The sequence below is a fragment of the Scyliorhinus torazame genome, chromosome 11 (assembly GCF_047496885.1).
Source record: "Scyliorhinus torazame isolate Kashiwa2021f chromosome 11, sScyTor2.1, whole genome shotgun sequence".
NCBI lineage: Eukaryota > Metazoa > Chordata > Chondrichthyes > Carcharhiniformes > Scyliorhinidae > Scyliorhinus > Scyliorhinus torazame.
Genome location: NC_092717.1, coordinates 73,123,077 through 73,411,434, shown reverse-complemented (window position 1 = coordinate 73,411,434; position 288,358 = coordinate 73,123,077). Strand labels below are relative to the sequence as shown.

General features: G+C 47.1%; 1 protein-coding gene across 4 annotated transcripts; it reads right to left on the bottom strand.

The window, feature by feature from the left end:
• Positions 1 to 48,707: 48,707 nt before the first annotated feature.
• samd12 (sterile alpha motif domain containing 12) lies at positions 48,708 to 283,461 on the bottom strand. 4 transcript variants are annotated; one of them, XM_072467408.1, is made up of 5 exons: positions 245,088 to 245,199; positions 244,830 to 244,999; positions 209,951 to 210,086; positions 158,758 to 158,898; positions 48,708 to 54,050 (listed from the first exon to the last, which is right to left on the bottom strand). In XM_072467408.1, the coding sequence occupies exons 1-5, from the start codon at positions 245,101 to 245,103 to the stop codon at positions 54,028 to 54,030; spliced, it is 486 nt and encodes a 161-aa protein (XP_072323509.1). In that variant the 5' UTR covers positions 245,104 to 245,199; the 3' UTR covers positions 48,708 to 54,027. The 4 variants fall into 4 exon arrangements, with proteins under 4 accessions (XP_072323509.1, XP_072323508.1, XP_072323506.1 ...); XM_072467407.1 differs by lacking the exon at positions 48,708 to 54,050 and adding an exon at positions 141,689 to 142,858 and having other exon boundaries at positions 245,088 to 245,207; XM_072467405.1 differs by lacking the exon at positions 48,708 to 54,050 and adding an exon at positions 154,917 to 155,247 and having other exon boundaries at positions 245,088 to 245,210.
• Positions 283,462 to 288,358: the final 4,897 nt, after the last annotated feature.

Sequence of the window (288,358 nt, the reverse complement as noted above, 5' to 3'; positions counted from 1 at the left end):
ATTTATCAACTTCTGTCTTAAAGACACTCAACGTCCCGGCCTCCACCGCCCTCTGTGGCAATGAATTCCACAGACCCACCACTCTGGCTGAAGAAATTTCTCCTCATCTCTGTTCTAAAGTGACTCCCTTTTATTCTAAGGCTGTGCCGCGGGTCCTAGTCTCCCCTGCTAATGGAAACAACTTCCCTACGTCCACCCTATCTAAGCCATTCATTATCTTGTAAGTTTCTATTAGATCTCCCCTTAACCTCCTAAACTCCAATGAATATAATCCCAGGATCCTCAGACGTTCATCGTATGTTAGGCCTACCATTCCTTGGATCATCCGTGTGAATCTCCGCTGGACCCGCTCCAGTGCCAGTATGTCCTTCCTGAGGTGTGGGGCCCAAAATTGCTCACAGTATTCTAAATGGGGCCTAATTAATGCTTTATAAAGCTTCAGAAGTACATCCCTGCTTTTATATTTCAAGCCTCTTGAGATAAATGACAAGATTGCATTTGCTTTCCTAATTACGGACTCAACCTGCAAGTTTACCTTTAGAGAATCCTGGACTAGGACTCCCAAGTCCCTTTGCACTTCAGCATTATGAATTTTGTCACCGTTTAGAAAATAGTCCATGCCTCTATTCTTTTTTCCAAAGTGCAAGACCTCGCACTTGCCCACGTTGAATTTCATCAGCCATTTCTTGGACCACTCTCCTAAACTGTCTAAATCTTTCTGCAGCCTCCCCACCTCCTCCATACTACCTGCCCCTCCACCTATCTTTGTATCATCGGCAAACTTAGCCAGGATGCCCACAGTCCCGTCATCTAGATCGTTAATATATAAAGAGAACAGCTGTGGCCCCAACACTGAACCCTGCGTGACACCACTCATCACCGGTTGCAATGCCGAAAAAGAACCTTTTATCCCAACTCTCTGCCTTCTGCCTGACAGCCAATCATCAATCCACGTTAGTACCTTGCCTCAAATACCATGGGCCCTTATTTTACTCATTATTTTCCGGTCCTAGATCTGGAGCGATCCAGTGCTGGGTCCAACACCGTGTTGAAATCCCCACCCATTATCAAGCTTCCTACCTGCAGGTCCGGAATACGCCCCAACATACGCTTCATGAATCCAGGATCGTCCCAGTTCGGGGCGTATACATTTACCAATACCACCCACGTCCCCTACAACCTACCGCTCACTATCACGTATTGACCTCCATTGTCCGCTACTATGTTCTTGGCCTCAAACAACACCCGCTTCCCCACCAGTATTGCCACCCCTCTATTCTTCGCATCCAGCCCCGAATGGAATACCTGTCTTACCCATCCCTTTCTTAACCTGACCTGATCTGCCACCTTAAGATGTGTCTCCTGAAGCATGACCACGTCTGCCTTCAGTCCCTTTAAGTGCGCAAACACTTGGGCCCTCTTAACCGGCCCATTCCACGTGATCAGCCGGATTGGGGGGCTCCCCACCCACCCCCCCTGCCGACTAGCCATCTTCTATTTTAGGCCAGTCTCGTGCCCGCGCCTCCCGCACCCTCCAGTCCCCCAGACGGGGACCCCCCGCCCCGACCACCTCTTCTATTTTCAGTTCCCCCTCGGCCAATGCAGCAGCAACCCTATTCCCCCATCCCCGGGTCTCACCTCCCTCCAGCACCGGTGCCCACATTCCTCACAGTCTCCCCATCAGAACTCTTCCCCCATCCCCATCCATCGTCCCACCCGTAAAACATTCTTTACCCATATTTACAACCCTGAATACAGTCAACATCTCCCCGACAACCACAGACGAGTCCGAGTCCAATTTTTCCGTTTGGATAAAGGTCCAAGCCTCTTCTGCCGTTTCAAAATAGTGGCGTCGATCCTGATACGTGACCCACAGTCGCACTGGCTGCAGCATTCCGAATCTCACCCTCTTTTTATGCAGCACCGCCTTGGCCCGGTTGAAGCCAGCTCTCCTCTTTGCCACCTCCGCGCTACAGTCCTGGTAGACTCGGATCACCGCATTCTCCCATCTACTGCTCCGCTCTTTCTTGGCCCATCTCAGGACACTCACTCTGTCCACGAAATGATGGAACCTCGCCACTATCGCCCTTGGCGGCTCGCCGGCCTTGGGTCTTCTCGCCAGGACCCGGTGAGCCCCTTCTAGCTCCAGGGGGCTCGGAGAGGCCTCCGCATCCATCAGCAAATGGAGCATCGTGCTCACATACGCCCCGGCATCGGCCCCCTCCACCCCTTCAGGGAGACCCAGAATCCGGAGATTCTTCCTCCTCGACCTGTTCTCCAGGACCTCGAATCTCTCGGCCCACCGCTTGTGCAGCACCTCGCGCGCCTCCATCTTCACTGCCAGGCCCAAGATCTCGTCCTCATTCTCGTTGGTTTTGTCCCTCACCTCTCGGAGCTCTACCTCCTGGGCCTTCTGGGTCTCCTTCAGCCCCTTGATCGCCATCAGCATTGGTGCCAGCACCTCCTTTTTAAGCTCCTCCACCCAGTGCCTGAGAAACTCCTGCTGGTCCGGCCCCCATGCTGCTCGATCTCTGCCCTCCGCCATCTTGTTTTCTCCCCTTCATTTCTGCCGCTGCTCCAAAGCCTCTTTTTCCGCCGCTCCACTTCTGGTCCCCTCCATACACGACGGAAGGGGGACCTTGCTCTCACCTTCCCACACGGGAATCGGTCAAAAAATTTCCGTTGGGGTTCCTCCGGAGAGCCCAAAAGTCCGTTCTAGCGGGAGCTGCCGAAATGTGCGGCTTAGTTCCGCATCACCGCAACCCCACCTGGGGGTCTTCAATGGCAAATATGCTCGTTTAAATATTCAGATCTGGTTCATACCCTGCGAGGGTGAGATCCAGATCTCGCCTGAGGGAGCCTGTTGAGTGACTCGTGCGAGGTTTCACGCCTGGTGCAGAGTCCAGTTTGGGGCCCGCGTGCGATTTAACCGATGCGCCTAGATCCGTGCTGGGCGCAAAACGCTTGCTGAATCGCGCCCTATGTCTACCTCAAGAGGATTCACAAAAGATATTTGGAATTCAATGGGTCCTCAAACAGATTGTGGTTATGATAAGCCCCAGGCCTGGGCTGATTTTCCTTATAGGGAATATTGACCCAGCATGACAGCAGCCATTTTTGCTTCATGTTTTTTTTTGAAAAAGCAGAGCAAGCTGCCAAGAGCCAGGCCCATCTTGAAGAACCTTCAACCTATAGGGAGAGACAGAGAGGGCATTTTTAAATATTCATTTACTAGGCCAGCATTTATTGTCCATCCTTAATTGCCCTGGAGAAAGTTGTGGTGAGCTGCCTTCTTGAACTGTTGTAGTCCATGTGGTGTCGGTTCACCCACAATGCTACTAGGGAGGGAGTTCCAAGATTTTAATCCAGCGAAAGTGAAGGAATGACAATATATTTCCAAGTCAGGATGGTGAGTGACTTGGAGGGGATCTTTTAGGTGGTTGTGTTCCCATGTTACACGAGGCAGATATTAGGAACTTGGGTCCAGAAATGAGATTGAAGATGTAGCAGGCAATTTAGAGGTGAAACTAACTGGAAAAATTGCTGGCACAGAATTGGGGGGATACATCCATACCTGGCTGAGTTATACTGTCCCAGTCAGACTTAAACACATGAGTGGAAATGCACAGGATGTCCCAAATCTATTGTCTTTCGGGACACTCCGTCTAACCAGTTATTAGCCCATTGAAGTCTGATGGCCTCTTTCTCTGTCAATGGGAGGTTAGTTGCATACCAATAACATGGCTTTGTTCTTCTGTACAAACTGGAGTCGGCACTCAACCAGCAAAGATAACGATGATGGGTTCAAGTCTGGACACTCCAGCAGAAAACCTTTGGTTGAGGGGCTGGGGCTTAGAGGGAGAAAGGATCCTGTTTTGAACAGGTACAGGGAAAAGGCTTTGGAAATTGACTGAGAGAGGTCATAAAAGTTGCCACCGAGGAAGACTTTGAAAAGGGTTCTGAAAGAATTTCCGTAACAGAAGAAAAATTGCTTTGTTAAATGCAAGTATTGCCTTGTCTGTGTGAGTGGAAAGAAAGCTGCATGTTCATTTAAAATACTGTTTAATGGGAACTAGTGTGTTCAGGTTAAGAAACAGCATGTGATCTGTTATTGTTAGGGGTGAAGTTTAAAAGTTTAAATATTGTTTTAGAACATAGAACATAGAACGATACAGCGCAGTACAGGCCCTTCGGCCCACAAAGTTCACTACTCTTTGCGTAAAGAACCTAACTCTGACCTCTGTCCTATATCTATTACCCCTCAGTTTAAAGCTATGTCCCCTCGTGCCAGCCATTTCCATCCGCGGGAGAAGGCTCTCATTGTCCACCCTATCTAACCCCCTGATCATTTTGTATGCCTCTATTAAGTCTCCTCTTAACCTTCTTCTCTCCAACGAAAACAACCTCAAGTCCATCAGCCTTTCCTCATAAGATTTTCCCTCCATACCAGGCAACATCCTGGTAAATCTCCTCTGCACCCGCTCCAAAGCCTCCACGTCCTTCCTATAATGCGGTGACCAGAACTGTACGCAATACTTTAATAAAGTTTGTTTATAAAATAACCAAGTCCTATTTCTTATATTATCACTCCTGGAACGAATTGATATTTCCTCACTGTCTTAAAACGTAAAAAGGTTAAGGCTCTGGTTCAGGCTCTTAGGGACTGTTGAGAGCTGACCAGGCATCCGTAACACCCATGTATCTGCTACCCTTGCCTTTCGCGAGGTAGTGGCCATGGTTTTGCAAAGTACTGCCTATGGAGGTTTGGTGAATTCCTGCAGTTCATCTCATGGATGGTACACACTGCTGACACTGTACACCGCTGGTGGGGGGAGTGAATGTTTGTGGCTGGGGTGCCAATCAAGTGGGCTGCTTTTTCCTTTTAAAAAAAATATTTTTATTTGACAAATGTTCACTATTTTCACCACACAAAAGATAAAAAGAACAACCTCAACAATACAAAAACAATCCCACCCAAACACAGGATAAGGGGCACCATCTACCCACTGCAAATAGGCATGAGGGTGTAAGTGTGAGGGTGCACAGGGATGTCACACAGGAGCTTGGGTTGTAGGACTCAGAATCAGATGGGACATGCACATTGAATGTGTGCCAGACATTTCATGCTGTCAGTGTTTATCAGTTGAAGGACAAGCACTTGTCAATCACATTGGGGAGGGCTCAGGAGCTGCCGTAAGCATGCATTCCCCATTGTGGGCCTTCCCCTTTTATCGCTGATACCAGGAATGAAGAAAAGGAGGATGTAGTGAATGCCTAAGCAGGTTCCTTAATTACCAAAGTGTTACTTTGTGGGCGTATCTGACAACTATAGACTGGAGGCATTCTCAGTGGCTTCCTGGGGGAGTCCTATCTCAACTTCAGCACATGCGTGGTCTTGCTCCTCCCCGGCTAGCTGAGTGACATCCTCCTCAAAAGGGAGGACTCGAATGTCCGGAATGCCGCCTTTGATCTTGGCTCACTCCCTCTTAACATGAGCATTTTTGAGCTTATGCCCGGTACTACCCCCATGTCCACCCCAACTCTGGCCTCTTCCATTATCCGAGCCACATATTTTTTCTGTTTCCATGACCATCTTCCCATGAAACCTTCAGCTACCCCAGCATCACCCTCAACATGGCATCTTACAACATCCTACTTCCCACCCCTCTTGGCTGTTTCCTCCACTGCCCACTACCCTCAGTTGAAGCTCCAGGACCCCACCGGAGAAAGCCCCAAGTCCGCTATCTAGGACCATCATTCTACCACCATCCCTGCCTGGAATCCCCCTCCTCCACCCAACCAAAGGACCAACCAGATCTAATATACAAGGCCTACCTCCTTGCACCTTTGCATTCCCTCACCGTCTCCTGCTTTAATTTTTCAGCCAATGGGTCTTTATCTGTGATGAGGTGAGACTTACGTCCGTCTCCAGGAGGAAGGCCTGCCTCAAAGAGCTACTCGCCAATTAGAGGCTGGAAAATCTGCAGTACTGACAATGCCATTGGGAATGGTGGCCACTGCTGGTATTACAGAAAAGTGCCTGCTGGGTTGTACGTTGGGTGGTTAAATCTGAGCGGAAGTGAGATTAGGTCCATAAGTGGGTATGAATTGGACATTTACGGACCTCAATTGGGCCACGGGCGCATGCCACTCATGCCTGTTTATCTTCTCTCAGGTGACCTGTAAAACCTAGCCCATGATTTTTTGGGGGTAGTATATTGGAGCAGTTTGTGAAGGCCAAACCAACCCTCATTTTCATAGTATGTTTTGCAGCTACATTACATTTCTGATACAGTGAATAATGACCACAGCAAAAGTAGCTTAGTGCCCATTATATGACTTGTACAGGCAAATGTTTCATTATGACATGGTCAAATGAGTTGCCCTGAGGGAATTGCTGTATAGTCAGCATGATTCCTGCAACCAGTGGAAAAAAAAAGGTTTTCCACTTACAATCCAAAGATTGTAGTTTAGTACACAGTAACAGCAAAAGTTAACGCAAGGAATTTTTGAATCATTTTCCTCAGTAGTTTTATGCGCATGCTTTTTCAAACAGATCAGATTTACGAAAGCCACCAAAAAGCCATGAATAACTGCTGCTCAAACACTTTCCTTCCTCAATTGTGCAATTTTATGGATTGGTGATTCACATCAAATAATGCTTGTGTTGCAGCTGCTATGACTCAATTTAATTTGTGGTAAGAATGAGTCAAGGCGACTACAGTAAGTGGGCTGTTCCACGTAAACCATTCAGTTCCAAAATACAGTAGCTAAAGATTTCTACTGATATGAATCAGTGCACAGCTTTTCCCAGAAATCCAGTCCTTTTTTTCCTTTGCCATTTCCTTCTTTTTATATATATTTTTATTGGAGCTTTTTCATTTATACAGATAACCCAACAAATTTTCAAAACACAACTGGTACAGTACAGAACAAGTATTTCTGCAAATATAATTACAGAGAAAGACTGGATAAATTGAGAACAGCAGTCCTTAAGACCGGATCATTCAGAAAATGGGGAGGGAAGAGGATAAGGCCATGATAGGATAACATATCAAAATGCACACCTTTACGTATGGCGAGATTGTGACTTGCAATATGACTCAAGAGAAACTTTGCAGGGGCAGGTCAGACAAAGTGGAGCTTCGAAATTTGAGATAGGGCTCCCACACTCTACGGAATGTATCCGACTGAGAACGGAGCACAGAAGTCAGGAATTCCATAGAAATAAATTCCATGACTAATTCATTCCAATTTTGAATTGAAGGATACTTGTCACTTATCCAGGAGCAGAAGATATCTTTCCGAGCAGCAAAGTTAGGATGTTGTACAGTCTTTTTTCATGAATGTTAATAATTCCCCTATCTGAAAGACCCAGAATTCGGACCAAAGGATCAAATTCTAAGGCCCGGCCAAATATCCACACAAGCTCCTTAACCACACCAGTCCAATAGGATAAAATCTTGATACAGGTCCATGTGAAAATGGAATGAAATGAAAATCGCTTATTGTCACAAGTAGGCTTCAAATGAAGTTACTGTGAAAAGCCCCTAGTCGCCACATTCCGGCACCTGTTCGGGGAGGCTGGTACGGGAATATAAACATCCTCGACCACCAGGCACTTTGGGCATATCGAGGGTATAGCAAGATCAAACTTGTCTCACAGCGTGATATGCAAGTGGCGCAGTATCTTGAACTGAGCTCCTTCATTCTATTGTGTACTGAAATTTTATTGGCATTAACCAATATACTACCCTATGTCTCCTCATTAATATTATTTGCCAAGTCTCTTTACAAAGACTGCAAAATACTAACACAGAATCTAGAATACAAGGTATCATAAAATTTGCTAATTAACAGTTTAGGCGCCGCAGAAATCAGAATTTTTTTCCACCGGGAAATGGAAAAGCCAAGAAGAAAAGTTGCCTTGTTCAGGGTAAAGTCTCTAAGTTGCAGGTCCTAAAAAAGGAGTGTCTTGGAATGCCAAATTTTTGGCATAGCTGCTCAAAGGATGACAAGAAGACACCACTGAACATATATTCCAGCCTTCAAATGCCTCAATCTCCAAATATCAAATCCATGGCCTGACCACCTGACAGGAAGTCTGGGCTGTCCTGGATGAGAGAGAGTGGAAGTCTTTAGATCTCCCTTTAATTGACTGATTATCCTTCACGCCGTAAAAGTATTAATAATTATAGGGTTTTCGCACCGAGCAGAACCCGACCTAAAGACCCTGTAAAATAACAAGACCTGTAAATGATATACCAACTGGTCTGCTTTCAATATTGAGCCAAATGGAGATCCTTTCTAACCCAGTCCCTTATAAACCTAAGATGAGAGGCTAATTGGTGTAGCTTAATATTCGGGACCCCCAAACACCCTTACAAGATGGGAGCTGCAGCTTGCTGAACTTCAAACAAGACTTCTTTTTATTCCATATTATCAAACTGATCATTCCAATAATCTCCTTGAAGACTCTAGCAGACAGTAAGATTGGCAATATCTGCAAGGGATACAATAATCTAGGAAAAACATTTATTTTAATGCAAACCTACCCAACCATGACACTGGCTGGGAAAATCAACATGTAGGTCCCACCTAATAGACAAAATCAACTGAAGAAAATTCGCCCCATATAATTATTTGAAAAACGGGGTAATTACAACTCTCAGATATGTAAACCACAACGGGGACCACCTAAAAGGAAAATTAGAAAGGGGAAGTGGTCCATCTCTCAATCCTCCCACAGGCACAGATAATCTTATAACTGGAGATGGTACTAAATCTATCTATCATGTCAATAATCTAGGAACTGAGATGTCGGTACAAACAGCAACACGTCATCAGATCATAATCTTATGCTGCTTCCCCCCACAGCACAGCCCAGATATCAAAGGATCATATTCCTCACCCAGCCCAAATCTCAGCCACGTATAAATCAAGCCATTCCATTCCACTCTATCAAATGCTTTCTCTGCATTTAAGGAAATCACTAACCCACCCAACGCCCGCTTTTGGAAAACTTAGATAACATTCAATAACCTTCTGACATTATTGCTAAAATATCAACTCCTAATGAAGCTAGTCTAGTTCCCCTGAATGATCAATGGGAGAATTCCCTCTAAATGCCACGGCAATACTTTAGGCAACAATTTCCAATCAATATCGAAAAGCGAATTGGTCCATTGGAAGCACACCCCTCCGAGGTCTTGCCTGCCTTCAGAATTCTGGAAATATTCGCTTCCTGGAGCGTTGGTGGTAACAGACCTGCCGCAAATGAATGCCAGCACATACCAATCAACGGATCTAAGAACAAGTCCTTAAAGTCCCTGCAAAACTCACACCCTAAACCATCCAGCCCAGGGGCCTTGCTCGGTTGTAATTCACCAATGGCCATTGCCACCTGTCATTTAGAGATAGGAGAATCAAGGGCTAATCGTTGATCATCCAAAGCCATAGGAAGCTCGAGGGAAGAGAAGAAACACTCCACGCATGTCAATACATCTCCAGACTGGCACGATGTTTACAGTTCAGTATAAAAATTCCAAATTTCCTATGAATGTCTTTGGTTTTAATTAGTCTACAACCCCTAGAATTATGTACAGAGAGGATAGCCCTAGAATCAGCTCCCTTAGTCAAAAAAGCCAAGTATCTACTTGGCTTGTTCCCAAACTCATACAATTTTTGCTTTGCAAATATAAGACTCCCCTCGGCCCTCTGCGTCAGCAGGGTATCAAGAGCCATCCTGAACTGTGTTAACCTCCCTCAATAATAGCTGAATACGATTCCTCCTGTATTCTTCCTCCACTTTGGCCAATCTAGCCTCCAGCCAGCACTGAATTTCCAGCATTCTACACCTTTTATTATAACCAACACCCTAGCACAAACCTTACAGATCTCCAACAAAATAGAGGGGGTCACATCACAAAGGGAACTGACTGCGAAGAAGCTCAAACTCATTCTTAAAATGCGTAGTAAAGGGTTTATTCCTGATCAGAGATGTGTCAAAACACCACAGCCTAGATCTGGGGACAAACCCTAGAGTAAAAATTCAAGGAAGACAGCAGCATGGTCAGAGATCACAATGCTACCTATGGAACAGGAGGACACCAAATATAGGATAGCCCTAAGTACAAAGAAAAAGTCAAGTCTAGTATGACATTGGTGAGGAGCTGAGCAAAATGTAAATTCTCTGATCTCTAGATGTAAAGTCCTCCACAGGTCCAGGTATTCCCCCTCCTCCCACACCACCAATGCCCTTGCCTGTAGGGTGGGGGGATTTTTGGTTACTGGAGCTTATCAATGAAGGGACCCAAATGACAATTAAAGTCTCTGCCCACAAAATAATTTGTTAGAGCCAGCTCTGCAAAGTCCATGAAGACTTTAGTATCAAACTCCAGGGAGTGATTAGGATGCCATACACATTCATTTATCGTGATTGATTCTCCAAATAAAGCCCCTTAATAATCACATATCTGCCCGCCTTATCCTTCACACAATTCTCCACCTTGAAGGGAACATATTTGTTGACCAAAATTACTTCTCCTCTGTTGTTGATTGAAAATGAGGAAAGAAGAACTGCCCCAACCATTCCCACTTTATCTTTAAATGGTCCTTGCCATCCAAATGAGTCTCCTGTAACAAGGCTCTGTCCACTTTCTCCTTCTTAAAAAAAGACAGCAGGTGGGATTCTCCGCCGGCTGACGGTGGAATCGGGAAACGCAATTTGGCGGAGAATCGTGGCAGGTGCAGGTTTCACGCCAAATCGCAATTCTTCGGTGCCTCGACAGCGGTGTCAATGCATTCCACATTGAATGTCGCTAGACGGCAGCTGGACCGATTCAGCGACCATTGAGGGGATAGCACCGGTGTGGACACAATCGATTCCAATGAGAAAGGGTGTGGGATTCACTGGATTTCGTGATTGACACTCAGGAGGCTGACAAGCTGCGGCCGCATATAAACACTTCACTCCCCACACACACCCTCCCAGCCAACAAGATGGCAGCAAGGAGAGTGGCCCCGAGATTCATGGACGCTGAGCTTGACACCCTCCTGGATGCTGTGGAGGAGAGGCAGGTGACCCTCTACCCGGGCCCGGGAAGGAGGTTGCCAGCTGCTGCCATTCGCCGTGCCTGGGTGTAGTTGGCAGAGGTAGTAAGCCCCACTAGCAACACTATCCGGACTGGCCATCCGAATTTTGGCAGCCTCCTTAGGGCGGCTAGGGTAAGTAAGCAGCACTGTGCCCCTGATGCCAACCTCCACCCCACACAACCTTACCCCTCCCCCGACCAGGACGGCATCCGCACCATATGCCGGCACCCATACCGGCCGCCATGGCTGGGTGCCCTAGCCACTGAAGCCACCAGCTACCCACCCCCTGGGCTGCATGTTTCCCCACCCTGCACCACATGCCAGCACCCAACCAGCCACCATGGCTGGGCGCACAGACCTCAAAGCCACCAGCTGCCCATCCCCAATGCTGCCCGCATCCGGCTGTCTAACACTATGCGTTTTCCGTTCCCCCCCCCCCCCCCCCCCCCCCCGCCCCCAGCCCACCCCCCCAGGAAAAGGCCGCCCATAATCACTGTGATGCACGATCAATTAAACTTAAAGACGAGGTTTTAATAGACTAGATCTGTTCCCCAGCAGCTTTGGTACAGAATGAGGGCTGCTGGGACGGCACCTGTTCTTATACCCCGCCTGTCAGTGCGGAGCCACATACCAAACAGCCAATGGTAAGCTGCTAGGCTTACCCAATGGTCTACAGCCTCTCGGGTACTGCAATACCTGATACTACCACATTCACCCTCTGTTAAAAAAATAGAGTCCAGCGGGGGTGGTGGCCAGTGGTTACAATTGCATTGAACATGGTATGATCAGATATGGAGGTACCGTGAGTATTTACAAGCGTGGAAGATATATACAGTCAGTGTTCATTTACAGGTACAGTTACAGTGTAGCAATCAGTCGGTCGGGTGGCCTGGTCGGCCTCCTGGATCGTCTGAGCCTCTGTGGTGATTCAGTTGGGGGGTCCCGGCGTCGGCGACTCCGGGAGCGTGGCTTCGTCGTCCATGGCAGCTTCGTCACCCCGAGACGGCGCTGGTGGGGTAAATGGTTGACATGAGAGGGGGGGCGCCTGTAGGGGGCGTCGGTGGGTGGGATGGCCTAGGTAGGAGCGGCGGGATGACCGACCCCCCAGTGAGGTGCTGTGTGAGGGGGGGAGGGGGGGGCAATGGTTCGGATGCGCGTGGGGTTCCGGCGGGCGGCAGGTCCCGGAGGGAGACTGTATCTTGCCGACCGTCAGGGAACGCCACGTAGGCGTACTGGGGGTTAGCGTGCAGCAGGTGGACCCTCTCGACCAACGGGTCCGACTTGTGCGCCCGCACGTGCTTCCGAAACAGGATGGGTCCGGGTGTCGCTAGCCAGGTTGGGAGCGAAGTTCCGGAGGAGGACTTCCTGGGGAAGACCAGGAGACGTTCATGAGGTGTCTGATTGGTGGTTGTACAGAGCAGCGACCGAATGGCGTGGAGGGCCTCCGGGAGGACTTCCTGCCAGCGGGAGACGGGGAGAGTCCTGGACCGCAGGGCCAGTAGGACGGTCTTCCAGACCGTTCCGTTCTCCCTCTCTACCTGCCCGTTTCCCCGGGGGTTGTAACTGGTCGTCCTGCTTGAGGCGATGCCCTTGCTGAGCAGGAATTGACGCAGTTCGTCGCTCATAAAGGAGGACCCCCTATCACTGTGTTTGTACGCGGGGAACCCGAACAGCGCAAAGATACCATGGAGAGCCTTGATGACAGTGGTTGTGGTCATGTCGGGGCAGGAGATGGCGTACGGGAACCGGGAGTACTCATCAATTCAGTTCAGGAAATAAGTGTTGCGGCCGGTGGAGGAGAGGGGGCCTTTGAGGTCCATGCTGAGGCGCTCAAAGGGACGGGAAGCCTTTATCAGGTGCGCCCTCTCTGGCCGGTAGAAGTGCGGTTTGCACTCCGCGCAGATTTGGCAGTCCCTGGTGACTGTCCTGACCTCCTTGATGGAGTAGGGCAGGTTGCGGGCCTTAATGAAGTGGAAAAAGCAAGTGACCCCCGGGTGGCAGAGATTCTTTTGGAGGGCTCGGAGGCGGTCCACTTGTGCGGTGGCACACGTGCCGTGGGACAGGGCATCGGAAGGCTCGTTTAGCTTCCCAGGACGGTACAAGATCTCCTAGTTTAGGTGGAGAGTTCTATCCTCCACCATAAGATCTTGTCGTTCTTTATCTTGCCCCACTGTGCATTATCAAACATGAACGCCACCGACCGTTGGTCCGTGAAGAGAGTGAATCTCCTGCCAGCCAGGTAATGCCTCCAGTGTCGCACAGCTTCTACTATGGCTTGTGCCTCTTTTTCGACCGAGGAATGGCGAATTTCTGAAGCATGGAGAGTGCGGGAGAAGAAAGCCACGGGCCTGCCTGCTTGGTTGAGGGTGGCGGCCAGAGCTACGTCGGACGCATCGCTCTCGACCTGGAAGGGCAGGGACTCGTCGATGGCGCGCTTCGTGGCCTTTGCAATGTCTGCTTTGATGCGGCAGAAGGCCTGGCAGGCCTCCGTCGACAGGGGGAAGGTTGTGGACTGGATTAGGGGTCGGGCTTTGTCTGCGTAGTTGGGGGCCCACTGTGCGTAATAACTGAAAAACCCGAGGCAGCGCTTCAGGGCCTTGGAGCAGTGAGGGAGGGGGAATTCCATAAGGGGGCGCATGCGTTCAGGGTCGGGGTCTATAACTCCATTTCGCACTACGTAGCCGGGAATGGCTAGACGGTAGGTGCTAAAGACACATTTATCCTTATTGTACGTTAAGTTAAGGATTTTCGTGGTCGAGGAATTTTCAGAGGTTGGTGTCGTGGTCTTGCTGGTCATGGCCGCAGATGGTGACGTTATCAAGATATGGGAACGTTGCGCGTACGCCGTACCGGTCAACCATTCGGTCCATCTCGCGTTGGAAGACCGAGACCCCATGAGTGACACCAAAGGGAACCCTTAAAAATTGGTAGAGTCGCCCATCTGCTTCGAAGGCAGTGTACTTGCGGTCACTAGTATGGAGGGGTAGCTGATGGTAGGGGGACTTGAGATCCACCGTGGAGAAGACCTTGTATTGCGCGATCCTGTTCACCAGGTCGGATATGCAGGGGAGAGGGTACGCATCCAGCTGCGTAAACTTGTTGATGGTCTGACTGTAGTCAATGACCATCCTATGCTTCTCCCCGGTCTTTACCACCACTACTTGAGCTCTCCAGGGACTGTTGCTAGCTTCAATGACCCCTTCCCTCAGTAGCCTTTGGACCTCTGACCTGATGAAGGTCCGGTCCTGGGCACTGTACCGTCTGCTCCTGGTGGCGACTGGTTTGCAATCCGGGGTGAGGTTCGCAAACAGGGAAGGCGGGTCGACCTTAAGGGTCGCGAGGCCGCAGACAGTAAGGGGGGGTATACGGCCGCTGAATTTAAAGGTGAGGCTTTGCAAGTTACATTGGAAGTCCAACCCCAGGAGTGTAGCCGTGCAGAGGTGCGGCAGGACATAAAGGCGGAAATTGTTGAATTTCCTGCCTTGGACAATGTGATCTGCTAGGCAGAACCCCTTTATCTCCACTGAGTGTGATCCGGAGGCCAGGGAGATTCTCTGGTTTACAGGGTGGGTAACAAGTGAACAGCGCCTTAACGTGTCGGAGTGTATAAAGCTCTCCGTGCTCCCAGAGCCGATCAGGCAAGACATCTCGTGGCCGTTGATGAAGATCGTCGTCGTAATGCTGTTGCGAGTGTCCGTGGTCGATTTTGGTCCAGCGTCACCGAGGCCAGATGGAGCAGTTGTGGGTTGTGATCGGGCAGCATGTAGTCGGCCGTGCTGGGGGCCTGGGGCCCCATCCAAGATGGCGTCTCCCATGGATCGCACATGGTGGTCGGGAATGGACAAAATGGCGGCGGGGATGAATAAAATGGCGGCGCCCATCCGTCCAGCGTGGCGTCCGGGGGGCAAGATGGCCGCGGCCGTGGGCCGGACGTGGCCCTAGGATAGGGGGGTGGCGGTGAGTGCTGGCTGCCTGGGGCCCGAAGGGAAGGTTGCCGCGGCGGTCCGGAGTCGTTGGAGACTGCAGGCACGGCTCGTGCTTGGCAGACCACCACAAAATGGCCCTTCTTGCCGCACCCTTTGCAGGTGGAGGTGCGGGCTGGGCAGCGCTGGCAGGGGTGCTTCGCCTGCCCACAGAAGAAACAACAGGGCCCAACAGAGTTAGTGGGCCGTCTTACAGCGCAGGCCTGCGGGGACACGGGGAAGGTCAGTGGGGCTGCCGCTGCGGGTTGCCATGCAGCCCAGGGGGCCGCTGCGCGGTCAGGCGCATAGGACTGCGCGTTTCTAGAGGCAACATCCATGTACCCTGCCAGGGCCCGTGCCTCTCTCAGCCCCAGGGTGTCCTTTTCTAAAAGTCTTTGGCAGATCTCTGAAGAGCTCATACCTGCTACAAAGGCATCCCGGATTAGAAATTCCATGTGCTCGCTCACCGAAACTTGCGGGCAGCCACAGTTTCTGCCCAGCACCAGTAGTGCACGGTAGAAGTCCTCCAGCTATTCCTCGGGGCTTTGCCGTCTAGTTGCAAGCAGATGACGTGCGTAGACCTAGTTTACAGGGCGTATATAATGTCCCTTTCACAGTTCGATCGCATCACCATAGTCCTCCACCTCCTCGATGAGGTTGAAGATTCCAGGGTTAATTATCGAGTGCAGGAGATGCAGTTTCTGTTCTCCTGAGAGGGTGCCTCCGGCCGTCTCGAGGTAGCCTTTAAAACACGCCAGCCAGTGCTTAAAAATCGCAGCCGAGTTCTCCGCGTGGGGGCTGAGTTGTAGGCACTCTGGCTTGATTCGGAGATCCATCCTTTCAGCTTAAGAGTAGTCTATTAAATTGATGCACGATCAATTAAACTCAAAGATGAGGTTGTATCATAACTGAAGGCTTTAATAGACTAGATCTGTTCCCCAGCAGCTTCGGTACAGAATGAAGGCTGCTGGGACGGCACCTTTTCTTATACCCCGCCTGTCAGGGCGGAGCCACATACCAAACAGCCAATGGTAAACTGCTGGGCTTACCCAATGGTCTACAGCCTCTCGAACTGCAATACCTGATACTACCACACACTGGGAGCGGGAGAAGACTGGAGGGGGGCCGGCGGACCTGTGGCCCGTCACTGCGGCAGAACAACTGGCTCTGGATGTGATCGGCGGGCCCGAGGAAAGGGCAGTTGCCAGGGTGAGGAAGTGAGATCCCAATGAGTTGCGGTTCCCCGTGACACGTGTGTCACCCCCCAGCACCACCCTCACAACCCCCACACCACCCTCACAGCTCCCACACCACCCTCACAGCCCGCACACCACTCACACACTACCCCACACCACCCTCACACAACCCCCACACTACCCCCACACCACCCTCACATTACCTACACATCACCCCCACACTACAAAGAACAAAGAAAAGTACAGCACAGGAACAGACCATTCGGCCCGCCAAGTCCGTGCCTACCATGCTGCCCGACTAAACTAAAATCTTCTACACTTCCTGGGTCCGTATCCCTTTATTCCCATCCTATTCATGTATTTGTCAAGATGCCTCTTAACTAACCCCGCACCTCCCTCACACTACCCCCTAACCACCCTCACAGTACCCACACACACCACCCTCCACACCACCCTCACACTACCCCCACACCACCCTCACAATCCCACCACCCTCACAACCCGCACACCACCCTCACACTAACCCCACACCTCCCTCACACTACCCCCAAACCACACTCACAACCCGCACACCTCCCTCACACTACCCCCACACCACCCCCTAACCACCCTCACACTACCCCCACACACCCTCACAACCCGTACACCACCCTCACACCACCCCCACACCACCCTCACACTACCCCCTAACCACCCTCACACTACCCCCTAACCACCCTCACACTACCCCCTAACCACCCTCACACTACCCCCTAACCACACTCACAACCCCCACACCACCCTCACAATCCCACCACCCTCACAACCCGCACACCACCCTCACACTAACCCCACACCTCCCTCACACTACCCCCTAACCACACTCACAACCCGCACACCTCCCTCACACTACCCCCACACCACCCTCACACTACCCCCTAACCACCCTCACACTACCCCCACACACCCACACAACCCGCACACCACCCTCACACCACCCCCACACCACCCTCACAACCCCCACACCACCCTCACAACCCGCACACCACCCTCACACTACTCCCTAACCACCCTCACACTACCCCCACACACCCTCACACTACCCCCTAACCACCCTCACAACCCCCACACCACCCACACAACCCGCACACCACCCTCACACTACCCCCTAACCACCCTCACAACCCCCACACCACCCCACACCACCCTCACAACCCCCACACCACCCTCACAACCCCCACACCACCCTCACAACCCCCACACCACCATCACAACCCTCACACCACCCTCACACTACCCCCACAACACCCTCACAACCCCCACACCACCCTCACAACCCCCACACCACCCTCACACTACCCCCACACCACCCTCACAGCCCGCACACCACCCTCACTACCCCCACACCACCCTCACAACCCCCACACCACCCTCACAACCCCCACACTACCCCCACACCATCCTCACACTACCCCCACACCACCCTCACACTACCCCCACACCACCCTCACACTACCCTCACACCACCCTCACACTACCCTCACACCACCCTCACAACCCGCACACCACCCTCACAACCCGCACACCACCCTCACAACCCGCACACCACCCTCACACTAACCCCACACCTCCCTCACACTACCCCCACACCACCCTCACAACCCGCACACCACCCTCACACTAACCCCACACCTCCCTCACGCTACCCCCTAACCACACTCACAACCCGCACACCTCCCTCACACTACCCCCACACCACCCTCACACTACCCCCTAACCACCCTCACACTACCCCCTAACCACCCTCACACTACCCCCACAAACCCTCAAAACCCGCACACCACCCTCACACCACCCCCACACCACCCTCACAACCCCCACACCACCCACACAACCCCCACACCACCCTCACACTACCCCCACACCACCCTCACAACCCCCACACCACCCTCACAACCCACACACCACCCTCACACTACTCCCTAACCACCCTCACACTACCCCCTAACCACCCTCACAACCCCCACACCACCCCCACACCACCCTCACAACCCCCACACCACCCTCACAACCCCCACACCACCCTCACAACCCCCACACCACCATCACAACCCTCACATCACCCTCACAACCCGCACACCACCCTCACAACCCCCACACCACCCTCACACTACCCCCACACCACCCTCACAACCCCCACACCACCCTCACAACCCCCACACCACCCTCACAACCCCCACACCACCCCCACACCACCCTCACAACCCCCACACCACCCTCACAACCCCCACACCACCCTCACAACCCGCACACCACCCTCACAACCCGCACACCACCCTCACAACCCGCACACCACCCTCACACCACCCTCACAACCCGCACACCACCCTCACAACCCGCACACCACCCTCACACTACCCTCACACCACCCTCACAACCCCCACACCACCCTCACAACCCGCACACCACCCTCACAACCCGCACACCACCCTCACAACCCCCACACCACCCTCACACCACCCTCACACTACCCCCACACCACCCTCACACTACCCTCACACCACCCTCACACCACCCTCACACCACCCTCACACCACCCTCACACCACCCTCACAACCTGCACACCACCCTCACACTACCCTCACACCACCCTCACACTACCCCACACCACCCTCACACAACCCCCACACCACCCTCACAACCCCCACACCACCCTCACAACCCGCACACCACCCTCACACCACCCTCACACTACCCCACACCACCCTCACAACCAGCACTCCACCCTCACACAACCCCCACACCACCCTCATACTACCCCGACACCACCCTCACACTACCCCCACACCGCCCTCACAACCCCCACACCACCCTCACAATCCGCACACCACCCTCACACTACCCCCACACCACCCTCACACTACCCCCACACCACCCTGACAACCCGCACACCACCCTCACACAACCCCCACACCACCCCCACAACCCTCAGACCACCCTCACACTACCCCCACACCACCCTCACACTACCCCCACACCACCCTCACACTACCCCGACACCACCCTCACACCACCCCCACACCACCCTCACAACCCCCACACCACCCTCACAACCCCCACACCACCCTCACAACCCCCACACCACCCTCACAACCCTCACACCACCCTCACACTACCCCCACACCACCCTCACACTACCCCCTACCCCCTAAGATCTGTCCCGAGGGAAAGTCGTTGAGGAGTCTTGTAGCTGTGGGGAAGCAGCAGTTCCTATGTCTGAATGTGCGGGTCTTCAGACTTCTGTACCTTCTGCCTGATGGAAGGGTCTGGAAGAAGGTAAAGCCTGGGTGGGAGGGGTCTCTGATAACGCTGTCCGCCTTCCTGAGGCAGCGGGAGGTGTATACAGAATCAATGTGAGGGTAGCAAGCTTGTGTGATGCGTTGGGCTGAGTTCACCACACTCTGCAGTTTCTTGCAATCTTGGACCGAGCAGTTGCCATACCAGGTTGTGATGCAGCTGGATAGGATGCTCTCTATCGCATATCTGTAGAAGTTTGTGAGAGTCGATGCAGACATGCCGAATTTCTTTAGCTTCCGTAGGAAATAGAGACGTTGTTGGACTTGCTTAACTGTTGCATCAACGTGAGTGGACCAGGACAGACTGTTGGTGATGGTGACCCTCAGGAATTTAAAGCTATTGACCATCTCCACTTCGGAGCCATTGATGCAGATGGTGGCGAGAGGGGGGGGGGGGGGGGGGGGCGGGGGAGTGTTGTGCTATGCTTCCTGAAGTCAATGATCTGCAGTTTCTTGGTCTTTCTGACATTAAGGTTGTTTTGGTAGGACTTCCGGTTGCGGCTATGCGGAGCTAAGCCGCACGATTCGGCAGCTCCCGCGATTACGGACTTTCGGGCTCGCTAGAGGAGCCCCAACGGAATTTTTTTTACAGACAACCCATGGGAAAGAGAAGAGAAAGGTCCCCTACCGACTTTTATGGACTGGACCCGAAGTGCAACAGCCAAAAAAGCGGCATTGGAGCAGCGGGAGAAACGACGGAAAAAAAGCAAAATGGCGGCGGCCGGGGACAAAGAGGAGGCGCAGGAATTCATCAAGCGCTGCTTCGAGGAGCTGCGTAAGAAGATGCTGGCGCCTATGCTGGTGGTAATTGAAGGACTAGGGATAACCCAGAAGGCCCACGAGGTGAAGATCCAGGAGGTCCAGAAAAGAGTCAGTGAGAATGAGGACGAGCTCTTGGGCCTGGCGGTGAGAGTGGAGCGGCACGAGGCGCTACACAAGAAGTGGGCGGGAAGACTCGAAGACCTGGAGAACAGGTTGAGGAGAAATAATCTGCGGATCCTGGGTCTCCCAGAAGGAGTGGAGGGGGCCGATGCCGCGGCATACGCGGGCACGATGATCAGGGCGATGACGGGCGCGGAGGCCCCTTCGAGGGCACTGGAGCTGGACGGGGCGCACCGGGTGCTGGCGAGGAAGCCCAAGGCAGCTGAGCCGCCAAGGGCGATGGTGGTGAGATTTCACCGGTTTACGGACAGAGAGAGGGACCTGAAATGGGCCAAGAAGGAGCGGAGCAGCAAGTGGGACAATGCAGAGATCTGAATATACCCGGACTGGAGCACGGAGGTTGCCAAGCGGAGAGCGGGTTTCAACCGGGCCAAAGCGGTGCTGCATCGGAAAGGAGTGAAATTTGGAATGCTGAAGCCAGCGCGACTGGACTGGACATAGAAGGACCAACATTACTACTTCGAAACGCCTGAAGAGGCGCGGACTTTTATACAAGCTGAAAAGTTGGACTCGAACTGAGGGTTTGTGAGGGTGAGGAGTGTTTGAGGGTTGAAGTATGATGGTTGTTGTATATAGCGGGTCAATCACGCGCAGGAAATGTCATATGGGCTGGGGGGGGGGGAAAGACAGGACCTGCGCCAGAGGGGGCGGGGCAGGCTTTGGAAAGCGCGTTTTCTTTTTCCCCGCGCGCGGGAAGAAAGGCGGGAAGGGTAACGAAGGATAGATTGGGAGCCTCCCACACGGGGGGGTCAAAGGGACGGCGGGGGAAGCCGGGGTCAGCAGGTGTCAGCTGACTTAAGGGAGTGACATGGGGGGAGCAAAAAAGCTAGACAGGGGTCTAGCGGGGGGGAGGGGAGGGGGGAAGTGGGGGGGGGGGGGGGGGGAAGGGTTGCTGCTGCACTGGCCGAAAGGGAATGGGACACAGGTGGTCGGGACGGAGGTCCCCCAGCTGGGGGACTGGAGGGTGAGGGAGACGCGGACACGGGACTGGCCCAGAAAAGGACGTGGCTAGTCGGCGGGCGGGGGTGGGTGAGAGCCCCTCCAATCCGGCTGATAACGTGGAATGTGAGGGGCCTGAATGGGCCGGTGAAGAGGTCTTGAGTGTTCGCGCACTTGAAGGGACTGATGGCAGACGTGGCCATGCTCCAAGAGACACACCTGAAGGTGGCGGACCAGGTTAGGTTAAGAAGGGGATGGGTAGGACAGGTATTTCACTCGGGACTAGACGCGAAAAATAGAGGGGTGGCAATTTTGGTGGGAAAGCATGTGTCATTTGAGGCCAAGACTATCGTAGTGGAAAATGGAGGGAGATATGTGATGGTGGTGTTGGTAAATGTATACGCCCCGAACTGGGATGATGCTGGATTCATGAAGCGCATGTTGGGGCGCATTCCGGACCTGGAGGTAGGATGCCTGATAATGGGAGGGGACTTCAATACAGTGCTGGACCCAGCACTGGACCGCTCCAGATCAAGGATGGGAAAGAGGCCGGCGGCGGCCAAGGTGCTCAGGGGGTTTATGGATCAGATGGGGGGAGTGGACCCATGGCGGTTTGCAAGGCCGCACGCCAGGGAATTTTGTTTCTTCTCCCACGTGCACAAAGCCTACTCCCGGATAGATTTCTTTGTTCTGGGCAGGGCGCTCATCCCGAGGGTGGAGGGGACGGAGTATTCGGCCATAGCCGTTTCGGACCACGCCTCGCACTGGATGAAAATGGGGCTGGGAGAGGAGAGGGACCAACGCCCCCAGTGGCGGCTGGACGTGGGATTGCTGGCAGATGAGGTGGTGTGTGGGAAGGTGAGGGGGTGTATCGAAAGGTACTTGGAGGCCAACGACAACGGGGAGGTGCGGGTGGGGGTGGTATGGGAGGTATTGAAGGCGGTGATCAGGGGAGAGCTAATCTCCATCAGGGCTCATAGGGAGAAGACAGAGGACATGGAAAGGGAGAGGTTAGTGGGGGAGATTTTGAGAGTGGACAGGAGATACGCAGAGGTCCCGGAGGAAAGATTACTTGGGGAAAGACGACGGCTCCAGACCTTACAAGACATACAAGGACCAACATTATTACTTCGAAACGCCTGAAGAGGCGCGGACCTTTATACAAGCCGACCTCCAGACGGTTTGACCTGTTGACCACGGGGAAGGCGGAGGCACAGGGGAGGAAGGTGCAGGGGGCGACCTACGTGTACAGGGAAAAGGCTAGTCGGATGCTGGCACGCCAGCTCTGTAAGAGGACGGCAGCGAGGGAAATAGAGGGAATCAAAGATGGAAGGGGAGTCACGGTTCGGAGTGTAACAAAAATAAACAAGGTATTCAAGGCCTTTTATGAAGAGCTGTACAGATCCCAGCCCCAGGGGAGGAAGAGGGGATGAGACGATTCCTACATCAACTGAGGTTCCCGAGGTTGGAGGAGCAAGAGGTGGCTGGTTTGGGGGCACCAATCGGGTTGGAGGAGCTGAGCAAAGGTTTGGGGAGTATGCAGGCGGGGAAGGCCCCGGGGCCGGACGGGTTCCCGGTGGAGTTCTACAGAAAGTACGTAGACCTGTTGGCCCCGCTACTAGTGAGGACCTTTAACGAGGCAAGAGAGGAGGGGACCCTGCCCCCGACAATGTCATAGGCGACAATTTCCTTGATTCTAAAGCGAGACAAGGACCCATTGCAATGTGGATCGTACAGGCCGATCTCGCTCCTCAATGTGGGCGCTAAGTTATTGGCAAAAGTGCTGGCCACGAGGATTGAGGATTGTGTCTCTGGGGTGATTCATGAGGACCAGACAGGATTCGTAAAGGGCAGGCAATTAAACACCAATGTGCGGCATCTCTTAAACGTGATAATGATGCCATCGGAGGAGGGAGAGGCGGAGATAGTGGCAGCTATGGACGCGGAAAAGGCCTTTGACCGAGTAGAGTGGGAGTACCTCTGGGAGGTGTTGTGTAGGTTTGGGTTCGGGGGAGGGTTTAATCAGCTGGGTTAAGCTCCTTTACAGAGCCCCGGTGGCGAGTGTAGTGACGAACCGGCGGAGGTCGGAGTACTTTCGGCTGTACCGAGGAACGAGGCAGGGGTGCCCCCTGTCCCCCCTGTTGTTTGCATTGGCGATCGAACCCGTGGCCATATCACTGAGGGAGTGTAATAAATGGAGGGGGGTGGTCCGAGGGGGAGAAGAGCATCGGGTGTCGCTATACGCGGATGACCTGTTGCTGTATGTGGCGGACCCAATGGAGGGGATGATGGAAGTCATGCAGACTCTTAGGGAGTTTGGGGAGTTCTCGGGCTATAAGCTCAATGTAGGGAAGAGTGAGCTTTTTGTATTACAGGCAGGGGGCCAAGAAAGAGGGATAGGGGACCTACCGCTGAGGAGGGCGGTGGGGAGTTTTCGGTATCTGGGGATCCAGAAAGCCAGGAGTTGGGGGGCCCTACATAAACTGAATCTGACGAGGTTGGTGGACCAAATGGAGAAGGACCTCAAAAGATGGGACATGTTACTGCTCTCGCTGGCGGGTAGAGTGCAGTCGGTCAAAATGGTGGTCCTTCCGAGGTTTTTGTTTGTGTTTCAGTGCCTTCCCATCGTGATCACCAATGGCTTTTTCAAGAGAGTAGGTAGGAGTATCATGGGGTTTGTGTGGGCGAATAAGACCCCGAGGGTAAGGAGAGGGTTCCTGGAACGCAGCAGGGCCCGAGGAGGGTTGGCGCTGCCAAACCTAGGGAGCTACTACTGGGCAGCAAATGTGGCGATGATCCGCAAGTGGGTTATGGAGGGAGAAGGGGCGGCATGGCAGAGGATGGAGATGGCGTCCTGTAAAGGAACGAGCTTGGGGGGCGTTGGTGACGGCACCGCTGCCGTTCTCGCCAGCAAAGTATATCACAAGCCCGGTGGTGGCGGCAACGTTAAGGATCTGGGGCCAGTGGAGACGGCACAGGGGTGCAGTGGGAGCCTCGGTGTGGTCCCCGATCAGGGGTAACCACCGGTTTGTCCCGGGGAAGATGGACGGGGGGTTCCAAGGCTGGCATCAGGTGGGGATTAGAAGAACGGGGGACCTGTCATTGACGGGACATTTGCGAGCCTAGGGGCACTGGAGGAGAAGTTTGAGCTACCCCCGGGAAATGCATTTAGATATATGCAGGTGAGGGCTTTTGTGAGGCGACAGGTCAGGGAATTCCAATTGCTCCCGGCACAAGAAATTCAAGACAGGGTGATCTCGGGTGTATGGGTCGGGGAGGGGAAGGTGTCGGCAATACACCAAGAGATGAAAGAAGAGGGGGAAGCGCTAGCAGAAGAGTTGAAGGGTAAATGGGAGGAGGAGCTGGGGGAGGAGATCGAGGAAGGTTTGTGGGCTGATGCCACATGTAGGGTTAATTCCTCCTCCTCATGTGCCAGGCTCAGCCTGATACAACTTAAGGTGGTTCACAGAGCGCACATGACGGGGGCGAGGTTGAGTAGGTTCGTTGGGGTCGAGGACAGATGTGGAAGGTGCTCAGGGAGCCCGGCGAACCATGTCCATATGTTTTGGTCATGCCCGGCATTGGAGGGGTTCTGGAGAGGAGTGGCGGGAGCAATATCTCAAGTGGTGAAAGTCTGGGTCAAGCCAAGCTGGGGGCTAGCAATATTTGGAGTAGTGGACGAACCGGGAGTGCAGGAGGCAAAAGAGGCCGGCATTCTGGCCTTTGCGTCCCTAGTAGCCCGGCGAAGGATCTTGCTAATGTGGAAGGAGGCGAAGCCCCCCAGCGTGGAGGCCTCGATAAACGACATGGCTGTGTTCATAAAGCTGGAGTGGATTAAGTTTGCCTTGAGAGGGTCTGCGCAGGGGTTCTACAGGCGGTGGCAACCGTTCTTAGACTATCTCGCGGAGCGTTAGAGGAAGGCCAGTCAGCAGCAGCAGCAACCCTGTGGGGGGGGGGATGGATGAGCAAGAGATAACATGAAGGGTGGGGGAAACTGGCACGTGAGGGAGAGAGCCAGTGTATAAAGGTATGTAAATATACCATTTTGCCATGTATGTATCTTGCTCAGTGCGATTTCATGTTATTTTGTTCCGGGGGGTGGGGTTATTGTTTGTAAGGGGAAAAAATTGTGTTGGTAAAAAGTATATATTTTTTAAAAAGGTTGTTTTCAGTACACCGTGCAACCAAGTGATTTATCTCCCTCCTGTAGTCTGACTTTTTCGTTGTTTGAGATATGACCCACCAGTCGTATCATCCGCAAACTTACAGATTGCGTTGGAGTTAAATCTTGCCACACAGTCGTTGTGTTTAGATAATCCTAATTCCAATTTCCAAGTGTATAGGGAGTACAGTAGAGGACTGAGCACACATCCTTGCGGGGCCCCGGTGTTGAGGAATATTATGGAGGAGGTGCTGTTGCCTATCCTGACAGATTGCGGTCTGTTGGTGGAAGTCAAGGATCCAGCTGCGCAGGGAGGGGTCAAGTCCAAGATTGCAGAGTTTGGTTATTAGTCTTGTCGGGATAATGGTGTTGAAGGCAGAGCTGTAGTCGATGAACATCAGTCTTACGTAGGTGCTCTTGTTGTCGAGGTGTTCGAGTGCTGATTGTAGAGCCAGGGAGATAGCACCTGCTGTGGACTGGTTGCGGTGATAGGCAAACTGCAATGGATCGAGACCGTCTGGGAGGCTGACAGCAATCCATCTCATGACTAGCCGCTTGAAGCATTTCATGATAACAGACATCAGGGCCACCAGTCGGTAGTCGTCGAGGCAGGCTACCTTGTTCTTCTTTGGTACTGGTATTATGGTGGTCTTCTTGAAGGAGGTGGGACCTCAGAGTGGAGGAGTGAGATGTTGAAGATGTCTGTGAATACACTCGCCAGCTGGTCTGCGCAGGCTCTGAGTGCTCGCCCAGGGACTCCGTCGGGGCACGTAGCTTTCCGTGGATTCTCTTTCAAGAAGGCAGCACTTATGTCGAGGCTGTAATAGTGGGTATGGGTATACTCAAAGGCAGCAAGAAGGCCAGCGCTCCTTCAAAGTAGGCGCAGTCCCGGGGCCGGGCCTTGCATCTAGATGACCCAAAAGAAGCCGAGAATGAGGTTGATACCTGGCAATCGTCCTGGCTCCCCTTCATTTGCTCATCAAGAAGCACCAGCCATTGTAACGGAGCTAGGCCCAGGATGAGGAGTTTAGGAAGGTGAAATGACAGTTGTCCTCTTCGAGGGTGTTGACCCATTTTGACCCCTCAAAACCATTGTACATCACATGCGATGCTTTGTGGTATGGGATTGGGGCAGTCCTGTCCCATCGGATGAGCGATGGCTGTGAATCGCCTTTGCTTCCCCAACACTGGCTGTGGCTGAGAGAAATTACGCTCAAATATAGAAATAAGGCCTGGCGAACGTGTTTGGGCTTAAACGGTTTCATCACAATGTCTATGGTTGCCATTTCTTTATTGCCACTGATCGCAAGTCATTCCCTAACCTCTTCCGTAAAGACAAGCTGATCCCACCAATTGCATGTGTGAGGATTCAGCGCTAGGCCTTGTAATTGGCTACTTATGAATACTATTTGAAGCACCGCCCAGGGACCCAGACTGACTGCGCCTACACCTGCAGACCGAACCCGCAAACCCCCCTGTGACGTACAAAGTAGGCACGGTCCTGAATTTTATGGACTCCTTGCGAAGGGCCTGGCAATCATAGATCATAGAATTTAGAATGCAGAAGGAGGCTATTCGGCCCATCACATCTGCACCGGCCCTTGGAAAGAGCACCCTATTTAAGCCCGCACCTTCACCCTATCCCCATAGCTCCTCCTAACCTTTTTGGATACTAAGTGCAATTTAGCATGGTCAATCCACCTAACCTGCACATCTTTGGACTGTGGGAGGAAACCGAGAAAACCCACGCAGACACGCGGAGAACATGAAGACTTCGCACAGTGACCCAAACCGGGAATTGAACCTGGAACCCTGGAGCTGTGAAGCAACAGTGCTAACCATTGTGCTACTGTGCCATCCATGTATCTGTTGCCCTTATCCTTCTAGATGCTAGTGATTGTAGGTTTGGAAGGTGCTGCCTAAGGAGCCTTCGTGAGTTTCTGCAGTGCATCTTGTATATGGTGCACACTGCTGCTACTGTGCGACGGTGGTGGAGGGAGTGGTTGTTTGTGGAAGGAGGAGCAATCAAGCAGGCTGCTTTTTCCTGGATGATGTCGAGCTTCTTAAGTGTTGTTGGAGCTGCACTCATCCAGACAAGTGGAGAGTATTCCATTACACTCCTGACTTGTGCCTTGTGGACAGGAATTGGGGAGTCAGAATGTGAGTTACTCTCCTTCTGGCCTTTCCTTTTATTGAACCTCAGGAGTTACACAGGAAGATAGTCTTACTTTACAGCCTTGACACGTCACAGAATCAATAGAAAAAATGGTTTCCTCGACGATGTATTCCAAGAATAAAAGGCCCATTCATTAAGTTTATTACTTTCACTGTCCTGTGTGTACATTTGCAGTGAACTGAGCAAACCTTCAGATAAAGTGAGGTGCAAAAGAACCAATGTGTACATTGCATGATTCCTCCTGATTTGGCTTAAGTTGAACAATTTCTTTGACAGCTTTTTAAAAAATAAACTAGTAAAAATTAATTTAGGATACACTTTAAACAGGTTCAATCTGAAATAATAAAGAAACATGCAGTAGAACATGAAGGTGCTGAAGGATATTATATGAAATTATCATTCGCCTAATTTGAATAAAAATACAACATTGAGGGTTTTCTTTACTGACTGGAACATGGGTATTGCTTACACAAAACTAATGCAAATGACAAAACCACAGAAATTCTGAGTAAATGATTAACTGTAAAAACAACTACTTTCATATTCAGCTTTAATCTTAACTTCCTGAGAGCATGCCCAATATGCTACAAGCTCAAACATGCATCTTGTCTGTTCAAATAAAGAATGTTACTGCTTATAGTTTACATTTCCCAATAAATTAAACTCCCTGGTTTAAATGACGCCGTCTGTTACAGGGACTATGTCATATGTGCTGAAAGATTGCACTGAGAAAGACAAAATTATAGATGAGAATTCCACCATTCCTATTCAATGGGTGGAAAATATAGCAATTTCGACTTTTGGTGGTGGCCATGGTGTGAGCAGTCGCACATTTGGCAGCTCCCGCTTGTGGCGGTTTTTGTGATCCTTTTCCCCAATTAATGGGCGGATGTTTTGATGGAAAAATATGGGTGCATAGAGACAAGGGCGGAGATGGTGAGGTTAGTAGATAAGATCCTGCAGGTGGGTAAGAGGTATTCAGAGGCCCCGGAGGCGGGGTTGTTGAGGGAGCGGCAGAAACTCTAGATGGACTGATACCTACGGGTAAGGCGGTAGGGCAGCTGAGGAGGGCCAGGGGGAGCAGTCTATGAATATGGGAAAAGGCGAGCAGGATGTTGGCACATCAATTGAGGAAGCAGGAGGCGGCGAGGAAGATCGGAAAGGTGAAGGATCGGAGGGGAAACATGGTCTTAGACGCGGTGGGTGTGAATGGGGTGTTTCAACACTTTTATAAGAGGCTATATGATTCAGAACCCCTAGCTGGGGTGGAGGGAATGAGGTATTTCTTAGACGGGTTGGAATTCCCCAAGGTGGAGAAGGGACTGGAGACCCCCATTGGGTTGGAGGAGGTGTTGGAGGGTATGGGGCCATGCAGGCGGGGAAGGTCCCGGGCCCGGATGGGTTCCCGGTGGAATTTTATAAAACGTTTTCGAGGACCTGGGACCCTGCTGGTAAGGGCATTGAATGAGGCAACGGACAGGGAGGAGCTCCCCCCTTCCCATGTTATCACAGGCCTCAATTTCCTTAATTTTAAGGAAGGTTAAGGACCTGGAGCTTCATTGCTAAAGGTATTCACCAAAGAGAAGGACATGCTGAATGATGAGTCTGGGGAAGGGTGTGTAGATCGTCTGTGTCTCATTGAGATCAAAAAGGAGGAGGTCTTGGGCATCTTGAAAAACATTAAGGTAGATAAGTCCCCAGGGTCTGATAGGATCTACCCCAGAATACTGAGGGAGGCTAGGAAGGAAATTGCTGGGCTTTGACAGAAATCTTTGTATCCTCACTGGCTACAGGTGAGGTCCCAGAGGACTGGAATACAGCTAATCTTGTTCATTAGTTTAAGAAGGGTAGCAAGGGTAATCCAGGAAATTACAGGCCAGTGAAACTTAACATCAGTGGTAGGGAAATTATTGGAGAGGATTCTTCGAGTCAGGATTTACTCGCATTTGGAAGCAAATGGATGTATTAACAAGAGGCAGCATGGTTTTGTGAAGGGGAGGTTGTGTCTCACTAACTTGATTGAAGATTTTGAGGAAACGATGAAGATGATTGATGAAAGTAGGACAGTGAATGTTGTCTGCATGGACTTCAGGAAGGCTTTTGACAAGGTCCCTATAGGCAGATTGGTACAGAAGGTGAAGTCACACGGCATCAGAGTTGAGCTGGCAAGATGGATACAAAACTGGCTTGGTCAAGAAGACAGAGGGTAGCAATGGAAGGGTGCTTTTAAGAATGGAGGGCTATGACTAGTGGTGTTCCGCAGGGATCAGTGCTGGGACCTTTGCTCTTTGTAGTGTATATAAATGATTTGGAGGAAAATGTAACTGGTCTGATTAGTAAGTTTGCGGATGACACAAAGGTTGGTGGAATTGAGGATAGTGATGAGGACTGTCAGAGGATGCAGTAGGATATAGATCGGGTGGAGATGTGGGCAGAGAGATGACAGATGGCGTTTAATCCAGACAAATATGAGCTAATGCATTTTGGAAGGTCTAATACAGATGGGAATATGCAGCAAATGGCAGAATCCTCAAGAGTGTTACAGACAGAGGGATCTGGGTGTCCAGGTCCACAGGTCACAAAGTGGCAATGCAGGTGGAGAGCGTAGTCTAGAAGGCATGTGGCATGCTTATACGACATGCTTGCCTTCATTGGCCAGGGCACTGAGTATAAAAATTGGCAAGTCATGTTGCAGCTGTACAGAACCTTAGTTAGGCCACACTTACGTAGATACGTAGAAGATAGGAGCAGGAGGAGGCCTTTTGGCCCTTCGAGCCTGATCCGCCATTCATCACGATCATGGCTCATCATCCAACTCAATAGCCTAATCCTGCTTTCTCCCCATAGCCTTTGATCCCATTCTCCCCAAGTGCTATATCCAGCTGCCTCTTGAATATATTCAAAGTTTTAGCATCAACTACTTCCTGTGGTAATGAATTTCACAGGCTCACCACTCTTTGTGTGAAGAAGTGGCTCCTAATCTCTGTCCGAAATGGTTTATCCTGAATCCTCAGGCTGTGACCCCTGGTTCTGGACACACCTATCATTGGTAACATCTTCCCTGCATCTACCCTGTCTAGTCCTGTTAGAATTTTATAAGTCTCTATGAGGTCCCCACTCATTCTTCTAAACTCTAGCGAGAACAATCCCAACCTAGTCAATCTCTCCTCATATGACAGTCCCGCCAACCCTGGAATCAGTCTGGTAAACCTTCGCTGCGCTCCCTCGAGAGCAAGAACATCCTTCCCTCAGAGAAGGAGACCAAAACTGCACACAAGACTCCAAGTGTGGCCTCACCAAGGCACTGTACAATTGCAGCAACACATCCCTGCTTCTATACTCAAAACCTCTTGCAATGAAGGCCAACATACCATTATCCTTCTTTACCGCCTGCTGCACCTGCATACTTACCTTCAGCGAATGGTGCACAATGACACGCCGGTCCCGCTGCACACTCCCCTCTCCCAATTTACAATCATTCAGGTAGTAATCTGCCTTCCTGTTTTTGCTTCCAACATGAATAACCTCACACTTATCCAAATTATACTTCATCTGCCATTGATTTGCCCACTCGCCCAACCTGTCCAGATCTTGCTGTAGGATCCCCGCATCCTCATCACAATTCACCCTCCCACCTAATTTGGTATCATCTGCAAACTTTGAGATGTTACATTTTGTTTCCTCATCCAAATCATTAATATATATTGTGAAGAGCTGGGGTCCCAGCACCGATCCCTGTGGTACCCCACTGGTTACTGCCTGCCAATTTGAAAAGGACCCATTAATCCCTACTCTTTGTTTCCTCTCTGCCAACCAGTTTTCTATCCACCTCAATACATTTCCCCCAATCCCATGCGCTTTAATTTTTACAATAATCTCTTATGCGGGACTGTGTCCAATGCCTTCTGAAAGTCCAAATATACCACATCAACTGGCTCCCCCTTGTCGACTGTACTGGTTACCTCTTCAAAGAATTCCAACAGATTTGTCAAGCATGATTTTCCCTTCATAAATCCATGCTGACTCTGACTGATCCTGCCACTGCTTTCCAAATGTTCCTCTATAAAGTCCCTGATAATGGATTCAAGCATTTTTCCCACTACGATGTTAGGCTTACTGGTCTATAATTCCCTGCTTTCTCTCTACCTCCCTTTTTGAATATCGGAGTGACGTGAGCCACCCTCCAGCCTGCAGGGTCAGTTCCAGAGTCTATAGAATCCTGGAATATGACCACAATGCATCCACTATTCCAGAGCCACCTCCTTAAGCACTTTGGGATGCAGATTCTCAGGCCCTGGGGATTTATCCGCCTTCAATCCCATCAGTTTTCCCAGCACCATTTCTCTACTAATATTGATCTCCCTCAGTTCTTCCCTCTCACTAAACCTTTCATTCTCCAACATTTCTGGGATCTGACTTGGAATATAGTGTCAGCCTGGCACTGCCAGGGTGCCCAGGTGGCATTGCGAGGCTGGCAGGGGCAGTGCCAGGGCACCAAGCTGGCTTTTTGCCCATGTCGGGATCGGTATTGGGGTTACTCTGTCCGTGTGAGGAGGGTGCAGGGGACCCCAAGGACCCCTTTATAGGGGAGTTGGGGCAGGGTCTGGGGGTTCAGTCAGGGGGTCGAGAGATCGAATGCCATTTAAAAATGGTGTCCCGAACTGTACTTATATTAAGGGCTCCAATCGCCAGTGCGACCTCGGGGGCGGACAGGGGGCATTCCCTTCCCAGGCACTAAAGGAAAACAGAGTGCCGTTAGATTGCGGGGTCATTTCCTGCGCTACAAGCACTGCAAACGACCCCACTAATCCCGCCCAGATCTGACTGCTTTTTTAAAGTTAGATCGTGCTCTATATAACCATTCCTCCCTGTCACTACCAAAATCCTGCAACTCCCTTCCTAACAGCATTTTGGGTGTACTTTCATAAAATGGACTTCAGAGGTTCAAGAAGGTAGTTCACCAGCACCTCCTCAAAGGCATTTGCAACCACTGCTGTCTTTGGCTGAGATGCCCACATCCCTTAACGAACAGAGCTATTCAGTCTCTTAGGTCCATTTGTTTGCCTAAAGAATAATGCACCTTTAACACCTACAAGAAGTGATTAATTTATTACTTAATTTTAAATCTTTGGTTCTCCCACTTCTCATTCTGCATTACTACTTTGAAGTATTCCTTTTTGCCTGATATCTGTTGCTCTTGTTCTCTTTACTGTTGCTGCCAGATTTCTTTCTCTGCTGGATCTCACTGCTTCTCTGGTTTTCTCTCTCTACTTTTCCCCCTCTACTGTCAGAAGTCTGCCTCTGGTCAATCTGCTCCACTAGGTCTCCGGCTAATGACTTGCTGCTGCTGTCTCTCTCACGCTGTTTAAATCTGATGTTCGGATTCTGAGAGGTATTCCTCTATGGTCGCACAGACAAGCTGGATATTCAGAAAGCATTTGGTAACCGATTTAATTTGGTACCAGAGACTCTGGCAAAACCCACTTGTATCCTAAAGAGGCTTAAGTTATTTTCTACAACACTATGACAGAAGGTAGAGCTGCTCTTAGAAATAGCATTGGAATGTAATTGCTTCTGGCTCATTTAGGTTGTAGATTGACTGGCGATAAAAAAATGAAAATGAAAGTAATTAACCATAATGTCAATGGCACAGTGGTTAGCACTCACAGCGCCAGGGACCGGGTTAGAGTCCAGCCTTGGGTGACTGTCTGTGTTGAGTTTGCACTTTCTCCCAGTGTCTGTGTGGATTTCCTCCCACAGTCCAAAGATGTACTGGTTAGGTGGATTGGCCATGGTCAATACGCAGGGTTACGGTGATAGGGCAGAGGAATGGGCCTAGGTAGGGTGCTCTTTCAGAGGGTCTGTACAGACTCGATGGGCCAAATGGCCACTTTTGCACAGTAGGGATTCTATAGATTCTATGAATTACTTTCAAATATCTTGAATTTTATTTGCAAAAGTGTGTGGTTTTAAATAACATGAGACAAACACAGATAAAGAATTCACAAAATATATCTACTTTAGGAGAGCAAGGACCCACCCTCTTTACTCCTTTTCAATTTCATAATCACTTTCCCCTGTCGTTATAAAATGTTCCTCTGGTGCCAGTTGAAATCAACATCTGTTTCCCACATAATAATGGCACGGCACCCACAAAACATTTAAGGAAATGAACTGCAAGTCGTCACTTGTTCCATTTGTCTGCACAAAAAGGAGCATTCAGGCATTTGAGCTTCCCAATGTAAGAAACTGGTCATTACTACTCAATGTCTTTTCTTGTGGCTTTGAGATCATTTTTCCACAGCAAGGATTTTGAAGAGTCACATTTGAAGGTTGGACTTTAAAGCAAAATTTATTCACAAGTTTAATTGGATGTCTGGTTGAATTGTGGTTCAATGTTAATGAGCTATTGCCTCAAAGACCCAAAACAATAGACAATCTGTAATCCCATTTTGCTAATTGATAAACACTTTACCGTGAATCTGCTGGAAAGTCCCTTGCTCCGACTGCTCGGTGAAGATCAATTACAACAAACCCATCCCTTTGTGCATGAACACAGGGAATAAAACAGAGAGAGAGAGAGAGAAGTTCTTTATAGTCAGGGCTTTAAAGCTGTGGGGTATGGCTTTTGCCCAGACACTAAGTTAGGATGCAGTAGGGTAATTACAAATTACTAGTCAAGCACGATGACTCACTGATGTGAAAAGTCCATATTCATGATTTCATTTTACTGCATGAAACCAAATTAAATTGATGAATTAAAAAGTCTGAGCGTAACTGTTATGTTCTCAGAGACTGTGAAATAAAGCAGTTTAATGGCAAAATGAGGGTAGAAATGAGTCATGCATTTCCTTGCTCCACCTTTGAAGAGAATGACGTGCAAGTGGGAACGTGTGTGAAAGGCACAAATATCCAGTTTGACTATCGAGCAGTCCTATTGCTACAGGCTGAATTTCAATATTGCTCAGATATTAAGCAATAAAGGCGCACCCTTGAATACAAATTCAGATTACAAAATTGACCAACACCAATGTACTGGAGAGAATATCCAAGATGAGACCCATAGCTTTTAACATTGACGCCCAAAAATATATTTAATACAAAAGTGCTATTTTTTGCACATTTCAATTAAATCTTTACTTCAGGTTTGCCATTTGCAATATACTAGCACAATAGATTACACAACAGTGCATTACACCACCGGTCTTTTAGGTGAGCTTGGAGTTGGCTAACAAAAAAAGCGATCAATATCTGTCAAGGGTCCAAGTTCTAGTTCTCTACTTCCTTTCCAAAGTACACAAGGCGATCCATGATCAAAACAAAGTACTGCACTGTTATGTTCTTTGTTGTAGCCACAAAGAGAAAGAATCAGAGGAGGCATACGTCAAGTTCATATAACATAGTTCAAGGGGTTTATTACAAGATGCTGCTCAAACAGGATACAATGGTGAACTCCACAAAAGCCCGCAAAACGCTCCGATTAGGTCACTGCATAACACACATTACATCAGCCATAGGTGGTTCTCTGATAGAGAACACTTCACCCCTCCCTCTTTACTCCTCTAGTGTCCCCGGAATTTTGTGTCCCTGGCATTTTTACTTAATCAAAAGATGCAACACATTATGTCATAACTAAGATTGTTATGTTATGGATATATATGTACATTAACAAGACAGTCTCTTGGGTGGATGTCTGTCTTGCTTTGGCAGAACATGACATTCAGGAACTTGGCTCTTCGGGGACTAGGACCGTCTTCCTGTGCACTGGTCTGTGTCACATCTGGCAAAGCCAACTCAGTTAATGTCTCTGGCTGTGTGGATGATTCTGTCCTAACAGATTCAGTAATTTTGGGAGTTGTAGTCCTTAAGTCAGGCATGTTACTATCTGTACTCTCTGTGGTGAAAACATCTGGTACATATTCTGTACTCTTTTACTATGTGCAGACAATAATTGGTCAGTGTACCAACGCCAAATCCGTTCATTGTCAGGGGCGAGATTCTCCGACCCCCCGCCGGGTCGGAGAATCGCCGGGGGCTGGCATGAATCCCGCCCCCGCCGGTTGCCGAAGTCTCCGGCACCGGATATTCGGCGGGGGCGGGAATCGCGCCGCGCTGGTTGGCGGGCCCCTCCCCCCGCGCGATTCTCCGGCCCGTATGGGCCGAAGTCACGTCGCTAAAATGCCTGTCCCGCCGGCGTAGATTAAACCACCTACCTTACCGGTGGGACAAGGCGGTGCGGGCGGGCTCCGGGGTCCTGGGGGGGGCACGGGGCGATCTGGCCCCGGGGGGTGCCCCCACGGTGGCCTGGCCCGCGATCGGGGCCCACCGATCCGCGGGCGGGCCTGTGCCATGGGGGCACTCTTTCCCTTCCGCCCCCGCCACGGTCTCCACCATGGCGGAGGCGGAAGAGACTCCCTCCAATGCGCATGCGCGGGAATGCCGTCAGCGGCCGCTAACGCTCCTGCGCATGCGCCGCCCGGAGATGTCATTTCCGCGCCAGCTGGCGGGGCACCAAAGGCCTTTTCCGCCAGCTGGCGGGGCGGAAATTAGTCCGGCACCGACCTAGCCCCTCAATGTTGGGGCTCGGCCACCAAAGATGCGGAGCATTCCGCACCTTTGGGGCGGCGCGATGCCCGACTGATTTGCGCCGTTTTGGGCGCCAGTCGGCGGACATTGCGCCTTTTCTGGAGAATTTCGCCCCAGGTCTTAGATCCAGTGGGGGTGAATGGTGTGTTCGAAGAATTGTACAGCCGGCTGTATGAGTCGGGGCCCCCTGCTGGGGTGGAGGAGTTGAGGCAATTCCTGGAGGGTTTGGAGTTTCCGAAGGTGGAGGAAGGGTTGGTGGAGGGGCTGGATACCCCAATCGGGATTGTGGAAGTAGTAGAGGGATTGGAGGCCGTGCAGTCCGGCAAGGCCCCAGGACTGGATGGTTATCCAGTGGAATTTTATAAGATGTTTTCTGGGATGCTGGGTCCGCTGCTGGTGAGGGCATTTAATGAGGCTAGGGAGCGGGGTGTTCTTCCCCCAACAATGTCACAGGCTTCGATCTCCCGAATAACGTGGGTCATACAGACCAATCTCCTGACTAAATTTTGACGCCAAATTGCTGGCCAATATTTTGGCCTCGGGAATAGAGGATTGTGTTCTGGGGGTGATAGGGGAGGACCAGATGGGATTTGTCAAAGGGAGGCAGTTAACGGCCAACGTCAGGAGGCTCTTGAATGTCATCATGATGCCCGCTGAGGGGAGGGAGGTGGAGGTAGTGGACGCGATGGACGCGGAGAAGGCCTTCATCCAGGTGGAGTGGGAGTATTTGTGTGATGTCCTGGGGTGTTTGGGCAGGGCTTTGTAGACTGGGTCCGGTGGCTGTACCAGGCGCCGGTGGCAAGTGTGCGGATGAACCGGGTGAGTTCGGACTATTTTAGACTACACAGGGGGACAAGGCAGGGATGTCCACTCTCTCCACTGTTGTTTGCCTTGGCTATAGAACCATTGGCGATAGCGCTGAGAGCGTCAAAGGACTAGAAAGGGCTAGACTGGAGGGAGTGGAGCAGCACAGGGTCTCGTGCGGACGACCTACTCCTGTATATTTCTGACCCGTTAGGGGGATGGGAGAGATTATGCGGACCAGAGGGGAATTTGGCCGCTTCGCGGAGTATAAATTGAATATGGGGAAAAGTGAGGTTTTTGTGATCCAGGCGAGGGAGCAGGAGAGGAGGCTGGGGGAGTTGCTGTTTAAAGTGGTGGGAGGGGGTTTCTCTAAACTCTCGGGAGAACCATTATCTTGAGCCTGACACAGACCTGCCTCTAGCTCCTTACCTAGCTCAACTACCCACTTATGCTTTACCTCCCCTATCTGGGTTCTTGACCACTCCATGAGCTCTTTGTAAATTTCCGCGATCTTCCCTTCCCCCACTTCCGTTATTGAAACTATCTTGTCCTGTGTCCCCTGTGGCGGTAGAAGCGGAAAGGTCGAAATCTGCCTTCGCACAAAGTCCCTCACCTGCAGATAGCAAAACCCATTCCCATCCGGCAATTCAAACTCATCCTCGAAATCCTCATAACAAGGAAAGCTCCCATTACCTTTGTCGTCCTCATCATGTGCCAGGCTCAGCCTGATACAATTCAAGGTGGTTCACTGGGCACACATGACGGTGGCCCGAATGAGCAGGTTTTTTGGGGAGAGGACAGGTATGTGAGGTGTGCAGGAGGGCCCACAAATCATGTCCACGTGTTTTGGACATGTCCGAAGCTCAGGGGATTCTGGTTGGGATTTGTCGATGTCATCCACGGTGCTAAAAACGAGTGTGGTGCCGGGTTCAGGGGTGGCGATCTTTGGAGTGTCGGAAGACCCGGGGGTCCAGGGGGAAAGAGAGGCTGGCGTTTTGTCCTTTGCCTCCTTAGTAGCCCGGAGACGGATCTTATTAGCGTGGAGGGACTCGGAGCCCCCAAAATCGAGGGTATGGGTTAGAGAAATGGCCGAGTTTCTCAGACTTGAGAAAATTAAGGTCGCCCTGAGAGGATGTGTTAGGATTCGTCCAGATGTGGCAGCCCTTTAGAGACTTCTTCGGAGAAAACTAAACTGTTAGCAGGTACAATGGGGGGGGGGGGGGGGGGGGTAGGGAATAAGGGGGGCAGGAGGAGTTAATTTAGTTTAGGTTAGTTCAATTTAGGCGGGATCAGCGAGAGGAGGTGGAGGGACTTGGGAATTGTGTGTATGAGCTATGTTGGTGTGGTATGGGTGTTGGTTGGGGGGTGTTACGTACTGAATTATGTTTACATTTGTATTTGTCTCTTCTGTTGTTATAAAACCATAAATGCCTGAATAAAATGTTTGTTAAAAAAAATGCCAAGGGCTTCTTTCTTAACTTGAGCATAGTTGGACTCAGTGCCCTGGAAGCAAATGCTATTTGTCTCTATTCACCTGAAAGCAGTATGTTTAAGACAACTGCTCAAACACCATCGAGTGATGCACCGTAAGCAAGCTGCAGCTTCAGTTTTGGGTTATAATGGGCTAATAACTCAGATTTTTGTAATTGTTTTTGACGGTTTGCTAAACTTCCTCACAATCTTTCATCAAGAGCCAAGTTTGTTACAAAGCATCGCGTGTAAAGGCTTCAGCCTTGTTGCTAAGTGCGGTACAAACTTACCATTGTAATTTAGTAATCCTAGAAACGACCTTAACCAAATTATGTTCTGCAGCCATGGAGCATCCAGGATTTCCGACATCATCTTAGTTTCTTTGTGCAGACCATCTTGGTCGGTGATGTGTCCAAGATTATGAATAGAAGACTTAAAAAGATGCACACTTCTTTTTCTTGACCCTGAGATTACGTAGATGAAGCCTTGCAAGAGTAGCGTCTAGATTCTTGACACGCTCTACATCGTTCAAACCTGTAATCAAAATGTTGTCCAAGTAGTATTGCATATCCGATTCCCACTCAAGATCTGATCCATAAATCATTGGAAGAGAGCCGATGCTGATGTTAACCTGAACTGAAATAGACTTGTGTGTTGCTGTTGTCAGTACTGGTTGACTCATGGCTATGTTCATTTGCAGATAGGCTTGATACAGATTAATTTTGCTAAATATTTGGCCTCTGGAGAGTACTGCAAAAATATCTTCGATATGTATTAAAGGGTACTTATTGATCAACACACAATACAAGGTTGATAGTCGTTTTGAATTCCCTGAAGATTCGTACTGAGCCATCCTTTTTATGACTGAGATGATTGGGGTTGCCATATTGCTGGTGCGAACAGGCTCAATGACTCCTGTCTTCAGCAACCTTTCGAGTTCTTCTTCCACTTTAGATTGAATGGCATAGGCTACGGTATGTACTTTCAAACACTTAGGTTTGCTGTCTGTCTTTATCTTGAGTTTTTCAGCTCCAGTCATGGATCCAAGTGACACCTTGAAAACCTTTGCATACTTTCTCAGAAGCGGTTGACGATCATTCGTAGAACAAACAAGTTGGTTCACGATGCCCAATTTAGCTTAATATCCCTTAAACAAGATTCCCCAAACAATGTTGGAAAGTTTCCTTAAAGAATGTGAAGAAGCAGCTCCACTTTCTGCTTGTTAACTTCCACAGTCACCTTGATAAAGCCTTGTAGCAGCACAACCTCCTTGGTATATGTCCTGAAGACCACATCAGATGGTTGCAATGGCAGATACTTCAATTTCTGATAGTATATCGATCCAGGTACAAGAAGTGATGCAATGCCTGTATCCACTTCCATCTTAATTGTTCCCATTTAATTTGGATAGACCCCAAATCATTGCTGGTCTTCTTGTACTGCCAGAATGCTGAGCTTAAATTCCTTAAGCCGACTTAATACTCTTGTACTTGGTGAGTCTCCATCTGGATCACTTAACTGGTAAACTTGGCCTGTAGACTTTGCAGTGTTTTTCTTGGTACACTTGTTTTGTGCTGTTTTGTGCTGATGAAGGTTGGCGTGACCAACATGTCTTGGCAATGTGACAAATGTTACCGCAAGTTTTGCATTTGTTCTCCTTGCTCCAACCATATGTTCCACTTGGTTGCAGCGATGACATGGTAGGTTCTTGGTGGACCTGCCTCTCTCAGACTCCATCTTATGAACTTTGCTCAAGCTCCAATCTGTGAAGCAATTCTCGCAGCAAATTCCATAGATGTTGTGATCTCTAGAGCAGATTTTAGGGTTAATGCACCTTCAATCAACAATTTCCTTTGGATGACTTCATTCATGAGACCACAAACTACTCGGAGGATGAGCCCGGCCAGTTGACCAAAGTTTCAGTAGGGGAAAATTTTGGGAATTGTGATCATAATTGTGCAGGTTTTCAAATACTCATGGATAAAGGACAAGCGTGGTCCTCGAGTGAGGGTGCTAAATTGGGAGAAAGCTAAGTACAACAGAATTTGGCAAGAGTGGATTCAACACAATGTGGATTCGGAGTGGCTGTTTGAGGGTAAATCCACTTTTGATATGTGGGAGTCTTTTAAAGACCTGGGGCGTCATTCTCCGACCCCCCGCCGGGTTGGAGAATCGCCGGGGACTGCCGTGATTCCCGCCCCCGTCGGTTGCCAAAGTCTCCGGCACTGGAGATTCGGCGGGGGCGGGAATCGCGCCGGTTGGCGGGCCCCCCCGCTCGATTCTCCGGCCCGGATGGGCCGAAGTCCCGCCGATAAACTGCCTGTCCCGCTGGCGTAAATTAAAGCACCTATTTACCGGCGGGACAAGGCAGTGTGGGCGGGCTCCAGGGTCCTGGGAGAGGGGGGGGGGCGCGGGGCGATCTGACCCCGGGTGGTGCCCCAATGGTGGCCTGGCCCGCGATCGGGGCCCACCGATCCGCGGGCGGGCCTGTGCCGTGGGGGCACTCTTTCCCTGCCGCCTCCGCCACGGTCTCCACCATGGCGGAGGCGGAAGAGACTCCCTCCACTGCGCATGCGCGGGAAACTTTCAGCGGCCGCTGACGCTCCCGCGCATGCGCCGCCCCGCCATGTCATTTCCGTGCCAGCTGGCGGGGCAACAAAGGCCGTTTCCGCCAGCTGGCGGGGCGGAAATTCCTCCGGCGTCGGCCTAGCCCCTCAATGTTGGGGCTTGGCCCCCAAAGATGCGGAGCATTCCGCACCTTTGGGGCGGCGCGATGCCCGTCTGATTGGCGCCGTTTTGGGTGCCAGTCGGCGGACATCGCGCCGATTCGGGAGAATTTCGCCCCAGTTTATTTAGAGTGCAGGAAGTTAACTGTGGACGTTAACTGAAGGACAGAAATGGCAGGATTAGGGAACCATGGATGATAGGGGATATTGTGAGAGTATTCAAAAATAAAAAAGCATACATAAAGTCTAGGCAACTAAATACAGACAAAGCTCTCGAAGAATATAGGAAAAGTAGGAACAAATTCAAATGGGAGTTAGGAGGGCTAAAAGGCCATGAAATATCATTGCCAATCGGGGTCAAGGAAAATCCAAGGCCTTTATACATATATAAGGAGCAAGATGGTAGCTAGGGAAAGAGGAGGCCCACTCAAGGACAAAGGAGGGAAGTTATGCGTGGAGTCAGAGAAAGTGGGTGAGATCCTTAATGAATACTTTGCATCGGTATTCACCAAGAAGAGGGACATGACAGAAGTTGAAGTTCAGGGATGGGTGTGTGAATACTCTATGACATGTCAGCATAATGAAGGAGAAAGTGTTGGATATCTTAAAAAGCATTAAGGTAGACAAGTCCCCAGGGCCCCCTGGTTATTATGGGAAGCAAGAGAGGAAATAGCTGGAGCCTTAACAGATATCTTTACATTATCTTTGACCACATGCTAGGATCCAGAGGACTGGAGAATAGCTAATGTTGTCCGTTTGTTTAAGAAGGGAAGCAGGGGGCGGCATGATGGCGCAATAGTTATCACTGCTGCCTGACGGCACCGATGACCTGGGTTTGATCCCGGCCCCAAGTCCTGTCTGTGTGGAGTATGCATGTTCTCTCTGTGTCTGCATGGGTCTAACCCCCTACAACCCAAAGATGTGCAGTGTAGATGGACTGGCGAAGCTAAATTGCCCCTTAATTGGAAAAAAAGAATTGGGTACTCTAAATTTATTTTTTAAAACGGGAAGCAGTGATAATGCAGGCTGGTGAGCCTGATGCCAGTGGTGGGGAAGCTGTTGGAGAAGATACTGAGGCACAGGATTTATTCACATTTTGAAGCGAATGAACTTGTTAGTGATAAGCATCATGTCTTACCAACTTGATAGAGTTTTTTAAGGAGGCTGCAAAATTGATTGAAGAGGGAAAGGCTGTGGATGTTGTCTACATGGACTTTAGTAAGACGTTTGACAAGGTCGCTCATGGCAGACTGTTACAAAAGGTAAAGTCGCACGGGATTCGGGGTGTGCTCGCTAGATGGATAAAGAAATGGCTTGGAACAGGATACAGAGAGTAACAGTGGAATGGAGTTTTTCAGAATGGAGATCTGTAACTAGTGGTGTTCCACAGGGATCAGTGCTGGGACCACTGTTGTTTGTAATATATATATATATATATAAATGATCTGGAGGAAAATGTAGATGGTCTGATTAGCAGGTTTGCAGATGACACTAAGATAGGTGGAGTTGCAGATAGTGAAGGGGACTGTCAGCGAATGCAGCAGAATATAGACAGATTTGAGAGTTGGGCAGAGAAATGGCAGATGGAGGTCAATCCCGACAAATATGAGGTGATGCACTTTGGAAGATCAAATTCAGGTGTGAATTATACAGTAAATGGCAGAACCCTTAGGAGCATTGACATACAGAGGGATCTGGGCATTCAGGTCCATAGTTCCATGAAAGTGGCAATGCAAATGGATAAGGTGGTCAAGAAGGCATCCGGCATGCTTGCCTTCATCTGCCAGGGCATTGAATACAAGAGTTAGCAGGTCATGTTTTTAAAAAAAATATATTTTTTCGAGGTTTTTGGCCAAACATAACAATACGTGGTGTTTCTTTTACACAACAATAAAGCAATATAAATAGCCGTGGCCAATTTTAAACAAATAAATAAATAATATATATAAACAAAAACAAAAACAAAACTAAATGGCAACTGCCTTGTCCAAAATAAATTCTCTCCAAAATTACAGTCCAACAGTCCAATATACAATTACATATACCAAATACCTATACATGTACAATAACATCCCTGAGAGTCTGTCCGATTCCTCCCCCCCCCCCCCCCCTCTCCCTCCCCCCTGGGTTGCTACTGTTATCTACTTCTTTTCCATTCCCTCTATCTTTCTGTGAGGTAGTCGACGAACGGTTGCCACCGCCTGGTGAACCCCTGAGCCGAACCCCTTAACACAAACTTAATCCGTTCTAACTTTATGAACCCTGCCATATCGTTTATCCAGGTCTCCACCCCCGGGGGCTTAGCTTCCTTCCACATTAACAATATCCTGCGCCGGGCTACAAGGGACGCAAAGGCCAACACGTCAGCCTCTCTCGCCTCCTGCACTCCCGCTCTTCTGCAACCCCAAATATAGCCAACCCCCAGCTTGGTTCGATCCGGACCCCCACCACCTTCGAAAGCACCTTTGCCACCCCCACCCAGAACCCCTGTAGTACCGGGCATGACCAGAACATGTGGGTGTGATTCGCTGGGCCTCTCGAGCATCTCGCACACCTATCCTCTACCCCAGAAAATTTACTGGAGCCGTGCTCCAGTCATATGCGCCCTGTGTAGCACCTTAAATTGTATCAGGCTTAGCCTGGCACACGAGGACGATGAGTTTACCCTACGTAGGGCATCCGTCCACAGCCCCTCCTCAATCTCCTCCCCCAGTTCTTCTTCCCAGTTCCCTTTCAGCTCATCTGCCATGATCTCCCCCTCGTCCCTCATCTCCCTGTATATGTCTGCTACCTTACCGTCCCCCACCCATGTCTCTGAGATCACTCTATCCTGCACTTCCTGCGTCGGGAGCTGCGGGAATTCCCTCACCTGTTGCATCACAAAAGCCCTCAATTGCATATACCGAAATGCATTCCCTTGGGGCAACCCATATTTCTTCGTCAGCGCTCCCAAACTCGCAAACATCCCATCTACAAATAGAACTCTTAATTGTACTACCCCAGCTCTTTGCCATGCTCCAAATCCCCCAGCCATTCTCCCCGGAACGAACCTATGATTGTTTCTTATCGGGGACCGCACCGAAGCTCCTGTCCCTCCCCTATGCCGTCGCCACTGCCCCCAAATTCTCAATGTAGCCACCACCACTGGGCTTGTGGTGTATTTCTTTGGTGAGAACGGCAACGGCGCTGTCACCATTGCTTGCAGGCTAGTCCCCTGCAGGACTCCCTCTCCATTCTCTTCCACGCCGCTCCCTCCCCTTCTCCCATCCACTTACACACCATTGAAACATTGGCGGCCCAGTAGTACTCACTTAGGCTCGGTAGTGCCAGCCCCCCCCTGTCCCTACTACGCTGCAAGAATCCCCGCCTCACTCTCGGGGTCTTCCCAGCCCACACAAAACTCAATGCTCTTCTCAATTCTTTTGAAAAAAGCCTTCGTGATCACCACCGGGAGGCACTGGAACACAAAAAGGAATCTCGGGAGGACCACCATTTTAACCGCCTGCACCCTACCTGCCAATGACAAGGACACCATGTCCCATCTCTTGAAATCCTCCTCCATCTGTTCCACCAACCGTGTTAAATTAAGCCTATGTAATGTACCCCAATTCTTGGCTATCTGGATCCCCAGGTACCGGAAGTCCCTTGTTACCTTCCTCAACGGTAAATCCTCTATCTCTCTGCTCTGTTCCCCCGGATGCACCACAAATAGCTCACTTTTCCCCATGTTCAGTTTATACCCTGAAAAATCCCCAAACTCCCCAAGTATCCGCATTATCTCTGGCATCCCCTCCGCCGGGCCCGCCACATATAGCAACAAATTGTCCGCATATAGAGATACCCGGTGTTCTTCTCCCCCCCTAAGTACTCCCCTCCATTTCCTGGAACCCCTCAGTGCCATGGCCAGGGGTTCAATCGCCAGTGGAAACAATAACGGGGACAGAGGACATCCCTGCCTCATCCCTCTATGGAGCCGAAAATAGTCAGACCCCCGTCCATTCGTGACCACGCTCGCCATCGGGGCCCTATATAGCAACTGTACCCACCTGATATACCCGTCCCCAAAGCCAAATCTCCTCAACACCTCCCACAAATAATCCCACTCCACTCTATCAAATGCTTTCTCGGCATCCATCGCCACCACTATCTCTGCTTCCCCCTCTGGTGGGGGCATCATCATTACCCCTAGCAGCCTCCGTATATTTGTATTTAGCTGTCTCCCCTTCACAAACCCAGTTTGGTCCTCATGGACCACCCCTGGGACACAATCCTCTATCCTCATTGCCATTACCTTGGCCAGGATCTTAGCATCCACATTCAGGAGGGAAATGGGCCTGTATGACCCGCATTGCAGCGGGTCTTTTTCCTTCTTTAGGAGGAGCGATATCGTTGCCTCTGACATAGTCGGGGGCAGCTGCCCCCTTTCCCTAGCCTCATTAAAGGTTCTCATCAGTAACGGGGCCAGCAAGTCCAAATATTTCTTATAGAATTCAACTGGAAATCCGTATGGTCCCGGGGCCTTCCCCGCCTGCATGCTTCCAATCCCTTTCACGACTTCCTCCGTCTCAATCTGTGCTCCCAGCCCCACTCTCTCCTGTTCCTCCACCTTAGGAAATTCCAGCTGATCCAGAAAGCACATCATTCTCTCCTTCCCGTCCGGGGGCTGCGCTTCATATAATCTTTCATAAAATGCCTTGAACACTCCATTCACTCTCTCCGCTCCCCGCTCCATCTCCCCCCTCCTCATCTCTCACCCCCCCCCCATCTCCCTCGCTGCTCCCCTTTTCCTCAGTTGATGGGCCAACAACCTACTCGCCTTCTCCCCATATTCGTACTGTACACCCTGTGCCTTCCTCCATTGTGCCTCTGCCTTACCCGTAGTCAACAAGTCAAACTCTATATGTAGCCTTTGCCTTTCCCTGTATAGTCCCTCCTCCGGTGCCTCCGCGTATTGTCTGTCCACCCTCAGCAGTTCTTTCAACAACCGCTCCCTTTCCCTACCCTCCTGTTTCCTTTATGTGGCCTAATGGATATCAGCTCCCCTCTAACCACTGCCTTCAGTGCCTCCCAGACCACTCCCACCTGTACCTCCCCATTATCATTAATTTCAAAGTACCTTTCAATACACCCCCTCACCCTTAAACACCCCCCCTCATCTGCCAATAATCCCATGTCCATTCTCCAGGGTGGAAGCTGTTGTTTTTCTTCCCCTATCTCCAGGTCCACCCAGTGTGGAGCATGATCCGAGATGGCTATAGCCGTGTACTCCGTCCCCGTCACCTTTGGGATCAGTGCCCTTCCCAAAACAAAAAAATCTATTCGTGAAAATACTTTATGTACATAGGAGAAAAATGAAAACTCCTTACTCCTAGGTCTACTAAATCTCCAGGGATCTACTTCTCCCATCTGCACCATAAAATCCTTAAGCACCCTAGCTGCAGCCGGCCTCCTTCCGGTCCTGGACCTCGATCTGTCCAGCCCTGGGTCCAGCACCGTATTAAAGTCTCCACCCATTACCAACTTTCCCGCCTCTAGGTCCGGGATGCGTCCTAACATACGCCTCATAAAATTGGCATCATCCCAGTTCGGGGCATACACGTTCACCAATACCACCGCCTCCCCTTGCAGTTTGCCACTCACCATCACGTATCTGCCCCCACTATCTGCCACTATAGTCTTTGCCTCAAACATTACCCGCTTCCCCACTAGTATGGCCACCCCCTTGTTTTTTGCATCCAGCCCCGAATGAAACACCTGCCCCACCCATCCTTTGCGAAGTCTAACCTGGTCTGGCAGCTTCAGATGCGTCTCCTGAAGCATAACCACATCTGCCTTAAGTTTCTTTAGGTGTGCGAGTGCCCGTGCCCTCTTAATCGGCCCGTTCAGCCCTCTCACATTCCACGTGATCAACCGGGTTGGGGGGCTCTTTACCCCCCCCCCCCCTTGACGACTAGCCATTTCCTTTTTCAATCCAGCTCCTCACCCGGTTCCCACGCGGCGCCCCCCCCCCGCCCCGCCCCCCCCTCCCATTCCAGCTCCCCCTTCTCCCCAGCAGCAGCTACCCAGTTAACCCCCCCCCCCCCCCCCGCTAGATCCCAAGCTTGTTTTCGTTGGAAAGACGGAGGTTGAGGGGAGATCTGATTGAGGTCTACAAAATTATGAGAGGTATTGGCAGGGTGAATAGTTTTTCACCACGTGGAAGACTTAATTAGAAAGGGGCACACGTTCAAGGTGAGAAGGGGAAAGTTTAAGGGAGATGTGCGAGTAAAGTTTTTCATGCAGAGGATGGTGGGTGTCTAGAACGCATTGCCATTGGAGGTGGTGGTGGCAGGCACGAGAGCAATGTTGAAGATGTATCTTGATAGACACATGAACAGGCGGGGAATGGAGGGATACAGATCGTTTGGGCAATAAGTAGTCAGTCTAAATAAGGAATCTGGATCGATGCAGGCTTGGTGGGTCAAAGGGCCTGTTCCTGTGCTGTAAAGTTCTTTGTTCTTTTGACACCCTGCTACAAACTAAACGGTGTTCAAGTATTTACTTTAGAGTTGTTTATACTTGCCACTATGATGACTTCGCCTTGAATGTCGATAATATTTCTTCCGATCTCATTCCCGATGGTGTTTGGGCCTGGATCTCGTTCGGTGATTTCTTCTTCTGGCTCCCAAAATCATTGTCAAAATATGTTTCCCCTCCTTTTTAAAAAAAAACCCCAGCCCAGATCTCATCGGCAGTTTCTCTTTTGTTATGTTCTTCATGGTAGCCGCAAAGAGAAAGAATCAGCATTGGCACACTCCGCGTTAGTATAACATAGTGCAAGGGATTTATGACAAACAGGGTATAATGGTGAACTTCAAAAGTCTGTGAAACGCTCGGATTACATAATTGTGTAACATGTAACATCACACCAGCCAATGGTGTTCCATTAAATCTGTAAATCTGAAATTAAAAAAGAGAATGTATTGGAAATACCTCAGCAGATCTATCAGTAACTGTGAGGAGAGTTAATGTTTTGAGTTGAATATGACTTCTTTGTAATGTAATTCGGTTTAATATTGTTGGTTTTCCTCCATCATTGATTAAACCAAAACATTTCTAACTCTGATTTTGGGCATGTTTAGCTTGACATTTTTATTGGCCTTGGCGTGGAACGTCCATCGAGGCCGCACATCCGTCATTTCCTGCACTGGGTAGCTCAGCCCACCAGCCCAGGAAAATTACTCGCAGATTGGGGCAGATCTTTCTACCCCGCTCAGCTGAGGTTTTGAGATAAATCCATTTGCAGCTATATTAATAAACTGTACCAGGTTACCACTTTTAAACGCAATGAATTTATTTTAATCCATTGAAATAGATGATTGTTCCATTACACAGACTGATTGGTTCATAAAGGTTTTATGTTTGAGTGCATAAACGGAACTTTACCAGTACAATTTGTATCCAATCTCCCAATTGTGTTTGAAGTAGAAATTCCACATCTTAATTTTTTTTTAAAGCAACGTTTTGTTACATATCCTACAAAAAAAATTGCATCTCCAAGTTTCGCCTGTGGAAAAGGCAACAAAAGCTCACTATATTTAACAGTTTAAAATAATATGAAAGGATGACTGTATATTAGTAGATTTCAAAACAAATGCCAAAAAATATTATATTTAACAAATTTTTTTCTGCAGCATTAAATAAATTCTAGTGACTCAACATGAACACAATACTGATTCTAATAAGAAAATAATACGCCCATTACATCTTTATTGTTTACATCACATTTTATACATGCATAAATACATAGTATATACTTGTATATACCTGTCCATACCAGCTTCCAGATATTATTTTCTTGAAGCTGTACTGTACTACTTCATCATTGCTTAGGTTGCGCACATTTCATACAGTTATAAGCCAATGAATGGAATAATGTCACAGAATTTTTTATCTGTTCATACATAGAAGACATCTCTAGTCAGTGCAATGCAGTTCGGTGTTCCAGTTTAACAGAAAAGTACAAGGTGGCTTGCAACATTTACACCTGGCCCTTACAAAACATTTTAGAATCATCATCCATGACACAACAATGTGCCCTTGTGCTGTGGACATAAATACACATAAAAATCCTGAATAAATGCCTACAGTTGTTTTCTTGGAAATTAAATGCAGATTATCACTTGATAAAATTGCCATGATTATAATCTTGTAATGGTATTGTCAATGTCCATCATGATACACATAATAAAATGGAAAATCCTCAAAACTGCTTCCATCAATTCCATTGCGCACAAAATAATGCAACCGATTTCTAAGCTCATCTCATTTCTCATCTCAGGGTTTGAAGGTTACTATTACCAAGCACTCAAACAAGAGTAGTCATTGAGATTACTGATAATTATTCCTGTTTCTATTCTTCTCTTTTGTAATTATCACTTAGTATTTCATGAAATCGAACAATGAAAACAACTTGCAGAAATCACGTTGGCTCACGAGCTAGAAAATTAATTAATTCCATTATGGCAATTAGTATACTGCAGCTGTCTAAGTAAAACAGTTAGGGGTGATTTTCCTCCTGCGATCGGCAAGTCCCGCTGTGGCCAGAAACTCTCGCAAGTGGGCCATAACGGGGTCACAATGAGATCTTCCCCACCCTCCGCCGATCACCTAACCAGGTTTATTGTCCAGGGTCCCAGGTTCGATTCGGCTTGGGTCACTGTCTGTGCGGAGTCTGCACATCCTCCCCGTGTGTGCGAGGGTTTCCTCCGGGTGCTCCGGTTTCCTCCCACAGTCCAAAGATGTGCAGGTTAGGTGGATTGGCCATGATAAATTACCCTTCGTGTCCAAAATTGCCCTTAGTGTTGGGTGGGGTTATGGGGAGAGGGTGGAGGTGTCGACCTTGGGTAGGGTGCTCTTTCCAAGAGCCGGTGCAGACTCGATGGGCCGAATGGCCTCCTTCTGCACTGTAAATTCTATGAAATGAAATGAAAGGGTTTGAACCCGATTACTATTCATTTCAATACATTTTAATATTCAAAATTGGCTTAATGCTGAATCTTCTGGGAATGTCAGATGTTTCCACCTGATGTAACGTTAGCAAGAATCACTACACTTTCAGGCCAGTTTAGCCCTGGGTGGTCAGGGACATTTCAAGGCAGTGCCCTTACCCTTCCAGGTTGGCATTGCCAGGATGGGGTCTGTAGGTGACCCCATAGCGGGGATTCGCTTTACTGGGGGTGGGGCCAATGACCTGAAGACTTGAACCAGGATTTGAGATTGTGGCTAAAAGGGCACCCCAATCTCTGTGGAGCTGGGCTTGCCGCATCTTTAGCCACTGTCTCTCATGGGGAAAACATGCCCCCTTCTAAAAAGTGTAGGAAGATCCTCGACGGAAAAACTTGCCTGCTTTTCTGGGGAGAAACACGCTGGTTTTCAGTCAGAACTTGACACTTTTGGGAAAATTCCGCCCATTGATTACAATAAACAGGAGCCTCAATTTTTCTAAACCCTTTTTCACCTTAGTGCAAATGCATAATAAAACATTTCAGAGCCTGTAAAATGTTCAATGAAGTGGTCTAATGTCTACACTATAAACACTCATTATCTGCTGCAGTCCCAGATTTGAAAAAGTATTAAAAAAAAGTGAGATCCACCTAAAATGAGATGAATGGGGAGATGACAATGATAGTGATGAATGAAGAGGAAAGGGAGGAGGAGCAGTTGGAAGTTGGCTTTGAATGTAAGCATAAATTCTTCACTTTACATTTTAACCGTTTGAGTAAATTTGGCAGATCTTTTAAATACATTTTCCATAAATATGGTAACACAGACTTTTTATTGGATTTTGGAGCATGCAGTGAAGAACCATATTTAAGTTCTGACACACCTTAAAGGACATTCGGAGCCTTCACAAGTGTTTGCACAATAATCTACACTTTATGGAACTTTCTAATTTATTATAGTTAAATCTAGTTCAAAGTTCTCATTGAAAAGGAGCCACTCCTAAGTGATGACTCATGTCGTTTCACACTTAATTTCATAAGAAATTATTGGATAGTGATTTCGAGAAGCAGCTTTTAAAAAATTTAGTCCCATGGATTTAGGCCAACCACCCCAGTTTAGATTAACTATCTCTGAACAAACCAGATGGTTGAGCCAGGATTTCACAAGCTTATAGCTGACTAACGAATTTACCCATTGAGCTATTTAGAAGCTTTCTAAATTCATTTTCATTTAAAGTTAAGACAAACTTAAGTTTGGATTGGCATTCTAAATTTGCCTTCTTAATTCCTACTTCGTTCAAACAAGCAAGGGATCTTTCCAGAAGGGGGAAAATTCCAACATCGGAATGTTTTTCAGCTGGCCAGCATTTCTGGGCAGGAGACTCGACATCCCCTGCAATTTTACCAGAACAAGACAATCAAGAGCCGGCAGGCATGGGACAGGGGCAATTAAGGAAGACAGATGGGCCTTACACATTGCTGGCTCAAGTAGACCACCAACATCTCTGCAGTGCCACTGAGAGAGGTGGCTACTGCTGAGGCATCAGGGGAAGCACGGAGGTACTTCCATCTTGAGGAGCTCTTGCATAGATGGCAGAGAGTTTTTTTTTTGCTGGAACCAGGAAAGCAGGGCCCGGTAACTACCCAGGAAAGGCTTCCAGCAGCGGTGTCAGGGCCATGAGGGTAGTGCTGGTGGCCTTCTGCCCATTATACCTCCTCCCCACCCTACCCCCACCCCCACCCCAACCCCAACTGCTGGGAAGCCACTAGGAGGCCACAACTATACAGTTGGTGGTTTCATAACACAGAAAAATGCTGATAGCACATTGAAATGGCCCTTAATTTGATCTTTAGTGGGGAACTGTCCCAGTTGGCTCCTCTGCATTTTAACAGCCCACCCACCTCACAACCTATGGCCCTGGGGGAGGTAAAATCCCAGCCAGAGTCTCTTATCCTTCCTTAATAATGCTGAAACATGATACCTGCATAATTTGGTTGGCTGAGAAATTTCAGAAACTGCAGATCCTTTCAGACGCTCTTTAAAACCTATCTCTTTGACCAAGCTTCCTGAATATGTCCTTGTCGGACTTGATGGGTTTTTGTAACACTCCTGCAAAGACCTTTGGGATATTAAACAAAGGGCTGGATTCTCCTGCCCCGCCCACTGCAAGAACGCCACGGGTGAGACGCCGACAATGGTTAAATCCATTGACATCGGGCAGGATTCTCCTGTCGTCGGGCGAACGCGGCCGAGAATCCTGCTCAAAGTTTTCCCAATGAAGGGGCAATTTAGCATGGCCAATTCACTTACCTTGCACATCTTTGGGTTGTGGGGATGAGACCCACGCAGACACGGGGAGAAAATGCAAACTCCACACGGACAGTGACCCGGGGACGGGATCGAACCTGGGTCCTCGGTGCCACGAGGCAGCAGTACTAACCACTGCACCAACGTGCCGCTCTTTAACTAAGTTGAAGGGAGTACAGAACTTGAGTATTGCTGAAGTGCCGGTGCAATGCCAAGTACATAAGACGTAAATCCTAATGATTGGTGGATCCTATCAAACAGTAAATCCCTTTGGCTGTTCACAACAGGCAGAGTACTGACCATACTCAACCAGCCCATCTTGCAAAACTCCGAACATAATGTCTAATGTCAGAAGTAATTTGACAGCACTTGCTGAATAATCCTGACTATGCCAAGAATTACGCTGACATCCAATTTAAGGACATCAATCATGCTTGCAGTGTGGCTCACCTATGCTCTGTTAGAAGATACATATTTTCATATACAGGGCCTGGTCTTCTGCAAGGAGAAAGAATACATCCAGACATTGTGTCTTATCTGAATCAAACAAAAAACATGGTGGACAATAATTCCCTGGTTCATTCTCCATGGTAACGCCTCAACTAGAGTCAGTTTGCCAACCAATCAGCACCTTTTTCTTATGCAGTATAAATGATTGCTCCCTTAGAAATTTTGTATTTTTGTGCTTGTCCTAATGAGGCAAGATAAAAAGCTTTGGCAACGTCTCTTTTTTCAGCAATGTGCTAAAGGTGCTATATAAATGCGAGTGGTTACTGTCTGAAAAAGTGGTGCACTACCAACAGACGTTATAGTGAAAATGCCACATTGTGCTGGACAGTATTTTTCAATGAGTCATTCCAAGTACTTCATTCTGAGGGCAAAGGTGAAAACTTATCTCCTCCATCTGCTAATCCATCCATTGGTTGAATTTTTTCTACATGGCTGTTAAAAATGACAGTATTTCTGTCTCATGGCACCCCCTTTCAGTTATAAAGGAGCATTCGGTTCTTGCATCACAAGCAAGAACTAAAGGCTAAATCCACAAGCTCCTAACTAAAGCTTTACCACAATCAAAGTTTTGTTGACTCAAAATATCAGATTGGTCCACAAAATGTCAGCCAATTCATTCAAATTATTAAGATCCTTGACAGTTGTGGGAAGAGTTCAATAATTTTGCGGACACCAACTCCCAAATTCCATCCATTCTCAAAAGCTTCAGTACAAGTTGTTCAGAGTATTAGTTTCCTAGCACTGGGAGGGCATTTCCTGTTGGGGGCAGAGAGTGGAAAGCCACAGTTTTCCTGTGTGCATGTGTCAAGAATCAGTGCTTCAGAATCACATACTTATGGTGAGCTATCCGATGAGGCTGTGGGAAGAAGAAAAAAACAAAGTCAGCTTCAAGGACATAGTACAGTGTCATGCAATAATCTAAACAGTCTAATTAGAACAGAATGGATTCAGATACAACAACTTTTATTTATACAGAGCTTTTATCATAGGGAAACAAAATCCTAAAAGTATTTCACAGAAGGCATTTAGCAAAAACTGGAGGCCAAGCTAAACAAAGAGATATTGGAGGGGTCCAGGGTGGGAGATGGGTCTGGCGGTGGCGGTGAGGAAAAGCTTGGTCAAAGACCTGGGGGTGAATTCCCTGCCTCACCAGCCGCATATTTCTTGGCAGTCGCTGGCAGTGGGATTCTCCGTTCATGCCGCTGGCCAATGGGATTTCCCATTGTAGGCACATCCAAACCACTGGGAAACCCGTGGGAGGAGATGTGTTGCCGGCAGAATGGAGAATCACACCGGCGGAGAATTCACCCCATGAATTTTAAGGGCATTTTCAGAGGAAGAGGGGGAAATTTAAAAAGTCAGGTACGCAGTAGGGAGTTAAGAGCTCTAACCACTGTGGGGAATTACAAAAGGGCAAGTACAAAAGAGATTTCAACACAAGGATGAGAATTTTAAATTCAGGGCGTCATTGACCCACGAGCCAGTGGAGTTCGGCAATGTTGGGACGATAAACAAAGGGAGTCAAGAGCTTTGAAGGCAAAAGAATATAGGTCAGGTAGGAGAGCACTGAAATAGTCATTTCCTGGGAAATTATGGGTCAGGGACACTGGAATTGAGGAAAAACAGAGGAAAAAAGTTAGACAGCAACATATTCTCAACTTTTTAGATTAAAAAAATACCCCTTACAATAAATTTATCCTAAACATAAGCTTTCAACCGCTATCATTTTAAATTATTCCGGTCATCAAGAGGTACTTTTCTGCACATCCTGATGTACATGTTGAACACCAGTTATCACCAATGGTTATAAGTTCTTTCTTAATATTTCTGACACACAAATAACTGCTTTTTATTTTTGATTGTTCTCAGACTTACAATGGGCAGAATTCTCCCATGGCCTTGCTGGTGGGTACAATGGGAGATTGACTGGTGGATCTTTCTGATTTAGTATCATCGGGGGGAGGGGGGGGGGGGGGTCTATCTTTTCAGTGTTCCTGGAGATCCATCTTCCTTCGGAGGAGGTTCATATTCTTTGTTCAATGGTGGGTCAGTGGTATGTGAACTTTTTTTAACATGGCACCCAGATATAATGGCGGAACACACACCATCATGCCCGCCCCACCACTGAATACGTGGCCAAATTCCTGAATGCATAATGAGGTCAGGGCTGAAGATATGACGTGGTTTCCTACCGACCTCTGCAGCGGGAAACATGCCATATTCTCAACCCGCCGCTGGTCTTTTTACCAGATGGGAGAATTCACCCAATTTATTTCCAAGCATGAAGCCTTATTAAGACAATAAAATGCAGTAATCCAGTACTATCACCACATTTGAGTCTTTTTAGTCACATACAAGAAAATCTTCTGACGTACTCAGCATTACCAATGTCAGTCTTGAGCAAATTTAATTCACTTGTGATATCAAGAAATGCCTGAAGGCACTGGATATTTTAACATTCCAGCAATAGCACTGTAGACTTGTGCTCCAGAACTAGCCACACCCCTAGCAAACTGTTCCAGTAGAGCTACAAGACTAGCATTAAACAGACAATTTGGAAAATTGCCCAGTCATGTCCAATTCACAAAAATTAGGGCAACCTCCCCCCGCCCACCCCCCCGCCCCCCTCCGATCAGTTGATCATCAGCAAAGTGATGGAACTTGTCAGCGACAGTATTATTTCAAGTGGCCCTTAAACAGGAATAACCTGCTCCTTGAGACTCCGTTTGGGCTCTGCCAGGACCACATGGCTCCAGATCTTATTACAGTTCAAACATGAACAAAAGAGCCAAATTCGAGGCGAGGTGAGAGTAACTGCCCTTGACATCAAGGCAGCATTTCGCCAAGTGTGGCATGAAGCAGCCCTAGTAAATTGAAGTCAATGGGAATCAGGCAAAACTTTCCACTGGATGGAATCATACCTAGCACAAGGGAAGATGGTTGCGGTTGTTGGAAGCCAATCACGTCAGCCACAAGACATCACTGCTAGAGCTTCTTCGGGTGATGTTCTTGGTCCAACTATCTTCAGTTTGCTTCCTCAATGATCTTCCTTCCATCATACAGTTAGACTTGGGGATATTCAGCCCCATTCACAAACCCCTCAGATACTGAAGCAGCCTGTATGCGCATGCAGTAAGACTTGGCAACATTCAAGGTTGGACAAATGTAAGTGGCAATTAATGTTCACACCACACAAGTGACCAGCAGTGTCCATCACCAAAGAGGCAGAATCTGGCCATCTCCTCTTGACGTTCAATGGCACTACCATCACTGAATCCTGCACTATTGACATCCTGGGCATTAACATTGACCAGAAACTGAACTGGACCAGCCAGATAAATACTGTGGCTACAAGAGTTGGCTAGAGGCAGGGAATTCCAAAGTGAGTAACTCACCTTGTGACTCCCCAAAGTCTGTCAATCAGCGATAAGGCACAAATCAGGAGTGTAATGAAATACTCTTCACTTGCCTGAATGAGTGCAGCTTCATCAACAATCTAGCTGGACACTATCGAGGGCAAAGCAGCCCACTTGAACAGTGCCCACATCCACTACCTTCAACATTCACTCCTCCATTACCGGCACAGTGGCAGCCAGTGTGTACCATCTACAAGATGCACTGCAGCTATCGCAAAGGTTCCCACAACAACACCTGCCAAACCTGCAACCTCTGCCACCTAGGACAAGATCAGCAGGTGCATGGAAACACCACTGGTTACACGCACCCCTCAAGTCATATCACATCCTGCCTTGGAAATATACCACTTTTCCTTTACTGTCCTGGACTTAAAACGCTTTCACTCACCCTTCATATTTTTGTGTGTTTACGGGTATGGATAAATCACTTTAAAAGTATCTATTAGATATATAAACCATTCCACAAAATTGAAAAAAGTTTCATTTCTGGATGCAAGCTAATAGAATTGTTCACAAATGCAGAGTGAGCCAAGGCAATCTCATCTCAGACACTACAAAAATAATATGGAGAAATGACCTAATATTGGTTAAAGATATTTTTTTGAACAATGTAAGATTTATAGACAATCCAGAAAAATCTACAAGGTTTCAGGTGAGATTTCGAAATGGTCCAAGTTTTTCCCTTATTGTAAAAATAATTAAATCAGTTGGAAGTTCCTGCAACAGCTGTTATAACCACATCCTCAAATTTAGCTTTTAAAAATTGTTAACCCCAAGGGCTTATGATAGAATTCCAAATTTTAAAACAAACATCATAAAAGAGGAATGCTTGAATCCATTTTGAAGTGTAATTTGATTCAGTACTAACAAACACTTATTAAATGGAAGTAACTATTTAATTACTGTGTGAAAATTAATGCCGCATTCAAATTAATCAAATAGCACTCATTGAAGTGTTAACCAGTGAATTTGTTCAACTACAACAGAAAAAAACATGTGGGGTTTCATGGGGCTCCAGGAAGCTTACTGGGAGGTATACATGGGTGGGTGGGGAAGGAATGGGATAGTTGGAGTACCCGGATCATCCTCCTGCTGTCATTGACAAGTGGCCAATTAAGGCTCTTCCCACTGCTGATATTTTTATGCAGTGGCAAATGGGTGCCTTGTTACATTGGGAGACTGCCAGATAAGCACAGATTACTTCCTTGTAGGCCTGGGTGTAGGAAGGAAGCCTATGGATCTGGAACCCTGTGGTTCATGGAGGCCTCCACTCCCCCCCACTCCCCACAATTAGATTAGAGATTAGTTGTAGATGAGTTTAGATTATATGTTTATTATCATCTGTGTATTATATAGGAGTAAGTGTCAAATCCGATTTATAGTGTTAATAAATTTATAGCTTTGTTCAATTTAAAAACAATTTGTGGTCTTTGTGAACACTACACAACCATCCTAGAATTAGCAACACAAAGAACACCACAACACCCTCTTGCTGATGCCTGCTTGATTGGCACTGGTGAACATAACTCAATTCACCAGCACTCTGGGACCTCCTGTTATTCAAGGGCTGGCTGCAGTCCCGACAGTGACCATGACTCCTGGAGGTACAACTGAGGCTGAAGAGCTGCTGACCCCTGTAATTGCTTGGCAACTCTCGAGGGCGGATCATCCCATCTCGTAGAAGCCACAATTGCAGATAATTAAATGACTGGTCAACGTTAAGATTCAATAAAGGCTTCCACGACCAGAGGCATGTTTGCTTCTGACTTTCCGGCTGGCAGATAGGGCCACTGCTACCATGTAAAATCCAGCTCAATATTTTGGAACTCTTTCACATCAGATAACCACTGGAAAATAAAGTGCAAATTTGAGAGCCAAAAAGAACCATGCAGCACCAGTTTAATGGTGTAGGGAAGGGAAACTATACTTAAAAAATAAGGGAAAATGGACTTCCAGTGGTACATGGTGTGAGTGGGAGTACATTTGGCAGCTCCCTCTCAAGGCTGTTCTTTATGGATCTTTACCCCGCTTATAGGGTGGATGTTTTGCAGAAAAGAGGTGTAGGACTGGCTGGAGAAAGGTTTGACTCCACTGGTGGGGCTATTGGATGGATCCAAGGACCTGGGGCGAGATTCTCCGACCCCCCCGCTGGGTTGGAGAATCGGCGGGGGCTGGCGTGAATCCCGCCCCCGCCGGTTGCCGAATTCTCCGGCACCGGATATTCGGCGGGGGCGGGAATCGCGCCTCGCCGGTTGGCGCCCCCCCCCCCCCTGCGATTCTCCGGCCCGGATGGGCCGAAGTCCCACCGCTAAAATGCCTGTCCCGCCGGCGTAGATTAAACCACCCACCTTAAAGGAGGGACAAGGCGGTGCGGGGCGATCTGGCCCCGGGGGGGGTGCCCCCACGGTGGCCTGGCCCGCGATCGGGGCCCACCGATCCGCGGGCGGGCCTGTGCCGTGGGGGCACTCTTTCCCTTCCGCCTTCGCCACAGTCTCCACCATGGCAGAGGCGGAAGAGACTCCCTCCACTGCGCATGCGCAGGAATGCCGTCAGCGGCCGCTAACGCTCCTGCGCATGCGCCGCCCGGAGATGTCATTTCCGCGCCAGCTGGCGGGGCACCAAAGGCCTTTTCCGGCAGCTGGCGGGGCGGAAATCCGTCCGGCGCTGGCCTAGCCCCTTAAGGTTGGGGCTTGGCCCCCAAAGATGCGGAGCATTCTGCACCTTTGGGGCGGCGTGATGCCCGACTGATTTGCACCGTTTTGGGCACCAGTCGGCAGACATCGCGCCGATACCGGAGAATTTTGCCCCAGAAGTGGGTCGAGAAGAAGGGAGCAGATCGAGCAAAGGAATCCTCGTGCGGCCACAGGACAAGATGGCGGAGGGTAAAGACTCTGCCCAGTGATCGATGGAGCAACTTTCTAACTGAAAAATTTAGCCAACAGTGGAAGGAGACCCAGAAGGATCTAGCCAAGGCGGTAGAGCCATTAAAAGTGGGGATTGACCGGGTGGAACAGAGGCTAAGCTCCCAGGGCCAGGCCATTCGGACAGTGGAGGAGGTGGTGGGAAGCACGAGGAGCAGCTTGCCTCATTGGCGGCCGAGATAGGTGTGATGTGGGAGACCCAGCAGAGGTTATGGGAGACCGTTCCTGGAGGCAGAACCTAAGAATCACGGGGTTGCTTTAAGGCATCGAGTGAGCGGATGCTGGCTCGTATGTAGCCACGATGTTGGAGAAGCTGGTGGGAGAGGGGGCCTTTGACTGGACCCTGGAAGTCGACCGAGATCAACCTGATGAGGAAGTTGTAGGCGAATGAGCCACCGAGGGCGATGGTGGTGCGTCTTCACCGGTTCCTGGACAAGGAGAAGGTACAGAGATGGGCGAGGCAGACGATGAGGGGCGCTTGGGAGGGGAGCAAGCCTCAGGTGTACCAGGACCTGGCGAAGAGGAGAGCTGGGTTTAACCAGGTGAAGGCTGCCCTCTTTAAAAAGGGGGTGAAGTTCGGGAGGTTGTTTCGGCCCGCCTCTGGGTGACTTTTAATAGCTGACAGCACTATTTTGGAGCACCAGAGGAGACGATTCAGTTTGTAAGGCACAATGGTTGATCGGCAGAGAAGGTGGGGGGGGGGGGGGGGGGGCGTGGTGCCCTCCGCCCTCCCGACCAGGCTGGTCATATGGAACGCAAGGGGGCTGAATGGGCCAGTTACACAGATGCGTGTTTTCGCGCACCTGAGGATCTTGAAGGAATACATATCTTTTTTTAATAGAAACTCACTTGAAGATTGGAGGTCAGACTAGGCTAAGGAAAGGGTCGGTAGGGCAAGTCTTCCATTCGGGATTAGACATGAAGACAGGGGGGGTGGGGGGTGGCGGTGCTGGTACATAAGTGGGTGGCGTTAGAGGTGGGGAATATAGTAGCTGATTCGGGGGGTGGGGGGGGAGGGGCATGGAGGTTTGTGATGGTGACTGGGAAGCTGGAGGGGATGCCTGTGGGTCTGGTAAATATCTATGCCCCAAACTAGGACGATGTGGAGTTTAAGAGGCGAGTGCTGGGGAAGATTCCAGACCTGGACTTGCACCGACTGATTATGAGGCGGGGGGGTACTTTAACATGGTTATTGATCCAAGGTTGGACCGGTCGAGGCCGGGGAGGATGTTGGCGGTGACGAAGGGGCTGAAGGGATTGATGGAACGTATGGGGTGAGGGGGGGAAGCGGTGTGGACCCGTGGAGGTTTGGGAGGCTGAGGACGAAGGGTTTTCGTACTTCTCCCATATGCCCAGGGTGTACTCTTGGATTCATTTTTTTGTCGTAGGTAAGACGTTATTGGCGGGGAGTGGTGACTCGGGGTACTCAGTGATTGAGGTGTCAGACCATGCCCCGCATTGGGTGGACCTGCAAGTGGACTGAGGCCCGCCATTCGAGGGTATGTGGAACTCAATGACACAGGGGAGGTCTCGGCCGCCACACTGTGAGAGGCACTCAAGCCAGTGATTAGTGGTGAGTTCATATCGATCCGGGCGTATAGGGAGAAGGAGGAGCGAGCAGAGATGGCAAGGCCTTGTCGATAAGAGTTTGTGGGTGGCCAGGAGTTATTTGGTGGCCCCAGAGGCAGGAGTGTTGAAACAGAGGCAGAAGCTCCAGGTGGAGTTCGGGCTGGTGTCCACAGGGAAGGTAGTCGGGCAGTTGCGGAAGGCCAGGGGGGGCAATGTATGAGTACGGGGAGAGGGCTAATAGGATGCTGGCCCACCAACTTACGAAGCAGAGGTGGCAAGGGAGATTGGGTGAAGGATGGCAGGAATGGAGTGGTACTGGACCCGACGAGGGTAAACAATGTATTTGAGGGGTTTATAGGGGGCTTTATAAATCAGGGTCCCCGACCGGGGTTGGGGGAATGGGGGGGGGCGGGGGGGGGGGGGTGCGCCGATTCTTGGATGGATTGGAGTTCCCCAGGTGGAAGAGGGCCTGGTAGAGGAGTTGGGGGCACCCATTGGAGCTTGGGGTATTTTAGGCTGTATCATGGGAGGAGGCAGGGATGCCCACTCTCGCCATTGCTCTTTTCCTTGGCGATTGAGCCACTGGCAATGACGCTGAGAGCGTCAAGGGTTTGGCAGGGGATAGTGTGGGGAGGGGGGGAGGGGGGGGGGGGGTGGAGCACAGAGTCTCGCTATGTGCACCTGACCGGTTGCTCTACATATCGGACCTCTTGGAAAGCATTGGAGGTATCATGGGACATTTTGGTGGAATTCAACCAGTTCCCGGGGTCCAAGTTAAACATGGGAAAGTGTGAAGTCTTCGCGATTAGGCGAGGGGGCAGGAGAGGAGATTGGGCGAGCTGCCATTTAAGGTAGTGGGGGTGAGCTTTAGGTATCTGGGCATCCAGGTGGTGCGGGAATGGGAGCAATCACAGAAACTGAATTTGGCGCGGTTGGTGGTGCAAATGAAGGGGGATTTTAGGAGGTAGGATGTGCTCCTGTTGTCATTGGCGGGGTGGATGCAGTCCGTGAAGATGACGGTACTCCCGAGGTTTTTATTTGTGTTTCAGAACCTTCCGATTTTTATTTCAAAGGCCTTTGTTCGGAAGATCAATTTGTTGATCTTGGGAGTGTGTACGGGTAAGTCCCTCCATTGAAGAAGGTGCTGTTGGAGCAGGAGCGTGGGGGCAGCTTCGCCTTGTGAAGCGTTCCATATTTAGGGGCTGGTTTAGCACAGTGGGCTAAATAGCTGGCTTACAATGCAGAACAACGCCAGCAGCGCGGGTTAAATTGCTGTACCGGCCTCCCTGAACAGGTGCTGGTATGTGGTGACTAGGGGCTTTTCATAGTAACTTAATTGAAGTCTACTTGTGACAAGAAGTGATTATTATTAATTTAATGAACTATTAATTAGGCAGCTAACATAGCCATGGTAAGGAAGTGGGTAGTGGGGAAGCGGACGGAGGCAGCCTCATGTAAGGGTACTAGCCTCTGCCGTTCTCGGTGGCCAGGTACTCCACAAGTCTGGTAGTGATGGCAACCCCGAGGGTGCGGGGAAAGGGTGACAACACCGGAGGTTGAAGGGGGCCACGATTTGGACTCTGATTTGTGGAGCCACAGGTTTGTTCCCGGGGGGGGGCTGTACATGGGGTTTCGGCAGTGGCAGTGGGTGGGGTTTGAATGATTTGGGGACCTGTTGTGGGGAGCAGCTTTTCGAGCTTGGAGGGGTTGGTCGAGGAGTATGAGCTGCCCATCGGGAATGGGTTCCGGTACTTACAGATTCAAAGTGGTGTCGAAAGCAGGGGTTGGTGAGCACAGGGTGTCGGAGATTTATAACGAATTAATGGACTGGGAGGGCACCCTGTTAGGAGAAGTTAAGTGGAAGTGGGAGGAAGAGCTGGGGAGGGTGCTGGAGGCTGGGCTATGGGGGAGGCTCTGAGAAGAGTGAATGCATCCTTTTCGTGCGCTAGGCTTAGCCTCATTCAATTTAAAGTAGTTCACAGGACGCATATGATGGTGGCCAGAATGAGCAGGTTTTTTGAGGGATGGAGGATAGGTGCAAGAGGGGGGCCCGCGATCCATGTCCACATGTTTTGGGCCTGTCTGAAGTTGGAGGGATTCTGGCAGAGGTTCGCTGACGTGATGTCTGAGGTGCTGAGAATGAAGGTGGTCCCGAGTCCAGAAATGGCAATATGTGGAGTGAGGGAAGACACGGGAGTCCAGGGGTTGAGAGAGGCTGACGTTTTGGCCTTTGTCTCTTTGGTAGCCCAGAGGCGGATCTTGTTGGGATGGAGGGACTTGGGGGGTGGGGGGGGGGGGCTGCCGAACCCAGGGGTGTGGGTGAGGGACATCGCAGAGTTCCTCAGGATGGATAAATCAAGTTCGCCTTGAGAGGGTCTGTGGAGAGTGTCATGATATTCAAACACACACATCATGATGGACACACCAACAGGCAAATCAGAGCACACAACACCACAACCAATCACAGACAAGAACACCAACCACATAAAAAGCACGAGCACGACACCTGGCAGTCAGTAGGTCTGGGGATAAAGAAACAGGAAAGAGCTGTTGAAACATCACAAGCAGGGAACCCCCACGTGCAGAGTGCAAAGACAAAACTGTACATAGTAAGTTTAAATAAAATAGCGTTGTACCATATACAACCGTGTTGGCTCATCTGTGTGTCAGAACACCCAACACCACATGGTACAGGAGTGGATCGATACCTGCCTACTAACCTGCCATTCTGGACATGGACCACACCGACAAACCGCAGCCGATGCAAGTCGCGGGGAACCTAGGTACGAATTGGAAGCTCTACAGGCAGCGATTTGACCTGTACATCCGTGCCACCGAAAAACAGAGTGCCTCGGATGACACGAAGATTGCAATGCTCCTCTTCTACGCAGGTCAGCACGCCACCAACGTCTTCAACTCATTGGTGTTCGAAGAAGGCGAAAACCAATCCAAATATGACACGGTCATCCTCAAACTGGACCAGCACTTTCAAGTTGAAGTAAATGAAAGTTTTGAAAGATACCTCTTTCAGCAACGCCTGCAAGGTAAGGAGGAGCTTTTTCAACCCTTCTTGACGCACCTCCGGATTCTAGCGCAGTCCTGCGGTTACGGCACCACCACAGAGTCCATGATCAGGGACCAGATTGTTTTTGGCGTTGCCTCTAGTGGCCTACGCCAGCAGCTTCTTAAAATGAAAAGCCTCACCTTAGCGTCTGCTGTGGAAGCCTGTGTCCTCCACGAAAATGCTACCTGCCGTTTTGCCCGATTTCAGGCGTCCGAGTTGGCACGGAGGGGGTCCCCAGCCGTCGAATCGGCCAGCCAGGCCGCCCACGACGTCGAACGCATCCAGGCCGTCGATTACTTCCCGACCCACGGCCCGGACGACAGCGGCCGCTTCCCGCGGTCTCCCGCGCAGGTGCGCGCCAAAAATAACGGCCACAACGAGGGACGCACTGCGCAGGCGCGCCCACCGCAAGATCGCACTGCGCATGCGCAGTGGCGCAACGAACGCCGTGACGTCATGACGTGCGGCAATTGTGGAGCTCTACATTTAAAAGGGCAATGTCCTGCAAAAAACCGACAGTGCCTCAGATGTGGCAAGATGGGCCACTACGCAGCCCACTGTCGTTCGGCTCAACCCATGGATCCGGCGCATCCTCGACAATCTCGCAGACAAGTCAGGACCGTCCAGCCCACGCATCAAGACTTCCAGTTAAGTGATGCAGATGACCAGGATGCCTTCCGCGTTTCCGTCATTGATGTCAACAAGGTCAATGCCATCAATCCAGCCGATGAGTGGTGTGCCACCCTGACGGTCAACCGATCGCGCGTCGCCTTCCGTCTGGACACCGGCGCATCCGCCAACCTGATTGCATATTCTGCAGTCCAGGCCATGAAGGTCAAACCACCCATCACGCCATCCCGGCTCAAGATGGTTGACTATAACGGGAACGTCATCCCGTCCATAGGATCTTGCCAGCTACAGGTGACTCACAAGATGTACACGGCCACACTCCCCTTCGAAGTTGTCGGCTCATCAAAGGACTCGTTACTGGGCGCACAGGCGTGTAAGGTCCTTCACCTGGTACAGCGCATTATGTCTCTCTCTCCAGATGAGATATCCGACTTCCCGGATGCTGAGTTCCACGCAAATCTCCATTCCCTCCTTGCTCACAACCAGGAGGTTTTTGAAGGCATGGGGACATTGCCATACACGTACAAGATTCGACTCAGACCGGACGCCATCCCTGTCGTTCACGCACCTCGCAGGGTTCCTGCGCCACTCAAAGACCGCCTCAAGGCACAACTGCAGATTCTTCAGGACCAAGGGGTCCTATCCAGGGTCACGGAGCCCACGCCATGGGTCAGCTCCATGGTCTGTGTAAAGAAGCCCTCTGGCGAGCTCCGTATATGTATAGATCCTAAAGATCTGAATAACAACATCATGCGGGAACACTATCCCATCCCGAAACGAGAGGACCTCACCAGCGAGATGGCGCGAGCCAAAATATTCACCAAATTGGATGCGTCCAAAGGATTCTGGCAGATCCAACTGGACCCGGCCAGCCGAAGACTATGCACATTCAACACCCCTTTTGGCAGATTCTGCTACAACCGGATGCCATTCGGCATCATTTCAGCATCTGAAGTTTTCCACCGCATTATGGAGCAGATGATGGAAGGCATCGAAGGGGTACGTGTATATGTGGACGATATCATCATTTGGTCCACCACTCCGCAGGAACACATGCATCGTCTACGACGTGTCTTCACCCGCATACGACAAAATGGCCTGCGTCTCAACCGTGCGAAGTGTGCCTTCGGCCAGACGGAGCTGAAATTCCTCGGGGACCACATCTCAAGGTCAGGGGTCCGTCCCGATGCAGACAAGATTAGCGCCATCACAGCCATGCCACGACCGGCTGACAAGAAGGCTGTCTTGAGATTCCTGGGCATGGTCAACTTCCTTGGGAAGTTCATTCCCAACCTGGCTTCTCATACAACAAACATGCGCCATCTCGTGAAAAAATCGACAGAATTCAACTGGCACCAATCGCATCAGCAGGAATGGGAGGAGCTCAAGCACAAACTGGTCACGGCACCAGTGCTGGCCTTCTTTGACACGACTCGCCCTACAAAGATCTCAACAGACGCCAGCCAATCTGGTATTGGAGCGGTACTCCTGCAAAAAGACAGCACGTCGTCATGGGCCCCGGTTGCATATGCCTCACGAGCCATGACCCCTACCGAACAGCGCTACGCGCAAATCGAAAAAGAATGCCTGGGCTTGTTAACTGGACTGGACAAGTTCCACGACTATGTGTATGGCCTGCCACGATTTACGGTCGAAACTGACCACCGCCCCCTGGTCAACATCATTAACAAAGACCTGAACGACATGACTCCTCGCCTCCAGCGCATCTTACTTAAACTCAGGAGGTACGACTTCGAACTAATCTACACTCCGGGGAAGGAGCTCATCGTGGCGGACACTCTTTCCCGAGCAGTGAGCACACCACCAGATGCGGAGGGGTTCGTGCGTCAAATTGAGGCACACGTAACTCTGACAGCAGCAAATCTGCCAGCTGATGATCCTAGTCTGGCCCACATACGCGCAGAGACGGCGACTGACCCCCTTCTGCAGCGAGTGATGCGCCACATGACGGAAGGGTGGCTCAAAGGGCAGTGCCACCAGTTTTATAATGTGCGAGATGATCTTACCAACATAGACGGGGTCCTTATGAAATCACACAGGATCGTTATTCCGCACAGCGTGCGCCAGATGATTCTTCATCAACTACACGAAGGCCACTTGGGCGTCGAAAAATGCAGACGAAGGGCCCGGGAGGCGGTATATTGGCCGGGTATTAATGAAGACATAGCCAACATGGTGCTCAACTGCACTACCTGTCAGAGGTTTCAGCCGGCGCAACCTCCGGAAACACTTCTACCACACGAGATGCTGACGTCCCCCTGGGTGAAGGTGGGTGTTGACCTATTTCACGCGCTCGGCAGAGATTACATCGTTATTATAGACTACTTCTCAAACTACCCGGAAGTCATGCCTCTCCATGATCTGACGTCGTCCGCAGTCATTGGGGCCTGCAAGGAAACATTTGCTCGCTATGGCATTCCAAGGACTGTCATGTCAGACAATGGACCCTGCTTCGCCAGCCGTGAATGGTCGTCCTTTGCCGAAGCATATGGTTTCACTCATGTGACATCCAGCCCTCTACATCCACAATCGAACGGGAAGGCTGAAAAGGGTGTCCACATCGCCAAGCGGCTCCTGTGCAAGGCGGCTGCTGCCGGATCGGACTTTAACCTTGCTTTGCTGGCCTATCGATCGGCCCCGCTATCCACGGGTCTCTCGCCAGCGCAGCTACTAATGGGTCGCTCCCTCAGGACGACGGTACCTTCCATCCTGGCACCAACAACAGACCATGAGACGGTTCTTCGGAACATGCAAATGCAGCGTGATCGCCAGAAAAGTCGGTACGACACACGAGCGACGGACCTGCCCCCCCTGTCCTCCGGAGACACAGTACGCGTCCATCAACCGTATGGTGGCTGGTCAGCACCGGCCGAAGTCCTCCGACAAGTGGCTCCCCGCTCGTTCCTGGTTCGCATGCCGGATGGTTCAGTGCGTCGCCGCAATCGGCGCGCCCTTCGCCGACTTCCGCGCTCACAGCCACACAGTACGCACACGCCAGATCCTCAACAGGCTTCCGAGGATGACTTTGTGGAGCTGCCGCACATCACGCCCTTTCCATCGCCACCCATGGCCATGCCTGCACAGCAGCCGGTGGTTCTTGATCCACCCTTGAGGCGGTCAACCCGAACTCGTCGCAAGCCTATTAGACTGGACTTATAATACCGTTCATATGTTTAACAAGTTGCACAATTTTACATGATAACCTGTTGTTGTTTATCGTTCCAGATGTCGTCTGACTGGACAACTGTTCAAGTTTTTTTTTCTTCTTCTCTCGTTCGCATTTATGTTATGTTATGGTACAACTTGGTTCATGTGACGCACCCGATATCGCCCCATGTACATAGTTCCGTCATATGCACATGCTGCACACGACACACACACACTCTTAGATGCACTCACGACACGATCATATTTATTACCACGTAGGCACATATCTTTGTAAAAAGGGGGGATGTCATGATATTCAAACACACACATCATGATGGACACACCAACAGGCAAATCAGAGCACACAACACCACAACCAATCACAGACAAGAACACCAACCACATAAAAAGCACGAGCACGACACCTGGCAGTCAGTAGGTCTGGGGATAAAGAAACAGGAAAGAGCTGTTGAAACATCACAAGCAGGGAACCCCCACGTGCAGAGTGCAAAGACAAAACTTTACATAGTAAGTTTAAATAAAATAGCGTTGTACCATATACAACCGTGTTGGCTCATCTGTGTGTCAGAACACCCAACACCACAGAGAGTTTTGACCATAGATGGAAATAGTTTATTGATTTCTTCCAGGACAGTTAAGTCAGCAGGGTGAGTGGGGGGGGGGGGGGGGGGAAGCGGGGGATGGGGGTTTTGGGGTTAAAAAAAGGAGACTGAGTGGGTGGAGGGTAACAGAAGGATGCGTGGGGTACAGGAGTGCCGGTTATTTACTTATAAGATTTGCTGTTGGTTCCCTTTTTGGTTTCGGTTGTGTTTGACGTATATGTATATATAAATGCCTGAATAAAACATTTTTTTAAAAACCAAGGGAAAATGCGGAGAATGTTGGAACATCTAGTGTAGAAACAAATCATCCTCTTTCTTAAATTTTTAAAATATTTATTCAAATTTTTCAACAAATTTTCAACAAAACCCCCCCCCCCAAAAAGAAAGAAGAAACAAAAACACAACAATCAGAAATTATACATTGGATTTCCCCCAGATACAATAACCCCCCATATAACATTTAAAAGCACAAATAAGGAAAAAAAAACAACTTCACCCAAACGCCTCCCCAAAAGAAACCCCCCCTTCCCTCCCCGCCCCTGGGCTGCTGCTGACCTCCTCCTAACGCTCCGCGAGGTAGTCTAGGAACGGTTGCCACCGCCTGAGGAACCCCTGCACAGACCCTTGCAAGGCAAACTTTATCCTCTCCAGCTTGATCAGCTCTGCCATGTCATTGATCCAAGCTTCCACACTCGGGGGCTTCGCATCTTTCCATAGTAGCAAAATCCTCCGCCGAGTTACCAGGGACACAAAGGCCAGAATACCAGCCTCATTCGCCTCCTGCACTCCCAGCTCGTCCGATACCCCAAATAATGCCAGCCCCAGCTCGGCTTGACCCGGGCGTTCACCACCTTGGACATAGTCTTCGCAAAACCCCTCCAAAACCCATTCAGTGCCAAGCACGACCAGGACATATGGACGTGGTTTGCCGGGCTCCCCGAGCACCTCCCACATCTGTCCTCCACCCCAAAGAACCTACTCAACCTCGCCCCTGTCATATGCGCTCTGTGAGTAACTTTGAATTGTATTAGGCTGAGCCTGGCGCAAGACGAGGAAGAATTAACCCTACTCAGGGCATCAGCCGACAGACCCTCATCTATCTCCTCCCCAAGCTGCTCCTCCCACTTGCCCTTTAACTCCTCCACCGAGGCCTCGTCCTCTTCCCTCAGCTCCTGGTAAATCGCCAAAACGTTGCCTTCTCCAACCCATACACTGACTGTCACTGGGGTACAGTTCCACACACACTGACTCTCACTGGGGTACGGGTCCCACACACACTGACTCTCACTGATCGGTCTATACAACCCACATTGCAATAGATCCTTGTCCCGCTTCAAGATCAAAGAAATCAGTGCCCTGGACATTGTCGGGGGCAAGGTCCCCCCCTCCCTCGCCTTATTAAAAGTCCTCACTAGCAACGGGCCCAGCAGGTCCACGTATTTCCTGTAAAATTCAACCGGGAACCCATCCGACCACGGGCCCATCCCCGCCTGCATGCTCCCCAATCCTTTAACCAGCTCCTCCAGCCCAATCGGCGCCCCCAAACCAGCCACCTCCTCCTTGTCCACCCTCGGGAACCTCAGCTGATCCAGGAATCGTTGCACCCCCTCCTCCCCGCTGGGGGCTCAGACCTGTACAGATCCCCATAGAAGTCCCTAAATACCTCGTTTATTCTCACCGCACTCTGCCCCGTATTCCCCCCTCTATCCTTGACTCCACCAATCTCCCTCGCTGCCTCCCTCTTACGAAGCTGATGTGCCAGCATCCGATTCACCTTCTTCCCATACTCATACGCCGCCCTCTGCGCTTTCCTCCACTGTGCCTCTGCTTTCCCCGTGGTCAACAGGTTGAATTCCGTCTGGAGGTTCCGTCGCTCCCTAAGTAGCCCCTCCTTGGGGGCCTCTGCGTATCTCCTGTCCACCCTTAAAATCTCCCCGACCAACCTCTCCCTCCCCTCTCTCTTCTCCCTGTGTGCCCTAATGGAGATTAGCTTTCCCGACCACCGCCTTCAATGCCTCCCAGACTACCCCCACCTGCACCTCCCCGTTGTCATTGGCCTCCAAGTATCTTTCAATATACCCTCGCACCCGCCCGCACACCCCCTCATCCGCCAACAATCCCACATCGAGGCGCCACAGCGGGCGCTGGTCCCTCGCCTCCCCCAACTCCAGCTTCACCCAATGCAGGGCGTGGTCCGAGATGGCTATGGCCGAATATTCCGTTCCCTCCACTTTCGGGATTAGCGCCCTACTCAAAATGAAAAAGTCTATCCGGGAGTAGGCTCTATGGACGTGGGAAAAGGAGGAAAATTCCCTGGCCAGCGGCCTGACAAACCTCCATAGATCCACTCCCCCGATCTGGTCCATAAACCCCCTGAGCATCTTGGCCGCAGCCGGCCTCTTACCCGTCCTGGACCTAGAACGGTCCAGTGCTGTGTCCAGCACCGTGTTGAAGTCCCCCCCCATTATTAAGCTTCCTACCTCCAGATCCGGAATCCGACCCAGCATGCGTTTCATAAATCCGGCATCATCCCAATTCGGGGCATATACGTTCACCAGTACCACCCGCACCCCCTGCAACCTACCACTCACCATCACATATCGACCTCCATTATCCACTACAATATTCAGTGCCTCGAATGACACCCGCTTCCCCGCCAGTATTGCAACCCCTCTGTTCTTCGCATCTAGCCCTGAATGAAAGACCTGCCCTACCCATCCCTTTCTCAGCCTAACCTGATCTGCCACCTTCAGATGTGTCTCCTGGAGCATAACCACGTCTGCCTTCAGTCCCTTTAAGTGTGGGAACACCCGGGCTCTCTTGACCGGCTCGTTCAGGCCCCTCACATTGCAAGTTATCAGCCGGATCGGGGAGCTACTCACCCCCCCCCCCCCCGCCCGCCGACTCGCCATCTCCTTTTCTAGGCCAGCCACGTGCCCGCGCCTCCCGCACCCTCCAGTCCCCCAGGTGGCGGACTCCCGCCCCGACTACCTCTCTTATTTCCAGCTCCCCTTTGGCCAATGCAGCAGCAACCCAATTTCAACCCCCCTTCCCACCCTTCCTCCCCCTCCCCCCCCAGATCCTCATCTAGCCACTTTGCTCCCCCCATGACACTCCCGTAAGTCAGCTGACTCCTGCTGACCCCAGCCTCTCCCGCCATTCCATCGACCCCCCAGTGTGAGAATCCCCCCTTGGCAGTCAGTGTGCGCTCCTCTCCAGCACCGCCCTATGAGAAATGAGCAATTTATGTTGTTTTCACATGTTGTTTTTACATGAATAAACTCTGGTTAACAAAGAAGATGTCAACAAGAGTGCTTGAGGACTTCCGGTTGCGGCTATGCGGAGCTAAGCTGCACGAATCGGCAGCTCCCGCGAAGACGGACTTTCGGGCTCGATAGAAGAGCCCCAACGGGATTTTTTACACAGCCAACCCGTGGGGAAGAGAGGAGAGAGGTCCCCCACTAACCTGTATGGACCGGACCTGCAGCGAAACGGCCAAAAAAAGGGCACTGGAGCAGCGGGAGAAGAAGGGTAAAACAAACAAAATGGCGGCGGCCGGGGACAAAGAAGAGATGCAAGAATTCATTAAGCGCTGCTTCGAGGAGCTGCGCAAGGAGATGGTGGCGCCGATGCTGGCATTAATTGAAGGACTTGGGGCAACCCAGAAAGCCCACGAGGTGAAGAACCAGGAGATCCAGGACAAAGTGAGTGAGAATGAGGACGAGCTCTTGGGCCTGGCGGTGAAAGTGGAGCGGCACGAGGCGCTACACAAGACGTGGGCGGGAAGACTCGAAGACCTGGAGAACAGGTCGAGGAGAAACAATTTGAGGATCCTGGGTCTCCCAGAAGGAGTGGAGGGGGCCGACGCCGCGGCACATGCGGGCACGATGATCGGGGCGCTGATGGGCACGGAGGCCCCCTCGGGGTTGCTGGAGCTGGAAGGGGCACACCGGGTGCTGGCGAGGAATCCCAAAGCAAACGAGCCGCCAAGGGCGATGGTGGTGAGATTTCAACGGTTCACAGATAGAGAGAGGGTCCTGAAATGGGCCAAGAAGGAGCGGAGCAGCAAGTGGGACAATGCAGAGATCCGAATATACCCGGACTGGAGCACGGAGGTCGCTAAGCGGAGAGCGGGTTTCAACCGGGCCAAAGCGGTGCTGCATCGGAAAGGAGTGAAATTTGGAATGTTGCAGCCAGCACGACTGTGTGTCACATATAACGGCCAACACCACTACTTCGAAACGCCCGAAGAGGCGTGGACCTTTATATTAACTGAAAAGTTGGACTCTAATTGAGGGTTTGTGAGGGTTGAAGTATGATGGCGGTTGTATATAGAGGGTTAAGCACGCGCAGGGAATGTTATATGGGCTGGGGACGAGAGACAAGGCCGCAACAGAAGCTGCGTCGGGGGGGCGGGGCAGGCTCTGGAAAGCGCGGGGTATTTCTCCCGCGCGCGGGAAGAAAGGTGGGGGGGGGAACGTAGGAACATCTATTGATGGGGAGATTCCCACATGGGGGGGTCAAAGGGATGGCGGGGAAAGCCGGGGTCAGCAGGCGTCAGCTGACTTACGGGAGTGATATGGGGGCAGCAAAAAAGCTAGACAGGGGTCTAGCGGGGGGGGGGGGGGGGGGGGGGGGGGGGAGGGGAGGGGGGGGGAAAACAGGGTTGCTGCTGCACTGGCCGAAAGGGAATGGGACACAGAAGAGGTGGCCGGGACGGAGGTGAGGGAGACGCGGACACGGGACTGGCCCAGAAAAGGAGATGGCTAGTCGGCAGGGCGGGGTGGGGGGGGGGGGGTGGGGGGGGGGGGGGGGTGGGGGGGTGAGAGCCCCTCCAATCCGGCTGATAACGTGCAACGTGAGGGACTGGTGAAGAGGGCTCGAGTGTTCGCGCACTTGAAGGGACTGAAGGTAGACGTGGCTATGCTCCAAGAGACACACCTGAAGGTGGCGGACCAGGTTAGGTTAAGAAGGGGATGGGTAGGACAGGTATTTCACTCGGGACTGGACGCGAAAAACAGAGGGGTGGCAATTCTGGTGGGAAAACATGTGTCATTTGAGGCCAAGACTATCGTAGCGGACAATGGAGGGAGATGTGATGGTGAGTGGTAGGTTGCAAGGGACGTGGGTGGTGTTGGTAAATGTATACGCCCCGAACTGGGATGATGCTGGATTTATGAAGCGCATGTTGGGGCGCATCCCGGATCTGGAGGTAGGAGGACTGATAATGGGAGGGGACTTCAACACAGTGTTGGACCCAGCACTAGACCGCTCCAGATCAAGGACGGGAAAGAGGCCAGCGGTGGCCAGGGTGCTCAGGGGGTTTATGGACCAGATGAGGGGAGTGGACCCATGGAGGTTCGCATGGCCGCAGGCCAGGGAATTTTCTTTCTTCTCCCACGTGCACAAGGCATACTCCCGGATAGACTTCTTTGTGCTGGGCAGGGCGCTCATCCCGAGGGTGGAGGGGACGGAGTATTCGGCCATAGCCGTTTCGGACCATGCCCCGCAGTGGGTGGAAGTGGGGCTGGGAGAGGAGAGGGACCAACGCCCGCTGTGGCAGTTGGATATGGGACTGTTGGCAGATGAGGTGGTGTGGTAAGGTAAGGGGGTGTATTGAAAGATACTTGGAGGCCAATGACAACGGGGAGGTGCGAGTGGGGGTGGTATGGGAGGCGTTGAAGGCGATGATCAGGGGAGAGCTAATCTCCATCAGGGCTCATAGGGAGAAGACAGAGGGCATGGAAAGGGAGAGGTTAGTGGGGGAGATTTTGCGAGTGGACAGGAGATACGCAGAGGCCCCGGAGGAAAGATTACTTGGGGAAAGGCGACAGCTCCAGACGGAGTTTGACCTGTTGACCACGGGGAAGGCGGAGGCACAGTGGAGGAAGGCGCAGGGGGCGACCTACGAGTACGGGGAAAAGGCCAGTCGGATGCTGGCACACCAGCTCTGTAAGAGGGCGGCAGAGAGGGAAATAGGGGGAGTCAAAGACGGTTGGGGAGCTATGGTCCAGAGTGCAACGGAAATAAATAAGGTATTTAAGGCCTTCTACGAAGAGCTGTACAGATCCCAGCCCCCAGGGGGAGAAGAGGGGATGGGAAGATTCCTGGACCAACTGCGATTCCCGAGGGTGGAGGACCAAGTGGTGGCTGGTTTGGGGGCACCAATCGGGTTGGAGGAGCTGAGTAAGGGTTTGGGGAGCATGCAGGCGGGGAAGGCCCCGGGGCTGGATGGGTTCCCGGTGGAGTTCTATAGAAAGTATGCGGACCTGTTGGCCCCGTTACTAGTGAGGACCTTTAACGAGGCAAGAGAGGAGGGGTCCCTGCCCCCGACAATTTCCCTGATCCTGAAGCGAGATAAGGACCCACTGCAATGTGGATCGTACAGGCCGATTTCGCTCCTAAATGTGGACGCTAAGCTATTGGCAAAAGTGCTGGCCACGAGGATTGAGGACTGTGTCCCGGGGGTGATACATGAGGACCAGACGGGATTTGTAAAGGGCAGGCAATTAAATACGAATGTGTGACGGCTCTTAAACGTAATAATGCCATCGGAGGAAGAGCATCGTATGTCGCTATACGCGGACGACCTGCTGCTGTACGTGGCGGACCCAATGGAGGGGATGGTGGAGGTCATGCAGACTTTGAGGGAGTTTGGGGAGTTCTCGGGCTATAAGCTCAATGTAGGGAAGAGCGAGCTTTTTGTACTACAGGCAGGGGACCAAGAAAGAGGGATAGGGGACCTACCGCTGAGGAGGGCGGTGGGGAGTTTTCGGTATCTGGGGATCCAGATAGCCAGGAGCTGGGGGGCCCTACACAAACTGAATCTGACGAGGTTGGTGGACCAAATGGAGGTGGACTTCAAAAGATGGGACATGTTGCCGCTCTCGTTGGCGGGTAGAGTGCAGTCGGTAAAAATGGTGGTCCTTCCGAGGTTTTTGTTTGTGTTCCAGTGCCTCCCCATTGTGATCACCAAAGGTTTTTTCAAGAGAGTAGGTAGGAGTATTATGGGGTTTGTGTGGGCGAACAAAACCCCGAGGGTAAGGAGAGGGTACTTGGAGCGCAGTAGGGACCGAGGAGGGCTGGCGCTGCCAAACCTAGGGAGCTACTACTGGGCAGCAAACGTGGCGATGATCCATAAGTGGGTTATGGAGGGGGAGGCATGGAAGAGGATGGAGATGGCGTCCTGCAAAGGAACGAGCTTGGGGGCGCTGGTGATGGCGCCGTTGCCGCTCTCGCCATCAAAGTACACCACGAGCCCGGTGGTGGCGGCAACGTTAAGGATCTGGGGCCAGTGGAGACGGCATAGGGGTGCAGTGGGAGCCTCGGTGTGGTCCCCGATCAGGGGTAACCACCGGTTTGTCCCGGGGAAGATGGACTGGCACCGGGCGGGGATTATAAGAATGGGGGACCTGTTCATCGACGGGACATTTGCGAGCCTAGGGGCACTGGAGGAAAAGTTTGAGCTACCCCCAGGAAATGCATTCAGATATATGCAGGTGAGGGCTTTTGCGAGGCGACAGGTCAGGGAATTCCCGCTGCTCCCGACACAGGAAATTCAAGACAGGGTGATCTCAGGTATATGGGTCGGGGAGGGCAAGGTTTCGGCAATACACCAAGAGATGAAAGAAGAGGGGGAAGCGCTAGCAGAAGAGTTGAAGGGTAAATGGGAGGAGGAATTGGGGGAGGAGATTGAGGAAGGTCTGTGGGCTAGGTAGGGTTAATTCCTCTTCCTCGTGTGCCAGGCTCAGCCTGATACAATTTAAGGTGGTCCACAGAGCGCGCTTGACGGGGGCGCGGTTGAGTAGGTTCTTTGGGGTAGAGGACAGATGTGGAAGGTGTTCAGGGAGTCCGGCGAACCATGCCCATATGTTTTGATCATGCCCGGCACTGGAGGGGTTCTGGAGAGGAGTGGCGGGAGCAATATCTCAGGTGGTGAAAGTCCGGGTCAAGCTAAGCTGGGGGCTAGCAATATTCGGAGCAGTGGACAAGCCGGGAGTGCAGGAGGCGAAAGAGGCCGGCATTCTGGCCTTTGCGTCCCTAGTAGCCCGGAGAAGGATCTTGCTAATGTGGAAGGAGGCAAAGCCCCCTAGCGTGGAGGCCTGGACAAACGACATGGCTGGGTTCATAAAGTTTGAAAGGATTACGTTTGCCTTAAGGGGGTCTGCGCAGGGGTTCTACAGGCGGTGGCAACCGTTCCTAGACTACCTCGCGGAGCGTTAGAGGAAGGTCGGTCAGCAGCAGCAGCAACCCTGGGGGGGGTGGGGGGGGGGGGGGGGGGAGAGGGGAGGGGGGAACGAGAGATTGTCTGAGGGGACGGACGAGCGGGGGATAACATGGAGGGTGGGGGAAACTGGCACGAACGGGCGAGATCCAGTGTATAAAGCTCTGTAAATATATCATCGTACCATGTATATATCTTGCTCAGGGCGATTTGGTGTTATTTTGTTACGGGGGGAGGGGGGGTTATTGTTTGTCAGGGGAAAAAATTGTTTTGTTTTGTTAAAAAACTTTAATAAATATATTTTTAAAAACAAACAATAGTGCTTGATGGGAAATAAGATGTCAAGTGGAGTTTTGTGTAAGCTGCAGTGCACAAGTTTTTGTAACTGGGAACGAGACTGACCTTCGGGAATGAACAGGAGTTACAATAACAGGAAGCAGGTGTAGATGGGGGGCCTCATCCTACATCATTTTTAATTGACGGTTCAAGGGTGTACCAGGAGCTAACAGAAACCACTGCTAGTCGAAGCAAGGGGGAAGCCAAAGTGAACAATACAAGTCCAAATAAGGAATCACTGATAAGGAAACTGCCATCGGGGCAGAGGGTGGGGTGTGTTTCTCAGAGATTGTATATAAAAAACCATGCTGTGTTAATTCTGTGTGTCTGCTAATGTTGACGAGCGGCACCCGTTCTTGCAAGATCGATTGAATAAAATACTTCTTCAGAATTTGGCTAAGTGTAAATTATTATCAAGTGAGCGGTGTTTCTCACAGCCCTCCCCCCCCAGCCCCGCCCCCATCCTTCCCTAACGCGGGAAAAAAGCCCGCCCGTTCCTGAGCACCCCCCCCCCCCCCCCGCCCCAGCTCCTTTTTGCGGCCTTACCCCAACTCCCCATCCCCAGGCCTCCACCCCCCCTCTTCCTCGGCGGGGCCCTGTCCCTCCAACACCGACGCCTACACTCTCCCACAGCCCCCACATCAAATCCATTCACCCATCCCCAGCCAGCACCAAAACAAAAACAACATTCCCCAAACGCAGTAAACACAGTAAACATCCCCCCACGACAAACCCTCAGTTTGAATCCAACTTTTCAGTCTGGATAAAGTTCCATGCCTCATCATGCGTTTCAAAATAGTGGTGCTGATCTTGGAAAGTGACCCACAATTGCGCTGGCTGCAGCATCCCGAACATCACCCCCCTTCCAATGGAGCACCGCCTTAGCCCGGTTAAAACCAGCCCTCTTCTTAGCCACCTCCGCACTCCAGTCCTGGTAAATTCGGATCTCCGTGTTCTCACCTGCTGCTCCGCTCTTTTTTGGCCCATCTCAGGGCACACTCTCTGTCCATAAAGCGGTGGAACCTCACCACTGCAGCCCTTGGCGGCTCGTTGGCTTTGGGTCTCCCAAATGAGGACCCGATGAGACCCATCCAGCTCCAGGAGCCTCGGGAAAGCTCTCCCGCGCCCATCAGCGAACCTGAGCATCGTGCTCATGTATGCCCCGGCATCGGGCCCCCTCCACTCCTTCAGGGAGACCCAGAATCCGAAGTTTCTTCCCCCTTGACCTATTCTCCAGGTCCTCAAATTTTTCCCGCCCACCTCTTGTGCAGCGCCTCGTGTGCCTCCACCTTCACCGCCAGGCCCAAGATCTCATCCTCGTTCTCCAAGGCTTTTTGCCGCACCTCCCAGATCGTCGCCCCTCGGGCCTTCTGGGTCTCCACAAGCTTCTCAATCGCCCGCCTTCATTGGTGCCAGCATTTCTGTCCTCAGCTCCTCAAAGCAGCGTTTAAGAAACTCCTGCTGCTCCTGCAACCACTGCGCCCACGCTGCTTGGTCTCCACCCGCCGCCATCTTGCTTTTCCTCCCTTGCACTTTCCGCTGCACCAGGATCACTTTTTTAACCGCTCCACTCCTGGTCCAATCCATATGCTGTCGGGGGGACCTTGCTGTCACCTTCCCACACTGGAAACCATCAAACAATTGCCGTTGGGGCCCCTCTGAAGAGCCCAAAAGCCCATTCCCGGCGGGAACTGCCAAACGTGCGACCTACCTTGGCATAGCCGCAACCGGAAGTCCGAAACAAGTCATCCTCAACCCTGAGGGACTGACTAAGAAGCAGATGATGATTGGACATGCGGCACGGCGGCACAGTGGTTAGCACTGCTGTCTCACAGCACCAGGGACCTGGGTTCTATTATGACCTCGGGTGACTGTCTATGTGGAGTTTGCAATTTCTCTCCATGTATGCGTGGGCTTTTTCCGGGTGCTCCAGTTTCCTCCTACAGTCCAAAGATGTACAGCTTATTTGTATTGGCTGTACTAAATTGGAGTTACAGAGCGAGTGTGGGATTTGGGCCTAAGTAGGTTGCTCCTTCAGAGGGCCAGATGGGCCGAATAGCCTCCTTCTGCACTGTAGCGATTCTATGATTCTATTCTGAAAACAGCGATACAATGCAATAAGAACTGTGAAACTGCCTGTGAAGAGTTTCTACCAGCATGGAGAGGAAAGGAAAGCGATGTGGAGCATTGTCTTGGACGTTGACATTAGTGAACAGTAATTGCTCATCATGACAGTTAATAAGCAACTTGGAAAATGTACTATCAGGCAAATTAAATTAATTGTAGTCCCAAGTGTTGGTAATGAATTATGATTCACTGAGCTTCAAGGCATGGCTCCAATCTGTCATGCTGGAACACGCTGGCTGAAGTAGATTGTCAGGCATCCTCACCCATGATTTGTGTTCAACAGGGAATCATATTTCATTGGTAAAGATTTTCATCCTCTTCTCTCTGATGGAGTGGCGTCATCCTGCGGGAACCTGGAAACCTCATTAGCAAGGTACCCAGGTCATTAGTGAGCACTCACTCCAGATCATTCCCCCTTGGGGAATACGTCGGCAACATTCTCCCCGCCAGCACCACAAGGACCTATTCTTGGCTCCCTTCTATTTTCCATCCCCAAGTTTTCCCTCAATGACATTATCCAAAAAAGTCAGGTTCCAGATGTGCACTGATGACATCTGGTTCTACCTCACTACAATCTCTTGAGCTCTCCTGTGCTTGTGTAGTCAGGCTGCTTGTCCAACATGTGGTACTGGATGACCAAAATTTCCCTCCAATTAAATGTCAGAAAGACCAAAGCCATTGCCTTCAACCCTACCTACAACCTGTTCATTAGCCACCAGTTCCATTCTCCTCACTTATCATCTCTGAATGAGAGTCTTCAGAACTTTGCTGTCCTATTTGACCTTAAGCTGATCTTCTAACCCAATATGCTCTTCTGAACAAAGACTACCTTCTTCCATAATGTTACCCATCTCCACGCTTGTCTCAGCCCATCTTCTGCTGAAAGCTTCATCAATGCTTTTGCTATCTCCAGGCTTGGCTATTCCAATACTTTCCATCTTCCACTGACAAATAACTTGAGCTCATCCAAAACTCGTCTGCCCATACGCTTACTTGCACCAAGTTCTATTTACCCACTGTTCTTGTACTAACAAACCTAGATCGGCTGCTGGACCCTGCCTCCATTTAAAATTCTCATCTTGGTGTTTAAATCCCTCCATGGCCATGCCCTTTCCCTGCATCAGCACTACAAATATTCCGAGAACTGCCTGCTCCCCCAATTCTAGTCTGTTCTGCATTCCCTGTTTCCTTTGTCCCAGCATTGGTGGGCATGCCTTCTGCTTTCACGGTCCTACACTCTGAAACTACCTCCCTGAATCTCTTCACCTCTCTCTCTCCCATTTTTAAGGCACTCCTTAAAACCAACTAAATATGTCCTAATGTCCATGAAGCACTTTGGGATACTTTACGATATTAAAGGCTGTATATAAACGCAAGCTAGTGTGATATAAATGCTATGGTGAAAATCAATACCGGAAAATTAAAATTCCTGTAAGATCGTTGAAGTGATTAAGATGGTGGTTCTCTATTTCAATTGTACCCTGAAGGTAGCCAACAGCGGGCAGAGTCCTACCAAAAATGGCAAAGTATCAGCTCCAGTGAGAAAAAGTGCGAATCCCACCGACGGCATTGGCAGGAAATCTTACGGAATATTGTGCCTCTTAAACAAAAGTCTTTTTCTTCACATGAATTACACTGCGCTCCTGGCAGCCTCCCACTGATTCGCTCACCCCGGGAAAACATAATCACTGCAATACCTGGGGAGCTCCATTTATATGCCTCCCCAGCACTTGTTCCAGATCCAACAGAAGGGATGGCAGCTAGGAAGCATGCTCCATGATTCTCCTGCCCTGATATCCACTTCGGAGATGAGGCCGCCAGGTTCATGTTTACGTAGACCTGTCGAAAATGTCGCCGACGTATTCCCCAAGGGGAATTAGTGGCTCACTAATGACCTGGGGTACTTTGCTAATGTGGTTTCCAGGCTCCCGCAGGATGACGCCACTCCACCGGAGAGAAGGGGATGAAAATCGCAAATCCCAATCACGCCGGAGTGAATCATGTTTTTCGATTCTCTCCAGATTTTGAGCCCACGCCATGTTTCTCACTGATGGTTAGTGCTGGGTCAAAATCCCCCCCATTAAAGTGAGACATGAAATTCAAATTAAAGGCCAGATTGCATTAGCTCTCTCATGGGGAAAATGCTTGAAACCATTGGCAGATTCTATATAACGTTCAAACAGTACAGATGTCTTGACAAATAATCAGCATGGATTTAGAAGTAGGTCACATTGAACAGATCGATTGCAAATTTTTCAGGGGGGACTGAATCGCTCAGATGTTCAGTAGGGATTTGATAAAATCGTGCAAGAGAAACTTCTGAATATGGGCAAGACATGGGGGGTGAGGATTGTTGCAACCAGCTTAATAAAGTTAAGAAATAACAGGATAATGCTATTCTCATCATATGTACAAATAACATTAAAATTCAGATCCTGCTATCGGTTTGAGTGGATACAGAGATCAAAAAAACCAGAATTTATGTGAAATATAGAGGATGGAATCAATGAAAGGGAAGTACCACAACATTTTGGAAGCCTTTAAAATAGTTAGGATGCCTTTTCAGCCCATTTGTGTTTTTTGGTAAGACTCGAGGGTCAAGATTTAAGGATCAAGAGGTTAAGACATCAGAAATTTCTATTCCCTTTTCACTGTTGTAAGACCCTATGAACTAATACACATCTTGAGGTCACAAGATGGGACCAATGGGATTAATAGGAAATTAGCTAACTGGATTGGCAACAGACTTGGTATTAGGTAACAAAAGGGAATAATAAAATAGAACAAGCTGTCTGTGCAGTGACTAAACGAGTTACACTTGCATCTGTTTAAATCCCCTGCTGTTCAGAATATCTAGAATTGATTTGGGAAGCAAGCATTTTCTGAAATCTAGCTGCTAGGCAACCAATTTAAAGGTCAATAAACAGCATCTTTTAAAAATTCAGAACTCGATAATGTAGACAGGCTGAGCAATGGCAGATGAATTGTGATTGCAGATGTAAATGTAACATATTGCATGTCGGAAGTGAATATATACTCTTACTCATCCTTGGGATCTGACCGTTGCTGACAAGACCAACATTTATTGCCGTCCCTAATTGCCCTCGAGAACGTTCTGGTGAGCTGCTGCCTGGAACTGCTGCAGTTCATGTGATGTAGGTGCTCCCACAATGTGCTTAGAGAGGGAGTTCCAGGATTTTGCACCAGTGACAGTAAACAAACCATTAAAAAAAAAAAATGTTTTATTACTTCTCGGCCTTTTGGCTAAGATCAAGCGTAGCGCTTCTCGGCCTTTTGGCTAAGATCAAGCATAGTGCTTCTCGGCCCTTTGGCTAAGATCAAGCGTAGCGTTTCTCGACCTTTTGGCTAAGATCAAGCGTCGTACTTCTCGGTCTTTCGGCTAAGATCAAACGTAGCGCTTCTCGGCCTTTTGGCTAAGATCAAACCTAGCACTTCTCGGTCTTTTGGCTAAGATCAAATGTTAGATTATGACGAGAGGTTGAGTAGACTGGGACTGTACTCATTGGAGTTTAGAAGGATGCGGGGGGATCTTATTGAGACATATAAAATTATGAAGGGAATAGATAGGATAGATGCGGGCAGGTTGTTTCCACTGGTCGGGGAAAGCAGAACTAGGGGGCATAGCCTCAAAATAATGGGAGGTAGATTTAGGACGGAGTGTAGGAGGAACTTCTTCACCCAAAGGGTTGTGAATCTCTGGAATTCCTTGCCCAGTGAAGCAGTTGAAGCTCCTTCTTTAAACGTTTTTAAGAAAAAGATAGATGCCTTTCTAAAGAATAAAGGGATTTGTGGATATGGTGTACAGGCCGGAGAGTGGAGCTGAGTCCATAAGGATCAGCCATGATCTCATTAAATGGCGGAGCAGGCTCAAGGGGCCAGATGGCCTACTCCTGTTCCTAGTTCTTATGTTCTTATGTAGCGCTTTTCGTAGGCCTTTTCGCTAAGGTGAGCGTGAGATCAGGTGTAATGCCTGGATCTGGTATGTCTCTCTTGTGGGGACCATGAATTGGATTCAAGTTGAATTTGAATTGTTTTTTGGAGCAGGCAAGGAGCTGGATTTGGGGTTTGCCCCTGTCCACACTCTGAGCAAGTAATAAAAAATATATATCAATTTTTATTTGATTTGTAACATTTTAAATATACAACACAAAGTAAAATGACAGAACCTCCCCCCCCCCCCCCCCCCAACACCCCCCACCTTCAACACCCCAATAACCCAGAGCAAGCGCCCCCCACCCACCCGCTCCCCAGCTCAACAGTTGACCAACTCTTTAGAATGTAATATAAACAGACTAATTTCTTGTGGAACCTCTCACGCGCCCCCCTAAAATGAACTTAATCTTCTCCAAGTACAGGAACTCCATCAAGTCCCCCAGCCATACAGAAGCACAGGGGTACAGCGTGACCTCCACCCGAACAGGACCCACCTGCGAGCAATCAGCAAGGCGAAGGCTAATATATCTGCCCCGCGCCCGTCTGCAGCTCTGGTACGTCCGATACGCCAAATATGGCACCTAGAGGATTGGGCTCCAAATCCACATGCAGGATCGCCAACATGGTGCTGAAAAACGACCTCCAGAATTTCACCAATTTCGGGCAGGACCAAAATGTCCTCCACCCCCTTAGCCAGCCGGCTCATCCTCGAATTCGTCAGGTGCGCCCTATGTACCACCTTTAGCTGTATCAACCCCAGCCGCGCACACAAGGTTGAGGCATTCACTTTCTGCAGCACCTCCTTCCGCAACCCCTCCTTCAGCGTCATCCCAGCTCCTCTTCCCACTTGGCCTTAACCCCCTCCTGTGCCACCATATCCTCCTCCAAAATCCTTCCATAGATTGGCAAGATGCCACCCCCTCTCTCTAGCCCCATCACCGACAGCACCCCCTCCGACAACGAGAAGGGCGGTGCCACTGCAAACCTTCTTTATCGAAATCCTGCACCTGCATATACCCAAAGGCCTCCCCATCCTTAAATCCCGAACCTCCCCGGCAACTCCTCCAACCCGTGAACCACCCTTCTAGAAGCAAGTCCTTCATTTCCATCCTCCCACCCCTGAAACCTTGCATCCAGCCTCGGATCGGCAGCAGCTTTGACTCTACCCCTAACTTAAAGTGCAGCCTAAATTGCCTCCATATCTTCAATGTGGCCACAACCACCACTGGGCTCCCTGAATATTTCCCCGGGGCAAATGGGAGCGGCGCTGCAACCCTGACCCCTTACAAGATCCTGCCTTCATCGTCCCCCACAAAGCTCCCTACTCCAACCCCGCACCTTCTCAGCATTCATTGCCCATCAATACATCAGGTTTGGAAGGGTCAGGCCAATTAACTGCCGCCCTCTCTGAAGCACCGTCTTCCAAATCCTCATTACCTTACCTGCCCAGACGAACAACAAAATCAACTGTTCCACCCTCATAAAAAACATTTTCGGCAAGAAGGCCAGTAGGCACAAATAAAAATAACCGTGGCAAGATGTTCATCATGATCGCCTGCACCCGGCCTGCCAATGATAGGGTAAAGCTGTCCCACCCCAGCAAACCCTCCTTGACCCTACCCACCAGGCTTGTGAAATTCAATTTATGGAGCCGGGCCCAATCTCGAGCAACCTGCCCTCCCAAATACGTAAAGTGGGTAGTTGCCACGCGAAACGGCAAACCCCTCAAAAACAACTCCCGCCCCCGGGGAAGGCACTAAAAAACATTCACTCTTTTCCAGTTTCAGCTTATAACCTGAAAAAGCCAAGAATCTCCTGAGCAGCTCCATTATATCCCCACTGTGGAAACCAGGTTGGAGATGTACAATAACAAATCATTGGCACACAAAGACACCCTATGCTCCACGTGCCCCCCCCCCCCATTGTCTCTAGGAGCACCCCTTACCCACAGCAACTTCAAACATCTCTATCAACAGTGGCACCATCCTATGCAAAAACATTTTATAAAACTCCACCGGGAACCCATCTGGCCCCAGTGCCTTGCCAGTTTGCATCTTCCCTATCCCCACCCGAACCTCCTCAATCCCCACTTGCTATTCCAGACCTACTCTCACCTACTCTCAGATACTCCAACCCTCCCAAAAAATCCCTCATATACGACTCAACTCCCGGGGCTTCAACCTATTAAACATTATATAAAACTCCTCAAATGCCTTGTTCACCTGCTCCGGGCTACCACCAGCTCCCTTGTCCCTCCCCGGACCTGAACAAACTCTCCAGAGTTGGCCTGCCGGCAAGCGACTGACCTTCCCCCCCATATTCATATACTACCCCCGTCACCCGTCTTAACTGCCGAACTACCTTTCCTGTGGGCAGAAGGTCAAACTGTGCCTGTAATTCCTTCCTCATCACCAGACGTTCCGGACTGGGATCCTCTGCATACTTTCCATCCAATTCCAAGATTTCCTCTACCAGCTGCTGCTGCTCCGCTTTTGCCTCCTTGTCCGCCGGAGCCTTAATCGAGATGATCTTGCTCCTTACCCCCAGTGCCTCCCAGACCACTGGTGGCGAGCCCTTCCCGTTCCTACTGAACCTGACATAGTCATCAATCACCTTTCCCATCTTTACATAAAAATTCGGGACTGCAAACAACCCCACATCCAACCTCTATGCTAGCTGTGCCGGCTCCTTCTCCAGGATCACGTCCACCGAATGTGGAGCATTGTCCGAAATAACAATCACCGAGTATTCTGCTTTCCTCACCCCCGACAACAACTGCCCCATAATAAAGAAGCCGATCCTTCGAATCAGAGAATCCCTACAGTGCAGAAGGGGGCCATTCGGCCCATCAAACCTGCACCGACCTTTTGAATGAGCACCTTATCCATGCCCACTCACCCATTCACCCCGCCCTATCCTCGTACCCCATAACCTAACCTGCACATCACTGGACTGTGGGAGGAAACGGGAGCAACCGGAGGAAACCCACACAGACATGGGGAGAACGTGCAGACTCCGCACAGAGAGTGTCCCAAGGCCGGAATTGAACCCGAGTCCCCGGTGCTGTGAGGCAGCAGTGCTAACCACTGTGCCTCCCCGATGTGCATAATGTGGGTATAGATTAGTGAATATTCCCTACCCCATGGATCAAAAACCAGCATGGATCCATTTCCCCTTCTCCTTCATAAACACAGTCAACCCCCCCACCCCCACTCCTAGGGAGTCAGCGAGTGTGGTTTAGACCTATCCACCTTCGGATTCAGCACTGTATTCAAGTTCCCATTCAGAAATAACTATGCGTATCCAAATTCGGTATGGCAGCCACTATCCTCGTCACAGACTTCATGTTATCTGAATTTGTGGCATACACGCTAACCAACACCGCCAGCCTCCCCTCCAAAGCACCCGTCACTAAAACGTATCTGCCCCCGGTCTGCCACCACCTTTTCCAACTGAAACCTCACTCTCTTACCCACCAGTATCGCTATCCTGTCCCCACCCACCCCTGCTAATAAAGCCCGAGTGGAACACCTGACTTACCCAGCCCTTCCGAAGCCTCACCTGGTCCTTCACCCTCAAGTGGCTCTCCGGCAACAGCACCATGTCGGCTTTCAAGCTCTTCAAATGCGAGAAGACACTCGCTCGCTTCACAGGTTTACCCATCCCCCACACCTTCCACATTATCATTCGGACCGGGGATCCCTCAACTACCCTCCCCATCCTTTCAGACATGATCGCTTCTCCAAGCCACGCCTAGTGAGCGGGACCAACCCTGCACCTAGCTACCATCAGCCAGCTACCCCTCCTCCCCCCCCCCTTCCCAGAAATCCCCAGCCACTTTTGTCTCAAAACTACATCTCTCTGCATACCCCCTATGCCCTCCAAGGCCGATCGAAACCTGTCCACACAGGTTCCGGCGGCCGGAGCCCGTCCCCCACCTCGCTCCCATTCACCAGCTATCTTGCATTTGTTAACAGGGTTTGCTAAGAGAGCCCCCTCCTCCAACATGCCCAATACCAAAAAAACAACATAAAGGCCCTCCCTACACCCAGTCCTTCCAAACATCCCAACATAATAGACCCCCAAACAAAGGGAAACAAATCCCAACATATTATCCCATTGTCCCAATACCATCCCATCCCAACCACAACTTGAAGAAAAACAAAGTCCAAACTGAGTTCACTCCCAATCCTTCAGCCTTCACAAATGCCTCTGCTGTCTCGAAGTAATAGTGCCTGGAGTGGTGTGTAACTCTCAACTTCGCTGGGTAGACCTCCACAAACCGCACGTTGCTCTTGTACAACGCTGCCTTCGCCCTACCAAAGGCTGCCCACTATCTTGCCAGCTCCGCCGTGAGATCTTGATATATATATAAATACCACAGACTTCCCACCTTCCCTCTCGATTCTGCTTCATCCATCTCAAAACTTTCTCCTTCACCTGGTAGCTCTGAAAGCAGACTATCACAGTCCTTGGCGGTTCATTCACCTTTGGCTTGGTCCGGAGCGACTGGTGAGTGCTATCCAGCTCATAGAGGGAAGGGTCCTCCTCCTCTCCCAACTATTTGGCGAACATCCTGAAAAGTACTCCCATCAGCCTCCTTCAGCCCTCCAGCCCCACAGGCAATCCCACAATCTGCAGATTCTGCCGCCGTGACCCGTTCTCCAGGTCCTTCAGTTTGGCTCTCGGCCCTTTATTACTTTTCTGCACCTTCTGCAACTCCTCTCCTATCGAACTGGTCGCTTTCTCGCAACAATGCTTCCTCCACCCCCTTCAACACCTCTCCTTGCTCCTGCACCGCCGTCGATGCCTTTTACAGAGCCTCCTTTATCGGGGCCAGCATTTCATCCCCCAACACCTTGAGCAAGGCCATCATCTCCTTCTGATTCCTATCAAAATGCTTGGTGAACTGTCGCTCAAACTCCATTGCCATCACCTCAGCCAGCATGTCCACTGTAATGGATGCAGCCCTACCTGGAGAGCATATTCCCGCTTTCTTTCCTGACACAAAACCTGAGCTCTCAGACAGACTGCCACGCGCACCTTTTCGACCGATATTCTGGTTTTTCAACATCTTTAGTTTCCTGGAGATCAATCATATAAATCTGGGTGAAAAGGGCCAAAAAATTAAATGTCCAGTAGGAGCCACCCAGCGTGCGACCTCCACCTACATGTCGCCACCGGAGGTCGTGAAGGAACCATGATATAGTTCCATGTAACAATGGTGTCTATGGCTTGGAGATGAACTTAAAAGTGATGTGTCCCCATATGTCTGCTGTTTTTGTCCTTCTAAATGGCAGAGATTGCGGGTCTGGAAGGTGCTGTTGAAGTACGTTTGCTGAGTTTTTACAGTGCTCCTTGTAGACAGCACACACTGCTGTCACAGTGCAATAGTGGATGGGATACCAATCAAGTGGGTTGTCTTGGGTGGTGTTGAGCTCTAGTGTTGTTGGAGCTGTGTTTATCCAGACAATTAGAGAGTATTCCATCATACTCTTGACTTGTGCCTTGTAAATGGTGGTCATGCTTTGTGAAGTCAGGTGATGAGTTACTCCCCGCATAATTCCCAAACTCTGACTGATTCTTGCAGCCCCTATTAATATGGTTGACCCAGTTATGTTTCTGGTCAATGGTAACCCCAGGATGGTGATGGTGGGCGTTTCAGTGATTGAATAGGATATGGTTAGATTTTCTTTAGTTGGAGATGGCTATTGCCTGCTATGTATGTGGCGTGAATCTTACTTGCCAATTACCAGTCCAAACCTGACTATGGTCCACGTCTTTCTGCACATAAGCATGGACTGCTCCAGCATCGGAGCAGTCACAAATGGTACAAAACAAGGTATGCTTGCTAAATTTTCTGATGCAACCACGATAGGAAGGAAAGTTGTAAATAGGGTATCATTCATCCACAAGCTTATGTAGCCTCCTGATCTGGCAAATAGAGTAGAATGTAGGAAAGTATGGAACTGTCTATTTAAGAAGGAAAAATTAAGAAAAGCTTATGATCTAAATTGTAATCACTAAGGAGGCAGTATTGGGCAAGCTAATGGGGCTAAAGGTAGACAAGTCTCCTGGCCCTGATGGGATGCATCCCAGAGTGTTAAAAGAGATGGCTAGGGAAATTGTAAACACACTAGTGATAATTTATCAAAATTCACTAGACTCTGGGGTGGTCCCAGAGGATTGGAAAGTAGCAAACGTGACACCACTGTTTAAAAAAGGAGGTCGGCAGAAAGCGGGTAATTATAGACCGGTAAGCTTAACTTCGGTTGTAGGGAAAATGCTGGAATTTATCATTAAGGAGGAAATAGCGGGGCACCTGGAGGGAAATTGTCCCATTGGGCAGACGCAGCATGGGTTCATAAAGGGTAGGTCGTGTCTGACTAATTTGGTAGAATTTTTTTTGAAGACGTTACCAGTGCAGTAGATAATGGGGAGCCAATGGATGTGGTATATCTGGATTTCCAGAAAGCTTTTGACAAGGTGCCACACAAAAGGTTGCTGCATAAACTAAAGATGCATGGCATTGAGGGTAAAGTGGTAGCATGGGTAGAGGACTGGTTAACTAACAGAAAGCAGAGAGTGGGGATAAATGGGTGTTTCTCTGGTTGGCAACCTGTAACTAGTGGGGTCCCTCAAGGATCAGTGTTGGGCCCGCAGTTGTTCACAATTTACATAGATGATTTGGAGTTGGGGACCAAGTGCAATGTGTCAAAGTTGGCAGACGACACTAAGATGAGTGGTAAAGCAAAAAGTGCAGAGGATACCGGAAGTCTGCAGAAGGATTTGGATAGGTTAGGTAAATGGGCTAGGGTCTGGCAGATGGAATTCAATGTTGCCAAGTGTGAGGCTATCCATTTTGGGAGGAATAACAGCAGAATGGATTATTATTTAAACGGCAAGATGTTAAAACATGCTGCTGTGCAGAGGGACCTGGGTGTGCTGGTGCAAGAGTCGCAAAAAGTTGGTTTGCAGGTGCAACAGGTGATTAAGGAGGCTAATCGAGTTTTGTCTTTCATTGCTAGAGGGATGGAGTTCAAGACTAGGGAGGTTATGCTGCAATTGTGTAAGGTGTTGGTGAGGCCACATCTGCAGTATTGTGTTCAGTTTTGGTCTCCTTACCTGAGAAAGGACATATTGGCACTGGAGGGAGTGCAGAGGAGATTCACTAGGTTGATCCCAGAGTTGAGGGGATTAGATTATGACGAGAGGTTGAGTAGACTGGGACTGTACTCATTGGAGTTTAGAAGGATGCGGGGGGGTCTTATTGAAACATATAAAATTATGAAGGGAATAGATAGGTTAGATGCGGGCAGGTTGTTTCCACTGGTCGAGGAAAGCAGAACTAGGGGGCATAGCCTCAAAATAAGGGGAAGTAGATTTAGGACCGAGTTTAGGAGGAACTTCTTCACCCAAAGGGTTGTGAATCTCTGGAATTCCTTGCCCAGTGAAGCAGTTGAGGCTCCTTCTTTAAACGTTTTTAAGAAAAAGATAGATACCTTGCTAAAGAATAAAGGGATTCGGGGATATGGTGTACGGGCCGGAGAGTGGAGCTGAGTCCACAAAGATCAGCCATGATCTCATTAAATGGCGGAGCAGGCTCGAGGGGCCAGATGGCCTACTCCTGTTCCTAGTTCTTATGTTCTTATGTTAAATGGTGAGAGATTGCATTGCTCCAAGATGTCCTAATGCATGAATCGCAAAAGGTTAGTATGAGTATGCAAGTACAAAGTTAATAGGAAAGCTAATAGAGTTTTAGGGTTTATTGAGAGGATTTTAATTACAAATTAAGGAGGTTATGCTTCATTATACAGGGCATTGGTGAGATCAATCCTGGAGTATTGTACCTGGCGAAGCATGCATGCACTGGAGTTGGGAGAATAAGAGGTGCCTTGATTGAAACATATGGGCCAGAATTTCACGACGGCGTCAATGGGCCTCTTGGCCCAGCGATTCCGTGGCCCACGGGGGCCAGCACGGCGCCGGAGTGCTCCATGCAGCTCCGGCTGCCGATACGTGGCCCTGCATGTGCGCGGCGGCCGGCTGCAGCGCTGCCCCCATGCAACATAGCAGGCCGGCCCCGAAGAAATAGGCCCCCCCCCCAAAACCGTGCGCGCCTGCCGATCAGTGGCCCCCCGATCACGATCCTGGCTGTCCTGGAGACCACCCCTCTCCCCCCGGTGACAGAGCCCCCCCGCCCCCCCCACCAGGGTGGCCACCAAAGCCGCGACTCCGGATGCCCGTTGAGTGGAACCATGTTAGAACCACGCCAGCGGGAACTCGGCCAGTTGCCAGCGCAGAATTGTCACGGGGGCCTCTTTCAACGGTCCCCGACTGGCGCCACGTCGACCGCGCACTCGCGACTGGTGGCTATTCTCCGTCGCCCGAGGTTCACGTCCCAGTGTCAGACCAGCGTCGCGGACCATCTCGGCGTCAACGCCGATTCTCCGAGCTGGCGCGGGCTCGCAGAATCCCGGCTATGATATTCTGAAGGGTTTGACAGGGTGGATGAGGTAAAGATATTTCTTCTTTGATGCTAACCACAATGTTTATACAGTAAGAAGTCTTACAACACCAGGTTAAAGTTCAACAGATTTGATTCAAAACAAACCTGTTGGACTTTAACCTGGTGTTGTAAGGCGTCTTACTGTGCCCACCCCAGTCCAACGCCAGCATCTCCACAACAATGTTTTTAAACACTCACAATGATTGACAGCCCCTCACCACATCAAAGGCAGCGAAGTGCTTTGACTTCCTCTTTTTCATAGCAGTAAGCTGCCTTTGATATGGTGAGGAGCTGCCTTTGATATGGTGAAGAGCTGTTAATCATAGCAAGAATGTTGTTAGCATCAAAGCAGGGTAATGGAGATATGGAGATGCATTCAAGCGTGAAGGGAAAAGTGAACAATCCATAAAGCAGCTGTTTCTGGAGTAATAAAACTATGAATCATGGGCTAATGCAATGTATTGCTGTGTGAAATTGAATGGAAGCTCTACATTTCAAAGTCTGCCAAGGCATTTTAAGTCATTTGAAGTGACTGGACTTTCAAAGAAGCCTCTGACATTTGTAACAGCTGCTGTTTTGAACACCTCTGTCTGAGGCAGATGTTAGGAAAGGGTATGTAAATATGCAATGATTCTCCAACCGTCTGCTTGGACTGCTCTTCAGCTTTCAGGGAGGCATCTGACAGGAGTTGTCCCTGTTTGGGGGGGGGGGGGTAGGGGTGGAGGGCAGTTGTTCATGTTGGGCAGGTGGGTCATCCCTGTTGATGGGGGGTTGGGGAGGTCATGCCTGTTGGCTGTTGGGGGACGGGGGAAAAGAGATCATCCCCATTGGGGTGGGGTGGGTTATCCCTGTTGGGATTCAGATTTTGGGAGGTGGTTCTTTTACTCAGAAAATAGCAGAACTCTGAACTGGCTGCCATCTTGTGCAATAGATGCCAATTTTTTGAATGTCTTCAAGCGAGACTGGACCTGTATCTAAATGGGGCAGACTCCACCTCTTTCTTGCTCAAAGGTATGCAAATCAAAGACTGGAGACAGAATGATGTCCTGCGCTAGATTTGCATGTAGAGATGGGCAGGAGAGGAACATTTCACATTTTATTTCCCCACAAATTGGCTGGGTCTTTATCTCATATTTCACGTCTTAGAATCATAGACAGAATACAGCACAGGAGGAGGCCATTCGGCCCATCTTGTCCTTGCCAGTCCAAGACACCCAGGTTCCCTTTCTAATCCCACCTTCCTGCACCTGGTCCATAGCGCCCTGCCGTTTAGAGCACATAAGGTGTAGATCCAGGCACCTTTTAAAAGAATTTAGTGTCTCTGCCTCCACCACCAACTCGGGCAATGAATTCCAGACTCCCACTACCCTCTGCGTAATAGATTTTTTCCTGCATGTCACCTCTATACCTTCTTCCAGGAAATGCCATGGTTTTGGATGAGGTACATAATGTATATATTATGATACACAAGGTAATGCGATTGTGTGGGATTAATTTGAGTGATCAGAGAGTCTTTACTCAGCTACCATTGTTCATATAAATGAGCAGGGTTGCTGATCTTAACTAGGCGCCACAGTTATTTTAGGATCAAAAAAATTAAACAATTGACTCCTTGGAAATATTGATTATCCAAAATGGGTGAGTGGGAGAATGTCTGTGGAAATTCTTTTCCTATTGCTCCTCCTGGAAGGAGGTGGTGTGGAGCATCGGTCATGCTGTGCACCAGGATCTGCAGATCTTAATCTGTAAAATCTTGGTTTCTGCTTTTGTTGCATTTGCTCCACTTCTCGGAAATTGTGCATGTCAGAGCGCAGTGCCCTCAGTCTATTTATACTGATTGAGCAACCATTCCTCTTGTTGAGCAACATTGGAATCCTTTCCCAATTGGCTCAGTTATGCATTACTTTAACCCACTAATGGATCTAAACTTCCAGAAAGCACTAGAGTAGGGCAAGTTTTTAAACCCCATTAAGTGGATTGTCCCTCAGCAGAAGAATGTGCCCTCCAACAATCTATTTTTTTTGGATGTCCTTTGCAATTACCAAATTGAATTCAACACACTATTAAGGAAATGCACTGACATTTAGCATAACTTGGCACACACCAATATAAAGTGACTGCTCTCAAAGATTGTGACGAAGGTTTCAGGGGTTCTTTCTTGCGAAAGAGAACAAGAAAAGTTGTGTTGGTGGGGGCAGGGAGATTTGAGAGTTCCCAGCTTGGTTGAGATTCTAAGTTCCAAAATCTACTTTCAAAGAGTGAATCTGAGCTTTTAATTGGTATTGACCAAAAAAGCAAATCAATGAATTGATTAGTGTAAGCACTAAGCTGGTGTATGTGTAGTCCAACATGTGTAAAGAATTTACAGTGGTAAACAAATGTAGTGACCTCAGTTTGGAAATTGAATATCTAGGCCTTTATACTCAAGTTCTGATGCATTTAATTTTAATCTACTTTAACAGTGTGTTATTAAATTTTAATCTACTTTAACAGCAACCTTCTTGAATATAATGTTTGATGAGATGTCCACCAATACACAATGAGTAGTTCCACGTTCAAATGCCTAATTAGAGGTGGCTTATAAATCCCGAAAAGTAATTTTGAACAGTAATTGAGGAACATTCTTATTGACCACAATGTACTACACAACTTAAAACTGAAAGGTCATTACACAGATTTACAAGCTTTCTTTGTCTATCAGGTTGTGAAGATATTGCTTCACTTAATGAATTTCAGCAGGCCATTTCCCCTCTCCCTGATGGGAGAGACTAGGGGATACAGTTTAAAGATAAGGGGTCTCCCATTAGAAGGATCTGAAGGTCATGGAATTTTGAACACATTTCCCCAGAACAGTGGAGGCAGGGTCAATGAATATTTTTAAGGCAGAGGTAGATAGATTCCTTTGTTAAGTCAAGATTCTGAAGTTACCGGAGGTAGGCAGAATGTGGAGTTGATGCCGCAATTCAGATCAGCCATGATCTTTTGAATGGCCGAGCAGGCTCAAGGGATCGAATGGGCTACTTCTGCTCGTAATTTATATGTTTGTATTTCACGTTAAAGGCACTTTACTTGATGTGGTCCTGCAATGTGTTGGAAGTGAAGGAATAAAAGAGAAAGGAGAAGGGAATAAGTTATATTTAATAACATTTCAAAAACAGTATTTACTGGTATATGAAAAAGCAGCACTGATGAATTGAATTGATTATTTGGTCTACCTGGAATCAAAATTGGTCCCTTAATTACTTTATGTATGTGGGCATTATGGAGACTGCACCACTAATCCCAAACCGTGCAAAGCAGCCCCTTCCTAAACTTGTCATAATTTGAATGGACTTAAGATAAGAAAGTCCAGAGTAAGAAAAAACTATTCAACCAATAGTTTCCTTCTTCAGGAAACTTTCTTGATGATCTTCTTCCAATTAAAAAAAACTTAAGTGGTGAAAGTCTTACTTCAAATGATCTCATGCTTATTTGCTGAAAAAACCTGCAGGGAGATGAAATTTTTAAAGAGCGTATCAATTAAAACAACTAGGGTCAACATAACCATGAAAAATATCCCACTTTCTTTTGGGACTGAAAATCAAGCCCAGAGACTTTGTAGCTTAAAAATAAATGAATGGAGAATTTGTTTTCGTAGATTAGCGAGGCATTAGATTTATATCATCAGTCTGAAAAGGGTCAGAAATTTAATTTGGAGGTATCTGGGGGTAGGGGTACGGTGGGGCAGACATACAGGTACCAGATAGTTTTCACCATTAATAACCCATTCATGAAATTAAATAATGGCCTCCACTAGCTAATCGCGTTTTTTTGGATGGTTCGTATTGATTGCATTATTCTTGGAACTGGGTTGATTCATTGTGGGAATTCAATTTGGTAAATAAGCTTCTTGGAGAATGCGGCATTAATAACTAACTATATCAATTTATATTGATCACATTCTGGAGGCTCCAGTCCTATGGCTTCTCAGCTTTATATTTCAACCAAAGCTATTTACAATGGAAGTAGAACTACCATTGCTCATAATCAGTCACATGGCAATGAACGTCTGTATAAATGGATATGTTCGGCCAGCAGTGCGGGTTCAATTCCCGTACCGGCCTCCCCGAACAGGCGCCGGAATGTGGCGACTAGGGACTTTTCACAGTAACTTCATTGAGGCCTACGTGTGACAATAAGTGATTATTATTATTATGTTGAACAGCACTAAAATGTTCATAATGGGGGAATCCTTTAGCTGGGAGATAGCCTCAGTTAATTAAATGGATAAATATATACATATATGTAGGGGTTTTAATTACATTGTCAGCCTTATGAATTATTGTGAAATCATGCATGGTTTAGTATGGCATTGTTCCAGAAAAAGGAAGAATTTAAGTTGTGATCGTTCAATAATCCATCCAGGACACCATAGGTGAAATTCTTCACGATCGGCGCAATGGCCCGACGCCGGCGTCAAAAACAGCGCAAACCACTCCATCGTCGGGCCGACCGGAAGTAGTGGAATTCACCGCGCTTCCGGGGGCTAGGCTGGCACCGGAGGGGTTGGCGCCAGGCCAGCCAGCGCCGAAGGGACTGCGCGAGTTAGCGCATGCGCAGAACCGTGGTGTGCGTGCGTGTATATATATATATATATATATATATATATATACACACACACACACACATATGCCTGACTATATACAAAAGGTGTCTAAATGAACGTATATACATAGAAAGGTGTCGATAGTGCAGATACATGGCAAACAAAACAATATTTACAGAGGTTAAATCGATGAAGTCACAAAATGTACAAAATTTCAGTCTACAGATTCAGTCTTTGTGGTAGGCGACGAATTCTTGTCGAACGCCGCAGAGGTGGATCAGGAGCCGCCTGCACGTGGATAGGCGGGATCGCTGCCATCGCAGTGGCCGCATGGGCCGGCAGGATTGCTGGTAGATCGGTGAAAGAATGCTTGGTCAGGGACCTGGGAAAAGCGCGCAAAAGGGCCACTCTCCTCGATGCTCAGGCCCTGCATTTGTGCAATGGCCTGCACCCGTTCCGCCTCGTGGGAGGCCAGCTTTGCAGTTTCAGCCGACCTGATGTGGGAGTAACGATTCTTAGCATGTTCATGGACAACGCACGTCTCGATAGCGACAGAGAGGGTCAACTGTTTGACTTTCAGGAGATGCTGTCGAAGGGAGCCGGAGTGGACCCCGAAAACGATCTGATCTCGGATCATGGAATCAGCCGTCGAGTCATAGTTACATGACTGCGCTAGGATGAGGAGATGGGTCACGGCGGACTGAAAAGGTTCATCCTTACCCTGAAGCCTCTGCTGGAAAATGTACCATTCAAACCTCTCATTCATCTCAATGTCGCAGTGGCTGTCAAACTTCAGCAGGAGTGTTTTGAATTTCTTTTTGTCTTCGCCGTCAGCGAAACGTAAGGGAGTTGTAGATGTGGATGGCGTGGTTCCCTGCGGTGGAGAGAAATAGCACGATCTTCCTGGCATCTGATGCTGCTTCGAGGTCGGAGGCCTCAATGTACAAGAGGAACTTTTGCTTGAAGATTTTCCAATTGGCGCCGAGGTTGCCGGAGATACGGAGCTGCGGAGGAGGCTGGATGTTTTCCATTTCACCAGATGGCTGCTTGCTGGTCAATGCTGATTCACTCGAGGTTGGTCCGTCAAGATCAGTATCACTCTGGTACCATGATGTGTTAGGCAGGTAGGTTCGATGTGGACTGCACTCAATGCAGGGAAGCTAGAAACAGACTTCTAACACTGGAGAAGATCCAACACTGTTTTATTCAACGATAGAACTGATATACATATTCAGCTGTGGGTCGACACTATACTGAACTGACTGGAGACCTTGTAGTAGCCTGACCAGACTTACTAGCTACCGCATAGTGTTTGCACTTGCTAGCTCGTGGACTCTGACTGTCTCAGTAGTTGGGTCCCGAGAGAGCGGGAAACCTAGTGCCCTCTGGCTTTATAGTGATAGTGTCCTGTCTGGTGATTGGCTGCACTGTGTTGTGTGCTTACTGGTCATCGTGTGTGTCAATCACTGCCTGTCTGCATCTCATTATATACATGAGTGGATATTATGACAGAAATCACCTAATTCTTTGCCACTCTGGAGATTATAAGCCCATTCTACTCAAGTCATTCCTCACTCTCATCCCAGGAATCAATTTAGCGAATGTACCGTTGTGGTCTCAACAAAGCCCTACACAATTGTAACAAGACCTCCTTACTCCCTTTTGCAATAAAGGCTAAAATAACATTTGCCTTGTGATTGTTTGCTGGACCTGCATGCTGACCTGTTGTAATGTGCATACAGGGACATACAAAGTCATCTGCATCCCAACATTTACTGCTAATTGTACCAAAAGCTTGCAGCTAGCACCAATTGTTTGCTGCATGCATGCTTGAAGGGCTGGATCTGGTAGCCTCTTAAAGCACTAAAAGCAGCCAGCACCACTTAAAAGTGATGGTGCACTCTGGCTGTGGACACTAGGAGAAAGCTTCTTGACACAGAAATAATACTAGTAGTAATACAAAAAACAATACAGCACACTAACAGGTCCTTCGTCCCTCCAAGCCTATACCGGTTATGATACCAACCTTTGCCAAAACCCTCAGCACTACCTTGTGCCGTATACCTCTATACTCATCCTATTCATGTGTTTGTCAAGATGCCTTTTGAATGCCGTTAATGCATCTGCTTCCACAACCTCCCCAAATGTTTATTAAGTGTCACAAGTAGGCTTACATTAACACTGCAATGAAGTTACTATTGTGGCCACCTAAAATAGCATCCGGCAGAGGATGCTGGGAAAAGTGTCCAAGTTCAGGGACAAATAGGCTGCAGTCCTCAAATAAACAAAAGGCTGCGGCCCAGACTTTGCAAATAGCACAGGAAAAAGGCCATCAAGAGGCCATCCCGGGACAATGGGCTTAAACTGCAAATCAGTAAATTGCAGCAGACCTAGTTTCCTTATTTGGAAAGGCCTACATGCCTCTGACACAATGGACATGGCTGGTAAGGATATGCCCTGCCATCAAGGTAGTGGGTCTTGATTGGACCCAATCGATCAGGGTGATCGAGCCCTGATCGACTGATTGGAAGTTCATCTGGGACTGCCCAGACACAAAACCCCCGCGGATAAAAGGTGCTACGCAACCCCTCACTCGGTCTCTCGACAGCAGCCTCATCAAAAAGTCTCACCAAGAAGGACCTCTCCCATTATCCCTGACAATCCATGCTACTGATTGGAGTCAAGAGTCAATGACAATGACGACCAGCAACAGACTATCAACACTGCCAGACTGCAGACTCCAGATATAAAGGCCATATCTGCCCGGTACTTGCTGTTGTGTTGTGCTTCTTCATGTAGCATAAGCTGCTTCCTTGATATGTGCTCTGACAAAGGAAGGTTCCGACTTGGAGTTAGGTTTAACACAAAAATTGAACAGTTAACAATTCTCCTACATGAGATCGACTCTCCTGCTAATCTTGCTATAGTAACTCAGTCTAACTAACCAGTCTGCTCTAAGCCACGTGGTGGGTGTGATGCTTCTAATCTGCCCCTGTCCTTCTCTCTGAGTGTCGCCTGTGGAAAGAGAAAGAGCATGTATGCCCTGTCCTTTTATATGGGTTGCCCCCTTGTGGTAGTGTCACCTCTGGGTGTCTTGACTGCCCATTGGTCGTGTCCTATTTTATGTGTTCATTAGCTGTATGTGTGCATGTCATGATGTCTCTGGTGCTCCCTCTAGTGTTCACTTAGTCTTAGTGTATTTACATTAACCCCTTGTGTATTTACAGTGATGCATATCACCACATCCCCCTTTTTTCGTGTTACATATTTTCTGTACAGTATTAAAGAAAATTGAACAAAATAGGTAGACATGTACAAATCATGATGACAATGATGATTATACAATACCAAATAATATGTATGAGTCCAAAGTTCATGAATTAATATGGTCGAGTGGCCTTCTTGTTTTGTTATTGAAGTGTTGATGTTGTCATTTCCTTGTGAACGCCATCGGTATCCCTGTGCTTAAGGAACCAAGAAGTCATCAGGAGGTGTTCAAATGGTCAAATCACTTCGGTGTCTGATTTGGACTCTTTTTTTCTATGCTTGTGGTAGCGATGCAGTATGTCATCTGCCTTGAAAGCTGGTTTGCTTGTTCGTAGTGGAGCAAACTCATCTGCCTTGAAAGCTGGTTTGCCTGTTCGTAGTGTACCAAACTTGAATCGGTGAGATTTGCTGTCATGCCATGGTTTGGCTGTACTCTTGCCAGTGTTAGGAGCTGTGCTGTTACATTGTCCTGCATTTGCAGAGTTGTACCATGTTGTACCAGTCGTTGTTCCAGTGTTGTTGTTTTTGTCATGCTTGTTGTTGACGTTGGTGCTTCTTGTTGTCTTTGTTGTTGTTTTCGTAGGTTTTGTTGTTGTGTTCATTGCGCTCAATGACCACACCGAGCGGAGATTTTGAGTCCTTCACAAAGTTACTTGTGTCAGTGTCCTTTGTGGCATCTGCTGTTTCATTGAGCGTGCTGTCTCTGATTCCTCGGCGCTCCCCGTCTGGAGTCCTTTCTGGTTCACCTGAATCAGCTTTGGTTTCTTGACACTCCCCGTCCGGAGTCATTTCAGGTTCACTTGAATCATCGGAGGCATCACTTGAATCATCCGAGGTGTCTTGATGCTCCCCGTCCGGAGTCAAAACGTTCAGGAATGCATTTTCTTGTGGAGAGGCTCGATTGGATGAGGTTTGAATTAGCGTGGTGTCACTGGAGACACTAGTAACCTCACTTTGATCGTCGAGTGCTTCTGTACATACTAGCTGAGGTCTGTCTGACGAATGTGATATAAAATAGTTACTTTAGAGATACTAGTTAATGTAATGTAGAAATAAGCCACTTTGATTCTGGCAGTTAGGGAGAAAGGGATTTGAGACCGCATGGAAAAAGCAGGAAGAGGTGTGTCTATGAGAGTGATGCTGCATTGATAGGGGCCAGAGAAAGGGATTGGAAGTGAGCCAATCAGAATAGATCAAACAGGTCAGGAGGGATATAGGCTGACCTATGGGCGTCGAGTATGTGAAACTTGATACCATTTGAATTGATTTGCAGAGATCCCTTTGTTTCTTTGTTCATTCGCTTTCTGGGATATAGGAAACTGGATGTCTCTTATATTTCTATGAAATGAATCAAGCTTGCAAGCTAAATAAATAATTTATTTTTACGTGCGAATCCATCTCAACTTTTATTGAGGCCAGACTGACAGAGAAAGAAATTTGGGAATCAACATGTCAGTCTCGCTGAGATGTCGTACATCTTGTATGGGAATTTTGAACCCTTTGTCACTTGTCGCACATACAGTGGGTAGACCTTCAGTGTCTTCTTGTCGGTTAGACTGTCAGAGTCTTCTTCTGGTGGCTCAAATAATCTGGGTAGACTGTCATAGTCTTTCTATTGTTCACGTGAGCGTGGTAGACTGTCATAGTCGTCTTGCTGTGCACTTGAGCGTGGCAGACTTGCATCGTCTGCTGCTGGTTGCTCAGATAAGGTTGCTAGACCTTCATGGTCTTGTTCAAGCAAGGATTGCGCTCTGGAGTCTTGCATTGCTTCCATTGTGGAGTCTGTCAACGAGTTCGCTGTGGAGGCTTGTACCACTCTCTCTGTGGAGTCTGGCATCATTCCCTGTGTGGAAACATGCAGAGGTCTCGCCGTGGAGTCGATCTGTGCGCTCTCAACAGAGTCGTGCAATGGTCTCGCTGTGGAGTCTTTCTGTGTTCTCTGTGTGGAGACGTGCAGTGGTCTCGCTGTGGAGTCTGTCATCGCTTTCTGTGCAGAGTCGGGGACTCTTCGTGGTGCGTGGAACACTCTTCGTGGTGCGTGGAGCACTGTTCATGGTGCGTGGACCACTGGTGTGGTATCAGGCCGCTCTCGGTAGGCTTGTACCGCTCTCTGTCTCTTGGCTTCAGGCCGCAGCAGAATCCTGTACTCATGCGTCGGGATGTCTATGCTGGGCTGAGGATCCTCAAATCCGAAGAACTCATCCATGTCTGTGTCGGATTCTTCAATGTACACATCATCTCGTTGCAGTTCGGATTTGGTACTGAGGTCGCCACGTCCAATGATGAAATCATCTTCCGAGTCGTAGTCTTCAAGAACCATATCATCATTTTTTGTGTCGGAGCTGTCATTGTGCTCGCTATGTCCAAGGAAGAAATCAATGTCTGAGTTGTAGTCTTCAAGGACTAATTCATCTCTTAGGGCGGTGCTAACTGCTTGTTGCAGGGTTCTGTGGAGGTTACTTTTAGCTACTGGTCGAAGTTCAGGCATTGTGCTGATATTCTAGGTGAAAGAATTGTGTTTTCCGGCTTTAAATTTTTTCCCCACTATTTTGGGACATTTCCCCTTTTTAAAAAAAATGTTTATTAAGAATTTTTAAACAAAATTTTCAACCATACAAACAAACCCCCCACAAATCCCTAACACAAAAGAAAGAAAGCTCGCATAGCAAGACATGAACATGGCAAGTCGATATGATACAGAACTTTGTACATTGGATTCCTCCCGTACATATCAGTTTTCCAAATCATTCATGTATTTTCTTGCTCAAATGCCCCCCAGAAAAACTCCCCCTCCCCCCCCCCCCAGAAAGATATCCCCCCCCAGAAAGATATCCCCCCTCCCCCCCCTCCCCCCAAGAAAGATATCCCCCCCTCCCCCCATGGGTTGCTGCTGCTGCTGTCCGACCTTCATCTAACGCTCCGCGAGATAGTCTAGGAATGGTTGCCACCGCCTGTAGAACCCCTGCGCAGACCCTCTCAAGGCAAACTTTATCCTTTCCAACTTGATAAACCCTGCCATATCATTTATCCAGGCTTCCACACTGGGGGGCTTCGCCTCCTTCCACATTAACAAGATCCTTCGCCGGGCTACTAGGGACGCAAAGGCCAGAATGCCGGCCTCATAGATAGAATTTACAGTGCAGAAGGAGGCCATTCGGCCCATCGAGTCTGCACCGGCTCTTGGAAAGAGCACCCTACCCAAGGTCCACAGCTCCACCCTATCCCCAAAACCCCACCCAACACTATGGACAATTTAGTATGGCCAATCCACCTAACCCGCACATCTTTGGACTGTGGGAGGAAACCGGAGCACCCGGAGGAAACCCACGCACACACGGGGAGGATGTGCAGACTCCGCACAGGCAGTGACCCAAGCCGGGAATCGAACCTGGGACCCTGGAGCTGTGAAGCAATTGTGCTATCCACAATGCTACCGTGCTGCCCTCTTTCGCCTCCTGCACTCCCGGCTCGTCCGCTACTCCAAATAGTGCTAGCCCCCAGCTTAGCTTGACCCGGACTTTCACCACCTTGGATACTGTTCTCGCAACTCCCCTCCAGAACCCCTCCAGTGCCGGGCATGACCAAAACATATGGACATGGTTCGCCGGGCTTCCTGAGCACCTCCCACATCTGTCTTCCACCCCAAAGAACCTACTCAGCCTCGCCCCCGTCATATGTGCTCTGTGAACTACCTTAAACTGTATCAGGCTGAGCCTGGCACATGAGGAAGAGTAATTAACCCTACTTAGGGCATCAGCCCACAGCCCCTCTTCAATCTGCTCCCCCAGCTCCTCTTCCCATTTACCTTTCAGCTCCTCTACTAAAGCCTCTCCCCCTCTTCTTTCATCTCCTGGTATATCGCCGACACCTTGCCCTCTCCGACCCATACGCCCGAAATCACCCTGTCTTGAATCCCGTGCCGGGAGCAGCGGGAATTCCCTCACCTGCCGCCTCACAAATGCCCTCACTTGCATGTACCTGAAGGCATTTCCTGGGGGTAGTCCGAATTTCTCCTCCAGCGCCCCTAAGCTCGCAAACGTCCCATCGATGAACAGGTCCCCCATTCTTCTAATCCCTGCCCGATGCCAGCTCTGAAACCCCCCGTCCATCCTTCCTGGGACAAACCGATGGTTATCCCTGATCGGGGACCACACCGAGGCTCCCATCGCGCCCCTATGTTGTCTCCACTGCCCCCAGATCTTTAGCGTTGCCGCCACCACCGGGCTCGTGGTGTACCTTGTCGGCGAGAGCGGCAGCGGGGCCGTCACCAGCGCCCCCAGGCTCGTTCCTTTGCAGGACGCCATCTCCAACCTCTTCCACGCCGCCCCCTCTCCCTCCATCACCCACTTACGGATCATCGCCACATTGGCTGCCCAGTAGTAGCCACCCAAATTCGGCAACGCCAACCATCCTCTGTCTCTACTACGCTCCAGGAACCCCCTCCTTGCCCTCGGGGTCTTGCTCGCCCACACAAATCCCATAATGCTCCTGCTTACCCTCTTAAAGAAGGCTTTGGGGTAATCACAATCGGGAGGCATTGGAATACAAAAAGAAACCTCAGGAGGACCACAATTTTAATCGACTGTACTCTGCCCGCCAGCGAGAGTGGCAACATGTCCCACCTTTTAAAGTCCTCCTCCATCTGTTCCACCAGCCGCGTGGTTTGTGCAGTGCCCCCCAGCTCCTAGCTACCTGAATCCCCAAGTATCAAAAGCTCCTTTCCACCCTCAACGGTAGGTTGTGTATCCCTCTTCCCTGATCCCCTGGATGCACCACAAAGAGCTCACTCTTTCCCACATTGAGCTTATAGCCCGAGAAGTCTCCAAACTCCCTTAGGATCTGCATGACCTCAACCATCCCCTCCACTGGATCCGCCACATACAGCAACAGGTCGGCTGCGTACAGCGACACTCGATGTTCCTCTCCCCCTCGGACCACCCCCTTCCATTTCCCCGACTCCCTTAACGCCATGGCCAGGTTCAATTGCTAATGCAAACAACAGAGGGGACAGGGGGCCCCCTGCCTCGTCCCTCGATACAGCCGGAAATACTCCGACCTCCGCCGGTTCGTGACCACACTCGCCACCGGGGCTCTATACAGGAGCTTAACCCAACTAATAAACCCTCCCCCGAATCCAAACCTCCTCAACACTTCCCAGAGATACTCCCACTCTACTCGGTCAAAGGCCTTCTCCGCGTCCATGGCTGCCACTATCTCCGCCTCTCCCTCCACCGATGGCATCATTATCACATTTAGGAGCCTTTGCACATTGGTATTTAGCTGTCTACCCTTTACGAATCCCGTTTGGTCCTCGTGAATCGCCCCCTGGACACAGTCCTCAATCCTCGTAGCCAACATTTTTGCCAGCAACTTAGCATCTACGTTGAGGAGCGAGATCGGTCTATATGATCCACATTGCAGTGGGTCCTTATCCCGCTTCAAGATCAAAGAGATCGTCGCCTCCGACATTGTCGGGGGCAGGGTCCCCCCCCTCCATTGCTTCATTGAAGGTCCTTACCAGCAACGGGGCTAACAGGTCTACATACTTCCTATAAAACTCCACCGGGAACCCATCTGGCTCCGGGGCCTTCCCTGCCTGCATGCTCCTCAGTCCTTTAACCAGCTCCTCCACCCCAATTGGCGCCCCCAAACCAGCCACCTCCTGCTCCTCCACCCTCGGGAACCTCAGTTGGTCCAAGAATCGTCGCATCCCATCTTTTCCCCCTGGGGGCTGGGACCTATACAGCTCCTCGTAAAAGGCCTTGAATGCCTCATTCACTTTCACCGCACTCAGCACCGTAGTTCCCCTGCCATCCTCGACTCCACCTATTTCCCTCGCTGCCATCCTCTTACGGAGCTGGTGTGTCAGCATCCGACTCGCCTTCTCCCCAGGGACATTTCCCCTTTAAGTGGGCGTGGTTCAGGGCCTCTGATGTCATGACGCTAGTGACGTAGAGTGTAGGAATGGATTGCGCACGCGCAGGTCGCTTTTCCTTTACTGTGCGCTATTTGCGCAACTGCGCATGCGCGGCTCATCGCGCATGCGCAAGACACGGTTTTGCCGGTTCGCGTCTTCTGGGCAACTGCGCATGTGCGGCTCCTTTCGCAAGATGGCTGCCAATCAAAACTGCTGTTTGCTTCTGCAGCAAGCCTACCTGTGCCTCGTGGGGAGTATAGGCTCCAGTTTTACCGACGTTTTTTGTGTTCACCTCACAGTAGTTTTCAAACCTGTCCAGGATTGTCTGGAAGTCTCTCTTGTCCTGCCCTTTGGCGTACCCGAAGGAATTGGAGATTTCTGTTGCACTTTCACCCGCAATGGTGAGTAGAAGCTTTATCTTCTCAGCATCTGCCACGCCATCTAGGTCGGATGCTACCATGTAGATCTCAAATCTCTGTTTGATTGCACGCCAGTTGGCACTGAGATTGCCGTGGTACCTTAGCTGCTGAGGAACCGGAATCGTGAACATCTTGCCTGGGTGCTGTTGCTGGTAGTCACGGATCTTGAGTTGAACTATATAGATTCAACAGGGCACTACTGGTACCATGTTATGTTATGCTTCTTCATGTAGCATAAGCTGCTTCCTTGATGTATGCTCTGACAAAGGAAGGTTCCGACTTGGAGATAGGTTTAACACATATATTGAACAGTTAACAATTCTCCTGCTTGAGTTCGACTCTCCTGCTAATCTTGCTATAGTAACTCAGTCTAACTAACCAGTCTGCTCTAAGCCATGCAATGGGTGTGATGCTTCTGATCTGCCCCTGTGCTTCTCTCTACATATCGCCTGTGGAAAAAGAGCATGTGTGCCCTGTCCTTCTTTATGGGTTGCCCCCTTGTGGTAGTGTCACCTCTGGGTGTCTTGACTGCCCACTGGTCGTGTCCTATTCTATGTGTTCATTAGCTGTATGTCATGATGTCTCTGGTGCTCCCTCTAGTGTTCACTTAGCCTTAGTGTATTTACATTAACCCCTTGTGTATTTACAGTGATGCATATCACCACACTTGCTAGTCATTTGAAAGTTAAGTTAAGCTCTTCCATGTAATAGCTTTGTAGTCCAACTTGTGTGTGTGTGTGATTGAAATAACCTTAACATTTGTGTGTAAGTGAATAAATTATATTATTGTGTGAAACAACTTGTGGTCATTTGTCTATCGTACACGGGTTAAAGACACACTGTGTTTTAGGCACAACACTGAAAATAGCTGCAAGAGAGGACACCAAGGTACTGATGTAGTAGTGGGCAAGAGGAGGGAGATTACCTTATTTATTGGGGGCAGGAAACGCCAGTGGGAAGATAATGCTGAAGAACTCACTTGATCACGATTGGAACCCCCACTTCCCCACATATAACACATCAGCTATCCTCCAATCGCCACACCAGACCACCTTCTTACTTGCTGCATTTCCAACATTATAATGACAAGACTTCAAACGTATGTCATTAACTGAGACGCACTTTGGGATGTCTTGAGGTTGCAAAAGGTGCTATTTAAGTGCAAAGTTTTCTACTAGGCCATTCTGCATTGATGCCAGGAAGCTGTAGACGTCAGGATCTTGGGGCAAATGCAAGTCCTGATTCCACACTCTGGGGAATTGTCACTCAGCAGTGATTTTCTCTGCATTGGTCAGACGGTGCTTTGGCCATCAACTAGAGGGTTTGTGATGCTGGAATGCCAATTGATAGCCCTCCAGCTCTGAAACAGCAGCATGCTGGTTTTAAGGTAAGGGAGGGAGAGAGAGGGTGCCTCAAGGTGGAGACAAAACCTTTTACAATTTTAAATTTAAAAAAATAGATTCATCAGCCAGGTTACCATTGTGGGGGGGAAGAGTCCACCCAGATGGCAGCTTGTGGCCAGAGAGGTGGCATGGGTCTCAAAGCTTGCCTGGAGTACTAGCCTTTCAGCCTGCAGCTGGGAGGCAACTTCCAGCTGGTCTCTGACAATAGACCATAATTGGCCTTTGTTTGTCATCAATTGGCTACCTGCCACTCGCAGGCAGGACGACCTACCACCTCCCCATCATGCCTCTGTTATCACATGATTTGAATTAAGTAGCTGAATTGAAAACTAGACTGTACCTGGCAATGATCCTTTAGAAGCATTCATGGCAAGTCACGCGTCAGAGGATGCAGATGTTTTCCTCCTATTCCTGTCCATTGCACAATATACATGAACAGGGGAAAAAATAAACTTAAACAATGACCGAACTGAGGCGTTTAAAGCTATTAAGGATTTGATAGGGTAAATAGAGAAAAAGTATTTCCTCTCCTGCAGGGAGTTTGGAACAAGAGGGCAGGACCTTAAAATTTGAGTCAACAGAATGTGTGCTAGTCATTGCTCAGTTGTTACATTCTCGCCTCTCATAAGGTGGTGGATTCAGGCCTCATTTCAGACAGTACAGTTGCTTCACAGCTCCAGGGTCCCAGGTTCGATTTCCGGCTGGGTCACCGTCTGTGGGGACTCTGCATGTTCTCCCTGTGTCTGCGTGGGTTTCCTCTGGGTGTTCTGGTTTCCTCCCACAAGTCCCGAAAGATGTGCTTTTTAGGTGAATTGGACATTCTGAATTCTCCCTCAGTGTACCTGAACAGGAGCCGGAATGCAGCGACAAGGGGATTTTCACAGTAACTTCATTGCAGTATTAATGTAAGCCTACTTGAGACACTAATAAAGATTAATAATATTTGAGGCAAGAGTTTCAGCCATCAATGGGGGCAAGCATGGAGGTGGCCGATATTGTATTTAAATAGGTCCAGAAAATGCATAATTAGGAACATCGCAACGAAGCCTGAACATGTCTTTGTCCAATGACCACGTACAATTGTGGTTTCCTGATCGCAATTATAATCAGTAGTTCCAACGCCCACGGGTCCACCATGCCACCCCCTGGATCGTCTGTACCCATAACGGGGACAGCCCCAGCGACTGCCTGTCCCACCAACCACCCATAACCCCCACTGAACATGGCGGCCTCCGGGCGCATAGCTGAAGGCTAGTGCGAATAGGGAATTGTCAAATATAGTACTGTGAGCTCTTCACAACCCCCAAGTAGATTCCCGTGGGTAGATGTCCCATGTCGCAGGTGAGTGTTACTGCCTACCATCCCAATCAGACCGTGAGGCTTGGACATCTTGCCGTAACACCATAGCCTCTCTAGAAGCCAACATCCAAACACCCAAGAGATGGGCCTCGTCACTGGGGACATCCCTGCAACCAGAGGGTGTGTGGGGGGCCGGGGAGGGAACAGCGTCCAGGCCACATAATTTTACCAGCAGGCGTCTGGGGTATAGGGTCTGGGGTCCAGTGGCTCCAACTGTAGCCGATGCCTCGGGTGCAGGGCGTGTTGGGTGGCAGGGGATATGGAAGGGGGGGGCCATAGGGGACTAGAGGGTAATGGCCTGGAAGCCATGGGTGATTGACTGTCCCTCACCCTCAACCATACCCTACAGATATTACACAAGATGGATGATATCTTGGCCCCTGCGGAAACCACCCTCGCGGTAACGTTGGCAGGCGAGGATGCCAGACGCTGGAGAAGGCGGTGGCAGCAGTGTTGACAAGCTTGAGGCGACAGCCCATATGCAGGACCCGGCCCCACACCCTGAGAACCTGGCCGCCTATCAGGCCAGGGAGGGACCCAGAGGGGGAGACCGGCGACACTGGTCATTTGAACAGATGATGGAGGCATGTACCACAGGAGGCTCCTCCTCAACAAGGGGCCAGTGCGGCACCAGTACTATGTCCTTGTGGACTTGGCACTACGTGGAGGAGATGGAGACCCGCTCCCAGTGGACATCAAGGTCACCGCAGACCCCAGGGCTCAAGCAGGGATTTGTGCGGCATTTCCCAACCAGCAGCCCACAAGTGCATCCGTAATTCATGGATGCCCCATTTGCCCGGGCAGTTAACTATATAAACTTTGACCTGGACCAAATCCAACAGGATGCCCGGGCAGCAGGATTCTTTGCCACTGCCAGGATGCCACAGGTCCAGGGGGTAATAGATAGCACGCATGTCACCTTGCACGGACTCATGAGGGAGTACCCTTCATCAACAGGAAGGAGCTCCACTTCTTGAACATCCAACTTGTGTGCGACCACCACATGAAGATCAGGCACATGTGTGCACGTTTCCCTGGGAGTGTGCATGACAGTTAGGTCCTGGGGCATTTGTTATGGGCCAGGGTTTAGAGAACCCCAAAGTGTATCATGGAGTTCACCTGACCCACAACTTTTAATAGATTGTGGTATGGGGAGCACTCGGCCCACTCTACAGGTGAGGTACAGCAGAAATGGAAAAGCATTTTCTAAAACAAAACAAGGTTTATTCTATGAACTCAAATTAACCTTTTTAAAACATAGTGAACATCTTAGCAACCATCAATTCAAATACAACCCCCAAAGAATACAACACTAAGTAATCCATAATAACTTCCCAAACAACATCCAGAAGACAAAAGAAACGCCTTTTAACAGAAGCACATTTGGTTTACATTCACTAATGAGAACATGTATAATTCTGAATTCACCAAATGATCAAGAGATAGTCTTTTAATGGCAGAAATCAACAGTACACCTGCTCTGTCTGGCTTCACCTCCAACACTGAAAACGAAACTAAAATACACCCTAAAACTAAAGTAAAAAGCTGACAGACAGCCCAGCTCCACCCACTCTCTAACATCACTGCAGTAGTAAACACCCATTTCTTAAAGGTACTCTCACTGCAGATATTTATATACACACCCATTTATAAACACCCATTTCTTAAAGGTACTCTCACATGACACAGTCAGAGATCCCCAGCATCTTTGATGGATATCTCTGGGTGACTGGTTGGCTCTTAGGGGATAAGGGGTACCCGCTGAGGATCTGGCTAATGACGTCAGTGCGGAGGACAGAGGCTGAGGTGGAGACTTGATATAACGAGTCCCATGTGGCCACTCAGACAAAGCGGTGCATTGGACTGCTTAAAATGCAGGTCTGATACCTCGACTGCTTTGGTGGTACACTGTAGTACCCCCCCTTCGGAAAATCGCCAGCTTTGTGGTGATTTGCTGTGCTCTCCACAACCTGGCACAGCAGTGGGGTGATGTTTTGGAGGAGGAGGAGGATGAACATGCAGTCTCGTCAGAGGAGGAGGACATGGAGGAGCTGGACCTGGAGGAGCCGGACCATGAGGGGCTGGAGGGCGAACCAGGGGAGAACCCACAGGACCAGCCAGGGGATGGAGGACAGGCGGCAGCAGCAAAGCTCCGGCACACCCGGTCAGCCAAGGAGGCCCTCATCTTTGCTCGCTTCACGAAGGACGTGGTTATATCCATCATCTCATCACCCCCTCCCCCCCACTTCCCATCCACCGTCTCACCACAGCTGTGACCCATCCCCACCCAGCCTCACCACCCCCCCAACCCAGAATAAAATAATTGTCTTCTCAGTTTTGGGAACATTTCATACCTTAGGAGCTCCAGAAAACCACCTGGGATTGTTCAGATAAATTTCAGAAGCAGCTACAGGGATGCCATTTGCATTTGATAAGCCAACCTTGGAGACTGTAGGTCTGTTGAGGCGGTGGTTTCCCAAACACCAGGCTCTCACCATGAATGGCATCCCTTTCAACCCATAATGGCCGATCATTATCAGTCCTCAAAACAAAGCCAAATTCTCGATGCTGGATAAATATCCTTTTCTGAAATCACTATGAAGATGGAAAGTTAAATGACCCAAGACTCTGGCCTTTTGAGCCGTTTAATATTACCTTTTTGAGGTGCACAACCAGTCTGCTGTTTAACATTAAACTAGCAGGCCACACAGAAACAAGCTCTGATGAGGTTGGATTATCACTCATCCCACCTGACACCTGAATTGATGCAATCACTGTGTAACTACTTCATCTTGCAGAATCAACTACATGAAAAGAAAAAGAAACATGGCCGCCAACCAGCTGACCATCGAATGCCTATGCGAAAGGTTTCCTCACTGGAGTCTGCCTTTGGGGTTTTGGAAACTCACATGAACAAATATTCATTTTCACTGTGGCCCTGGTGTTCGAAAACTTCCTTTTCTCTTTCCCTCCTTTTCCTGTGTGAATGCAGAGGAGGCATAGCTGAGGCTCCTTTCCACGGGTTTTTAATGTGTACAGTAAATTAATCCTAACCCAAGGTTGCTGATATTAGTAAAATTGGATCATACAAAAATTGAGTTGGGAAACTACGTCACCATGTATTCTGAACAAAACTAATTCAAAAAGCTTGGACAGGTGATAAGAATAAAACTGTATTGCTGGAACTGACCCCCTGTTGCAGTCAGGTCAATTCCATTAGCTGATGCCACTGCTTTCGACTCTGCAATTTAGAAAAGATGCAGCCCATCGGGAAACAATGAACCTGCCTGAAGGCGAGTAATAGTGCTCCTACTTGAAAAATGGCAAGTTAAATTCCTGTAATTCTACAATCTAATGTGCGTGTCAGGTGGCAGGGGAGAAAGAGAAATGTTGGAGGGGCCGTTTGGAGAGGTTAGCAGGAGGATAGAGGTAGGCGGAGGTTAACCACAGATTTTATTGATTTTGTAAGTCAAGTGATTACTGTGTGATTAATTATCCTGAGAATCAGCATTGGGTCTCCAATTTTACCACTGCTGTAGTCACACTGCTTCCTGCAAACAGATGTATTTAAATAAAGAAAAAAAAAACCTACATTTATGCAACACTTTTCATGATGGGCCAAATCACTTTACAGCCAATTAAATACTTTATCTACTTTATGCCGGCAACTAAAACTCAAATGTTATCAAATGGCGAAACAGGCTTGAGGGGCCGAATGGCCTACTCCGACTCATAACACGTTCAAATGCTACTCTGGAATGGGTGAGATGAGCTGGGCTAGATGGCCTTTGTCATCCATAATCTTGTGAATCGAGGGTGCAATCATGGCTGGAGTTCTATTGCTTTTGTTGCTAATAGAAGTCTACTGTAAGCGGGTTTTCTGCCAGGTCAGGAGTGCACAACGGGTTCATAGTAAATCATTAACCTGGTTTACATGGCACATGATTCTCAAGAGTCTTTTCATGGACTTCAATCTTGTCTTCGTGTCTGCTTACCTGTTATCCCACTCTATCGTGGTGCTTTTTAAATGAGTTTTTTGAGGTATTGAAATATTGCGATAAAGTTGTGTTTCACAATAGACATTGAAAATATATTATAGTGGGAAGCAGCAATCAGTAGCCTGCAAATTTGCTGATCATGAGACAGTTACAATTGTGAACCCATCAGTTCTCGTTTCCTGGTCTCTTAAACGTTTGTTGCACAGACACACTGGAGGGCCTAGAAACAGGAGAAACACTGGTGCCCTTGATTTCTCTCCCAGGCCCTGCTCATGACCAGAGATTGTGTATGGAACTTCCATGGTTCAAACAATTGATAGAGAATAATGAGATGTGCACACATTCCCAGTATGTGCTCTTAGCAGGCAACATTCCACATCAAGTGTGTGAAATCAAACTGGCTCTGGTGTCTTTGACTTTATGTGCCATGTAAACCAGGTTAATGATTTACTATGAACCCGTTGTGCACTCTTGACCTGGCAGAAAACCTTGTTAATTTTCTTTAAAAAAAAATTTTTCCAATTAAGGGGCAATTTAGCGTGGCCAATCCACCTACCCTGCACATCTTTTGGGTTGTGGGAGTGAGGCCTATGCAGACACTGGGAGAACGTGCAAACTGGGACAGTAACCCGAGGCCGGGATCAAAGCTGCGTCCTTGATGCCGGGAGGCAGTAGTGCTAACCACTGTACCGCCATGCTCACCCTTACTCATTTTCTAAGGTTTGTTTTATGGGAGGCAGAAAACCTGGCGTATTTTTCTTCACTAACTAAGGATCAATGTTTCCAATATGTCAAAGAATGAAGATTATCATGCAGGTTAGAAAAATCTGCTGAAACTGTGAAGGTATCTGTAGCAGACTCCTGCATGGAGCTTGTGCCAGTTGAAATCAGCAATCAAGGTGTTCAGACTAAGATCCGTTTCAACAAGGAACAACACTTCTTCCTGATCTTTCATATTATGCATTGATGTTGGATAAGTGCAGCTGTTAAATTTACGTGAGATATTCTCCTTTGCATGTACAATTTCTTGTACACAAATAGTACCAGAAGGGTACTTAGGCATATGGACCCATACCCAGAAAAAGCCACCACAAAATTAACACAATTAAGATATTAAAATAATGCTTATTTGAAGCATTTTCACAACAAGTTGTATGTGTATTGTGACAAAGATGTGTTAATACAATTTTAAAAACTACCTTCATGGCTCTAGATCACCAAACCACAGGTGACATGAAGCATCAGTTCCTTTGCTACCCTAAATAGTTGGAAGAATTCAACCATTGCCCCTTGGCATCCAATGGCATTACCATTGCTGAATGTTCCACTTTCAACAACCTAGTGATTACCATTGACCAGAAACTGAACTGGACCAGCCATAAAATACTATGGCAACAACAGCAAAACAGTGGTTGGGAATTTTCCAAGGAATAACTCACTTCCTGATTCCCCAAAGCCTGTCCACCATCTACAAGTCAGGAGTGTTTAAAAAAAAAAAAAAAAAAACTTGTTCATGGACGACTTCTGGTGGCAGCAATGAGTGAGTGATACCCAGTAGAGTTTCACAAGAAGTTCTCGGAGATAGTGGGACCGGTCCTGACAAGGGTTTTTAATGAGGCAAGGGACAGAGAGACCCTGCCACTGACGATGTTGCAAGCCACCATCTCACTGATACTGAAGTGGGACAAGGACCCGGAATACAGGCAGGTCTCCCTGATCAATGTGGATGCCAAGCTCCTGGCCAAGGTCCTGGTGATTAGAATTGAGGAATGCTTCCCGGAGGTGATTGGGGACAATCAGACAGGGTTTGTGAAAGACAGGCAGCTGACAGCTAACTTGAGAAGATTGCTTAATGTGATCATGATGCTCCTGACGGGAAAGGAGGTGGAGGTGGTGGTGGCAATGGACGCTGAGAAGGCCTTCGACCGGGTGGAGTGAGGCTAATTGTGGGAGGTGCTTGGACGGTTTGGGTTCGGGGAGGGACTGGTTAATTGGGTCAGACTATTGTACCAGGCCCCAAAAGCTAGCGTTAGGATGAACAGGATATCAGATTATTTCAGACTACACCGCGGGACCAGGCAGGGGTGCCCACTCTCCCCGTTGCTGTTCGCGCTGGCCATAGAGCCGTTGGCGATGGCATTGAGAGCTGCAAAGGGATGGAAGGGAATGACAAGGGGGGGGGGGGGGGGTGGGTGGAACACAGGGTCTCTCTCTATGCGGACGACCTTCTCCTGTACGTGTCGGACCCACTGGCCAGGATGGAAAATATACGGAAACATTGAGGAAGTTCGGCCGGTTTTCAGGGTACAAATTAAATATGGCCGAGAGTGAGATGTTTGTGGTGCAGGCAAGGGGCCAGGAGAATAGACTGAAGGAGCTGCCATTTAGGCTGGTGGAGGAATGTTCCCGGTACTTGGGGATACAGGTGGCACGAGACTGGGGCAGGTTGCATAAGTTAAATTTGACTAAGGTGGTGGAACAAATGAAGAGGGAGTTTCGGAGATGGGATGCACTCCTGCTGTCACTGGCGGGGAGGGTGCAGACTGTAAAGATGACAATCCTCCCTAGATTTCTGTTCATCTTCCAGTGCCTCCCGATCTTTATCCCACGGTCCTTCTTCAAAAGGACTGGCAAAATCATCATGAGCTTTGTCTGGGTGGGAAAATCCCCGTGGGTGAAGGCGGCGATGCTTGAAAGGAGCCGCAGCGAGGGGGGACTGGCATTGCTGAATCTGATCAACTACTACTGGGCGGCTAACATAGCCATGATAAAGAAGTGGATGGTGGGTACAGGGTCTATCTGGGAGCGAGTGGAGGCGGCTTCGTGCAGGGGCATCAGTTTGGCAGCCCTGGTCATGGCTCCCCTACCGCTGTCGCCGGCCAGGTACTCCACCAGCCCGGTAGTGGGGGCGGCCCTGCGGATATGGGGACAGTGGAGGAGGCATGTGGGGGGGGGGGGGGCGCCTGGTCTGCTCTGGGCTCCAATATGTGATAACCATCGATTTGCCCCCGGGAACATGGATGGAGGGTTTCGAACATGGCGGCGGGCGGGGGTGGGCGATATGTTCCTGGAGGGGAGCTTTGCGAGTTTGAGGGGCTTGGAGGAGAAATTTGGGCTGGTAAGGGGAAATTATTTTTGGTACTTACAGGTGCGGGACTTTGTACGTAGACAGGTCCCATCCTTCCCACGCCTCCCGCCAATCGGGATCCAGGACAGAATAGTCTCTAGAGGAGAAGGAGGAGAGGGTAGAGTCTCGGATATCTACAAGGTGCTCATGAATGGGGAAAGAGTCCCAGATGGAGGAACTGAAACTCAAATGGGATGAGGAGTTTGGCGGGGAGATGGAGGACGGGCTGTGGGTGGAAGCTCTGAGTAGGGTAAACTCAACGCAACATGTGCCAGGCTCGGCCTGATTCAATTTAAGGTTGTTCACCGGGCCCACATGACGGTAGCTCGGATGAGCAAATTCTTTGGGGTAGAGGACAAGTGTGCTAGATGCGCGCGCGGGAGGACCAGCGAACCATGTTCACATGTTTTGGGCATGTCCTAAGCTTAGGGGGTACTGGGAGGGATTTGCGGGGTCATGTCCCGGGTGCTGAAAACAAGGGTGGTGAGGAGTCCAGAGGTGGCAATTTTCAGGGTTTTGGAAGACCCGCGAGTCCAGGCGGAGAAAGAGGCAGTTGTTTTGACCTTTGCTTCCCTAATAGCCCGGCGGCGGAAACGGCTGGCATGGAGGGACTCAAAATCCCCGAAGACCGAACTATGGCTTTCGGACATGTCAAGTTTTCTGGGTATGGAAAAAATTACATTCGCCTTGAGGGGATCTGTACTGGGGTTCGCCCGAAGGTGGCAACCATTCATCGACTTCTTCGCGGGAGAGTGAACGTCAGCAGGAGGGGGGGGGGGGGGGTGGAAAGAGGAAGAGTGGGAGGGAGGGGGGGGATTAGAGTAGAGTAGGAGGGATAGATAGACAGGTAGTGTCTAGGGGAGAGGAGCGGGCATGTGCAGTATGGTTTGATTGAAGTATTGGTTTTATATTGATGTTTGCGCATTTCTGTTATCTGTAACGGTTTACAATGCCAAAAAATACCTCAATAAAATTGTTTGTTTAAAAAAAAAAAAAAACTTGTTCATGGGACATGGACATCGCTGGCTGGACCAGCATTTATTGCCCACCCCTAATTGCCCTGGAGGGGGCAGTTAAGAGTCAACCACATTGCTGTGGGTCTGGAGTCACATGAAGGCCAGAAGATTTCCTTCCCTATTTCCAGTGACAATACCACTATGCCACCATCTCCCCAGATGATGGAATAGGATTCCCTTGCCTGTGTGAGTGCAGCTCCAACAACACAATAATCTTGACACCACTCAGGGAAAAGCAGCCAGCTTGATTGATACCTTACTCACCACCTTAAACATCCATTCACTCCACTGCTGACACAGTAACAATGTGTACCATCTACAAGATGTACTGCAGTAACTCACCAAGGTTACTTCAACAGCACCTTCCAAACCCTTGATCTCTAGCACCTCAAAGGATAAGATTAGCAGGCGCATGGGAACACCACCACCTGGAATTTTCCTCCCAAGTTGTTTCCCATCCTAACTTGGAAAGATATTCCTTCATTGTTGCTGGGTCAAAATCCTGGAATTCCCTTCCTAACAGGACTGTGAGTGTACCGACCACACATGGACTGCAGCAGTTCAAGGTGACAGTTTACCACTACTAACTTCAAGAAAATTCAGGGATGGGCAATAAATATTGACCTAGCCAGCAAGGCCCAAATCCTGTGAAAGAATATAAGAACGTTCAGAATGGTGGCTCTAGACAAGCAAGAGCAGTTACAGATTTTTAAATACATTTTCACAAATTGCAAAAATTATGGTATATGTTTGAGCTTGACTTTGTTTTAAGAGGTGTCAATTGTCATACATGAATACCATCAGTCCTGTAGCAAGAGCATGTAAATTAAACAGCTGTGTTATGTAAATTTATTGTAGGTCATCAGCTTTTCTGATCTAAAGCCTGGGTGTAACAAATGGAGATTATGATATAAAAAAACCAAGAGATACTCCAAAATAGAAAAAGTTTATCCTGCATTTGTTCGTTTCCTTGCATTGACATTTCTATTATCTCAGCAGCTCAGGAACCAATATGTTCCACAGACTGTTGAGTCATCTCTGTTTCTTCCCTCAGAATTGTAAACTGTTCATTAAGCCTTCTTTTCGGATCATGTTGATAATAGATTCTCACAAAAAGCTGTTGATGCTATTTCAGATTTTCCAGAGAAAAGCAAAATGTGCCTTATCTCATATATTGCTTGAGGCCTGTTCATTTTAAACTGACATGTAGTTACAGGGTTAGTATTTTTAAACTTCTTAGGCCATCACAGACAAGGCTGGCATTTATGGTCCTTCCTTAGCTGGTAGGTCTTCTTGAACCATTGTAATCGGGAGAAGCAGCTCCCACAACGTGATTAGTTAGGAGTTGCAGGATTTTGCTCTAGGTTGGTGTGAGATTTAGAGAGGTGGTCTTTCTGAGCATCTGCAGCTCTCACCTTCCTAGGTGGTGGACATCCCAGTCCTGGCTTTGTGAGTTGCTGCCAGAACAGCCTTGGCCACTGGCAGCACTGTATCTTTCAGATAATATTCATCACAGCCACAACATGCCATTTGAAAAGACAGTGGATGTTTAGATTCATGGATTAGGTGCTCAACAAGAGGAATGCTTTGTCCGGACTGGCTTGAGCTTCTTAAATGACCTTGCAGCCATCCCATCCAGCTAGTAAGGACATTCCATCGCTTGCTTGACTTGTGCCTTGTAAGCAGGATAAAGATTTTGCAGCGTCAGGCAGTGAGTCACATATAGAATATCCAGCTTTTGATCTTACTCTCATGGACACTGTGTTTATGTGACTGAATCTGTTGAATTTTAGTCAGATGACCCCCATGGGGGGGATTCAGTTACTGTAATGCCATGGACTATTAAGGGTCAGTTAGCCCTTATTACCACTAGAATATTAGACCATGGTATTCATCACTAACAGGACACTTCCATTGAGCCAAAAAGACATTCTGCATATCGCACAAATGAATAATGTGGTATATGAATTTCAGTGCCAGTGTGATACTATGTGTAATATAATAATCTTTATTGCCACAAGTAGGCTTACATTAACACTGCGATGAAGTTACTGTGAAAAGCCCCTAGTCGGCACATTCCGTCACCTGTTCGGATACTCTGAGGGAGAATTCAGAATGTCCAAATTAGCTAACAGGATGTCTTCAGGACTTGTGGAGGAAACCAGAGCACCCAGAGGAAACCCACACGGACACGGGGAGAAAGTGCAAACTCCGCACAGACAGTGACCCAAGCCGGGAATCGAACCTGGTCCCTGGTGCTATGAAGCGACAGCGCTAACCACTATGTTACCATGCCGCCCGTATGTACTCCATACCTCCCAAAGACTGGCTGATTATATCCAACAGGGGCTGGTTTAGCACATTGGGCTAAATCACTGACTTTTAAAGCAGACCAAGCAGGCCAGCAGCATGGTTCAATGCCCATACCAGCCTCCCTGAGCATGCGCCGGAACGTGGCGACTAGGGGCTTTTCACAGTAACTTCATTGAAGCCTATTTGTGACAATAAGCAATTTTTATTTTTTTTCATTTCAACAGCACGTCCCTTTTGTTTGACAAAATAAATACTTTCGTCCTGAAGGGAATTCTGTTGACCTTGTATATGTAGGTTTTGATGCTGCTCCACAAAGGATCTTGGCCCAGAAGGTCGCGTTGGCAACTGACTCTTCAAAATCTGGAAAGCAAAAAATCGTACCAAACCAGCCAGTGCTTGCAACACTCAAAATAGTGTTCAACATTAGCTGCTCCTCCGAGATTGGAATGAATAATTCTCAAGGGGCTAAACACTACAATGACAACTGATTTAAGATGGTAGGTTGGGCTCGCAGTGTGGTGCATGTACTGGAAGCTACATATATTAATATATAGGGCAGTGTTCTTTACAGACAGAAAAAACATGTACACATATTGTGCCTGTTTCAGCTAAACAAAGTAAGTGATAGTTGGTTCATTCCTCAGGGGAATGCCTTGACCAGAGTCAAACTGACTGGTTTAAATATTCAAACAATGCTTGGTAGTTACTGTCAGTCATCATTGACTGATGCTATCCCCATAGTAATGCCTCTTCCAGAGACCTCCTGGCAACCGACAGTACTCTCTTCTAATGCAGTATAAAGTTGGGTTTCCCTGCCACTGGTATTCTGGTGATTGATGGATGAGTGCTCAATGAAAAGCTCTGACAAAATGTCTTTTTCAGCTATACTCACATTTTAGCTTTCTTCATGGGAATTAGTCTAGATCAGTCATTTTCAAACTCACGATCGCGTTCTGTGGGTGGGTCATGGGCGAGTGTCGAGAGGGTCCGGAAGCGATAGGTCGTGGCATTCCCGATCACGTGAAGAAGCCCCCAAAGGCCGCCATTGGCTTTTAAAAATGCCCTGGTGACTGGCTTTCAAGAATGCCAGCCATCCTACACATCCGTGCCCCCTCAGCCGGATCTAGCAGTGCGCAGGCCTGGAGCCCAGCGGAGCAGGCCGCCTCCTCCTGACATTAGCGTGCTGTCTCAGCACCAGATGTTTAATTGATACAGCTAAAGGTAGTGCACGGAGCACACCTGATGAGGTTAAGGATGAGCCAGTTGTTTGAGGGGGTGGAGGACATTTGTGAGCGGTGTGGGAGGGGCCCAGCCAATCATGTACACATGTTCTGGCCCTGCCCAAAGTTGGAGACTATTGGGGATCATCCTTCAGCACCATGTTGGCAATCTTGCATGTGGACTTGGAGCCTAGTCCCCTGGAGGCCCGATTCAGGGAGTCGGACTTGCCGGAGCTGCAGACAGGTACGGGGGCAGATGTTTCAGCCTTCGCCTCGTTGATCGCTCACAGGCAGATCCTATTGGGGTGGAAGTCAGTTTTTCTACCCAGTGGGGGCGATGATCCGAGCCCCGCGCCGGGCTGGAAAACCAGAGCAACCGCGCCACGATGCTGGTGCGTGATTCTCTGAGATGCGGAGAATCAGCGCCATTTGCGCCAGCGCGTTCAGCGCTGCGCCGGCCGTGGGCCACTGGACTCGTCGGGGCCGCCGATTCTCCGGCCCGGATGGGCCAAGCGGCCGCTCCGACACGACAGAGTCCCGCCGGCGCCGTTCACCCCTGGTCGCTGCCGGCAGGAACTCTGCAGGAACGCTCGAAGGGGCGGCCTTTGGGGGGGGGCTCCCTCATCGGGGGGGCCTCCGATGGTGTCTGGCTCACTATCGGGGCCCACCAATCGGCGGGCCGGCCTCTTCCCCTGGGCCTACTTTCCGGCACGGCCGCACATTTGCCGCCGCATACGGAGGCTGGAGCAGCGCCAAAATAGGTCGTACCCGGGCCCTGTTCACGCCGTCGTGAAACGTGACGGCGTTCACGATGGCGCAAACTCTTGGCCGCCACATCAGAGAATCACCCCCAGTGTCTCAGTGTGGTTGGGGAGATCTAATGGAAATCCTGTATTTGGAGAAGGTGAAACGTGCTCTGTTTAATTGTTAAAATGTTAAAATGTTAATAAAAATATCTTTCTAAAAAAAAAATAATCAAAGGCATCTTTCTGCCAGAAGCGGCAACAGAGAGCAGGTCACACGCCCTGTACACGGATGTCATGTACTCTTGGGCATGAAATCAAGGAGGAGAGATTCCTCCATTTTATAGCTTCCAGCAAGCAAGCAACAGGACTGTGTGAAGAACTGAAGATGGATCATTTTGTAAAAAAGGAAACGAGGGCCAGAGAAACAAACAAGCCAGGATCTCCCAATTGAATCTGCTGGAGAGAGCTTCTCAGGCAGGACAAAGCAGTGTTGGTGTGAGCTGTCTCCAGAGCTCCAGGGCCTCTGGTGTACAAAGAAGAAGAAACTGAAATCGGTCATAAAACAGTATAAAGACGATTACTTGCGGTATTGCATTATTAATTTTGCCATTGCAAATTAGGATGCAAAGCCCAGGTGTGTTATATGTAGATAAGTACTGGCAGATTAAAGTTTAAAACCCTCAAAACATCAAAGGCATTTGAAGACTAAACATGGCGAGTTAGAGGACAAACCCCTTGATTTTCCAAAGGTTGCAGCTAGTACTTAAATCATTTGCTGAAGTCCTTAGCAGAAATGGAACATTGAATGACAAAGCAAGTGAGGTTGTGAAGACCAAGCAGGCTCACCTGTCAAATTAAAGGTAAATGAAAATGGTGGGTCCCGAAGGTCGGCTGGCGTGGGCCACAAGATCAGCTGGTGTGGGTCATGAAGGTCGGCCGGTGTTCCGAAGGTCAGCCGGTTGGTAAATGTGGGTTCCGGGGAAAAAAGTTTGAAAAACACTGGTCTAGATAGACTTGCTGTTTGCAGGACCGACTACATGTCAAAAGTGTTGTGATTTCTGTAAGTGCATGCACACAAGGGGTTAATGGGTAGATAGCAGCACCACATGATCACCAGAGGGCTGGACCAACAGGGGTATAAAGGGCAGCCACACGGGGTCTGTGTCTCTCTCTCGGGTGCGCTGTGAACAGGGAAACATCAGAATCACATAGATAGTTAGTGGAGTTACATTTAGTTACAATTGTTAAATCTTGTTATCCAATTCCTAGTTCCCACGTTAAGGTAAAGAACTCGCGCATTAATAGTTATAGTTACTCAATAAACCTTTGTTGTTACTGGACAAGTTTGAGTCTTCTTCAACAAGATTCAGAGGACCTCACCATCAGCCAAGGATTGAGTAACACGTGTTATCGACCACGCAGGTAACACTACAAAAAGTACGTTATTGCCTGTAAAGAACTGAGGTCGTAAAGGTGCTATATAAATGCAAGTCTTGCTTTTTCTCACTGCACACTATTGAAATGGTTGAATGGAACTCCTCCATCAATACGCACAAAAGTATTTTTGGGTGCGGTTTGCCCCGGTTTCATAACTTTGCATTCATCAACTTCAGTTGCTATTTTGTAGCTTAACGACTAAACTGACCTCAAATCCTCTGCACCTTTTTGGACTGCTTCACTGCTTGCAATCACCCATGCTCCTCACCAGCAACTTAAATTGAGCAGATTTTGCCTGTCTTGCCTCTAATCCCATTTCCAGCATGGATCATTGAGCTCCTCACTTCCTGCCACTGTTGCAGCTTCACAAATGATCATCTTCCTTGTACAATGCAGCCAGCTGTCAATTCATTTCACCTTCTGGACCAAGATCCTTTTTGGAGCACTGTCAAAATCTACATATACAACAGGTCCACAGAATTCCCTTAAATTATTGTAATTCTCAGGATTTCCTGCAAATCCATGTCACTGGTGCAGGCCATCGAATCTAATTAGGTCAGTAGGTTAGGTAATTTCCCTGTTAAGTGATTATGATTTTTCTTAAAATTTGAAGATGGAAGTATTTATTTTGTCAAATATATATATATTGGTGCAACACGCCCCAGAAGCAGCAGGGAAACCAACAGACAGGCACCCTAAACAGGAATAGGGCAAAGCCGATCCATAGCGTTAGCACCCGTTCAGAGAATGCAGACATGGACGGCACCGACTGATGGTGTTCGGGCTCCCCAACTTGGGTCTGCGACACCCTTTGGGACAAGTCCGGTAGACCGGTAGTAGCAGGCAAAGTCCGGGGACAACCCGTAGAATTTCTTTGGGACACAGGAGGGTCCCTTCACCGCACTCAATTCCTCCACGATGTTTCAGCGAGACATGTGGCCCACAACAGACACCATCACACTCGGCGGTTTTACAGGCCATTTACAACAGGGACACATCACAGCCCATGTAGCGATACAAATAGGGAACATCACAACTAAGCACCCCGTAGTTTTGGTTGGTCTGCCCCAGACAGCAGAACATATCCTTGGGATCGATTTCATGAGCTCCCATAACTTTTCTTTCGATCCAATTAACAAGTGTGTTTGGAAAATGGCAAAGGCAGCACGAGCCCCCGCCACGCTTACAGTAGGAGAGTACGTAAACAGGATTAGCTCAGTAGGAGACTTCTGGTTTGACCCTGGAGCTATTAGTGCAGACAAACAGGTTAGGGCAGTCCTGCAGGAACATAAAACAGCATTTGCACAGCACAAGCATGACTGTGGCAATTTGGCTGGCTTTGTGAACATTACAGGTCCCGACTCTAAACCCCAGAAGCAGTACGGATTTTCCCAGGAAGCAGAGGGAGAAATCTCCAAAGTAATAGAGAGTTTGTTGGATCAAGGCGTACTCAGATCAGTAGCCTCCACAAACAACGCACCAATTTGGCCCGTCAGGAAACCGGATGGATCATGGCGACTGACCATTGATTACCAGGAACTGAACAAAGTAACCCTAGCAGCAACACCCACCGTAGCCACGAGTCCAGAGACCATGCTTAAACAGGGACTCCAGTTGAAATGTTTTTCCGTTTTGGACATTAATAATGGCTTTTGGTCCATTCCATTGGCTAAAGCGCGCCAGTACAAATTCGCCTTTACATTCCAAGGGCAACAGTACACATGGATGTGCCTTCCACAAGGCTTCCACAACTCCCCCTCCATTTTCCACCGACAGCTGGCAAATGGTTTAGCAAAATTTTCCCGCCCCGATTGTCTGGTCCAGCATGTAGACGACTTGTTACTACGGACAGACACAAAGGGCGAGCACATTTCGCTTCTCGCCGAACTCCTAGCACTAAAAGAAATTGGTTGTAAAGTCAACCCCAAGAAGGCCCAGATTCTGAAAGAAAAAGTGATTTACTTGGGAACAGTGATCACTCATGGTCAACGCGAGATCGAACAAAAGAGAATTGACTCGATCGTCAAATTGCCCCTTCCCCACAATGTCTCAGCCCTCTGGTCATTTTTAGGACTGGTTGGCTACTGCCGAAACCATATTGACGGTTTCGCCACTAAAGCAGCGCCCCTATCCGACCTTCTCAAGAAGCAGGCACCTTGGGAATGGCTTCCACAGCATACAGATGCCGTGGATGCTTTAAAAAGAGTACTCAGCACAGCCCCCGCACTACAGGTCCGAGATCCAGTTTCCCCATACGCTATCGAAGTAGCAAGCACCAACTGAACCCTTTCGGCCGTGCTCCTCCAGGAACGCCACGCCCCGTAGCATACGCCTCACGCATGTTAAACCCCGTAGAGCAAGGATTTTCTGCCTGTGAAAGGCACCTGCTCGCAGTTTTTTGGGCAGCACAATACTTCGCCTACATTACAGGACTCAACCCCATCACCATCCTCACAGAACACACCCTGACACAACTATTGTTAGACGGCCGACTCAAGGATGTCACAGTCAGCCAAATCCGCGCAGCCCGTTGGACCCTCCTTTTACAGGGACGGGACATCACAGTAAAACGAACCAAAACCCACACCTTCCTTGCCGATAATTTGCAGTATGCAGGCATCCCTCATGAATGTGAGATCATCACCACGAAACAGAATACAGGCCCATTTATTCCCAAAACACCCCCCAGGAAAACAGGTAGTACACCCCAGAGACCCCAGCCCACAGATACGTGTGCACCCCTGAAGATTTATGTGGATGGCTCCTCCACAGTGTTAAATGGAGAGAGAATTACCGGTTGCGGTATATACGTAGAGGACGCGCAGGGACGCGCCCTTGATGGAATTTCAGTAAAGTTGCCAGGACACTTAGACTCGCAGGCAGCAGAGCTGGCAGCGGTTGCATACATTGTAGACCACCCCGACTCGTTCCCGACCCCAGCAGACATCTATTCGGACAGCTTGTATGTATGTAATAGTTTGACAGAATTCCTACCCCTGTGGGAAACAAGAGGATTTGTTTCCGCGGACGGTAAACCCCTACCCTCAGCCCCATTATTCCGCGATATCTTAGAGACAGCGAAGGATAGGAAATACGGAATAATTAAGGTTCGCAGTCATCGCCGTTCTTCCCCCCCTGGTAACGTTAAAGCAGACGCCCTAGCGAAGGCAGGCTCCAGGCATGGTTATTTTTGGAACCCTCCCGAAAGCACCCCAGTACACACAGTTCAGGTCTCACAGACCAACATTCAGGATCTAGCGAAGGCACAGAAAGAGGATGAGAAACTCAGGGAAGTTTTATAGGGAACCTTCCCAGCCCCCGTATGATAAATACAGAAACGCAATCACCACAATGACGGTATGATTTTAAAGGATGGCATTTTTATTGTTCCCAGCCAGGACAGGAACCAGATCATTTGTCAGTTCCATGACAATCATGGACACCAAGGAATTAAACCCACTCTAGCCCACCTCAGACCGGTTTGCTGGTGGCCTGATTTAAAAATCGATGTAATGCACTACATAGAGAATTGCTTAATCTGTGCCCAGAACAATCCGGACAGAAATGCGAAAAAGGCTCAACTTAGTCATACCCGTCCCGTTGATGGACCCTGGACAAATCTCCAGATAGATTATATAGGACCCCTACCCCCGTGCAGAAATGGTTACAAGTATGTGTTGGTGGTCACAGACACAGTCACAAAATGGGTGGAAGCATTTCCATCATGAACTAATACGGCCAAGACAATGGCTAAAATATTAACACACCACATCTTTCCAAGATGGGGCCTTCCACGCAGTATAGAGTCCGATCAAGGCTCCCATTTCACCGGACGTGTAATGAAAAACGTCCTCACGATTTTCGGCATTGGACAAAAGTTCCATATCGCATACCACCCCCAGTCAAGTGGTATTGTAGAACGAATGAATAGGACATTGAAAGCCACCCTCAGGAAAATGGTACAGCAGAATAACAGCACCTGGGGTTCAGTACTCCCATTTGCTTTAATGTTTTTAAGAAACCGCCCCACAGTTACAGCCCTCACACATGAGCATGTGGTTAAACAACTGATACAGAACATAAAGGCAGCCCAACTCGCAGCAGCAGTGAGACTTGGAACCAGGAAGTAACAGAGCAAGGCTTGTTTCGCCACTGAGGTGTACTACCTGTTTTCCTGGGGGGTGTTTTGGGAATAAATGGGCCTGTGTTCGGTTTCGTGGTGATGATCTCACATTCATGAGTACACGCCACTGAGTTTACAGTAGGGCAACAAGTTATGCTTTCCCTTTACATCCCCAGTTCATTCCTTTCCCCAAACTTTACCGGACCGTATACCATTTCGGACAAAGTCAGCCCCTCAGTATACAGAATAACCTATCCCAATGGTAAGTCTGTGTGGTTTCATATAAACCATCTCAAGGCTTACGCTCACAGAACCACACACACCACATCCTGCTCACACCACTGCCCCGCCCACAGATGACGTATTCCTACCGTCCCCCAACCACTCCAGCCCGCCCTCAGACACAACTTTAACTCCTCCCCCAGAGACACGACTCCGCCTCTCCCTTCCCTCAACCAGCAGCGACAGCGACAGTGATAGCGATCAAGATGACGACAGCCACAGCACACCACGTTACGACTATACCCCTGTACCAGGCCCCACTCCCAGCGAATCTGAGCACGATTCTACTGACCCATTTAAGACCACTTATATCAAAGCCACTGACCCAGACCCACCGCCCGACGATTACGGAGTGAAGCACAGTAGCTCCAACCTCGACACACGATTCTGGCACCGAGACAATTCATTCAGGCTCATCCGGAATGGTGAGATGGACCCCGATTCGCCCCAAGCAGCTTTAGCATGGTTACTACAGTCAAGAGTTTGGCAGCCAGGAGAAGATGATGACATAGACTCTGACTCCCACCTTACAAATCCCTTTGCGACCCTGTTCGCTATTGAGCAGTGAGGTGTCCAGATGATGGAGAAAAAAAGGAACCGATGGAGAGATACGGTGTCCTTTCTGATGGAACCTGCACCATTTTCGTTGTATGTTTGTTCGTTAGTGTTATCGTTAAGTGTTGTTCGTAAACTCGAGAGTTTCCACGGCCCCACGTCACCACTCCTTTGACGCCCAACGCCTGTTAGAGGAACAAGTTTGGCCCCAGACAATAGTTCAGAGGAACAAGTTTGTCGCCAGACAACCATTCAGAGGAACTAGTTTGTCGACAGACACGACTCATAGCTACTCTCCTAATTCGAGACGCAGCCCCCACGACGACCACATTCTTACTCGTTCTTGCCGGTTGCTCAGGCAGTGGAGAAACGGCATTGGTCCCCGCCCTGCCTGAGCACCCCCCCCTCTGGTCAACTACACTCGGGTAGAGCACATATGGCATTGATCACCATCCGATCCGGGGATTCCACCCATTTCTTACCTGCTGCGGCCCATACGCACCCCATTTTGGCTTGTTACGTTCAAAATTCTTTTGTTTGGTTTTGGCAACCCTTAGGTCGCTTCCCTATGCTATTTACATCCTCAAACATTGGGATGGTAAATCACACCGGCTGCGAGACGGCTCGCAGTACAGCAGTATTCTTCCTAGATGTCTGGTTGAAATATTCGGTTTAAAAAAAAAAAGAGGGAATCACAGATGGTGACCAATTATAAAGGGAAATTGGCAGTAAAGGACAGACAGACAGACATACGAGATCTTAAGCAAGATAATAACAGAAATTATGCTTGTGTTCACAGAACTCCGGAACCTCAGGAACCCCAGAGGAAGACAAAGAAGTAGACCGACAAAGATGAAGACAGCCTTTGTGTTCACATGGATCTTAGCGGGATTCCTTCAGTTGCGCGCGGACGCCACCCCCTGACCCCTACCACACGAACTGTAATTGATTCTCACCCCTGCAATACACGGAACCCCGAGATAACTAGCCCAGCGACAGCTAGAAATACCCTGACCTGGTGTGATAAGTTTATCACCTGGTACTCACTCTCATATGTAGTCGAAGCACTCTTAGATACTTTGCAATGTCGTGCAAACATTTAGAGTTAGGAAATGGCGAAAGAGAGCATATCGCTCTCGCACCCCGGTATTAGGTCCCCATTTTCGGATTTCACCAGACCCCCGAACCCATTGGGACGGATTAAAGAGCATCCATTTTTCTTTCTGTATTCTGTGGAATAAAGAGATGTAAACCTCGGTGTCTGACTGCCAGGCCAGAGAAATTTGTGTGCTGCTATTTTGTACAGGTTAAGATGTATAGATTATTTTTGGACTGTTTGAATAAGGATAGTTTATTAAGAATAGTTAGAGGGTCCAGTTTTTTTAATTTTTCTGTAATGCATGCATTATGTCATAACACCCCATAGAGTTTTATGATAATGAATGTATTTAAAATGGTTTACGTAAAATTGTGTTGCATAGGATAGGATAGTGTAGAGCCTAAGTATGGGTGCCCCGGTTGGTCAGAGGATGAAGACAACGTAGTATTGTGATCCTTCACGCTTCGCGTTGAGGATCACAAGGAGGGTGTGTAGCCATCTGTGTAGTCCCGGTTACAAAATGAACACTTGCAAAGAATGCAGGGAAAATTGGACAATACTAAGAAACAAGCAGGTGCAAGGTCTGTCAGTTGATTAGAACCTTAAGCTCTCAGACAGGACAGAAACTGCTAAGCAATCTATATACTAATAAGCCATCTCCAGGGACAAAAGGGAAACATTTAGATACACAATGTTAAGGCAGACACCCCGGCGCCAGAAGAGACTCAAACAAAGCAAACCAACGGTCACCTAGGACACGCCCAGCAATCAGGGATGATTGGGAAAGACCCAATTAATTGAGGCGAAGTGCAAGGCCCGCCCAAAAGCGCGCAAAGCCCTTTTTAGTATAAAAGGTATTCCCCAAGGGAGAATCTTCCTCCTTTGGCTTTGGCTCTCAGTGAAGAGAGAGACCAGCCTAGTAGCTACAGCAGACCAAGTAAGTTCCAAGTCAACGCACGCTATGAGAAAGATGCTCCTAGTTGCGACCCTGTAAACCGCTCAACCCAGCAGCTTCAGAACCGAGCAACGGGCATTGCTCCTCTGAGTGGGCACCCGAAGCTAAATATAGGCTTTAGTAATAGTGGTAGTTTAGTTTGTAGAGTTTATGCATGAGTAGATTTGACTGTGTGTAAATAAATGAGCATTGCTTTTGAACTTAATAACTGATGTATCGAGTCATTGATCAGTATTTGGTTCTGAACCTTGTGGCAGTGTCGAAGATACCTGGCGACTCTTGAGCAAACGTAATTAAACAGAGCCAAATTAAAAGACAACAGCCAAAGTTAGCAACAATGCCATTGAAGAAATGCATTTGCAGATTGCTGATGCTTTTGTTGCTGGTATGGTGACTACTGCATGTAACTGGCACGTCACCACGGGTTAAACACATTGGAAGTCAAGGATGTTCAACTGCACCTTGAGTGCTGGTGGAATATCTGGATGCCAAGATTTGGTTACGGTGAGATTGGGCCATGTGGAAGGGCCTGCACAGCTGCAGCTCCTGGACAGGGAATGCACTGATACATGGAACAAGTAACACATCAATGGGCAGATCATTTCTATGACAAAGTTCTGGACATGATAACACATTCTCAGGCTTACTCCCAGTTTCTGTTGCAGAACCTGGGAGGTATTTTTTTTTGTGTGTGTGAAGGAGCTGATGTACATAAGAACATAATAATTAGGAACAGGAGTAGGCCAACTGGCCCCTCGAGCCTGCTCCGCCATTTAATGAGATCATGGCTGATCTTTGTGGACTCAGTTCCACTCTCCGGCCCGAACACCATAACCCTTAATCCCTTTATTCTTTAGAAAGGCATCTATCTTTTTCTTAAAAACGTTTAAAGAAGGAGCCTCAACTGCTTCACTGGGCAAGGAATTCCAGAGATTCACAACCCTTTGGGTGGAGAAGTTCCTCCTACACTCCGTCCTAAATCTACTTCCCCTTATTTTGAGGCTATGCCCCCTAGTTCTGCTTTCCCCGACCAGTGGAAAAAACCTGCCCGCATCTATCCTATCTATTCCCTTCATAATTTTATATGTCTCAATAAGATCCCCCCGCATCCTTCTAAACTCCAATGAGTACAGTCCCAGTCTACTCAACTTCTCGTCATAATCTAAACCCCTCAACTCTGGGATCAACCTAGTGAATCTCCTCTGCACTCCCTCCAGTGCCAATATGTCCTTTCTCAGGTAAGGAGACCAAAACTGAACACAATACTCCAGATGCGGCCTCACCAACAACTTATACAATTGCAGCATAACCTCACTAGTCTTGAACTCCATCCCTCTAGCAATGAAAGGCAAAACTCGATTAGCCTTCTTAATCACCTGTTGCACCTGCACACCAACTTTTTGCGACTCGTGCACCAGCACACCCAGGTCCCTCTGCACAGCAGCATGTTTTAACATCTTACCGTTTAAATAATAATCCATTCTGCTGTTATTCCTCCCAAAATGGATAGCCTCACACTTGGCAACATTGAATTCCATCTGCCAGACCCTAGCCCATTCACCTAACTTATCCAAATCCTTCTGCAGACTTCCGGTATCCTCTGCACTTTTTGCTTTACCGCTCATCTTAGTGTCGTCTGCAAACTTTGACACATTGCACTTGGTCCCCAACTCCAAATAGTCTACGTAAATTGTGAACAACTGCGGGCCCAACACTGATCCTTGAGGGATCCCACTAGTTACAGGTTGCCAACCAGAGAAACACCCATTTATCCCCACTCTCTGCTTTCTGTTAGTTAACCAATCCTCTACCCATGCTACCACTTTACCCTCAATGCCATGCATCTTTAGTTTAAAAACTAAAGATTTTAAACTAACAACCTTTTGTGTGGCACCTTGTCAAAAGCTTTCTGGAAATCCAGATATACCACATCCATTGGCTCCCCGTTATCTACTGCATTGGTAACGGCCTCAAAAAATTCTACCAAATTAGTCAGACACGACCTACCCTTTGTGAACCCATGCTGCGTCTGCCCAATGGGACAATTTCCCTCCAGGTGCCCTGCTATTTCCTCCTTAATGATAGATTCCAGCATTTTCCCTACAACCGAAGTTAAGCCTACCGGCCTATAATTACCCGCTTTCTGCCGACCTCCTTTTTTTAAACAGTGGTGTCACATTTGCTATTTTCCAATCCTCTGGGACCGCCCCAGAGTCTAGTGAATTTTGATAAATTATCACTAGTGCGTTTACAATTTCCCTAGCCATCTCTTTTAACACTCTGGGGCTTGTCTACCTTTAGCCTCATTAGCTTGCCCAATACTGCCTCCTTAGTGATTACAATCATCTCAAGGTCCTCACCTATCATATCCTTATTTCCATCAGTCACTGGCATGTTATTTGTGTCCCCCACTGTGAAGACTGACCCAAAAAACCTGTTCAGCTCCTCAGCCCTTTCCCAGTCTCCTATTATTAAATCTCCCTTCTCATCTTCCAAAGGACCAATATTTACCTTAGCCACTCTTTTTTGTCTTATATATTTGTAGAAGCTTTTACTATCTGCTTTTATGTTCTGAGCCAGTTTACTTTCATAGTCTACCTTTAGCTAGATGTAGCTTTTAAATGATATCAATATGGAATGTGATGTGTCCTTCTTCTTTAATGGTTAGTGTGATATGTGGAATGTTGGATTTTCAAGTCTTTGTTACTGTCGGCTATTTAAATATTCTCAAGTGACTTCTCGTGGGTGTTGTGTTTGGTCTTCTATATCTTGCAAAGGAATTCACCAAGCACCCACAGCTGTTATGTTCACCCCTCAAGAAACCGCTTCATCTTTTGAGTCCCGCTCCGGGGTCTCGGAGGTGTACAGCTCCCGGTAGAAGGTCGCAAAGGCCTAGTTGATCTTGTCTGGCATTGTGACTAGCTTACCATTCCTGTCCTTCACCTGTACTATCTCTCTCGTGGCTGGCTGCTTTCTCAGCTGGTAAGCCAGTAGGCAGCTAGCCTTGTCGCCATGTTCATAGAAGATCCCCAGTGTCTGGTGGAGTTGTTGCACTGCTTTCCCAGTGGAGAGCAGGTCAAATTCCATTTGTAGTTTTTTCCTCTCTGCCAATAGTTCCACAGTCGGGGCTGTGGAGTACAGCTGTTCCACGTCCAATGTGGGGTCAATCAGCTGTTGCCTAGCTGCCCTCTCCTTCCTGTCCCTGTATGCTATTATTTCCACCCTTATCACCGCCTTCAGTTTCTCCAAGAGTATGGAGGGCGAGACATCACTATTTTGGTTGCAGGTTACATACCCGTCGATGGTTTGCGACGTTTTTTCACAGAATGCCTCATCAGCAGGGAGGGCTGTGTCCAGCTTCCATGGGGGGGCGCTGGACCCAGCCAGTCGCCAACCTCACATCCATGTAGTGTGGAGAGTGGTTGGAGATTACTATCATGGAGTATTCCATCCCTACCGCTCCTGGAAGCACCGATTTACCTACCACAAAGAAATCAATACGGGAATATTCTTTGTGAACTTGGAAGGAGATGGTCCACCCTCCCCATCTGCTCCATTAAAGTGTTCAGTTCCTTTGCCATTGAGGATTGTTCCCTGATTCAGGGCTGGGTCAGTCCGTTGCTGAGTCCTGTGCGCAGTTGAAGTCTCCCCCCCATGATGAGTCTAGGTCGGGGATCTCTGCCATGGTTTTTTTTTTTTAAAAGTGAAGTCCGCATTGTCCCAGTTAAGGACGTATATATTTACAAGCATCACCAGTCACCCTCCCAGGATGCCGTTAACCATTGCGTACAGCTTCCCCCCCCCCCCAGGTTTGTCGCTGTGAAAGTCGTTCTTTTGCTAAACAATATGGCTACCTCCCTTGCCCTCATACCGAAACACGCTTGATACCTTTGTTCTGTCCAGCTCTTCCTTACCCTCAGTCAGTCCTTCTCCTTCAGGTGCATCTCTTGAAGGAAGTCTATGTTGGCCCTCAGGCTTTTTAGATGGGCAAGACTCTGGATCTTTTCACCGTGTCGTTCACGTTTCAGGTGATTATTTTGATGGGGGATTTCTGTACCCCACCCTCCTGCAGGGTCAGCGATACTTACCACATGCATGCCGGGATTTGCCTTTGTCTGTGTGACCTTCAAGATGGCCGCCATTGTCGTCTTTGTTCCAGCCATCCCCATGTGCGACCTGCTGTGACCAGCATTCTTCCATCCTTCTCCCCTTCCCTCCCACCTAATCCCCGACCCCATCTGCCCCTGCTGACACTTCTTCCCGTACCCCTATTGCCTCCCACTTCCACCTCACTCACTTTACCCCTCCACCTCCTCCCCGGTTCTTTGTTTCCCCATCCCCCGTTTCTACCAGGCGCTCCCTCCATTGAGGTTCTCCTTTTCAGAGCCCGTGTTTCTGGAGCTCTATTGAAAGAAGCTCCATCAACGGATTGGCCGCTGTTTGCGTTGGCGTCCCTGCTCAGTCTGCCATGCTCCGCTCTGCGGTTGGGGTCTTCCTCTCCTGACTTTTACTTTTTTTTTTGCTCCATGGCTGGCTCAATGGCATTTCTTTGGTTGGCTGTTGTTTGGGGTGAGATTGGCAGAGGATTGGCGGGAGGGGGGAGGGGGGGGGGGGGGGGGGGAATGTTACTTTTTCATCCAATTGATGGATTAAAAAGTTGAAGTTCCCAAGAGAGAGCAGCTTTTCGTGCGACCGCTCAGCTCATGGCCGCCATCGGAAGTCCACCCACAACACAATTGCTAACATTATTAATCCGTAGAAACCTTAAATGTTTTAAATCTATCCATAGAGTAGTTACAAAGCTATTTCAAAGTAACACACCTTTCCATCAAACTTCAAGAAAGCTATTTTGATATAAAAAAGTAGAGTCTTTGTGCTTTGATGACTCAATAAGATCATGGAGCGCGATGAGCCAAATAGACAAGTTCCAGTTCAATCCTGTCTGTGGTGCAATGGGTAAACTACAGCTATGGTAGGGGCAGGAACACAAGAATTAGGAGCATGAGTAGGCTATCTGCCGCGCCCTGCCCCAAGCCTCCTTTACCATTCAATAAGACCATGGCTGATCAGATTGTGGCCTCAACACCACTTTCCTATCTTTCCCTATAACCCTCGACTCTCTTGTCAATGAAAACTCTTAATGACTCAGCCATCATTGCTCTCTGGGGAAGAGAATTCCAAAGACTAACAAACCTCAGATAAAAAAATGTTCATCTCAGTCTTAAATGGGAGATCTTTAAACTGTGCCCCCTGGTTCAAGGCTCATCCTCTCAGCATCCAGCCAATCAAGTCCCCTGTGACATTCCTAATGAATTGACCTCCTCGAGGGGAGTGGTGGGGATACAAAATTGCTCTTGTTTTCACCCTCTTGCCATCCATTTCCACCAAAGGAGAAAAGATTGGGCTTGTCCATGATGTTTGATGTTTTATAGTCTTGAAGAGTCTTTTTGACATTCACACAAGAATCTTGGTCAACTGAACACGGTGTCCACTGCCAGAAGCGCACAAGGTTCAAAGAAGTTTTCAGGATGGGAGAGGAGAAAATCATTTTAAAAAAATGAAATCCCAAGCTGTAAAATGCTCAAATTAGGAACCAATTCAATTGTATCAAGCAATTTAAAATGTGACAATAGCCAAGAACTGCAAAGATGAAACACAAAACTCCTATGGCGATCTGCCAGAATTTCACCAGTTTCCCTTTAATTACTTTTGGCATTTTACATACCACTTTCATTACTGGCACTGCAAAAGAGACTCCTGGGCTTTGAGTAATTAGTGTTGTAAAATATTTACAAAAGGGCAAATGTAGTCTAAACAGAACTACCCACTGGGACTGATTATAACTATTACTAATAACATTTTGTGAGGTTATGCAGTAAGTGTTCAGTACAAAGCATTACAGCCTAAATTCATTAGAAACAGAATACCAATTTTAGCACCAAAGTTGTTAAAGATGTTTGATACACAAAAGTGTATTATTTTCAGTTAAATGCAATGTGATTTTTCCAAAGGGGGAGTGAGTGACAAATTTAAATTACTGATGTTCTAGTAAGGACTACTTCAAATGATCATCACAAAGGAAATTTAAATGACCACGTCTATCCTTGACAGAATAAAAATGTCTGTGCTGTTCTGCTTAAAAATATACATCTTGCACAGATTATAGCAAGCCAAGAATAATCAAAATGTTTACATGATTTAAGTTGGCAATCAAATACACAAAGGAAATGTTCCCAGCCCATTTTGACATGTATAATGTTTACAGATCTTCTCTGAAGGCAAGCTGAACAGAGTTTCTAGTGGGCCCATAACATAGACCTGATGGCAATTCAATCTTCATCGGTCCATAAGAGATGACTGGAGTGTCAATTTGAAAAATGCGTGCTAATAGACAAAGAGATGCTCTTCTGAAGTTTGAGACCTCCTCGCTGAAGACGTATCGCTGGGACAAAATATTGGAAACTTCATTCTACAATTAGCGACATCACACTGAACCCAAAATTCATTCGGATGTGGAAATGTTCCAAATATGTAACAAGGAGGTCATGTTGAACTTGTCTAAGACACTAGTTCAGTATTCTAGTCAATTCTAGGCACTGCGCTTCAGGAAGGTTGTGAAGATTTTGGGAATAGTGCAGAAAAAGATTGATAAAAATGGTTCCAGGGATGAGAGACTTCAGTTCTGACAATAGATTGGAGAGGTTAGTATTGTTTTCCTTCGGGAAAAGTTGGCTGGGAGGAGATTTGAAAGAGGTATTCAAAATCATGAGAGGTTTGGACAGAGTAGATCGGGAGAAACTGTGTCCACTCATGAAAAGGACCAAGAATGAGAGGGCACAGATTTAAAGTGATTGGCAAACGAAGCAAAACCGATGAGAAAAAAATCTTTTTCACACAGTGAGTGCTAAAAGTTTGGAATGTGCTGCCTGAGAGTGTGGTGGAGGCAGGTTCAATCAAAGCATTGATAAGGGAATTAGACTCTTGCGTGTAAAAGAAGAATGTGCAGCGTTCTGGGGATGAGGGGAAAGGTCAGCAATAAGAGAATTACTCCTTCAGAGTGCCAGAGCAGACACAATAGGTTGAATGATCTCCTTCTCTCTACCAATTCTGTGATTCTATGATACGTCAATGATTATCTAAAATTTGAAGACTTTTATATGAATAGCTGTTTGGTTGTACAGAATTTGATTATTGCTTAAAGACGGACATTTTGTCAATGCTTTTTGCCTTGCATCCATCAGGACAATCGCAAGAAACCCAATGACAGGAGAAATAACAACTTTACACTGTCGGAGAAGGGAGTGCTTCTTGGTTTGCAAATAGACTCTTGATTGGTAGTGGCGTTGTCATGGAGAATGTATCAGCTGATGGTGACTAACAGTTACCAGGCAGCTGACTGGCACTGCTGCTGGGTTCAGTCCGCAGGTTTAAATTTCAAACAATACTTGACAGTTAAATGTCAGTCACCATCAACTTGTGCATGCACCATAGCAACACCTCTACCAATCAGAGTCTAGTCAGCCCAGCAGCAACTTCTCATACAGTATATAATTGTTTCCCCTGATATTGACATTCTTGTGATTGCCCTGATGAGTGCAGTTGAAAAGGTTCAATAAAATGTATTTTTTTCAGAAATACTTTTATTATTGCTCCTTGTCAATAATACAATCTCAACATGAACAAAAATAATTTCCTGAAAAAATAGAATTCCGAAGGGATATAATTTTACTTAATGATTTGCCACTTAAAATGTTTATTTGAAGGCGCAAAGTAGTGACAATGTTTGATTTATTGTTGCAAACAATTTTTTGTAATTAAAGTTTTCATTTTTACACTGTGCAAGAAATGGATGAAATGGTTATAATTTACAATTACACAGTGTTCCTTTTCGGCACCCTCCTCTCCACCCCGCTCCCCTTTTCTGCTGACTCCGGGTCCTATCCTAGGCCCTTCACTTCACCATAGATGGTTTGTTTTACTCTTATAGCTTTGGAAGGATCCCTCTGGTCCCCGTGTCGGTCTCTCCCCGGGTGTTCCTCTTTGGCATTTCCTTGGGTCTCTTCCCACTGTTGCCCCCCTTGTTCCTGTCTCCTTTCTGTGGCCCTGGTGGTTCCCATGCGATACCCTGCCCCCCTTCTATCCGTTGTTGACTTCAAACAGGCCTTGGAACAAGCTGATGAATGGCCCCCATTCTTTGTGGAAGCCACCTTCCAACCCTCGGATGGCGTATTTGATCTTCTACAGTACTTTCATTTTGATCAGCTGCACCCCCCCCCCCCCCTCCCCCCCGAGGGAAAGCGAGAGTGCATCCATTCTCTGTAGGAACTTTTTAACTTCCTCCGCCAGACTGGTCAGATTCCACTTGTGGATGTGTGTCCAATCTAGATTCCCAGATAGCGGAATTTGTTTTGAGCCATATTAAATGGGAGACCTTTTCAGCTCTGCCCCTCCCCAACTCGGGTTCACTGGGAAAACCTCACTTTTGCACATGTGAAGGCCCCTAACTCTTCCAGAAGCTTCATGATTTTGTTCATGCCATTTTGAGGGTCCGAGATGGAGAGAAGCAGACCATCCACAAAGAGTGAGACTCTGTGCACTCTGCCTCCTCTTCGGATACCCTTCCAACCTCTCTAATTTCTCAGAGCGATCGGCAGGTGAATGAATGAATATCGCTTATTGTCACAAGTAGGCTTCAAATGAAGTTACTGTGAAAAGCCCCTAGTCGCCACATTCCGGCACCTGTTCGGGGAGGCTGGTACGGGAATTGAACCGTGCTGCTGCTCTGCCTTGGTCTGCTTTCAAAGCCAGCGATTTAGCGCTGTGCTAAACCAGCCCCGTTGTTCAATTTTTAAAAAATTCATTTGCAAGATGTGTTAGGCCAGCATTTATTGACCATCCCTGGTTGCCTTCTTTAACCGCTGCAGTCCTTGGGGTAGGTGTAGCCATTGTGTGTTAGGGAGGGAATTCTAGGATTTGCCCCAGCGACAGTGAAGAAGATTTATTTCCAAGTCACGGTGGTGAGTGACTTGGAGGGGAACCTCCAGTTGGTGGAGATCCCAGGCACCTGCTGGTCTGCTGTTCTTGTCCTTCTAGATGGTAGTGGTCGTGGGTTTGGAAGGTGTTGTCTAAGCAACCTTGGTGAATTACTGCAGTGCATCATACAGTACACATGGCTGCCACTGTTCGTCGGTGGTGGAGGGTTTGAATGTTTGTGGAAGGGGGAGCAATCAAACGGGCTGCTTTGTCCTGGATGGTGTTGAGCTTCTTGTGTTGTTGGAGCTTCACTCATCCAGGCAAGTGGAGAGTGGTCCATTACACTCCTGACTTGTGCCTTGTAGATGGTGGACAGGCTTTGAGGGATCAGGTGATGAGTTACTTGCCGTAGGGTTCCTAGCCTTTGACCTGCCCTGGTAGCCCGTAAGATTCCTAGCCTTTGACCTACCCTGGTAGCCAAAGTATTAATGTTGCTAGTCCAATTCAGTTTCTGATCAATGGTAACCCCTAGGATGTTGATTGTGGGAGATTCAGCAACGGTAATGCCATTGAATGTCAAGGGACTGTGGTTATATCCTCTCTTGTAGGAGATGGTCATTGCCCGACACTTGTGTGCTGCAAATGTAACTTGCCACTTGTCAGCCCAAGCCTGGATATTGTCCACAAGACACGGACTGCTTCATTACCGAGGAGTCATGTATGGTGCTGAACATTGTGCAGTCATCCACAAACATCCCCACTTCTGACCTTATGATGGAAGGGAGGTCATTGATGAAGCAGCTGATTATGGTTGGGCCAAGGACACTACCCTGAGGAACTCCTGCAATGATGTCCTGGAGTCGAGATGATTGACCTCCAACCACCATAACCATCTTCCTTTCTGCCAGGTATGACTCCAACAGCAGAGAGTTTTCCCCTCGACTCCCACTGACTCCAGTTTAGCTCGGGCTCCTTGCTGCCTTGATGTCAAGAGCAATCATTCAAAATCAAATTGCCAGGGGGAACAGGAGCGAGGTCAGCAGGCATCCCTGCCTGGTGCCTTTGTGCAACTGGAAGTATTCAGAGCTTGTGATGTTGGTCCAAATGCTCGCCTTGGGGCATTGTACAGGAGCTTCACCCAAGAGGTAAACCCTATCCCGAGCCCAAACTGCTCCAGTACCTCAAGGATGCTGTGGTCATTAGGTAGACATGGATTTCACAGGGGCAGGAATGGTTGTTAGATGTTTTTTTTTATAAACAGAATTTACAATGCAGAAGGAGACCATTCGGCCCATCAAGTCCGCATCAGCTCTTGGAAAGAGCACCCTACCCAAGCCCACACCTCCACCCTATCCCCATAACCCACCCACCCAACACTAAGGGCAATTCTGGACACCAAGGGTAATTTAGCATGGCCAATCCACCTAACCTGCACATCTTTGCACTGTGGGAGGAAACCGGAGCATCCAAAGGAAACCCACGCACATACGGGGAGAACGTGCAGACTCCGCACAGTGGCCCAAGCCGGGAATCAAACCTGGGACCCTAGAGGTGCGAAGCAATTGTGCTAACCACAATGCTACCGTGCTGCCCATGTTCCAGGGTTTAGATGTTTCAAGAAGAATAGGGAGGGAGGTAAGAGGAGGGGGAGTGGCACTGTTAATTGGAGAGTGCATCACAGCGGCAGAAAAGGAAGTAGTCGAGGAGTGATTGTCTACTGAGTCAGTATGGGTGGAAGTCGAAAACAAGAAAGGTGCACTCACTTTATTGGGAGTTTTCTATAGACTCCCCAATAGTAGCTGAGAGATGGAGGAACAGATTGGGTGGCAGATCTTGGAATGGTGCAGAAGTAACAGAGTTGTTGTCATGGGTGACTTCAACTTCGCTAATATTGACTGGAACCTCCTTAGTGCAAATGGTTTGGATGGAGCAGATGTCAGGTGTGTCCAGGAAGGATTCCTGACTCAATATGCAGATAGGCTGACTAGGGGGAAGGCTATATTGGATTTGGTACTTGACAACGAACCAGGCCAGGGGTCAGATGTCTCGGTGGGAGAGCATTTTGGTGATAGTGACCACAACTCCTTGACCTTTACCATAGTCATGGAGAGGGAAAGGAACACACAGTATGGGAAGGTATTTAATTGGGGGAGGGGAAATTATCTTGCTATTAGACAGGAGCTGAGGAGCATAAATAAATTGGGGACAGTTGTTCTCAGGGAGATGAACAACAGTAATGTGGGGATTGTTTAAGGAGCACTTGCTCCGACTGCTGGATAGTTTTGGCCCACTGAGACAAGGAAGGAATGGTAAAGTGAAGGAGCCTTGGATGACAAGAGAAGTGGAGCTTCTAGTCAAGAGGAAGAAGGAAGCTTATGTAAGCACAGTGGGCTAAACAGCTGGCTTGTAATGGAGAACAAGGCCAGCAGCGCGGGTTCAATTCCCCCACCGGCCTCCCCGAACAGGCACCGGAATGTGGCGACTAGAGGCTTTACACAGTAACTTCATTTAAGCCTGCTTGTGACAATAAGCGATTATTATTATTGTCTGTCCTTCTCCAAGGTGCATTGGCTTTTAAACTTCTCAAATGTGCGAAGATTCTGGATTTTCTCACAGGGCCATTAAGTCCCCTAACTTTACAGGTGATAATTCTGGTTGGGGGTTTCTGTTCCCCCCCCCCTCCCCTTCCCGCAGTATCAACCATGCTTACCTGGTGGATGTGCCACTGCACTCCGGGCTTTGTCTTTGTTATGGGGCCATCCAAAATGGTCGCAGACACTGTTCTCATCATGAGGCTGGGCCTCTGCTCTCTGGGGTTACCCTTTATCCAGGAACCCTCCATAGTGGCTGCTTACGCTGCCATCTTGTTGCATCAACTCAACCTGACCTGTTGAAGCCATTCTAGAGCCTTCCCTTCCTTATCATTATGCTCCTCCCATGGTCCATCTTTCTCCGCTGTCCCTCTTTCTACCTTCCCCAGCCCCATCCCCATATCGCCCCCCCCACCCCACATTTGTCTGCCCCACCCCCCCCACCCCACATTTGTCTGCCCCACCCCACATTTGCCTGTCTGCCCCCCACCCCCCCGACGCACCCTCCCCGCCGGGGGATGCACTGCAGCCCCCCCTCTCTTTCATATCTCTGCCGCTAGCTTTTCCCGTTAGTGTGATGGCCCCCTCCCCCCCCGGGGCTGACCCTTCCCCTTCCTTATGCCCAATCAATTGCCTCGGTCTCCTCTTCACCCTTTCCTGCACTCCGCTGCCTTCACCTCTCCCTTCCTGTGAGCTGGTGCTCCTGCTCAAACCGAGGCAATACCAGCCCATGCAAAAATTGTTCTATGTCCGTAACTTTTCTTTTCTCTCCCTGCGTCTTCACTCATCGCTGCATTGTCTGCCTTTTGTCTGGGCCATTCGCCCGCACAAACTTGCCCACCTCTGCCGGGGTGATGAAATAATGCCCTTTGTTCTGGAATGTCACCCAGAGCCTGACTGGGAATAACACCCAGAATTTTATACCGCTCCTGTTTAGGGCTGATTTTGCTTGGTTAAACTCGGCACTGCGTTTTGCCACGACTGCCCCAATGTCTTGGTACACCTGTAGCCTGTATCCTTCCCAATTGCTCGTTTTGCCCAATGCAGGATTCTCTCCCAATCCTGGTACCTGTGGAACTTGGCAATTATCGCACTTGGCTGCCTCCCGGCCTTAGGCTTCGGTCGGAGTGACCTTTGGGCCTGGTCGATTTCCGGTGGCTTGGGGAAGCTGTCCCATCAGACCAAGGTGCCCAGCATCTGAGCCACATAGTCAGTCAGATCTCTGCCCTCGATCCCCTCTGGCAGGCCCACTATTCGAATGTTCTGCCGTCGAGACCGGTTCTCCTCATCCTCAACTTTCCCCTTCAGGCGCCCTTGGGTCACCACCAACCTGTTTATCTCTGCTTCCAGAGCGACGATCCTGTTGCTTTGGGTGGACAAAGCCTTTTTGAGCTCTTGGATTCTCTTCCCCCGAGCCTCCAGCTTCTTCCCCATTCCTTCGAGGGCCGTCTGCATGGCGACCAGCACATCCGCCACTGCAACCTTGACCGCCACCTGGATCGCCGCTTTGATCACTTCCTCCATCATGGTCAACTCCTTGGTTAGGGATGTCTTCCATCCCCCTCCAGATTGCGGCGGCACCCATTGACCCGTTCATCGGTCTCCCTCTCTCGGGGGCGGGACCCCTCGCCTCTTGGGACCACCGACTACTGTTCCTGCCCTTTGCCACCGCTTCTGGCTTTCCTGCGCTGTCTTGAGCGACTGCATGCTGGCATATTGTTCTTTTCCTCTTCCTTTTCTGTTTAAGAATAGAATAAGTCTGAATTATCGGGCAAAACATGTCTAAAAGTGCCTACTTTACTGTGTTCTGTAGGAGAGTCAGCTGATGTGTGACTGCTCAGCTCATCCCCATCACCGGACGTCATCCTGAAGGCATATAATAAAATGTGATTTTTGGAGGACTTCCGGGTGCGGCGATGACCAGCTGAGTCGCACGTTTCGGCAGCTCCCTGTGAAACGGACTTTTGGGCTCTTGATAGGAGCCCCAACGGCAATTTTAACGGCTGAAAACACCGTGCGGTAAACCAGAAGGGTGTTCCCCCTGGACACGGATGGAAAAAGGAGAGGAAAGTGGCCGGATTGCAGCGGATCCTTTGGAACAACGGCAAGGAAGGCAAGCAAAAACCAAGATGGCGTCGGAAGGTGGCAGTTTCATATGAGGCCCTGAACAACAAGAGTTTTTGAAACGCTGCGTGGAGGAGATAAAAAAGGAAATGAAGAAAGAGTTGTTGGCCCCGATATTACAGGCGATTGAAGGGCTGAAAGAGGAACAAAAGACCCAGGAGCAGGAGCTTCGGGTCGTGAAGGCGAAAGCAGCAGAGAATGAAAACGACATACAGGGCCTGGTGGTGAAGTCGGAGATACAGGAGGCACACCGAAACGATCTGTGGAGAGGTTGGAGGCACTGGAAAATAACGCAAGGAGGAACAACTTGAGGATTCTTGGCCTTCCTGAAGGTGTGGAGGGGGCGGACGTCGGGGCATATGTGAGCACGATGCTGCACTCGTTAATGGGAGTGGAGGCCCCGACGGGTCCGTTGGAGGTGGAGGGAGCATACCGAGTTATGGTGCGAGGACCGAGAGCAGGAGAAGCTCCCAGAGCCATAGTGGTGAGATTTCTCCGTTTTAAGGATAGAGAAATGGTCCTTAGATGGGCGAAGAAAACTCGGTGTAGTAAATGGGAGAACGCGGTGATCCGCGTCTATCAAGATTGGAGTGCGGAGGTGGCGAGAAGGAGGGCGAGCTTTAATCGGGCCAAAGCGGTACTTCACAAAAAAAAGATAAAGTTTGGAATGCTGCAACCGGCAAGACTGTGGGTCACATACCAAGGGAGGCACCACTACTTTGAGACGGCGGATGAAGCGTGGACTTTTATTGTAGAAGAAAAATTGGAATGATTGGACTGCGAAAATGAACGTTTGGACAAAGTGGTGGGACGAGTGGGGGGGTGGGGGTGAAGAGGGATTGTATGATTAATCCTGCGGTATGGTAACTTTTCTTTCTCCCACAGGTGGTGATGGGGGGAGGTGGGGAGGGAGAGGAGATGGGGCGTTGGCCATGGGAGGCGGGGCCGAGGGAGAGGCGCGGGCTTGGTTCCCGCGCTATGATAATTATGGCGGGAATAGAGAAGCAGGAAGGAGGGGGCGCCGCACGGGGCGAGCCGTGATCACGGGGGGAAGCCGAGGTCAGCCAGAGTTTGCTGACTTCTGGGAGCAACATGGGGGGAGTAATTACGCTAGCGGGGGGGGGGGGGGGGGGGGGGGGAGGGGGGGAATTACTGGGTTGCTGCTGCTGGGGAAAGGGGGGAGTGGGTGCGGGAAAGGATGGGCGGGGGGGCACCGTCTGGGAGAAATACAGCCGCGTGGGAACTGGGCGAGAAGCTGGAAAAAGATGATGGCTAACCGGCAAGGGGGGGGGGGTGGGAAGCCCCCCAACTCGGCTGATCACGTGGAACGTGAGGGGGCTTAACGGGCCGATAAAGAGGGCACGAGTACTCGCACACCTTAAGAAACTTAAAGCAGATGTGGTCATGTTACAGGAAACGCACCTGAAACTGATAGATCAGGTTAGGTTGCGCAAAGGATGGGTAGGGCAGGTGTTCCATTCGGGGCTGGATGCGAAAAACAGGGGGGTGGCTATATTAGTGGGGAAGCGGGTAATGTTCGAGGCAAAGACTATAGTGGCGGATAACGGGGGCAGATACGTGATGGTGAGTGGCAAATTACAGGGAGAGATGGTGGTGTTGGTAAACGTGTATGCCCCGAATTGGGACGATGCCAATTTTATGAGGCGAATGCTAGGACGCATCCCAGACCTAGAGACCGGAAAGCTGATAATGGGGGGAGACTTTAACACGGTGTTGGAACCAAGGCTGCAGCCAAGGTGCTTAAGGATTTTATGGAGCAGATGGGAGGGGTGGACCCGTGGAGATTCAGTAGACCTAGGAGTAAGGAGTTCTCGTTTTTCTCCTATGTCCATAAAGTCTATTCACGCATAGACTTTTTTGTGTTGGGTAGGGCATTGATCCCGAGGGTGAGGGGAACGGAATATACGGCTATAGCCATTTCGGATCATGCCCCACACTGGGTAGACTTGGAGATAGGGGAGGAAACAAGAGGGCGTCCACCCTGGAGAATGGATATGGGACTAATGGCGGATGAGGGGGTGTGCTTAAGGGTGAGGGGATGCATTGAAAAGTACTTGGAACTCAATGACAATGGGGAGGTTCAGGTGGGAGTGGTCTGGGAGGCGTTGAAGGCGGTGGTTAGGGGGGAGCTGATATCAATAAGGACACATAAAGGGAAGCAGGAGAGTAAGGAACGGGAGCGGTTGTTGCAAGAACTTTTGAGGGTGGACAGACAGTATGCGGAAGCACCGGAGGAGGGACTGTATAGGGAAAGGCAAAGGCTGCATGTGGAATTTGACTTGCTGACCACAGGCACTGCAGAGGCACAATGGAGGAAGGCGCAGGGTGTACAGTATGAATATGGAGAGAAGGCGAGCAGATTGCTGGCACACCAATTGAGGAAAAGGGGAGCAGCGAGGGAAATAGGGGGGGTGAGAGACGAAGATGGAGAGACGGAGCGGGGAGCGGAGAGAGTGAATGAAGTGTTTAAGACATTTTATAAAAAATTGTATGAAGCTCAACCCCCGGATGGGAGGGAGAGAATGATGGAGTTTTTGGATCGGCTGGAAATTCCCAAGGTGGAAGAGCAGGAAAGGATGGGATTGGGAGCACAGATCACGGTAGAAGAAGTGGTGAAAGGAATTAGGAACATGCAGACGGGAAAGGCCCCGGGACCGGACGGATTCCCAGTTGAATTTTACAGAAAATATTTGGACTTGCTCGCCCCGCTACTGACGAGGACCTTCAACGAGGCAAAGGAAAGGGGACAACTGCCCCCGACTATGTCAGAAGCAACGATATCGCTTCTTTTAAAGAAGGAAAAGGATCCGCTACAATGCGGGTCCTACAGACCAATCTCCCTCCTCAATGTAGATGCCAAGGTCTTGGCCAAGGTAATGGCAATGAGAATAGAGGAATGTGTCCCGGGGGTGGTTCATGAGGACCAAACTGGGTTTGTGAAGGGGAGACAGCTGAACACGAACATACGGAGGTTGTTAGGAGTAATGATGATGGCCCCACCAGAGGGTGAAACGGAGATAGTAGTGGCGATGGATGCCGAGAAAGCATTTGATAGAGTGGAGTGGGATTATCTGGGGGAGGTGTTGAGGAGATTTGGGTTCGGAGAGGGGTATGTTAGATGGGTGCAGCTGTTGTATAGGGCCCCAGTGGCGAGTGTGGTCACGAATGGACGGGGATCGGCATATTTTCGGCTCCATAGAGGGACAAGGCAGGGATGTCCTCTGTCCCCATTACTGTTTGCACTGGCGATTGAGCCCCTGGCGATAGCGCTGAGAGGTTCCAAGGGATGGAGGGGAATACTTAGGGGAGGAGAAGAACACCGGGTATCTTTATATGCGGATGATCTGCTACTATATGTGGCGGATCCAGCGGAGGGGATGCCAGAAATAATGCGGATACTTGGGGAGTTTGGGGATTTTTCAGGGTATAAATTGAACATGGGAAAGAGTGAGCTGTTTGTGGTGCATCCAGGGGAGCAGAGTAGAGAAATAGAAGACCTACCGTTGAGGAAGGTAACAAGAGACTTTCGTTACCTGGGGATCCAGATAGCTAAGAATTGGGGCACATTGCACAGGCTAAATTTGACGCGGTTGGTGGAACAGATGGAGGAAGATTTCAAGAGATGGGACATGGTAGCATTGTCAATGGCAGGGAGGGTGCAGGCAGTTAAGATGGTGGTCCTCCCGAGATTCCTTTTTGTGTTTCAGTGTCTCCCGGTGGTGATCACGAAGGCTTTTTTCAAAAGGATAGAAAAGAGTATTATGGGTTTTGTTTGGGCCGGGAAGACTCCGAGAGTGAGGAAGGGATTCTTACAGCGTAGTAGGGATAGGGGGGGGCTGGCACTACCGAGCCTAAGTGAGTATTATTGGGCCGCTAATATTTCAATGGTGAGTAAGTGGATGGGAGAGGAGGAAGGAGCGGCGTGGAAGAGATTAGAGAGGGCGTCCTGTAGGGGGACCAGCCTGCAGGCTATGGTGACAGCCCCATTGCCATTCTCACCAAGGAACTATACCACGAGTCCGGTGGTGGTAGCTACACTGAAGATTTGGGGACAGTGGAGACGACATAGGGGAAAGACCGGAGCACTGGGGGGGTCCCCGATAAGAAACAACCATAGGTTTGCCCCGGGGGGAATGGATGGGGGATATGGAATGTGGCAAAGAGCAGGTATAACGCAATTGAAAGATCTATTTGTGGATGGGAAGTTTGCGAGTCTGGGAGCGCTGACCGAGAAATATGGGTTGCCCCAAGGGAATGCATTCAGGTACATGCAATTGAGGGCTTTTGCGAGGCAACAGGTGAGGGAATTCCCGCAGCTCCCGACACAAGAGGTGCAGGACAGAGTCATCTCAAAGAAATGGGTGGGGGACAGTAAGGTGTCGGATATATATAGGGAAATGAGAGACGAAGGGGAGACTATGATGGACGAACTAAAAGGGAAATGGGAAGAAGAGCTAGGGGAGGAGATTGAGGAGGGGATGTGGGCAGATGCCCTAAACAGGGTAAACTCGTCGTCCTCGTGCGCCAGGCTAAGCCTGATTCAGTTTAAGGTATTACACAGGGCACATATGACTGGAACACGGCTCAGTAAATTTTTTGGGGTGGAGGATAGGTGTGCGAGGTGCTCGAGAAGCCCAGCGAATCATACCCATATGTTTTGGTCATGCCCGGCACTACAGGGGTTTTGGATGGGGGTGACAAAGGTGCTTTCGAAAGTAGTAGGAGTCCGGGTCGAACCAAGCTGGGGGTTGGCTATATTTGGGGTTGCACAAGAGCCGGGAGTGCAGGAGGCGAAAGAGGCCGATGTTTTGGCCTTTGCATCCCTAGTAGCCCGGCGCAGAATATTGCTAATGTGGAAAGAAGCCAAGCCCCCGGGGGTGGAGACCTGGATAAATGATATGGCGGGGTTCATAAAGTTAGAGCGGATTAAGTTCGTCCTAAGGGGGTCGGCTCAAGGGTTTACTAGGCGGTGGCAACCGTTCGTCGAATATCTTGCGGAAAGATAGATAGGGGAGAACAAAGAAGGCAGCAGCAGCAGCCCAGGACTTGGGGTGTGGGGGGTGGGGGGGGGGGGGTGGCCTGAGACAAGGCAGTTGCCAATTAGGGCTAGTTTTTATTTTTTGTTATTTAATATTTATTTATTTGTTGTTGTTTTCTTTTGTTCTTGTTTAAATAAAAAAGGTCATTATTATCTGTATTGTTATAATGTTGTGTAAAGGATGCACAATGTACTGTGTTGGTTGACCAAAAATTTTCAATAAAATATTATTTAAAAAAAAAAAAATGTGATTTTTGCTTCAATCTTCCTCTCCTTGCTCATGGGGCGGAATTTTCCAGCCTCTCAGCTACGTGTTTCATGGAAGTGGGAGGTGGCACAACGTTCGCTGGTGGCAAGATTCTCTGCTCCCACTGCTGTCAATGGGAATTCCCATTGAACCCACCCCACGCAACTGGGAAACCTGCAGGCGGGGGTGCGCTGCCGGTGGGAGCAGAGAATCCTACCGCCAACAACCGGCCAGAGAATTCCAGCCATGTGTTTGGATTACCACTAGTGCTCAAAAGGGGAAATCCAGGCTAAAATGAAGTTATTCTTGAATACATGATAGGTACAGGTTATAAATGGACACCTAAAATGATCTGCAGGAGATCAGCTCAGTTTTTAAGTTAACTGTGGAGTTTGTAAGGGTCCTTCCAGTTTATTCTCTTATTTCCCCTTTCTTTTATTTTGCCATTATCATTTTTGATCCATGGGTGATTAATGGACAAGTATCTGTAAGTCAAGCAGCAGAGAGAATGAGGTATTCAGAAGTTACAGGAGAGAACACTCTGCTATCTGGCTAAATCACTTGGTTGTATGGTGTACCAAAAACAACATCACTTGAAATCAGTGTTTTCAAATTTTTTTTCTGGGGACTCATTTTTACCAACCAGCCAACCTTCGCGACCCACGCCGGCCGACCTTCGCGACCCACCATTTTCTCTTACCTGGTTTGTTGCTGACAAAAATGGAGGAAATGGTTTTGGGTCCCTTTGGCCCCCCCCCAACTTATAAAAAACAGGCTGCGCCCATATAAAAAAAAATGCAGCCTCACTGCGCATGCGTGCCCGATCATCGGTGCGCATGCGCATAGTCTTGCGCATGCGCACCAATGATCGGGCACGCTTGCGCAGTGCGGCCAAATTTCTTTTATCTGTTCCTGGCCATTGTGAAGGCCGCTCGCAGCCGGCATTATTAAAAGCCAGCTGCTGCGGCTGTTGCACGCGGATTTGCACAATCGGGAGCGCCGCGACAGATGGCTCCGCGACCTTCCCGACACCCACCCGCGGGTCGCGCCCCCGAGTTTGACAATGCCTGCTCTAAATGTTGGAAAGCCCAAGGAACTGATCATCGACTTTAGAATGCGTTGCACGACACACACTCCCGTCTGCATCAATGGCTCCAAAGTGGAGATGGTTGATTGATTTAAGTTCCTGGGGGTCACCGTCACCAACAGTCTGTCCTGGTCCACTCGCGTTGATGCAACAGTCAAGAAAGCCCAACAACGTCTCTACTTCCTACGGAAGTTAAATAAATTTGGCATGTCTGCATCAACTCTCACAAACCTCTACAGATGTGCGATAGAGAGCATCCTATCCAGCTGCATCACAGCCTGGTATGGCAACTGCTCGGTTCAAGATCGCAAGAAACTGTAGAGTGTGGAGAACTCAGCCCAACCCATCACACAAGTTTGCGACCCACACATTGATTCTGTATACACATCACGCTGCCTCAGGAAGGCAGACAGCATTATCAGAGACCCCTCCCACCCAGGCATTGCCTTCTTCCAGACCGTTCCATTAGGCAAAAGGTACAGAAGTCTGAAGACTCGCACATCCAGACTTAGGAACAGCTTCTTCCCCACAGCTCCAAGACTCAACGACTCCCCCTCGGACTGATCTGTTCCCTGTAAGAACACTATTCACGATGCCCTATGCTGCTCTTGCTCATGTATTTGCTTAGTTTGGCCCCTTGTTCCGCACTGTAACCAATCACTGTTTGTCGATGTACCATTTGTCAACGTTCTCTGTTGATTATTCTTTTGTCTACTATGTACTGTGTACGTTCCCTCGGTGAAAATACTTTTCACTGTACTTCGGTACATGTGATAATCAATCAATCAGTCAAGAAAGAGTCTGAGGAGTGGTGGACCACAAGGATCTGTTTTGGGGCCACTGCTGTTTGTCATTTTTATAAATGACCTGGAGGAGGGCGTAGAAGGATGAGTGAGTACATTTGCAAATGACACTAAAGTCGGTGGAGTTGTGGACAGCGCGGAAGGATGTTACAAGTTACAGAGGGACATAGATCAGCTGCAGCGCTGGACTGAGAGGTGGCAAATGGAGTTTAATGCAGAAAAATGTGAGGTGATTCATTTTGGAAGGAATAACAGGAAGACAGAGTACTGGGCTAATGGTAAGATTCTTGGCAGTGTAGATGGGCAGAGAGATCTCGGTGTCCATGTACATAGATCTCTGAAAGTTGCCACCCAGGTGGAGAGGGTTGTTAAGGCGTACGGTGTGTTAGCTTTTATTGGTAGAGGGATTGAGTTTAGGAGCCATGAGGTCATGTTGCAGCTGTACAAAACTCTGGTGCGGCCGCATTTGGAGTATTGCGTGCAATTCTGGTTGCCGCATTATAGGAAGGATGTGGAAGCATTGGCAAGGGTGCAGAGGAGATTTACCAGAATGTTGCCTGGTATGGAGGGAAGATCTTATGAGGAAAGGCTGAGGGACTTGAGGCTGTTTTCATTAGAGAGAAGAAGATTAAGAGGTGACTTAATTGAGGCATACAAGATGATCAGAGGATTGGATAGGGTGGACAGTGAGAGCGTTTTTCCTCGGATGGTGATGTCCAGCACGAGGGAACATAGCTTTAAATTGAGGGGAGATAGATATAGGACAGAGGTAGGTTCTTTACTCAGAGAGTAGTAAGGGCATGGAATGCCCTGCCTGCAACAGTAGTGGACTCGCCAACACTAAGGGCATTCAAATGTTCATTGGGTAGACATATGGACGATAAGGGAATAGTGTAGATGGGCTTTAAGAGTGGTTTCACAGGTCGGCACAACATCGAGGACCGAAGGGCCTGTACTACGCTGTAATGTTCTATGTTCTATGTTCGAACTTCCGTCTTTTGAGCACCAGAGAGAGAGATGGGGTGGGGCTTGGATTGATTGATTGGCTGGTGGCTGTACTCTGCCCGGTAACAAGTGGCGATTGGATCCTATCGCATTGGGGTGGTTCTCAGCGACCTGAGGGAGCAGTTGAGTCCGAGACACGCAAAGGCAAGGACCTGCTTTCTCTCCCTCTCCAGAAAAGCTGTGAGTGCTGTGTTCCTGAAGCTGCAGAGAACCTGCAGAGAACCTGAATGAATGAATCTACAGGGAAACCATTACAGGCTGCAAACAAAGACTAGAACTCTCTCTCACTCTCTCCAAAAAGGCTGTGAATGTTGTATTTCGGAAACTACAGAGACCTGAATGAACCTATAACAAAAGCCTCAAATGGAATGCAAAGTTTAAAGACTAAGGTACTAAAAACCACAAAGACTCTTTTTCCTGTTCCTTTTGATTTTTTTCACCTCATTATTCCCCTCTGTGCACACACACACAGATTGTGGGCCATGTGGGGCTGTAATTGGCCACACATTAGTCCAGGGTATCGTAACAAGTTAGTGTTAGGAGTCCAAGTGTCAATAGAGAGTTTGATGAAATAAAAAACATTTCATCTACACAACATCCATTACATCTTTATGTCAACCCAAAGCATTTCACAGTCAACTAAATATTTCTGTATAAAGGCAACCGGGATGACCAATTTGCACTGGGCAAAGGTCCAAAAACAGCTGTGAGATAAAGACCAGTTAATCTGTTTTGGTGGTGATGGGGACATTTATGAAGGTTTAATCTCAAAAAACACAATTTTCTGGAAAAAAGGGAAGGTTAATTCATTAGGATATGACTGGTTTGTTGCAAGAATTCTTTCTTTGCAGTAAAATTATGGAAGCAGTGAGGATTTGCTGATTCTGTAAAATGCAATTGGGTCCTTATTGCACACTTAATTTCACATCAATTCAGTGGAATAACAGCAAGAAATATTTATTATGTTTGCACTTCTGCAGTGAAAATGAAGCAATGTTCAGTCCTGGTTAAGTCAGCTGTGTAGGCGGTTGACTTTTTTTAAACCTCCTATTAGCATAGGCACACAGGAGCTTTCTTTGTTTTTTCATTTTTTTTCTTTGTTCGTTTTTACAGGATGTGGGCTTCACTGGCAAGGCCAGCATTTGTTGTCCATCCCTAATTGCCCTCGAGAAGGTGGTGGTGAGCTGCCTTCTTTGAGTTTATATATTTTCAAAACAACATTGATTAATTATTTTGCATTTTGTAGCACTAAAACTTCTCGATGACTTGTTCAATTGCATGTCAAAGAATTTGATTCGATTATTGCTTAAAAAGGTATCCACCACAAGAATTCACTTGCCAAAAGAAAGTCACAATATATCAGTTAAAATAATGTCGGTATTAGTATTTAAGGATAAAGGTTCATACACCATGCAAATAAGTACGACACCAAATAATGTCTTATGGTATTTTTGTGTGTAGGAAGGGCAGGGTGAAGAGAAGGGAAATGATGGCATGTCTTAAATCTACAGCTTTAACTTCATCCTGTTTGGAGACATGCGTAAACGTTGACACTTCCTGGAACATTTTTTAAATTTCCAAGACCGTATCTTCCACTTAACAGTATTATTCTTGCAGAAATTGTTGCCATGAATACATAAGCAACTGAATAAGATCAAAAGCAAAATACTGTGGATGCTGTAAATCTGAAACAAAAACAGAAAATGCTGGAAGTATTCAGCAGATCTGGCAGCATCTGTGGGCAGAGAAAAAGAGTTAGCGTTTCAGGTCGATGACCTTTCATCAGAATTAAGGTAAATTAGAGATTACATTACATAGATACTGTCAGATCTGCGAGTATTTCGAGCATTTTGTTTTTATAACTGAAATAAGATGTCAGGAATTAATCATCGCACACTGTTAGAAACACACTGAAAATCCTGACCGTTAATTTAACTGGTTGGAAATCATGCATACAACGTGTGTGGCTCTTTCATGCAGTCCAAGTCCATTAGTATTAATGGATGAAAATCAGCCAATCTGAACATACTGCTAATCTTACTCAATGCTTCTCCATCACTTCAAATTGAGATTAAATATGATAAGTCACAAGTACTAACTAAGATATTGGCCAAGTAGACAAACTTCTGAATTCCTTTTGTTTCATTTATCAAAGCCCATTTTATAAATTACAATTTTCTGAGTTGCACTAAACCTTTTAACCCAAGGACCTGACTCAGAACATACCATGGACTTAGCAAGCCTGACAATAACTTTCTGCTTAACCCATGGTGACTATTTTCTGGACTAAGAAGATAGCCTATAAAGAGGTTTAATGACTTGAAAAGGTACACAAGAATGATAAGAAAATCAGGCTGTCCTAATGTGGATATGAAGTGTCAATTCCTAAGACGTCACAGGTGAATGAGTTTTAAAAAAAGAAAATGCTTATTTTCGCAGAGTCAGCTGTACGGGTCCATTTTTACATGGATATAATTTGCATGTACTGAATATTCATTTCTTTGAAAAGCCAGACCAGTTTTAAATTGAAAGCCCAGAAAAGCCCATAAATTAACCTCAGTTCAGACTTGGAGGAAGATCAAGGAGGAACAATTGGCCAGCTGCCTTTTTTCTTTATTTCTCTCTCTAATTAATAACAGTGTTGTTGGAGTGAATGGAGTCTGATGCTTGGAATAGTTTAATGCTAATGAAAAATTATTTTACTAGACGGTTAGATTCGCTTGGGGCTCTTGTGATGCATGTGACACAAGATATGTGGGCCATCGTATCTATACAGTATACCCAGACAGGTTAAATCTCAGACACACCCTGCCCTCCTCACACACACCATGCCCTCCTCACACACACCTCAAGATATGTGGGCCATCGTATCTATACAGTATACCCAGACGGGGTATTTGCACTAAATGTAGGGAAATCGGGTCACCAGAGTAGAGGACGAGCATGTAAAAAGAGTCATGCTTTACAATAGCCAAGATGTGGGGTTTCTGGATTATATCGTCTTGCATAAGGTGCAAGGTTGTTATGCTGGAGACTTCTTGGATACTCTGGAAAGAGAGATTTGAGTGGCCATCTGCATGGCAGCAAGTTAAGGAGCTTTGCATAAGGTGCAAGGTTGCTCTGCTGGAGACTTCTTGGGTACTTCTTGAATAGTCTGAAAAGAGAGACTTGAGTGGCCATCTGCATAGCAGCAGGTTAAGGAGCTTATTGAAGGAGGAGGAGAAGAAAAAAGGAAATAAAGTACCTATATTGGTGAGATAAAAGAGGTAAGGATATCAATAAATTAAGAACCACGGGGGAAAAAAGTTTAAATATGCAAACAAAAAGAGTCATATGTGAATGCATTAAACATGCAAAACAAATTGGAGTATTACAATTTACAACTCTAGAGGAATAGAATATACTCGCTGTAACATACTCATGGCTTATATTTTTGAGTTTATCGTCCTGTAGTTCAAAGGGTCACCTGGACTCGAAACGTTAGCTCTTTTCTCTCCTTACAGGTGCTGCCAGACCTGCAGAGATTTTCCAACATTTTCTCTTTTGGTTTCAGATTCCTGCATCCTCAGTCATTTGTTTTATCCAGTGTTCCAAAATCTGACTACCTTAACCTTGAATATATTCAATGGCTCAGCCACAGTATCGAAGGTAGAAAATTACAAAGATTCATGATCCTACTGTAGGAAGAAATTCCTCCTCATCTCCACTGTTATATTACTCTTTGGTAATATATCGTTACTCTTTGCCTTGTATTTCCAGAATTGTCTGATGTTATGATTCTCAAGAAACCACCAATCTTCAACTTAAAGCAAAACAGATATAATGAATAACAAATTGATTAATATTGACTTTGCGTACTCTTACAGAACTATAACTAGTGATCAAGTAATTCAGAATAAAGTATTTACTAATTTAAACTAGACGTGCTAACTATGCTGTGATCTATCTCTCCAACACTCTGCTGTCTAGTCACTCCTAGTTTGAAGAGACCCAAGATCCTTTGAGTTCCCCCGCAAGGGGAAACATTCTCTCAGCACCTACCTTGTCAAGCCTCCTCAGGATCTTGTATGTTTCAATAAGATTATCTCTCATTCTTCGAAACTCTAATGAGTATAGGCCCAACCGTTCCTCATTGGATAACCCCCTTCATCCCAGGAATCAATCAATTTAGGGCAGCACAAGTGGATAGCACTGTGGCTTCACAGCGCCAGGGTCCCAGGTTCAATTCCCGCTGGGTCATTGTCTGTGCGGAGTCTGCACGTTCTCCCAGTGTCTGCGTGGGTTTCCTCCGGGTGCTCCGGTTTCCTCCCACAGTCCAAAGACGTGAAGGTTAGTTTGATTGGCCATGATAAATTGCCCTTAAGTGACCAAAAAGGTTAGGAGGGGTTATTGGGTTACGGGGATAGGGTGGAAGTTAGGGCTCAAGTGGGTCGGTGCAGACTCGATGGGCCGAATGGCCTCCTTCTGCACTGTATGTTCTATGTCTATGTCTATGTCTAGAACCTTCACCGAATTGTTTCCACTGCAAGTATATCCCTCCTTAAGTAAGGAGACTAATCTGTATGCAGTACTCTTAGGTGTCATTTCACCAAAGCCCTTCGCAGTTGTAGCAAAAGTTCCCTACTTTCATATTCATCTGCCTTGCAAAGAAGAGCAACATTCTGTTAGCCTTCCTGCACTTGCATGCTCAACTTTTTGTGTTTCACACACAAGCATTTATCCTCTTAAGCAAGAAATATGGGCCGGGATTCTCAGACCCGGTCGGCAGGGGGTGCGAGAATCGCGCCACGCCGATTCTCCAGCGCTGATTCTCGGGCGCCCACGGGATCGCCGCCACGCCGGTCGGGGGCCCTTGAAAGCGCCCATGCCCAGCGATTCTCTGGGCCTCGAAAGGCCGAGTGCCCGCCAAGTTCATCCGAGGCCACTGGCGTGGGTTACATATGGTCCCATCCCGGGGGGGTGCCTCCACGGTGGCCTGGCCCGCTATCGGACCTACCGATCGGCGGGTGGGCTAGTTCCGTGGGGGGCCTATGTTCCTCCGTGCCAGGCCCCTGTAGGGCTCCACCATATTGCCCGGGGGCCGGCACAGAGACGGGAACCCATGCGTATGCGCAGACTCGCGCCGGCCATGGCGCGCATGCGCCGGAGCTGAGTACACCACTCTGCCGCCGGACAAGCCCCCGAGAAAGGAGTGGAGATCTGCCACTTGAGGACCGTTGATGCCAGAGTGGCTCGCGCCGCTTTTCACGCTGGCGTCAGAACTTGGCCACTGGATTGGAGAATCCCAGCCATGGAATTCATCCACATATTGATCTTAGTCTTGACAACTTTAATTGTGATTTATCAGACATTTCTGTCCAGTATGTTTTGTAATTTGGTAATCAGTTGCAAAATCACTAAGAAACAAAACAATTCAACACAGCACCCATTTTCCTATGAGCAAGACCAAGCAAATTAATTCCTAACAACTGGTGCTTACCTTGCATGCACCCATCATCCAATTTCCTTGCTGTTCCCATTTTTAAAATCATCCAATTTTCTTCCATGATTTTTTTCTCATAAATTTCCAATGCATCTTTTTTTGCCCTTGTACTTGATTTTTTTGTTTCGGTGAGCATCTTATTTTCTTCTTAGCAATTTTGTCCAATAAGTCTCAGAATGACCATAATCAGAAAGAACACAGGAACAATTTCCAATGTATCTTAGCACAAGTGCCACACAACTGGCCTCAACACCCATTAGACATGGAGTGAGAAACTAGCCCGTTTGTGTTCCCAATCGCTACCCAGCTGAAAGTGTATATTTTAGGATCTTATAATTTAGTTTTGAAAGTAGCACCTCCAGAATCAAATAGTCAATCAACGATCATTCAGAAGGAACACCAATAAAAATGGCTAGTCAGTCAAGGTACTGGAAGGTACCAGCTGCCTGTAGAAATATCCTGCAGCAAGAAAAAAGGGAGATCAACTAGTAAGAGAAATAAATCTCTTCAGAACTAGTTGTTTTCCCCTCCTTTATGAAGTGCTGACTGCATATGCACACTAAAATCATAGGGCAGGCCAGATTGGTGAAGGCCCAGCAAAATTACAGGCATCGCAGAAAATATCAAAATTAGGATTGAAATTATGGTCCGGTTCCCAATACAGCAAAGAGCGCAGAAGAGCATGCCAAGAGCAGCGCCACACATTCCCAAATATGAAGTGTCAACCTGGTGAATTGGGAAGCCCAGCATATCAGTGCAAAAGATAAGGTTGAAGAACTTGCAACAATCATCAGTCAGAAATGTCAAGTGGATAATGCATCCTGATATCGCCCGAGGTCCTCAGTGTCACAAATGACAATCTTCAGAAAGTTTGATTTACATCACATGTCAATAAATGGATCCTTCAAAGACGATGTACCAAGACAACAATGCTGAAGACTTTGTCAAGTAGTTTCCATTGTCACTCCGGCAAAACTACTGAAGATTTGTGGTCCAGAACTAGCTGCACCCTTAGCTAACCTGTTCCAGTACATCTGCAACACTGGCATCTACATAAAAATGTAGAAAATTGCCCTGGTATATCCCGTCTCCTAAAAGCAGAACAAAACCAACCCAGCCATTTATTGCCCCATCAATCTCCTATCAATCATCAGAAAAGTGATGGTAGTGGTGTCGACAAGGCCATCATGTGGCATTATCACAGAACTAACGGTCTTGGTCCAAATATGGACAAAAGCACTCAAAAGAGCCCGAACAGGTGCCGGAATGTGGCGACTAGGGGCTTTTCATGGTAACGTCATTTGAAGCCTACTTGTGACAATAAGCGATTTCCATTTTCATATTCATTTCATTTCAAGTTGAGGGATGGGGAGAATGACTGTCCTTGACATCAAGCCAGCATTTTTAAAAAAAAGTTTCAGATTACCCAATTTTTTCCAATTAAGGGGTGGCCAATCCACCTACCCTGCACATCTTTGGGTTGTGGGGGCAAAACCCACCCAAGCATGGGGAGAATGTGCAAACTCCACACGGACACTGATCCAGAGCCGGGATCGAAACTGGGACCTCGGCGCCGTGAGGCAGCAGGGCTAACCACTGAAATGAATGAAAATCGCTTACTGTCACAAGTAGACTTTTTCCTTAATCCTGACTTTAGAATAACTATTGTACTGCTTCAAAATTATTTCTAATTTGACTCAAAATATACAACTTATTTTTCAAATGCAGTTACATGATGGTTACTGATACGGAGGATTGGCGACCATTGAATTTTAGAAACGCTCAGCATAAACTTGGCCAAATAGCTTCAGGCAAATCTATAATCTGTACCTTGTGTAAGGAGCTGTAAATTTCGAACTTCTTCTCGGACTCTCAGGTGCAGAACTTGCTGCAGGACATGCTGTCGCTGCGTCTCTTGGACAATACCCATTCTTTCCAGCTTCTTGTCAGTCAATCTCAGAAGTGCTCGACCTGGAACGTATAACATTTATAGCTTCTAATGAAAGGTCATTGCTTTGAAAACTTAACCTAGTTTCTCTCTCCACACGAGCTGCCTGACCTGCTGCGTATTTGCAGCATTTTATTATTTTATTTCAGATTTTCAGAATCTGCAGTGTTTTGCTTCTGTTAATTTTGCTGCTAATCAAACCAGAAGTGGCTAAAAGTAAGACACTCTATTTCAGTTGGGAGGATTAAACTCAGATTCTATAATGATTACATGTTGAAAAATGAAAATCGCTTATTGTCACAAGTAGGCTTCAAATGAAGTTACTGTGAAAAGCCTCTAGTCGCACCATTCCGGTGCCTGTTTGGGGAGGCTGGTATGGGAATTGAACCCGCGCTGCTGGCATTGTTCTGCTTTACATGTCAGCTGTTTAGCCCACTGTGCTAAACCAGCCCCTGATGTTACCCAAGGAGTTGTATTTTGAAGGCCAAATGGTTTTCAACTGAAGTGCATACTGGAGCATTGAAATCTTTTACAGTTACTGATAGCTAGAGATCCACTAGTTACACATTTAAGTTTATTCTGAATACCACCATTAAACCTACCATGAAACAGTGCCCTTCGATAAAATACCTTAATTTTAATAGGTAATTCACTGGAATATAGATATACATGTATGCACAAATACATATTTATAATTTTTATTCTTGGAGCAAAGGCTGGGTGCACGGGTGGCTAAATTGTCAGTACCAATCCTGAGGCCATAACCGAACTTAACTCCAAGAAAATCAGAGTCTATGTGGTAAAATTAGATTGCAGGACAAGAGATGCGCTTTGGGCTATTGAGTTGAATATGATGAATTTTCCTTCTATCTGGCATTTTCATCAAATAATTAACCTCACTCGATTTCTTTTAGATTTGACAAGGCCCACCAAATCTTGCTTTTAATGGTTCACCTACCATTGGTAATAATATCGCCCCACTAACAAAACTATTGAGTTTTTTTATTTCTTATGCGCTTCTTTTTTTCCCCAATCATATGTTGTGACAATTTAAATTCTTTTGAGTCAAATCACCAGCCTGATTTAATCTCTCCCTAAACATTTGATACATAGTCCAACAATATAGTCTCAGAGGCTGACTCACCAATTTCTCCAGAATCAATTTAAGTGGTCCTCTTATTTCATAACCAAAAATAAATTCAAATGGACTGAATTTAGTTGATTCGTTAGGTGCATCCCTAATTGCAAATAGTACAAATGGAATTCCTTTATCCCAATCATCGGGATAACTCTGGATGACTATAAGCCCTCAACATTGTCTTTAAAGTTTGGTGCCACCTTTCTAAGGCTCTCGGTGATTCCGAATTCTGAAAAGAAATTGTATTTCATGAAAGGAAATGATCAGTATCTTAAAATTCAATTTCTTACTGGGCCTGATTTAAATTCATTCAGTTACACCAATTAAAAAATTTCTAAACATGCTTATGGAAAATGGAGAGGGTAGACTTCCCAAGTGCACATAAAGTTGGAGGGAATTGTCAAATCTACTTTGCAGAGGTAAACAGTAATATGAAACATGAAATTAAAATCTTGCGTTCACTTGGGGTGACGGTGGTGGTGGTGGGAGGGGGGTGCAATGCGGAGAAGGGAATTTTAATCTTTGAAAGAGCTGCATGGCCATCGAGGGGAAAATCGAAATTGTAGAAATATGATGATAATTTTATTTTATTATTTTTGGAGGATACTGTTTTGGTCTGTGGAAATGTTGCATCTGTATATGTGACTAATATAACGCAGACAATTGACATGAATAGGACCAAGTTGGATGTTCCACAAGTAAACACAACATAGCACGGTGGCGCAGTGGGTTAGCCCTGCTGCCTCATGGCACCAAGGTCAAAGGTTCGATCCCGGCTCTGGGTCACTGTCCGTGTGGAGTTTGCACATTCTCCCAGTGTTTGTGTGGGTTTCGCCCCCACAATCCAAAGATGTGCAGGTTAGGTGGATTGGCCACGCCAAAACACAACATAGTTAAAAATTTGCATTAGGAGATAAATGAGAATTTGGATTTTTAGCTGTTCAATTTCAAAGGTAGGCAAGAAGACATTCACAACTTTACAAAAGATCTTAATAAATAGGCAAAGCTATTCAATCTCATTTTATCCGCTAGTAGTGGCCGTAAGAATGTTTTTACATTGTGGGAAACGTAAATTTCAAAAAGAGATGAGGGCACTTGGGAAAATCAAGAAGGAGAAGAAAATGCATTTAAGCGAGGTTGGAAGCTGTGTCTGTGGTAGCCATGTAGGACAGAGTTGCGCAGAAGTGAAGTGAGCATCTTCACCTACCTAAAATGTCTGTTTGTTCCAGAAAGGATGGTTTTGTTCAAAGCCGTTGGCCTGAACTTTTTGTCTGCTGGCAGGCATGCAGACTTGGCAGGCTCGAAGGCAAAAAGTGCTTCCAGCCATGATCGGGCCCGGAGTGCGATTTCACACTGGCTGGCAAATTAACAGGCAGCCAGTGAGAAAAATGTGAGGAGTAAGGTGCTGATAAAAAAAGGTGTGGACTGGCGCTTCTAATGTGTTCCCTCAGGGGGATAGCACTGCAGAGCGGTCGCGGGGAGCAGCAGACCTGTAAAAAAATCCATGCAAAGAATTCACCAGCACATTCAAAAACAAACCTCAGTCCCCAGGCAACATTTTTACTTTATTTCATCCCTGACCGTTCATCTTGCCCTGGATCAAGGTTGAAGCTAAAACATAAAGGTCGCTGCCTGGCCAATCAGCCCACCTGCCAAACGTAAACGTAGATGGGTAAAATTGTATTCTAATGACTCCTTAATGGGCTAAATTGCCCGCTTGATTGTCAATGGGCATGCTTCAAATTCCCGCTTGCACCTGATCACCAAAACATTGGGATGCATGCCTGATGTCTTCTTGTACAATTTCCCGAGCTTCTAGTCTCGGCTGGTGCTCACTTCAGGAATGAAAAATTCTGGCCTTGGATTTCCACAGACAAGTGAGAGAGAGAATGGTCTTATGAAATACCTCCCCTACAGAAACAGCGGGTTGTATCTTGTGGTAATATTACTGGAATTTTATAAGGACTGTTGCCCAAAAGGGTGTTAAATTTTGGAGTCTATGTAAGAATCTGTTGGAGAAATGTTCTGCAAAACTAATTGCTACTGTGTAAATGTAATCGTGTGTGTTTAAGTTTTCTTAATAAATGTTATTTAAGTTACTATTTAAAAGCTCAAGAAGTGTTATTGGAATTTGTGACTCGGACTTTGGCACACACATCTTCTTGTAGCAAAATACAAATTTAAAATCGTTGTGAGAGCTTGCCAAATTTCCCTTTGAGATTTAGCTAGCCAGGCAATTACCATCTGCCATAACTGAACAGAAATCTGAAATACAACCATTGACTGGCTCCAGCATGGCCACTTCTCAAGTTTAATGGAGGTGCCGTGTGCAGAGGGAATGATCAGTATAGAAGGTGGATTAGTAATTTGCACAGGGCAATGAGGGGCTTTCAACTTCATGGAACAAACATTTGAATTCAACATCTTCAAATGGATTTCCCGAGCCGCAAATAACGCACCAGTTTAAAGAAGACAATAACACTGCACGTCATGGAGGTGCTCAACGTTCAGATTACCTGATCTTAATGTAAGCTCAGAGTTTACAGTTCCTTTCACAGTTCTCTCTGCCAAACCAGGTTTAGGGTAAATGTCAGCAAAGAAGCTTTTGAGACATTTGGATGCTGTTAAGTAGGGAGGGGGAAACGTGCCATCAATATTGGATAAAGAGGACATCAGAAGATGTCAACAATCACCATCTATGGCAGTGAGATGAAATATTGCAGTGGGATCTACAGTTGCAAAATGCAGCTGTGCAAAAGAGAAGAGAAGAGTGGAGAGCAATAGAGGCACTGTTGTCACAGGGGGCACTCTATGCATGACAGATGACCTTGGATCTAAAGATAAAGATGTAGAAACAGTTTGGGTAAAGAGGAGGAATAGCAACAACAAGAAATCTCTTCAAATCCGTCGCTCTACTCCTGTCTTTTCTGTGTCTGTGCCACTGCATCACTGTCGTTAGGCTGCAGGGTAAAGTTTTAATTTCCCTACCCTTTTTTCACTGAACTTTCAACCCCTTTTAGGATGTAGAGCTGGGCTGAAAAATGGCAGATGGAGTTTAATCCTGATAAGTGCAAGGTGATTCATTTTGGTAGGACAAATTTGAATGCGGATTACAGGGTCAACGGCAGGGTTCTGAGGAATGTGGAGGAACGTAGAGATCCTGGGGTTCATCTCCAAAGATCTCTGAAGGTTGCCACTCAAGTGGATAGAGCCGTGAAGAAGGCCTATAGTGTTTATTAACAGGGGGCTTGAGTTTCAGAGCCGTGGGGTTATGCTGCAACTGTACATGACCCTGGTGAGACCACATTTGGAGTATTGTGTGCAGTTCTGGTCACCTCATTATAGGAAGGATATGGAAGCATTGGAAAGGGTGCAAAGGAGATTTACCAGGATGTTGCCTGGATTAGAGGTTAGGTCTTATGAGGAAAGGTTGAGGGAGCTAGGGCTTCTCTCATTGGAGCGAAGGAGGATGAGAGGCGACTTAATAGAGGTTTATAAGATAATGAGGGGGATAGATAGAGTGGACGTTCAGAGACTATTTCCTCGGGTGCATGTAGCTGTTACAAGGAGGCATAACTGCAAGGTTCAGGGTGGGAGATATAGGAGGGATGTCCGAGGTAGGTTCTTTACTCAGAGAGTGGAATGGACTGCCTGCTGTGATAGTGGAGTCGGACACTTCAGCGGTTATTGGATAGGCACATGGAGCACACCAGAATGACAGGGAGCGAGATAGCTTGATCTTGGTTTTGGACAAAGCTCGGCACAACATCCAGGGCCGAAGGGCCTGTTCTGTGCTGTACTGTTCTATGTTCTTTTAACTCATCTATTTAACTTCAGGGTTTGTAAAACCTCTTTAAAATGTATGCATACAAACAAACTCTCAAAAGACTGAAACCTTTTAGTCACAGTCTATATAAACATCAAGGCCTCAAGGTTCTTAAACAAAAGATTTTAAAAAATGAAACCATTTTTACCTTTCTTAATACAAATATACAAATTCAACTCAAAATTATACATTGTTCATAAATCTTTGAAGGAAAAGGTGTGGAATGTTGGACTGCCAGAGTATAAATGCATCATGACACTCACAGGAAGTTTGGCGTGAATCTCTCGTGAGTAAACATCAGTTGCTTATTGATGACATGGAATCCCCCGTAGTGGATTTAAACACTCCTTGCTGATCACGGTCTTCATTTCCACGTGAATGCAATTAATGGCACCCTGTACCTGTGGGAAGCCAGCCAGAGGCGAATGCAATTGTCCACTTATTCTGACTTCTAGCTGTCACTTGGGATGTTGACATAAGTTGAATGGCAAGCAACCCGTCGGTGACCTGCCTTTCATATTTATATACTACCAATTGAGAGACACTCGATGTCAATGTTGGTGCATTGGAAGGAGCCGGGGACAAATAAAGCACTTTGCTAGCACCAAAACCTTCTACTTCTTTGTTCCTGGCTCTTTCCAATACTCTGATCATTGCCTGTGCTCTCTTGCCTTGTCATTTCCTTCTAATTGAACACATCTTCCTTCTTGGAATCCCTCACCCCCACTATTTAGTTTTGGCACAATGTTGAGAAGCGTAGAGGTGCAGAGACACCTTGGTGTCCGCATATGCATATCCTTAAAAGGTGGCAGGACAAGTTAGTAAAGGTGGTTTAAGAACTCATATAGGTTAGTTACATTTATAATTAGAAGAATGGAATTTAAAAGCAAAGAAGTCACGTTGAAACTTGCTCTCATCTAGAACATTGCGGACAATATTTGGCATGGCGCTTCAGGAAAGTGAAAAAGGCAGTTTACAAAGAATAATCCCCGGAATGAAGGACTTGTCATATGAAGAGCAGTTGAGGACTGTAGGTCTATACTCGTTGGATGAGGGAGGATCTTATTGAAACTTGCAGGATACTGGGAGGCCAAGATAGAGTGGATGTGGAGAGGATGTTTACACTGGTAGGAAAAACTAGAACCCAAGGGCACAGCCTCAGACTGAAGGGATGATCCTTTAGAACAGAGATAAGGAGGAATTTCTTCAGCCAGAGGGTGGTGAATCTGTGGAACTCTTTGCCGCAGAAGGCTGTGGAGGCCAAATCACTGAGTGTCTTTGAGACAGAGACAGTAGGTTCTTGATGAATAGGGGGATCAGGGTTACGGGGAGTTGGCAGGAGATTGGGGGTGAGAAACATATCAGCCATGAATGAATGGTGGAGCAGACTCGATGGACCAATGGCCTAATTCTGCTCCTATGTCTTACGGTCTTATTTAGTGAGAAAACAACAAAACAGCATGAACTAATATTTTAAATGCAAATAATCTTGTTCTTTGGATATGACCAAGATTTGAAATTTAGGCCTCAGGCATTCCCTTTGCACGTCTCCAGATGTACAAAGCAATCATTCTTTTAAAAATTCAATCTAGAGGTGTGCCCATTGGAAGTGAGGCCAGCAATTATGCTGAACCTTAGTTGCCTTTGAAAGTACATTTGAATGGCTGTGGTCCATGGTTGACCAAGATACTTCCAATGTGCTGTTGGGTACGGAGTCCCAAGATTTTGACCTGCTTGCCAAAGCAAATAATTCGGTCTATCTTCTCAATCAAAGTTGTGTGCCACAGTGGGTAGGGTCTCTGCCTCTGAGCCAGACGTTCTGCCCTAGGACTGGAAGATGCACTCCTAACCTGGTCAAACAGATTGATTTATGATCCTGAAAAACCTTCCAATACCTTTGGCAGACAGCAAGCTGTTTGATGCGGCGTGGTGCTGGAAGATGACAGGGAGAGGTCATGAAAGTTGCCACCGAGGCAGGCTTTGGAAAAGGGTTATAAAAGAACTTCACTAACAGAAGAAAACTTGCTTCTTAAATACAAGTATCACCTTTGCCTACCTGAGTAAGTGGAATGAGAGCTGCATGTTCATTTAAAGTGCTGTTTAATAGGAATGCATGTGCTACAGTTAAGAAACTACATGTAATCTGTCATTGTTAGGGTTGAAGTTTAAAAGTTAAAATATTGTTTGTATTTTGTTTCAATAAAGCTTGTTTATAAAGTAATCGAGTCCTATTTCTTATATTGTTAGTCCTGGAATGAATTGATCTTTCCGACCACCTAAAAAATTTAAAAAGTTGTGGCTCTGACCCAGTATCTTGGCCTTTGTTGAGGGCTGACCAGGCATCCGTAATACTCCCAGCTCCCAATGGGTTCCTGTATCTCCATTTTTCTGAGCAGTAACATTGAGTGACAATTTCCAAATGCTTTCCTCAGTTTTCGGAGTTTCTTAAATCCACCAGCTTCAGTAATGCCTGGTCCAGTGATTATTATTCCCCTGGGCCTGCCAGGATGAATCTTCTGAAATCCTGAAATGACTGAAGGATGCATCTCTTTGACGAAAGACTGTCTCCCTCCCAGAGATAGCTGTGGTAGCTTGCCAAGCCAAATAGTTTATTTTCCCACTGACCACATAGCCTTGGCTAGTTGAGATATTCATTGATTTGTAGGATAGCCTGTAACTGGATTTCAAAATATAGCTTCCTCTGCACTCTTTCCACATGGCAACCTGAAACACATTAACCTTGTATCTAGGTAGAAATGTGAATTAGGTATCCTTGATCTCATCTCCCTTTCAGTTTAGAAACAACTGGGCAGTTTATAGCATAACAATTTACAACCCTTCAACACATTGCTGAAACTTTTGAGACTCACAGTCTGCTCATTGCAAACCTGGAGATCGCTGCCATCGTCTCCAAACATAAACACCTTACACCGCCTTCTCAGTCAAACAATCTAAGCCTTTCTCTAATATCTAACAACCCAGGCATGTGTCAGACCAACTGCAGAAGAGATGACGTGACCTCCTTAATTTACCCTAAATTTAAAAGATAGAATCCCAAAATATAATCTTAGAAACCACATAATTGCACATCCTCCCTGGTGATGAATTTTCATAAACATTATCCAAAACATTCTATACACTTTAAAAACAAACTTACAATTAGCCTACTATATTCATTACAAGTAACATTCTCCCCCTGCAAACGACCACATTGTTTGATGTTTAATGGACAGTCCATCCGGCAGCTTCACAATGTTTAATCTGTACCAAATATGGAACAGTTTATTTGAAGTCCTTTTTACAGCGCTTCTTAAAGTCCTTCCTCTCGAATGGTAGAGAAGTGGTTTTGTTGCTCATTGCTCCTTTCTCGTGACTAAGTTCATTTTGGCATGGGTCTTTGATAACTTTGTCAAGAACAAGATTGCTGAATTAAATTGTAGACTCAAGAAGGAATCTGGGGTCATAATTCTTGTTACCTTCTGGACTCAACACCTTGGGGGTTAGCACTGACCAGAAGCTGAACTGGACCAACCATACAAATACTGTGGCTACAAGACAAGTCAGAGGCTAGGAACCCTGCAGCAAGTAACTCGCTTCCTGGCTCCCCAAAGCCTACTACCATCTATGAGGCACATGTCAGGGGTGAGATGGAACACTCTCCACATGCCAAATAAATGCAGCTCCAACAGCACAAGAAGCTTGATACCATTCAGGACAAAGCAGCCTGCTTGATTGGTACCCATCAACAAACAATCACTCCCTCCACCACCATTGCACAGTGGCAAATTTTACCATCTAGAAGATGCACCCACGACCACTATGATCTAGAAGGACAAGGGCAGCAGACACATGGGAACACCACTCCTGGATGTTCCCCTTCAAGTCACTCACTATCCTGACTTGGAAATCTAACCACTGTTCCTTGCAAAATCCTTTAACTCCCTTCCTAACACCAAATGTGGGCATACCCACACCCACATGGTCTGCAGAAGTTCAAGGTGGTGGCTCGCTTTCTCAAGGGCAGCTAGGGATGGGCAATAAATGCTGGCCTAGTCAGCGACGCCCACATCCTGTGAATGAATGAAAAAATTCAATATTTCCATTTGCTTCCCTATATAATGTGAACCGCTGATCCAAGTTTTAACATTTGTTTTCCATATTCCTCACGGTTGCAGGTTTTTTAATGCCCAAATCCTCAAAAAAATTTCAGCTGGGCAATCATCCAAGTCATTGTTGTCACGTTTAAACACAGGATTATGGTTCTCCCTCACTGCTTTAAGAATCTTGTTGAGATCATGTCTACGATCTGACAAAAATTACATTTTTAAAAAATTAGCTCTTGCAGTTTTCTGCACTCTTTCTTGTTTTGTCTTTCAAATCAGTTGTGAGCTTTGCCCAATGCTTTGAGCAAGAACCACAGCTTCGTCATTTTAAAGTGTCCGCATAATTCCACTGCATCAGTATTCGCTACAAATAGGTCCTTTTGCTTCAAAAAACACTTTCACTGGCTGCCCATCAGCATGGAGCACTGCTACTGCATTCTGTTTCCACTCCCCTGACTTTGAGGCTGCAGGTTGAATTTGTTGGCAATTGACGTATAACCATTGCGGTCAGTCTGAGGTGTAATGTTCCATATTAAAAGTTTGAAATTTTGACACTTTGTGCACCCCTTCAGTCAAACCACTGCCCTTCACAACAGATTCAGAGACAGTATATGTTCTGCTGCATTCATTAATGCGACTAATGCATCCATACCTCGAGTTGAAACCATTCTTTCTGCAGCAGGATTGCAAATAGTTCCAGATTTAATTTTGAGTATATTTGTCAATTTCAGTAAATTTGCCTCCCATCAATCTTATCCCTCGCAAGGTCATTTCCGAGAATTAAATCAAACTCCTATCTGGTCTGGTTTATCAGTCTCTAGTCTCATTCACGCGATGTGGTTGACTGCTATTGCTCGCAAGATAACTAAGAACGGATAATAAATACTGGCTCACATCCGAATAACAAATGAATAAAATAGGACCCTTCATAAGCTGCAAGGAAGACCAAAAACTTCCTTTCTGCATCTATCCAGATAGCCATCTTTTATTCTACTGACGACACCAAAATCTTTGTGTCAAAAAGAATAATAAAACACTGAAATCGTAATTAAGTGGAACCCATTTCCTATACCAGTCAGGTGTACTGCGTTAGTGAGCCAACAGAAAGAGCAAGGCAAAATATCTCATCATGGTTATTAATATCTTTCCAGATTCCAGCCATTAGTGTGTTTTGCAAACCATTACCAAATGACCAATGGAATGCTTAAAACGTGTCACTAATGCTCTAATCATTATCACACTTGGGAGTCACTACTTATGACAGAGGAAAACGACACTTCCTGTGGGTTGGCGTGCATCACCATGATAGCAAGTGGCCACGACAACTTGGCATCAGACATCAACACCAAAACCAAGCTACAATAACACTTGGAAGCTATTAATAATAACCTTTTATTGTCACAAGTATGAAGTTACCGTGAAAAGCCCCTAGTCGCCACATTCTGGCACCCGTTTGGGTAAGCTGGTACGGGAATTGAACCCGCGCTGCTGGCCTTGTTCTGCATCACAAACCAGCTGTCTAGCCCACCGAGCTAAACCAGCTTCATGTGGTGGTATGGCGGAACAGTGGTTAGCACAGCTGCCTCACAGTGCCAGGTACTCACGTTCAATTCCAACCTTGGGGGACTGTGTGGAGTTTGCACATTCCCCCAGTGTCTGTGTGGGTTTCCGCCGGGTGCTCTGGTTTCCTTCCACAGTCCAAAGACATGGTTAGATGGATTGGCCACGCTAAACAAAATTGTCCCTTAATGTCCAAAGATATGCAGCTTGGGTGGGGTTACGGGGCTATGGGGATAGGGCAGGGGAGTGGGCCTAGGTAGAGTGCTCTTTCAGAGGGTTGGTACAGACTCGATAGGCCAAATGGCCTCCTTCTGCATTGTAGGGATTCTATGAACCTGCCGGTCAAGAATTGGCCTCCTCAGCCAATAACAAAGGTGCGCCATGTGCAGACCTATTCAGAATGGATTGTTTATTGCACGTGCATCATCTTTTTTAGATAGATTGGTACTGATAGATGGGTACTGATAGATGCATAGGAGCATTTTAAGCCAAAAAGGAGGTTTTTGTCTAGTTATACACTAAATTGTTTCTTCTTCTCAAAGAAATTAACTCCAAAATCATCCAATCAGCAGTAGAAAACACCTGGACAATTAATGTTCTAAATTGTCCTTCATTCCAAGCAGGGAATGACTAGTTGTACCTTTTAGCAGTGAACAAAACGGAGTTTCTTTGTCACCTTCATTGTAGCAGCATCACTAATTTAGTATTGTATCACCTTACAATGAGATCACAAATGAAGTGGCTGACACTGGGGAGCCACCTTCACAGCGGCCTCTTCATATAAACTATTGCCAAGTATCCCATGGGCTAGCTCAATTCAAAGCATCAAGAAACAAGAAAAAAAAAATCTGCTATTAGTTATTCCCACAGTAGAACAATTTCTCAGGAGGATAGCAGCAACATTGTAAAGATTAACATCATTAATCTTCAGAGGCCAAAGGGCGTGTGAATGATCTCCATAAATAATCCAAAGTTCTATCGTTGTCGTTCTGGTTAACTGCTTTGACTAACCACTTTTGAAAAGTTATTACAGTCACGATGTGCAATACAGAAGTGGAATCAAGACAAGTCAGCACAATTTATTCCTTCTAGTTATAGCCACTCCAAACATTTTCTTAACAACTGTTAAAAGCAGTAATTCTTTGCCTTCACCTTTACCAGCCAAAGAAATAAAGAAATCCACGGTAGAACAGGGGTTAGCATCAGTTGCTTCACAACACCAGGGACCCAGGTTCGATTCCCGTCTTGGGTTACTGTCTGTGCAGAGCCTGCACGTTCGGCCACTGTCTGGGTGGGTTCCTCTGGGTGTTCCAATTCTTCCCACAAGTCCGGAAAGGGGTGCTTGTTAGGTGAATTGGACATTCCGAATTCTCCCTCAGCATTCCCAACCAGGTGCCGGGAGTGTGGCAACTAGGGGACTTTCACAGTAACTTAATTGCAGTGTTAATGTAAGCCTACTTGTGACGCTAATAAAGATTATTGAAAGATTATTAGATCCACTCTACTTCAAAGGTAGAAGAATGAGATTTGAATGCAAGTATCTCGAGGAGCAACTTCCCAATACATTTTTCAACTTGGATATTAGAAATCGAAACAGACTTCCGGGTGCGGCGATGACCAGCTAAGTCGCACGTTTCGGCAGCTCCCGGTGGAACGGACTTTTGGGCTCTTGATAGGAGCCCCAACGGCAATTTTAATGGCTAAAAACACTGTGCGGGAAACCAGAAGGGAATCCCCCCTGGATACGGATGGAAAAAGGAGAGGAAGGTGGCCGGATTGCGGTGGATCCTTTAGAGCAGCGGCAAGGAAGGCAAGCAAAAACCAAGATGGCGTCGGAAGGTGGCAGTTTAATATGGGGCCCTGAACAACACGAGTATTTGAAACGCTGCGTGGAAGAGCTTAAAAAGGAGATGAAGAAGGAGCTGTTGGCCCCGATATTACAGGCGATTGAAGGGCTAAAAGATGAGCAAAAGACCCAGGAGCGGGAGCTTCGGGTCTTGAAGGCAAAGGCTGCCGAGAACGAGGACGATATACAGGGCCTGGTGGTGAAGACGGAGATGCACGAGGCACACCATAAACGATGTGTGGAAAGGCTGGAGGTGCTGGAGAATAATGCGAGGAGGAAGAATTTAAGGATTCTTGGTCTTCCTGAAGGTGCAGAAGGGGCAGAGTCGGGGCATATGTGAGCACGATGCTGCACTCGTTAATGGGAGCGGAGGCCCCGACGGGTCCGTTGGAGGTGGAGGGAGCATACCGAGTGATGGCGCGAGGACCGAGAGCAGGAGAAATTCCCAGAGCCATAGTGGTGAGATTCCTCCGTTTTAAGGACAGAGAGATGGTCCTCAGATGGGCAAAGAAAACTCGGAGCAGTAGGTGGGAGAACGCGGTGATCTGCGTATATCAAGACTGGAGTGCGGAGGTGGCGAGAAGGAGGGTGAGCTTTAATCGGGCCAAGGCAGTGCTTCATAAAAAGATTAAATTTGGAATGCTGCAGCCGGCAAGACTGTGGGTCACATATCAAGGGAAGCACCACTACTTTGAAACGGCGGATGAGGCGTGGACATTTATTGTTGAAGAGAAATTGGAATAAGCGGGTTATTAAAAAAGAACGTTTGAGACAAAGTGGTGGGGCGAATATGGGGGGCGAAGAGGGGGGGAAAAAGGGGGGAGAGATGATTTTTATGTTGTTAATCCTGCGAACCGGTAACTTTTCTCTCTTCCACAGGTTGTGGGGGAGGGAGGAAGGGAGGTGGAGGAGCTGGGGGCGTTGGCCATTGGGGGCGGGGCCAAAAGGGAAGTGCGGGCTTTGTTCCCGCGCTATGATAATTATGGCGGGAATAGGGAAGCAGGAAGGAGGGGGCGTCGCACGGTGCGAGCCGAGGTCACGGGGGGAAGCCGAGGTCGGCCAGAGTTTGCTGACTTCTGGGAGCAACATGGGGGTGTAACTACGCTAGTGGGGGATCTAGCAGGGGGGGGGGGGGGTGGGAGGGGGGATTTACTGGGTCGCTGCTGCTGGGGAGAAGGGGGAGCTGGTATGGGGTGGGGTGGGCGGGGTGGGAGGGCACCGCCTGGGGGGGACACAGCTGCGTGGGAACCGGGTGAGGAGCTGGATAAAAGGGGATGGCTAATCGACAAGGGGGGGGGGGGGGGGTAAAAAGCCCCCCAACCCGGCTGATCACATGGAATGTGAGAGGGCTGAACGGGCCGATAAAGAGGGCACGGGTACTCGCACACCTTAAGAAACTTAAGGCAGATGTGGTTATGTTACAGGAGACGCATTTGAAACTGATAGACCAGGTTAGACGACGCAAAGGATGGGTGGGGCAGGTGTTTCATTCGGGGCTAGATGCGAAAAACAGGGGGGTGGCTATACTAGTGGGGAAGCGGGTAATGTTTGAGGCAAAGACCATAGTGGCGGATAGTGGGGGCAGATAAGTGATGGTGAGTGGTAAATTACAGGGGGAGGCGGTGGTCTTAGTGAACGTATATGCCCCGAACTGGGATGATGCCAACTTTATGAGGCGCATGTTAGGACGTATCCCGGACCTAGAGGTGGGGAAGTTGGTAATGGGTGGAGATTTTAACACAGTGCTGGAACCAGGGCTGGACAGATCGAGGTCCAGGACTGGAAGGAGGCCGGCAGCAGCCAAGGTGCTTAAAGACTTTATGGAGCAGATGGGAGGAGTAGACCCATGGAAATTTAGCAGGCCTAGGAGTAAGGAGTTTTCGTTTTTCTCCTATGTCCACAAAGTTTATTCGCGAATAGACTTTTTTGTTTTGGGAAGGGCGTTGATCCCGAAGGTGAGCGGGACGGAGTATACGGCTATAGCTATTTCGGATCACGCTCCACACTGGGTGGACTTGGAGATAGGGGAGGAAAAAGAACGGCGTCCACCCTGGAGAATGGACATGGGACTAATGGCGGATGAGGGGGTGTGTCTAAGGGTGAGGGGGTGTATTGAAAAGTACTTGGAACTCAATGATAATGGGGAGGTCCAGGTGGGAGTGGTCTGGGAGGCGCTGAAGGCAGTGGTTAGAGGGGAGCTGATATCAATCAGGGCACATAAAAGGAAAGCAGGAGAGTAGGGAACGGGAGCGGTTGCTGCAAGAACTTCTGAGGGTGGACAGGCAATATGCGGAGGCACAGGAGGAGGGACTGTACAGGGAAAGGCAAAGGCTACACGTAGAATTTGATTTGCTGACAACAGGTACTGCAGAGGCACAGTGGAGGAAGGCACAGGGTGTGCAGTACGAATATGGGGAGAAGGCGAGCAGGTTGCTGGCCCACCATTTGAGGAAAAGGGGAGCAGCGAGGGAAATAGGGGGAGTGAGGGATGAGGAGGGAGAGATGGAGCGGGGAGCGGAGAGAGTGAATGGAGTGTTCAAGGCATTCTATGAAAGATTATATGAAGCTCAGCCCCCGGATGGGAAGGAGAGAAAGATGTGTTTTCTGGACCAGCTGGAATTTCCCAAGGTGGAGGAGCAGGAGAGGGTGGGACTGGGAGCACAGATCGAAATGGAGGAAGTAGTGAAAGGAATTAGGAGCATGCAGGCGGGGAAGGCCCCGGGACTGGATGGATTCCCAGTTGAATTTTAGAGGAAATATGTGGACTTGCTCGCCCCGCTACTGATGAAAACCTTTAATGAGGCGAGGGAAAGGGGACAGCTGCCCCCGACTATGTCAGAGGCAGCGATATCGCTTCTCCTAAAGAAGGAAAAAGACCCGCTGCAATGCGGGTCCTATAGGCCTATTTCCCTCCTGAACGTAGACGCTAAGATTCTGGCCAAGGTAATGGCAATGAGGATAGAGGGTTGTGTCCCGGGGGTGGTCCATGAGGACCAAACTGGGTTTGTGAAGGGGAGACAGCTGAATACGAATATACGGAGGCTGCTAGGGGTAATGATGATGCCCCCACCAGAGGGGGAAGCGGAGATAGTGGTGGCGATGGATGCCGAGAAAGCATTTGATAGAGTGGAGTGGGATTATTTGTGGGAGGTGTTGAGGAGATTTGGCTTTGGAGATGAGTATATTAGATGGGTACAGCTGCTGTATAGGGCCCCGATGGCGAGCGTGGTCACGAATGGACGGGGGTCTGCGTATTTTCGGCTCCATAGAGGGACGAGGCAGGGATGTCCTCTGTCCCCAATATTGTTTGCACTGGCGATTGAGCCCCTGGCAATAGCATTGAGGGGTTCCAGGAAGTGGAAGGGAGTACTCAGGGGAGGAGAGGAACACCGGTTATCTCTTTACGCGGACGATTTATTGGTGTATGTGGCGGACCCGGTGGAGGGGATGCCAGAGATAATGCGGATACTTGGGGAGTTTGGAGAATTTTCAGGATATAAACTGAACATGGGGAAAAGTGAGTTGTTTGTGGTGCATCCAGGGGAGCAGAGCAGAGAAATAGAGGACTTACCACTGAGGAAGGTAACAAGGGACTTTCGTTACTTGGGGATCCAGATAGCCAAGAATTGGGGTACATTGCATAGGTTAAATTTAACGCGGTTGGTGGAACAGATGGAGGAAGACTTCAAGAGATGGGACATGGTATCCCTGTCACTGGCAGGGAGGGTGCAGGCGGTTAAAATGGTGGTCCTCCCGAGATTCCCCTTTGTGTTTCAGTGCCTCCCGGTGGTGATCACGAAGGCTTTTTTCAAAAGGATTGAGAAGAGTATCATGAGTTGTGTGGGCCGGGAAGACCCCAAGAGTGAGGAAGGGATTTTTGCAGCGTAGTAGGGATAGGGGGGGGGGGGGGGCTGGCACTACCGAGCCTAAGTGAGTACTACTGGGCCGCCAATATCTCAAATGGTATGTAAGTGGATGGGAGAAGAGGAGGGAGCGGCATGGAAGAGATTGGAGAGGCCGTCCTGCAGGGGGACTAGCCTACAAGCTATGGTGACGGCACCGTTGCCGTTCTCACCGAAGAAATACACCACAAGCCCGGTGGTGGTGGCTACTCTGAAAATTTGGGGGCAGTGGAGACGGCATAGGGGAAAGACGGGAGCCTCGGTGTGGTCCCCGATAAGAAATAACCATAGGTTTGCTCCGGGGAGAATGGATGGGGGATTTGGAACATGGCAAAGAGCAGGAGTAACACAATTGAGAGATGTGTTTGTAGATGGGACGTTTGCAAGTCTGGGAGCGCTGACCGAAAAATATGGGTTGCCCCAAGGGAATGCATTCCGGTATATGCAACTGAGGGCTTTTGCGATGCAACAGGTGAGGGAATTCCCGCAGCTCCCGACGCAGGAGGTGCAGGACAGAGTGATCTCAAAGACATGGGTGGGGGACGGTAAGGTATCAGACATATATGGGGAAATGAGGGACGAGGGGGAGATTGGTAGATGAGCTGAAAGGGAAATGGGAAGAATAGCTGGGGGAGGAGATTGAGGAGGGGCTGTGGGCTGATGCCCTAAGTAGGGTAAACTCATCGTCCTCATGTGCCAGGCTAAGCCTGATACAATTTAAGGTGTTACACAGGGCGCATATGACTGGAGCACGGCTCAGTAAATTTTTTGGAGTAGAGGATAGGTGTGAGAGATGCTCGAGAAGCCCAGCGAATCACACCCACATGTTCTGGTCATGTCCGGCACTACAGGGGTTTTGGGTGGGGGTGACAAAGGTGCTTTCGAAGGTGGTGGGGGTCCAGGTCGAACCAAGCTGGGGGTTGGCTATATTCGGGGTTGCAGAAGAGCCGGGAGTGCAGGAGGCGAAAGAGGCTGATGTTTTGGCCTTTGCGTCCCTAGTAGCCCGGCGCAGGATACTGTTGATGTGGAAGGAAGCCAAGCCCCCGGGTGTGGAGACCTGGATAAATGACATGGCAGGGTTTATAAAGCTGGAACGGATTAAGTTCGTCCTAAGGGGATCGGCTCAAGGGTTCACCAGGCGGTGGCAACCGTTCGTCGAATACCTCACAGAAAGATAGAGGGAATGGAAAAGAAGACGACAGCAGCAGCGACCCGGGGTGGGGGGGGGGGGGGGGAGGAGGAACCAGAAGGACTCTCAGGGATGTTAGTGTATAAGTATAATATGTATAGGTTGTTGTTATAGGTAATTGTATACTGGACTGCTGAATTGTATTTTTGGAGTGTATTTATTTGGGACAAGGCAGTTGCCATTTAGTTTTGTTTTTTAATTTTGATGTTGTTTATATATTATTTATTTCTTGTTTAAAAAACTGGCCATTGTTATTTATATTGTTATATTACTGTGTAAAAGATACACTATGTACTGTTATGGTTGGCCAAAAATTTTGAATAAAATATATTAAAAAAAAAAAAAAGAAATCGAAACAGATCAAAAAAAGACTAGCAGCCCAAAACCATGAATCTGTGGAAAAGGTGAAGATCAACAGAATTGAATGCCATGACAATCTAACCATCCATCCACATATCTTCACTTCTCCATTACACATTCTCCATTTCACAGCAACTTCATTGCAGTGTTAATGTAAGCCTACTTGTGACAGTAATAAATATTTACCATCAAGTCACATATCAGCCTTGATTCAATAGGAAGTATAAAAATGCCTGTGACAAATGATATCTCAGAATGAGGCATCAACTTAGTGAAGTTACCACACAGTGTACAGTCACTTATACATTAAACACCAAATCCAGAAGGCGAAACAGAACCCAGCAGATGTCTAATCCCGGCACATCCAGTCTACAATGTTGGAGGATATCCAAATAACCAACAAGATGAGGAAATGCCATAAGTCCATCCTCAGCCACAGGTCCATCCTCAACCACAAGTCCATCCTCAACCACAAGTCCATCCTCAACCACAAGTCCATCCTCAACCACAAGTCCATCCTCAACCACAAGTCCATCCTCAACCACAAGTCCATCCTCAACCACAAGTCCATCCTCAACCACAAGTCCATCCTCAACCACAAGTCCATCCTCAACCACAAGTCCATCCTCAACCACAAGTCCATCCTCAACCACAAGTCCATCCTCAACCACAAGTCCATCCTCAACCACAAGTCCATCCTCAACCACAAGTCCATCCTCAACCACAAGTCCATCCTCAACCACAAGTCCATCCTCAACCACAAGTCCATCCTCAACCACAAGTCCATCCTCAACCACAAGTCCATCCTCAACCACAAGTCCATCCTCAACCACAAGTCCATCCTCAACCACAAGTCCATCCTCAACCACAAGTCCATCCTCAACCACAAGTCCATCCTCAGCACAAGTAGCACGGTAGCACAGTGGTTAGCACAGTTGTTTCACAGCTCCAGGGTCCCAGGTTCGATTCCCCGCTGGGTCACTTGCGGAGACTGCAAGTTCTCCCCATGTCTGCGTGGGTTACCTCAGAGTGCTCCGGTTTCCTCCCACAGTCCAAAGATGTGAAGGTTAGGTGGATTGGCTATGCTAAATTGCCTAAGTGCCCAAAAAAGAATGGTTGGGCGGAGCTATGGCTTGGGTAGGGTGCTCTTTCCAAGGGCCGGTGCAGACTCAATGGGTCAAATGGCCTCCTACTGCACTGTAAATTCTATGATTCTATGATTCCTCCGAATGCTTTGGTTTCCTCCCACAGTTCAAAGTTGTGCAGGTTAGGTGGATTGGCCATGCTAAATTGCCATTAGTGTCCAAAATAAAATGTTAGGTGGGGTACTGGGTTATGGGGACAGGGTCGAGGTGTGGGCTTAATTTGGGTGCTTTTTCCAAGGGCCGGTGCAAACTTGATGGGCCGAATGGCCTCCTTCTGCACTGTAAATTCTATAAAGAAAAAAACGAGCAGCAAAGTAGCACTGTGGTTAGCACCGTTCATTCACAGCTCCGGGGTCTCAGGTTTGATTCCCGGCTTGGGTGTCTGTGCAGAGACTGCACGTTCTCCCGGTGTCTGCATGGGTTTCCTCCAGGTGCTCTGGTTTCCTCCCATAGTCCAAAGATGTGCAGTTTTAGGTCGATTTGCCATGCTAAATTGCCCTTAGTGTCCAAAAACGCTTAGATAGGGTGCTCTTGCCAAGGGCCGGTGCAGACTCGATGAGCCAAATGGCCTCCTTCTGTACTGTAAATTCTATGATTCTATAAGTCCACCCTCAGCCACAGTGGAACCCAACAATAGTGCAAGATGTAAGGTTGAAGCTTTTTCAAAATTCTTCAGCAAAAAGCGCCAATTGAATTAATCGACTTGGTCTCTTCCGATGTTTCTACAATCACAACAGCTAACGGGGAGCCGGAGAGTACATAGACAAAATGAGCTAGGGGACGGCAGAGCGGAGAATCGGCGCCATTGACGCCGGTATAGTTGGCGCGGCACCAGTCGGGGGCCGCTCTACGCGGCCAGCCCGCCGATTCTACGGCCCGGATGGGTCGAGCGGCCGCAGTTAAAACGCTGAGTCCCACCGGCGCCGCCTACACCTGCTCGCAGCCAGCGGGAACACTGTGTGCAAGGGACGGGTGGCGTCCCGGGGGGGGGGGGGGGGGGGGGGGGAGGATCTCTCATCCCGGTTGGGGGGGCCTCCAATGGGGCCTGGCCCACGATCGGGGCTCACCAATCGGTGGGCCGGCCTCCCTGTACCCCGGCCTCTTTTGCTATGCGCCGGCCCCTGTAGTCCCCTCCCATGTTGCGCAAGGCTGGCGCGTTGAAGGAGGACACTGCGCATGCACGGATCTTGCGGCGCACTGTTCACACCGGTAGCGGCAGCTGGAGTGGCGCGAACCGCTCCAGCGCCGTGCTGGCCCCCTGTAGGGGCCAGAATTACTCCTGGCAGTGGACCATTCATACCGTCGTAAAACACGATGCGTGGACACTCTGCCGCGGGATGGGAGAATCCCGCCCATGAATTCAGCTAGGGTAGCAGGGAACCTTTTGGCAGCAAAGGCAGCTAATCAGGAAGATCTTGCTCTTAATGACAAGGAAGTCGGGGAGGTTCTTGCAGTTATTGGAGGTTAGGGTGGAGGAGACAGGGTTTAAGAAGATGGTTCGCAATATAGAACAGAAGCCAAAGGATTTTGTTTGCATTTCAGAATGATCTGGAAGTGAGCAGTTTCATAAGATGAGAGCAGGACTTGAAAGTGCTTTATGTCGCCCAGCTGCAGCTGTTAATGAATGGATACGAGTTGTCTGCACTATCCTTTCAAGTTTGCGTCTCTTGAATTTAAGGGAGCTGAAAGTAGGGTACAACTGAGGAATGGTCAGGGTGAGACAGTAATGGTTTTACTTGGGAGATAGATAGATTGTCAAGCAAAGATATTAAGGGATATGATGTCATGTGAGAGTACCTTTAAGAAATGGGTGTTTATCAGCGATGTTTACAGTGAGTTTATCAGTGAGGGGCTGGTTTAGCACAGGACTAAATAGCTGGCTTTTAAAGCAGACGAAGGCAGGCCAGCAGCACGGTTCAATTCCCGTACCAGCCTCCCTGAACAGGTGCCGGAATGTGGCGACTAGGGGCTTTTCACGGTAACTTCATTTGAAGCCTACTTGAGACAATAAGCGATTTTCATTTCTTTTTTCATGTCAGAGAGTGGGTGGAGCTGGGCTGTCTGTCAGATTTTTACTTTCATTTTAGGCTGTTTGCTGCAGGGTGTGTTTTAGTTTCGTTTTCAGAGTTGGATAGCTGCAGGCACATCCAGAAGGGGTATTAGTCTCTCTCTCTGTAATCTAAAAACTGTAAATCGATCCTTTGGTGATTTAAAACTAATAACTGCTCTCAGTAGTGACTTTAACCTGATGTGCTTCTGTAGAAAGTTTTAGTTTTATTTTTTAAGTCTTACGGGTGTTAAAAGGACAGCTTAAGGATTACTTAGTGTTGTATTCTTTGGGGGTTGTATTTGAATTAATGGTTGCTAAGATGTTCACTGTATGTTTTAAAAAGGTTAACTTGAGTTCATAGAATAAATCTGGTTTTGTTTTAAAATATACTTTTCCATTTCTGCTCTATCACACCTGTAGAGTGGACAGTGTGCTCCCCATACCACAATCTATTAAAAGTTGTGGGTCAGGTGAACTCCATGATACACTTTAGGGTTCTCTAAACCCTGGCCCATAACAAATTGGGGGCTCGACCGGGATAAAATTCTATCTACGCGATTGGCTTAGTGAACTTAAAGACAGTGAGGGGTGAGCATATTGTGGTTGCTTTTCAGGTGTGTTATTCCAGTTTAAGTGGGGAGTGTGCTGTGGACAATGGCTCTTTCAGAGGCTCTGAAGTTTTTTGGGGTGAGACAGTCACACGCAGTACCTTACGGCAGAGACTAAAAGCAGACTGTTAGATTTGGCAAAGATATTGCAGTTAACATTACTTGACAAAATGCGGGAGGTAATTATAGCGATGGCTAAGCATTTAAAGTTGCCTGAGATACAGTTTGACTCATTGGAAATGGCAAAAATCCAGTTACAAATTAAACAAATGGAACATGAGAAAGAATTCAAGCAGCTTGAATACAAAAGAGAGGAAAAACAGAGACAGCGGAAAGAGAAAGAGGGAGAGGGGAAAAAGAAAAGGAGAGAGAAGAAAGGAGAAAAGAAAGAATAGCCCTAGCAGAACAAAAAGAAAGAGAAAGGGAGATACAGGTCAGAGAAAGAGAGAGAGAGAGTTTGAACTTCAGAAAATGGCCATGAAACATGACAGTCAGTTAAAATTGGCATATGTGAAGGGAAATGTACAGTTAGTTGATAGTGATGAGAATAGTGAGAGAGCGCCAAAGTCGAAGGCTTGGTGGGAATCCATTTAAATATGTCCAAGCATTGCCAAGGTTTGATGAGAAGGAGGTAGAAGCCTTTTTCATTTCATTTGAGAAGGTAGCTAAACAAATGAAATGGCCACAGGACATGTGGGTATTACTGATCCAAACAAAGCTGATAGGTAGGGCTAGTGAAGTGTTTGCATCACTACCAGAGGTGGTATCTGGGACGTATGAGGAGGTGAAAAAATCCAACTTGGGTGCATATGAATTAGCGTCTGAAGGCCACAGACAAAGGTTTAGAAAGTGAAGAAAGAATTTGGTCAAACATACATGGAGTTTGAAAGGATCAAACAGAGTAATTTTGATAGGTGGACAAGGGCTTTGAAAATAGACCAAACGTATGAAGCTATCAGGGAAATTGTACTTTTGGAGGAGTTTAAAAATTCAATTCCTGATGTAGTGAGAACTCATGTGGAAGAACAGAGGGTTAAAACTGTGAGATTAGCAGCGGAAATGGCAGATGATTATGAAAGAGTTCATAAATCAAGGCTTGGTTTCCGACATCAGTTTCAGCCTGTGAGGGATAGAAACTGGGGAAAAGAGAAATACTCAAGTGGTAAAGATAAAGATGATCTGATGGGAGATAAGGAGAGTGTACCTCAGATTAAAAAAGAAATCCAGGAAGGTGGAAAAGAAATGAAAAGTTTCAAATGTTTTCACTGTAATAGACTAGGCCATGTAAAGTCACAGTGTTGGTGGTTGAAGAAAAGCACCGGGAAGGCTGATATGGTAAAACAGGATAAGACAGTGGGGTTTGTTAAACTGGTAAAGGAAAGCCCAAGTGAAGCGAAGGAGGTGCAAAAGATTGTACCACCTGATCAAGAGGTGATTGATAAAAAGGTGCCAGATCTCTTTAAAGAATTTACTTGTGTGGGTAAAGTTTACAAAGAACAAAGAAATGTACAGCACAGGAACAGGCCCTTCGGCCCTCCAAGCCCGTGCCAACCATGCTGCCCGACTAAACTACAATCTTCCACACTTCCTGGGTCTGTATCCCTCTATTCCCATCCTATTAATGTATTTGTCAAGATGCCCCTTAAATGTCACTATCATCCCTGCTTCCACCACCTCCTCCGGTAGCGAGTTCCAGGCACCCACTACCCTCTGCGTAAAAAACTTGCCTCGTACATCTACTCTAAACCTTGCCCCTCTCACCTTAAACCTATGCCCCCTAGTAATTGACCCCTCTACCCTGGGGAAAAGCCTCTGACTATCCACTCTGTCTATGCCCCTCATAATTTTGTATACCTCTATCAGGTCTCCCCTCAACCTCCTTCGTTCCAGTGAGAACAAACAGAGTTTATTCAACCGCTCCTCATAGCTAATGCCCTCCATACCAGGCAACATTCTGGTAAATCTCTTCTGCACCCTCTCTAAAGCCTCCACATCCTTCTGGTAGTGTGGCGACCAGAATTGAACACTATACTCCAAGTGTGGCCTAACTAAAGTTCTATACAGCTGCAACATGACTTGCCAATTCTTATACTCAACGCCCCGGCCAATGAAGGCAAGCATGCCGTATGCCTTCTTGACTACCTTCTCCACCTGTGTTACCCCTTTCAATGACCTGTGGTCCTGTACTCCTAGATCTCTTTGACTTTCAATACTCGAGGGTTCTACCATTCACTGTATATTACCTACCTGCATTAGACCTTCCAAAATGCATTACCTCACATTTGTCCGGATTAAACTCCATCTGCCATCTCTCCGCCCAAGTCTCCAAACAATCTAAATCCTGCTGTATCCTCTGACAGTCCTCATCGCTATCCGCAATTCCACCAACCTTTGTGTCGTCTGCAAACTTACTAATCAGACCAGTTACATTTTCCTCCAAATCATTTATATATACTACAAAGAGCAAAGGTCCCAGCACTGATCCCTGTGGAACACCACTGGTCACAGCCCTCCAATTAGAAAAGCATCCTTCCATTGCTACTCTCTGCCTTCTATGACCTAGCCAGTTCTGTATCCACCTTGCCAGCTCACCCCTGATCCCGTGTGACTTCACCTTTTGTACTAGTCTACCATGAGGGACCTTGTCAAAGGCCTTACTTAAGTCCATATAGACAACATCCACTGTCCTACCTGCATCAATCATCTTAGTGACCTCCTCGAAAAACTCTATCAAGTTAGTGAGACACGACCTCCCCTTCACAAAACCACGCTGCCTCTCAATAATACGTCCATTTGCTTCCAAATGGGAGTAGATCCTGTCTCGAAGAATTCTCTCCAGTAATTTCCCTACCACTGAAGTAAGGCTCACCGGCCTGTAGTTCCCTGGATTATCCTTGCTACCCTTCTTAAACAGAGGAACAACATTGGCTATTCTCCAGTCCTCCGGGAAGACAGTGAGGATCCAAAGATTTCTGTCAAGGCCTCAGCAATTTCCTCTCCAGCCTCCTTCAGTATTCTGGGGTAGATCCCATCAGGCCCTGGGAACTTATCTACCTTAATATTTTTTAAGACACCCAACACCTCGTCTTTTTGGATCTCAATGTGACCCAGGCTATCGACACACCCTTCTCCAGACTCAACATCTACCAATTTCTTCTCTTTGGTGAATACTGATGCAAAGTATTCATTTAGTACCTCGCCCATTTCCTCTGGCTCCACACATAGATTCCCTTGCCTATCCTTCAGTGGGCCAACCCTTTCCCTGGCTACCCTCTTGCTTTTTATGTACGTGTAAAAAGCCTTGGGATTTTCCTCAACCCTATTTGCCAATGACTTTTCGTGACCCCTTCTAGCCCTCCTGACTCCTTGCTTAAGTTCCTTCCTACTTTCCTTATATTCCACGCAGGCTTCGTCTGTTCCCAGCCTTTTAGCCCTGACAAATGCCTCCTTTTTCTTTTTGACGAGGCCTACAATATCTCTCGTTATCCAAGGTTCCCGAAAATTGCCGTATTTATCCTTCTTCCTCACAGGAACATGCCGGTCCTGAATTCCTTTCAACTGACACTTGAAAGCCTCCCACATGTCAGATATTGATTTACCCTCAAACATCCGCCCCCAATCTAGGCTCTTCAGTTCCTGCCTAATATTATTATAATTAGCCTTCCCCCAATTTAGCACATTCCATCCTAGGACCACTCTTATCCTTGTCCACCTGTACTTTAAAACTTACTGAATTGTGGTCACTGTTACCAAAATGCTCCCCTACTGAAACATCTACCACCTGGCCGGGCTCATTCCCCAATACCAGGTCCAGTACCGCCCCTTCCCTAGTTGGACTGTCTACATATTGTTTTAAGAAGCCCTCCTGGATGCTCCTTACAAACTCCGCCCCGTCTAAGCCCCTGGCACTAAGTGAGTCCCAGTCAATATTGGGGAAGTTGAAGTCTCCCATCACCACAACCCTGTTGTTTTTACTCTTTTCCAAAATCTGTCTACCTATCTGCTCCTCTATCTCCCGCTGGCTGTTGGGAGGCCTGTAGTAAACCCCCAACATTGTGACTGCACCCTTCTTATTCCTGATCTCTACCCATATAGCCTCACTGCCCTTTTAGGTGGCCTCCCGCAGTACAGTTGTGATATTCTCCCGAACCAGTAGCGCAACTCCGCCTCCAGTTTTACATCCCCCTCTATCCCGCCTGAAACATCTAAATCCTGGAACGTTTAGCTGCCAATCCTGCCCTTCCCTCAACCAGGCCTCTGTAATGGCAACAACATCATAGTTCCAAGTACTAATCCAAGCTCTAAGTTCATCTGCCTTACCCGTAATACTTCTTGCATTAAAACATATGCACTTCAGGCCACCAGACCCGCTGTGTTCAGCAACTTCTCCCTGTCTGCTTTGCCTCAGAGCCCCACTGTCCCTATTCCCTAGTTCTCCCTCAATGCTCTCACCTTCTGACCTATTGCTCCCGTGCCCACCCTCATTTACTCATGTGTATCAGGAGGAGCAGGTGAAGAAGTCACAATTTTAAGAGATATGGGAGCTAGTCAATCTTTAAATGGTAAGAGATGAGGAGCTATGTAGTTTGGGAAGAATGTTGCCAGAAAAGGTGGTAATATGTAGAATTCAGGGTGTTCTATTATATAAGGTAAGGTTGGAAAGTCCAGTGAAGCATGGTGAAGTGGTAGTAGGAGTAATAAAGAAACTATCTTGTCCAGGAATACAGTTTATCTTGGGTCATGATATAGCTGGGTCGCACGTGGGAGTGATGCCTACTGTGGTGGATAGACCAGTGGAAAATCAGACAACAGAAGTGTTGAAGGACAAATATCCTGGGATTTTTCCGGATTGTGTAGTAACAAGGCCGCAAAGTCACAGGTTAAGAACAGAGGAGAAATCAAAGAGTGAAGATGACGTTGAAGTGCAATCAGAAACAATTTTTGATCAGATGGTTGGAAAAGAACAGGTGGAGGATGAGGCGGATATTTTTAGTTCAGGAAAATTAGTGGAGTTACAACAGAAAGATATAGAAATAAAATGGATGTATCAGAAAGCATATATGCAAGGCGAATCTGTGCGTATACCAGAGTGTTATTACCGTAAAAGAAATGTATTGATTAGAAAATGGAGACCTTTACATATGCAGGCGGATGAAAAGTGGGCAGAAGTTCATCAAGTAGTATTGGCGGTAGGATATAGAAAGGAGGTGTTGCGAGTTGAACATGAGATACCAGTGGGAGGTCATTTAGAAATAAGGAAAACTCAAGCTACAATCCAGAAACATTTTTGTTGGCCTGGACTACATAAAAAGATGTAGTTACATTTTGTCAATCATGTCACACATGTCAAGTGATAGGGAAACCTCAAGCAGTGATAAAACCAGCACCGTTAATACCCATTCCAGCATTTGAGGAACCTTTTACAAAGGTCCTAATTGATTGCGTAGGACCGCTTCCTAAAACAAAAAGTGGCAAACAATATCTTTTGACTATAATGGATGTGTCTACTAGGTTTCCAGAGGCCATTCCAGTATGTAATATTACAGCAAAAAGGATTGTGGAGGAGTTACTTAAATTCTTTACTAGATATGGACTACCCACAGAAATACAATCGGATCAAGGATCAAATTTTACCTCAAGGTTATTCAAAGAAGTTATGGATAGTTTAGGAATGAAACAATTTAAATCAACTGCGTACCATCCAGAATCGCAGAGAGCGTTAGAAAGGTGGCATCAGACATTAAAGACAATGTTGTGGGCTTATTGTCAAGATTATCCAGAGGATTGGGATAAAGGAATTCTATTCGTACTGTTTGCAATTAGGGATGCACCTAATGAGTCAACCAAATTTAGTCCTTTTGGACTAATTTTTGGTCATGAGGTGAGAGGACCACTTAAATTGATTAAGGAAAAATTGGAGAGTGAGAAATCGGAAATTACATTATTGGATTACGTGTCAAATTTTAGGGAACGATTAAATAGAGCAGGTGAATTGGCTGGACAACATTTAAAAGTTGCACAAAATGTGATGAAACGGTTAGCGGACAAGAAATCCAAAGTTCGTAGTTTTGCCAGTGGAGATAAAGTTTTAGTCTTGTTACCAGTGGCAGGTGATCCTTCAAAAGCAAGGTTTTGTGGCCCTTATCAGATTGAAAGGAAATTAAGTGAGGTGAATTATGTGGTAAAAACACCAGATAGAAGGAAGACTCACCGAGTGTGTCATGTGAATATGCTTAAAAAGTACTTTGAAAGGGAAGGAGAGAAAAAGGAGGTTTTAATGATTCTAACTCAAAGTGACAAACCAAATCCAGATGACTGTGAATTTGACATACCTCAAATTAAATTGGAAAATGAGGATGTCTTAAAAATTGGGATAAATTGCTGAGATACCGTCCAGAGGAAAAAAGGACTGACCTGAAAGAGTTATTGATATCACATGGGCAAGTTTGTAGTACTAAAATGGCTATACATGATGTAGATGTGGGAAATGCTGTTCCAATCAAACAACATCCATACAGACTTAACCCTTTAAAATTGGCACAGATTAACAAAGAGATTGAGAGTATGCTTAAAAATGGCATAATTGAAGTGGGTTGCAGCCAATGGGGCTCACCCATAGTGATGGTGCCTAAACCAGATGGTACCCAACGGTTGTGTGTGGACTATAGAAAAGTTAATGCAGTTACACGAACGGACTCTTGTCCTATCCCACGTTTGGAGGATTGCATTGAGAAAGTGTGACAATCAGCTTTTATTTCCACACTGGATATACTTAAAGTTTACTGGCAGGTACCTTTATCTGAAAGGGCGAAGGCGATTTCGGCATTTGTGACTCCAGATGGTATATACCAATTCAAAGTTATGCCATTTGGCATGAAAAACGCCCCAGCCACATTTCAACGGTTAACTAACAAAGTTGTTTCAGGATTACCCAATGGTGCGGTTATACATCGACGATCTGGTAATTTTCAGCCAGACATGGACAGAACATTTGAAACATCTGATGGAGTTATTCGATTGACTTCAGGAGGCGGGTTTGGTGATAAACCTAGCCAAAAGTGAATTTGGAAAAGCCCAAGTTACTTTCCTTGACCATACAATCGGATGGGGTCGAATGGTCCCACGGGATGTGAAAACAAAAGTTATTGGGGAGTTTCCGATACCCTCGACACAACGGGAAATAATGCGATTTCTTGCTATGAGTGGATTTTACCGGAAATTTGTACCGAAATTTAGCAGTGTGGTCGCTCCACTGACGGACTTGCTCAAGAAGCGTAACAAATTCCAGTGGACAGCGGAGTGTCAACAGGCATTTAACGGCCTGAAGGCTGTGTTACCACTGCTCCTGTGTTAGTCATCCCAAATTATACAAAACCATTCAAAGTGGCAGTTGATGCGAGTGATGTGGGTGTAGGTGCAGTGCTTCTACAAGATGACGACGAAGGGCTAGAGGGGCCTATTGGTTATTTTTCAAAGAAAGTGAATTCTCACCAGAAAAAGTATTCAACGATTGAGAAGGAGACGTTGAGTTTGGTGCTGGCTTTGCAACATTTTCACATTTATGTGACTAGCAATTCGTCTGACACCATTATATATACTGATCATAATCCGTTGACGTTTTTGGAGCGATTTCAGAATAACAATGCAAGGCTGTTTCGCTGGAGTTTATTGCTACAACCATTTCATTTTAAAATAGTACATGTGGCAGGAGAAGAAAACGTGATAGCCGCTGCTTTGTCACGAATGTGATGAACTTAAGCAGTTTCAGTTGGAGGATGAAGAAAGAAAAAGAAATTGACTATATTATTATACCTGTTTACGTGCGTTGTTTTTTTGAAATGAAAATGTATATTTACTGTGTGCATTTCTTAAAGGATAGTGAAAAGGTGAAAAATGAAACCATCTTGAAGTTGATGGTTTTGTTTTTTTTCTTGGGGGTGGTGTCATGTGAGAGTACCTTTAAGAAATGGGTGTTTATCAATGATGTCAGTGTGGGTGGAGCTGGGCTGTCTGTCAGATTTTTACTTTCATTTTAGGCTGTTTGCTGCAGGGTGTGTTTTAGTTTCGTTTTCAGAGTTGGATAGCTGCAGGCACATCCAGAAGGGGTATTAGTCTCTCTCTCTGTAATCTAAAAACTGTAAATCGATCCTTTGGTGATTTAAAACTAATAACTGCTCTCAGTAGTGACTTTAACCTGATGTGCTTCTGTTTAAAGTTTTTTTTTTAAAGTCTTATGGATGTTAAAAGGACAGCTTAAGGATTATTTAGTGTTATATTCTTTGGGGGGTGTATTTGAATTGATGGTTGCTAAGATGTTCACTGTATGTTTTAAAAAGGTTAACTTGAGTTCATAGAATAAATCTGGTTTTGCTTTAAAAAATACTTTTCCATTTCTGCTGTACCACACCTGTAGAGTGGGCCGTGTGCTCCCCATACCACAATCTATTAAAAGTTGTGGGTCAGGTGAACACCATGATACACTTTGGGGTTCTCTAAACCCTGGCCCATAACAATGAGCCAAAGACAAGTATATGGAGTTAGGCCACAAATCAGCCATGATCTTATTGAATGGTGCAGCAGGCTTAAGGGGCCTGTTTGGCTACTCCTGGTCCTATGTTCCTTTGTTAATGGGGGACTATCACATCAAAAGGTGTGGATGAAGGTGGCTCTGAGCTGCAGAAATATTGAGACAAACAGGTGGGCAGAGGTTGGCAGTTGGGAATCTTGAAAATGTAGCTGTACGTGAATTGGGGAATAGGTTTTCCAGGGAAGGTGGGGGGGGGGGGGGTGGAAGATGACACAGAAGGAAGGAGGGTTACGGCTTTGAAGTGGAAAGGGGGATGTTGCTGGAGAGCGTTACAAGGAAGTGATCAGAGATGGCGCTATCTGTAACTGATATGATGTGACCAGCAAGACCACATGAAATAGCCAGGTCAAGGGAATGGTTGTGAATATGGGTTGGTGCGATTTTGAGGACACGAGGGCCATGTACTCGGAGGATAGGGAGCAAGTCGAGATGGTTGAAATCAGCGAGGGAAGAGGTTATTTAGTGCAGAGGCTGAGATAGACGCAGTGAAGGAATGTTGCTTGGAAAATGTTTATTGTACTTGGGAGGGTAGTAGAGAACAATGAGAAATATCGAGAGGTGGAACAAAACTTAAATGCTCAACGGAAGAGCCAGAGGATTTGGGGGTCAAGGCTAAGCTGTGGTCTGGTGATAAGGACCACATCACTACCGATACAGTTTTGTTAGGGCAAGTGGTGGACGTGCTTCATTAGGGGAAAGATGGCACACCTCTCAGCCAAGTTTCCATCAAGGTGATACGGATGCATATCACGTAGTAAATTCCTGTATGGCAAGGGCCTTCCTCACAAGTGCCTCCTGGCGGTTGTGGACGGCCTTCACTTGGGGGGGGGGAAGAAAATGGCTGTGTTAGGCAGTCTGATGCATGCAGCTCATGGGGTGGGTAGCTGGTGGCCTCAGAAGCCAGGGCACCCAGCCATGGCCGCCATAGTGGGTGCCGACATATGGTGCAGGGTGGGGGTTCGCCCGCCGTCCAGAGGGAGCCAGGTTAATAGGGGTGGTGCCAGGGGCACAGTGCTGCTTCCTCACTCTGGCCGCCCCGAGGAGGTCATGCAGTTTTTTCCAGCACTGCTAGCCGGCCTGGACAGTGTTGTCCACATCGTTGTTTGCCTCTGCCACCTGCACCCAGACATGGCAAATGGCGGTGGCTGGCAGCCTCCTTCCTGGGCTGGGGTACATCCGCCTCTTCTCCACTGCATCCCGGTGTCTCCAACTCAGCATCCGTGAAGCATGTGGCTTCACGTTCGGCTGCCATCTTGTTGGCTGGGAGGGTGTGTGTGGGGAGTGAAGTGTTTATATGCAGCTGCAGCTTGTCAGCCTCCTGAGTGTCAATCGCGAAACCGGTCAATCCGGCACCGTTTCTCATTGGAATCAATGGTGTTCCATCTGGTGCCAGTGCTAGTCCCTTAACAGTCACTGAAACAGTCCAGGTGTGGTGCCCGTTTTCCTGTCATGGAACGCCACGGATATTGCATCTACTTAGCCTCAGAAACGGGAATTGACGAATTAGCTGCTGGGTTTTTTCAAACATAGGACTGGTCTAGTTTGGATTTCTTGTTCCGAGGTGTCTGTAAAAATTGCACCATCACACATTTGAATGTCAAATGTGTGATCATTTGGGCCCCATTATAACAACTCTGACCAAATGGAAAAATATCATAGTAAGGAAATGTGGCAAATTTAGGCCATTAATCTGGTTCCCAATTATAAAACACAAATGGCACAATTTTACATTTACCCACAAACAGGTTTGCAAGCAGTTCTTTGGACTGCCTTCCCACCAGGCTCCTGCCCGACTCAATCTCTCTGAAATTTTACAGGGGGATGGGCAAGACTTAGGCTGGTTGGTCCACCCTTCCTCCAACTGAGGCCATTAAGTGGCCACTTAATGACCACTTAAGGGCCATTTCTGACCAAACCTCAAATTTTCAGGCTGGGAGGAATTCAGGAGCAAGCCTGGAAAGTGGCCCTGCTGGAGCCACAGTTGAGGGAGGGAAGGGAGAGGCGCCTCCATCAACAGCCTCCTTTTGCCTGCCCCATAAGGCCTGACCCTCCAGATGTTCCCTTCCTCCGTGACCGCGTCACAAACACCCTCCACAAGCACCTGCAGCACCCTGCTCCCCCTCCCCCACACCCAGCCTCTCTTCTCCTCTCTCTCTCCCCCCCCCCCCCCCCCCCCCCAAGTCTCATCTTCCTGTCTTGCGACCCCAACGCTTTTGTGGTGCTGGGTTCGTGTGTCTAGACTATGGGGACAGTTTGCAGTTCCAGTCCTGTCCAGCACAATTTCTGGTGCTGCCTGGATGTTGAGAGCTGTTGGCCAGAGGTGGGACTGCCTCCTGACTGCAGGGTAGAAGTCCTGCCTCCGGCCAATTAATACTCCTTGGAGCAATATCGGCAAACTCTTTGGATGGCAGGATTCTAAAAATCAAGAAAATAAAGAAACTGTTTTTTTAGCAAGAGTATATAAAAGATTAAGACGCTACTTGCATTCCCTCTTAATCCTGGAATGTTTATACAGTGAACAGTTGATAAACAAATGGAACAAATAAAATTCCCTGGCTCTTCCAAATCCAACAGATGTTAGAGAATCTTACAGCACAAAAAGAAGCCATTCGGCCCCATCGTGCCTGTGCTAGCTCTTTAAAGAACCACCTAAAAAGAGTTGCCTCCATTAACGTCTCCTACCACTCTAGCCCTACAAACCTTTTTCCTTTTCAAATGGATACCCAATTTCATTTTGATAATTATGATTGAATTTGCTTCCACCACCTTTTCAGTGAATGCATTCTCGATATAGCTCGCTGTCTAAACATACTTCTTCTCATTTTCGCACTGATTCTCTTGCCAATTATTTTAAATTTGCACTCTCTGGCTCTCATCGAAACCAGCAATGCAAAAGGTTGCTCCTGATGAAAATCCTTCATTTTGAAGAGGGGTACAAAATGTTCTGCACCAAGATCCTGGAAGGAAATACATTGCACATAACAATAGTTGACATTGAGAGTTGAATGGATATTAAAATCAATATTCACACAAATAGTCTCCTTAGATTTTGATGCTGGTCACAACAGCCTGAAGAAACATTAAATGTGTTAAAATGCATTAGTACGGAATCTGCCAGCAGCTTACTGACCCACATGTCTGAAATCACCTCAGGCAATTGCATTCAAATGGTGGCTGAAACCTAGAATTTCAGCCCAATTATTTCCAGAGCACTGATTAGATGTTCCATTTACATTCTATTAGTTTGATCAATTAATATCTTGGGACTTTCTACTTGCAACAAAACATTAATTCTGACATTTTTGTACAAGTGACTGATGGGGCAACTACACCACAGTAAGAATACATCGAAATAAAACAGTAGCATTTGCTCTATTGATTTTAAGTAGCATAAAACAAATCAAGAGTTAGGATTTCAGATGATTTGCTTACATTTACTATTAATGCAAGATGGATAAGAACAATAGCACAAACATAGCACCCCAGATCAGGTTTTATTGGCAATTACTCAAGAGCATGCTCCAATAAATCAGCTGTCTGCATTAACTACAAAACTCTTTGCAATTTATTATGTTCCAGCAGGTGGTAGGTACCAAAGAACAAAGAAATGTACAGCCTGCGCCAATCATGATGCCCCAAGTTAAAAAAAATCTTCTGCCCTTACTTGGTCCATATCCCTCTATTTCTTCCCGTCACGATATGCAAACATGCAACCAATGAACACTTAGAATAGGACACAACCAATGGACAGTCAGGACAGTCAGAGGTGGCATCACCACAAGGGGTAATGGCATAAACACTATAAAAGGGATGAGGCACTCACCCTGTCTCTTATTATTTAAATGATAAAATATTAAAACATGCCGCTATGCAGCGAGCCCTGGGTGTGCTAGTGCATGAGTCGCAAAAAGTTGGTTTACAGGTGCGACAGGTGATTAAGAAGGCAAATGAAATTTTGTCCTTCATTGCTAGAGGGATGGAGTTTAAGACTAGGGAGGTTACGCTGCAATTGTATAAGGTGTTAGTGAGGCCACACCTGGAGTATTGTGTTCAGTTTTGGTCTCCTTACCTGAGAAAGGACGAACTGGCGCTGGAGGGTGTGCAGAGGAGATTCACTAGGTTAATCCCAGAGCTGAAGGGGTTGGATTATGAGGAGAGGTTGAGTAGACTGGGACTGTACTCGTTGGAATTTAGAAGGATGCAGGGGGATCTTATAGAAACGTATAAAATTACGAAGGGAATAGATAGGATAGATGCGGGCAGGTTGTTTCCACTGGTGGGTGAAAGCAGAACTAGGGGGCATAGCCTCAAAATAAGGGGAAGTAGATTTAGGACTGAGTTTAGGAGGAACGTCTTCATCCAAAGGGTTGTGAATCTATGGAATTCCTTGCCCAGTGAAACAGTTGAGGCTCCTTCATTAAATGTTTTTAAGATAAAGATAGGTAGTTTTTTGAAAAATAAAGGGATTAAGGGTTATGGTGTTCGGGCCGGAAAGTGGAGCTCAGTCCAAAAAAGATCAGCCATGATCTCATTGAATGGCGGAGCAGGCTCGAGGGGCCAGATGGCCTACTCCTGCTCCTAGTTCTTATGTTCTTATGTTCTTTCCACAGACAGACATCTAGAGAGTTAGACAGGGTTGATCAGCAGCATCACACCCCAGCACGTGGCTTAGAGCAAGCTGGTACAGTTAGACTGAGTTACTACAGTTAGATTAGCAGAGAGTCAAACTCATTTGAGAACGGTGTTAGTAGTTCAATAAACACGTTGAACTCATTTCAGAGTCTGGAGCATCCTTTAGTTAAGACTGCATCAAGTAGCAGCCTGTGTTATCCGAAGCAGCATAACACAACACTTCCGTTCCGGTTGCGGCTATGCGGAGCTAAGTCGCACGTTCGGCAGCTCCCGCTAGAAACTGACTTTTGGGCTCTTTATAGGGCCTCCAACGGTACTTTGTCAACGATTCCCAGTGTGGGAAGTGGACAGCAATATTCCCCCGGCACTGTATGGATTGGACCAGGAGCAGAGCGGTGAAAAAAGTGGAATTGGAGCAGAGAGAGGTGTGAGGGAGAATGACCAAGGTGGCGGCGGGTGGAGACCAGGCAGCGTGGGCGCAGTGGTCACAGGACCAGCAGGAGTTTCTCCAGCGCTGCTTCACGGAGCTGAAGGCAGAGCTGCTGGAGCCGATTAAGGCGTCAATTGACAAGCTGCTTGAGACTCAGACGGCCCAAGGGGCGGCGATCCGGGAGGTCTGGCAAAAGGTCTTGGAGAATGAGGACGAGATCTTGGGCATGGCGGTGAAGGTGGAGGCGGCGCACGAGGCGCTCCATAAGAAATGGCAGGCGAAGTTCAAGGACATGGAGAACCGGTCGACAAGAAAGAATCTGCGGATTCTGGGTCTCCCGGAGGGGCTGGAAGGATCGGATGTCGGAACCTGCGTGGTCACCATTTTGAACACGCTGATGGGCGCGGGGGCCTTCCAGGGGCCCCTGGAGCTGGAGTGGGCCCATCGAGTGCTGGCGAGGAGGCCCAAGCCCAGCGAGCTGCCGCGGGCGGTGCTGGTGCGGTTCCACCGTTTCGTGGACAGAGAATGTGTCTTAAGGTGGGCCAAGAAAGAACAGAGCAGCAGGTGAGAGAATGCAGAGGTCCGGATTTACCAGGACTGGAGCGCGGACGTGGCTAAAAAGAGGGCCGGGTACAATCGGGCTAAGGCGGTGCTGCATCGGAGAGGGGTGAAGTTCGGCATGTTGCAGCCGGGCTGCTGCTGGAATGGCCAAGGGGGAGCTGGAGTCCGTAGAGGAGGTCGGGGCGGGGGTCTGCCGCTGGGGGGAACGGGAAGTGCGGGGGGCGCGGGCACGTGGCTGGCCTAGAAAGGGTTACAGCTAATTGGCAAGGGATGGGGGTGGGTGGCGGGGGGGGGGGGGCAGCCTCCTGATCTGGCTGATAACCTGGAATGTAAGAGGCCTGAATGGGCCGGTCAAAAGGGCCCGTGTGTTTGCACACCTGAAGGGGCTGAAGGCAGATGTGGTCATGCTCCAGGAAATGCATCTGCGGGTGGCAGATCAGGTAAGCCTAAGAAAGGGGTGGGTAGGGCAGGTGTTCCATTCTGGGTTGGATGCAAAAAAATCAGTGGGTGGCGATTTTGGTGGGGAAGCGGGTGTCGTTTGAGGCGTTCAGCATCGTGGCAGAGAATGGAGGTAGGTATGTGATGGTGAGTGGTAAGCTGCAGGGGGTGCGGGTGGTCTTGGTACATGTATACGCCCCGAATTGGGATGATGCGGGGTTCATGCAGCGCATGTTGGGCTGGATCCCGGACTTGGAGACAGGGGGCTTGATAATCGGTGGGTGGGGGGAAACTTCAACACGGTGCTGGATCCGGCATTGGATCGCCCTAGGTCCAGGATGGGCAGGAGGCCAGCGGCAGCCAAGGTGCTGAGGGGGTTTATGGACCAGATAGGAGGAGTGGATCCGTGGAAATTTGTGAGGCCAGGGCCCAGGGGATTCTCATTCTTCTCCCATGTTCATAAGGCCTGCTCTCGGATTGACTTTTTTGTAATGTGCAGGGCGCTGATTCAGAGGGTGGAGGACACGGAGTATTCGGCTATAGCCATCTCTGACCATGCCCCGCAATGGGTGGACCTCGAGCTGGTGGAGGAGAGGGAGCAGCGCCCGCTGTGGCACTTGGAGGTGGGGTTGTTGGCGGACGAGGTGGTGAGCGGGCAGGTCCGGGGGTGTATAGAAAGGTATATGAAATGATAATGGGGAGGTGCAGGTAGGGGTGGTCTGGGAGGCGCTGAAGGCGGTGATTAGGGGCGAGTTGATCTCCATTAGGGCCCACAGAGGAGGGGAAGGAGAGGAGAGAGAGGGAGAGGCTAGTGGGGGAGATGGTAAGGGTGGGTAGGAGGTATTCAGAGGCCCCCCCGAGGAGGGACTACTCAAGGAGCGATGAAGCCTCCAGTCCGAGTTCGACCTGTTGACTACCAGGAAGGCGGAGGTGCAGTGGAGGAAGGCACAAGGGGCGGTGTACAAGTACGGAGAGAAGGCTAGCCGGATGCTGGCACAGCAGCTTCGGAAGCGGGAGGCAGCGAGGGAGATCGGGGGAGTTAGGGATGGATTGGGGTGGACGGTGAGAAGGGCGGTGGGTATTAATGGGGTCTTCAGGGACTTTTAGGGGACTCTGTAGTCAGGGGCACAGATAGGCGCTTCTGTGGACGTGAAAGAGACTCCAGGATGGTATGTTGCCTCCCTGGTGCCAGGGTCCAGGATGTCTCCGAAAGGGTAGAGTGCATCCTGAAGGGGGATGGCAAACAGGCAGAGGTCATTGTACATATTGGTACTAACGACATAGGCAGGAAGGGGCATGAGGTCCTGCAGCAGGAGTTCAGGGAGCTAGGCAGAAAGTTAAAAGACAGGACCTAGAGGGTTGTAATCTCGGGATTACTCCCTGTGCCACGTGCCAGTGAGGCTAGAAATAGGAAGATAGAGCAGATAAACACGTGGCTAAACAGCTGGTGTAGGAGGGAGGGTTTCCATTATCTGGACCACTGGGAGCTCTTCCGGGGCAGGTGTGACCTGTATAAGAAGGACGGGTTGCATCTAAACCGGAGAGGCATAAATATCCTGGCCGCGAGGTTTGCTAGTGTCACACGGGAGGGTTTAAACTAGTATGGCAGGGGGGGGTGGGCACGGGAGCAATAGGTCAGAAGGTGAGAGCATTGAGGGAGAACTAGGGAATAGGGACAGTGTGGCTCTGAGGCAGAGCAGACGGGGAGAAGTTGCTGAACACAGCGGGTCTGGTGGCCTGAAGTGCATATGTTTTAATGCAAGGAGCATTACGGGTAAGGCAGATGAAGTTAGAGCTTGGATTAGTACTTGGAACTATGATGTTGTTGCCATTACAGAGACCTGGTTGAGGGAAGGGCAGGATTGGCAGCTAAACGTTCCAGGGTTTAGATGTTTCAGGCGGGATAGAGGGGGATGTAAAAGGGGAGGCGGAGTTGCGCTACTTGTTCGGGAGAATATCACAGCTGTACTGCGAGAGGACACCTCAGAGGGCAGTGAGGCTATATGGGTAGAGATCAGGAATAAGAAGGGTGCAGTCACAATGTTGGGGGTATACTACAGGCCTCCCAACAGCCAGCGGGAGATAGAGGAGCAGATAGGTAGACAGATTTTGGAAAAGAGTAAAAACAACAGGGTTGTGGTGATGGGAGACTTCAACTTCCCCAATATTGACTGGGACTCACTTAGTGCCAGGGGCTTAGACGGGGCGGAGTTTGTAAGGAGCATCCAGGAGGGCTTCTTAAAACAATATGTAAACAGTCCAACTAGGGAAGGGGCGGTACTGGACCTGGTATTGGGGAATGAGCCCGGCCAGGTGGTAGATGTTTCAGTAGGGGAGCATTTTGGTAACAGTGACCACAATTCAGTAAGTTTTAAAGTACTGGTGGACAAGGATAAGAGTGGTCCGAGGATGAATGTGCTAAATTGGGGGAAGGCTAATTATAACAATATTAGGCGGGAACTGAAGAACATAGATTGGGGGCGGATGTTTGAGGGCAAATCAACATCTGACATGTGGGAGGCTTTCAAGTGGCAGTTGAAAGGAAAACAGGACCGGCATGTTCCTGTGAGGAAGAAAGATAAATACGGCAATTTTCGGGAACCTTGGATGACGAGTGATATTGTAGGCCTCGTCAAAAAGAAAAAGGAGGCATTTGTCAGGGCTAAAAGGCTGGGAACAGATGAAGCCTGCGTGGAATATAAGGAAAGTAGGAAGGAACTTAAGCAAGGAGTCAGGAGGGCTAGAAGGGGTCACGAAAAGTCATTGGCAAATAGGGTTAAGGAAAATCCCAAGGCTTTTTACACGTACATAAAAAACAAGAGGGTAGCCAGGGAAAGGGTTGGACCACTGAAGGATAGGCAAGGGAATCTATGTGTGGAGCCAGAGGAAATGGGCGAGGTACTAAATGAATACTTTGCATCAGTATTCACCAAAGAGAAGGAATTGGTAGATGTTGAGTCTGGAGAAGGGGGTGTAGATAGCCTGGGTCACATTGTGATCCAAAAAGACGAGATGTTGGGTGTCTTAAAAAATATTAAGGTAGATAAGTCCCCAGGGCCTGATGGGATCTACCCCAGAATACTGAAGGAGGCTGGAGAGGAAATTGCTGAGGCCTTGACAGAAATCTTTGGATCCTCGCTGTCTTCAGGGGATGTCCCGGAGGACTGGAGAATAGCCAATGTTGTTCCTCTGTTTAAGAAGGGTAACAAGGATAATCTCCCGGGAACTACAGGCCGGTGAGCCTTACTTCAGTGGTAGGGAAATTACTGGAGAGAATTCTTCGAGACAGGATCTACTCCCATTTGGAAGCAAATGGACGTATTAGTGAGAGGCAGCACGGTTTTGTGAAGGGGAGGTCGTGTCTCACTAACTTGATAGAGTTTTTCGAGGAGGTCACTAAGATGATTGATGCAGGTAGGGCAGTAGATGTTGTCTATATGGACTTCAGTAAGGCCTTTGACAAGGTCCCTCATGGTAGACTAGTACAAAAGGTGAAGTCACACGGGATCAGGGGTGAGCTGGCAAGGTGGATACAGAACTGGCTAGGCCATAGAAGGCAGAGAGTAGCAATGGAGGGATGCTTTTCTAATTGGAGGGCTGTGACCAGTGGTGTTCCACAGGGATCAGTGCTGGGACCTTTGCTCTTTGTAGTATATATAAATGATTTGGAGGAAAATGTAACTGGTCTGATTAGTAAGTTTGCAGACGACACAAAGGTTGGTGGAATTGCGGATAGCGATGAGGACTGTCGGAGGATACAGCAGGATTTAGATTGTCTGGAGACTTGGAGGGAGAGATGGCAGATGGAGTTTAATCCGGACAAATGTGAGGTAATGCATTTTGGAAGGTCTAATGCAGGCAGGGAATATACAGTGAATGGTAGAACCCTCAAGAGTATTGAAAGTCAAAGAGATCTAGGAGTACAGGTCCACAGGTCATTGAAAGGGGCAACACAGGTGGAGAAGGTAGTCAAGAAGACATACGGCATGCTTGCCTTCATTGGCCGGGGCATTGAGTATAAGAATTGGCAAGTCATGTTGCAGCTGTATAGAACCTTAGTTAGGCCACACTTGGAGTATAGTGTTCAATTCTGGTCGCCACACTACCAGAAGGATGTGGAGGCTTTAGAGAGGGTGCAGAAGAGATTTACCAGAATGTTGCCTGGTATGGAGGGCATTAGCTATGAGGAGCGATTGAATAAACTCGGTTTGTTCTCACTGGAACGAAGGAGGTTGAGGGGAGACCTGATAGAGGTATACAAAATTATGAGGGGCATAGACAGAGTGGATAGTCAGAGGCTTTTCCCCAGGGTAGAGGGGTCAATTACTAGGGGGCATAGGTTTAAGGTGAGAGGGGCAAGGTTTAGAGTAGATGTACGAGGCAAGTTTTTTTACACAGAGGGTAGTGAGTGCCTGGAAGCAGGGACGATAGGGACATTTAAGGGGCATCTTGACAAATATATGAATAGGATGGGAATAGAAGGATACGGACCCAGGAAGTGTAGAAGATTGTAGTTTAGTCGGGCAGCATGGTCGGCGCGGGCTTGGAGGGCCGAAGGGCCTGTTCCTGTGCTGTACATTTCTTTGTTCTTTGTACGAGGGGCTGTATCGGTCTGAGCCCCCACTCCGAGGATGGGTCGCTTTCTGGACCGGCTGAGGTTCCCGAGGGTAGAGGAGGGGCTGGGGGCGCCAGTTGGGTTGGAGGAACTGGTCAAGGGACTGGGGAGTATGCAGGCGGGGAAGGCACCGGGGCCAGATGGGTTCCCGGTGGAATTCTTTAGGAAGTACGTGGACCTGTTGGGCCCGCTGCTGGTAAGGACTTTCAACGAGGCTAGGGAGGGGGGGGGGGGGGGGTCCTGCCCCCGACGATGTCTAGGGCGCTGATTTCTCTAATTCTGAAGCGAGACAAGGACCCTGTACAGTGTGGATTGTATAGGCCGATTTCACTCCTTAATGTGGATGCGAAACTGCTAGCAAAGGTATTGGCCATGAGGATTGAGGATTGTGTTCCGGGGGTCATACACAAGGATCAGACGGGTTTTGTGAATGGGAGGCAGTTGAATACCAACATACGTAGGCTCCTGTATGTAATTATGATGCCGGCGGTGGAGGGGGAGGCGGGGATAGTGGCGGCTATGGACGCAGAGAAGGCCTTTGATAGGGTGGCGTGGGGGTACCTGTGGGAGGTGTTGAGGAGGTTTGGCTTCGGGGAGAGGTTCGTCAACTGGGTGAGGTTGCTGTACGAGGCCCCGGTGGCGCGTGTGGCCACGAACAGGAGGCGGTCGGAATATTTCCGGTTATACCGAGGGACGAGGCAGTGGTGTCCTCTATCCCCCCTGCTCCTTGCACTGGTGATTGAGCCCCTGGCCATGGCTTTGAGGGAGTCTCGGAACTGGAGGAGGTTGGTGCGTAGGGGGGGGGGGTGGGGGGGGGGGGGGCACCGGGTATCGTTGTATGCGAACGATCTGCTATTGTATGTGGCGGACCCGGTGGGGGGAATGCAGGAGGTGATGCGGATCCTTAGGGAGTTTGGGGATTTCTCCGGGTATAAGCTCAACATGGGGAAGAGCGAGCTGTTCATGGTGCACCCAGGAGACCAGGAAAGGGGGATTGGTGAGCTTCCGCTAAAAAGGGCAGAAAGAAGTTTTAGATACCTGGGGGTTCAGGTGGCTAGGATCTGGGGGGCCCTGCATAAGCTCAACTTAACGAGCCTGGTGGAGGAGGAGTTCAAAAGTTGGGATATGCTGCTGCTCTCCCTGGCATGTATGGTGCAGTCGGTTAAAATGACGGTGCTCCCGAGGTTTTTGTTTCAGTGCCTCCCCATCCTGATCCCCAAGGCCTTCTTTAAGTGGGTTAACAGGAGTATTATGGGGTTCGTATGGGCGAAGAAGACCCCGAGGGTGAGAAGGGCGTTCTTGGAGCGGAGCAGGGACGGGGACGGGGGGAGGAGGCGGTTAGCATTGCCAAACCTATGTGGGTACTATTGGGCTGCCAACGTGGCGATGATATGTAAGTGTGTAATGGAGGGGAAGGGGGCAGCGTGGAAGAGGCTGGAGATGGTGTCCTGTGTGGGCATGAGCCTGGGGGCGCTGGTGACGGCACCACTGCCGCTTCCTCCAACGAGGTACACCACGTGCCCGGTGGTAGCGGCGACCCTCAAAATCTGGGGGCAATGGAGACGCCAGAGGGGGGAGGTGGGGGCTTCGGTGTGGTCCCCGATACGGGAGAACCATCGGTTTGTCCCGGGGAAAATGGATGGGGGGTTCCTGAGTTGGCACAGGGCAGGTATTAGGAAGGATGCGAGGCCCCCAAGCGTGGAATCCTGGATTAACGACATGGCAGGGTTTATTAAATTGGAGGTGGTGAAATTTGCCTTAAGGGGGTCTGTGCAAGGGTTCTTCAGGCGGTGGCAGCCATTCCTGGACTCCCTGGCGGAGCGTTAGATGGTCAGCAGCTGCTGCAACCGGGGGGGGGGGGTAAGTTCGTGTCTGGTAGGGGATGCACTATTGTTTACTGTTTAACGTTTATTTGTTTATTTATGCAGTTTTGTTGTTTTATTATGTGTGTAAAGGGGGGGGTCTATTTTTCTGTTGTGATAATCTGTGAAAAATTTTGAATAAAAACTATTCCGATTCATGTATCCATCCAGATGCCTCTTAAAATGTTGCTAATGTACCTGCTTCCATCACATCCTCGGACAGCTTGTTCCAGGCACCCACCACTCGTGTGAAAAACTTATCCTGCACATTTCCCTTCAACTTTCCCCCTCTCACCTTGAACCTGTGCCCCCTTGTAATTGACACTTCCACCCTTGGAAAAATTCTCTGACTATCCACCCTGTATATGCCTCTCATAATTTTGTAGAGCTCTGTCAGGTTTCCCTCAGCCTCCATCATTCCAGTGAAAACAATCCTAGTTTATTCAACCGCTCCTCATAACCAACACCCTCGAGACCAGGCAACATCCTGATGAACCTGATGCGACCATCAATTCATACGAGATGATTAGTAGAAGTGAACAGTAGTTTCAATAAGCTAGATTTGTGCCTGCGACTGCTCTGTACTGAGTGCCACCTACAGGCTACAGATCTATATACCACCCTGAGGGGGCGGAGCCACAGGCAGAGCCCACAAGGGCATCAACATAATACAATACAACGGTGAATTGTAGCAGCAATACGTTCACACAGAACCTTCTTTGCACTCTCTCCAAAGCTTCCACGTCCTTTTGATAATGTGGTGACCAGAACTGCATGCAATACTCCAAATGCGGCCTAACCAAAGGCCGTGCAAACCAAATCCCAAAGGGGAAACTTGGCAAGCTTTCACAAGGCTTTTCTTTTTGTATTTTACCATTTTACCATGAGAAGACATGTATACTCTGGAGCCATTAATTCCAGTAACACAAATATCAATTATTAAATTAAAAGATTTATTAACAAAAGAAAAGAATCTTAAACACACAGATTGCATTTACCCACTTAAAATTAATGATAGAACATTCCCCGAAAAAGATTCCCACTTAGTTAGACACACAAATACACTGCCCTTTAAGCAACAGTCTCCTATAGGTATTTAATCCATTAGAAACACTGTAATATTACCACAAGGGAACCCCAGTGTTGCTATGAGGGATGGATGTCACAGGGCTTGTTTCTCTGCCACTCCACTGCAAAAATTCCAAGAAAGCTTAAAAACAAAACCCTGCTTTCTGAAAAACAGACACTTTTCTGGGTTAGCTCTTAGCTGAAAAGCTGCCTCACTTGTGCTTATTTTCACACCTCTATGCCAGCACGGAGCACACTCTAGGAAGTCTTACATGGCCATTCTTCAAACTTAGCTCCCAACCTCCCATGTTTTTTTTTCTCTTTCATCTTCTCCCACTGTCCTTAAGAGTTCTTTGAAATTTACTTTCCCCAGAATACAAAAATCTTTTATGTTTTCCTTTGCCAACCACTTTCAGTTCAAATAAAATTGAAAGCGTTCCCTCATTTATCACCTTTTAAAAAAAAAATTTTATTTTTTATTTTTTTTAAAAAGAGTACCCAATTCATTTTTCCAATTAAGGGGTAATTTAGCACGGCCAATTCACCTACCTTGCACATCTTTGGGTTGTGGAAGTGAAACCCACGCAAACACGGGGAGAATGTGCAAACCCCACACGGACAGTGACCCAGAGCTGGGATCGAACCTGGGACCTCGCCGCCGTGAGGCAGCAGGGCTAACCCACTGCACCACCGTGCTGCCCATTTATCACCTTTTTCAAGTTGTAAACACCGTTTTACTTCCCATGAAATATAACAACTGAACACAAACTTTCTTCACCTCCTAATGCACATTTCTACCCATATCTGATTTCCTTGTAGAACATCCAGATTGGCCATATTCACTCAAATGCCTCCCTTTCACACCAAGCCACTTTGATATCCTCAACTCTGTAGACACTCAGTCCTCAGTTTTATTAAATTAGTCTCTCACATACAACCCCCACAAGCCTGCCTCACAGAATGCCACAGTAGGCCCCAAAATATTATATTATTTCTCCAAAAATTCCGAGATTAAAATTAACACCAAACAAACCCCAGACATAAAAATTGACCAATCACATGGAAGACAAGTGAGTTCTCTTGGTGCGTGACCCTCTCCCCCATCAACTTATTTTTCCCTTGCATCTCATTTTCTTATGCAAAACTGCATTAAGTGCATTGGAAGCAGAACATTGAGACTTAGTGAAAAGGAGTTAAGCTGCCCAGAGGGTAACAGGGTTGATTAATGGGCATTCTCTCAACATTTTGGGTGGCATGGTGACACAGTGGCTAGCATTGCTGCCACACAGCACCAGGGGCCTGGGTTCGATTCCAGGCTTGGGTGATTGTGCCTGAGTGGGTTTCCAATTTCGTCCCACAGTCCAAAGCTGTGCAGGTTAGGTGGATTGGCCGTGCTAAATTGCCCCTTAGCGCCCAAAGATGTGCAGGTTATGTGGAGGAGTGGGCCGAGGTGGAGTGTTCTTTCGGAGGGTCAGTGCAGACCAGATGGGCCGAATGGCCTCCTTCTGCACTGTAGGGATTCTATGGATCTAAATATCTGGCTTCTGTTTGGCATCTACGACTACAACACATCTAAAATTGTTAATTTACTGATATCAGCATTATTTATGCAAACTCACATTCCGCTACAGCAGCACCATAGATCATGGAGCTGAAATGCTTGGTTCTATAACACTCCAGCTGGGTTCTTTTCTGAATTATGTATAATAATGGTCAGCTTGGAAAAATACAGAAATAAAAATAAATACTTTAAAAGCAGAATAAATAACTTTCTCTCTCCACGGATGCTGCCTGCCCAGAGTATTTCCAGCATTTTCTGCTTTTGTCCCAGATTTCCAGCATCTGCAATATTTTGCTTTCATGTAATAAAATCACAGGGTGCTTTTCCCTTTAAAAACCCTCCGTTAAATGAGCATCTAGATGCTGGCAAAACAAAAATAGGAAATGCTGGAAATACTCAGCAGATTAGGCTGTAACTGTGGAGAGAGAAACAGAATTTAATGTTTCTGGTCTGTGATCTATTTCAACAGAACTAGGAGAAGATGCCAGTGACTTATTCCATTATGGTCCTACCAACATCTGCCATTTAGGCATGCTAGGAAGTGGCAAATGTTGGTAGGACTATAATGGAGGAAGCTCTGTAGGGACCATCACCTGGTTGATTGAGAGCCTCTACTGAGGGAAATTATATTCTTGCATTTAAACAGATCCCAATACAAGACCTGCAAGGGAAGTCCCATTCTAAATTCAGGGAAGGAATCCTGCCAACTTAACCCTGTCTTGGTATTTTGCAAGTCCTATCCCACATTATGTGGTTAATTCACTATTGAAGTGGCTAGAAGCTCTCTTTTAGTTATGAAATCGAGACAGCCACCATGACCTTCTGAAGACAACTAGGAATAGACTATAAATGTTACCTCCCCAGCAACACATATCCAGAGAATATAAATAAACATTGCCCTGATCCTGGGCAATCACTGGAAAAATATTTTGAGAACCAGTTACAAAATTATAATTTAGCTCAGCACCAGAATAAATGACGACAATTAAGGGCAAAAGATACCTGATTCGAGATTGAAAAGAATCACGGGGAAATAGAGAGTAGAAGAGAAAATATGCAAAGAGATATACATCATCCTGGAAAATATTAAAAACAGAAAATGAATAGATTATAAATCAAGTATGCTCTGGTCAGGAGAAAAGGAAATGTGGATAATTGTAAGATCAGATCACATTTGAAACTAATAAATATCAAGAGCAGTGTTTCATGTTCTTCTCCCATGCTGAGTTTGGAGATGGGGAGGGCATTTAATAATAAGAGGGGATCGCTTCAACTGCCTGACCCTCCACCAATCGTGGCCCTCAAGGAGCAATTAATGCGTAATTAAGGGCCTCTTCCCCAGCTGCTGGTATTAACCCAGCGGCAGGCAGGCCTTATTGCCTCACAATGAAATGAAATGAAAAATGAAAATCACTTGTCACAAGTAGGCTTCAAATGAAGTTACTGTGAAAAGCCCCTAGTCACCACATTCTGGCACCTGTTCGGGGAGGCTGGTACGGGAATTGAACCGTGCTGCTGGCCTGCCTTGGTCTGCTTTCAAAGCCAGCGATTTAGCCCTGTGCTGAGCATAACTTGCAAATTTGTGCAGGTTACTAGTGGTTTCCTTGAGGGTTCCCTTGAACAAAGGCACTCCATGCCAGATTAAGGGACCCAGCATCAGTTATTGGGGGACGGGGAAGGTGAGGGTGAAGAGAGTTCACCAAGCGCCACCCCAACTGCTCCCCACCCAGTCACCCGATCCTTGATGCCGACCACCCCCCCCCCCCCCCCCACCTTTACCCTCACCCTATGAATCCCCATCCGCCATCAATTATCTCTGACCTGGATTAGTACATGATCCTGGGCCTTCAGTGGCTCTCATTCCAGCAGCTGCCACTGTTTCCCAGTAGTGCCCTGGGTTTGTGCAAAGCACCTATGTCTTCTCAAATAACCAAAACGCACACACTACCAATGGGTTTTCCCAGAGGAGGCAGCAGAAAAGGCTTTCACTGGCTCTTCAAACCAGCGACCACGCCATAAAACTTCCCTGAAATATAAATATAGGAAATCTGTAAGAATTGAGATTATAAAGTGGAAAAGTAACCAGAAAGGTGAGTCATGGTAGGAATATGCCAGCTAAAAGCTGAAAAGAGCAATTTTGTATTGGAGAATGGATGAAAGGCAGAGATACAAAATAGACACTTCACCTCAGTTTAGTTTTCACAGAGGCCTCAGGTGCACATTAATTTGTATGAGAACTAATGGTGTTGAGGTTATGATCCGGATTTCATGGCACAAAATAAGTTACTTAAAGATATACAATCATTGGCATCCAGTGGTTTACATTCAAGGGAAGTAAAAAATAAACTATGGTGACTCAGATTATAGTTTTGCAAAATTACATGGATGTAAAATTGAGCCATAGGATTAGAGACTGATAAACCAGGTTCCCTTCCTAAAAATAATCAGGAAATGTACTTCAGTTGTTTTGAACAACTGAAACCCATAATATTGATTTAAAATATTAAACATTTCAGAAAAAAACATTAGCTAAGCAGGGCCAGTCAACAATTTTTTTAAACAAGTACAAAAGGAAGCTTTTGGAAATTTGTGGTGGATGTGGTCCAGACTTACTGAGTACATCAAACTGAATGACAAAAAAAGGATATATGGGGGCTGGGTGAGAGGTAAACCAGGCAAATGCAGTTTAATGCGGGAAAAATATTAAGTATAGATTGGGGAAGTAGGAATGGAAAATAAAGTGCACCTTAAAAATGACAACATTTTTAAATGGAGCAAAGAAAATAGAGAAATATTAATGTGGAAATCACCAAAAAGGGTGACAAGACAGATAAATGTCATAAAAAGGCAAACCATATCAGAGGTTGTATATTTAGAGACATTGCTGAATTTATACTAGAGGCTGCAACTATGGTATTGTTTACCTTTTTGGGAATCGTATATAATATTAAAGCGAAGCTTCACTGGGGAGATTATTACAGTTATCATAGATTCATAGGATTTACAGTGCAGAAGGAGGCCATTTGGCCCATCGAATCTGCACCGGCTCTTGGAAAGAGCACCCTACCCAAGGTCAACACCTCCACCCTATCCCCATAACCCAGTAACCCTACCCAACACTAAGGGCAATTTTGGACAGCAAGGGCAATTTAGCATGGCCAATCCACCTAACCTGCACATCTTTGGACTGTGGAAGGAAATCGGAGCACCCGGAGGAAACCCACGCACACACGGGGAGGATGTACAGACTCTGCACAGTGACCCAAGCCGGAATCGAACCTGGGACCCTGGAGCTGTGAAGCAATTGCGCTCACCACAATGCTACCGTGCTGCCCTTATGAAGACTGATTTTAAAAGTAGGATTTAAAAAAAATTTTATAAACACTATAACTGAGCTTCCATAGATCTACAAAAGCAAAGATAATTGCAAAATAGTCAACGGTGATTTTTAAATAAAAAGGGTGTTAAAACTGTTTTAATAAGGTGTTTGGTTGAAAAAGGAATTTCAAAATTGTATGAGTAATGAAAAAACAGTAGGATTAAGTGGGTGAACACACCCATCTAAAGGTTCGGGGTGGGAGATATAGGAGAGATGTCCGAGGTAGGTTCTTTACTTAAGTGTGTGGAATGGACTGCCTGCTGTGAAAGTGGAGTCAGACACTTTAGGCACTTTCAAGCGGTTACTGGATAGGCACATGGAGCACACAAGAATGACGGAGTGGGATAGCTTGATCTTGATTTCGGACAAAACTCGGCACAACATCGAGGGCCGAAGGGCCTGTTCTGTGCTGTACTGTTCTATGTTCTAATACTGTAAACTATAATTACTAATTAGTATCAGATTTTGACACTGTTGTAGATCACAAATCAAGAATTCAATCTAGGCATCTGACCATTAATAGCCTCAAACTAAAAGCACGGTGGTTAGTGAATAATTAAAGCAGTTAAACCAATACCTAGAATTACATTTCAAAGCAAAAGGAAGAAAAAGGTTGAGGTGTGAGGATTAAGGGAGAGGGAAAGCAAGGATAATAATCTTTATAAGGCTTACATTAACACTGCAATGAAATTACTGTGAAAAGCCCCTAGTCACCACACTACTGTAGCTGTTCAAGTACACAGAGGGAGAATTCAGAATGTCCAATTTCACTGGGACTCGAGGAAACCGGAGCACCCGGACGAAACCCACGCACACAGGGCTTTTCACAGTAACTTCATTTGAAGTCTACTCGTGACAATAAGCGATTTTCATTTCATTTCATTTTCATGGGGAGAACTTGCAGACACTGCACAGCGTGACTCAAGCTGGGAATCGATCCCGGGTCCCTTGCGCTGTGAAGTAACAGTGCTAACCACTGTGCTAATGTGCCGTCCAATAAACTTTTTATAAATACATTTTCCACCTTAACCATAAGTAGCTTGGAAAAAAACAACCAAAATGTTTCACAGCATAAAAAGAGACACATTTATATGGGAATAACATGAAAGGCAACACAAAATAACTACTACATTATTACACATCATATTTTTTAAATAATGTGGGGCGCAAGGTAGCAGGAGGAACTTGAGGAGTTCCTCAGGTCCCAATGGATGCTGGTTGACAGCAACAACAATCAAAAAGAAACGAAGCGCAGTCAGGCACAAATTCGATAGCGAAACAACAAAATCACAGGCATATGAGGTAGTCTTCGAACAATGAAGTCAATTTTGACAGAGGTAAATGAACTCACCTTGCTGAGCATGAAGTGTTGCCACAAAAAAACACAAGGAGAGGGAAAAAGAAAGGGAAATGGGAGCAAGAGAAAATGCATCCAGTCATCGCACAAGCCAAATATAAATCTCCAGGCACAAATAATTTCCTACCTGGGCAAGGAATGCACAAGTGTACGTCATAGCATTAGGGCTGAAATTTATCCTTCACCAAAACAATGGAAGAATGCCCATTTTTTCTTTCCTAACGAATAACTGAAAATGTTGGGAACGTATGGCTTAAGCAAGCAATGGTTGAGAATGACAGATCACAAGAAAGTCAGCAATAAGACGGGAAGATGGGCACTAAATTAGTTGTGATTTTGATCCCAAAGGCAGTTGAAGTATGAAACGAGACACCAATACTTTTCTTAATAATGAGCTTATTCACGGAGTGCAGCATTACAAATGTCTGCACCCTATCTAATAGCCCAGTGTCCTAGCGATTGCACTCAATACTGAGACCATGCCCTTGACCTGTGTAACCTTAATATAATTAACAACTGTCAAAGAAAATTTCACTTCCAGATACTCTGCAAACAAAATTAAAATTAAACTTTTCAGGCAGAATATTTCAGAGAATCATTAATCAGTAATAACTGTCAAGATTTTGTAACATGAATATTGTTTCTGTGAAAAGCTACCCGACAGGTACAGCATGAATTTGGGGGGGGGGGGGGGGGGGCGGCAGGTGGACCAGACATCTGTTTTGCAATTGTTGCAAAGTTTGCTGGGAACTGGGAAGGTGAGCAGGGAGGAAAAATACCCGAAAACCATCATGCGTTTGTAATGACATTTTGACACTTCACCCCAAACTCCCAACGCTTTTTCTATTTTTACACTACCTGTTATATCATGCTGTTTGAAGGACTCACTGTAGGTCTGATATTGATTGGGACAGTGCTTCTTTAGCCATTTACAAACATCTTGCTGAGTCCATAGAGCCACTGGTTTGCTTAGTTTTACTTGCCCAGGGTTTGACTGGAAAAGAATACAAATTCCACAAACATTAACATAATAGGTTAGAACAAATAATCTGCAACATTGATACTAAAGCCTTCCTCAATACAACACCTTACAACCCAAATTTTGCAGTCTCACAAGGTTCCAAAATTTACCTAAAATACAGTCTCTACTCAGAAACAATTGTTCACAGAAATGATCATAAGTACAATTGGAGATATTACGATCCCAGACCAGACTCCAACAGTGGCTAGGATGCTAGACCAAAACCCCAAATTTTTGTTTATTTGAAAGACTGTGCAGAAAGAATGATTTGCTTCAGGAGTGATTGCATGAAGAAATAAGGCTTGGTTATTTTTAAAATTATAACTACAATATTAAACTTTAACTTCACACCCAAAAAGAACACCCAAAAAGAACAGCTTACAATTACCCCTTAACACAACTATACAATTTCCCATTAAACACAAAAAAAGAACCATACAGCTCTCAATCTATCTTACTGTGGGAGAATTGTGGATTCAGACAGATTAGAAGAAAACTCCTCCCTCTTCAAAGATTCTCCACCAACTGCCTCTCTAATGCTTTCAAGATGTCTTTCTGCCTTCTTTGGCTCCACCCAGCAACGACAATCTCCCCAAGCTGAAAAACAAGGCTGCATGATAGAACAGTGGTTAGGGTCCCAGGTTCGATTCCCAGCTTGGGTCACTGTCTGTGAGAAGTCTGCACGTTCTCCCTGTATCTGTGTGGGTTTCCTCCGGGAGCTCCGGTTTCCTCCAAGTCCAAAGATGTATAGGTCAGGTGGATTGGCCATGCTAAATTGCCCTTCATGTCCAAAAAGGTTGGGTGGGGTTACTGGGATAGTGTGGGCTTGGGTAGGCTGCTCATTCCAAGGACCGGGCAGACTCGATGGGTTGAATGGCCTCCTTCTGCACTGTAGATTCTATGATTTTATGAAACAAACACATTCTAGTCCCAGAAAACCCTTAAATTGCTCACTACATTTATAATCCAATTTTCCTAACATCTTCCAATCACCAAAGAGGGATAAAAACCTACTGACACTGGGTTGTTGTGGCTTCCAAAATAGAAAGATTCATTAAAACAGGTATTTACTTATATGAACCTCTCAAAAAGCCTGTGATAGATACAGCAACACATATGTAACTCAATAAATCATAGGGTTTACAATTCAGAAGGAGGCCCATTGAATCTGCACCGGCCTATGGAAAGAGTACCCTACTTAAGCCCACGCCTCCACCCCATCCCCGTAATCCAGTAACCCCACCTAACCTTGTGAACACTAAGGGGCAATTTAGCATTGCCAATCCACCTAAACGGCACATCTTTGGACTGTGGGGGGAAACTCACGCAGGCCATGGGGAGAAAGTGCAAACTCCACACAGAAAGTCACCAGAGGCCAGAATTGAATCTGGGACCCTGGGGCTGTGAGGCAACAGTGTTAACCACTGTGCCACCATGCTGCCCCCTGGTCACTCGTCATTCTGAAGCACCTCAATTTGCCAGGGTACAGGATTGATATACAGTAATGCAGCTCAACCATCTCCAATGATTATATCAATGTTCACAATAATTGCATACAGGCCAATTATAGAAGACACCAAGAAAAGTATTTGCATAGGTCGAGCAAACTGTAGCCCTGATTTTCAAAACAATGGGCTGCTTCTCCAGCATGGTGAAGAAAGTAGCCAAAATTCTAAATCCGGCTCTTGAATTCAGCACGTCCCATTTTCACAGGGATGAGAATGGTGACAGGCCACCTTATGCACATGCTCATTTTACAGAGGCAGCGCTCTATTTAAATCATCAGTTGCCTCTACTGAAGTGGGGTTTTGGTAGGTCAGGAGTGTGAATCCCCACATGTGCCAAGAACAAGTCTGAACTTTTGAGTTTCTTTGGGTAACCAGGGATTTGGTCTGGGGACACCTTTCGGGGGGGGGTATTGTGTTAAAAGTGGAACTGATAAAAGGGGACATAAATGTGCCCAAAAAGTGCATAAACACTATCAAGCTCATTGTAATGGTCAAGAGGCAATCAACTTTCAAAACTGCCAGTTGCACCTGTCAAAGCATTTAAAAGCTCTTCCCTTTAAATCTTTGAAAAATATGCCAGGAGTGTGAAAAAATATTGCTTGCTATGTCTGTTGTCATAAGCTTGAGGGCTTCCATTACTGGATTGCTGTTGCCGGACAATTTCACAACCATCAATTATCTTGTAAGGTGCCTGCTATTTCACACTTTGATTGACTGCTACAAGTAGTTATCGACTCTTTGAAGTGGGACTATGAATTCCAATGCCTGTTATTATAAGAGATTATGTGCTTGAATGAAATGTGTGTTGACCGAAGGCTTTATGATGTGTTGATTGAAGGATGATGGAATGCAAATGTAGTAAATGGGTGTTCATGAAGAAGAGTTTTTCTCCAAAATAGTGAAGTCTGCAATGTATATTTAGAACTTTAATTTATAGAACTCTATTTTATCTCATCTCTGCATGAGTTTAAGGTCTGCCTATGGTGGATACTAGGAGTGTTGATATGGTAGGTGTAAGGGGCATGGATTAGCATCAGTTGGCATAAGGGTGTTAAGAACCATGAGGCTGTGGAAAATATAGGGTGGCATGGGTGGGGTGGTGTTCCTTTCATGTTTTCATCTTGACATCATGTCAGAGTCCTGAGGCAGGTCTTGCACCTAGCCAACCTCCACACCAGGCACCTTCCTCAATTCTTCCTGGGTTGCCCGCCCCAACTTCAAATTCAACCTGTTCTCCCAGATGGAAAATCCGACTTCCAGGCAGCATTTTTAAAGGCTGGGTTTGTGGAGCCAGGACTTCTCCTGTCTGCGTTGCCAATCCTGGTGCGAATATCTGGATCTAATGTTGGAATTTCAGAGACTGCCTATTTTTACTGCAACTTGCATCATTCCAACCCCACAACCACTACCATCTAGAAGGACAAGAGCAGCAGTTACCTGGGAACCCCACCACCTGGAGGTTCCCCTCCAATCCCTCACCACCCTGACTTGGAAACAAAACACTGCTCCTTCATCCTGGAACTCTCTCCCTAACAGCATAGTGGGTGTACCTACACTTCAAGGACTGCAGTGGTTCAAGAAGGCAACTCACCATCACCTTCTGAGGGCAACAAGGGATGGGCAGTAAATGCTGGCCTAACATGCTGTAAATGAATTTTTACAAATATATTCTGGGAATGAAATTATTAGTATGAATATTGCAATATGAGGTAATTAATTGAGTAATTTCATTGCTATTGAGCTAATAAGATATACACCGTGCTCAACATTTTCTGTGGATCCAACGGCTTGTACATTACTCCCAACAGGAAAAGCACCATTAAATGTCCTCTCGCAATTTGCACACACCTGTCTGATCCATTTCAGAAGCATTGTTATCATTAGTGGACTAAATGCTGTTGCTAATGGACCAGTTTGAATGATGTTAAAAAAATAAACAATGAATTCTGCAATGCTTGGGTTATGGAATTGTCACTCATGAAAGATGAATCGGTTGGAGTTAAATAATGATTGTCCTCAAACGATCAAGGGCAATTTTCAAAGATCATATATGATATGGAATCTAAAATGGTAAATCAAAATGTACATGGTTTACAAAATAAAAACACGTTTAGTTGACCATATGGTTTTTCTTTCCATATATTCCGTCACTCATGCTGTTGGGGAAAGAATGACAATGGAGAAATGTATTCTTTAAAGGCATGTTTAAAACTAGAAAATATAAATTGATAGGGTATCCAATCTTGGTCTCAAAAATAATATTAATTTTGCAGTATGATTTCAAACCCCTCCCAAAGCTTTCACCGTCACCATTCACAGTTCAAATTATCTTGATATGGAAATATCCTAAAATTTTTGAAAACATGATTGAGGTTATTGTATATATTGCAATAAACCGATACAACACTAAAATCATCCTGCCTTTTATGAAAGAGAATTATAGTCACAAGTTAAACAAACAAGAAGTTCCAAAATATGCTGTGGCTCAGTCAGCATTCAAAGAAATTATGCTCAAGGTGTAGATCCTGTGTCAGATTTGCTGGAGTTTGTGTCCAAAACATCACCTATCTTTTCATTTTTGTTGGTTGATCTGCTGTGGTAATTCCAGCATCTTCAATTTTTATTTCAGATTACTAGCATTTCCTCAGCTGGTTAAGGCAATAAGGAATTGAGCTCATGAAGCAGATTCAATGATAATGTTGGATCAATCATATAGAATCATAGAATCTATACAGTGCAGAAGGAGATATCAGCTGCAGCAGTGCGATGTTGTTACAGATTGACCTCAAGGAACATGTGGAAGACGTGGAAAAACTGATTGTTTCTGTTCTTGATTACTGCATTTGCCAGACCGCACGAGATACCAGGCCACAAGCAGATTATCCGATCCCAATTAAAAGTGGATATGGGGGTAATGCAAGATGGCATAAGGTAGGTGACCATCCACAATCTAATTAAATGGCAGAGTAGGCTGGAGAGGTCTATTAGCCTACTCCTGCTCCCATGATCCTATAAGGTGCACTAAGATTTTAGGAAGAAATATCCAGAAAAAAATTCTATGTATATAGGTATTCAATATTAATATTTACCACAGAACAGTGCAGCTTGAAGTCTTACTAATCATATCTTCATTATCATTGGTGTTAAGTGAACTGTCGCTTTCTTCAAATACACATCTTCACTGCCATCTAGAGCATTGCTGATATGGCTCTTCTCGAATAATTGTCTTGTTTCACTAATTCCCACAAAGTTTCTCAACCACTCGTGTAATGTCCCAGTCGTGACTTGGGAGTCTCCACCATTCAATCCACTTCCCATGCACAAACTGTTTAAATGGCTAGTTTGAGATGTCCAGGGACTATAATTGGCTACTAAGACTGCCTGGAATCACAGCCAGCTAGTCTTCGGCCCAAGTTATATGTGCCCAAAACTGGAGCTACTATTTCAGAAGGCCACCCGCGGATACTTTGACCACCCTTTCTCCAGCCATAATTTATCTCTTCTTCAATCACCCATCCCACATGATAAACATGAACAAGGATTTAATGTAGAATTTCAAGCATTTGTTCTCATGGTTAAAAGCTGCCCCTGTTACAGACAGAGATAAACAGCATCACAGGCCAAAATGACAGTGTAGTGGGTATTCTCACACCTAGCCAATTTATTGATATTGTTTCAGCACCTTCAACAGTCAACAGTCTTGTTTGACGCACCATCAGAATTTAGACAGATAATCAATATAGACGAAGTTCCCTTAAGCTTAAAACAACGCTATTGCCTTTGCATTAATCATGAACATGCAAAATAGCTTTACTTTGTATTTGGTTGACGTCTTCTGTGCTATCCCAGAATGTAGAACCAAGATGTTGTACCAGCTAAATCAGCAATACTGCTTACTAATGCTACTGAAGGGAACTGGCTATTTCTTATAGGTAAAAGAGTCATTAAATTAGCCATTTTAATGCAAATACTAAAGCCCAGTTTAAAATCCATTTTAAAATGGATTTCATCATAAAACTTCCAGCATAACTTTAGATTACAAAAACACACAGCTTGCAGGATTTGCAGTGGCAAAGCACAGAATTTGAAACATCTACAGTCTAACTAGAAGCAAATGAAACAATTCGATGAAAATCACAATAAGTTAACATGAATAAAATGAATCTGCCATTGTTCAAAATGTGAATAAGTATAGCAGTCAGCCGAAAACAGATCTGGTTAAAAAAAGTGTAGATTATATTCCAACACACACAAACATCTAAAAATGCGACATATTCATAGCTATGTTGCATTTTAATGATTGATAACTGACCATCCAACCAAATGCATTTGAGACCCATCCAAGCCAATCAGCACATTGCAGGGGTAGGGACAGATGGAGTCAGACTGATAACATTCTCTTTAAACATTCACCTTAAACATTCTCCTTAAACAGAGGTTCGGGCAGCTATTTTTCTTCCAGGATCACTCTATACCTTTTCCCTGACTACCCGCTATCCTTATTTCTTATTTTCATATTTCCACTCTAACTCTTGAACTTTGCGCAAGCTGTTTTGCTTTGAGCAAGAACCATTACTGTATTTTTGAAAGTTAAATCTGTTGTAAACCATTAAGCCAATTATTTCTCTTAAAGTCTTTTGCTGGCAAGGGCTTTATTGAGAACATTTGATTTGTAACCACAAGAAGATCTGTCTCTCAAATATAATCAATAGACACAATAAAAGATTTTTATTTCGCATCCGAGAAGTGTAACTTAAATTCTACTGAGTTTTGACGTGTATACGAGACTACACTTAAACCGCACGGTAGAGTCCTACAGTTGGCGTAGTCGGCAGGACTATATAGACTATATAGTCTTGTTTAACGCACCCTCAGAATTTAGACAGATAATCAATATAGACGAAGTTCCCTTGATCTTAAAACAACGCAATCGCCTTTGCATTAATCATGAACATGTGAAATTCAAATAGCTTTACTTTGTATTTGGTTGACAACTTCTGTGCTACCCCAGAATATAGAACCAAGATGTTGTACCAGCTAAATCAGCAACACTGCTTAATAATGCTATTCTCCTTGCTTCACATAGCAATTGATTGCTATTCAATTCCTCCTATCCAATTTTATACCTTTCTTCCAGCTGTGATGATTTTGCAGCATGCCCACAAAATATCTGCTTGCTCTTTTCTATTTTCACCAGTGCTTCATCATGTTTCTTCCATTCCAATATAATATTCTCAGTGTGAGGACTAAAATGTCTTTCCACTGCTCTACTTCCATTGCTCTTTGGCATATGTTGCCACTTCTAGTTTGAAACGTATTGCATAAGAAAACCTTTTCTAAAATCTATTGTGAATGGGTACGAAATAAAAACCCACAAGCCCGTAATGTCATCACTGCGTGCAGTTCTGTAACACATACCAATGACCTATACAACAGGGGAACCTGCAGACCATAAGGTGCATGGCAATCTAACGCAACTTTTGTTTTGCCCCAGAGAAGAACACATCTTAAGGACTGGCAAATCTGATCCGATCCCCCAGATTCTGCTAAATGTGCACAGATCTCAAAGTTAGATGAAGCAAACATCAAGATCACAAGGTCATTCAGCTGCTTAGGCAGTACAAACGCTCACTGAATGAAGAATGCCTTTTTTTGGGTGAGGTATTGATGAGTATCCAGCAAGGAGTCACAACCTTCAAGGGAAGTCATGATGTGGAGATGCCGGTGTTGGACTGGGGTGAGCACAGTAAGAAGTCTTACAATGCCAGGTTAAAGTCCAACAGGTTTGTTTCAAATCACTAGCTTTCGGAGCACTGCTCCTCCCTCAGGTGAATCCTGAGGAAGGAGCAGTGCTCCGAAAGCTAGTGATTCAAAACAAACCTGTTGGACTTTAACCTGGTGTTCGAAGACTTCTTACTGTGTTCAAGAGAAGTGGTGGAGATGAAAGCTAATTTCACATGCAGAAAGTGGTTGAAGAAATGTATTATAGAAAAGCCTGAAAATTTCATATTTAGCTAACGGCAAAGACAAAAATATTTCACAGCTACTGCTTATACTTGATCATACTGAAAAGAATGTGTTAAGAGTGCCACCTAATGGATGTATTTGGAAAGAACAATTTCTTACAACGATTTTCAAAAAAAGACCGAGCAAAGCGATCTGACAACCTGCCATATCCAGTTGTGAATGGTCGTGGGCAATTAAGGAACTAACAGGAGGAGCAGCCTCCACAGACACCCCCATCTTCAAAGATGGATGAGCCCAGCATATCAGTGGAAAAGACAAGACCAAAGTATTTGCTTCAGCCAGAAGGACATGATAGTTAGGGATTTTCAAATCCAGGGTCGCGACCCGCGGGTTTGTGTCGGGAGGATCACAGAACGATCAGTCGTGGTGCTCCCAATCGCGGGAGGAGCACCCAACAGCCGCGGCGGATTTTAGATTGAGAATTCTGGCTCAGCAGCTGCAACATTTGACCTTGCTCCATCCGATTGGCATCCAACAAAGAACAAAGAAATGTACAGCACAGGAACAGGCCTTTCAGCCCTCCAAGCCCGTGCCGACCATGCTGCCCGACTAAATTACAATCATCTACACTTCCTGGGTCCGTATCCCTCTATTTCAATCCTATTCATGTATTTGTCAAGATGCCCCTTAAATGTCACTATCGTCCCTGCTTCCACCACCTCCTCCGGCAGCGAGTTCCAGGCACCCACTACCCTCTGCGTAAAAAACATGCCTCGCACATCTACTCTAAACCTTGCCCCTCTCACCTTAAAACTATGCCCCCTAGTAATTGACCCCTTTATCCCGGGGAAAAGCCTCTGACTATCCACTCTGTCTATGCCCTTCATAAGTTTGTAGACCTCTATCGGGTCGCCCCTCAACCTCCTTCGTTCCAGTGAGAACAGATTATCCAATGGGTGATTAACTTTCCTAACGTCATATTCAACGTCTACTTCTCTGCTGACCAATAAGAGGAGGGGGGGGGCCGTGCCTCTGGTGGTGGGACTGAGCTCAGGGCCTGTGAAGGACACAGAAAGCAGCCAAGTGAGATTTGTGTGAGGAGTGAGAATGGCGGGTTACGGTGCTGGAATAACAGGAATGCGGAATATTTGGCTAATGGTAAAGTTCTTGAAAGTGTGGATGAGCAGCGGGATCTAGGTGTCCATGTACATAGATCCCTGAAAGTTGCCACCCAGGCTGATAGGGTTGTGAAGAAGGCCTATGGAGTGTTGGCCTTTATTGGTAGAGGGATTGAGTTCCGGAGTCGGGAGGTCATGTTGCAGCTGTACAGAACTCTGGTCCGGCCGCATTTGGAGTATTGCGTACAGTTCTGGTCACCTCATTATAGGAAGGACGTGGAGGCTTTGGAGCGGGTGCAGAGGAGATTTACCAGGATGTTGCCTGGTATGGAGGGAAAATCTTATGAGGAAAGGCTGATGGACTTGAGGTTGTTTTCGTTGGAGAGAAGAAGGTTAAGAGGAGACTTAATAGAGGCATACAAAGTGATCAGGGGGTTGGATAGGGTGGACAGTGAGAGCCTTCTCCCGCGGATGGATATGGCTGGCACGAGGGGACATAACTTTAAACTGAGGGGTAATAGATATAGGACAGAGGTCAGAGGTAGGTTCTTTACGCAAAGAGTAGTGAGGCCATGGAATGCCCTACCTGCTACAGTAGTGAACTCGCCAACATTGAGGGCATTTAAAAGTTTATTGGATAAACATATGGATGATAATGGCATAGTGTAGGTTAGATGGCTTTTGTTTCGGTGCAACATCGTGGGCCAAAGGGCCTGTACTGCGCTGTATTGTTCTATGTTCTATGTTCTATAGATAGGATGCAGAGCTGGGCTGAGAAGTGGCAAATGGAGTTTAACCCTGAAAAATGTGAGGTTGTCCATTTTGGAAGGACAAATATGAATGCGGAATACAGGGTTAACGGTAGAGTTCCTGGCAATGTGGAGGAGCAGTGAGATCTTGGGGTCTATGTTCATACATCTTTGAAAGTTGCCACTCAAGTGGATAGAGCTGTGAAGAAGGCCTATGGTGTGCTAGCGTTCTTTAACAGAGGGATTGAATTGAAGAGCCGTGAGGTGATGATGCAGCTGTACAAAACTTTGGTAAGGCCACATTTGGAGTACTGTGTACAGTTCTGGTCGCCTCATTTTAGGAAGGATGTGGAAGCTTTCGAAAAGGTGCAAAGGAGATTTACCAGGATGTTGCCTGGAATGGAGAGTAGGTCTTACGAGGAAAGGTTGAGGGTGCTAGGCCTTTTCTCATTAGAACGGAGAAGGATGAGGGGCGACTTGATAGAGGTTTATAAGATGATCAGGGGAATAGATAGAGTAGACAGAGACTTTATCCCCGGGTGGAACAAACCATTACAAGGGGACATAAATTTAAGGTGAATGGTGGAAGATATGGGGGGGGATGTCAGAGGTAGGTTCTTTACCCAGAGAGTAGTGGGGGCATGGAATGCACTGCCTGTGGAAGTAGTTGAGTCGGAAACATTAGGGACCTTCAAGCAGTTATTGGATAGGTACATGGATTACGGTAGAATGATATAGTGTAGATTAATTTGTTCTTGAGGGCAGCACGGTAGCATTGTGGATAGCACAATTGCTTCACAGTTCCAGGGTCCCAGGTTCGATTCCGGCTTGGGTCACTATCTGTGCGGAGTCTGCACATCCTCTCCGTGTCTGCGTGGGTTTCCTCCGGGTGCTCCGGTTTCCTCCCACAGTCCAAAGATGTGCGGGTTAGGTGGATTGGCTAGGATAAATTGCCCTTAGTGTCCAAAATTGCCCTTCGTGTTGGGTGGGGTTGCTGGGTTGTGGGAATAGGGTGGAGGTGTTGACCTTGCGTAGGGTGCTCTTTCCAAGAGCCGGTGCAGACTCAATGGGCCGAATGTCCTCCTGCACTGTAAATTCAATGATAATCTATGATTAATCTAGGTCAAAGGTTCGGCACAACATCGTGGGCCGAAGGGCCTGTTCTGTGCTGTATTTTTCTATGTTCTATGTTCTATATCCAGCAGGCAGGAAGATGGTTGTAGTTGTTGAAGCCAATCATCTCAGTCCCAGATCTCTGCTACAGGAGCTCCTCAGGGTTGTGTCCTAAATCCAACATTCTTCAGTTGCTTCAATGACTTTTGTTCCATCATAAAATCAAATGGGATGTGCATTTAATTGCACAACATTCAACACCATTTGCGACTCCTCAGATACGAAAACAGGCTGCACAAATATGCAGCAATATCTGGGACAACATTCAGGAGTGGTCTGACAAGTGGCTTGTACCATTCATGCCACAAAAAAGTGCTAGTCAATTACCATCCCCAACAAGAGAGAATCTAAACATCTCCCCTTGACGTTCATTGGCATTACCATCATTGAATCCCCCACAATCATCCTTCTGGAGGTTACCATTGATCAGAAACTGAACTGGACTAGCCATATGAATAGCGTGGCTACAAGAGCAAGTCAGAGGCTAGGAACTCACCTCCTGACTGCTCAAAGTCTGTCCACCATCTACAATGAGGCAGGAATGTGATGGAATGCTCTCCATTTGCCTGAATGGTTGCGGCTGCAACAACACTCAACTGACTCAGCATCCTGTGCATTTCGTACTTGTGGGATAAGATTGAAACCACTCAAGTCTGTAAGTCGCAGTAACAGTGACTTTATTCACAAAACGCACTTGGGAAACACAACCCTCCTCCTCCAGGGTGACTGGTATTAAGGCTGTGTAACAGATGACCCTTAAACTATATAATCCTAATAAGGCAGACTTGTACAGGCTGCAGCTGTAATTTAACTAACTGAAGGTTGAAGTCTGTGCTTCTTGTCACACTTTTGCTTACCCATCCTGGGAAGGCCATTAAGTATGTTGTTGTTACTGTCCCAAACCATCACGTTGAGAAATGGCTCTAATGACTTATCTTAAGCTGTTAATGCTCATAACTACATTTGCCTTCTTTCAAAGCTATTACTGTTGAATTATTTCAATTACCCCACTTCAGTCCCTCCTTTTGGATCCCTGGTCAGGCACTACCTCTGCTCACCAGAAACTCTAGGGATTCTTCTAGAGTCCAGTGTGCTTCAATTCTGCTGCCCTACCATTCTCTTACGGATTTGTCGAAGTTCTATTGACCTAGCTAGACATGGAACCATCATTTCATTAAATTGCAAAATCTTGATCAATGTTCACGCGTTTCTATTTCCTGGGAGGGAAATGTCAATAGTTGCGTCAATAGACACCCCTTATTGGCCAGCATTACTATCTGCACTGCTTGGGATACCATTAGTCTCTGACAACAACTATTAAGTCTGAAACATGTGCAATGGCTGTTACTCTCCTGACTTCCCACCAGTTATACTGTATTATTTCCTGGCCTGATTATGGACAGAGTCCTCCAATCTTTCAGCCTTTCCTGTGGCAACCTTCATCTCGTGATTACTGACAGCTTTGTTCCAAAAATCTCCTGGTAGTGATCAAAGCCCTTTCCACTGTTACCCAAGCTATTCGACACAGAGTGTCGACAATGTTCAACGTACTGTCCCACTGTGGACTGAGGATCATGTCTGCAAGATGAAAGCCCTTCACTGTAATGGAGCCTGTGATCTTTGTAAGCAAAATGTGTGCTATTGTCATACCCTGATCCTCCACATATGTACTTTGTCATTTCCTTCAGAAAGCACCACTGCGTTGGGGAGGTTTGGGCTGCATTGAAGGCCCCTTCAAGAGCGTTAACCAACAACATAATGGTAGAATCATTACTGATGGATTTCAGGATATCGCAGCAGCAGATGATGTAATGCTGTGATCCTCAAAAGAACTTTGTCAAACACAAATTCCCTTTCACAAAACCATGTTGACTCGGCCTAGTTGTCTTATGATTTTCACTACCTCCTTAATAATGGATTATAATATTTTCCTAATGTTAGATGTTAGGCTACAGGTCTATTGTTTCCTGCTTTCCATCCCCCTGCTTTCTTAATAGTGGTGTTATGTTTGCAATTTTCCAATCTGGTGGAACCTTTCCAGAATCTACCAAATTTAGGAAGATTAGAACCAATATATCCACCATCACTGCAGCCACTTCCTCCAAGATCCTAGGATACAGGCCATCAAGTCTAGGGGACTTTTAGTCCCATGTGTTTTCCTGGTATTTTTTCTCTAGTGATAGTAATTATTTTCAGCTCCTCTGTCCCATTTGCCTAATATTATTTGGAAGCATCTTCTACTATCAATGCAGATACAAAATACTTGGTCAAAGTCTCTGCCATTTCTTTGTCCCAATTATTAATTCCCCAGGCTCATCTGATGAGGGACGGAAACCTCAGCTACTCTCTTCCTTTATATTATAATGGGCCAGGGTTTTAGGGAACCCCAAAAGTATATCATGGAGTTCACCTGACCCATGACTTTTAATAGATTTTGGTTATGGGGAGCACAATGGGCCCACCTTACAGGTGTGATGCAACAGAGGTCTAAAGTATTTTTAAAACAAAACAATGTTTATTCTATGAATCCAGTTAACATTTTATGAACACACAGTAAACAGTTCATCAACTACCAACTCTGACCACTCCCCAAAAGATACAATACTCTATCGATAACCCTTAATAACTTCCCAAACAACATCCATAACTTCAAACCTTTTTAAACAAAGACAGCAGGTTTACATTCGCGACAGAAACAGGTATTACTTTGAAATCATCAATGAGCTTTAACTTGTAGAGAGATTATAACACAGCTGCTCGCTTTGAATGCAACTCTCCAACTCTGAAAACGAAACCAAAAACACATTACAGCTCCCAGTTCAAAACGAAAGTGAAAGACAGACAGCCCAGCTCCACCCACACACTGACATCACTGCAGCTATTTAATAAACACCCATTTCTTAAAAGGTACAGCCACCTGACAATAGATACTTTAGAAGTTTTTACTTTCTCTATATTTTGTGCTAGTTCTCACTCATACTCAATTTCTTTCTCATTTAAGAAAAAAAAAGAAAAAAAAAAGAAGAAAAAAAAATCGGCCTTGGCTCATTTCTAAAATTGTCCCAATCTTCTGGCCTACTAATCTTTTTGCCAATTTGCACATTTCCCTGATACCACCCTTAACTTCCTTAGTTACCCACAGCGTCTTTCTTCCTCAATGGAATATATCTTTTTGAGATTTATGAAATATTTCCTAAAATATCTGTCATTACTTTTCTACTGTCTTACCTTTTTAAACCTATTTTCCCAGACAACTTTAGCCAATTCTGTCTTCATACCTTTGTAATTGCCTTCATTGAAGTTTCAGACCCTAATTTCTAACCCTTAAACTGAATGTGAAATTCTACCATGGTATGATCACTATTACCTAGAAAATCCCTTACTAGGATGTCATTAATTAATCCTGTCTCATTACACATATCTAAAATATGTCTGTTTCTGGCTGGTTCCAGAAAGTATTGTTCTATAAAAACAAACATTCAGATACACAGTGGGAACGCATCTTGCTATTTTTGTCATTCTGATTTGGCCAATCTATATGGAGATTAAAATCTTCCACGATTATTACACCACCTTTCTTACATTTTCAGACAAGTTATTTAAATTTTGCTTGGCTATGGTCAGGGTTTTCAAAACAAAAAGTGGCAATCAACGGTTTACTTAAAAAAAAAAGACAGTCAACATGGGGCTTTGAAAGAGACAATGGCACATTCATAATCTTAAAAGTAAAACTAACCAATGATTTCCCAAGAACATTAACCAAACTCAATCTGCTGTATTTGTTGAATTGTAAATGGTAAAAAGTATTTGCATAAAATGAAATTCAATCATAGCTTTAATATAGAAGAAATTAATTATTTCTCTTACTATACTGAAGGAGGTAGCAAGCTTACGTACTGTAAAAATGTGTCAGGCTATTGTCAAAAACAGGGGTTCCAGCGCTATTACTTATTTCAAAGGAAAGCAAGATCTTGAAGTGGTTCCAAGGTTGCTGTATAATATAAGGCTAGAGTTGGGGTTAATATATTAGCATGGATGGAGCATAGGTTATAGGACAGAAGACAAAATTGTAATTAAATGGACATTTTCAAATTGGCAGGTTGTTAGTCGTGGGATCGATGCTAGGGCCTGTACAATGCATACTGATAACTTATCTGAAGGGACCAAGAGTGGTGTACATGATGGGCTTGAGCGAGAGAGACTGCCCTTGGCATCAAGGCAGTATGGCATAAAAGGAACCTGAGAAAACTGAAGTTGATGGGAATTGGAGGAAAATTCTCTACTGGTTGGGGTTACACCTAGTACAAAGGCTGATGGTTGTGGCTGTTGCAGTTCTGACACGGCAAAAGTTCATTTTCTGGGAGAGTGCTGCTCCAACAACATTCAAGATTAGCCCCATCCAGGAAAAGCACATTAAACATTCACTTGTTTCACCAACTGTGCACAGTGGCAGCAGTATGCACCATCTACAAGATTTAAGAAAACAAGGCTTCTTTCACAGCACGCTAAAAAGCTGCGATTGCTGCCACCTAGAAAAACAAGGGAAGCCGACGCATAAAGAAAATCACCATCTCCATGTTTCCCTCGAACCCGCATACCATTCTGACTTGTATTATATCACCATTCCTTCATGGGCATGGTTTCAAAGCCCGGGAACTCGCTGTGCATTGACCTACCCCAGATGGACCAGTGATTCAGGAAGGCAGCCCACCACCACCTACGAGGAGAATGAAGGATAAGCAAAAAATGGTAGCCTAGATGGAGGCAATCATTTCCAATGTACGGACAAAAATTCCAAGTTTGCTGACAATACAAAACTAAATGGGGAAGTTAGCTGTGGGGAGGACACAAGAGCCTGCAAAGGGATATAGAGCAGTTGAGTGGGTGGGCAAGATGGCAGGTGGAATATAATGTGGGGAAGTACAGGGAAAGCAGATGAACAGTTTTTTTTAAAAAAATGGTTTCCAGAGAGATTTGGGTGCTTTGGACAAAAAGCAAAAGTTAAAATGCAGGAAAGCAATTAGGAAGGCAGATAGTACACTGGTCTTTATTGCACAGGAGTAAGATAAGTAATATCAACTACTTATCTTTATCAATGATAAAAACTCCATTGTTAAATAATAAAGATACTTCAGCTTTTATGTGCATATCCCAATCTTTATTTCACTCTGAAATCTGTTGAAAAAGTAAAATATGGCAGCGCATTTTACTTGCAGGTTTGCTGTGTGAGATAAACCTTGTATGTGGCTGGCTGCTGGGTACCTGGTGATCTCCTTAATTTGACACCAAATTTAAATTAATGTTGGGAAAGGGGAAACCCATGCCATAGAGATAACGACATCTGTAGGGGCAGCTTTTTGAGGTCAGCAATGAGTGCCACTGCATCACTGCATGCCTTGCATAGATATATAATCACTAAACATAGGAATGCAGTAATTGCAGGCCTTAAAATAGTGCAAGTTATACATTGTTTTATTGAAAAAAATACTTTGTAGGGAAGTTAAGTTCTGGGAGCTCTTATTTTTAGTTTATTTATATTCTTTAGTTGACAACCACTGTGCCACAGACTGGCAAACTCATTCAAGTCATAATCTAATACAAACTATAATTAGGTTATCAACCCTCCTTTCTTTAGTGCTCATTGAAACAGATTGTACTGGCTGTGTATATTATTATGTGGCACAAACTAATTACGGGAAGATAGCTCCTCTTCTCAATTGGTACAAACAATTGTTCAGATAATCAAAAAAGGTGCAAAACTACATGAACACTAAAATGAACAAGAAAGTCATTGTGCGGAAGCAGCACAGGTTTCTATAAACTGTTTTTCTAATGTGCATAGCCCTATACTTGTATTTTCAAGTACATGACGATATCATTCCTGAAGAGAGTTTTATTCAATTAGAACCATTTGCCAGGAGTTTATTTCTTCAATCTTTCACAGCTTTATAAATCTTACCATCCTCCAGCACGACTCCATTATCGTAGGAATCCACAAAATATTTTGGGTTATCATTAAAAGATTTGTATAATCTTCCTTTGCCTCCAATTATTATGTCCTGTGACACTGATCATGTTGCCGGGAAAAGCTAGTAGGTTACCAGCTCAACCTCTTGCATCAATAATAAAGTTAAGATTGAACATGGTCTGCTTTCATCTACAGCAACTATTTTCTTAAAATTTTATTAAGCCGAGCAGGTTTTTACTATTTTATTGATTTTTAATTTATTTTTTTTGAAGAGTATCCAATTATTTCCCCCCCCCCCCCCCAAGGGGCAATTTAGTGTGGCCAATCCACCTCCCCTGCACATCTTTGTGTTGTGGGGGTGAGACTCACACAGACAAGGGGAGAATATGCAAACTCCATCCGGACACCTTGAGGCAACAGTGCTAACCACTGCGTCACCATACTGCTCCGAGCAAGGTTTTTTTTTTTAAAAAACAAGATAAATTTAGGTTATTATTCTTGTGATACAGATATTACCTCTACAAAATGGTTTACCCTCATTCCAAACATATAATTCAACTTTACAAAAAGATGATACATTCTAATTCCTAAAACATTCTTTAAAAGCATGGTGCAGACCGGAAAATGTTATGTTAATTTGTCATGTTACTGTTCATAGGCAGAAGATCAATATTAGAGAATGCAACAAACTTGCTATATTGACAAGAGAAAAAGCACCTGATGCAGTTGTCATGAGAATGTCACTTTAAGAAATGTCTGTCTGCTCATGTTACTGCAGTGATGTCAGAGTGTGGGTGAAGCTGAGCTCTGGCTCTGTTTTTTTGGTTTCACTTTGAGAAAAGCTTGGGTGTGCTTGTGTCTTTTTGGTTTCGTTTATCAGTTTGGAGCTGAAGCCAGACAAAGCAGGTAGACTCCTGTTTTCTCTGCCATGAGAAGACTATCTCTTGATTATTTGGTGGATTCAGAATTATAAATGTTCTGAGTAGTGACTTTAACCTGATGTGCTTCTGGTAAAGGTTATATTTTTTGTAAGTCTTCTGGATGTTAAAAGGACAGCGTATGCATTACTTAGTGTTGTATTCTTTGGGGGTTGCATGTGATTTAATGGTTGCTAAGATGTTCACTGTCTGTTTTAAAATGGTTAACTTGAGTTCATAGAATAAACAATGTTTTGCTTTAAAACATACTTTTCCATTTCTGCTCTACCACACCTGTAGAGTGGGCCATGTGCTCCCCATACCACAATATATTAAAAGTTGTGGGTCAGGTGAACTCCATGATATACTTTCAGGTTCTGTAAACCCTGGCCCATAACAAATTGGGGGCTCGTCCGGGATAAAAGTCTATCTATTGGATTGGCTTAGTGAACTTAAAGACAGTGAGGGGTGAGCATACATATTGTGGTTGCTTTCCAGGTGTGGTATTCTAGTTTAAGTGGGGAATGTGTTGTGGACAATGGTTCTTTCAGAGGCTCTGAAGCTTTTGGGGGTGGAGACGGTCACACGCAGTACCTTACGGACAGAGACTAAAAGCAGACTGTTAGATTTGGCAAAAACATTACAATTAACATTACCTGACAAAATGTGAAAAGACAAGATAATTATGGCACTGACTAAGCATTTAAAGTTGCCTGAGATACAGTTTGACTCATTGGAAATGGCAAAAATGCAGTTACAAATTAAACAAATGGAACATGAGAAAGAAGTAAAGTGACTTGAATACGAAAGAGAGGAGAAAGAGAGAGAGAGGAAAATGAAAAGGTGAGAGAAGAAAGGAGAAAAGATTAGCCCTAGTAGAAAAAAAGACAAAGGGAGATACAGATCAGGGAAAAAGATAAAGAGAGAGAGTTTGAACTTCAGAAAATGGCCATGAAACATGACAGTCAGTTAAAATTGGCAGACGTAAAAGGGAACGTACAGTTGGATGATAGTGACGAGGATTCATAGAATTTATCATGGAATTTACAGTGCAGAAGGAGGCCATTCGGCCCATCAAGTCTGCACCGGCTCTTGGAAAGAGCACCCTACCCAAGGTCAACACCTCCATTCTATCCCCATAACCCAGTAACCTCACCCAACACTAAGTGCAATTTATCATGGCCAATCCACCTAAACTGCACATCTTTGGACTGTGGGAGGAAACCCACGCACACACGAGGAGGATGTGCAGACTCCACACAGACAGTGACCCAAGCCGAAATCGACACCTGGGACCCTGGAGCTGTGAAGCAATTGTGCTATCCGCAATGCTACCGTGCTGCCCCTATAGTGATAGTGAGAAAGAGCGTCAAAGTCGAAGGCGTGGTGGGGATTGTTATGGGCAAGGCGATTTCAGAACCCCAAAATGTATCATGGAGTTCAACCAACCTCTTCCTTTAATGTATTTGTTGCTTTTCCGAGCACACGGCTTTTTCCCTAGGTGTGGGATTACAATTATGGACACGTGGGTTTTTAAACACAAAACAACGTTTATTCCATGAACTCAACTTAACATCTTAAATAAACATTGGATCTCTTAACACCCCTTACTTCAAAGATAACTCAGAAAATATTGCAACCGTAAATAATGCCTTAAAATGTTCCTTCAAAGAGACTTAACACCTTTAAACAAAATCACATCAGGTTAAAGGCTTTACTTCAAAATCACCCAAATGATCCAGAGATGGTCTTTCATGGCAGAAATCCAGCTCACTGCAAAACACAGACACACACCCAGCTCTTATCCAAACCAGAACTTCTCAAGCTGCTGTCTCAAACTGGCTTTCTCCTTTTAATCAGCTCACAGCAAAGCAGCCAGGCACTTTTAAACTGCTCTCAGCAAAACCAGCCAGGCACTATTCAAAACTGAAACTTCAAAATGGTTGAACTGAGCTGAGCTCCACCCACTCTCTGACATCACCATTTTCTTAAAAGTGCATTGCTTACACATCCATTTCGTAAAGGCACTCTTGCATGACACCTCCACCCAAGAAAACAAAACATCAACTTCAAGATGGTTTCATTTTTCACTTTTGCACCATCCACTAAGAAATGTACACAGTAAATATACCTTTTCGTTTTTAAAAAAAACAACACATGCAAACAGGTATAATAATATAGTCCATTTTTCTTTGTTCTTCTTCTCCAACCGAAATCCTTCTCGATTTACAGTCTCTGAACAAAATCTCTGCACGATCCATCCATTCCTCTACTCCTCGGCATTTCTCTTCAGAAACTTTAGTTGAATCGGACCAGAGTCCCTTGCAATATTCTAATACAGAAACATTGGTTACCACAGCTTTCAGGCAGTCAAATGCCTGTTGAAAGTCCGCTGTCCCTTGAAATTTTTGACGTTTCTTTAGCAAGTCCATCAGTGGAGTAATCACGCCACAAAACATTTGCACAAATGTTCGATCAAATCCACTCATGCTAAGAAATCGCAATATCTCCCTTCGTCTTGAGGGTATCGGAAACGCCACAAGGAAAGTGATTCGGGCTTCTCCAAATTCACTTTCGGCGAGGCTCATCACCAAACCCGCCTCCTAATGTCGATCGAAGAACTCCATACGATGTTTTAAATTTTCTTTCCATGTCTGGAAGTTGGAAATAAAAGTAGATTGTCCCAGTTTCTCCATGCAATCCTTCAATGGTGGGGCAGGATAAGAGTCCATTCTTGTAACTGCATTCACCTTTCTATAGTCCACACACAACCGTTGGGTACCGTCTGGTTTAGGCACCATCACTATGGGTGAGCTCCATTGGCTGCAACCCACTTCAATTATGCCATTCTTCAGCATACTCTCAATCTCTCTGTTAACCTGTGCCAATTTTAAAGGATTAAGTCTATATGGATGTTATTTGATAGAAACAGCATTTCCCACATCTACATCATGTATAGCCATTTTAGTACTTCCCAATTTATCTCTACAAACTTGCCCATGTGATATCAATAACTCTTTCAGGTCAGTTCGTTTTTCCTCTGGAAGGTAACTTAACAATTCATCCCAATTTTTAAGAACATCCTCATTTTCCAATTTAATTTGAGGTATGTCAAATTCACAGTCATCTGGATTTGGTTCGTCACCTGAGTTAGAATCATTAAAACCTCCTTTTCTCTCCCTCCCTTGCAAAGTACCTTTTAAGCACTCGGTGAGTCTTCCTTTTATCTGGTGTTTTTAACCACATAATTCACCTCACTTAATTTCCTTTCAATCTGAAACGGTCCACAAAACCTAGCTTTTAAAGGCTCACCTACCACAAGTAACAACACTAAAACTTTATCTCCACTGGCAAAACTACGAACTTTGGATTTCTTGTCCGCTACCTGTTTCATCACATTTTGTGCAACTTTCAAATGTTGTCAAGCCAATTCACCTGCTCTATTTAATCGTTCCCTAAAATTTGACACTTAATCCAATAATGTAATTTCAGATTTCTCACCCAGCAATTTTTCTTTAATCAGTTTAAGTGGTACCTCATGACCAAAAATTAGTTCAAAAGGACTAACTTTGGTAGACTCATTAGGTGCATCCCTAATTGAAAACAATACGAATGGAATTCCTTCATCCCAATCCTCTGGATAATCTTGACAATAAGCCCTCAACATTGTCTTTAATGTCTGATGCCACCTTTCTAAAGCTCCCTGTGATTCTGGATGGTACGCAGTTGATTTAAATAGTTTCATTCCTAAGCTATCCATAACTTCTTTGAATAACTGATGTAAAATTTGTTCTTTGATCAGATTGAATTTCTGTGGGTAGTCCATAACTAGTAAAGAATTTAAGTAACTCCTCCACAATCATTTTAGCTGTAATATTACATACTGGAATGGCCTCTGGAAACCTAATAGACACATCCATTATAGTCAAAAGATATTGATTCCCACTTTTTGTTTTAGGAAGCGGTCCTACACAATTGATTAGGACCCTTGCAAAAGGTTCCTCAAATGCTGGAATGGGTATTAAGGGCACTGGTTTTATCACTGCTTGAAGTTTCCCTATCACTTGACAGGTGTGACATGATTGACAAAATTTAACTACATCTTTATGGAGTCCAGGCCAATAAAAATGTTTCTGGATTTTAGCTTGAGTTTTCCTTATTCCCAAATGAACACCCATTGGTGCCTCATGTACAACTTGCAACACCTCCTTTCTATACCCTACCGGCAATGATGAACTTCTGCCTATTTTTCATCTGCCTGCATATGTACAGGTCTCCATTTTCTCATCAAGACATCATTTTTACGGTAATAACACTCTGGGATACTCTCAGATTCCTCTTCCGAATATGCTTTCTGATATATCCGTTTTATTTCTACATCTTTCTGTTGTAACTCCGCCAATTTTCCTGAACTAAAAATATCCGCCTCATCCTCCACCTGTTCTTTTCCAACCATCTGATCAAAAATAGTTTCTGATAATTGCACTTCAACTTCATCTTCACTCTTTGATTTCTCCTCTTGTCTTAACCTGTGACTTTGCGACCTTGTTACTACACAATCCAGAAAAATCCCAGGATATTCGCCCTTCAACACTTTAGTTGACTGATTTTCCAATGGCTTATCAACCACATTAGGCATCACTCACACCTGCGATCCAGCTATATCATTACCCAAGATAAACTGTATTCCTGGACAAGATAGTTTCTCTATTACTCCTATTACCACTTCACCACTCTTCACTGGACTTTCCAACCTTACCTCATACAATGGAACACTACTCCTCTCACCTTGAATTCCACATATCACCACCTTTTCTGGCCACATTCTTCCCAAACTACATAATTCCTCATCTCTTACCATTAAAGATTGACTAGCCCCTCTATCTCTTAAAATTGTGACTTCTTTACCTGCTCCTACTGATACACAGGAGTAAACTTTACCCACACAAGTAAATTCTTGAAAGATATCTGGCACCTTCTTAACAATTACTTCTTGAACAGGCTGTAACAATCGTTTGCACCACCTTCGCTTCCCTTGGGCTTTTCTTTACCACTCTAACAAACCCCACTGTCTCATCCTGTTTTACCACATCAGCCTTCCCAGTGCTTTTCTTCAACCACCAGCACTGTGACTTTACATTATTACAGTGAAAACATCTGAAACTTTTCATTTCTTTTCCACCCTCCTAGATTTCATTTTTAATCTGAGGTACACTCTCTTTATTGTCTCCCATCAGATCACCTTTACCACTTGAGTATTTCTCATGTCCCCAGTTTCTATCCCTCACAGGCTGAAACTGATGTCGGAAACCAATCTTTGATTTATGAACTAATTCATAATCATCTGCCATTTCTGCTGCTAAACTCGCAGTTTTAACCCTCTGCTCTTCCACATGAGTTCTCACTACATCAGGAATTGAATTTTTAAACTCCTCCAAAAGTAAATTTTCTGAGAGCTTCATACGTTTGGTCTATTTTCAAAGCCCTTATCCACCTATCAAAATTACTCTGTTTGAGCTTTTCAAACTCCATGTATGTTTGACCAAATTCTTTCCTTAAATTTCTAAACCTTTGTCTGTAAGCTTCAGGCACTAGCTCATATGCACTTAAGATGGATTTCTTCACCTCCTCATACGTTCCAGGCACCTCCTCCGGTAGTGATGCAAACACTTCACCAGCTCTACCTACCAGCTTTGTTTGAATCCGTAACACCCACATGTCCTGTGGCCATTTCATTTGTTTAGCTACCTTCTCAAATTAAATGAAAAAGGCTTCCACTACCTTCTCGTCAAACATTGGCAATGCTTGGACATATTTAAATAGATGCCCACCAAGCCTTCTACTATGACGCTGTTTCTCACTATCCTCATCACTATCATCCAACTGTACGTTTCCCTTTACGTCTGCCAATTTTAACTGATTGTCATGTTTCATCGCCATTTTCTGAAGTTCAAACTCGCTCTATCTTTTTCCCTGATCTGTATCTCCCTTTCTTTTTCTTTCAGTTCTGCTAGTGCTATTCTTTCTTTTCTCTTTCCTCTCTTCCTCTCACTTTCTCTTTCCTCTCTTCCTCTCACTTTCTCTTTCCTCTCTTCCTCTCACTTTCTCTTTCCTCTCACTTTCTCTTTCCTCTCTTCCTCTCACTTTCTCTTTCCTCTCTTCCTCTCTTCCTCTCACTTTTTCTTTCCTCTCTTCCTCTCACTTTCTCTTTCCTCTCTTCCTCTCACTTTCTCTTTCCTCTCTTCCTCTCACTTTCTCTTTCCTCTCTTCCTCTCACTTTCTCTTTCCTCTCTTCCTCTCACTTTCTCTTTCCTCTCTTCCTCTCACTTTCTCTTTCCTCTCTTCCTCTCACTTTCTCTTTCCTCTCTTCCTCTCACTTTCTCTTTCCTCTCACTTTCTCTTTCCTCTCTTCCTCTCACTTTCTCTTTCCTCTCTTCCTCTCACTTTCTCTTTCCTCTCTTCCTCTCACTTTCTCTTTCCTCTCTTCCTCTCACTTTCTCTTTCCTCTCTTCCTCTCACTTTCTCTTTCCTCTCTTCCTCTCACTTTCTCTTTCCTCTCTTCCTCTCACTTTCTCTTTCCTCTCTTCCTCTCACTTTCTCTTTCCTCTCTTCCTCTCACTTTCTCTTTCCTCTCTTCCTCACTTTCTCTTTCCTCTCTTCCTCTCACTTTCTCTTTCCTCTCTTCCTCTCACTTTCTCTTTCCTCTCTTCCTCTCACTTTCTCTTTCCTCTCTTCCTCTCACTTTCTCTTTCCCTCTTCCTCTCACTTTCTCTTTCTCTCTTCCTCTCACTTTCTCTCTCTCTCGCTCTTTCCTCTCTCTCTCTCGCTCTTTCCTCTCTCTCTCTCGCTCTTTCCTCTCTCTCTCTCGCTCTTTCCTCTCTCTCTCTCGCTCTTTCCTCTCTCTCTCTCGCTCTTTCCTCTCTCTCTCTCGCTCTTTCCTCTCTCTCTCTCGCTCTTTCCTCTCTCTCTCTCGCTCTTTCCTCTCTCTCTCTCGCTCTTTCCTCTCTCTCTCTCGCTCTTTCCTCTCTCTCTCTCGCTCTTTCCTCTCTCTCTCTCGCTCTTTCCTCTCTCTCTCTCGCTCTTTCCTCTCTCTCTCGCTCTTTCCTCTCTCTCTCGCTCTTGCCTCTCTCTCTCGCTCTTGCCTCTCTCTCTCTCTCGCTCTTGCCTCTCTCTCTCTCGCTCTTGCCTCTCTCTCTCTCTCGCTCTTGCCTCTCTCTCTCTCTCGCTCTTGCCTCTCTCTCTCTCTCGCTCTTGCCTCTCTCTCTCTCTCTCTTGCCTCTCTCTCTCTCTCTCTTGCCTCTCTCTCTCTCTCTCTCTCTCTCTCTCGCTCTTGCCTCTCTCTCTCTCTCTCTCGCTCTTGCCTCTCTCTCTCTCTCTCTCTCGCTCTTGCCTCTCTCTCTCTCTCTCTCTTGCTCTTGCCTCTCTCTCTCTTGCTCTTGCCTCTCTCTCTCTTGCTCTTGCCTCTCTCTCTCTTGCTCTTGCCTCTCTCTCTCTTGCTCTTGCCTCTCTCTCTCTTGCTCTTGCCTCTCTCTCTCTTGCTCTTGCCTCTCTCTCTCTTGCTCTTGCCTCTCTCTCTCTTGCTCTTGCCTCTCTCTCTCTTGCTCTTGCCTCTCTCTCTCTTGCTCTTGCCTCTCTCTCTCTTGCTCTTGCCTCTCTCTCTCTTGCTCTTGCCTCTCTCTCTCTTGCTCTTGCCTCTCTCTCTCTTGCTCTTGCCTCTCTCTCTCTTGCTCTTGCCTCTCTCTCTCTTGCTCTTGCCTCTCTCTCTCTTGCTCTTGCCTCTCTCTCTCTCTTGCTCTTGCCTCTCTCTTTCTCTTTCTCTTGCTCTTGCCTCTCTCTCTCTCTCTCTCTCTCTCTTGCTCTTGCCTCTCTCTCTCTCTCTCTCTCTTGCTCTTGCCTCTCTCGCTCTTGCTCTCGCCTCTCTCTCTCTCGCTCTCGCCTCTCTCTCTCTCGCTCTCGCATCTCTCTCTCTCTCGCTCTCGCCTCTCTCTCTCTCGCTCTCGCCTCTCTCTCTCTCGCTCTCGCCTCTCTCTCTCTCGCTCTCGCCTCTCTCTCTCTCGCTCTCGCCTCTCTCTCTCTCGCTCTCGCCTCTCTCTCTCTCGCTCTCGCCTCTCTCGCTCTCGCTCTCGCCTCTCTCGCTCTCGCCTCTCTCGCTCTCGCCTCTCTCTCTCTCGCTCTCGCCTCTCTCTCTCTCGCTCTCGCCTCTCTCTCTCTTGCTCTCGCCTCTCTCTCTCTTGCTCTTGCCTCTCTCTCTCTTGCTCTTGCCTCTCTCTCTCTTGCTCTTGCCTCTCTCTCTCTTGCTCTTGCCTCTCTCTCTCTTGCTCTTGCCTCTCTCTCTCTTGCTCTTGCCTCTCTCTCTCTTGCTCTTGCCTCTCTCTCTCTTGCTCTTGCCTCTCTCTCTCTTGCTCTTGCCTCTCTCTCTCTTGCTCTTGCCTCTCTCTCTCTTGCTCTTGCCTCTCTCTCTCTTGCTCTTGCCTCTCTCTCTCTTGCTCTTGCCTCTCTCTCTCTTGCTCTTGCCTCTCTCTCTCTTGCTCTTGCCTCTCTCTCTCTCTCTTGCCTCTCTCTCTCTCTCTTGCCTCTCTCTCTCTCTCTTGCCTCTCTCTCTCTTGCTCTTGTCTCTCTCTCTCTTGCTCTTGCCTCTCTCTCTTGCTCTTGCCTCTCTCTCTTGCTCTTGCCTCTCTCTCTTGCTCTTTCCTCTCTCTCTTGCTCTTTCCTCTCTCTCTTGCTCTTTCCTCTCTCTCTCTTGCTCTTTCCTCTCTCTCTCTTGCTCTTTCCTCTCTCTCTCTTGCTCTTTCCTCTCTCTCTCTTGCTCTTTCCTCTCTCTCTCTTGCTCTTTCCTCTCTCTCTCTTGCTCTTTCCTCTCTCTCTCTTGCTCTTTCCTCTCTCTCTCTTGCTCTTTCCTCTCTCTCTCTTGCTCTTTCCTCTCTCTCTCTTGCTCTTTCCTCTCTCTCTCGTATTCTAGCCGCTTTAATTCTTTCTCATGCTCCATTTGTTTAATTTTCAACTGAATTTTTGCCATTTCCAATGAGTCAAACTCAATCTCAGGCAACTTTAAATGCTTAACCACCGCCATAATTACCTCATCTTTTCGCATTTTGTCAAGTAATGTTAACTACAATGTTCTTGCCAAATCTAACAGTCTGCTTTTCGTTTCTGTCCATAAAGTACTACGTGTGACATTCTCCACCCCCAAAAACTTCTGAGCATCTGAAAGAGCCATTGTTCACAACACCCTCCCCACTTAAACTAAAATATCACACCGGAAAAGCAACAATCCTTCACTGTCTTTTAAGTTCACAAAAGCCAATCCAATAGATAAGACTTTTATCCCCCTTGAGCCCCCAATTGTTATGGGCGAGGCATTTACAGAACCCCAAAATGTATCATGGAGTTCAACCAACCACACCCTTTAATGGATTTGTTGCTTTTCCGAGCACACGGCTTTTTCCCTAGGTGTGGGATTACAATTATGGACACGTGGGTTTTTAAACACAAAACAATGTTTATTCCATGAACTCAACTTAATATCTTAAATAAACAGTGGATCTCTTAACACCCCTTACTTCAAAGATAACTCAGAAAATATTGCAACAGTAAATAATGCCTTAAAATGTTCTTTCAAAGAGACTTAACACCTTTAAACAAAATCACATCAGGTTAAAGGCTTTACTTCAAATCACCCAAATGATCCAGAGATAGTCTTTCATGGCAGAAATCCAGCTCACTGCAAAACACAGACACACACCCAGCTCTTTCCCAAACCAGAACTTCAAGCTGCTGTCTCAAACTGGCTTTCTCCTTTTAATCAGCTCACAGCAAACCAGAACTTCTCAAGCTGCTGTCTCAAACTCGCTTTCTCCTTTTAATCTGCTCACAGTAAAACAGCCAGGCACTTTTAAACTGCTCTCAGCAAAACCAGCCAGGCACTTTTCAAAACTGAAACTTCAAAATGGCTGAACTGAGCTGAGCTCCACCCACTCTCTGACATCACTGTTTTCTTAAAGGTACATTGCTTACACATCCATTTCTTAAAGGCATTCTTGCATGAGAGGATCTATTTCAATATGTCCAAGCATTGCCAAGGTTTGATGAGAAGGAGGTAGAAGCCTTTTTCATTTCATTTCAGAAGGTGGCTAAACAAATGAAATGGCCACAGGACATGTGGGTATTACTGATTCAAACAAAGCTGGTAGGTAGGGTTAGTGAAATGTTTGCATCACTACCGGAGGAGGTATCTGGGATGTCTGAGGAGGTGAAACAATCCATCTTGGATGCATATGAACTAGTGCCTGAAGCTTACAGACAAAGGTTTAGAAATTTAAGGAAAGAATTTGGTCAAACAAACATGGAGTTTGAAAAGCTCAAACAGAGTAATTTTGATAGGTGGATAAGGGCTTTGAAAATAGACCAAATGTATGAAGCTCTCAGAGAAATTTTACTTTTGGTGGAGTTTAAAAATTCAATTCCTGATGTAGTGAGAACTCATGTGGAAGAGCAGAGGGTTAAAACTGCGAGTTTAGCAGCAGAAATGGCAGATGATTAGGAGTTAGTTCATAAATCAAAGATTGGTTTCCGACATCAGTTTCAGCCTGTGAGGGATAGAAACTGGGGAAAAGAGAAATACTCAAGTGGCAAAGGTGATCTGATGGGAGATAATAAGGAGAGTGTACCTCAGACTAAAAAAGAAATCCAGGACGATGGAAAAGAAATGAAAAATTTCAAATGTTTTCACTGTAATAAACTAGGCCATGTAAAGTCACAGTGTTGGTTGTTGAAGAAAAGCACCGGGAAGGCTGATGTGGCAAACCAGGATAAGACAGTGGGGTTTGTTAAAGTGGTAAAGGAAAGCCAAGTGAAGCGGAGGAGGTGCAAAAGATTTTACAGCCTGTTCAAGAGGTGATTGGTAAGAAGGTGCCAGATGTCGTGAATTTACTTGTGTGGGTAAAGTTTACTCAAGTGTATCAGTAGGAGCAGGTAAAGAAGTCACAATTTTAAGAGATAGAGGAGCTAGTCAATCTTTAATGGTAAGAGGTGAGGAGTTATGTAGTTTGGGAAGAATGTGGCCAGAAAAGGTGGTAATATGTGGAATTCAGGGTGAGAGGTGTAGTGTTCCATTGTATAAGGTAAGGTTGGAAAATCCAGTGAAGAGTGGTGAAGTGGTAGTAGGAGTAATAGAGAAACTATCTTGTCCAGGAATACATTTATCTTGGGTAATGATATAGCTGGATTGCAGGTGGGAGTGATGCCTGCAGTGGTTGATAAGCCAGTGGAAAATCAGACAACTGAATTGTTGAAGGATGAGTATCCTGGGATTATTCTGGGTTGTGACTTAACAAGGTCGCAAAGTCACAGGTTAAGACAAGAGGAAAAATCAAAGAGTGAAGATGAAGCTGAAGTGCAATTATCAGAAACAATTTTTGATCAGATGTTGAAAAAGAACAAGAACAGGTGGAGGATGGGGCGGATACTTTTAGTTCAGGAAAATTGATGGAGTTACAACAGAAAGATGTAGAAATAAACCGGATGTATCAGAAAGCATACACAGAAGAGGATTCTGCGTGTATACCACAATGTTTTTACTGTAAAAGTGATGTCTTGATGAGAAAATGGAGACCTTTACATATGCAGGTGGATGAAAAGTGGGCAGAAGTTCATCAAATGGAATTGTCGGTAAGGTATAGAAAGGAGGTTTTGCGAGTTGCACATGAGGTACCAGTGGGAGTTCATTTGGGAATAAGGAAAGCTCAAGCTAAAATCCAGAGACATTTTTATTGGCCTAGACTACATAAAGATGTAGTTAAATTTTGTCAATCGTGTCACACATGTCAAGTGATAGGGAAACCTCAAGCAGTGATAAAACCAGCGCCCTTAATACCCATTCCAGCATTTGAGGAACCTTTTACAAGAGTTCTAATTGATTGCGTAGGACCGCTTCCTAAAACGAAAAGTGGGAATCAATATCTTTTGACTATAATGGATGTGTCTACTAGGTTTCCAGAGGCCATTCCAGTACGTAATATTACAGCTAAAATGATTGTGGAGGAGTTACTTTAATTCTTTACTAGATATGGACTACCCACAGAAATACAATCTGATCAAGGATCAAATTTTACCTCAAGGTTATTCAAAGAAGTTATGGATAACTTAGGAATAAAACAACTTGAATCAACTGCGTGCCATCCAGAATCGCAGGGAACGTTGGAAAGATGGCATCAGACATTAAAGACAATGTTGAGGGCTTATTGTCACGATTATCCAGAGGATTGGGATAAAGGAATTCCATTCGTACGGTTTGCAATTAGGGATGCACCTAATGGGTCAACCAAATTCAGTCCTTTTGAACTAATTTTTGGTCATGAGGTAAGAGGACCACTTAAATTGATTGAGGAAAAATTGATGAGTGAGAAATCGGAACTTACATTATTGGATTACGTGTCAAGTGTTAGGGAACGATTAAATAGAGCAGGTGAATTGGCTAGACAACATTTAAAAGTTGCACAAAATGTGATGAAACGGGTAGCGGACAAGACATCTGCAATTGATAATATGGAAAGATGTGTCATTTGAAACATGGAAGTCTGGCAATATCTGGTCTGAGAGAATGTAGGGAAAGATCCCACGAAGGGTTAACAGCAGCTGCAAAGAACAGGATTATAAAATGCAGATTCCTTCTTCCAAACAGGCTTCGCAAACAAACAGGATTTTTGTATGAAGCTAAAAACAATGGCTCACACCTTCATTGAAATTAACCATCTTAGTAAGCATCTGGAAAAGCATGGATGTGGGTTTCAGTTGAGTTAGGTGATAAATGTAAACTTTTCAAGTTATAATCAAGTGGATTTTTAACAAGAAAACTGGAGACAACCTCACAGATCACAGAATTTACAATGCAGAAGGAGGCCATTCGGCCCATCGAGTCTGCACCTGCTCTTGGAAAGAGCACCCTACCCAACCTGTCTCCAAGAACATAAATTAGACCAAAATCAAAGTGAAAATTATGAGCTGGGGATACAATTCGATAATAAAACTATAGAAATGACAGGAATCAAAATTCACATCCCTATTGAAATCATAGCATTTTGAACATCACAAAGGAAACAATGTAATCAGAGATCTATGAGCTGAGGTCATGTCAAAATGAATACTTAGTTGTGTTAGAAAAATTTAGAATAAAGGTACCTTTTACAATCCAAGTGAAATAAAAATTACTTTAAAATAAAGTCATAAAAATTTAACTGTTAGAAAAATATATAAACCCTGAGAAAGGGGCAGAGAGAGGAAGAAACAGAGAAGGAACGAGAGAAGCAAGCAGAGTCAGTTTACAGTCAGCTTGGTCATGGGACAGAGCAAAGCAGCCGAGCTAAAACAGTTAATACATCGAAGGAAGACCAGAATTTAAAGAGGAGGCAGAGTCAGCTCAGAGTCAGCTAGCAGAGCCAGCTCGGTACATGGGAAAGATAGGACAGAGCAACCGAGCTAACCAGCGAATACATCTAAAGAAGACCAGACTTTAAAGAAGATTGATTGTCAAGGTGGGCCTGAAGGTCCCTTCAACCAACCAGAAGGATCCAGAAGCAAGATCTTTTTACTTTTTTGTAAAGACAGTGATTGCAGCTTTTAAAAGAAAAAATATAATAATAAAATAATTTAATTTAACCTGAAACAGTGGTTATTCCAAAGTCTACTTTACTTACTTAGCAATGCGGGACCCAGGATCGATGCTACTAAGTGGGAAGTAGATGAAATCTTCTGTGAAGGAATGGGTTATACCGGGGGATAACTTGAAAATATAGTTTGACCTGAATAGCACCCACCGAAGCCTGCATAGGAGTCAGGGAGTGAGAATCCCTGTTCACCATTTAGAATATCTACCCTTTTTGGTATGGGGGAATTCTAAGAATAGTGGTGAGTTTTCAACAACATATCCAAAGTTTGTAGTTTTGCCAGTGGAGATAAAGTTTTAGTGTTGTTACCAGTGGTAGGTGAACCTTCAAAAGCAAGGTTTGGTGGACCTTATCAGATTGAAAGGAAATTAAGTGAGGTGAATTATGTGGTAAAAACACCAGATAGACGGAAAACTCACCGTGTGTGTCATGTGAATATGCTTAAAAAGGTACTTTGAAAGGGAAGGAGAGAAAAAGGAGGAGGTTTTAATGATTCTAACTCAAAGTGACGAACCAAATCCAGATAACTGAATTTGACATACCTCAAATTAAATTGGAAAACGAGGATGTTCTTAAAAATTGGGATAAATTGTCGGGTTACCTTCCAGAGGAAAAACGAACAGACCTGAAAGAGTTATTGATATCACATGGGCAGGTTTGTGGAGATAAATTGGGAAGTACTAAAATGGCTATACATGATGTAGATGTGGGAAAGGCTGTTCCGATCAGACAACATCCATACAGACTTAACCCTTTAAAATTGGCACAGGTTAACAGAGAGATTAAGAGTATGCTTAAAAATGGCATAATTGAAGTGGGTTGCAGCCAATGAAGCTCACCTATAGTGATGGTACCAAAACCGGACAGTACCCAATGGTTGTATGTGGACTATAGAAAGGTTAATGCAGTTACAAGAACGGACTCTTATCCTATCACACTTTTGGAGGATTGCAATGAGAAAGTGGGACAAACAGCTTTTATTTGCAAACTGTATTTACTTAAAGGTTACTGGCAGGTACCTTTATCCGAAAGGGCGAAGGCGATTTCGGCTTTTGTGACTCCAGATGGTATATACCAATTCAAAGTTATGCCATTTGGCATGAAAAACGCCCCAGCCACATTTCAACAGTTAACTAAAAAAGTTGTTTCAGGATTACCCAATGGTGCAGCATACATCGACGATCTGGTAATTTTCAGCCATTCATGGAAAGAAAATTTGAAACATCTGATGGGATAATTCGATCGACTTCAGGAGGCGGGTTTGGTGATAAACCTAGCCAAAAGTGAATTTGGAAAAGCCCAAGTCATTTTTCTTGACCATACAATCGGACGGGGTTGAATGGTCCCACGGGATGTGAAAACAAAAGTGATTGGGGAGTTTCCGATACCCTCGACACGTCGGGAAATAATGCGATTTCTTGGTATGAGTGAATTTTACCGGAAATTTGTATCGAACTTCAGCAGTGTGGTCGCTCCACTGATGGACTTGCTCAAAAAGCGTAACAAATTCCAGTGGACAGCAGAGTGTCAACAGGCATTTGACGGCCTGAAGGCTGTGTTACCACTGCTCCGGTGTTAGCCATCCCAAATTACACAAAACCATTCAAAGTGGCGGTTGATGCGAGTGATGTGGGTGTAGGTGCAGTGCTTCTACAAGATGACGACGAAGAGCTAGAGTGGCCTATTGGCTATGTTTCAAAGAAATTGAATTCTCACCAGAAAAAGTATTCAACGATTGAGAAGGAGACGTTGAGTTTGGTTCTAGCTTTGCAACATTTTCACATTTATGTGACCAGCAATCCGTCTGACACCATTATATATACTGAAAATAATCCGTTGACGTTTTTGGAGCGATTCCGGAATAACAGTGCAAGGCTGTTTCGCTGGAGTTTATTGTTACAGCCATTTCATTTAAAAATAGTACATGTGGCAGGACGGAAAACGCGATAGCCGCTGCTTTGTCACGAATGTGATGAACGGAAGCAGTTTCAGTTGGAGGAAGAACGACGAAAAAAATGGACTATATTATTATACCTGTTTGCGTGTATCGTTTCTTCGAAACGAAAAAGTATATTTACTGTGTGCATTTCTTAAAGGATAGTGAAAAGGTGAAAAATGAAACCATCTTGAAGTTGATGGGGTTTTTTTTTTCTTGGGGGAGGTGTCATGAGAATGTCACTTTAAGAAAAAATGTTACTGCAGTGATGTCAGAGTGTGGGTGGAGCGGAGCTCTGGCTCTGTTTTTTAGTATCACTGAGAAAAGCTTGGGTGTGTCTGTGTGTTTTTGTTTTTCTTTTTCAATGTTGGAGCTGAAGCCAGACAAAGCAGGTGTACTGCTGTTTTCTCTGCCATAAGAAGACTATCGCTTGATCATTTGGTGGATTCAGAATTATAAATGTTCTGAGTAGTGACTTTAACCTGATGTGCTTCTGTTAAAGGTTATGGTTTTTGTAAGTCTTCTGGATGTTAAAAGGACAGCGTATGCATTACTTAGTGTTGTATTCTTTGGGGGTTGTATTTGAATTAATGGTTGCTAAGATGTTCACTGTCTGTTTTAAAATGGTTAACTTGAGTTCATAGAATAAACATTGTTTTGCTTTAAAAAATACTTTTCCATTTCTGTAGAGTGGGCCGTGTGCTCCCCATACCACAATCTATTAAAAGTTGTGGGTCATGTGAACTCCATGATACACTTTCGGGTTCTATAAACCCTGGCCCATAACACAGTCAATGAAGGAAACTGTACTCTGCTTTTCTTCCCCAGTCCAACGGAACAGGTAATTGTGCAAAAAAAATAGGGGGAAGAATTATGTCACCTCTTGCTAATTAAATAATAAATTACTCATCCAGTGTCACCTTACCCAAATCATCACTCGGATTTCTATCTGTTTCAGTTGTATTTGAATCCATACCCACTTACTGCTTATATGGTAAAGGTTCCAGGAGATACTACTGGATAAACTTCAAAGAGTCTAATTAGGAGTCTATGATCAAAATCCAAATGCAGCCCCTGCACAGAGGGATGTACCAATTCAGTGAAAACAATGATGAGCAAACAAAAAGCATCAGGGTTTTGATTTGTACTTATAATTTCAATAGGGCGGCATGGAAGCACAGTGCTGAGCACTGTTGCTTCACAGCTCCAGGGTCCCAGGTTTGATTCCTAACTTGGGTCACTGTCCATGCGGAGTCTGCACCTTCACCCAGTGTCTGCGTGGGTTTCCTCCGGGTGTTCTGATTTCCTCCCACAATCCAAAGATGTGTAGGTTAGGTGGATTGGCCATGCTAAATTGCCCTTAAGTGTCCAAAAAGGGGAGGTGGGGTTACAGGGTTACGAGCATAGGGCAGAGGTGTGGGCTTAACTTTCCAAGGGCCGGTGCAGGCTAGATGGGCCGAGTGGCCTCCTTCTGCACTGTAAATTCTGTGATTCTAGTAGCGAGATTGGAAGGGTGCCCAGTGGAAAGGGGGGGAAACTGGAAGGGGGGAATTTACAGTGCAGAAGGAGGCCATATATTTTGCCCAACTTCAATGGATGGCACAAAACTAATCTCAAACATATCAATTTTCTTTCTGGCTGAACATTTTATTCTGCAATGTTTAATTTTTCTGAAATTCCGGAAGATTTAATTATACATCTGATGGCAGCTACACTTACCTTCACTGAGTCAGTTTCTGGTTTTTTTGGACTGTCATTTGATTCCACTATCCTCAAGAACTTTTCATCATTTGAATTCAAGACTTCTGGATCACCAAGTACTTGCAGGCTCACATCTTCAGTACAAACAGCATGATCTACACCGTTGTGATTAAGATTACAATGGATAGCTGCAAAATTGAAGATTAATAAAACATAATAAACATTTGAAAGATAAGTTGCATTAACAAATTCCTATTGTGGGAGATCGCTACACACCTTTGCTAACATACATTTAAACCACAATTGAATATGGTTGCAATGGAGTCAAATTGCAAGGCTATAGATTGCCAATTCTCTTTTTCCCAGTTAAGGGGCAATTTAGCGCGGCTAATCCACCTACTCTGCACATCTTTGGGTTATGGGGGTGAGACCTACGCAGACACTGGGAGAACGTGCAAACTCCACATGGACAGTGACCCGGGGCCGGGATTGAATTTGGATTCTTGGTGCCGTGAGGCAGCAGTGCTAAACACTGCGCCACCGTGCTGCCCTTGTGTGACTCAATATAGCAAGCTCTCTTCTCAGTTGTTGTTCAGTGGGTGACTCTTGCCCCTACAGGTTCCATGTCCCTCTCCGGTGTGTGTAAAAGGTACATAAGAGAAAAGTTATCTCCAGTCTCCTGGTCAATATTTAACTCTCAAATAAACATCACCAGAGAAAACATTATCTGGGATTACATTGCCATTTCTAGGAGCTCACTTATGTGCAATTTGGCTGCTGCATTTCCTGCCACAACAGTGATTACTGCGCTCCAAAAGTACTTCATTGGCTGTCAAGTGTTTTGGGACATTGTGTTTGTGAAGGTGCTATAAAAACCCAAGTCAGTTTTTTTAAGGAGGACATCCCACAGGCAGCTACTGGTTCCTGAAACGTGCATCAATGAAAGCTTGGAAGGGGGTCTGTGCAATGTTGGTCAATATCTAAAGTGGGATTCCCTTTACCCCCATATGTTCACTTATAGTGTGAAGAATAACTTGCCGATAGCAGCATTGTTAAGGGTTACCCACATGTGTAGAAATTCAAGATTGTAAATTTCTAATAGCTTTTAGCACTAAGAAAAGCACTGTAAAAATGTGAAAATCAGAGTGCATCAACTGAGCAAATATAGAAGGTTGCTGACCTCGGGCATGTTCTGGAGTGTGTTGTCAGATTTTGATTCTTGCCAAACTGACAGAACATGGTGACCTGATCACCATGATATAACATGTATGCAATATTATTAAAGACAAACATGCAATCATTTGGTAAAGGTTTGAGATCTTCAACCACTTGCCAGAGTCAGGAGAACACCTGAAAAACTGTTTTGCTATCCAACTGTCCAACAAAGCGAGCCGCTTCGATACACTCGCAAATGCTGCCGACGATCTTTGAATGATGTTCGGTTTCTGATAGTGCGCTTAATTGATATATTTGGAGATTCAAGGGGGGGGGGGGGGGGAAAAATCAACAAATCTCTGTATTGCATCTGTATTTTGTCTCTTACCTTGTTGATGATCTGGATACTGCCATTTCTGATCGCAGCACCTGGACATTTAATAAATCTTGGATTCAGGGCGAATCTCCTGTAATCTATCATTCAACACCAATAGCACTCTATTCTTTTCAAGCGCTGGGTTCAACAGATCTAATGTTTTTGTCCCACTGATCCAGCATGCCAAAACTGTATATTTTGACTCTCATTTTTAGTCATGCACTGCCGTGTGTTGATCGTGCACCTCAACTACCTTTGCAAAAAGAGCCAACTACCAGCTAAACAGAACAATTTCATTCTCATGTCACAAGATTGCCGAAGAAAATTTCCAAGAACATTAGGATCTCTATTCTTCTGAACGCTGACTCCTGCTTTCACAGAACAATCCTGCAGACCAAAATGAATGGTAATTTAGATCTACCGAGGCAACAGGAACAGAAAATATATCAAACGATGAACTGTTTTTATTGTTTAATTGAGCAAATGGCCTTTCAGCTTGAAGGTCATTAGAAATCAGACATCTGAACTATATTCTAATAGAGACAATCTGACTGATATGTGACATGTCCAACAGGAACTTCTGGTTAATTCCGTTTTTTGACAATTAGGAATGCCTCACTTCCTTTTCTTCAATTTTGGCAGGGCCTGAATAGGGCATATCCACACTGGGTTCGGTTCTAGGTTTAAGCTCCCTCTACCTCCTGGCAGCTCCCTTTTCATTTCCAGTGCTTTAAGCTGGAACTCTCTCTCATTTACGTTTTCCTCTCTCTCCAATTCCAACGTCATCATTTCAATTTGAAAAGATGCATCTTTCTTTTTACTACATCTCCAATTCTTTCTTTTTGCTATATTTCTATTTTTTTAAAAATATGTTTATTAAAAAATTTCATAATAAAATTATACAAAACAGTTAACACAAGTTGCGCAATAAAAGAGCAAGAGTAACAAGCAAAAACACAAATTGACAACTCCAAAAAACAACCAAAATCCCCTAACAGCTGATGATGTCCAGCTCCGTGGGACCTGTACAAGCAGGACGGGTTGCATCTGAACCAGAGGGGCACCAATATCCTGGGAGGGAGGTTTGCTAGTACTCTTCGGGAGGGTTTAAACTAATTTGGCTGGGGAATGGGAACCGGATTTGTAGTCCAGCAACTAAGGTAGCCGATATTCAGGATGCCAAAGCGTGTAATGAGGCAGTGGGGAAGGGAACACTGACAAAGGAGAGTACTTGCAGGCACGGAGATGGGTTGAAGTGTGTATACTTCAACGCAAGAAGCATCAAGAATAAGGTGGGTGAACTTAAGGCATGGATCGGTACTTGGGACTACGATGTGGTGGCCATCACGGAAACTTGGATAGAAGATGGGCAGAAATGGTTGTTGGAGGTCCCTGGTTATAGATGTTTCAATAAGATTAGGGAGGGTGGTAAAAGAGGTGGGGGGGGGGGGGGGGAGGGGGTGGCATTGTTAATTAGAGATAGTATAACAGCTGCAGAAAGGCAGTTCGAGGAGTATCACCCTAATGAGGTAGTATGGGTTGAAGTCAGAAATAGGAAAGGAGCAGTCACCTTGTTAGGAGTTTTCTACAGGCCCCCCAATAGTAGCAGAGATGTGGAGGAACAGATTGGGAAACAGATTTTGGAAAGGTGCAGAAGTCACAGGGTAGTAGTCATGGGTGACTTTAACTTCCCAAATATTGAGTGGAAACTCTTCAGATCAAATAGTTTGGATGGGGTGGTGTTTGTGCAGTGTGTCCAGGAAGCTTTTCTAACACAGTATGTAGATTGTCCGACCAGAGGAGGGGCAATATTGGATTTAGTACTTGGTAATGAACCAGGGCAAGTGATAGATTTGTTAGTGGGGGAGCATTTTGGAGATAGTGACCACAATTCTGTGACTTTCACTTTAGTAATGGAGAGGGATAGGTGCGTGCAACAGGGCAAGGTTTACAATTGGGGGAAGGGTAAATACGATGTTGTCAGACAAGAATTGAAGTGCATAAGTTGGGAACTTAGGCTGTCAGGGAAGGACACAAGTGAAATGTGGAACTTGTTCAAGGAACAGGTACGTGTCCTTGATATGTATGTCCCTGTCAGGCAGGGAAGAGATGGTTGAGTGAGGGAACCATGGTTGACAAGAGAGGTTGAATGTCTTGTTAAGAGGAAAAAGGAGACGTATGTAAGGCTGAGGAAACAAGGTTCAGACAGGGCATTGGAGGGATACAAGATAGCCAGGAGGGAACTGAAGAAAGGGATTAGGAGAGCTAAGAGAGGACATGAACTATCTTTGGCGGGTAGGATCAAGGAAAACCACAAGGCCTTTTACACGTGAGAAATATGAGAATGACTAGAGCGAGGGTAGGTCCGATCAAGGACAGTAGCGGGAGATTGTGTATTGTGTCTGAAGAGATAGGAGGGGTCTTGAATGAGTACTTTTCTTCTGTATTTACAAATGAGAGGGGCGATATTGTTGGAGAGGACAGTGTGAAACAGACTGGTAAGCTCGAGGAAATACTTGTTAGGAAGGAAGATGTGTTGGGCATTTTGAAAAACTTGAGGATAGACAAGTCCCCCGGGCCTGGCGGGATATATCCAAGGATTCTATGGGAAGCAAGAGATGAAATTGCAGAGCCGTTGGCAATGATCTTTTCGTCCTCACTGTCAACAGGGGTAGTACCAGGGGATTGGAGAGTGGCGAATGTCGTGCCCCTGTTCAAAAAAGGGACTAGGGATAACCCTGGGAATTACAGGCCAGTTAGTCTTACTTCGGTGGTAGGCAAAGTAATGGAAAGGGTTCTGAAGGATAGGATTTCTGAGCATCTGGAAAGACACTGCTTGATTAGGGATAGTCAGCACGGATTTGTGAGGGGTAGGTCTTGCCTTACAAATCCTATTGAATTCTTTGAGGAGGTGACCAAGCATGTGGATGAAGGTAAAGCAGTGGATGTAGTGTACATGGATTTTAGTAAGGCATTTGATAAGGTTCCCCATGGTAGGCTTCTGCAGAAAGTAAGGAGGCATGGGATAGTGGGAAATTTGGCCAGTTGGATAACGAACTGGCTAACCGATAGAAGTCAGAGAGTGGTGGTGGATGGCAAATATTCAGCCTGGATCCCAGTTACCAGTGGCGTACCGCAGGGATCAGTTCTGGGTCCTCTGCTGTTTGTGATTTTCATTAATGACTTGGATGAGGGAGTTGAAGGGTGGGTCAGTAAATTTGCAGACGATACGAAGATTGGTGGAGTTGTGGATAGTAACGAGGGCTGTTGTCGGCTGCAAAGAGACATAGATAGGATGCAGAGCTGGGCTGAGAAGTGGCAGATGGAGTTTAACCCTGAAAAGTGTGAGGTTGTCCATTTTGGAAGGACAAATATGAATGCGGAATACAGGGTTAACAGTAGAGTTCTTGGCAATGTGGAGGAGCAGAGAGATCTTGGGGTCTATGTTCATACATCTTTGAAAGTTGCCACTCAAGTGGATAGAGCTGTGAAGAAGGCCTATGGTGTGCTCGCGTTCATTAACAGAGGGATTGAATTTAAGAGCCGTGAGGTGATAATGCAGCTGTACAAAACTTTGGTAAGGCCACATTTGGAGTTCTGTGTACAGTTCTGGTCACCTCATTTTAGGAAGGATGTGGAAGCTTTGGAAAAGGTGCAAAGAAGATTTACCAGGATGTTACCTGGAATGGAGAGTAGGTCTTACGAGGAAAGGTTGAGGATGCTAGGCCTTTTCTCATTAGAACGGAGAAGGATGAGGGGCGACTTGATAGAGGTTTATAAGATGTTCAGGGGAATAGATAGAGTAGACAGTCAGAGACTTTTTCCCCAGGTGGAACACACCATTACAAGGGGACATAAATTTAAGGTGAAAGGTGGAAGATATAGGAGGGATATCAGAGGTAGGTTCTTTACCCAGAGAGTAGTGGGGGCATGGAATGCACTGCCTGTGGAAGTAGTTGAGTCGGAAACATTAGGGACCTTCAAGCAGCTATTGGATAGGTACATGGATTATAGTAAAATGATATAGTGTAGATTTATTTGTTCTTAAGGGCAGCACGGTAGCATTGTGGATAGCACAATTGCTTCACAGCTCCAGGGTCCCAGGTTCGATTCCGGCTTGGGTCACTGTCTGTGCGGAGTCTGCACGTCCTCCCCGTGTCTGCGTGGGTTTCCTCCGGGTGCTCCCGTTTGCTACCACAGTCCAAAGATGTGCAGGGTAGGTGGATTGGCCATGATAAATTGCCCTTAGTGTCCAAAATTGCCCTTGGTGTTGGGTAGGGTGCCGAATGGCCTCCTTCTGCACTGTAAATTCAATGATAATCTATGATTAATCTAGGACAAAGGTTCGGCACAACATCGTGGGCCGAAGGGCCTGTTCTGTGCTGTATTTTCTATGTTCTATGTTAACAGCTGCAATCTTAGAACCTTTCTCCTGACCCTCTAATGGTGCACTTAACCTTCTTGAAATGTAAGAAAGGCATGAAGTCCCCCAACCAAGCCGAGGAGCTGGACGTAGTAGGAGATCGCCACCCAACCAGAACCTATCTCCAGGCTTTCACCGAGGTGAAGGCGAGGACATCGACCTTCGCCCCTGTCTGAAGCACTGGCGAATCTGATACCCCAAAAATGGCTACCAATGGACATGGGAGTATTTCTGTCATGGTGTTGAAGAAAGAGATCCAAAAGCTTACCAGCTGGGTAAGGAATAAAGATTTAAATTGTTTGCGCAGGCCCATAACAGCTGATTTCTGTTCTTGTGTGGGGCGCAGTGGTTGCTGGTTAAGTGTTTTATTTTTACCTGTATTTAAGTTGGGCAATTTCTAAACCCTAGACTTGTAGTGTCCCCCGCCCTTCCACCTCCTTTAACCTAAGGGGTAGAGTGAATAACAGGTAAGCTCTTTCTTTTTTATCTAGAGGGGATGGCAGGGAAGGCAGGGCAATGTTCCTCCTGCAGAATGTTTGAGGTGAGAGGTGCCGTCAGTGTCCCTGCTGATTTCACCTGTGGGAAGTGCACCCATCTCCAGCTCCTCAGAAACCACATTAGGGAACTGGAGCTGGATGAACTTCGGATCATTCGGGAAGCAGAGGTGGTCATATCATAGATGTAGCTTCAGGGATGGAGTTACTCTGAAGAATCAAGGTAGATGGGTGACGGTGAGAGGGGCTGGGAGGAAGCAGTCAGTGAAGGGATCCTCGGTGGTCATTCCCCTCAGTAACAAGTATACCGTTTTGGATACTGTTGAAGGGGACGACCTACCAGGGCTAAGCCACGGTGAATGGATCTCCAGCAGTGCATCTGTCCCTGTGACTCAGAAGGGAAGGAGGGAGGGCAGGAGAGCAATAGTTATTGGGGACTCGATAGTTAGAGCAACAGATAGATGGTTCTGTGGCGGCGAAAGAGACTCACAGATGGTATGTTGCCTCCCGGGTGCCAGGGCCCGTGATGTCTCGGACCATGTTTTCAGAATCCTTAAAGGGGAGGGGGAATAGTCACAAGTCATGGTACACATCGGTACCAACGACATAGGCAAGAGAAGGGACGGGGATTTAAAACAGGAATTTAGGGAGCTAGGGTGGAAGCTGAGAGCCAGGACAAACCATGCTGTCATCTCTGGTTTGTTGCCGGTGCCATGCGCTAGCGGGTTGACGAACAGGGAGAGAGTACAGATAAACACATGGCTGCAGGGATGGTGTAGGAGGGAGGGTTTCAGTTACGTGGATAATTGGAGCACATTCTGGGGAAGGTGGGACCTGTACAGACAGGACGGTTTGCACCTGAACCAGAGGGGCACCAACTTCCTGGGAGGGAAATTTGCTACGGCTCTTCGGGGGGGTTTAAACTAATTTGTCAGGGGGCTGGGAAACCGAGCTGCATTGAGAAGCCAGTGTCGAGAGTAGTGAGGTATTGAGGAGGGTATCAAGGTCGCAGGAGTGTACCGGCAGACAGAAAGGTGGGTTGAAGTGTGTCTACTCCAATGCAAGGAGCATCCGGAATAAGGTAGCTGAACTTGGAGCGTGGATTGGTACTTGGGACTACGATGTTGTGGCCATTACGGAGACATGGTTAGAACAGGGACAGGAATCGTTGTTGGAAGTTCCGGGGTATAGATGTTTCAGTAAGAGTAGGGAAGGTGGTAAAAGAGGTGGAGGAGTAGCATTGTTAATCAAGGATAGTTTAACGGCTGCAGAAAGGCAGTTTGAAGGGGATCTGCCTACTGAGGTAATATGGGCCGAAGTTAGAAATAGGAAAGGAGCGGTCACATTGTTAGGAGTTTTCTACAGGCCCCCAAATTGTAACAGAGATGTGGAGGAAGAAATTGCAAAACAGATTATGGATAGGTGTGAAGGTCTCAGGGTAGTTGTCATGGGTGACTTTCCAAATATTGATTGGAACCTCTATAGGTCGAACAGTTCGGATGGGGCAGTTTTTGTACAGTGTGTGCAGGAGGGTTTCCTGACACAATATGTGGATAGGCCGACAAGAGGGGGAGGCACATTGGATTTGGTACTGGGTAATGAACCGGGCCAAGTGTTAGATTTGTTTGAGGGAGAGCATTTGGAGATAGTGACCACAATTCGGTGTCTTTCACTATTGCAATGGAGAAGGGTAGGGCCATAGGGCAGAGCAAGGTTTATAATTGGGGGAGGGGTAATTATGATGCGATTAGGCAAGAATTAGGGAGCATAAGATGGGAACAGAAACTGTCAGGGAAAGGCACAAATGAAAAGTGGAGCTTTTTCAAGGAACAAATACTGTGTGTCCTTGATAGGCATGTCCCTGTCAGGCAGGGAGGAAATGGCAGTGTGAGGGAACCATGGTTCACAAAAGAGGTTGAATGTCTTGTCAAGAGGAAAAAGGAAGAGTATGTAAGGATGAGAAAACAAGGTTCAGTAGGGTTGCTTGAGGGTTACAAGGTAGCAAGGAATGAGCTGAAAAAAGGGCTTAGGAAGCGGCATGAGAAGTCCTTGGTGGGTCAGATCAAGGAAAACCCCAAGGATTTTTACTCTTATGTGAGAAATAAAAGAATGACCAGGGTGAGGGTAGGGCTGGTCAAGGACAGTAGTGGGAACTTGTGTATGGAGTCAGAAGAAATAGGAGAGGCGTTGAATGAATACTTTTCTTCAGCTTTCACAAAGGAGAGGGGCCATGTTTTTGAGGATGAGTGTGCGATTCAGGTGGGTAGGCTGGAGGAAGTAGATGTTCTGAGGAAGGATGTATTAGCAATTTTGAAAAACCGGAGGGTCAACAAGTCCCCTGGGCCAGATGGGATATACCCAAGGATTCTTTGGGAGGCAAGGGATGAGACGGCAGAGCCTTTGGCTTTGATCTTTGGGTCCTCACTGTCCACGGGGATAGTGCCAGAGGACTGGAGAGTGGCGAATGTTGTTCCTCTGTTCAAGAAAGGTAATAGGAATGACCCTGGTAATTATAGGCCAGTTAGTCTTATTTCGGTTGTCGGGAAGATAATAGAAAAGGTCCTGAAGGTATGACCATTTGGAAAGATGCAGCTTAATCCAGGATAGTCAACACGGTTTTGTGAAGGGTAGGTCTTGCCTCACAAATTTTATTGAATTCTTTGAGGAGGTAACCAAGTGTGTCGATGAAGGTAGAGCAGTTGATGACGTATACATGGATTTTAGTAAGGCGTTTGATAAGGTTCCCCATCGTCGGCTCATGAAAAAAGTAAGGAGGTGTGGGATAGAGGGAAATTTGGCTAATTGGATAAGTAACCGGCTATTACATAGAAGACAGAGGGTGGTGGTGGATGGAAATTTTTCAGACTGGAGACCAGTTACCAGCGGTGTACCACAGGGATCAGTGCTAGGTCCTCTGCTATTTGTGATTTTTATCAATGACTTGGAGGAGGGGGCTGAAGGGTGGGTCAGTAAATTTGCTGATGACACCAAGCTTTGTGGAGTAGTGGATGAGTGGAGGGCTGTTGTAGGCTGCAAAGAGACATTGATAGGATGCAGAGCTGGGCCGAAAAATGGGAGATGGAGTTTAACCCTGATAAGTGCGAGGTGAGACATTTTGGTAGAAAAAAATTGAATGCGGATTATAGGGTCAACGGCAGGGTTCTGAGGAATGTGGAGGAACAGAGAGATCTTGGGGTTCATGTCCACAGATCTCTGAAGGTTGCCACTCAAGTGGATAGAGCCGTGAAGAAGGCCTATAGTGTGTTAGCGTTTATTAACAGGGGGCTTGAGTTAAGAGCCGTGGGGTTATGCTGCAACTGTACATGACCCTGGTGAGACCACATTTGGAGTAGTGTGTGCAGTTCTGGTCACCTCATTATAGGAAGGATGTGGAAGCATTGGAAAGGGTGCAAAGGAGATTTACCAGGATGTTGCCTGGATTAGAGGGTAGGTCTAATGAGGAAAGGTTGAGGGAGCTAGGGCTTCTCTCATTGGAGCGGAGGAGGATGAGAGGCGGCTTAATAGAGATTTATAAGATAATGAGGGGGATAGATAGAGTGGACGTTCAGAGACTATTTCCTCGGGTGGATGTAGCTGTTACAAGGGGACATAACTATAAGATTCAGGGTGGGAGATATAGGAGGGATGTCCGAGGTACGTTCTTTAAGAGAGTGGTTAGGGTGTGGCATGGACTGCCTGCTGTGATAGTGGAGTCGGACACTTTAGGGACTTTCAAGCGGTTATTGGATAGGCACATGGAGCACACCAGAATGACAGGGAGTGAGATAGCTTGATCTTCGTTTCGGACAATGCTCGGCACAACATTGAGGGCCGAAGGGCCTGTTCTGTGCTGTGCTGTTCTATGTTCCAACCTACGACAAGACATGAACATTTGAGTGTGGTTTGCCAGCCCCCGAGAGCAACGTTCACACTTGTCCTCCAGCCCAGAGAAAAACACACTCATCCTCGCTTCAGTCAGATGTGTCCTGTGCACCACCTTGAAATGGATCAGACTTAGCCAAGCACATGAAGATGTGGAGTTGTTGACCATGTGAAGGGCCTCACTCCATACCTCATCATTCAGAATGGACCCAACTCACCTTCCCATTTTGCCCTCATCTCACTCAATGGTGCGGACTCTGCTGAGAGGGTATGGCTGTATATTCCCAATATAGTCCCCCCCACTGGACCTGACCAAAAACAAAATCCTCCTCAACAAGGAAGAGGGTGGCGCCAAGGAAAGGAGGGAAATGCCATGTGCGAAAACTCACAAATTGAAAGTATCTGAAAAGACTGGAAATGGGCAGTTGGAACTTCTACATCGGCTTCTTAAAATTGGCAAACCTCCCGTCCACAAACAGGTCCCCAAACCTCTCCAAACCCTTCTCTTCCCATGACTTAACGTCAAGTCCAAACCCACAGGCAGAAAAGATGGCTATTGCAGATGGGGGTTACCAAAGACATGGACCAGAGCTTAAAATGTTCCCTTAACTGCTTCCAGATTCTCAGGGTGACCACCACCACTGGAATCATGGAAAATCTTACTGGAGAAAAAGGCAACGATGCAGTTACTGGGAGCGATTTAATGGAAAAGTTTCTAAGTGTGGTACTGAGTGGGAACTCAGCGAGCATACCGACGCTTAACCCGTGAGGCCGTCACAGCCACCCCCCCCCCCCCCCCTCCCCTCCCCACCCACCCCCCGAGGGGCTCAGAGGGTCAGTAACAGGGCAGCCAGTGCTGCCTGGGAGGAAGTGGCAGCGGCCAGCAGCTCAGGGAGCAACTCCATGAGGACCGGCACCCAGTGCCATAAGATCAACGAGGCCGCACAGGTGGGTTGCTCACCATACGCCTGACACCAACCCCCCAGCACCAAACCATGCCCTGGCCAACCCATGTCCAGCAGTGCTGCCAACGTCGCCAGCCTTTCCCCCATTCCCCCCACGTGCATTGAACAAAGCATGGGGCTCACGATGTCCCCACAAGAGAAGATGGCCCACATCAGATGGGAGAGGCCCCAGGCGGGCGGCGGGATGCCAGACATTAGAGTCCTCACCCCTATGAGTAACAGGCCCTGGAGGGCACGGGGATGGCGGAGGACACATCGGTCATCGACATAGGAGGTTGGAGTATGGCCCAGAGGAGAGATTCCACCGACCGCCACCCAGACGACCTGTCACACGCAAGTATTTAATGCCATACAGATTGGCCCACCCCTCCAACAGACCACATGTCCATTCTCCCACAGGACCTTCATCTGATGGGGCTGGACCATCCGATGTGGACCCTCCCCCCGCTCCCATGAGAACATCTGAGGGGAGCTCCAAGACCACAATATTCGCCGCACAGCTGTCATCCCCACTCTCCACCAATGCAGAGGCATAGTAGTGGCCAGGCTTCTGGGGCACATTCTGGTGAGTATCTTACAGTTGCAGATGCACATCAGGTGGAGGCAGGAATGTCCATGCAAGACAGCAGTCGGAGGTCTGCTGGATCCCATGACCCAGCTGGGTCCCAGTCAGATGCTGAGCCTCTGGACCAGCTTTACCCGGAGCTGATGCAGTCAATACGTTGCGACTGTGATATTCGGAGGGGATGTCAGCAAAACGTCTGTCGGTCCATAGCCAATTGGAGGAGTCCCAGAGGCTACTGGCACAGGAGAAAGCACCAGCAATGCATGTCACTGAAGCCAACACTGCTAGGGTGGCGACTGCAGTGAACAGCCTGGTGCACAACGTCAGCAGCACGAGTGGAGGTATCCAAGGCTTGGCTCAGTCAGTGTCGGCCATGGCTGAGCACCTTGACAGAATGGCCGGCACCCTGGGGGACATGTCCCAGTCCCACGTGAACCTCCCACAGGCACTGCGGAGCACGTCCCAGTCTCAGGTGGGAATTGCCGAGGCAAAATTTGAGGAGCTTGTGGAATTAGTTAACGGACATTATCACCCGAAGTTCTCGGTGATAATGCAACAATACAAATTTAATTTGACTGTGGTATTGGCATAACTATCAGCATTACAAGGGTTAATGAAGTACCATGAATAGCCATTTGATGGAGCTGCAGACACTACTATATAAAGCAGTCGACCTTGGGGGAGGAGTGTAAGCAGGAGACAGGTAGTGAAGGTCATAAGAGCAGTTAGTGAGAAGGTTAGATTATAGTTTACACCAGTGAGTGAGGTTTGCAGTAGATGAGTGTAGTTAGATGTTCTTGATCAATTCTATATTCTAAAAGGTCTCAGTGTCGAAACCCAGTTTAGTAGTTTAAATAAAATCATAGCCTTATTGAAGTAAAAGCTATACTTTGGTCTTTGTGGAACACTACGCCAAACATCCTAAATAAGCAACACAGAGAACACCACATCGATGACAGGAGCCTCAGGAGAAATGATAGTGGTGCTTGTAGCGCACCAAAATTAAACCACTGAACAGTACGAGTTTGGGTTTGCACTTAACATGTTGAGAGACAAGGTAGTCGGTGGTGTTAATGACACAGCCATACAAAATAAATTATGAGCAGAGGCAGGATTACCTTAAAGAAGGCATTAGAGATTGCCAGGCTTGGGGAAATGTTGAAATACGGGGGCAAAGCACGCAAGCAGGCACGGTTCACCACATTTGGTGGGAAGCTACTGGTGGTCGTGGCGTCAAGGATGAGGTGGCAGAAAGTCATGAGTAAAGAGGCTTGGAGCAAAAGGACTGCCGAAGTATTGGGAATTTGGTTCACTGACCAGGAACAATGAAGAATGCTACCGATGTGGGAGAGATCAACCCCAGGAAAGATGTAAATTCAGGGAAGCCTGAGTTATGCCTACTAGGAGGGGGCACATTAGGAGCAAGTGCAAGACCAAGTATAGCTCACCAGGGAGGCCACGAAAAACTCCGATTCAAGTACACAGTGTTGAGAATAACCCTGAAAACAGATCTGAAGTATAGAGGCTAAACAACATTAAAAGATGGACAAGATGGCTCCAATCACGATTGTGTTGATGGTAAACATTCAGCCACTCTAGAATGGAGGTGAACACGGGTATCTCTGCTACAGTTGTAAGAGAAGAAACTTATTGTTATCTGCAAGAGGGGTTCAGTCCCTGAGGTTAGGAAACAGAATGGCCAGGCTATCCACGTACTCTGGGGAAGCTTTAAAGGATCCTAGCAACAACAACAATGTCCATCAGCTACCAACACCAGTCAATTCAACTGTCTTCAATAGCAGTGGGGGCCAAGTTTGATAAGCCGAGATTGGCTTTGTCAAATTAGATTAAATTGCCTGGCAGTCTTAAAAATTAATGATAAAGGTTTTCTCGATGTCTTTCCTCAGGAGATATTTCAAGACGAGTTAGGCAAGATACAGGGCCTAAAAGCAAAAATATAGGTGGATCTGGAGGCCACGCCCAAGTTTTATAGAGCCCGACCCGTGCCCTATGCCTTGCATGAGAAAGTGAACTCAAGCAGTTGGAAGAATTAGATATCATCAAGCCTGTACAGTTTTCAGAATGGGCAGTTCCCATCGTCCCAGTGGTTAAGCCGGATGGAACCATTAGAATATGCGGGGACCATAAATTAACTGTGAATCAGGCAGCAAAATTGTGCCAATACCCCGTAACCCAATAACCCCTCTGATGTGTTGGGTGCTCGGGATCCGTGGAACACATACAGGCCACCAACACTTAATAAAATAGTGCAACACTATTTTATTAAGTCAGAAACTGTTGAAAATACTCCCACTGTGGGTTAACACGATATTAGATTGAACTAAAGACCTATGCCTTGTCCTAACCAGTCAATGCACTCAGCACATGGTGAAGATCTGTGCTGCAAGCTGTAAGCTCTGTCCTATTCGGAAGCTGCATCTCGAATGAGCGGGAACCCTGATGCCCCCAGTCTTTATAGTGCGTATGCTCTAACTGGTGTTTGGCTGCGGTGTTGTGTGTGTTGATTGGTCCCGCTGTGTGTCCATCAGTGTGTGTGTGTATCTGCACCAGGATATACTGGTGTATGTTATGACATCCCCCCCTTTTATAAAAGAATGTCATCCCCCCTTTTATAAAAGAATGTATGTGTGTGGCAATAAATAAATGTATGGTGAGAATGTTCCTGACTACGTGTGGAGTGCGAGGACATATTTACAGGACTATGTACATGAGAACTAAGCTATTTACATGGGAAGGTGCCTGGTGCAGAGAACCAGTATGCAACAAGAATAACAAAATCAACACTATATACAAACCAGGGAAGTGATCAAACAAAGCAAAAAAACAATTCAGAAAGTCCGCAAAGTTCATAAATTAAGTCGCGACAAATGGGTGACAAATTCTGGTTGACCGCCTCAAGGGTGGGTCGAGAGCCGCTGGTTCAGGAGCGGGCTGGACTACGTCAGAGTCAGGGGGATGCAGAGTGACAGGGAGTTCTGCATAGTCCATAGCAGGGTCAGCAGGAGGGCGAGGCAACAGTGGAGGATCATGTAGCGAGCGTGGAACGAGACGAAGGGCATGTCGATTGCGGCGCAGAATGGAGCCATCCGGTAGCCGAACCAGGAACGAGCGGGAGGCCACCTGCCGAAGGACAACAGCAGTTGCAGACCAGCCACCATCCGGGAGAAGGACGCGGACGTTGTCATCCGGAGCCAGAGCAGGGAGATCAGCTGCACGGGAGTCATGAGCTGCCTTGTGCTGTGCACGAGACAGCTGCATCCGGCGAAGGACCGGAACGTGGTCGAGGTCTGGGACATGAATGGACGGCACAGTCGTCCTGAGGGTACGACCCATAAGCAACTAGGCTGGCGACAGGCCAATGGACAGTGGGGCGGAGCGATAGGCTAGCAAGGCGAAGTAGAAATCGGACCCAGCATCGGCAGCCTTGCAGAGGAGCCGTTTGACTATGTACGCCCTTCTCCGCTTTGCCTTTGGATTGGGGGTACAAGGGACTGGATGTCACATGGGCAAAAATGTACCGCCTGGCAAAGTTGGACCATTCCTAGCTGGCGAAGCAGGGGCCATTGTCCGACATAACTGTGAGCGGGATACCGTGTCGAGCAAAGGTTTCTTTACAGGCACGAATGACTGCAGACGAGGTGAAGTTGTGCAACCGTATCACCTCCGGGTAATTCGAAAAGTAGTCCACGATCAGGACATAGTCTCTACCCAGCGCGTGGAGCGCGTGGAACAGGTCGATGCCCACCTTGGTCCATGACGTGACGTGACCAACTCTTGGGGCTGCAGGGTCTCGCGTGGTTGGGCCGGCTGGAAGCGCTGACAAGTGGGGCAGTTGAGCACTGTGTTGGCTATGTCCTCATTAATGCCAGGCCAGTACATTGCCTCTCGGGCCCGTCGGCGGCACTTTTCCACGCCAAGGTGGCCCTCGTGTAGTTGTTCCAGGACAAGCTGGTGCATGCTATGCGGGATGACAATGCGGCCCAGTTTTAGAAGAACCCAGTCTACTACCGCCAGATCATCTCTGGCATTATAGAACTGAGGGCATTGGCCCTTGAGCCACCCGTCCGTTAGGTGGCGCATGACACGCTGTAGCAAAGGGTCAGCCGCCGTCTCGCGGCGAATTTGGATGAGGCGTTCATCCGTGGCAGGTAGATTGGAGGCCGTGTATGCCACATGGGCATCAACCTGGCAGACAAATCTCGCTGGGTCACATTGAGTGTTGACTGCCCAGGAGAGAGCGTCAGCAATGATGAGGTCTTTGGCTGGGGTGTATACCAACTGGAAGTCATATCGCCGGAGCTTGAGAAGAATACGCTGGAGGCGAGGCGTCATGTCGTTCAAGTTTTTCAGTATTATATTGACCAGCAGGCGATGGTCGGTCTCGACGGTGAATTGAGGAAGTCCGTAGACATAATCGTGAAACTTAAAACCACACCGGTCACAAGGCCCAGGCACTCCTTTTCGATCCATGCATAGCGCTGCTCAGTGGGGGGGGGGGGGGGGGGGGGGGGGGGTCATGGCAATGGGGGCCCATGATGAGGCCTCATCATGTTGAAGGAGCACTGCCCCAATGCCGGATTAGCTGGCATCGGTCAAAATTTGGGTCTCCTTTGCTGGATCAAAGAAAGCTAAGACCGGTGTCGTGGTCAGTTTTGTTTTGAGTTCTCTCCACTCGCGCTCGTGGGCAGGGAGCCATTGGAAGTCTGTCGTCTTCCTGACCAGGTTCCTGAGAGCCGTGGCAGGAGATGCGAGGTTAGGGATAAATTTCCCTAAAAAATTGACCATGCCCAGAAATCGGAGGACCGCCTTCTTGTCCTCTGGTATTTTCATAGCTGTGATAGCAGCTACCTTGTCCGCATCCGGCTGCACACCCATTTGGGAGATGTGGTCCCCGAGGAACTGGAGTTCCGTCTGACCAAAAGAGCATTTGGCGCTGTTGAGGCGGAGGCCATGCTCATGTATACGTTTGAATATGCGCTAGAGGCGAATAACATGCTCCTGCGGGGTGGTGGACCAAATGATTGTCGTCGACATAGACGCGAACACCTTCACTACCTTCCATCATTTGTTCCATAACTTCTGAAGCAGATATGATCCCAAACGGCATCCTGTTATAACAATATCTGCCAAAGGGAGTATTAAATGTGCAAAGTTTCCTGCTGGATTTGTCGAGCTGGATTTGCCAGAATCCTTTTGCGGCATCGAGTTTGGTGAAGAGCTTGGCGCGAGCCATCTCACATGTGAGCTCTTCGCGCTTGGGAATTGGATAATGCTCCCTCATGATATTGCGATTGAGATCCTTGGGATCAATGCAAATTCTCAATTCGCCGGAAGGCTTTTTTTACACATACCCTGGAACTGACCCAGACCCAGTCGGTTGATTCCATGACTTTGGAAATCACTCCTTGGTTCTGGAGGTCCTGCAGCTGCTGCTTGAGGCGGTCCTTAAGGGGTGTTGGGACCCTGCGAGGTGCTTGCACCACAGGAATGGCATTCGGTTTTGATAAGATTTTGTAGGTGTACGGGAGCATGCCCATGCCCTCGAAGACGTCGTGGTGCTGGTTGATGATGGCGTCGAGTTGCGCTCTGAAGTCGGCGTCCTGAAAGGCAGACGTGTCAGCACGAGAGAGTGAACTCGCTGAACTAGGTTCAACAGCTTGCATGCCTGTGCGCCAAGCAGAGAGGCTTTCGAGGAGCCCACGATTTCAAAGGGAAGGATGGCTTTGCGTGACCTGTGCGTCACTTCAAGTTGGCGCGAGCCGCTGGCAGCAATGGCATTGCCATTGTAATCTAATAGCTGGCAGGCTGATGGAAGGGTGGCTGGTTTGACACAAAGGCTTTGGAGGTCAGACCGCGCAATGAGATTGGCGGAGGCACCAGTGTCCAGGTGGAAACGTATTTGGGACCGGTTGAACGTCAGGGTGGCAGACCACTCATCGTCTGGATCGATGCTGTGTACCGATAGAGGCTAGATTCTTTGCTTCGGGGGCACCCTATTTTTTGTAACGATACCGACTCGAAAAGGCGCCTTCGGGTCCTCGGTGTCAATGTTGGGTAGTAGGTCTGCATCGGACTCTGTGATCGTGGGTTGAATGGCCCGGACATTCCTGCGAGGCTGGCTGGAGAGATTGAGTTGGCAGGCTGAGCTGCTCTGCATAAAGCAGCATAGTGGCCAAGTTTGCCACATCTCGGGCATTGTCGGGATCTGGCAGGACATTGACGCTTTAAGTGGGCAGAGCCACAGTTGCCGCACGTCATAGCGCCAGTATGTTCGCTGCGCCACCGCGCATGCGTGGTGCGGTTGTACGTGGTGCGCGCCTGCGCATTACATTCGTCGATGTTGCCGTCCCCTCGTTTGGTGCGCACAAGCACGGGAGTCCGCAATAAGCGCGCAAAATGGCCGCCCTCATCCAGGCTGAGGCCCTGGAGTTGCTCGATTGCTTGGACCCATTCTGCCTCGTGGGGACCGTTCCAGCCGCTTGGATGTGGGAGTACCGACTAGTGGCGTGTTCGTGTAGCACGCATGTCTCGATGGCAGTCGCTAGGGTGAGCTGCTTTACCTTGAGGAGCTGCTGGCGTAGGGGGCCCGACTAAACACCGAAAATGATCTGGTCGCGTATCATGGAGTCGGAGGTGGGCCCGTAGCTACAGGACTGCGCAAGGATGCGGAGGTGGGTGACAAAGGACTGGAAAGGTTAATCCTTACCCTGCAAACGCTGTTGGAACACATAGCGCTCAAAACTTTCATTCACCTCTATGCTGCAGTGACTGTCAAACTTGAGGAGGACCGTCTTGAATTTTGATTTATCCTCACCATCAGCAAAAGGTGAGAGAATTTAAAATGGAGATGGCATGGTCCCCGGCCGTGGATAGGAAGAGAGCGATCTTCCTGGTGTCCGAGGCATCCTCCCGGTCTGTGGCTTCAAGGAAGAGTTGTTTGACTATCTTCCAGTTGGCCCCCAGGTTACCGGTGATGCGGAGCGACAGCAGCGGTGGCGGGCAGACGCTGTCCATTTTGCAGGATGACTGTATGCTGGTGGAAGGCAGATCACTTGCAGGTAGGCCTAAGAAGTTCTAAAATCCCTCAACTCCTGGTATCTGTCATGATATTCAGGTAAACATCATGGTGCAAATATACATACATACTGATGGACAGATCAACGGACCAATCAATGCACACACAACACCACAGCCAATCACAGGCAAGAGCATACACACTATAAAACGGGGAACACGACACTTCCCGTCCATTCCAGCAGGAGACAGCTCAGGGCACAGAGCTCACAGCAAGCTACTCAGACATTCCCCATGTGCTGAGTGCTTCTCCAAGATAGTGTTAGGGATAGGTCCACAGATTCAAGGGTAATAAACGAACCACAGTAACCAGTTTATCATTGTAAATATTGTTAGTAATAAAACTGAGTTGTACCATCCGCAACCGTGTTGGTTCATCTATGGAGCAGAGAACACAACACGACAGTATCATGATGTGTTGGGTGCTCGGGATCCGTGGAACACATACAGGCCACCAACACTTAAAATAGTGTTGCACTATTTTATTAAGTCAGAAACTGTTTAAAATACTCTCACTGTGGGTTAACACGATATTAGATTGAACTAAAGACCTATGCCTTGTCCTAACCAGTCAATGCACTCAGCACATGGTGAAGATCTGTGCTGCAACCTGTAAGCTCTGTCCTATTAGGAAGCTGCATCTCGAATGAGCGGGAACTCTGATGCCCCCAGTCTTTATAGTGCGTGTGCTCTAACTGGTGATTGGCTGCAGTGTTGTGTGTGTTGATTGGTCCTGCCATGTGTCCATCAGTGTGTGTGTATCTGCACCATGATATACTGGTGTATATTATGACACCCTCCTAACCCTTTTGGACACGAAAAGCAATTTATCATGGCCAATCCACCTAACCTGCACGTCTTTGGACTGCGGGAGGAAACTGGAGCACCCGGAGGAAACCCACCCAGACACGGGGAGAACATGCGGACTCCACACAGACAGTGACTCAGTGACAGGGAATCGAACCTGGGACCCTGGCACTGTGATGAAAGGAGGCCATTCCACTTGTGCTACCATGCTGCCCATGCCACTCAGCTATGTGTAGTGACCAGAGATAGATCACAACAGAGAATCTGGTCATACCAAGAATTGAAGATGTATGTGCTAAATTAGCTGGAGGTTTTAACCTACAGTAAACTGGATACGAGCCATGCATGCCAACAATTAGAACTAGACGAGGCATCTAATGAATTTGTTACTATATATACCCACAAAGGATTGTACCAGTATACCTGGCTACTTTTATAGAGCCTCATCATAGTGTATGTTTTTCCAGTGCCCGATGAAACGTTTACTACAGGACCTACCTGAGGTGCTCGTGTATCTCAATGATTGCAGGAGCAACCAAAGAGAAGCACCTAGCAAATCTCAAAGATATTTTAAAATTATTTAAGAAGATCTGGGTAAGGCTAAAAAGAGAAAAGTGGACGTTTCAGGCTTACAAATTGATGTACTAGGGTTGAAGAGTAGACAGCCAAGGGCTTCACCCTAGAGAAAAGCAATTACGGAGGCAGAGCCCTCAAAAATGTGTTAGAATTGAAATCTTTTTTAGGAATGAATTATTATGGAACATTTGTTCCTAACCTTTCTACAATGTTAGCACCCCTACACTCACTGCTCAAGAAACACCAAAGGTGGTATTGGAGAGTGCATTAGAAAGAAACCTTTAATCAGTCGATTTCGGCGGGAGAATCAGCTGGTGAGTCAGTTTCAGCGGGAGCAGTGTGGAAGTGGCTGCTGGGAGGTAAGTCTGTCCTTTAAAAGCACTTGTCTTTGCAGGGGCAGGCCAGTCGATTTCGGCGGGAGAATCAGCTGGTGAGTCAGTTTCAGCGGGAGCAGTGCGGAAGTGGCTGCTGGGAGGTAAGTCTGTCCTTTAAAAGCACTTGTCTATGCAGAGGCAGGCCAGTCGATTTCGGCGGGAGTGGAGCTGGCTGGTTAGTCAATTTCAGCAGGAGCTGAGAATTAAAAAAAAAAATTAGTGTTTTAGGCGGGAACAGGAAGTCGACCCGCGGACGTCTGGGAAGACCCTCACCAATAAATTCTGGTGGAGAGGAAACCCATTGGTCTGAGGCAAGTACCATATTTTATTATATTATTATTATTTTTTATAAAAAATTTAATTTAGTTGTTAGCCAGATCTTGGTAGAAAGTTAGAGGAATGGCAGGGAAGGGAGTGCAATGTTCCTCCTGCAGGATGTTTGAGGTGAGGGATGCAGTTAGTGTCCCTGCTGATTTTACCTGCAGGAAGTGCTGCCATCTCCAGCTCCTCCAAGACCGAGTTAGGGAACTGGAGCTGGAGTTGGAAGAACTTCGGATCATTCGGGAGGCAGAAGGGGTCATAGATAGCAGCTTCAGGGAATTAGTTACACCAAAGATTGGAGATAGGTGGGTAACTGTAAGAGGGACTGGGAAAAAGCAGTCAGTGCAGGGATACCGCTTTGGATACTTGTGGGGGGGGGGGGGACTTACCAGGGGTAAGCCATGGGGTACGGGCCTCTGGCACGGAGTCTGTCCCTGTTGCTCAGAAGGGAAGGGGGGAGAGGAGCAGAGCATTAGTAATTGGGGACGCTATAGTCAGGGGCACAGATAGGAGATTTTGTGGGAGCGCGAGAGACTCACGTTTGGTATGTTGCCTCCCAGGTGCAAGGGTATGTGATGTCTCGGATCGTGTTTTCCGGGTCCTTAGTGGGAGGGGGAGCAGCCCCAAGTCGTGGTCCACATTGGCACTAACGACATAGGTAGGAAAGGGGACAAGGATGTCAGGCAGGCTTTCAGGGAGCTAGGATGGAAGCTCAGAATTAGAACAACCAGAGTTGTTATCTCTGGGTTGTTGCCCGTGCCACGTGATAGTGAGATGAGGAATAGGGAGAGAGAGCATTTAAACACGTGGCTACAGGGATGGTGCAGGCGGGAGGGATTCAGATTTCTAGATAACTGGGGCTCTTTCTGGGGAAGGTGGGACCTCTACAGACAGGATGGTCTACATCTGAACCTGAGGGGCACAAATATCCTGGGGGGGGGAGATTTGTTAGTGCTCTTTAAACTAATGCAGCAGGGGCATGGGAACCTGGATTGTAGTTTTAGGGTAAGGGAGAAGGAGAGTAGAGAGGTCAGGAGCACAGATTTGACGTCGCAGGAGGGGGCCAGTGTTCAGGTAGGTGGTTTGAAGTGTGTCTACTTCAATGCCAGGAGTGTACGAAACAAGGTAGGGGAACTAGCAGCATGGGTTGGTACCTGGGACTTCGATGTTGTGGCCTTTTCGGAGACATGGATAGAGCAGGGACAGGAATGGATGTTGCAGGTTCCGGGGTTTAGGTGTTTTAGTAAGCTCAGAGGAGGCGGCAAAAGAGGGGGAGGTGTGACGCTGCTAGTCAAGAGCAGTATTACGGTGGCGGAGAGGATGCTAGATGGGGACTCTTCTTCCGAGGTAGTATGGGCTGAAGTTAGAAACAGGAAAGGAGAGGTCACCCTGTTGGGAGTTTTTTAATAGGCCTCCTAATAGTTCTAGGGATGTAGAGGAAAGGATGGCGAAGATGATTCTGGATAAGAGCGAAAGTAACAGGGTAGTTATTATGGGAGACTTTAACTTTCCAAATATTGACTGGAAAAGATATAGTTGGAGTACAATAGATGGGTCGTTTTTTGTACAGTGTGTGCAGGAGGGTTTCCTGAAACAATATGTTGACAGGCCAACAAGAGGCGAGGCCACGTTGGATTTGGATTTGGGTAATGAACCAGGCCAGGTGTTGGATTTGGAGGTAGGAGAGCACTTTGGGGACAGTGACCACAATTCGGTGACGTTTACGTTAATGATGGAAAGGGATAAGTATACACCGCAGGGCAAGAGTTATAGCTGGGGGAAGGGCAATTATGATGCCATTAGACGTGATTTGGGGGGGATAAGGTGGAGAAGTAGGCTGCAAGTGTTGGGCACACTGGATAAGTGGGGCTTGTTCAAGGATCAGCTACTGCGTGTTCTTGATAAGTATGTACCGGTCAGGCAGGGAGGAAGGCGTCGAGCGAGGGAACCGTGGTTTACCAAGGAAGTGGAATCTCTTGTTAAGAGGAAGAAGGAGGCCTATGTGAAGATGAGGTGTGAAGTTTCAGTTGGGGCGATGGATAGTTACAAGGTAGCGAGGAAGGATCTAAAGAGAGAGCTAAGACGAGCAAGGAGGGGACATGAGAAGTATTTGGCAGGAAGGATCAAAGAAAACCCAAAAGCTTTCTATAGGTATGTCAGGAATAAGCGAATGACTAGGGAAAGAGTAGGACCAGTCAAGGACAGGGATGGGAAATTGTGTGTGGAGTCTGAAGAGATAGGAGAGATACTAAATGAATATTTTTCGTCAGTATTCACTCAGGAAAAAGATAATGTTGTGGAGGAGAATGCTGAGCCCCAGGCTAATAGAATAGATGGCATTGAGGTACGTAGGGAAGAGGTGTTGGCAATTCTGGACAGGCTGAAAATAGATAAGTCCCCGGGACCTGATGGGATTTATCCTAGGATTCTCTGGGAGGCCAGGGAAGAGATTGCTGGACCTTTGGCTTTGATTCTTATGTCATCATTGGCTACAGGAATAGTGCCAGAGGACTGGAGGACAGCAAATGTGGTCCCTTTGTTCAAAAAGGGGAGCAGAGACAACCCCGGCAACTATAGACCGGTGAGCCTCACGTCTGTAGTGGGTAAAGTCTTGGAGGGGATTATAAGAGACAAGATTTATAATCATCTAGATAGGAATAATATGATCAGGGATAGTCAGCATGGCTTTGTGAAGGGTAGGTCATGCCTCACAAACCTTATTGAGTTCTTTGAGAAGGTGACTGAACAGGTAGATGAGGGTAGAGCAGTTGATGTGGTGTATATGGATTTCAGCAAAGCGTTTGATAAGGTTCCCCACGGTAGGCTATTGCAGAAAATACGGAGGCTGGGGATTGAGGGTGATTTAGAGATGTGGATCAGAAATTGGCTAGCTGAAAGAAGACAGAGGGTGGTGGTTGATGGGAAATGTTCAGAATGGAGTACAGTCACAAGTGGAGTACCACAAGGATCTGTTCTGGGGCCGTTGCTGTTTGTCATTTTTATCAATGACCTAGGAGGAAGGCGCAGAAGGGTGGGTGAGTAAATTTGCAGACGATACTAAAGTCGGTGGTGTTGCCGATAGTGTGGAAGGATGTAGCAGGTTACAGAGGGATATAGATAAGCTGCAGAGCTGGGCTGAGAGGTGGCAAATGGAGTTTAATGTAGAGAAGTGTGAGGTGATTCACTTTGGAAGGAATAACAGGAATGCGGAATATTTGGCTAATGGTAAAGTTCTTGGAAGTGTGGATGAGCAGAGGGATCTAGGTGTCCATGTACATAGATCCCTGAAAGTTGCCACCCAGGTTGATAGGGTTGTGAAGAAGGCCTATGGAGTGTTGGCCTTTATTGGTAGAGGGATTGAGTTCCGGAGTCAGGAGGTCATGTTGCAGCTGTACAGAACTCTGGTTCGGCCGCATTTGGAGTATTGCGTACAGTTCTGGTCACCGCATTATAGGAAGGACGTGGAGGCTTTGGAGCGGGTGCAGAGGAGATTTACCAGGATGTTGCCTGGTATGGAGGGAAAATCTTATGAGGAAAGGCTGATGGACTTGAGGTTATTTTCGTTGGAGAGAAGAAGGTTAAGAGGAGACTTAATAGAGGCAGACAAAATGATTAGGGGGTTGGATAGGGTGGACAGTGAGAGCCTTCTCCCGCGGATGGAAATGGCTGGCACGAGGGGACATAACTTTAAACTGAGGGGTAATAGATATAGGACAGAGGTCAGAGGTAGGTTCATTACGCAAAGTGTAGTGAGGCCGTGGAATGCCCTACCTGCTACAGTAGTGAACTCGCCAACATTGAGGGCATTTAAAAGTTTATTGGATAAACATATGGATGATAATGGCATAGTGTAGGTTAGATGGCTTTTGTTTCGGTGCAACATCGTGGGCCGAAGGGCCTGTACTGCGCTGTATTGTTCTATGTTCTAAGGCTAAACTAGCTTTGCAGTCATCCAGTCTCTTAATTAATTTTAATTCAAAAATCATTTTTACCCGCAATACATTTTAGACTTATTTAACATAGAATTTACAGTGCAGAAGGAGGCCATTCGGCCCATCGAGTCTGCACCAGTTCTTGGAAAGAGCTCCCTACTCAAGGTCAGCACCTCCACCCTATCCCCATAACGCAGTAACCCCAGCCAACACTAAGGGCAATTTTGGACACTAAGGGCAATTTATCATGGCCAATCCACCTAACCTGCACATCTTTGGACTGTGGGAGGAAACCGGAGCACCCGGAGGAAACCCACACACACACGGGGAGGATGTGCAGACTCCACACAGACAGTGACCCAAGCCGGAATCGAACCTGGGACCCTAGAGCTGTGAAGCAATTGTGCTATCCACAATGCTACCGTGCTGCCCTCCTTTCGGGAGGATAAGGCCATTACTCCCATAGCTTCAGCTTGGGTCCAAAGTTGGGCTCGGTTATTAGCAGCCTATGAGTATACTTTTCAACATAGGCCGGGCACACACACATCAAACGTGGATACATTAAGTCGCCTTACCCTACCAGAAAGTATACCACCTCTGCCAGTACCACAGAAAACTGTTCTTGTTCTACTTGCAATGCATTACCCATGTCGGCAGAACAAATCAGGTTTTGGACCCAGAAGCGCCCTGTATTATCTCGGGTTAAGGCTGTGAAACGCCCACAGCTGGCATTATGATAACAGGTCTGAGCAATTAAGACACTTTCAGATAAGATAAGGTACGTTGTGAAGATAGCATATTTATTGAGGAGCAAGGGTGGTCATTCACACACCCGCTAAAAAGTTATTACAAGAGTTACACCGGGCCCACCCTGGGATGACAAAGATGAAAAGCTCGCACTCATAGAACATACAGTGCAGAAGGAGGCCATTCGGCCCATCGAGTCTGCACCGACCCACTTAAGCCCTCACTTCCACCCTATCCCCATAACTCCTCCTAACCTTTTTGGACACCAAGAGCAATTTAGTATGGCCAATTCACCTAACCTGTACTTTTTTGAACTGTGGGAGGAAACCGGAGCACCCGGAGGAAACCCACGCAGACACAGGGAGAGGTATTAACAATTCTGGAAAGGGTGAAAATAGATAAGTCCCCTGGGCCGGATGGGATTTATCCTAGGATTCTTTGGGAAGCTAGGGAGGAGATTGCTGAGCCTTTGGCTTTGATCTTTAAGTCATCTTTGTCAACAGGAATAGTGCCAGAAGACTGGAGGATAGCAAATGTTGTCCCCTTTTTCAAGAAGGGGAGTAGAGACAACCCAACTATAGACCAGTTAGCCTTACTTCTGTTTGTGGGCAAAACCTTGGAAAGGTTTATAAGAGATAGGATGTATAATCATCTGGAAAAGAATAATTTGATTAGAGATAGTCAACACTGTTTTGTGAAGGGTAGGTCGTGCCTCACAAACCTTATTGAATTCTTTGAGAAGGTGACCAAACAGGTGGATGAGGGTAAAGCAGTTGATGTGGTGTATATGGATTTCAGTAAAGCGTTTGATAAGGTGCCCCACGGTAGGCTACTGCAGAAAATACGGAGGCATGGGATTCAGGGTGATTTAGCAGTTTGGATCAGAAATTGGCTAGCTGGAAGAAGACAAAGGATGGTGGTTGATGGGAAATGTTCAGACTGGAGTCCTGTTACTAGTGGTGTACCACAAGGATCTGTTTTGGGGCCACTGCTGTTTGTCATTTTTATAAATGACCTGGAGGAGGGCGTAGAAGGATGGGTGAGTAAATTTGCAGATGACACTAAAGTCGGTGGAGTTGTGGACAGTGCGGAAGGATGTTACAAGTTACAGAGGGACATAGATAAGCTGCAGCGCTGGGCTGAGAGGTGGCAAATGGAGTTTAATGCAGAAAAGTGTGAGATGATTCATTTTGGAAGGAATAACAGGAAGACAGAGCACTGGGCTAATGGTAAGATTCTTGGCAGTGTGGATGAGCAGAGAGATCTCGGTGTCCATGAACATAGATCCCTGAAAGTTGCCACCCAGGTTGAGAGGTTTGTTAAGAAGGCATACGGTGTGTTAGCTTTTATTGGTAGAGGGATTGAGTTTAGGAGCCATGAGGTCATGTTGCAGCTATACAACACTCTGATGCGGCCGCATTTGGAATATTGCGTGCAATTCTGGTCGCCACATTATAGGAAGGATGTGGAAGCATTGGAAAGGGTGCAGACGAGATTTACCAGAATGTTGCCTGGTATGGACGGATTAGGACAAGTCAGCATGGATTTAGTAAGGGGAGGTCGTGCCTGACAAACCTGTTAAGAGTTCTTTGAAGAGATAACAAATAGGTTAGACCAAGGAGAGCCAATGGATGTTATCTATCTTGACTTCCAAAAGACCTTTGATAAGGTGCCTCATGGGAGACTGCTGAGTAATGGTATTCGAGGCAAGGTACTAACATGGATTGACGATTGGCTGTCAGGCAGAAGGCAGAGAGTTGGGATAAAAGGTTCTTTTTCGGAATGGCAACCGGTGATGAGTGGTGTCCCGCAGGGTTCAGTGTTGGGGCCACAGCTGTTCTCTTTATATATTAACGATCTAGATGACGGGACTGTGGGCATCCTGGCTAAGTTTGCCGATGATACAAAGATAGGTGGAGGGGCAGGTAGTATGGAGGAGGTGGGGAGGCTGCAGAAAGATTTAGACAGTTTAGGAGAGTGGTCCAAGAAATGGCTGATGAAATTCAACGTGGGCAAGTGCGAGCTCTTGCACTTTGGAAAAAAGAATAGAGGCATGGACTATTTTCTAAATGGTGACAAAATTCATAATGCTGAAGTGCAAAGGGACTTGGGAGTCCTAGTCCAGGATTCTCTAAAGGTAAACTTGCAGGTTGAGTCTGTAATTAAGAAAGCAAATGCAATGTTGTCATTCATCTCAAGAGGCTTGGAATATAAAAGCAGGGATGTACTTCTGAAGCTTTATAAAAACTTTATAAAACCCGGGGGCACAGCCTTAGAATAAAAGGGAGTCACTTTAGAACAGAGATGAGGAGAAATTTCTTCAGCCAGAGTGGTGGGTCTGTGGAATTCATTGCCACAGAGGGCGGTGGAGGCCGGGACGTTGAGTGTCTTTAAGACAGAAGTTGATAAATTCTTGATTTCTCGAGGAATTAAGGGCTATGGAGAGAGAGCGGGTAAATGGAGTTGAAATCAGCCATGATTGAATGATGCAGTGGACTCGATGGGCCGAATGGCCTTACTGCCGCTCCTATGTCCACCCTATCCAATCCTCTGATCATCTTGTATGCCTCAATTAAATCACCTCTTAACCTTCTTCTCTCTAACGAAAACAGCCTCAAGTCCCACAGCCTTTCCTCACAAGATTTTAAGACCATAAGACATAGGAGTCACTCAACGTCCCGGCCTCCACCGCCCTCTGTGGCAATGAATTCCACAGACCCACCACTCTCTGGCTGAAGAAATTTCTCCTCATCTCTGTTCTAAAGTGACTCCCTTTTATTCTAAGGCTGTGCCCCCGGGTCCTAGTCTCCCCTGCTAATGGAAACAACTTCCCTACATCCACCCTATCTAAGCCATTCATTATCTTGTAAGTTTCTATTAGATCTCCCCTCAACCTCCTAAACTCCAATGAATATAATCCCAGGATCCTCAGACGTTCATCATATGTTAGGCCTACCATTCCTGGGATCATCCGTGTTAATCTCCGCTGGACCCACTCCAGTGCCAGTATGTCCTTCCTGAGGTGTGGGGCCCAAAATTGCTCACAGTATTCTAAATGGGGCCTAACTAATGCTTTATAAAGCTTCAGAAGTACATCCCTGCTTTTATATTCCAAGCCTCTTGAGATGAATGACAACATTGCATTTGCTTTCTTAATTACGGACTCAACCTGCAAGTTTACCTTTAGAGAATCCTGGACTAGGACTCCCAAGTCCATTTGCACTTCAGCATTATGAATTTTGTCACCCTTTAGAAAATAGTCCACGCCTCTATTCTTTTTTCCAAAGTGCAAGACCTCACACTAGCCCATGTTGAATTTCATCAGCCATTTCTTGGACCACTCTCCTCAACTGTCTAAATCTTTCTGAAGCCTCCCCACCTCCTCCATACTACCTGCCCCTCCACCTATCTTCGTATCATCTGCAAACTTAGCCAGAATGCCCTCAGTCCCGTCATCTAGATCGTTAATATATAAAGAGAACAGCTGTGGCCCCAACACTGAACCCTGCGGGACACCACTCGTCACCGGTTTCCATTCCGAAAAAGAACCTTTTATCCCAACTCTCTGCCTTCTGCCTGACAGCCAATCGTCAATCCATGTTAGTACCTTGCCTCGAATATCATGGGCCCTTATTTTACTCAGCAGTCTCCTGTGAGGCACCTTATCAAAGGCCTTTTGGAAGTCAAGATAGATAACATCCATTGGCTCTCCTTGGTCTAACCTATTTGTTATCTCTTCAAAGAACTCTAACAGGTTTGTCAGGCACGACCTCCCCTTACTAAATCCATGCTGACTTGTCCTAATCCGACCCTGCACTTCCAAGAATGTAGAAATCTCATCCTTAACAATGGATTCTAGAATCTTGCCAACAACCGAGGTTAGGCTGGCTGATCTTTTGTGGACTCAGCTCCACTTTCCCACCCTAAAACCATAACCCTTTATTCTTCAAAAAAAAAAAAAAAAAAACGATCTATCTTTATCTTGAAAACATTTAATGAAGGAGCATCAACTACTCTACTGGGCAAGGAATTCCTTAGATTCACAACCCTTTGGGTGAAGAAGTTCCTCCTGAGCTCAATCCTAAATCTGCTTCCCCTTATTTTGAGGCTATGCCCCCTAATTCTGTTTTCACCTGCCAGTGGAAACAACCTGCCCGCATCTATCCTAACTATTCCTTTCATAATTTTATATGTTTCTATAAGATCCCCCTGCATCCTTCTAAATTCCAACGAGTACAGTCCCAGTCTACTCAACCTCTCCTCATAATCCAACCCCATCAGCTCTGGGATTAACCTAGTGAATCTCCTCTGCACACGTAATGCCACTGGACTAGCAAATCCGGAGGCCAGACTAACGCTCTGGGGATACAGATTCAAATCTCAGCATGGCAGCACATTAAATTAATTAGTAATAATCTTTTTGTCGCAAGTAGGCTTACATTAACACTGCAATGAAGTTACTGTGAAAAGCCCCTAGTCGCCACATTCCAGCACCTGTTCGGGTACAGTGGGAGAATTCAGAACGTCCAATTCACCTAACAGCACGTCTTTTGGGACTTGTTGGAGGAAACTGGAGCACCTGGAAGCATCCCACACAGACATAGGGAGACGTGCAGACTCCGCAAGGACAGTGAGCCAAGCCGGGAATCGAACCTGGGACCCTAGCGCTGTGAAGCAACAGTGCTACCCACTGTGCTACCATGCTGCCCAATACAACCTGTAATTAAACTCCAATCTCAGTAAAATTATCATAAAAACATTGTTGACTGTCATAAGAAAAACCCACCTGGCTCACTAATGTTCTTTGAGGAAGGAAATCTGTCCTTACCTGGTCTGGCCTACATGCAACTCCAGATTCCACAGGAATAAGTTGAATCTTGTCGTGTTGGGTGTTCCGATGCACAAATGATCCAACACGGCTGTAGATGGTACAACTCTGTTTTGTCTTAAACAATGACAACTACTAACTGCTGGCTTTGGTTCGTGCTTCACCAGCTAACCTGTGGACCCAGCCCTATCACTATCTTGGTGGGGCACTCAGCACATGGTGTATGTCTGAGTGGCGCGCGGTGAGCTCGGTGCTCTGAGCTATCTCGTGGTAGAATGAGCAGGAACTGTTTTATAGTGTGTGTGCTCTCACTGGTGATTGGCTGCGATGTGTGTGTGTTGGTTGGTCCAATTACCTGTCCATCAGTGTGTGTGTGATTGTACCATGATATGTTGATGGGATATCATGACAAATCTTAACTGCCGTTTGAAGTGGCCAAGCAAGTCACACAGTTCAAGAGCATTTAACGATGGCTGCAAGTCCTGGACTTGGTAGCAAAACCCACACCTTATGAAAGATTTGAAAAAGCATTACAAGTAAAGACAAAGCTACGTGGAGGTGCTAATGGGAAGAGATGGGGCTATGCTGCTTCTCCCAAAAATAATGAATCACATAAGCGCATTGCAATCGCAAGTCCTCACAGTTAAGAATGGAACTAGAGCCCAGTTTTTGAAACTCTCGTTTTTGTTAAACTGCAACCAAACTCTCCTGGTTCACTAACAGCAGCTACTTTTTTTAAAAAGCGCTACTTTCAATCTTAGGCTCATTTATGTAGCCATGCCCCTCCTTACTGCTGTAACCTTCTTCATTTCATGTCATTATGCCCTCTGCTCTTCTGACTCTGGCTGTCTTTTACGTTGCTTTGGTTCCATATTCTGGATTGTCCTCCTTAAATTAACTTCCAACAACTTGCATTCATACATCACTTTTAGAAAAACATTGCAAGGATCTTCACAAGTTCAAAGTCTCCTTTTCAATTGTTGAATATTTCCTCTGGTGGTCATTAACTTCTTGGAAAAATATCCAAGAGGCCGCTCTATTCCTTCACCGTCTTCTTGCAAGAGCACAGCACCTACGCCCACATCACTCGCATCGACAGCCACCTTGAATGGAGCAGTGGTTAACACAGCCTTCAGGCAGTCAAATGTCTGTTAACACTCTGCTGTTCGCTGAAATGTGCTACGCTTCTTCACCAAGTCAGTCAATGGAGCAACCACGCTGCTAAAATTCGGTATAAATTTCCGGTAAAAAACGGAAATCGCATTCCCTATTGGGTATTGGAAACTCCCCAATAACTTTTGTTTTCACATCCCATGGGACCATTTGTCCATGCCCAATTGTATGGCCAAGGAACGTGACTTGGGCTTTTCCAAACTCAGGTTTATCACCAAACCCGCCTCGCTGAAGTCAATCAAATAACTCCATTGATGCTTCGAATGTTCTTTCCATGTCTGACTAAAAATAATCAGATCGTCTATATACCACACAATTAGATAATCCTGAAATGACTTTGTTAGTTAACTGTTGAAATGTGGCTGGGGTGTTTTTCATGCCAAATGGCATAACTTTGAATTGGTATATACCATTTGGGGTCACAATAGCTGAAATCTTTTTCGCCCTTTCGGATAAAGGTACCTTCCAGTAATCTTCAAGTAAATCCAATTTGGAGATAAAAGCTGATTGTCCCACCTTCTCAATGCAATCCTCCAAACGTGGGATAGGATAAGAGTCTGTTTTTGTAACTGCATTAACCTTTCTATCGTCCACACACAATTATTGGGTACCATCCAGTTTCGGTACCATCACTATGAGTGAGCTCCATTGGCTGCAACCCACTTCAATTCTGCCATTTTTAAGCATACTCTCAATCTCTTTTTGAACCTGTGCCAATTTCAGAGGGTTAAGTCTACATGGGTGTTGTTTAATTGGAACAGCATTTCCCACACCTACGTCATGTATAGCCATTTTAATACTTCAACTTATTTCCACAAACTTGCCCATGTGATATTAATAACTTTTTCAGATCAGTTCATCTTTCCTCTGGAAGGTAACTCAATAATTTATCCCAATTTTTAAGAACATCCTCGTTATCCAATTTAATTTGAGGATTGTCAAATTCAGAGTCATCTGGATTTGGTTCTTCACTTTGAGTTAGAATCATTAAAACCTCCTCCTTTTGCTCTCCTTCCCTTTCAAAATACCTTTTAAGCATATTTACATGACACGCTCGGCGAGTTTTCCTTCTAGCTGATGTTCTTACTAAATAATTCACCTCATTCAATTTCCTTTCAATCTGATAAGGTCCACAGAACTTTGCTTTTAAAAAGGTTCACCTGCCATTGGTAACAATACTAAATTTTTATCTCCACTGGCAAAACAACAAACTTTTGCTTTCTTGTCTGCTACTTGTTTCATCACATGCTGTGCAACTTTCAAATGTTGTCTAGCCAATTTCCCTGCTCTATTTAATGATTCCCTAAAGTTTGACTCGTAATCCAATAATGTAATTTCAGACTATTCACTCACCAATTTCTCCTTAATCAATATAAGTGGTCCTCTTACCTCATGACCAAAAATTAGTTCGAAATGACTGAATTTGGTTGACTCATTAGGTGCATCCCTAATTGCAAACAGTACGAATGGAATTCCTTTATCCCAATCCTCGAGATAATCTTGACAATAAACCTTCAACAGCCAATGCCATCGTTCTAACGCTCCCTGTGAATCTGGATGGTACGCAGTCGATTTAAATTCCAATTTAATATTCCAAGATTGTGTCGGAGAGAGGCGACTTCTTGCAAGCTGTGCCCAGCATACCCTCTAATTCTATCTTTTACTATCATTCTATGCTTCTAAAACTTCATTCTAACCCTTTTAAACTAACTACACCCTAGCTATGAACTGTAACATTATATTCTGCAGTCTCTCCTTCCTTCCCTATGTACGGTATGCGTTGCCGGTATAGCATGCAAGAAACAATACTTTTCATTGCATACTAATACATGTGACAATACTAAATCAAATCAAAAAGCAGGCAGCCAGCTAAGGGATGACTAAAGAGCTTAGACAAAGTGGTTTTGGGAGGGGGGTGGGGAAAAGTTTAGGATATAGAAATAAGAGAGCAGAAACTTTAAATGTGGCATCAGGGACCAAGAGCCAATGGAGGTGAATAGAGTTGGAGATCAGTTGAAATTTTGTTAGCATGGGGTATCAAAAGTTAACCAATAGAGCATTCTGGAGATGGCAAAGGCATGAATAACTTCCTTCCCATCTGAGAAATAGTGTATTGGCCTCAGAAAGAGTGTAGCATAAATTCATCAGAAATGTCACCACGGTTAAATTATGGGGAGAAATTGCATGAACATGGCTAGTATTCCACGGAATATAGAAGATCAAGGGATGATTTGATGGAGGCTTTTAGGATTTTGAAAGGAATGGATTGTGTCAACAGAAAGAAACATTTTCCACTGGTCGTGGTGTCTAGGGGAAGGGGACATAATTTTGAACTGAGAGCCAGGTCAGATAACACATCTTCACCCCAAAACATGCTCAGAACTCCATCCCACATAAGCAGATGTTAGTTCAAATCGGGGATTGATGTGCATTTACTAGCAGTGCTTATGGAGCCAAAGCAAGTGCATGAAGTTAAGATTCAGGTCAGTCATGATCTCACCGAATGATAGAACAGGCTCAGTGGGTTGAATGGTCTGCTCTTGTTCTCCAAAATAATTCTCAAATGTTCACGCCTTCCCCTAACTCTACTCAGTATTCTTTCTAATGAAAGTTGCTGTTGAGCTAAGCCTCATTATGAATAGGACTGAAAAGTTACATTACCAATGATTTACTACTCTAGAACCAAGAACAATTCACTTTCAGAACACCCTAAAAGCTATATAACCAATCATATTTTGTAGCTAATTAATGAGCAATCACTAAAGGGAGTCACAAATTCATATTACAGACACACAAATCAAAATTAGAGAAAAAGTAGCTGACAGTAAATTTTAAATTCTGAGGCAAATTAGTAAATTAGCACTCAGTATATCAGTTATTATGGAGCTGCAAACAGCAAAACAAATATAATGCTGAATTAGTCACACAAGTCACTAATAAGCTGTAGTTCTCTGATCAAACCACAGTGTACAGATTTGGACAATGAGATAGATGATCAAATCCCAAGTATAGCGCAGAAATATTCCTGGTGTCAGATTGAGTTATCAGAAAGCACTGAAGGAACTTGGACATTTCAGCAATGTAGAGATGGCAAGAAATCAGAACAGGACAAACAAGACAGCAAACAATGCAGAAAGTGGCAACTCAAGCTTTATATGAAATTGAAAATAGAGGAAATAAAATGTACTGATGTCAAATGCCTTTACAGAAAGTGATTAATACTTAAAACAGATTTATGGACAGATCATAGAGATAACTATTTACAACATTAGCTAGGATTGGGACTTGTAGCTTTAAAAAAAAAATGAATTTGCAAGGTGTGTTGAATGGCCTTCCTCATTCCTATCTATTTACTAACTTCCTCCATGAATTGTTTCCTTGACTTCAAAGCAAGAAGATTTTGCAAAGGAAATTCCAAGCCACAAGTATTGCAAGAGTAAGCTAAATTACATTGGACAACTTAAAGTTAAACTACATTTCTTGAAGAAACATTTTGTCAAATGGTTGATCACAATGCGGCCAATTACTTATTCATATCAAGAAGCCAAGGTCGATCTCCTGAATGTTCGGACTAATATGTTAGCAACTTGAAAATATACATAGGATGGAAGTGCTCATATATGTCTGCAAAGGTTGCACATTCCCTCAGCACATACACACCCACCCCAATGTACTGAACTGGAAAATACTTGCCAGCAGATATTTGCTACATGATTTTCATTCAAGTTTTTGTGCATTGCAAGTTTAGTGGTTCTGTTTTAATACTGGCAAGCTCTCCCAATCAATATTTTGAAAGCCACATATTTTCACAGTACACACTCAATTTTCTAGGCTTAAAAATGACAGGTCATTCAATACATTCTAAGAAGGTCACTGTTTGGCAAAATTGTTCACCATAAATTTCACCTATTTCCTTAGAGCAAACAAAAACGCATGAATTTAGAAAAGGAATGATTGAAAATGCTGAGAGTTGCACAGCCTCATTAAAAACTTTATCCAGTCTATATTTGACAACAGCAACTTAAATGCAGAAAAGGGTGTCAAAATTTTAAATATACATAAAAAGGGCTCTATCAAGATCTTCTTCATCTTTTCCCCTGCTCACTCAAGACTGATTCTAAATTTTAATCTCTCTCACTCAAAAATCACAGGTCAATTTTAAAAATCTACTAAATAGTTTTCTATTTTACATGTCAGAGCAAGATTTTCATGTCTAATTTGAATGGACCATGAGACAAGTAGAGGTAGTTACTTCAGACATCAGTTTTACAAGAAATTCTGGTCCGTTGGTTAATAAAAACATTGTATTTACATAGCAGCTCAGCACATTTCAGAAATGTCCCAAATTGCATAAAACAATTCTTGGCTCACCCCAATGACCCGTGAAGGTCTCTTCATCAACAAGGATAAAGTCAGTCCTGTGATGGAATATTCACTGCTTGTGACAACACATGAAACTAAATACCACCCAGAACAGAGCCATTCACTCGAACTGCACATTGATGACAATATCCACCCTCTCCACTTGTACCCTGCGAGTACAATGTATCCTTCCTACAGGATGTAGCAGTGACTCACCAAGGTTATTCCAGCAGTGCCCTCCCCTGTGAACACTCATCACCAAGAACACCAGGAGGAATGCTGGAGGTGATACTGTCCCTGAAAGTCACACGATCCAGATGTCAATAAATCTCACTTTCTCATGTCTGTAAATAAACTATTATAGGAGCATGACAGAACTTCAGTGGTTTAAGGGGATGTATCATTGATACCTTTTAAAACTCGATTCCTTTAGATGCTGCTTTATCACACTACCAACAGAAAAGAATAAGTAAAAACAAGTGAAATGGAGTGACTTACATAATTGACTAATAAACAAGATATCACAAAAACAAGACAGATGGACAGTTAGTCTGCCTTTAGATAACAGGCGAGAGGAATGTTGGCCGAAACACCCTGGGCGGGATTCTCTGAAATGGAGGCAGTGTTTGTGCCGTCGTGAACGCCGTAGAGGTTCACAACGGCGCGAAACGGCCCCTATCCCGACCCATTCAGGGCCCGATAATGGGCTAGGAGCGGAGCTGCGTCATTTACGCGCGCCAGGCCTTGGCGCCGCGTAAAGGCTGCACCGCATACATGACGCGGCCGGCGCCGCATAACTGGCCTCACCCCCGCATGCGTGGTTTCCGTCCTCTCCGAGTCCGCCCCGCAAGAAGATGTCTGACGGATCTTGCGGGGCTGCGGAAGAAAGGCGGTCCTCCTTCAGCGAGGCCGGCCAGACGATCGGTGGGCACCGGTGGAAAGCCGGGGTGGAAAGTTGGGGGGGAAGGAACAGAGGTTGGGAGGAGGAGTTTTACAAGAGGCAGTGGATGGGAGGAGCTGGAGACCTGGGGGGGGGGGGGGGGGGGGGGGCTGTGTAAGATTAAGGGTGACTACGGGTAATCCCTGATTCCTTTTTGTCATTTGTTTATGTAAACATGCGGGTTGAGGTTTGGGGGTTGGTGGGCAGATGGGATCATTGCTTTTATGGGGATTGACATATCTTGCTGATTATTGTTTATTGTTGATCAGTGTAAATGTGGGAGAAAATGTGAAAAGGGAGAATTTAAAATTTTTTAAATTTTTTTTAAAGTAAATCTTGAGAGGTCTTGTCGCGGGTTTATCGGCCTAGTCACGCCCTGAGTCGAGCTGAGCGAGGCCGATAGATCATGCCCAAAGTGTCAGATGGTCTGCAGTGAAAACATGGGCGGGATTCTCCCATTCGGCAGCAGAGTGTCCACGCCGTCTGAAACGCCGTCGTGCAGGCCGCTGGGATTACCGATTCTGGCCCCTACAGGGGGCCAGCACAGCACTGGAGCGGTTCACGCCACTCCAGCTTCCCATCCAGGCACGAACTGTGCACCACGGGATCCGCGCATGCGCAGTGGCCCCCTCAATGCGCCGACCCCCAACGCAACATGGCGTGGGTGTTCAGGGGCTGGCGCGGATGGAAATAGGAACGAGAGGCCAGCCCACTGATCGGTGGGCCCCGATTGTGGGCCAGGCCCCATCGGAGGTCTCCCTCGGGGTCGGAGCCCCCCTCCCCCTCACCCGACCCACAGGCCGCACCCGACCCTGCGCTCAAGAGTTCCCGCCGGCTGCGACCAGCTGTGGACAGCGCCGGCGGGACTCTGCCTTTTTAGAGCGGCCGCTCGGCCCATTCGGGCCGGAGAATCGGCGGCCCGCAACCGACGCCGCGCCAAACGCACCAGCACCAATGGCGCAGATTCTCCGCTCCATGGAGAATCACGTGCCGCCATCAGGGCAGCGTGGCCCGGTTGCGGGGATTCTCCAGCCCAGTCCTGGGCTGGGAGAATCCCACCCGCTGGCTCTGTTCCTGGGGGGAAAACACACCGGTTTCAGTCAGAACCTGCCACTTTGCCATGTTTTAGGAAAATTTCACCAGATAGCAACTCTGCCCTAAGCAAACTACCTGGGCTGAAGCGAACTACCTGGGCTGAACTCACACTTTGCCAACCTAGAGTTTACCAACATTGCAGTAAATGTTTCGAACAGCTGGTCTGGCTCTTTAAACCAAAAGCAATGAATCTATCGAATTTGCTCTGCTCTTCACGCAGCGAATATTAAAGCTCAAACTCCCAAAACACGCATTAAACGTGCCATTAAATGGGAATGAAAAAAATAGCCCAGCAGCGAGCTCGCTTCTGTCAGCTGGCTCAATAGCTGGAGTTGTCTTTCCTGCTTCATCCAGAAGGAAGTCAGTTCAAAAACAAACCTTACCTTCCACAGCCATTATGTCAGCGACCCTTTAATCCAATCATTATCCATTTGGTGTCCCTAAAGTAACATTGTGTTGTGCTGAGGTACTCTGCCAGAGACAGTTCTCCGCAGCTGCTTCTCAACACCCTCCCTTCAACACATCTGATCCAATCTACCCGCACACAGCAACACTGCGCATGTGCCCCTGGAGCCTGGGACTTGTAGTCCCCACCCTCCCAGCATCAATTCCCATCCACTGAGGGGCAGTGAGTGAGTGGAGCAGCAGTCAGTGCATCTCACTCAGTACAATATAAACAACCCCACCCCATGCACAAGCCACCCCCGGGGAGTTGCAAAGTCCTCCCAGAACCAACACACTGGCTCTTATGCGATTATGGAGATGAACTCTAATTCCCAATGTGCTTTGAAATGTGAGCAGGTTGCTAAGGCTAAAAGGGGGTGGCTCAGCCAAGGCTGTAAGGTCATTGACAAATCAAGCAACCAATTGTCGTCTTGTTACCTTAAGCATTCTCTGTTGCCAGCAATGCCGCACCGATCTACACAGGGGCGGTTCAAAATCATCATATTTTAAAATAAACATTAAAGTGATTTGTGCCTTTTTGAAGCAAAGAAAAACAGAAACTGGTTTGACCTGACTTGCATTCTTCATAATTATTTTCGTGAAATCAAATTGTAATTGAAAAAATGAAAATGATTAATCTCTTATTGTCACAAGTAGGCTTCAATGGAGTTACTGTAAAAAGCCCCTAGTCGCCACATTCCAGCACCTGTTCGGGGAGGCTGGTACTGGAATTGAACCCACACTTCTGGCTTGTTCTGCATTACAAGCCAGCTGTTTAGCCACTGTGTTAAACCAGCCCCTAGTCTGAAATTATTTTAAGATAAATTTCTTTGAATTGGAAGAAGAGGCATCTTTACAGGGTCTAATCAATCACGCCAGTTATTGTGTAGTTCTGCCATTTGAAAACATGTGATTTTACCATAAGTCTCATTGTTGTGTAAAGTTTTTGACACTGTTGAAACCTGTGTCCATTTGAATTTGAAAACTAGAATAAAATAGTATTAGATTTAGGAATATCGTAAGGTGTTCTTTGATTAGCTTCATGTTTCAGAAACTTGGGTGTCTAGATACATGGTGCATTAAAGTGCCATGCAAAGGGGGGAAAATGACAGAAAAGGCCAGTGGCATTCCGGCTGTTTTAACTAGAGGAATAGAATACTAGAGGGTGAAAGTGATATTTCAGCTGTACAAAGTCCTGGTCACATCACACCTGGAGTGCTGTGAGGAAGGGTCTGCACACCAGAGTTTAGAAAGGATAAATTAGAATAATAGAATCCTACAGTGCAGAAGGAGGCCATTTGGCCCATCTAGTCTGCACCAGCCCGAAAGAGCACCCAACCTCAGCCCACTCCCCCACTCTATCCCCATAACCAAATCTAAACATTTGGACATTAAGGGGCAATTTAGCATGGCCAGTCCGTCTAACCTGTACATCTTTGATACAAATATTGAATCTTGGAGGAAGTGCAGTGTAGTCTTACCAGAATTATACCTAGATTCCAAGCTTTTTTGTTTTGCGTTTTTTTTTCCCAGACCTTCCCAGGCTGCTTTCCCAGCCAGCGTCCCCAGCCCTTCCCAGGCAGCTTTTCCAGCCCTTCCCAGGCAGCTTTCCCAGCCCTTCCCAGGCAGCTTTCCCAGCCCTACCCAGGCAACCTTCCCAGCCCTTCCCAGGCAGCTTTCCCAGCCCTTCCCAGGCAGCTTTCCCAGCCCTTCCCAGGCAGCTTTCCCAGCCCTTCCCAGGCAGCTTTCCCAGCCCTTCCCAGGCAGCTTTCCCAGCCCTTCCCAGGCAGCTTTCCCAGCCCTACCCAGGCAATCTTCCCAGCCCTTCCCAGGCAGCTTTCCCAGCCCTTCCCAGGCAGCTTTCCCAGCCCTTCCCAGGCAGCTTTCCCAGCCCTTCCCGAGCAGCTTTCCCAGCCCTTCCCAGGCAGCTTTCCCAGCCCTTCCCGAGCAGCTTTCCCAGCCCTTCACAAGCAGCTTTCCCAGCCCTCCCCAGGCAGCTTTCCCAGCCCTTCCCAGCCCTTCCCAGGCAGCTTCCCCAGCCTTCCCAGGCAGCTTTCCCAGCCCTTCCCAGCTTTCCCAGCCCTTCCCAGGCAGTTTTCCCAGCCCTTCCCAGGCAGGAGAGTGAGCCGCGCTGTGCCCATTGTTGCGGGATTGGGAAGCCCAGTGGGAATGTTGCTGGGACAATGAGCTAGCCCCTGTGCAGGATCAGTGCTGGGGAAGACACGCAGGCGTACAGCTCACCTTCCGCCTTTCTCCCTCTTCTGGGGCAGTTATTCTGGAAGGAGGGAGAGAGGAAGAGCGGAAAGAAAATCAGTGCGTTTTGTCTTTGACACTGGAGGAGGAGGAAAAGGCAACACGTTTGTAAATCTGCTCTGTGCCCTCCCTCTCTCCGCTCTCTCCTCCCCCCCCCCCCCCCTCTCTCCGCTCTCTCCTTCCCCCCTCTCCCTCTCTCCACTCTCTCCTTCTCCCCCTCTCCTCACCCCCCCCCCTGGATTCCAAGCTTTAAGATATAAGAAGAGATCATACAAACTCGTGTATTCCCCAGAGCTTACAAGCGATTTTATCAGTTTTCAAGATACTAAGGGGAACAGTTAGGTTGATTGGGATATTATTTCTGCCATTTGAGATATGTTGGACTAGAGGGCATAATGTAAAAATCAAGCCAGACCTTTCAGGAATGTAATTAGGAAGCTTAACTATGTACAGAAGGTGACAGAAGTTTGAAACTCTCTTCTGCATTGATGCTGGATCAATTGTTATTTTTAAAAGTGACATTTATGGATTTTTTTTTTTTAATGGGATCTAGGTGTCACTGGCTAGGCCAGCATTTATTACCCATCCCTAATTTCCCTTGAGTAGGTGATGGTGAGCTGCTTTCTTGAAGCACTGCAGTGTAAGAACACTCACAGTCTGTTAGGGAGGGAATTCCAGGATTTTAACACAGAGACAGTGAAGGAATGGTGATATAGTTCCAAATCAGGATGGTGAGTGGCTTGGAGGGCAACTTGCAAATGATGGTGATCCCATGCATCTGCTACCTTTGCCCTTCGAGGTGTTGGAGGGTGTGGAAAGTGCTGTGGAAGATGCCTTGGTGTATCTTGTAGATGGCACACACTGCTACAACTGTGCATCAGTGGTGGAGGGAATTAATTTGAAGCTGTTGGATGGAGTGCCAATCAAATCATATAACCCATTGAGTCCCTACTGTGCCGAAGGAGGCCATTTGGCCTATCAAGTCTGCATCGACCCTCTGAACGAGTATTCCACCCAAGCTCGCTTCCCCACCCTATCCCAATAACCTCTTAACCTAACATACACATCTTTTTTGAACACTAAGGGACAATTTAGGACACTAAGGGCAATTTATCATGACCAATCCATCTAACCTGCACATCTTTGGACTGTGGGAGGAAACCGGAGCACCCGGAGGAAACCCACGCAGATACAGGGAGAAAGTGCAAATTCCACACAGACAATGACCCAAGGCTGGAATTCAACCCAGGTCACTTGCACTGTGAGGCAGCAGTGCTAACCACATGCCACCCAAATGGGCTGCTTTGTCTTGGATGGTGGCGATCTTCTTGAATATTGTTGGAACTGCCCTAATCCAAGCAAGTAGAGAGCATTCAATCACACTCCTGACATGTGCCTTGTAGATGGTGGATGGGCTTTGGGAGTAAGTGCGTGAGTTACTCTCTGTAGAATTCTTAACTTCTGACCTGATCTTGCAACCAAAGTATTTATATGGTTGGTCCCGTTCAGTTTCTGGTCAAAGGTAACTCCAGGTTGTTGATTGTGGGAGATTCGGTGATGATAATGTCATTGAATGTCTTACAATAATTGGATTGGATTTGTTTATTGTCACGTGTACCGAGGGACAGTGAAAAGTATTTTTCTGCGAGCAGCTCAACAAATCATTAAGTACATGAAAAGAAAAGGAAATAAAAGAAAATACATAATAGGGCAACACAAGGTACACAATGTAACTACATAACACCGGCATCGGATGAAGCATACAGGGGTGTAGGTGTTAATGAGGACAGTCCATAAGAGGGTCATTTAGGAGTTTGATAACAGTGGGGAAGTAGCTGTTTTTGAGTCTGTTCATGCATGTTCTCAGACTTTTGTATCTCCTACCCAATGGAATATGGAAGAGTGAGTAAGCCGGGTGGGAGGGGTCATTGATTATGCTGCCCGTTTTCCCCAGGCAGCGGGAGGTGTAGATGGAGTTAATGGATGGGAGGCAGGTTCGTGTGATGGACTGGGCTGTGTTCACGACTCTCTGAAGATTCTTGCGGACTTGGGGCGAGCAATTGCCATACCAGGCTGTGATGCAGCCAGATAGGATGCTTTCTATAGACGCAGCACGGTAGCACACATGGCTCGCACTGTGGCTTCACAGCACCAGGGTCCCAGGTTCGATTCCCCGCTGGGTCACTGTTTGTGCGGAGTCTGCAGGTTCTCCCCGTGTCTGCGTGGGTTTCCTCCGGGTGCTCTGGTTTCCTCCCACAGTCCAAAGACGTGCAGGTTAGGTGGATTGGCCATGCTAAATTGCCCTCAGTGTCCAAAAAGGTTAGGAGGGGTTATTGGGTTATGGGGATAGGGTGGAAGTGAGGGCTTAAGTGGGTCGGTGCAGACCCGATGGGCTGAATGGCCACCTTCTGCACTGTATGTTCTATGTATGTATCTATGTATCTATGGTGTATCTGTAAAAGTTGGTAAGAGTTAATGGTAAGAGACAGGCCAAATTTCCTTAGTTTCCTGAGGAAGTATAGATGCTGTTGTGCTTTCTTGGTGGTAGCGTCTTGTTTTTTTGTATGTTTGTATTGTCCATTGAAACAAAATTGACGTCATTTTCATTATGTGAGTCTTAATTTTTCTGCCATTATTTTAGAAATTTAACCTTGAATTCTACCTCAGGAGGTCGGTGCTTGAAATATTGCGCAACAGAAAATAGTCTGTAGTCAAATCTTTTGTTAAAATAATTTCACCA

Coding starts and splice junctions, on each gene's coding strand:
- samd12 (XM_072467405.1), bottom strand. Junction 210,087..244,829: donor CAGAAACTGACTCAGTGAAG/GTAAGTGTAGCT, acceptor ATTCTTTTCCAG/TCAAACCCTGGGCAAGTAAA. Junction 155,248..158,757: donor TTTACAGCTCCTTACACAAG/GTACAGATTATA, acceptor TTTTGCTTTAAG/TTGAAGATTGGTGGTTTCTT.